Below are 286954 nucleotides of genomic sequence, written 5' to 3' on the forward strand. Positions count from 1 at the left end.
ACCTCTTCTGTCACAGCCTATGTAGATTAACCTTTCAATTAGCTGTTATCAGGTCCTGTGTCTTAGCACCAGTCCTCGCAATCTGCGTCCGCCCGCACCGGGGAGGCTGGAGGTCTGGGGTGGGTTTCTGTTTTAATTTCTAAATTAATGATAATTGCTCGCGTGGCTCCCCTCCCCCGCCGAGAGCCGAACGCGTGTGTCTGATCTGCCCGTCCACCTTTTAGTATTTTGGAGTGAGAAGAGGAGCCCCGCGGAGGAGGAGGAGGGGAGACAAGGTATTCTCTCTGTATTCATCTTCTTTTTTCCCCTCTCGCGGAGGGGCTTAGGGAAGGTAACTGGTGCAATCAATCCGCTGGCTGGGGATTCCCTCCACCCCCTCCCCGGCTCGTCTGGCTCTCCTGGCTGGGTCTCTTCAGTGTGTATGTGTTTGGGGAAGGGGGTGGGGGGAGGCTGTGTTGTTGTTGTGTTCCTGGCTCTGCTTGCAGCCAGGAGAGAGAGCGAGCGGGCGAGCGAGAGACAGAGCGGAGAGAGCGAGCGAGCGAGAGAGAGAGAGGAGCCGCGATCGCGTTTCAGGGGCAGCACATTCCGCAGGAACCGCTGCTGCAGAAACACACACGGGCAGAGAAAGGAGGTCATTGCAAGCAAAGGGGGGAACCTGCATCGGAGGTTAGATTCCCAGGAGTTTATGCGGGGATAATAGGGAGCATGCGATGGGGTTTGTTTTGCATTGGGTGACAGGCTGCAATTTGCCATAATAACCCCCTTTCCCTCCCCGCTCCCAGCGCAGGGGGCTTGTCACTAGGCTGGGTACTTTTTTTCCTTTAGCATCGGAGGCTGATGCACGTGTTTGCAGACACTTGCGCTGGGTAAATGCATTGCAATGCTCTGCGTTTTGCAGGGGAGGGGGAGCAGCAGCAGGGGGTGATGGCTGGGCTGGATGGGGTGGGGAGAGGGGGAATGGAGTGGCGGAGGGAAGCAGGGGATGGCTGAGGTTTTTGTGTTGCATGTTCCCACCCTGTCTTTCTGAGGCGGCAATTGTTCCCTCGCAGACGGGTTGACAGAGAAGTCCCTGTGCTTCGCATGGCGAAACTTGCAGGGACCTGCATGTGGCTGCAGAGCCGGGAGTCATTGTCGTCGTCCCCGTTTCCACTCCCTCCTCCCTCCCTCGGCGGTGCGGGGTGTGTGTGTGCGCGATAAGCGGCTGCCAGTGCCAGGCACCTTGGGAGGGTAATGCTGCGAGCACGCCGCTCCATCTCGCCCGCCCGGGCGAGTGCCAGCCTCCGAGGCACGCGCGTGACGCTCAATATTTAAGGCGGCTCATTAGTGTGTGTGGCGCGCCCGCCCGCCCGCCCTGCCGAGCTGGTTCAGGCGGCTACCGCCGGTGTCTCGGCAGCGCTCGCGCTCCCGAACAAACTTCGGGAGCGAGCGGGTGGGGCGGTGGCAGGGGGGGTGAGGAGGCCGGGGGGTGGCGGACGGGCGGCAGCGGCAGCCAACGGGAGGGCGGGATTGCGAGAAGCCCCGCCCCCGCTACCGGCTTGTGACCAATCGCGAGCGCCCGAGGCCCACCCGTGAGGCGGGTGGGTGGGCGGAGCGCGCGAGTGTGTGGCGGCGGCGGCGGCCAGTGTCAGCGGCCGGACCCGCCCCCTCCTGCCGGTGGGCGGTGCTGAGCGCGCAGGGAAGGGGCGCGCCGCGCGATTGACAGGCCTTGCCCGCCAATGGGAGCGCCGAGCCGGTTGCTGGGCGGGCCGGGGCCGCTGTGGGCGGGTGACGGACAGCCCCCCCCCGCCCCCCCCCCCCGGCCCGTGAGCGCGCAGCGGCGTGCGCGGCGCGGGCCAATGGCGGGCGGCGGTGGGCGGGGCGCGGGGTAGGTAAGGTTTTAATGAGCCTCCATTGGGCTGTAATCAGTGTCATGTCGGATTCACGTTAAGTACAACAGGGCGAGACAAAATGGCGGCGTAGGTGCGCCGAGCCGCGCGCGGCGGCAGCGGGGCGGTCGCGGCGGCCGCGGGCGGCGCGGAGCGGGGCAGGCGGCCCGGCGCGGCCCGGCGGCGGGAGCGGCGGAAGAGCCGGCAGCAGGGGGAGCCGCTGCGGCGCCCGGAGGAGGCTCCTCCCCCCGCGGAGGTGAGTGGTACCGGGGGGGTCTCACCTGCCTCCCGCGGGGGACGCGCGGCCGCCGCCCCCGGCCCCGCCCGGCGCCCCGCGGTGCCGGTGCGAGTGCGAGCACGGCCCCGGGCTGCCCTGGCTGCGGGTCGCCGTGCCCGGGGCAGAGCTTGCGGGCTGGGGGCTCCCGCCTCGGCAATGGCAAAGCCCGGAGCAGGGTGGGCAGGGCGCAGAGCCAGCCCCGGCTTGGCCCCTTCGAACGCAACAATGCCTTGGCCCGAGGCTCTAGGCGTTGCACATCTCCGTGGCTGGGCTAATACTGCGAAAACCTTGAGTAAGTTGGGGAGGGGAATAGTCCAGGCTGGCAGTGCCACGTTTTGGAAGTGATGTTCACGTTGTTTGTTCTTTGCCCGGACCTCACCTCTCGTACTCTGTCACTGGGCATTGAAAATAACCCCCTCTGGCAAGGGCAGACGGATACCCACCCCTGCTGTTGAAAACCACGCTCCCAAGAAGAAATATTTTCAGCTCACCTTTTTCCAGGTGAACTCTTGGCAGTGAATATTACCTTCCTATATTTCCTGCTGTTCTCTAGTACTGTATTTTAAAGTGCTCAGAACTTCCACAGTAGAAGCTGGGAAAGGTGAATTTGGGTGATTTTGCTGCTGTCATGTTGTGCTGATGCTGTTTCCTCTGGTGGCGCTTGCTGCTGTCATGTTGTGAAATGATTTTAAGCGTATGATCTCAAAGAAGCTTGTGGGGTATCTCAGAGCACAAGCACTTCCATCAGTTCGTTTCACATGTGCCACTCTTCTCTCCACACCCCCGAGTCTTTGGTGCAGTTTTGAAGTTACTCTAGTAACTTCTACATATCTGTATTTTTAAAGCATATAGATGTCCTTGCCCTTTCTTATTATTGGAAACTGTATGTTGTGTAAAGAATAATACAGTAGCTGGCTTCATGACCTGAGTAATTTTAAGAGGAATCTGCATGGTGGGAGTCCTTACCAGGATCTGCTTTCTCCCCATCTCTTTGTAGGTCCATGTCTTTTGCAATAGGAAAACAACTGTGTTGTCTATTTTGCATCATTAATTGAGATGGGGGTGGAATACAGAGTTGATTAGCTACAGAATTCTAAGTAGTGGCTTGGAGCAAGGAAAAATGGCAAAAATGGAATGCAATGGCAGTCTTCTCTTCTTCCTCCTCCTATGCTGCAATCCTTACCTGACCCTGATGCTGCAGCAGAGAGCTGGCCTGCTGCTGCTTCTCCTGAGTGTGTGCAGAGCAGGTAGGAAGGAGCAGAGTGAGAGTGAGCTTCACAGGTCACCGGCAGGTTGCACAAGTTGCTGTCATCTCCCCTGGCTGCATCTTCTCCTCGCCCCTTTCTTTTCGTTTTTGTTTTTTTTTATAGCTGTGTTAACCTTAGTTTTTAAAAGTTTAACTGCCTTTACATTTATGAAAGCTGAAGCAGACTTTTCCTTAATTTAAAAAAAAACCCCAACCTTTAGATTGTATGTTGTGATATTTGTGTAGTAACTTTTGGTTTTGGTTATGAAGAGAAGTGTGCCTTTTTTTGTTGCTGTTTTTTTTGGCTACACTACTTGTTTTCACAATCTGGATCACCTGGAAGCAATTCCAGGTACTAGTTCAGTCTGAAAGCCACCTTATTAGAGGATTATAGGATTACTGATGACACCTGAGATTGAAGTGTTCAGTCACTGCCTTCTTTAATTATAATCATCTGTGCAATAGGTGTGTGCATTATAAAGGGCACATTGGCATTTATTCTAAATCCCAAGCTGAAATTTTGCAACTTCTTTGTATTTATCTGATAATTTATGACCTAGGCAAAGGGACAAGCCTTGACTAGAGATGGTTTTTCATGTTTTACAGCTAATGGCTTATACTTCACCCTCGAATGCTTCTGTTCTCTAGCTCTTCAGTGGCAGACTTGTTAATAGATTTGGTCAGTAATAGACTACAGCCAAACTTTCTCAAATGCTTTTATTTTCAATATAAGATGCCATAGAGCGTGGAAGTTGAAATATGACAAATTACGTAGAAGGAACTTCTTGGCTCTTGCCATAAAACTTGGAAGTTGTCCTGTGCATTTAACACTATGCAAAATCTATTTTGTGATTGAATGAGCGCTGCTGATGGTGATTAAATGTTAGTTAATTACAAGGGGAGGAAGATTAATAAATAGACATGAGTACCTAAATAGACTAATTTATAATGACTTCTTTAAAATGGTATTTCCTCAAAATCTGTTTGGATAATCATCACATTTTTTATATTAAATGATGTATGGCCACCTATTTGTAGTTTTGGTAGAGTTGCATTCTAAACTTAGAAACCCGAATGTAACTTTGTATTTCTGAGTATCCTTTTATGTTGAATCTTGCAAGATTGTTTTTAAAGCTACTTGTTTTGTCTTATCTAATCACTTTGCATGTAAATGTGTGTATTTCTGTACTGCTGATCTTGGATCAGTCTGTCTTGATTTCTGAAAGATCTCCTTAATTTATAGCTCCAGGATATAAATTGTTTTGGTGGGGAAGGTGTTTGTTAGTGAGGAGTTATTCTGTGTCTAGTGTGTGGTAGGCTTTGGCATGGCAGTCATGGAGGTCAGGGGGCTGCACTTCAAGTTCATGTGCCCCCCAAGTGCCAGAGTAAGAGTGGCTCTGAGTTCTGGCAAAACAATTTAAAACTTGGCTTGCATGCGCTCTGCATGATTCCTTAAGACAGAGTGCGCTTGGATACTGTTGGAAGGTGTCTATTTAAGATGTCTTGATTTTTGCTCCTGAAATATCCTGTCCAGTGCATTGGAAACTCTGTTCCTGCTGATCCACTCCACTGGAGTTGATTTAGTAGGTGCTAGCATGCAGGAGGTTGTATTGCATGTAAGGAGTTTTAAGTAAATAAGTAAAAATGTAGTTCTGAATGTATATGGCTGTGAAATTTCTGTACCAAGCAGTAGACTTTATATGAAGATATAGGTTTATGCTAACCTTTTGCCACAGTCATTGGCCAATAAAAATTCCTGTAACCCACATGTTATAGCATTTATACTGAAATGTTCATCAGTGTCCAGGAGCTTGGAACAGACCCTGTACTGTGTGTTCTGGAATTTAATGGAAGTGATGTGGTTGCTTGTATGAAATTTAATACAACAGTACTGCAGTAGATGTAAAACTGAGACAAGTATGTCTGACTCAGCAAATGCAGTGTTCAGCATTTAATTAAGTTGTGACTGTCTTAATGAAGACTTAGAGTGGAACAGACTAACTAAATAACTTTAAAAGTAGCTTTCTAGGAATCTGGGGCTTTATATGTAACTACAGAGAACTTTCAAATCTATAGGAAGAGTGTATGAAATAGTCGAAATGTGAGTGAGCCTCCACTATATATAGGGTTCTGCTTTGCTGTGTTATTGAATTTTCAGTGTCAGATTTGTGAGAGAATTTGTAGAATTTATATTACCATTGAAACTCTTTCCTTCCCTATATTTGTCTGCATTTTGTAGCTATGGTGTTATTTTGGAATTATCTGAAAACAGTGAGTATAAACAATTCTGTTAGGGAAAGAATGGCTTTTGCTAGCTGGAGTAAATAAGAAAGGTCTGTTTACAGAACAAGTTATTGTTTGCTTACAGATACTTGAAATGCACAAAACTGTTATCAAATTCAGCTTCCATGAGTACAGTCTGGAAGCAAGAAACAGGATCCAACCCATGTAGATCAATAGGGTTCAGTATGTGAGCAAGTTAAGCATTTAGGCCCTGCATTTGCATCAGGAATGTGTCTCTTTCGGTCTGGCAGTCACTCAAATTTTCATATTTAGAAATCTGAAGTTGTTTAAGCTTTGATCAGATTTGAGAAGGACAGAGTCATAAAATGAATTGATTACTATTGACTGTTTAGGTATAGAAAAATTTTATACTCACCAGTAACCAGCTGCACTTCTGTTAGTAATTCTGTTGTGTAGGTATAATAATGTGTGAAACATGAGCTGGAATTTATATTTAAAGATGTTTTCGAGGGGTAGAAGACAAAAGAGGTTTAGGGCCAAAAGTATATATTGTAGTACTCTATTATCTTCGTAGTTGCAGAGGAATCTTTTTATGAAGTTGAAAATAATTTAGATTACTGTATCAGTTCAGGATAGACTACACAAATATTTTTTCCTAGTTATAATTTACTCAAGTTTTTGAACATGATTTAAATTCAGGATGGCTAGAATAGACATATAAAAAAATGGGGTCCAGGACTTGTGTAATCATAGATGATTTTGTTATCTGTAGGCTGCTTGCCATAGCTTTATAAATATACTTGCATATTAACTAGTTTCAAATTTTTGCTATGAAACTGGTGAATCTTCTACTTTACAAGATAACCCATGTACTGAGAAGGAATTTTTTTCTCTTCTGTTTTTTGTTTTCCTTTGATTTGAAGTAATTATGCAATTCTGTGAATGCCTTCAAAAGTTCTCATACTTCATGGCAGGAAAAACTCATACTTCAAATATATTTGTTTATTCATTATGCAACTCCTGTCTAAGTTTAATTTGTGAGACTTTAAAATGGTTTTATTTTTTTCATGTGTTCCCAGAATGAATAAACTCCTCATCAAGATGTTCTTTTGGGTTTCTTTAATGAGTTTTTGTAGCCACTGAATTTTCTATTGGAGTGATGTATTCCATAATAAGTAAAAAGAAAAGTTTGTAAAAAAACTGTGAGTCAATAAAACGTTTTTCAATGTGATTTCTTTATGCATCTTTGTGCTGACAACCTGTTTATGTGACGATGCCTCCTGTTATTTTGTTTTCATTTCTTTTCCTAAGGGTTTGTATCAGAAATACCTCTGTGCTGCACGCCACAAAATAAGAAGTGCTTTTGTGATGCCTTTTGGTTTTGTAGGGTACCTAAATATTAATGAAGGATTTGATACTTGTAACTTGGTTCTGATATCTTTGGTTTCGATTTTTGAGTTGTGTAATCAACATGGGAGGACACTTAGAGACAGGATACTGTAAGAATTGGAAGTGGTTAATAATTTATCTTCCATTGCTTGGGGTTTGGTTTTCTGTTCGTTTGGGTTTTCTAGTGCATGTGTAACCCATGTAGAAATGATCTGGAGGCAGTTTGTTTTAGAGAGTGTTTTCAGATCCCTGACTGAATGGAAATTGTCCAACAGGTCAGTAGTAGGTTAAGTGTTGGGGTGATGGAATTTAGGAAAACTAAATCCACTGACTGTTATGAAAAGCAGAAGGATTTTATGGTGACTTGTTTGGTGTGGGGTGGGAACTGACAAATATAAAATTACAAAGATTTTTCTATACTGCAGCATCTATAGTATGAATGCATGTCTGAATGCGTTTTTAGTTTTTAATACTTCAGCATTAACTGTATTCTCTCCCTGCCTCTTGTTTTTTTCTTTTTAAAGGTTGCAACAAACTTTCTTTTAAGGAGGTACCAGTGTCATCACAGATGAACCCCTTCTACATTTCAGTAACAGTAACATAATTGGAAAGTTTCAGTCAGGAGGTATTTCTCTGCTTTTTCCGACTCCTCAGGGTGGATGTTTTTGCCATGTGTCCAAGCAGTGTGTGGAATCCTTTCATTTGTGTTTGAGGTGTGAACAGCATCTGAAAGATCTGCTAAAAGGATAAGGAGGAACCTCTATGGGTAACTCTTGGCTGGAAACAATTACTGGTCAACCATGGTAAAACTTGCCAACCCTCTTTATACGGAGTGGATTCTGGAAGCTATACAAAAAGTTAAAAAGCAAAAGCAAAGGCCTTCTGAAGAGAGAATATGTCATGCTGTTTGTGCTTCCCATGGATTAGATAAGAAGACTGTTTCAGAACAGTTGGAACTTAGTGTTCAAGATGGTTCTATTCTTAAAGTCACTAACAAAGGTCTTGCATCCTACAAGGACCCAGATAATCCTGGACGGTTTTCATGTGTTAAACCTGGCACTATTCCTAAATCTGTTAAGGGATCTAGAGGAGCTTGTAATGAGCTTCGTAATGTGGATTGGAATAAACTCTTGAGAAGAGCAATTGAAGGGCTTCAAGAACCTAATGGCTCCTCCCTGAAAAACATAGAAAAGTATTTGAGAAGTCAAAATGACCTAGCAAGTATTTTCAACAATCCTGCCTTTCAGCAGAGGCTGCGGCTGGGGGCCAAACGTGCTGTGAACAATGGGAGGTTACTGAAGGATGGTCCTCAGTATAGAGTGAATTATGGCAGTTTGGAAAGCAAAGGAGCTCCAAAATACTCCAGCACCTTCCCAGCTTCCCTTCCACCTGTCAGCCTATTACCCCATGAAAAGGACCAGGTAAGTCTGAAAAGTGTAATAATGAAAAACCGTTCTTGTTATCCTTTGTTTATTTACCTAATAAAAAAGGAATGATTCTTCTTGTGCTTTATTTACCTGTTTAATTGTATATGAATGGGTATACATGTCCAAGATTTATGCAGAATCAGTTCTGGTAAACAAATTTTACTTCCCTCCCTATGTCCTGCCATTCTGCATTGGATAGTTTGCTTTGTGAATTTTCAGTAGATGAGCAGAGCAGCAGGGAAGAGTACAGCTGTATGCTCTGTTGTAGGTGTGAGATTGTTCTGTCTTGCCTGACAGACTGGTGTAGCTGAAATCTGCAGTGTGATTTGATTGTGGCCTTTTACCTTCATTTTCTGCTGGCATATACAGATTTTCTTGTGGTTTGATGGCCTGAGATGCCACTGATAGGACTCAGGATGTTGAAGACAGTTAGAATTATTATTTTTAAATGATATTTGTATGTAAATAGTGAGGTTTAAAATGTCAGTGAATAGAAACTGGAATGAATGTTAATATTCTAGGAACAGAAGTGAAGATGTCAGAGTGACAATTTGAGCTGAACTACAGTATCCTCCTTGTGTTTTACTTTTGTTGTGCTCCCTACTTGGATTTATTTTTGCTGTTACTTGGGTCTTGTTTTGAAGTTAATTGTTCACAGAGTTTCAGCCTTGAGGGAGATAGGGCTATCAATTATTTTTTTGTTTATGAAAGGATAGTGTCAAAGACATGTCTGCAGGCATTGTTTGATCATTTCCCATTTAGTGTGGTGAAGTGTGTTGGGAATTTTCAGTTTTCTTTGGGAGAAGGCAAGTCACCTGTTGTAGTCAAAGTGGCTTACTTAAAATATTTCCAAGTTGATGGTTTGGGGTTCTCTGTTTTCTTTTTTTTGTTTTTGTTTTCCTCTTCTGGCTAGTCAAGTTTCATGGCAGTTGTTTTAGACATGGAATAGTCCAGACAGCTTTGCTATTGTAGAGGTGCCCCCAGTGTCTCTTGGAAGCAGCATGATGGTTTTCAGTGGTCTTTTTCCTTTGATGGTGAGATGCTGGGGGGTGCAGAGTAGAAAATGCTTGTGTTGGAATTATTTAGTAAGGTCTTCAGGAACAGTTGTTTGGGGAACCATCCAAGGTGAGTAGTTGTAGCTTTATTTTTGTGAGCTTCTCTAAATGTATGTTAAATATGATTGCATCTGTGTATGGATATCTATTACTGTCAAATTGGACTTCTCAGGTGTTTGAGGGATGCATGGAGCTTCACACTCTATAATCAGAATGGAAATTCAAAAGTGCTGCACACTGTGCAATTACTGCTGTAGCTGTACACTATAAGCATTTAATTACTTGTAGTGATAAAGCTGTCTAAGTACTTTGGGTTTCTACTGTAATTCTGATACTGTAATGACATGAAAAATTTGAGGGCTGGAGTACTGAGCAGCCCAAGTAACATGAATTTTGTAGACACAAAATTCTCCCATGTTAGGCTACCTACTGGGACTGGCAGCCTTTGCAAGGAATGTTAGATGGGTCATGGTGCTGAAAAAGCCATTACTGCCATACTAAAATACTGGTATAAGGATAAATCTGTCTTCTAGAAGTTAGCCAAACAAATCTGTTCTCTAGCAAGTGCTTTGGCAAGAAATAAGCTTTCATTTGGGTGCCTCAAAATTAGCAGTGTGACTTGCGTGTTTAAAAACTGGCATACGGTTTTTCCTGACAAAAATAGTTTTGATGTGAGGTTGGTGAATCGGTAGTTCCATGTTAGTGTAGTTTACCACTTAGTTGTGCTAAGTTACTGAGGTTACTGAGCAAATATATAGAGACTTGTTTTAAATGTGGGATTTTTACTGTTCTTCACTATGTATGGCTTTAAATACTTCAGGGACAGTTCTGAAAGTAAGCGTACGTAAATTGTCCCTGTCACTGGGATGTGACTGCATCTTCATTTGAAATTGATGTTAATTTCTATATAAGCAGGATGACATGGCAAGAAAACTGTTAGGCTATTATTATTGGAAGCATTTAAATGACAGTGTGGGGCATGTCAAGATTATTTATTGAAATTAATAAATGTATCCAACTTTTTATAGCTAGCACTTTCTATAGCTAGCACAAGTAAGAGATTATTTCTGTTGGGGTGGCTAATTTTGTATGTTTGTTTTGGTTTTTTTATTTTCAAATACTAGAGGTGATGCTCTAGAATGTCTTTTGTTGACTTCCCTGGAGGAAAAGAGCAAATGTAAGGGTGCAGAGAAATATGTTTTGATGATTGTGGAAGTTTGAGTAATTTTGATTATCTTTCTTTCTTTAATGCATAATTTTTAGCAGCTCATCAGGATGAGACAGAAGGCTTGGTCCACTGGAAGTGCATTAGAGGTCTCTCTTTGTCAGTCTGAACATTCTTGGGTACTCAGAGGACCAAATGCAGACTCTGAACCTTTGTTCCTGAGTGAAAGGTGATCAGAAGAGATGCAGTATGGCCTGTGTGTGGGGCAGGGTGGTTGTGTTGTGTGTGGGTTGTTGTTGGCTTGTTTGGAGATTTTTTTGGTTGTTTGGTTTTGGGATTTCTGTTTTTGTTTGCTTGCTTCAATCACCCACCCAAGGCATCTGAGTATGTAGTGCACTGAGAAGATAAATAGTGTTGAAATGCAGTGTCAGTGAATTCAGTTTTGCAGACCTGGAGCCTTGACTATGTGACAGGAGTGTTGAGTGGTTTACATTCTATGAATACTTGGAACTGGGAGCTGGAAGTGCTAAACATTTGTCTTGGTGGTGATGCTGTGGAGCTGCTTTTCTCATCCCTATTAACTGGGTGATCCAATTCAACTAGATATAGTTCTCTTGTTTCATTAGATTCAGAAATAGCTGCAGTTAGTTACAGAAATACAGCAGCCATATTTCCTCCTGTTATCCATAGGCCTGGAAGAAAGGATTTGGATAAAAATGGTGTTTTAAGTGTTATCCTGGCTTTTCTGGATTTGGGCAGAGTTGTATCAACTCTTGAGTTGCAGCAAGAGAAAGGATGCAGTGCAGCTGTTTAAATTTTCCCCTACTTGATCCCTTTCTATTCCCCTGTTTGTGGAGGGCTGCTTTTCCATCTCTGAATGAAGAGATACAAGTTCAAGGTTCATGAAAGATAGATCTTGTTGGAAGGTCAGGAGCTTTTGGCAGCTATATGGTGTCTAGGTGGTATATTTTAAGTGTCATGAGTAGTATATCTTATATAAAGGACTTTTCAGTTATCTGAAGTATTCTGGTGGCATTGAGGTAAATGCTCACTTGGTGTCTGGACAGGTAACTGGAATCAATGCAATCAAAAGGTGCCTGATTTAGTGTTAACTGGGTGTGTGAAGGACAGCATCCAGCCAGAGATGGAGCTGTCTTAAGAGTGAAGGAAGACTGAGAACAGTGGTATCCTTCAGGATGAAGACTTACAGTGTCTTTTTTATGTCCTGAAAAAGAAAAACCTGGAAAAAAATCCTCCTCGAATAAAGAAACAAAAAAGCCAAAAAAACTATATGCACAAGAAAGCAGAAAAAGAATTCATTCTGTTGTGCAGCCGTTTGATCTCGTGCACTTCACTGTGTTGCAGTGCATATTTAAACAATTTAACTGCTCTTATGTGCTCTTCCGTATGCTCAAGAGTATCGTGCATAGATACCCTCCCTTTTGCTTCACACCTTTTCTCACCAAGCATTTCCTGAAAAGGGCTATAGGAATATGTTACCCTGAAAATGCAGTGTAAAAACTGGCTACGTAGTAGGGAAGGGTGTGAAGAGAGGAAAATTGAGTGATACTTAGCTTTTCAATAAGCCTTTGAAGCATTAAAATGCACTTCTGGAAATGCAGCAAAGTGGTATTTAAAACTTATGGTTAGTTTTAAGAACTTTAATGGTGTCAATTGTAGAATGGCAGTATTGCTGGTGGTTTTTTTCTGTTTTCATTGTCACTTGGACAAGCACTAGGAAGGTTCTGCAGTTTGGGAGCTGCATGGAACCTAGTAAGTCTTGGGAGTTAGCCATCTGCTGAGCACAAGTGCTGTGTGACTATAAACTCAAAGAAACAGATATTTGTAGGCAGCTCTTTATTTGCTTATTTTTAGACATCATTTAAAAGGATAAGTTGAGCTTTTAAAGATGAAGAGGGAGTGGCCATTGTATCATTATCAGAGGGCTGTGGGAATGCATAGTGTATCTCAGCAGTTTAATCTTTGCTATGTTCAGAATAATTAGTACTTAAACTTCAAAGATATTGTTCAAATGATGGCTTGATGTTGGTTCTCCTCAATGCTCTCTTGAAGAGCTCAGCAACTGTGATTTTCATCTGATTCTTGGCATGAAAAAATTTACTAATCTCTTTCACTTTCAGTTTGTCTTTCTAAGCTGACTTTAATGCAAAACTGAACTTGTTTTATTAGTTTTCCTTACCCTGAACTCCCATCTAATTTTGTTTTCACTGGCCTATGTACATTTAGCTTTTCAAATGTAACTTGGCATGGGTTGAATTTCAGTTTTCTGGTATGTATCTTGTGCCAGTGCAGACACTGGGTGTTCCTCCTTCTGTCTTTCAGGCAAAGGGCCAATCTATAGCGAATTGCGGTTTTGGCATTCAGGCTCCTCCTTGCTCAGTTTTTAAGCTTCCTGCCTTCCTGTGGGTAGGCAGCAAGAGAGTGTTGGTTGAGATTTCTTGTTGCTTCTGTTCTCTAGATTTCCACTGTGCAGAAACAGAAAAGGGGGCAGAAACGAATGCACAATGTGTCTTGCAGATGTACACGTAAGGGGATATTCGTAATGCTGAACTTTGGGAGCTGCCTTTATGTGGCATCTGGGCTTCTGAGGGTGAGTCTGAGTACCAAAATACAGTGATGTGAACGTTTCTAGAGGGCCTGCAGTGCTGCAATTGAAGTGACTGTACACAGGGAAATGAAAGAGAAATCTAGGTTTGAACTTTGTCCGTCCATAAAATACTGTTGTCTTAGGATGTAGCCTTTGTTTTTCTCCTCAAAATACTGAGGAATGTTGGCATTACTTGGCAAACACAAAGTCTCATGTTTGTGTTTCTCATTATTTCAGTTCACAAGTCACCTTTATTTCTTGGAAGGGTGGCCTGCACCTTAACTGTGTGTAGATCTGGTCCTGGAAGTTCTGGGATGATTGCTAGGTTCTGCTGCTCTTGCATTTTGGGGTGTTTAGGTTTTGGATTTTGAATGATTTTTTGGTGGATTTTGTCGTTGTTGTTTATTTTTCTTTTGGGGGGTTTTGTTTTGTGTGTGTGTGGTGGTTTGTATTTTTGTTTTGGTTTTTTTCCAAACCTGTAGCTTCTGAAATGCTAAAAGTGCCAACTCTGGGCATAAGCCAAGGGAACACTTAGATCCTTTTAACACCTGAGATACTGGAGCTTACCAGAAATTGAAGGGGAAAATTCTCATCATCCCATATTGTAGAGAAGCAACTCATACCACTGTACAGATGGATGTATATGGCTTTGGAGGCTTATTTTTATGTGGTTTTGCAATTCAGCATGTTTGGACCAACCCAAGAAGCATATTTGTAAAAGTTTTCTTGAATTGTACGGTGGGAAGTAAGTTAAATACTGCTATTTCCTGAATTAGATTGGTCTATTCCTTCGTAAGGCAGGGTAGAGGTTAGTTTGCAATTTCTGATGCAACTTATTTTCTGCAAATAGGTTCATATTTGCAGTAGCCTATAGATCTGAGGGAAGACCCTACTCATTGTTTTTTTTCTCCCCTAAGCAAGATATCCTGAACATAGTTCTGCATGGTGTGCACGTGGTTCTTGTCTATTGCAAGGAGTGATTCCAAACCTTATATTGCATGCTGAAATTTGATTCTTTTTGTTGTTTTCCTTTGAAATTAATTGGTGTGGGGTTCTGCAATGAGTCCTATATTGAAACTGACAGCAGTGAGTTAAAGAAATCCTGTGTAATTCCAGCAGTTCTATTGGTGTTTATTCATCTATGCTATTTTCTGTGAACTCCTCTGTCTTACCTGGGAGTGACACTGAATTCCTAAACTAAGGTTAGAGGTTTTACTCTTTGCATTTTTCCTCCCAGACTAATTTTTCTTCAACTAGTTAATGCATGGGTATCTCCTTCATCAAAATTTCTTCTAAAACAATACCAGAAGGCTGCTTTAGAAATAAGGAGAGCTATATAGCATAATTTCTCAGTGCAGTTTTCTTATCTGTCCAAAGTGTCTTTGCTCTTCAGTGTTCAATAGTAGTGATGGTCTTGACTCTTGGGTATTTTTTCTGTGTCAGTTGAAATGTGATAGCAATTTCATGTTGTTTCTTATTGCTGCAGGAACTTTATTGTAAAATGTGATGAAAAATCTTGATAACTTGCAGTTGAAGTTGTCTGCTATTTTTGGTGTGTTATTTTTTTGTCGAGAAAAATATCAGGTATAGATTAACTGCTAATTAACTGCAGTTTTCCAGTTTGGTAGTTGTAAATGGCATAAGACTCTCACTTTTGAAAGAATTTCAAGCTAGCATTAAGAAAAGACTGGTGCAAACTCCAAAGTTGTCTTCACAACTTTGAATCCATTTATGGTCCTGTTAGCAGCTTGGTTCTCTGTGTTCAGGACTAGATTTACCTGGGTGTAAGGGTAGACCCATGATCTGAGGGCCTGTTTCAAGCCAGGACAATAGGACTGTATGGAACCAAGTGGATGGAGTGCTGCTGTGTACTGGAACAACGGTATTAGGGTTCAGATGGTGGCTGTAGAATTTTGAACATGATGGCATGTCAGATCAGGCATCACTTAGCTAGCAGATCCTCTGCTGTCCTTTGTGGTTACCTGGTAAGTGACAAATCAGCTTTTAAACTAGTGTGATTTCCTTCACTTGCAAAATGACTTGTATTTATTGTTGTTTCTCCCAATCTACTTGTATCCCCCATTGAGGAATATTATCACTGGTGTCACATGGTTTTTTCTGTGGGTTTTTTTTTCCTCTCCAGGCTCTTTGTGAAGAGCTGAAAGTTTTGACTTTGCAGGCACAGCCAGCCTTTTTGAAATGAAAGGGTGTGACCTGTTACAGGGATGCCTGTGCAGGCAACTCCAGGGCTGCTGGGCTTAGTTCCAGGTCTGTGTGGATTATTTGGACTTCAAATGTGCTGTAGATAAGATGTTACATAAGGAAAAATCCTGTGTGGTGAGGGAAACTGCAGACTTGTAAACTGTCTACTCTTATGCCTTGTCACTGCAGTACTAGCTGCAAATGTGCTTGAATTTCTGCTTTATTAAGGTTTTTGGGTCTAGAGGGGCAGAGTCCCATTTTTCTACCCTCATGCTTGTGGTGGTACAGTCCAGCAGTAACCAATTAAAGCAGTTCTAGGTGGCATAGGCTTGAGACTTCTGGTTTTAATTACAAGCAGGACTCTGGCACAGGAAAAAAGCTGTGTATGATCTCAGCAGAGGTGTCTGGTAGGCATGGCTGATGTCTCCTCATCTCAGAATAGGAGCAGAGCTAGCTTAAGCTGTGGTAAATTTGCCACACGTTTTCCACATGCTCTCCAGGAGTTCATTTCATCACTGGTGGTATTTTGAAGTTGGCGTCAGTTTCACATCTGTTTTTTCCAAAATGGTGCTGATGAGTGACTGTAGTTTTAAGAACTAATTTTTATGTAATGTCCATGTATCCATGGCAACACTAACTAGCAGTGTTTGCATTTGGCTCAATAAAAGACAAATGTCAGTGGCACCTGTGTTTCAGACATAGAGTACAGGCAGTTCTTAACTAATGAATAAGTAGAATCATAGAATTATTTAGGGTGGAAAAGACCTCAAAGATCAACGAGTCCAACTGTTAACCTAGCACTGCCATGTTCACCCTTCAGCCATGTTCCTAAGGGCTGCTTCTGCATGTTTTATGAATGCTTCCAGGGATAATGATTCCAACACTTCCTGAGGCAGCAGGAAGTATTTACATGGAACAGTTGAAAGCAGTACAGTCAAGATAAAATGTCCATACATGTGTGGGACTGTTGTGTTCAAGCACCTCTTTCAGAACTATCTATTGGGTGATTATAGTGAAGATGGAGACAGCTGTTTTTCAGATGGCAAAATAATGGGAGTTAACTGATGTAAGTTGCATCCAGGGAAATTGCAGATAGATAAAGGAGAAAATCCTTTAAAATGAAGATGGAGAGACATGGAACAGGGACTCAAAGTATCTACAGAATCTCCATCCTCAGGGGTGACCAGAGCTGGATAGGCAACGTCCTGAGCAACCTGATTGGTAAAAATGTGGTAATACTTACTTGCAAGTAGTGTGAAATTCTTTAAAATGCTTAGCATTAGTGGAAAATGAGCAGTAGTTAGAAAAGACATTATACAAAAATACAGTTAAGGGTGATGAAAAAGTCAGTGTTTGAGCCTGAAAAGATTAAGACCAAAGTAAGCTCTGTTATGATCATTGAACTTAATAACTTAATAGTAGCTAGTTAACAAGTTCTATGCTTATGAAGGCTGCTGTATCACTGCCTTCTAGTCCAAATTTAAAGATACTCAGCTTTCATGTCCTACTTTGATTTTTCTCTCTTGACCTCTGAATGCTAGTATGCCTGCTGTAGGAGTTGGTTTAACAAAAATCTGTTAATGGTAGAGGAAGAGGACAGTGCGTTGACTCCTGCGAATAAGTATTTGGTTATCAGTCAGTTTATAAATATAAACACAGAGGTTAATGTAATAAACAATGGGGTTATATATAAAGATGGTATTTTCAGACCTGAATGTTTTTGCTCTGCCTTGAACTGTCTAGCTCTCTTCTCTTTCCTCTTTATCCAGTTGTAAAGACTGAATATCACAAAAAACTTATTAATGTTGTTTTGCAAATATTAATCTGCTTTAATATTGAACAATTGTATAGTACGCCAAATGTATTTATTTTTATGTTTGGCATGCATTCTGCTGATCTAGCAAAGGAGGCTTTTGGATGTTACAGATGTTTTCTGAAGGTCTGAAATTTATAGATAAATCAGTCAAGAAATGACTCAAGCCACATGCAGGATGGGTTCTCAAGGTAGCAGCATGTGCTGAGTGCCTGTAGGATGGTCTATTACTGTGCCTGTGCATGTATGTTTTAGCTCCATGCAAACAGGGGCTCATGCTCTCCTGGAAGCCAGTGACTGTGGCTCAGTCAAGGAACTGCTCCTGTTGGCTCACTTGACTTAATTGTCTGCCATGCACTTAAGGAAGGAATTCCTGGTACTTGTGTTCAGTAAGTTCTGTGCTTTGCCATTTGGAGTTTTTGTGACAGTGGGCAGTTGTTTTTGCTTTATGAATTTGTGCACTGTGTTTAAAAACCAGTGACTAGCTGCTCTTCTTGCAGGCATGTTTTTAGTCTGTCAGTGGAGAGTTGCAGCAGTCTTTTCTGATCTGAACACGAGATGGGTGGTAAGAGTCTTTTATTTGGATTAATAACCCACTGCAGGAATCTTTCCTCTGTGTTCCCAACTTCCTATACTGCTGTGAATTCAGGATGATAGCTCAATTCTGACTGTGAATTCAAGTAAATAAATGTGGCTTTATTCAGCCTAGAATTGACAGGTTTTATGTCTTCTGGAAAATATTAGTGATGGAAGAAAGCAAAACTCCTTGTTATCTGCTTACATGAACCAGAATCTGAATGTTTTATGTTTCTTTCTCAATATTGTCTTTGGATGTGTTTTGAAGAGGCCTCTGCATGACTTGTTTTCTAGAGAAGAGCTTGTAATATAGCTGAGAACAAGCTCTTTCCATTTCCTGATATCTGTTTGGTGCTAAAATTCTAATTTGCTTGGTGTTTTGCTAATGCAAATGAGTTTTGCTAAAACAAGTGTATTTCTAATTTTATCAGAGGTTTTGTATGGAATTTACTTTTAAAGATTAATGCTTTAAAATTTTGTATTTGCTCTCATGTAGCAGGGGAAGGGAATCATAAAATAGATTTAGTAACTGAGTGGTATTAGCATCGAATCTCTTATTTTGCTTTCCTGTCAAAAATATTTATCTTTGTTTTAGTGGACTTCTGTCTTAGCTTTCAGTTTCTGACAGCAACCTTAATAGCAAATTCCTTCCTTTCCCCACAACACATGCATGTTTCCTTCACTGTTACTGATACTGTGAGACCAATAGCTTCAAATAAGGTTAGCTTTTGTCTTTTATGTGCACAGCTAGAATGATTTCTATTGTTATTGCTTTCTTAGGGCATGACAACTTGACTTTTTCTTATTTAAGATATGCATTTAATAAATTTTACCAATTAGAGTAGACATCTGTTTGGAGATCAGCAGCAATCAAAATCACTTGTGAAGAAATTGTTGGCTCGTGATGCATCTAAAATATTTCTGGAAGTTCAGCTTCTTTTAGCTGTTGCTAAGAGATAAATTTTCATTGACATGAGTGATGTGAGGACATGTCAGCATGCTACCAGTTGTTTTATAGGCAGGCAGCTCTGCCGCCTTGCAGATGGTTGGAAAGCTCTTGGTAGAGGATAAATGTGTGCTGATTATCTCATTGAATTAAGGTAACCTTTTGTTGTTCATTGAATTCTGCAGAGCAGGCACTGAGCAGCTGCTCTGCTGTTGAATTCTGGATTTAGTGAATACAAAGATTATGATAAAAGGTGTTTAGTCCTGTTCTAGGTACTGTAAGAATTTCTTATTTCGTAGTACCTTTTAAGTGTTGGTTTTTACTGGATTGCTAAGTGTGTTCAACATGTTATCTGAACTGAGTTTTTCAACTTTGTTGTCACCACATGCTTATTGATATTTTCAAATTTTGAAAGCTCTGTATTTCTTCAAGTGCTGCCAAGGGGACAAGCTCTTGTTTCTGTCTGATTAGACTTCCCTCAAATATAGTTTAAGCAATCTGATGATTGTCAAGTTCATAAATATATTTACTTTGGATTACATTTATGAGTGTATACCTAATCTATGGGAGTGTATTTAAAGGTCATAGTTCACTGTCATGGTAAAGCTTCCACGTAGGCTTGTTTTCCCCATCCTTTAGAAAAAAAATTAGTACACAGAATTTTATTAAGGACTGTTTTCAGGATTTGGAGTATTTCATTACTAGAATGATTTTGGAAAGGGATTGGGGAAGGAATTGTAGCATTCCCAAGACCAAGCTTAAAGTACTTGGATTGCAGAAAACATTTCGAGGTTGTTAGTGTCTACACACTTTTTCATAAAACAATCAAGGTCTTCAGATCAGTATAGCTTTGTCCAAGAAAATTCTATTTTGTAAGGATCAGAAAGTGAGTTATTCTCAGAATATTTCAATTGCTTCATAAATTCAGTGGGTAAAATATAAATCAAAGAAGGTATTGTTCTGTTAGCTATATATAAAGGAGCATGCTTATGTACCTTGCTAAATAGAAGGGGGTAATAGACACTTCTTCATATAGACCCTAGGTCTAAGGGTTGGTGTCTAAGTCTTATTATAGAGAAATGTTTCTCAGATCCAGTTCAGGTTCATCTTCCCTGCCCTGTTTTGATGTAACTTTGACTTCATTCCTGAAAGCTTTGGAGGTTCATTTATTTTATCAAGTATATAATGTTCTACAGGGTTCTTAGGTTTCCTTTCAGCCCACATCATACACGGATTAGACTTTGACCAATAAGCAGTTGACCATCTTCCATGCAGTTTCAGGAAGCGTTGTTGGGCTGCTTCTGTAGAAACTATATTGCTCAAAAACTAGAAATTCTGTTTTAATGCTAGGATTAAAATGAAAAGAATCTATGTTAAATGAATTTTGTTACATAAAGCTGTAACACAATTGGATATGATATTCTCAAACCCAGGAACTGAAGTGGTTTTTTTTCTGCTGTAGAAATACCATGGTCAAATGATACACCTTTGAAATTAGGTAAAAAGGAAGCAACTTCATATTTGTCTCATTACCCCCAATATATTTTTGCCCTAATAAGCAAATTGGTTTCTGTTTCTGAAGACAGTGCTAAGACACTTAGTGAAATACATTCCATCACAAATGTTCAAAATAGCTTCTCAGACTGAAGAAATTGGTCTTCTCCTGTACCTAGGGGAGTTTTTATGGATTTTTTTTTCTTTGCCTTTTAGTTTGCTGAAATGCTGACATCTAACTCCAGTACATTTCCAATAGTTCCTTTCTACCTCTGCTTCCTATCAAACAGATTTCTTTTGTCACCTGGTTTGTATTTTGAATTAATTGTAAAAATCTGAGATATTGTCATAGCTTTAAAGAATGGTCTGCTTAGAATCTCTTAAGATTGCATCAGTGTTAAAACTAACAATTGCATAATATTATGTATGAAAACTAAGTCTTTAATCTCTTAGCAACCTTCCTTAGAATGTATTGCATGACTGAGGTAAACTAATATTAATTCTCTCTTCAGGCAAAGCAGACCAAAATATAATAGCTCCTGCAGCGGTATCTTTCACTTATGAGGGACTGTGGCCTTGTTGGAGATAAAGATGATTATAAGGCAGGTTGCATGATGACCTCAAAAGTAGAGCTTCCAGTATCAGAGTTGGAAATGGCAGCTTCTGACACAGCCTGGGTTACAGCTCTGCTGTTCCTTGCTGCTGTTGCAGTCTAGCCCAAAATGGCTCAGATAAGCTTTGTGTATACTTGTAACAACTTGGAACTCAGTTATGTGATCTAGCAGTCACCTTCACCTCTCATCTTTTTAAGGCCTGTAATAAAGGCTGTTTGCTTTTGGATAGCTTTTTAGTAAAATATTGCAAAATGCTACAGTTGGAGAAAAAGCCCTTGAGTTTGTAATTTTAAATTTAAACTGATTTCTTGGAATGAGTTTCACTGGGAGGAGGTACCACAGGGAATATTGCATATTGCTATATATCACTCTTCATTGAAAATGAGCTGTTAGACTATAAAGCCAGTAAGGGAGTAATTAAATTCTTAATTGGGGCTGATATTAGCAGAGATACAATGACAACTGTTTTGATTCAAACAAAACAGCAACAGGGAAGCATGACTTAGAACTGCCTTTCAAACCAAGGCAGCAGCTCTTGCTTGTTAAGAGCTCTGTGAAGTTGTATTTGTTCTGCTATGCTCTGTTGATATGCTGACTTTTATATACAAGTACAAATATCACTTGTCCTAAGAGTTTCTAACGTAGTACTATGAGAAAGCAATGTTTATATTTTATTTGCAGTTTGAATGCATTTGTATCACAAACCTGTAAATAATTAGTCCGCAAAAGTTTTTTCTTAGTAGATCTATTAAATTCCATCACAGCTCTATTTGATCCAGCTAATGCCATCAGCACTTATTCCTGCTGTGGTTAGTACCACAGAAGGGAGGTTTGGTATTTATGCTCTATGCTTGTTTTTTGGTTTCTCAGATGTGCTTTTTCAGGCTCGTCCAAGAGTAGCATAATCTAGAACAGATAACCCACTTAGTGAAAACAACAGCAAAACACAGAGGGGCTTTGTTTTGATTTTAAAATATTTTTTAAAAATATATGTTATGCCAATTTAGCAGAAATAAATTGAAGGTATTTTTTTGTGAATCGTGTTGGTTGAATAGTAGCTTCCATTGAGGGTACTGACAGGTGTCCTGTTAGGAAAGTAAGAGGCAGTAATGTATAATCTATAAAACCTGTTCACATGACATACAATTCAGCTACATTCTCTGGGTTAGTTTGCCCAAATTACCAGTTTGTATTCAGACTCTCTACTTCCTAGGTGATACCAATATCAGTAAAAACAGTGTACTGTGGGGTTTGTTACTTTTGTTTTGCTTTGAATGCTTCTCAGGAGTGTTAATTAGGAAGTCACTAATACAAGTATCTCAAGTGATGGAAGAAGCCCAAATGTTATGTCAAAATGGACAGATCTCCTTCTTCTAAACTTGTAACTACTTTGAAGACTTGAAGCTGAGCAGTGATTCTGTGTACAGCTGTTTCTGAACTTCTCCCATGAGGGAACCTTAACTGATAAGATCTTAACATAGGTTTTGTGGTTTGACTGCTCATAATTAGGGGAAGGAAAAAGCCAACTATGATTTGAGTTTGCCATTGTGGTATAGGACACAGTATAGTTTGTGCTGTTTCCTGTCATGCAATAATCTCTATTAGGTTCTTTTCCAGAGTTTAATGGTTTTATATTTAGCCTACAATAATTTGGGAAAATAAGACACACATATGGGAAGTGTTGGACTGTTCATCTGCTGGAGTAAAAAAATGCTTTTTTTTTCATCTGTTTCATTTGCCCTACCTTTTCCCACACACCTACCTGCCTTCCGCCATCAGTTCACACAGCTCAAAAACACAGCTGGTTTGAGGTCCTGAGTCCGTGTGTGGATTTTTTGACTGATGTAAAATTGAGTAGAAAATGCAGGCTTAACGTGCTGTTTATGTTTCCAAAGTCTGAAATCAGGACTCATCAATCCCTACCCATGGTGTTTTGTGCTTCAAGATCTGCAGTGCTAGTATAGTAGCACAGGTGAAGCTTGAGAATAGTCTATCTAGTGTGTTGGCTCAAGAGCTCAAGCTTTTATAGCTGGATTAAAATAATCTTTCTTTGGTCATGACTTGTAACACTGGATTAAATTCTGACTAAATTAAATAGATAATCCATTAGAGTAGAATCAAAAGACCAAGTGAATGCAGTGAAGACAGTTTTTAAGAGCTTAATTTAATGCTTAATTATTCTGACTTGGGAGAAGATTGTGTCTTGAGAGGTATGATGCAGATGCTCTGCTTGAAGATGGAACGGTTCTTACCTAGATTACAGGCAAGCACTGCAAAGACATAAAGAATGATGGAATTTTGTTATTAGCACATTATTTGGAATTGAGTAGCCTCATTTATACTGCAGGAGCACTTCTGTAGTACTGCAGTTTTCTTCTGTTTAATGTCTGAAATGTACCTGATTTAAGAAGATCCTGACTCTCCTCCATGATAGAAGTTAAAAAGTAACTTTTCTATACAGAGGACCATACTGTTATCCTCAGCTTTATTAATATATATGAACGTAGCTAATGGATGTTCAGAATGAACTTGGAATTCATTTTGTGGTCACTGATTACAGGACTACAAAGACTAGCCTCACCAACTGCCCAATCCATGTCTAAGGAATATATTTCTCTTGAGATTGGTTTGTTTGAAATTTGTCTTGAACAGAAATATTAAAATATTTTTCATGGAGCGCTACAGACTTCCTATTTTTGCCCAACATTCCACCACAAAGGTCACTTTCTTATTAGTTAGAGCATACTGAAATTATAATTCCGTATGATTAAAGTATTGTTCTTTTGCTGCAAGGCTTTGCTGCAGGTTTGCTTTTGTATTTGTAGCAGACTAATAAAAGATGTCATCACTGGTACACTGATAAATGATAAAATAGTTTAAGTGATAAAATATTGGGCTTGAAGGAAAAGTTGATGTGCTCTGCAGCTCTGTTGTACTGCTATGCTGTTGTATCTTGCAGCCATCCTGTAGAAAGGAGTGAGGCGTTTGCCTCGATTTTATTTTCCTGAATTTGGTCAGTACAGATTTTCACGTGCGAGACCCATAGTGACCTAAATTATTTGCATTCTTTTGTATGTTGAAAACCTGAAGTATCTTTAACGGTGTAAAACAGGAATGCCAAATCAAAACTTAAATTATGTACAGGTTTTGAGGTGGAATCTTCCCTGTTTCTCTCTTTTCCTTTTCCCCATGGATCATATGGCTTCGTTGGATAAATGCTTCAGACATTGCAACCACAGCAGCAGATGCCCAAGACAGTTTTCCAAATGTCATCAGTACTGGTGGCAATCTACCTGTGAAAGCTTCTGGAGGCATTTGGCTAGTGTTGTGTTCTCCTTGATGAAGTACATTGGCTCTGGAGGAAAATGGCCTGAGTGCTAACAGGTTTTTCTGTCCTGGCTGTCAGGGTTTACAAGTGATGCGTTAGCAGTGCAACAACTCAAGGGCAGGATTTTTTGCCTCCTAACAGGAAGCTGCTTTGTTGCTTTTTCTTGTGTTTTTTTTTTCAGGGATTGGGTTTTTTATTGCTCCTAATGAATGCAAAGAAAAATCCTGGAAACTGTCTGAAATTCCAAGCCACTGTCAATATACCTGATGTGCAAATGGTATTAACAAATGGTATTAACAAAACCCTAAATCCACAATAAAAGGCTGTGTAATGCAATTAACAGGTATTGTCCATTAAATCCCAAGTAAGGTGTGGGAAAAAACCCATAAAAGGAGTGTTATTTATTTTCATTATATATAATAAAGGATAGAGGTGAGAGGGGGAAATACTACCTTCCCATGAAAGTTGTTTTCCATGTGTATGTACAGCAGTACAACATGTTAGATTTCCAAAACTTTGCTTTTCCCCTCTGTCTTTGATTTGTAGGGCTAAACACTCCTGCACAGTAGAGTTGCAGGTTGTTGAGTCTTTTCTAATACTGTGTTCTCCTTTGATAGATGAATCATTAGATTCATTAATGGTCATTAAGACATTCTTGATACGTTTTACCAGTAAGAAAGCACTTCTTGGCTTTCAGATTTGGAGAAGCTTTTATGCTAAAGAAGGTATTTTCTCAGATGTTCTTGTTCTTGGATATAATGATTTTGCAGAAATAGAATACATCTCAGGGTTTCTCATGACCATGTGAAATTAGGTACTTTACTGAAGTTGTCCATTATCTTACATGTCTGCACTACAAGGGGTTGCCATTTCAAGCTGTTTGGGTGGAAGAAATTCTAAGAGCATGCATCCTAGGTTTTTCCAGAAGGATTTAGGAGAATCTGGCACGTTGGTCACTAGGTGAGATTTGAGTCAGCTAGGACACTTCCTGCCCTCCATTGGTCCAGGCTGTGCCTGGATCTGCAGAACTGCTATCTGTATGTCTCATTCGCAGCTGTAATCAAAAGTAAGTGTATTAATTTCTAGTACCAGAGGTAAATGATCTTCAGCTGCTTTTCAGACTCTTAAGTAATGAGACGAATCTATTGCAATAAAAGCTCTATCAGTCAATGAGTATGGTACTTTAAGTAATTCTGTGGTTTAAATTTAATTACTGTACAGTGCTTTTTAAATCAAACTTTTGCTGGCTGCAGGGCAAAGCATCTTAAGCTTTGTCAAATTTAAACTGTATGTCATGTGGAATTTTTTTTAAGAGTGATAACTATGATCCTGTCAACTACAATATGTTCTGTATTTACAAGAGAAGAATTGCAGCTGTTGAAGTTGGTCAATTATATAAGAAGTAATGGGATCAACTGTACTGGGATGCCAGAAAATAATTGAGTGTGTAAATGAGAGCCAGACTCAGTAGTCTGTGACATCATACACTGAATACAAGGTTTTAATGATAAACTAGGTACTAATTATGGAGCTTTTCTGTGCTACAAATGAGCTAATTTATAGACTGCTAGCACCTGAAGAAGGAGTCTCTTAGGGCCAGAGGCTTGTGTATTATAACATATTTATTGGTTTGATAAAAGCTGTATTGCATTATCTGTCCAATTTAACCAGGAAGTATTTTTCTTATCATTTAACTGTAAATCTCAAGAGGAGAAAACTGTAGATTGTGATTTTATGTTCTAATGCCACTTAGCAGTAGCAATTCAGGAATTGATGTAAGTAACAGTTTTGAACAGCTTTCAGGGAAGAGAATTTTCTTCTTGGAAGTGATTTTTATTTGCCTTGAGGTACTCTACTTTAAAACATATTCATTCACAAATGTATATATACAGTATTTTATTTGTGCCACCCTCATTTATACAATGATTTACCAACCTCATTGTTTTGTGAAGACTGAAAGATTTTGATTTTACAAACAGAAAAAATGAGGTGCAAGGTTGAGTGAGGATAGAAGAGAAACCCAGATGACTACAGGGAATGAAAGAAAGGCGGAAGAAGAAAATACTCTGTCTGCTGTAAACTTTATAATGGTAATGTGTGTTACTGAGAGCAGCTTCCTTTCTGCAGGTACTGTCAGCCACTTAGCAGCTTTGAGGTTTTGACTTGACTTGTGAAGTTAATTGAGTAACTTGGTACTAGCTTACAGCCAGCTTCAGATACTTGGGCCAAAAGATGTGGGGTGCTGTATCAAATGTTGTGGCAACACGTCCAACTGTAGCAAACCAGAACTTTGTTACTGATGAGTTTGATGCCTTCTGAAATCACTAGCAAAACATAGTGTTAGTGGGTTCCTCACCTGTGAGGTAATTTTATGACCAATTTCTATGAGGGGTGGGAGAAACTCTCTAGTAGAGCCATTCTGGTGATTTTGGGTTTTCCTTTTAGTTGTAGGAGCTGAAGGAATTGTCTTTGCACTACTGTGCTTGTTTACTGCTTGTTTATGGAATATGTGGTAGTCACTTGAATAAACCTGTGATGTTTGTTTTTGGAGGTGGGAAGGATTTCTAGGTACTTAAATCCCAATTCAGATCCTGGAACCACAGAAGTATATGAGCCTAAGTCTTATGGAAAGTTAATGGTTATGAGGAGCACAAACTATTCATGTCCTCTCTTTCTTTTGGTCTAATACTGTAGTAATAACTGGGATTGATTAGAAAGTAGTGTGACTGAATAGCCTTGGAAGGTGGTACTTTTTTGAAGAATGGGAAAACTTTCATAAGGGTTCAGGTTGAGTGGGGGGTTTTGTGCCTTCATTTTTTTTTTTTTAATTGCTAAGAATGCTTTTCTTATTTCATGCTAGGTTATCTCCTTCAGTCCCACCCCAGTTTAGCATGTGACTGCTACTTACAACTCAGTTGTAGCATAGGTATTGTACTGTATGGCATAGTAAATTACTGTATGGCATAGTAAGGCTGAATTACACTCGTACCTGTTTCTGTTTCCAAAGGAGTGGACATGGAGGCATGAGCTACATGTGATGAAAGCAGGGGGATGGGACAAGGCCCAGTGTTGTCTTGGAAAGATCAAAACTCAATTTGAAAAGTTCTTCACCTCTTGAAGTCACAAAAATATTCTATTTGAGCTGGAATATGTGTGTATTTGGAGAAAATAAAAATCTCTAGAGAGATCAGCTTATTCATATCAGCTAGGGTTTTGCTTATGTGCCTACCTGAGAGCAAGCAGTCCCTTGGCATAGAATGTGCTGTCTGCCATGTCAGTCAAACAGAATAGAGAGGTAAATATGTGTGGAAGTGATTAATATTATGCTGATCTGTTACTGCACATGTCTTTATGTGCGTTTTTAGTGTATCTGTCTCTGTTTTGCCAGATGTTCCTGTAGTGTGTTATGCTGACATTAGGGCTCCTGTGGTAATATGCAGTGACACCATACCCTGTCCTGAGAGAGACTGGAGTGAAGACTTCAAGGTGGAGACATGCTCAAGCTGCTGGGCTGCTCAGTGTCCTGGCAGTTACATATGGAGCTGTTATTGCCGCCACCTTCTGCAGAGCTGCTGCTGGTTGGAATTCATGTAGAAAGGAGTGTTGGTATAATTCTCTTAGCTGGATCTGTTGCTTTTGTGCAGTCAGGTAACTCGGCACAGGTTTCCCCAGCACATGGATGTGGTGTCTCCCAAGGTGTCTTTGCACCAGCCACCTGTTGCTGCTGCTGCTGACTGCCAAGCTAACTAAATCTGGGAGCCACAGTGCTAAACTGTCTGTGTTGAAAGTATTAAACATAACTCTTAAAGCAGGAAGCTGTGAGGTTGTCATGATAGCCTGAGCTTCTAGATTCTTTATTTTGGTGGTCTCCCAGCTACTGGTCCATGTGAGGTTCTGTGTGGGCAGTAAAAAAGGAGTGTCTGTGCCTCAAGAAAATGTATTGAAAACAAACAGATCATTCATGTTGGCTTTTTCTCAGATCAAATGTAAATGTCTTTATTATATTACGTATTAGTAGTCTTGGGTTGTTTGGGTTGCTTTATAATGCACAATTGTTTTAAAGGAAATTAATCTTTTCTGACTTTGTTCAAATACACCAAGCTTAATGAAAAGCAGTTTGAACTAGATTGGTTTAATGAGGCCTGCTTCTATCAAATTTACTGCCTTAAACCCAACTACAAATAAAGTGAATTAAAGACCAAATTATTTCAGTACAGATGTGCATTCAACCAGTGTGTTATAATGATTAATTTCCTCAAGTGTTTAATTCCCAGTAGACTTTTGTGTCAACTGCCAAAAAAGAATTTATTGACTTTACATTAAGCATAGTTTGGTCTAGTTGATTAGATTGTTCAAGTGTAAATTAGTGGGTGGTAGAAGACTGTGTTGTATTGGAATTTTATTTTGTCTTAAGCAAATTATCTCATGCCTTATTAGCAGTGCTTAAAATATATAGTTCTGAATCCTCAAAGAGATGCTGGAGCTTTCAGAGGTGTTAGGGTTTCTCCTGTTCATTATGTAAGAACTTATATATTCAAGCAGTTTTCCTCCTGCCTTGCCCTAAGAGCATGCTGCTAGGACTGTGTAGTAGATTTGAATGCTTTGTGGCAAATTTGCTAGTTTTTTATCAATTTTATTTTACAAGTGATGTTAAAGTTGAATTTCAGCACAGACAAATAGAGAGACCATTTTCTAGCTGGGATAAGCATGGTCTAGATGCAAAACACTTCCCATAGCTTCCCTTCCAAGTCCTGTCTTGTACATCTGTTGCTCTAAATAGATGACTTTCATTTGTCTCTGCTTTTTATGGATTGCAGTCAGGAAACATGATTTGACGAATGTCTCCTGTCTCATACAAAGATAATGCTAGGGGAGTATCTATTTTTTTGGTTGCGTTTTAAAGGGTTGCAGATGCCATGTGCAGTAGTTAATACTGTGTGTTTATCATTGTCAAATAACTTGTATCCTCAAATGCATTCTCTTCGCCCATACCCAAACATGCCATCAAAGGATCGTTAGAAATGATAGGTGTTGAAATAGATGATCCTGATAGACCTTTTTATGTTTCAATTAAAAATTGTGCTGTGCGTTCTTTTTTTTTCAAAAAAAGCAGATTTCTAGTTGGGCATAACAGCTCTCCAGCTTGAAACATAATTACTGTTGGATCAAACTTTCTGTTTTGTGTCTGTTATCAAGTTATCTATCAAAGAAAATAAGATGAACGTTTAAAAGGTTCAGATCAAAGGCAACTGATTTAGCTACACTGGAGGCTCCCATTTTTTAATTTAAAATGTATCTATGACTAACTGATTGCCTCTCACATTTTTAAAAAAAAATATTGACATCCTGCTGAAGTATGCAGTGACCTCACTTCTAGCTGAGTTGTGTAGGTTTCACTGCAGGCACACTGAAAGCATTGATATTCCTGTAACCTTTTGAGGCAAGATATGTGTTTAGTGTATTAATGAGCTGGTTGAAGTGATGTACAGTAATTTCATCCTTGGGTAAAAACAGATGTGAAAGATTCTGTTTTAATATTTAATCAAGCTCAAAGCCTCTGTTGGCTTGTTTAAGTTGACCTGACAGCATTATACCTGGAAACACTTTGAATTAAACCCTGAGTGCTTGACCTTGTTCAAACAGTTGTAATTTAATAAGGCTGCTGTCTTTGTGGAGATAGTGCGGCTAATGGGGAAATCTTTTCTTGGCCAGGGTTGCTTTTTATTGCAGTGGAAAAACTTGGTATCTGCTCTTAAAAAGATGTTAATCAGATGAAGTAATAAAAAATAAATTAAGAGCAAAAGAAGTTTTGTATGAGAGTTGCTAGTCATAGATTATAGTTTCAAAAGGAATTCTAGAAGATACCTGCTTTCTTTGAATGTCTTGAGCATTCTTTCATTACATGTTTCTGGCAATTACTATACTGTAGTTCAGCTCTTGCCAGAACTTTTCTTAGGGTTAGGAAGCTCTGTTTCTAGAGTGTTGTATATTGGTTTGGACTCAGTCAAGTCAGAGCTTGCATCAGTTTAAGGCAAATTGAATGCTTCTTCAAGTTTTTGTTTGGTTGTTGTTGGTGTTTGTGTGGTGTTTTTTGTTTCGCCTCTTCTCCTGCTTGTGCCTGCAACAGTGTTTCTTTGGCATCTTTTTGAAAAGAATGGCCCAGGGAGAAGTGGGGGGGAAACAAAGGCTTCAATGCTTGTGAACAAGTGTCACTGTATCAGCTAAAACTTTGTGAAAAGAGGTGGCAGTGAAGTAGAAGATAAACTGTGAGTATCAGAGTAGATTTCAGCATAATATCTGAGGTCTAAATGAAGTAGGCTGTGTAGTACCGAGACAGGGGAGCAGTTCTTATTAATTAAATGTAGTCACAAAGCTGGGAATGAAGTGAGAGAAAAACATCAGGATCCATATCTCCCTAATTCCATGTGTCTATTCAAAGACTTAATAAAATTGGTAGATTTCTTGATGATTGGCTGGATAGAACTGCACTGCTGTTAAAATTTGCCATCAGATTTGATAGTTTGACTGTCTGGTTTACCAAGATTAAACTTGTGTTTTTAGTAATCCCAAAAAATCTGTACTTTAAATAACAATACTAAAATCAGAATTTTTACTCTGAAATACAGCTACCCTTAAAACACAGTGTTGTAAAATATTGTCTGTTTGTTGCTAAAGAGTATTAATATAGCTTGAAAGTACATGTTAAACAAGGGTTGCATCTGCTTACAAGAAAGCTTCCACATGCTGTAACAAATGTGCTTCACTATGCCAAACAAAACAATAATTCATTAAAATCCCTTTTTCTCACTCTATCAAAATATAACTTTTATTCTCAAGTTCAGTAAGGTAATTATAGCTTAAATGTAATAGAATTTGTATTGGTGTAGGTTATTTTATTACAGCTTTCTTCATATTCCTAGGATGCAGTTGATAAACATGATACCTATGGATGCATGCATTCAACACTTCTGTTCTAGAATCAACCAACGGATCAGGGTAAGCTTGAAAGCATTATAAAGAATTGCAGTAATACTGACTGATGCCCAGAGTGGACCCAACACATGGTTGTTTCTTCAGTCATCATTTTTTTGCAAAGGCATTAAAAAGAAATAACTGTTCAGACCTTGCTGAAGGTAGTTGTTGCTGGTCTTTGACTTATGTGGGTGAAGAAAGGGTAACAAATTCTAAAATAAGTGTTCTTTCACCTACTAGTTACTCATTGACACCTTATCTTTAGGGATTTTAATTGTTTGTATATTTTGAGAGCTTGATTATGATTTGTCAAGCTTAAGAACTGTTGAGATTGCTTCTCTGATCTGTCATGACTGTGCAGTAGCCTGTTTGTTCTGAAGCTTGTGTTTCTACTGAAACTGTAACTCAAGTACAGACATCAGTGACAGAAAGTGGCTGTCAGCAGTGTGTTAGTATTAGAAACCTCTGGCAAGACTTCAGCTGCATTCTGTGCTTTTGTGGATCTTCTTCAGATTCTGCTTTGGCTGTAGAAATGTTAGCTAGCAGCATTTTGGTACTTTATTTTTGCATGGTTTTTCCCTGGAAGGCTGATGATGTGTGGTGCCTTTCACGTCCAGAGGACTATTGGAAAAATGGTTCAGGCCCTTTACTGTGGGAGGTTATCTTGGCTGCTTGCAGGCTGATGTAAATGACAGGGAGTCTCAGTCCAGGTCGTTAAGAGCAAGTGTCGACTTTTAGGCCTAATCAGGGTCATTTCATGGTCTTGCAAATTTCCACAGTCTGGCCTGTTGATTCCCTGTGGCAAAGGACATATGTGAAGGTAATGTCTTTAACAGAGTAATTCCTGGTTTGATTTCTTAGAATGTATCTGAAGCCACCTGATAAACACACTTGAGGAAACTCCATGTGCTGTACTTGCTGTATGTGCTAAATCTACATTTCCCAGGCCTATTGCAGTGATAGCATAGCAAGCTGGCAGGTTTCTTCTGTTGTCTCATTTTCTTGGTAGGACCTGGGACCTTGCAAGTAACTGTCTGTTAGTTGCTGCTTGAGTCATGGGGACAGATATGGCTGCTTTTAAGACCCAAGAGGTAGCAGCCAATTTTGCTGATAGGACACAGACTTGAACTTAGGCTTACTTGATTTGGATGTGATTGAACCGTTGCCCCACTTTTCCCATAAGCAGGAGGAAAAAAACCCTGTAATTTCAGTGCTGTGGCAGATGGACAGGTTTTTTATGGATGGAAAGTATCTAGTTTCTATGCTTCTTTTGGCAGTGCTAGTTTATTCTGAAATACATCCATCTTGGATACACACTGCTGGATTGGGTAGAGATGCTTAAGCTGAGTCTGGTCCAATATACAGAAGTAGTAGTGGTCTTGGAGTGACAATTCCACTGAGGGGGAAAGTGCTACATTTGGTACACTTGTTAAGGATATTTGCTTGCTTATTTATTTTCTGCTTTCCTACATAAAAAATAAAAAGGAAAGAAAGCAGTTGCAGTTACTTTGCAGCTGCAGTCAGTGGCAGTCAGATGTACTTTGCCCATCTTCCCTCAGTAAAGTTGAGCTTAATGGCCAGATCACACAGTTAACTTCTACTCAAGCAAAAATGGTTTCATGAAAATTGAGAGTAGCAAGTAGATGTCTTTTGAATTATTACTGCTGAAAGAGGAGGGAGGACAGGTCTCTATCTTGATCTTTGTGTTTGGTATTTCACATAATAGTAGAAGTAGTAGCCAGATAAAGAATTAATATATGATACTGGATTATATGTGGCACATGTTCCTTCTTGGTAAGATGGAGATCCAGGGTAGGTAAATAGCAAGGAAGAAGAATATTGGGGTTCTAAGTGTGAGCATGCGAGATATATTTTGAAAATTTGGAGCTGAGGAGGTAGTGAAGATCGATAATCCACGCAGAAGCCAATTTTGCTATATGGGTTGTGCTGAGGAATGAACTATTCATAAATGTCCAAGATTCTAGGCTAAGTTAATGTTTCTTAGTGTGAAAGTAAGTACTTTAAAAATCCCATGGGTTTAAGGGCTGCTTCATAGCAAGAATAAAGAGGGAAATCTTGAGTGTTGTTTTTCTGCTTTCATAGCAAGAGAAACAAATTTCACCATCTTGTTTAAAAGCAGGATCTACATGTTCTGTGCACTTAGCTTGCCAAGATTAGTCAGATAAAATGAGGAACAATGCTTTCATTTCTTTGGTGTGATGTTTCTGGCCTTTCTGACCTTTTCTCTCCCATCTTGTTCCCATTACACAAAACTGGTTTCAAACCACACATTTTTTCTGTTTGTGTACCTTAATGAAAGATGCAATACAGCTAGAAATTGCTTAATTTTATTTAATAAGATGTTCAGGGAGTCAAATTTAAGCCCTTTTACCCTTGTATTTTTGTGCTGGATTTTTTTTTTTGTTGTTGTTGTTGCTACAGATTGAATTCAAAATGGATAGCCCAGTGAGTGGGTTTTGCTTTGGTTGCACTATTTGGCAAGTATTTGTAAGAGATTAAGCTGGAATCTCTTGTATATATAACTGCCCACATCCTCTTAGATCTTTTGTAATATAAGTACAAAACATTATTCTTGCCTGAGAAGTGTATAGTGAGATTTTTTGTTTTGCAGGCTCTCCAGAAGTTGTAAACTTGTAGTAAGAGTTGTATGGAATGAAAATGTTTAAAATTTCCAGTTGTTGGGATGAAAATGTTTAAAATTTGCATATGTAGTATTTACATATGTAGATTAGAGAAATCCCTTTGAATTGTTTTGCTGCAAGTTTCTCCATTTAATTTGCCTTCCAAAAAAAATCAATGCATTGGTAATTGGTAATTAAATCAGAAATCAGACTAGGTTAGTTTCTTCAGTAGGAGGTGCAAATAATTTTACAACCTGTTTGTCACGACTGCAGCTTCATTTTCTGAAGGTGCCAGCAATTAGCTGTGTTGATTTAGCTGTGCATTGGTACCAACAGCTCGCTCAGTGCCTGCAGAGCGATCAGTGTCACTGGGAGTGCTGCGTGCTCGGATCTATCTAACATGGCTCTGTAACACCAGGCCCAGGGGGGACTAGCAGCACGAGCAGCAGCTTGCTTTTGACAGCAGAATGTCCTTGTTGCTATTGATTAGATTGTTCAGTGAAGTGAAAAAACATTGATCCAGCTTTAAACTGGTAGTTATATGATAATCCTGAAGATGAATGAGTATCAAGTGGAGTATTGCTGGTGGGAGGTGGCATGGGGGAATCCAATACTGGTTTTCTTGTGTAACTAATAATAGGCTAATAAAACTAAAAACAAAAAATTAAATAGATGTTTGATTATTTAGATCTACAGTAAATTAATGCAGCTAATAAATATGTACCAGATCTCTCTGCACAACAGATGTAAACAGCTGTAAAATGACATAGGTCTTGTCTCTCTAATTTCCTAAATCCCTGTTCACTACTGGTCTCTAGTCTGGGCACTGAAGTAATGCTGATATTTTCACTGGTGGAGGTTTGGGGCATTGCTCTTGTAGTTTTTTGGGTCTGATTGGTGGTTATGTTTGGCACTGAGCTGCTCTGAAATGACATGTTTTGGCGTGAAAGTCAGTTCGTGTTTAGGTCCCGTCTCATCCTCGTCTCATCCTCCTGTTACAACCAAAGCTATCTGTATCATGTTACTTTTTCATTTGGGTGATACATGTCTACGCTGACTTTGCCACAGTGACTCTCTGTGCAGAACTGAAAACCAGCTGCATGTTCAGCCTCAGTTCCAAGGGATAGGGCCAGAGCTTCCAGGTGCTGGGTTCTCTTCAGTGGTATTGAAATGCTGTGGGAAGAGCAAAGAACTGTCCTTAAGGTTTGAGTTTTTTTCCAAACAGTGATGCTCTAATCAGCTATCCAGAGGCAGTGTGAAAGGAGGAAAATTACAGATCCAAACCAGAAACTGAAGCTCTTCATTGAATTATTATTCTAGCAGCTGTTTGTAACTTTATGCAGATGCTTTCAATTAAATGTGACTTAGGAAAGCTGTAAAAATGTCCCAGTGCGTTGTTCAGAATTGTAGTGGAAATAAATTTCAAGTGGGGGAATGTGGGATTAACTAATGCAGTAAGAGATTTATGCCCCTGTATAAACAAAAATTGCAACATGGCTCTGACATCTTATGCAACTCTGTCAGGTGGTATCATTGTGATTTGTCTGCTGGTAGGTTGTGACTTTTACTTCTGTTTGGCTTCAGAGATTTTAGGCTTTTAGAGAATGTGCTTGTGATGATTGATACAAGGATTTATGCTTGAGAAAATCAAGAGGCTGCCCAGAGATTATTGAACCTCCATCCTTGTCAGTGTTCAGGACTCTGATATTGATTTGCTGTGTTTCCCTGTTGTCTGACTTGACATCAATTTGTGTTTTTACACTGAATTTATCTCCTTTTATGGTGTGTCCAGAGAAGATTCAGCAGAGGTGTTCTGGGGAAAAGTCATTCATCTTTAGGTTTCCAGGAGTGTGTATATGTTTGTACGGAGAATACCTTTTGCCTCAGCTGATGACTTCAGTATTCCATTACACTTTCATTCCACCTTTCCCCTCCAAGCAGTGCAGATTTTCTAGAGGATGCTGGTCAGCAGACCATGAAGATGCTCCGCAGCAGGTGGAGCATCTCTCCTTTGAAGACAGGAGGAGAGAGTTGGGCTTGTTGCACTTGCAGAAGAGAAGGCTGTAGGGAGAATATGTAGCACCTTCCAGTACCTGAAAGGGCCTACAGAAAGGGCTTTTTGCAAGGATGTGTGGTGATAGGACAAGGGAAAATTACTTGAATTGAAAGGGTTTAAGAGCAGGTTCAACTGAAATGGTTAGTGTAAGGTTTAGATTAGATACTAGCAAGAAATTCTTTACTGTGAGGGTGGTGAAGAACAGGTTGCCTGGTGAAGCTGGAGATGTCCCATCCCTGTGAGTTTTCGAGATCAGGTTGAATGTGGCTTTGAGCAAGGTGGCCTAGTGAAACACACACACACCCCAGTGGCAGGAGGTTGGAACTAGATGATCTTTAAGGGCCCTACCGACCCAAATCATTCTATGAATGTGCAAATTCACATGAGCAGGGCAGAGGTCTTAGTGAAAGCGTTGATTTTTCCTAGAAAGCAGTGCTGGAGTAGTGACAGTACTGCACAATTAACTATGGGCAGAGGCATCCTTTCTCCCAGGAAACAGAAGTCTTAAATTGTAGTAAAATACTCATCATGTCCTTCCTCCTGAAGAAGATAAAATGCAAAAAAAAAAGTAAAAAGTACTTTACTTCCTTATGGGTAGTTACTGTGAAGGAGAATGTTGTCAGTGCATGAAAGATCTCATAAGTAAAGTTGATGTTTTGGGGATGTTACAGTGCTACTTTTTTCCCTGAGCTTCTGGAAAAGAGATGATGTTAGGAGATACTCACAAAATCACTATAGTAACAGCAGCTTTTGCTTATAGCTGCTGTTTTCTCATCTGGTCGTTTATGATACAGAGGTGTTCTTCACCTTGTTTTTAGTGTGGCAAGGGGCATGATATGTAACCAAGTTATTATTTCTCATCAGTCTTTTCCAGCACTCTTTTAACAATGAACTTCAGTAAATAACTGTCAAACTTGTCATTGTTCTCATATGAATACGCAATCATTGAATTGCAATGATACAATTTAAAGGAATATAAATCTGCAGATTGTGTGGGCTGTCACTGATACAGGATTTGGAGGGACCTTTTGAGAGCCTTTTTCATAACAGTAGAAATTCCTGACTTCCTGAATCAACACTTCTGTCTGCCTGTATAGTCTTACTGTATCAGAGTGCCTTGGCCATTTGGGGTTTGAATTTGTTATGAGAGGGGCCTACAAGGGGGATTAAAAGTACATTCTCAAGAAAAATTGATTTTTACCTTTTTTATCTCTTTCTTTAGTATGTAGTTTGAGTTAATCAAGTATTAATTTATTGGCAGGTTGAAAATGTAGATCTGAGACTGTTTTGAAATATAAAAGTGGTCTGAGTGCTTCTAGATGTGTCCCAAACAAGAAATGAACCCATGGCTATTACATTGAGGTTCCTGATCCCAGAATAAGTTGTGTGATTTAGGTTTGTTTCTCAAGTTGTATCAAACATAATTTCCAGAAGTAGTCTGTAATTTTAAAGAAGTAAGAAAGATTAGAGTGAGAAGTTAGTTTCAGTTGCTTGATTCATGTATTTTGGCTTTTAAGCTTTGCTATGTTTCGAGTAATAAAGTTATACAGGGGGGCTGTGCGATATTAATACTTTCCCCTTCCTTTCCCCCCTCTTTTCCCTACTGTCGTCATGTTTTGTCACTGTCAAGTGTAGATTTATTCAAGTGTAGATTTATTTCTCATTCAAACTGTTGTTTTCGTTGGCAGGAGCTACAAGCAAGTCTGTGAAATTATGTAATGTCTGAAAAGTTATGTTCATGATTAATTAGCCTATCACAAAACTATTTTAGTGTGTGTGGAATAACTAGATCATATTTTTTATTTATTTGGCAGGGGTAGAAGGCACTCTGGTCAGATCAAGGAACTTCAGAGTGCTTTGTATTAACTATTCTATACATTACCTGTTTACATTTGGAACATGAAATGTATGTCTTTTTTATTGGTCACTTAATGTGAACCTCATATTTATTTTATTTTTTTTTAAGGAAACGAGTTAGGGCTGCAGGTATTCCTTTTTTCCAAATTGTAAAATTTATAGTTGTTTGCTTAAAACTGAACACCCTTTAAATGGCATACTCAAAGAAAATTTGCTGGAAGTTAAAAAATGGGGTAATGATACGTTAGTTCTGAACTGTATGGACATGAATGGCACAGCTCTCATGGCAGTGGAGTCAAGATCTCAAGCACAATTTGAAGTCTGGAGGGAACTTTCTCTATTATTTATGCTGCAGAGCTTTCTCTTTGCTTCCCCTCTACAAAAAAAAAAAGGTATCCTAGTGGAGTTAGGTTATAATGTGAAAATTTAAAGGTATATATATTGAACCTTTCAGATGTTGATTTATTTGTTAAGAATTCTTGCTAGTAATGAACACATCTAGGTTTTATTGTAAGCATGAAAATAGAGAGAAAAGGCATATTCTGTGGTTTGGGCTACAGAGAGGTGTTACTAACCTCTTACTGAAGTGATCATATTTTAGACAAGTAGTTTTCAAAACTTTTTCTGTCCTCTTTGAAACTTCTGATTTGCATCACTCAAGTACAATTTCACAAATCCTTGCTTTTTGGAAATTTGAAGGAGATACTGTGCCCATCCTAAATGCAATTACTCATTTAAACCAGCTTTGCAGTTAAAAAATAGCACATATAACTTTTTGTTTTCACTAAGTTGACAACATTCTTTCTTACGGTTTCTTACTGTCACGCTTAGTTGTAAATACTGGAAAGTTAAGGCATGAACAGACAAGAGCTGTAAATAATAATTTTATTTAGACAATTAGAAACAGTGGTATAGTCAATCTTCTGGCTGTGCTTCAGGATGCACTATGTACTTGGTGCTTCAGAGTGGTTAAGGAAGGTGCTTTGTTCACGGGAGCCTGAAATATATACTCTGTAGGGATAGGAATTGCAGGCTTCATTGCAATGATCACATTTTTGTTGTACTTATCTGTTGGTGCTAAAACAGCCAAATAGTGCATGCACAAACTGAAAAAGTGAAATATAAAACTGAGTTGTTTACTTGTCTCTTGGTCTTACAGGCTAATCCAGTCCTAAAGACTTTTCAGTGAGTTATACAGGGTGGCTCTTGTCATGCTGCTTGTCCATTTCCATTGAGATATTGTATTTTCACACTCCTGTGTGAAGGAAGAGGCAAGGGAAACATCTTTGCGCAGAAAATTTTGTCATGAAGTGGATTCCTGCAATGTATTTTAATGAGTATATCATTATGTCTTGTCCCAACCATGCTCTGCGCTCATTTGGAATTAGATGAAAAGTGTTTTTGCAGTTCCACTGCACAAGAAAATTTGCAGTAAAAGTAGTTTGAGTATTATTAGTGAGAGTTTTACTTTAATGGCCAGGGCACTTAACGTGGATAATGCTGTAGGTACAGGTTATTTCATTGCTAGTTCTTTTACTGGATGGAAGCAAACAGGAACTGCTTCCTGTCAGAGAATGAAAGGAGGTTGAAATTGAAGTCTTCTAGAATCAAACTTGGGTATGGTCCAAGAGTGCTCTTAGATGGATTTGCTAAGTCATAATTTCGTAATTCATTCTTTCCTTTGGTTTTGCCTTTTTATTGAAGTTGCTTATCACCTTCTGTAAGCCATTGCTGGTTTTGAAGCAGAGTGTAGCTACCTTTGAAGCACTGTTTAAAAATCCCTCATGAAATTACAGTCAACAAGCTGCTGACTTAATGAACTTTGTTATGACCTTGCTCCTGTCCTTTTTTGTGTCCTTTTGCATAAATGCTGATGCTAGAATTTGCATGTTTTCCTTGAGTAACATGGCAATTTAATGTTATTGGTAGGACAGAGAATGGCCTCATGGGCTCCATAGACTTTAATACTTGGAAATAGTGTAGAAGATAAATTAGAACCAGTGCTTGAGAGCCTCACTGGATTTGTTTCTAAAAGCCACACAATACAAGTTGCTGCAATAATTTTTTTTTTTAATTTCCCCTCCTCCCCTCTAGTCCCCCAGCTTAAATATAATACTTAAGCCAAATTTTAAGCCTCTTTCCTTCAAGAGACTTTCATTTAATTTTATATAATAGGCCTACTTAAAAACCTTTCTAAGAAAAACTGGTCTTCTGTGAAATGTTTACTGGCTTTGTTCTGAGCTGTTCAAGCTCTGGTCTACATCACACGGCTAGTTAGTGCTTTATTATATTCTAAGGGAGATTATTTTACTCTATTTATAAAATGACCTACAGTGATCTGAGTTTTTAATTAAGAAATCAGAATTATGCTTTTTGCTTTGGGAGGGGGTTGTGATTTCTTGATAGTCTGTCACTATTGAACATGATCAATACATAGGAAGAAGCAGAGACTGACAAAGCAATCTGTGTCATTTATTGGAAGTGCCAGCCTCTTAGGTAACTCCTTGGGGTACAGGGCTACCCTGCCTATTCACCTTTATTATCCTCTGCCATGGATTTCAGCACATGATCAAGCAAAAAAACTGCTGCTCTCCCCAGTCTTGTGTCAAATGCACTGTGTATGTATTTTACAGAGCTGGCAGATTTTCAATGGCTTTGTGTCTTGGGCAATGGCTTGTAAAGGTAAATTCCTGCAAGTGATTTCAGTGTCTTGGCTGTTGAATAAACTGCTTTTCTTCTCTCAAGAATAAAGTTCAGTTCCTGTCAGGGGAAAAAAAAAAATGAAGCTGTTAGCATTTAATCAGCTGTTTGTCCACATCCTCTTGCTTTGGAAAGGAGACCAGGAATTATTTCATTTTTAAAAGAATAAATAGATAAACAAGTAGATTTTCATGACTTGTATTACTCTGCAGCTCACCTGGTAGAGAAGTATCTTAGTGCCTGTGTTTTTTACTAGATAGAAACCAGTGACTAAAAACCAAATGGTCAGTGGCCAAGCTGCTGCTGCTTGTTCCCTGTAAGAATATGAACTTAGCTGTGTCATTTTTCTCCTACTTGGGCCTTGGTAAGAGAAGTGGCTGTGTTATTTAGAGTAATATAATTTATACTGCATTTGTTCTTGAAATAGTTGAGCAGAAAGGATGTAAAGTTATATGCATGAGCTAAAACTAAATGCTTTTTTGTTTAAAAAACCCAAAATGTATACAACAAAACCGAAATGTATGTGCTCTCTATTTAAAGCTTCTACTTCCTAGTCATATCAGTGGAAGAAATCTAAAAAGTAGTTCTCTTGTAAGACCATATCAGGTTCTGGAGTTTGTGGCTGTAATAATTTTGCTTTGGTCCTAATATTTTTCTCTTATATGAGGCAACTAGGCAGGATATGTCTTGACTTTGTGCAGAAATTCACCTACTTCATCTTGGAGTAGAACAGGGCTCTGCTTGTTTTATTTAGAATTGCATTTCAAACACTAGGCCAGTTTCAAAAAGCTCTGCTTCTGTATTTAGTATACTGCTATTCAAATCTAGATTGTGCTGACAGTAAATTTGCCCCAAAGAGTAAACTAGATAAAATATGCATATGATCAATTTAATATGCAATTAAACATTTTCCCTGAGCAATTAGCATCAAGACAACTAATAATTATCCTGTGCCACGCTGCAAACATTATACGCATTTATGTAAGATGACTTTGGTAATAAGTTATGGATAAAAATATGCATATATACAAACATCTGAGTAAACATAATATCATAGCAATGAAGCATGTGCTTTTCATACTGGAGTTTATTTAATCTGTGTAAAAACAATATGTTTCCCCAAAGAATATAAAAGTTGGCGTGGCCATGGGATCATGATCTCTGAATTGCACCACAGCTTACCTTGTAGTTGTGTGCATCACCTGCTTCATTCTAGTTGCAGTGCAGTAAATGATAAAATTTGGAGATGGAAAATGCAACTCCATTTGACAACTGTATATACATGTGACTAAAAACGGGATACCATGTTTGGAAGTCCCCTAAGCATATAAAGAAACTGAGATAAAGAAGACATTGTGGAAATTAGCACGTGATGAGCAGGATTGTTGAAAGCTAGATAATGCTCTTTAAAACTAATTCACTTTACCTGTGAGTTAGATTTTACCCAAAGACAACTCAGTTCCATTTTCTTGACACCTAAGACATGGGTACCCTCAAGAACCCTGGAGGTTATCTAGGCAGGGCAGCTGATCCCAGCTGACCAAAGAGATGTTCCATACCCTAAAACGTTATGCTCAGTGTATAAAGTGGGAGCAAGAAGGCAGTGGGGTGCACCAACACAGGGTGATGGTGTTTGTCTTCCCAAGGAGCCATTACATGTGAAGGGGCCCTGCTCTCCTGGCAATGGCTGAACACCTGCCTATCCATGGGCACTGGTGCATCAATTCCTTGGTGTGCTGTGCTTGTGTATGTGGCTTTTGCTTTGGCTATTAAACCGTCTTTATCTCAACCCATGAGTTTTCCACTTTTACTCTTGTGATTCTCTCCCTATCCCCATGTGGGGGTAATGAGTGAGCAGCTGTGTGGATCTTAGTTGCCAGCTGGGGTTAAACCGTGGCACATAGAAATTAATGCAAGACCACAGAAGGGATGCAGTTTAAGTATCAGAGATTGTTGACAGAAACAGTAGCAGGGCCTACACATATCCAAGGGTTGTTTTTAGATTGACTTGAGTAATTCTGTGTGTCTGTTGAATCTGGACTATAGTTGGAAAGCCTCCCTTCTCTAAGTGTAGAGGCTTTATATTTATTCTGTTGAAAATGAAAGCTGAGCCTCCAGAGGACCAGGACATTTAGCTGTATTTTTGAGCTGCTGCTTTGCACCTTACTCTAGACATTTTCTGTGCTTGCTTTGGGGGGTGGTTTTTCAAGAGAAAGTGAAATTTTAATGTTTTCCGTGGATATAAACTACAAATGAAACATGAATGCAGGTTGGCTTTTGTGCAGCTAATTAAGTCTAAGCTAATCTAGTATTACTCTTGCAGTTAGATGGCTTTGGGGTGTGTGAATCCAGTAGGACAGGAAGGGTTTTAAATTTACCCTTTTGCATAGTTCTAGGTATCTCTGATGGTTACCTTATATATCACAATGCTCTTAGAGAGAGATCTTTGAAAGTACAGGAGGGACGTGTGAGCAGAGGAAGCCATGAAGCCACCATGTAGTAAGGAAGTAAATCTTATACAAAAGCAAGGCACACAAACCTGCATTCTAGCAGTGATGATAATCTTTGGAGAGAAGAGGAGAAGTTTGAAGTTTCAATGTTTAGTTTTTCCTCAATGCAGAGCATTTATGCAGTTAGTTGATTTAAAAGTGTAATAAAGAAAGTTCACAGCCTGGTCAGTCCTCTCTTTTTGGAACTGCCCTTGTACTGGCCTTTGCTTTGTGCTCTTTGAATGCATAACTGCTACATTAAGGTTTGTAGCAGGTGTAATTTTTCCACACTTCTGCCTGTCAGGATGTGTTTACCATGATTTGAGGTAGTGTGTTTGCCATGCTTTGCAGGCCTATAGGACTAATACGGGAACTACTGGATAGTTAGCAAGTTGTTTTAAAAATTCAGAATTTGGTTTAACTTATAGTTCCTAAAACATGATGATTTTCTTTTTCAAATGTGGAAAATAAACTGTTTCGTACACACACAGAATGGATGCAGGAACGGGATTGCAGCTGAAAGTGTTCACAGAACCTTGTCTTTTGTGGGATGAAGAGCAGCTGCTTCAGTAGATGAGGCAGAAATCAGTACCTGTTGCTGATAAAGCTTTTGCTTTTCAATATTAATATTTCAAAAAACAGTATTTAGAGATCCTTCTGGCAGTATTTCATGTTCAGAGACTTCTTTTTTCAAACCATGGTAAAAACAAAAAAAAGGAAAAAAAAATAAAATAGTGCAGATAGCCCTCAAAGGTACTTTATAAAAATTCTGAGAAAGCCAGCTTGCTTCTTCTGTCCTTCCTAAGGCTGGAGATAGGCTGGGACCAGGACACTGGATCTGTATTGCAGGTCATGGCAGCTTCACTTTTTAGTAAAATTTGTCCCTCTCTGCTGGTAGCCCTGTAATTACTTACATGCTGTTTCTGTTCATAGGATAACAGAGATATCTGATATTTGGGTATCATGCACAAGGATGTGCTTTCCAGCAGGTAGTCAGATGATGTTGAGGTCGTTCTGAAAAGGCATGGAGAGGCAGTTGCTAATGGGAACAGTTGAAGTTTTTGGTTTGCTAGTAAAATTTCTTGGGAGTGTGTGTGAAACTTTTAATCTCTTTTAATGTGTGCATAACACTTAATGAGATAGCACTTAAGACTGTAATTGTGTGTACACAGCTAATGCCTAACAGTTTTCAGACAATCTGTTTAAAACCTCGGAGTGCTATAGCAATGCAAATAGGCATCTGCTTGCTATGAGTGGGATTTATAGTTTTGGCTAACTTTGCATACTCAAAAATAAAGTAAAATAAAACTTTTCAGGACCTAATGTGACTCCTTTGGGGGGGGATGTTAGAACATACTAAATGCTTTAAGAATTTCATGGTAACTATAAATATAATCAAATAAACATAAATTTCACAAGCACAGAAACTACATAGGAAAAAAAAATGGTTTGGGCCTTGGTTCTGGGACAAGTTCTGGCATAAGGTAATAAAAGTCCAGCTGAATTTTTACAAAGGATTTATTTTTTGCAGGGGCAAAGCCTGTTAGTATCTCAGACTAGATAGCTGTGAGTCACTAAAACAAACAAAATAATTTGCTGGTTGCATAAATGGCTTCCAAGTCTTTGCTTAAAAATGGACACTGCACTAGTTTAGGTAAATGCAGGCACTGTATTGTTATTTCTGAATTAGTGATATGAAAGGTGTCCTTGCCCATGGTAGGGCAGTTGGAATTAGATTTTTGCTCTTTTTAAATTAAACCATTCTATGATTCTTTACTTTTTGTGGACCAGTCAGAATGCAGAATATGTAAAGACTGTGAGCAGTAAGGATAGTGGGTCCTTAATGTTTCACAATGTGTAAACTATGTCAAATAGTTAAAATGCTTTGGAGTTTTCTGGGGGCTCTGGGGTGGTTTTTTCAGTTGATCAATTACAGAACACTTATTGAAGGCACTAAATAAATAATTTTTATTTTTAGTCTTTATCTGTACCACACTTATATTAAACTTAGTTTTTATTCTTGTGTTTTTTAGTGACTGAAATACTGAAGCTATAAACAAAATTTAATGTACACACATTCATGAATTTTTAGTGAAAATTGTTTCAAATATTAGAATAATCACAATCAATTATTGTTTGGAATAGTTTTGAAATTATAGATGTTGTAAAATTGGATTTTGGTGGTGTTTTTTGGTGATACAATATTGTCATACAGTACATGGTTTTAATGCTGTTTAGAGGACTGAAGGACTGCAGTTGTTGTATGTATGATTTTTGAGGGATTGATTGACTATGGCAGTTGAATGTGTGATGCTTAAATAAGTACGGTTCAATTTCTGCTTGGAAAGTAGAATAAAAACCCAACCTGTTTACAGGTGCTGAGTTAGTGGTCTGTTATTCCTCCATGGTGTGTCTATCTTAATGTTTTTAAAATAGAGTTTCCTGACTGCTCTTTGTGAAACTTCGATTTCTGAATGCATGTTGGCATAAGGGATGAATTTTCTGTAAATTTGCTCTTACTGCAGTTGGGAATACAGTTATTAGAACAAGGCAGTCTGTTGAATTTGAATGTTCAGTTTCTAGTAACCTAGCAAACTAAATTGTTTTGCAAGTTGTCATCTACCTTATTCACAGAATTAAAGGGATGAAAAATTCTTCTCAGCTTATTAGTTCTGTTAAAGCAATAGTGTGTTACTGGGTAAGAGTTATTCAGACCTCACTTGTGAGACAGAGCAGACACCATACTCCTAAAGCTTTTGTAACACAAATATTAATATTAAGTACTAATACCAAAAGTATTACTGGCTCATCTGGTACAAAATACTGCAGTGTTGAATAACTGACTTGAATAGAACTCATTCTATAAGAGATGAAATGAAATTAACCTTCCTGAAGACTAATTATTGTTTTTCAAAAGATACCTCATGGCTATACTTTAGAAGATAAACTACTGATTAGAAAAATAGGTTAATTCCTCTTAGAGTTCCCTTTGATTAATGTAGGAGGTGTGCTGCTCTTCGGATGACATTCTGCTGTTGTTAACAACAGCTAAAAAATTGCACTAGCTCCCCCCCCCCCAAAAAAAAATAACCGCAAAAACCCATAGTTGATGCTAATTGAGGCACTTGTGAGCCAGAACTAATACTACCAGTATGAATTCAGGCTTGCTTTGACTGTGCAAGCTAAAGCAAATGGAAATGATGTCTTGTTTACTGTGCTGACAGGAGTGTGTGTATTTGTAACTTTCAGTAGTTGAGAGAACAGACCCTGTAATACAGTTATGAATGTAAATGGCTTCAAAGAATATACTGGAGCCTGTAAGCTTCTTGGAACTTGTATATGAGGTGATAGGATTTGCAAGCTCTTTGTGATTAGTTTTGGTATGGGAACATCAGTCTTTGTAGCCCTGAACTGCCAACAACCTTTGTCCTTTATTTTACCTTCAGAAAAAAAAGGGGGGGATGGGGTGGGGTCATGTTTGAAATAGGGAAGTAAATGAATGTTGGCTAATGGCCATGTCTTTTCCTAGAGCAAAAAAAAAATCTTGGAAAGATAGATGAGATTGTGGACCTGGATTTGAATGATATGTGAAGCTTTCTAAATTATTTATCAGCACAAGCCTTTTTAGCCTTTTTGAAATGGCTAAAGCACTGTTATATTGAAGGGAAAGAGAATGGTATGGTTGCCAAGAGGAGATTTTTACTGGATTCTGCTAAAAGAATCATCTGTCTTTTAAAATTATCTGTGTTAAGTAGCAGTTAAGAAATGTCCACACAATGCTGTGAAATCTGTTTGAATAGCTCTGGACCCTTTTTCTGCTGCTGATTATTAGCATCATTTATGTATTTTGGGTTTTTTTGTTACTATCATTTGCTCCAGTGACATATCTGATGACAGCAAAATTATGGGAAAGATCTGTTGAATTATATCTGACTGGCAAGAATAGTAACTAGTTAATTATTTCTTATTTTATTTATATATACATTGTTTTTATCCAGTGAAAAGTCCTGCAAGTAGTTGGTACAACCCTTTCCACCTCTAGAACTACAGATCTCATTCAGTGTCATCCTTCTAAAACTGACAACACCAATAATGCTTCTTTTTTGAAACAGGACTGTTTTTGAAAGCTGTTTTATAACTTAAACAGTTGTTTTTATCCAAGTAGCAATTTCATATTTCAGCTAACCATATAATCCATAATGGAGAGCTCAGTAAGACAAAAGACTGCAGATGATGTTTGTTCCTATTGGTTATAGGGAGGTTAGAGCAGTTCCCACTTGTAGATGATGGAAGGGAACACACATCTCCTTACTTATGAAAAGTTCCGCTCCGTTTATCTTTTATGTGTGTTCTTTGGGTATACAAGTATGTCAATATTTCAGTAATTGGATTGTGAAGAGTTGAACAGTGAGCAGACCTGCTGAGGACTAAGTTTTCAGAAGAAGTACAGTGCCTTGGGGTATGTTTATATGGAAATATGTTTGTGTGCTCCTCTTCTATGGCTAGGACAAACTTACTTACTTTCCTGGTGTCAACATTCTTCATGCTGCTTGACTTAAAATGATCATAAAGCTTAATAACATAAAAGTAGTTTCAATATTTCTGTGTTATATTGTGTTGAGATATAAGGGCATATCACCATAGAACTAATTCTTTCACAAGAATACCCTTAAAAACAAGCATTCCCCACTTCCCAGATCTGTAATGGAATACAAATTTATAGGTCAAGTGAAGATAGCCTGCCAGCTTTCAAAGTATTGTAGCATAAAGAGGAAATGGAAAATGAAGGTAAAGCCAATAAATGATTGCTTTGATATGTTAAACTAACAGCATTGCATACCTGAATCTGGAAGCTGTGAATTCACTAAAGAAACCATGTTAATCTGAGTTATTGTGATACTCTCTGCTAGAAGGTACTCTGTTATTTGACTATCCCATTTGGGAGAAATCATTGCATGTAATTTCATGTGTTACAGACCTGTTTACAAATACTTCCATGTAGTTTTTAATACATTAATATTTTGGATGTTGCAGGTTAGTGTTTTCTTTAAAGCTCTAAAATGTAATGCAGAAATGATATAATAAATATTCTCTGATTGTTTGTTATGTAATTGATAAGGAAGATGGGAAGTAGATTTGTATCCATTCTGAAGTAATTCTCTGAAGAGTTGTGTATTGCTTCTAGACATTGAAAGATTTGCATGTTTTTTGTTATGAATGTCTATCAAAGCTGATGGGACTCATCAGACTGGCATGGATAACCCTTGATCTGTTAAATCCAGTGCTTTTACCCTAAAATGGTAATTTCAGAGGAGGGTATGAGTTGTACTGAATTTCCAAGGAATAAAGTATGTCCTGAATTTGCCTTTTTGTCTTGTGCAAAGGAACTATATTTGTCTGTAATAAAGACTAGTTTACATCTTGATGTTTGAGCACTGTTGCATTTGAAGAACAAGAAACTGTGTTCTGGAGTTGCAATTGCATGCAAGAAGAGTGTCCCATGTTCTAATTTTTCCTTGTTTTTGTTAACACTGCTCTTGTATTGGAGACATTTACATGGGTAAATGTACAGGGTGGCTTATTATGGGCCAGTTTGAAGTTTATGAAGTATGTTAGGATGAAAACTTTGTAACCAAGTTAGGAAAGTGGACATTTGCCTTGCCAATTAGTATGTACTACATGAAAATACCAAGTAAAAGCCTTGGAGGCTGGTGGGTTTTGGTTTGGAGTTTTTTTGTTAGCTAACTGTCTGTTTATTTTTAAATCTAGCCACGAGCTGATCCCATCCCAATATGTAGCTTTTGCTTGGGAACGAAAGAATCAAATCGTGAAAAAAAACCAGAAGAGCTCTTGTCTTGTGCAGATTGTGGCAGCAGTGGTAAGTTGGCTGAATTTACAAATACTAGGAATGTTTATGTTTTAGTATGTATTTTAAAAGTATTTTAAACTTGTGAACCATATCCTCTCTTAGAACAAACATAGATCAAGAACTGAAACCAGGGGAACAGAAGAATTTGTTGTTGTTTTTCTTGGTTTGTTTTGGTTTTGTTTGGTTTTTTTAAACTAGAATTTTGTCATCTTTAGGATAATTACAAGTGAGAGGTATTAAATAATCTTTGTGTCAAAGTATAGATCTGCTGAGTAAATTAAGAGGGGGAAACTACACTTTTACAATACAAGAATTCAGTTATTGTTTGGGATTTATGTTGGCTCTGAAAACTCAGTTTTGCATTGTGACATCAAATGATGATCAAGAATTTTGCTTGCACAGATTTACAACATTTCAGAAGCTGAGGAATAGTCATAGTAATAAAGACTATGTAGCAGTCTTTGCTGCTGCACATCTTGTGTATTCAGTTAATGTTTTTATAAAATGATTGTGTTACTCAAGAGGGAATTTGAATAATATTTTAGGTAACATATCACACGAGGTGGGCAGCTGGTTGGTTACTTGTTGGGCACAAGATAATGACACTGTTGCATGTACCTCACTCCTGTGTGCTGCAGCAGCTCTTGCAGACTGTGACTGTTCCTAATGCAGGTGCTTCTCTTCTCTGTGGTGACCAGTGCTGGGGCCCAAGGCAACAGCCTGAACTTGTGTCAGGGGAGGTTTGGAAAAAACTCCCAGAAGGTGGTTGTGTGCTAGAACAGTCTCCCCAGAGCACCAAGGCTGGCAAAGCTCTCAAGGCACATGTTGTGATCTTGGGGATGCCCTGTGAAGGGCCAGGAGTTGGACTTGTTGATCCTTGCAGGTCCCTTCCAGCTCTGGATATTCTGTGATTGTGTGCATCTGGAGTCCATGAATATCACCATTTTGTTGGTATGCTGACGGTAGCTTTGGCAGTTCTCAGGTCAGGCTACATCAGTCCTTGAGTAAAAATAGAGATAGTATGGATAAAAACATGTTTTCAGTTAATCAAGATATGTTATTGATTGTCTGCTTCTCAGTTGTCACCCTGATGGTTGCTTTATGTTTTAGCCACTGTATTTTTTAGTATATTTTAGCCAGTTATTATCCTCTGAAATAAAAAAATTACTTTTTAAACCCAGTATGCAACAGCAAACCTCATAAATTTAAATTGTCTTCCTTTAATGGTTTGTAGGTTACAGGTCTCCTCTGTTTTCAAATCTGTTTTGTGCTATTTGCAAAATTAATACTTGGTTAGACTTAGGTGCACAGAGTTTACATTTATCAGGTGAGCTTAGATATCAGCCACTCTTCTATTGTGTAATAATTCCCTGGTGAGTCTTAAGACACTTTAGAACTGGAAGTCTTGACTTTCATGGATCAGCTTCTATTTGAATTAACACCGATACATTCTCTCTGCCTCATTAAGACTAAATTATCTTTAATTAGTTCCTCAGATGTATTAGATAGAAGGAATGAAATGGTGAGACTGCCAATCAGTTTGCTGGATGGTTAAACTTTAGCTACTGATGCCTAACTAAAATAAAAACCAATTTCAGTGCAATTTATAAATAACAAAACTTCACTCAAGTGGAGTTTTATTGTAATTGGATTTGTAATTTTGCACATTGCAGTGTATCTCAAAGCTAGTCTTGCTGTCTAACAAATAGAAAAGAAATTGCATGTTGTGCACAGCAAGCAAATTGTTCAGTTGATCAGAGATTAAATTGCAGTGCCCACTACTGGCATGCCTGTTTTCCCTTTTTATTTTTTTGTCAAGTCACTTTTGTCTTTTCAGGTAGTGCCTCTGCATTCTGAAAGCAGAAACTAGCTGGATAACCAGGTGCACATTTCTGTGGTATTTGGGAGGAAAAATATTTGGGTATTAGAAATGAAGGGCCACTGCTATGTCTGTTGGCACAGAGGATTTTTCAAGAAGTAAGATGAGGGATGTCAGATGTGAGAAAACAAATCCCATTACAGAAGCAGACAGTTCTTCTTGGTTTTGGTTGGGTTTTGTAGTTTGTTTGGGTTTTTTTCTCTCCTTTTTCCCTATCTCTTGATTTTGAAAAATCAATACACTTGAGAACTGGAATCAAACTCTGCTTCTATTTTTTCCAAACAAGATGTGCAGAAGCAACTAAATGTTAATGCTGCTGACAGATTTTTATAAAGGTTTGAAGTTGTAGAATGAGGAGGGGAAAAAATTGAGTGACTGGAGAATTATAATAAATGTTTTTTAAAGGGGGCAAAACCAGCAAAAAGTAGAATACCTATGGATATTTTCCTTTCAAATTGGATGTTATCCTGAGGAGGCAAGAGGGTTACTGATAAAGATGGGTAGAGAAGGCTGGACAGCAGAGCAACAGAGACACTGGACTCAGGTCAGAGGGAATAGGGACAGAAAATATTTGGAAAGAACTGGGCAGAGATTGCTTTCTAAATGAGATTTAGAGTATGCTTTAGTAATAATGGAATATAGCAACTGTCTTAATTATTGCTGTCTGTATAAGGATATCAGGTTAGTTGGATAAAATGAACTGCTAAGAAAGCTACAGGTAGTAAAAGCTGGTAGATCCCCAAGACAGTTGCACTGACCATCTCTGCTCAAAGTCTCCCTAAATAATAATAACACTTTGTACCTTAAAGATTATCAGACACAAGTTGAGGGGTATTTTGTGAATTATCAGTAGTTCCCAGCATTTGTGTTTAAGTTAAAAATAACTGGAGATATTAGCATAACTTATTTTGCACTGTGTTTAATTGTAGTCACTGATCTAATGCTTGTTCTTTTAAAAGACTAGCTTTTTCATCAAATCCTTTAATGAATAAAAAAGGCTCAGCTTTGTGAGGAAGACACAAAAGTGAATGAGACTCTCACTTTTGAGTTCCTGGTCTCACCTATTTCTGCCACGTCAGTGTATCACCAATATTAACCATTTCAAACATGGATGAACAAATTTTGAAGTGCTTCATTTTGAAGTAGGCCTGTATGTATTCCTGGTGAAATCTTCCATCCTGCAAAGGTCTACATTTCCAGTCATCTGGTAAACTTGTTTGATACATTAAATTATTGATGCTGCTGAGTTTTAAAGAAAGTCACGTGATTGAGCCAGGAGAAATGACCAGTTTAAACACTTGAAACTAGGGTTGGAAACCTCTTGGAGTTTTATCAGCTTCTGCATATGGAGAAGAGACTATGTTTGTAATTTGATTTTAGGTTAGTTAGAGGTGAAATACTGCGAATTTGGGAGCCCAAAACATGCTTTCCTTCAGCTCTCCAATTAAAAAAAAAAAAAAGCTAGCTGTAAAATCAGTGAAGGGCACCATAACTTCAAATGACTATTGAAATCTGTTAAACTACAAAATCTGTATAACTGCTATCAATGTAGTTAAACAGTTCCTTTTACAATTGAAACTTGCTGGTTACCACTTAATGTCTGGTAGGCATTACCCTATACATGTTACTGTTACATTTGCACTATGTCAATTTGTATCTAAAATGAATAGTTTAAGTATTATCAGCTATTAAAGAACTATATCATATAGTATTTTGAAATCTAAAAGTTCCTGGGCTGTCTCTGCTAGTGCATACCTAGAAAAGATGGTGAAAAAAGTATGGCAAATCCATAGTGATGGTTCTCATTTGCAGCCTTCCAGTTCTAGTTACTTGTGGCTCAAGGATTAGGAATTGCAGGCATGTTTAATACCAGTGGAATATTTTTCTTGAGTTTTTGTCTGATAATAAAAGCTAGTGATGAAAGAAATGTATTAAGATGTGTAATTGCTTGAATGAGAAATGTTCCATTGGTAGATAAGAGATACAAACTAATACAGTTATACTTAATTTGTTCAAGCAGTGGTTAAAACCAGTGAGAATGGATGTTGCATACGTTTATACATCACAGTTACTTACGTAAAACAAAATTAAAATCAACAGTTTGAACTGCAACTTACTTGCTCCTTGAAATAAATCACTTCTGTGCAGGGTAGATAAGTGGAGTTAAATGTATTTACATGGAGGTGATTGATTCACAACTATGCTTTAATGTGTTAATATGGTTGTTAAATCATAGTTGATAAAATAAGTCTTTATGTGATATTGATTACTAATATCAGCCTCTCTAGGGGGTTTCATTGAAGGGAGTAGTATCTCATTGAACTCATCTCTGCTGTTGTAATATATTCATCACATTCTTGGAAGTGCATACTCAATTCTAACCCTAAAAAATGTTGGTATATGCAGAGAATCAAATGATTATGCTTTTTCAATATTTTTCTGAAACTAGTCTTTGAATTTATTATTGATTGCACCTTCCTAATAGATTATATCTCTGCATTTTATTTTGAGAAAATGCGCAATTCAAGTTGTCCTTCAAAGTTTAACTATAAAGTGTTTTAAGCCTTGGATAAATAGAATAAAAGGAAGTAAAATCTGAAATTGTCACTTATTCAGGTGGCTTTTGAATTCCATCAGTCTTTGCCATTTGTGCCTCAGTCCATTAGACAAAAATAGCAAATGCTCATAGATTGTATTTTCATTTGTGGTGTTTTAGCTCAGTCCTGGACTGAGAGACAGTAGATGGAGAAAGTCTGAATCACTGTAACTGCAGCATTACCTAGAAGAAAGCACTCATTCCAACTCTGACAGTGAGAGGAAAGCACTTTTGATGTGTGCCACGTCACTGCAGCCATCTCTAAGTGCAGCATGGCATCAGGGATTCTTCTCTCTCTGACAGCTTCTGTGGTTATGTTCATGATAGATGATCTCTGAATATAATACTCTCATCAAGTGTTTCCCTGGGAATGCTTATCCCTTCCTATATAGCAGTGCTTTTATCTTGTCTGGATTAGGGCTACGCTCTGAGGTTGTTGAAGACATCAAAAATCTCTACCAGTATTGCCTCAGGTGCTGGATGTGTTCAGTTGCCTGGTATCCTCTGTTAATTGGAAAAGTCCAGTTGGCCTTCAAGATTACTGTGAAAAGAGGGTGGTCCTGCAGAGGAATTTTTGTGTTTTGTGGGAGTTGGTAGTTCAATACTCCACACCCACCCCCTCAATTTTAAACCTTGTATTGCAGTATGTTTTCCTTATGCCAATTGCTAGATTAATTTTTTTCTCTTTTTATTACTCTGAAATTGTTCTTTGTGTATAATAAGTAATTAATTGAAATAAAAAATGCATATAGTTTGGCTTTTCAGTTTCTCTGGTAGATAGTATAGTTAGAAAAATAACTAATGCAATTTTATCTGAAGATTTCCTCTGTTTATTGTGCAGTGCTATGAAAGTGGAATGTGGTCAGTTTATAAATAGGCTTTTTTCAGAACCAATGACAGTTTAATATGCTATGGAAATAACCTAGTGAAAATAAAAATTTCAGTTTTAGGTGCTTATGTAGACCATTCGCTGGTGTCAGTTATAGTAAAAGTCAGTTTTCTACCTGTCTTCATTAATTGGTTTAATGACAATTATTCTGTATATTTGTATGAAGTAGATGAACTAAATAATGTGTTGCAGAATTCCGAAAGCAGATGGTACTTGCAGGGTTCTGGTGGTGCTGGCTACATCCTGCTGAACTACAGAATCAATCTAACCAATCTTAAATCTCAACCTCTCAATAACATTTTGGTATTTTTTAGGACATCCATCATGTTTGAAATTCTGTCCTGAGTTAACAACAAATGTGAAGGCGTTGAGGTGGCAGTGTATTGAATGCAAGACATGCAGTGCATGTAGGATCCAAGGCAAAAATGCAGTAAGTTAGACTTGTTCAGTGTTACTGGACTTCTCTTTTTTATAGTAGCTTTATAATTAGCACATGTCCAAATGCAAACAACTTCTAACAATGCTGTATTAAGTCTTTTTTTTCCTTTTTCCTTTTGTCCACCCCCTCATCCCTGCTCCCCCAGGATAACATGCTTTTTTGCGACTCCTGTGATCGAGGGTTCCACATGGAGTGCTGTGACCCGCCGCTATCCCGAATGCCAAAAGGTGATCTAAAAAATCCTTTCCATGACAGTATTTCCATTTGCAGTCTTGTATTAAGTGACAAAACCTGTCAAGCATGCTATTATTGTTTTTATTTTCAATGATAAATAGTATGATTTCATTCATATCAAAGGAAATTTTACTTGTCATTATATGAGGGTTTTTTTCCTCAGAAAAATAAAAAAGGTCTACATGTAGTTCACCAGATATATTCACTGTGTAATGAGTTGTTGCCCCAGTTATTGTAGATGAAATTTTAGGAAGGCTGTTTAAATGCTTGGAGTATATACACTGACAAAGACGTTCTTGGAACATGTAGAAGAGATTTTTCTTCCTGCCTTTTGTAGGAGTAATTGGAAAAATGGCAAACAAAACAAAATGCATGTGTCTTCAGGTTCTCTAATTTCTAGATTTCTTACCTATGGCACCTCTCCTTTTTGCTCTTACATCTTTATGGCTTTTCCTATTTAATCTTAAAGTTACATTAAAGACTTTCTTCAGTTCCTCCCCTCCCAGTCCCCAACCTTCTCTACAATAAATGTTTGGCTATCTAATGTTAAAAGGATGAAAAATTCAAGTTGTGTATTAAAACAAATATACCATAGGTGTGAAGTAGTATATTTAGCATTCTCTACCCCAGTGGCTTTGTAACACACATGTCAATTTTTTACCCTTGTCTTAATTCTGTCTGGAGAAAGATCTAGGTCGTATAAGGAGGGACAAGCTAGAACAGAAATTCTTCTAGGAACCTAATTACTCGCAATCTTTCCTGTGATTCTTGTTGCCTCTTGTATCCCCCTTTCCATAAGCACTTTGCCTTTAAAAATTTCAGAGTATAGGTAGAGGTCGATCACTTTTTTTGTCCACTTTCCCTTGCCTATGTCCTGTTCAAGAGATAATTTGCTGACTTTGTATATACTAGGTATGTATCTTGGTACACACCTGCAGTACAGATTAGATAAATTATGTACAACTAAACTCTTTTTCCTTTATATAGGGATGTGGATTTGCCAGGTCTGTAGACCAAAGAAGAAAGGGAGAAAGCTGCTTCATGAGAAGGCTGCACAAATAAGGAGACGATATGCAAAACCTATTGGACGACCGAAAAATAAATTAAAGCAACGAATGTTGTAAGTTTCTCTTGGTTTTTATTTCTTTAGGTGTTACTGAGAATGTAGTCAGATAAGAGTTTGATATAGGTTTAAGCACGGTTTTTAACTCTGTTTCAAATTGGGGAAAACAGATAACGAGTGATTTTGTATGTGCCTTTCAGCCCAATGTTTAATAACTTCTAAATTATAGTAGGTGCTTTTGGTGTCATGTCAGGTGGTGATAAAAAAATTACTGCAACTTCATTTTTCTGATTCCGTAAGTTTTTATCAAAAATTGTACATATAGCAGATACAAATAAACTTCTGTATAATGACATATGCCACAGCTGTCTTTAAATGTAGCTTCAAATAATTGTAGTATCTACAGAACACAAAGTGGATAATATCAAGCCATGATAGACAACTTCAGGAGACCATTCTGCTCAAAGAGGTGTTTGAAAACTGTATAAAAATTACTTTGTTAATATCAGCTCACAAAACCCATTCCAAAAAGCAAACTATACAAGTAACAGAGAAGTTGTGGTTTCAGTGGTACTCTGGAAAAGATTATTACTTGAATTCTGCTGTTAACCTGCTACCAGTTACTAGGAAAAGAAATTGCAATTCCTCTTGCTTCTCAGGACTGTGTTTATCTAAAACATGAGTGTGCTGTAGTGTTTTTTACCATCTATCTTCCCAGGAAACACTGTAGCTGGAGATAATAAGTCTTGGTTAGAGGATTGTTTAAGTAGCATTGAAATACTGAGCTGATGTTACACTGAGTGTTGAATAGGAACAGATTCTGTGTCAGCTACAGTAGCATGTTGCCCCCCATCACATGTTCCTATCCAAGTACACCTTTTTTGCCCCTATTTAAGTATTATTTAACTGTTTGGCTATGTCAACTGAGCAGCTGAAAAGCTTTCTGACTCTACCAACTACTCATTCTGTACATTATGACATTATTCTCTACAGCCTAAAAACCTGTCTTGTATTATTCAGAATTGCATGGGAGCTGCTGTAAAACTTGGCATTTTGCAAAACAAGGATTTTTGAAGCCAGTGAAGCCCACATGTGAAAATAGAAGGAAAAGTACTTGCAGTTATAATGCACTAGTCAAGTTGATTTACTTGATGCTGTGCATCTTGCTGTGTTGTCTTTTGCCTTTCTCTCTTCCAGGATCTTTCATCTTGCCATCTTGTTTCTTGTCCTAAAGTTCAGTGTATGTTGCTCTAGTAAAGTAGTTCAGGACAGGAATAAAGTATGACACTACATGAAAGTAAAAGATGTAGTTGTACTGGCTGGTGAGACCATGCTGTTAGACTGGGTGAAACATTGTACTTCTCCATTGTCCTCCTGAATAAATAGCTTAGGAATTTGAAGGTCATTGAGATTTCTATATATCACTCTGTGTGCATAATAAAAATATTCCCTATATCTCTAGCTATGCCTTGGGCTTTAGTTCTACCTCTGGTTTTATTTACCCTTGAAAACAGATAAACCTTCAGCTGGAGGTTAGGGCTCTCTTGTGGTTCAGGACTGATACTCCCCAGCTGAGTGCTACTGCTGAGACTCCCTGCTCTCTTGCTTCCCCCTCCTCCTACCAGTGTCTGGAGAGGAGAATTGAAGGCACCAAAAGTAAAGATCCAGGCTGAGATAAGAACAATTTACTGGAAACAGGAGTGAGAAAAGAAAGCAAACAGTAACAGCTACAGTACCAATAACAAAGTGTACAAGACAGGCAAAACAATTCACATGTGATTGACATGGTGTTACCCAGCTGCTCCCTGCTTACCCGACTGCAGAGAACCCCTTCTCCCTGAAGAGAGCCCCTTTTCCTGCCCATGAGGTGGTACAGAATAACCACTGGGTCCTGGACATGTTCCCCTTGGCTACTGCAAAAATTAACCCTGCCCTGACCAGAACCAGGACCGGTTCTAATACAGTCCTGCCATCTTTCTTCTCTGCAGTCATGCATGTTTGGGTTCCCAAGGGGTGGATTTAGCAGCAATGTACCCCTGGACACTAATTCTGCTTCTCCTCCTTTCTCATGCATGTAATAGAAAGGTTGGGAATGTTATGAGGGTTTTCCTGTTATGTTTTGCTGTTGAGATGTTGAGCTGCAACTTTTATAGTGAACATCATGCTAAAGGATGCAGAAGTTCTTTTAGTATTATATGAAGATTATTTACATTTTCAGAAAGGTTTTCTTTGTAGCATGTGAGCTGCATGAGCATGTTACAGGAGTGCTTGGGAAGCACTTTGTAAAATAAATATTTGCAATACTGCCAGCACATTTCTAGTACTTCAGTGTCTCATAAATAAAACAAAGTAATCTTGCTTTGGAAAACTAGTGGTTAGAGATAGAATATGAGAAGAGACTCTTGGCATGAAATCCTATTTAAAAGTGATTGTGGAGTATGGAAGACAATAGTGTCAAACATAAAAAGTGTGTCGTTACATGAAATACAGGAAGGTTAGTCAATGCTGTTTACTCCTTGTATAGTACAAAGAAAATCTTTTGAGTGGTACTGGAATAATTTTTTGCCTGTTGACCATCTGTTGGAAGCCCTTCAGAGGCAAATTACTGTGTAAGATTAACTTAAACCAGGTGTGTGCTGGCCTCTGGCAGTGCTGGTGGTTCCCACATCTGGCACTGAGAACAGGTCTTGGGATGGACTTATGTGTATGACCCCAAAGGATTCAAAAGATTTAGAAGTTCTTGGTTTTGTTGCCTCTTAGGAACTAACCACATTTAAGGATGTGTGGGTGGAAGAAGGGCTGGTTCTTAAGCTGGTGGGCCCTTGGATGCCAGTAACCAGATAGTAGCCCTTGGCTGTTGAATCCCTAATTAGAAGTAACCTTGTGCAATTAATTACTTCAGTATCTCAATTAAGAGGGTAGAAGTCTGTGGAAGAAAACTTTCTGCTGCAAAGTAAATAAGTGAACTTCAAAGGACAGGATGGAAAAGGGAATGAAAGAAAGCCTGTGATACCACTGTGTACTTTCTTTGGCTTTGTAATTTGATTGTATGTCCTGATAACTATTTCTTTTACTGCAGGTATTTTCGAAAGTTCTGTTTCTGTATGCTAGAATATACTACTCTGCAGTGTAGTTCCTCTCTTCAGTTATTAGCAACTAGTTAAACCTCTAATTCTATTCTCATAAGTGTTGGCTTTCAGTATGCTCTTTTTCTTCCTAGCATTTAAATAAGATTCACTACTCTGTTTTTTCCTAACACTGTCTGTGTTAGGCCTGATTAGTTCATGGCTTTTCTGCAAATGCACCTTGGTTAGTCTTGCTCTTTCCTTTGCTATTTCTGTTTTTCGCTATTTTTAATGTCTAAAGAGTCTATTTCTTTGGTTCTGTTGTAATGCTCTTAACAAACTACCTTGTTTGGCTTTTAGGTCTTTGGTGGTAACTGTTATTGCCATGTTTTACATAATCCAACAAGAGTGTGGGGGAAAAAAAGCAGTTTCTTCAAGATTGACTGTTTGCTTTGAAGGATTAATAGATTTTCTCTACAGTTTAAGCAAATGTAGTCTGAAGTTAACTGTTTTGATATCATATTAACAGTGAAAACATTCATCTTCTCTGTGTGTACAATAAGCTCTATGGTGATGGAGCAGTGTTGTACAAACATGATGTAATGATATTTTTTCCAAAGAGGCACACTTTGGCTATGCCTAAAAGTATATGAGAAGGCTGTATAGGAAGATCTTGCTATGCCAGCACTTTTTATATGTCTTTGGACTGTCTTTTAGAGATAAGAGGGGAGGGGGAACAAAAAGGAGAAGGGGAAAAAAAAAGGTGATTGTTATGTCATAGAGTGAAATGTATTTCCAGAATGTATGTGTCTTGAAATTTCTTTAGAGATTTTTGAGTACAGTGCTCCAGGTAACTTGTATAAACTATAGTGCTATTTGACAGTAAAGATTTTGAATGCTGATTTTTATTTTTCAAATTTTTGCTTAGGTCTGTAACCAGTGATGAAGGATCCGTGAATGCATTCACAGGAAGGGGGTCACCTGGTAGGGGTCAAAAGACTAAAGTCTGTACCACACCTTCATCTGGTCATGCTGCATCTGTGAAGGATTCAAGCAGCAGATTGCCTGTTACAGACCCCACTCGGCCTGGTGCCACCACCAAAATCACCACCACCTCCACCTACATATCTGCCTCTACACTTAAAGTTAACAAGAAAACCAAAGGTCTCATTGATGGCCTTACTAAGTTCTTTACACCATCACCTGATGGTCGCAGATCACGAGGTGAAATAATAGACTTTTCAAAGCACTATCGTCCAAGGAAAAAGGTCTCTCAGAAACAGTCATGCACTTCTCTTGTGTTGGCTACAGGTACCACACAAAAGCTAAAACCTCCACCTTCTTCACTTCTACCCCCAGTCCCCATCTCTGGTCAGAGCCCCAGTTCTCAAAAATCCAGCACTTTGACTTCTTTTAACTCTCCCCAAAGTTCTTCCAGTCAGTCAAGCATACCCTCCTTTAGTAGCCTTCCTAGCAGCAGTCAGCTAAAGGGACTCTTTGATGGACTCTCTCATATCTATACCACTCATGAACAGTCTCGAAAAAAGAGTCACCCAAGCTATGCACCCCTCAAGCACTTGTGTAGTAAACCAGAATTACCTTCCACATCAACATCTAAAAGTCATTTCTGTGGAAAGAAAGAGGTTAGGAGTAGGTTTGTGTCTCATGCCTGTGCCTCTGGATGGGGTGTGTCTAGAGGACATGCTTTTAAAGCAATTTCTCACCTCAGGAGAACAGCTTTCTTTAAAAAGCACAGGATTCTAGGCAGATTAAAGTATAAAATGACCCCTCAGATGGGGACCCCCTCACCAGGGAAGGGGAGCTTGACAGACGGAAGGATTAAACCTGATCAGGATGATGGTAAGCAAAGGTCGAAGCGCCAACCAAACCTGCGTCCCGTCCAAAACCAAAACTCTTATCACATAGGTCTTAGCTATTTCTCTTGTTCTTACTTCACTTTCATACAAAAACAACAAAACTTTGACCTTTTATCTAATGCTGACTAAATCTCCAAAACATTTTTTGGTTGTTTTTTTTTTCCCCTGACTAATACCACACCACTTTTTTTATTTTTTGCATCTGTAGTGACACTAGGAGCCCCAAATGCCTTCATAATGTTGCTTCTGGCTGTGTAGTAGCGCATGAGTAGCCACTTGTCATGCCACCTCCTTGTTCTCCCCTGCCCTTCCTGTGGCAGTAGTGCTGTCATCATGGTTGTGTGCTGTCAGTGCTTATAACAGTGGGCATTTCAATTCATTCCCCTCTGCTCCATTGCTTTTTCATGAACAGTTCCATCGTGCTACAGTCTCCAATACACTTGATCTCTACTGCTGTGAACTACCTTTTTATTACTTTTATTTGAGAAAAAAACCCTTTAATTTATAATGTTTCAATGCAAACTTAGTTTAGCAATAGTCTTCAAGTTTTAAGGGCCACTTTTTTTCTCTTGTGTATATTTTTTACCTTCCAGAGTATACTGGAATTTATCAGGTGGCTTAGTTCTAGCAATCAAATATGCTCCATTTCATGAGGTTCAAAACTAGTTTTGTTGAACTGGACTATAAAGGCTTATACAGACAGACAAGCAAGTACCAAAAAATACCTTGTGCAGCAGCAAACTACAAAAGAAGGGGGGTGAAGGGTTCACTTCTGTTACTTAGTAAGCCCAAATTTGGTTAAAATGGGGAGTTCTTTACAGCCATAGTTGCAATCCTGTTTAGTAGTATCACTGTGCTAGTGCACATATAACCTTCATGTCTGTGAATAAACTTTTTGCTGGTTTTAAATAACAGATACTGAAATCAAACTAAGCATCAAACAAGAAAATACGGATGTATTTCTATTGGGAAGCAAGGACACTGTTACACAGGAGGATTTGGAAGTGTTTAAGCAGGCCCGAGAGCTTTCCCTGGAGGTAAGAATCGTGTTGCCAAAATATAGTTATTTCTGTAAATATAAACTGTGAATAAAAAGTTTCTTCATCTTCATTTCTAATATATTCCTTTTAATCTAATGCATCATGCTTGCTGTGAATTCTGTTTGGGAGACACTGTATATGCAGATAGAAGACAAGGCATTGTGCTGGAATGGATCACATGATAAGTGACACTTAAGAGAGATTTTGAAAGATAGACTTGAGCATTTTGGAAACGGGACTACAGGATCAAACATAGAATTGAAAAGTAGCTGATGTCCTGGTCAGGACTGAGAGGATATTGGTCAGTAATGATTTTCCTCTGCAAATGAAGTGGATATTCTGAAAAGCTAAGTCAGTCCCAGAAAATACTGCTTGGCAGAAAGCCAGGTTCAGTGAGTCCATAAATTCATTTTACTTGATTAGTCACCACACTTTGAGTTTAAATACTGTAGACTTTATCTAGCAGTGATAATATTTGAGCTGAATCAGACTAGTGAACCAGACTTCTACTTTTCTGTGTCTGTGAAATGAACAACCGGTGTCTGTGAGAACCCAGGTCAGAAGGTGGGTGAATGTAATGTTTCAATTCTTGCTTTCTTAAAATGACTTCATAAATGGCTGTGTGTTGTACTTTTTTCAGTAATACAAGTCAGGTTTTTTTTCAGGTTTAGTGTACAAGAACTGACATTAAGCAGTGACTTTTTTGCAGTCTTCTTTCACAGCATGTTAACCAACAAATTCAAATTGAGTTTAAAGATTCAGTTTCATTATTAGCTTGTACTTCTGCTTCCTCATGGAAACAGTTCCCACTACTTGCTTTCTTTATCTTTCATATGCAGTCCCTGAAAATGTTAGGTGGTAAGGTTTCTAAAAGTTGACACAGAGATTACTTGCTTTCCCCCACCTTTTTTACTACTCTATATTTTGCCATCCCTTAAGAGCCTAGCAGTCATTTTCTGATCAGCTTAAATGCAGTGTTATAGCTGAAATCAAAGTGTTAGCATATTTGTGGCTCTTTGAGGTAAATTCTTGAAGGGTTGTGCTGATACCTTTTCTCTTATTCTTTTGAGAAAAGGACAGCTTTGAGTTTGCACCAGAATTATAGGGATGTCATCACACTAGGTGCTGTGAGAGAATAGGATTTGAGGCTGTTGTGCCTCTTCTTTGGCTGGGCTTTTGCTGTTTCTATTTTCTGTTTGAAAACTCTGTCCTCTGTCAGGGTTTAAAGAGCTTTAAGCAACTGATTTGGATATTTCAGGTTTCTCATGCTTTCAGTGAGTGAAGTTGGTTTTATAAAGCTGAAATTTCTTCTACTTTTCTATAACTAATACTTTTTTTTTAATTGCACCTGACAGAAAATTGGGTGTAAAAACACTGGTGAAACAAGTGGGCGATACCCTTCAGTGATTGAGTTTGGAAAATATGAGATCCAGACCTGGTACTCTTCACCTTACCCACAGGAATATGCAAGGTAGCAAGTTGTCAAGATTGCCATACGTGGTTGGCATTTTTTCTGATGTGAACATTGCAACTTATTTTTACTCTTTTGTAACTGTTTATAATTTAAAGCCTTTAAAAGTAAATATGTTTTTGTAATTATAACTGAGAACAGGGATTTGTCATTCTTTTTTTGCTAGTTCTAAATCAAAGATGCAATAAAAAGTCGTTTTCCTAGTCCTGTAGAAATGTCAATATGTAGCGTGTATCTGTGTGGTTTTGTTCAAGGTTTATTTTTGTGGTTTTGGTTTGTTGGTTTTGTTTTCACTTATTTGTTTGGGGTTTTTTTGGTTTGTTTTTTTTTTTGTTTGTTTGTTTTTTCTTGCACCATTGCAATGAGGTATGTCTGACTTCTGGCACTTTAGACAAATTGCTTTTGGTTGTGGTCCAGTGTTTGTTAGCCTCCTTTTTTCTAAGGACCAGGGGAGATGTCATGCAAAATAAATGAAGTAAAAGTGGGCAAGTTATGGTAACAACATCCCATTTCTGACCTGCTTTGCAAGGGTGTACCTTGGAGTCAGGCAGAGAGCCTGAACTAGTACATGTGCTCAGCAGATCTCTGCAGAGTTTTTTGTGCGCTGAAAATCAATGTTTTATTAATCTGTTGTCTCTGTGGCACACTGGAAGATATTCAGAACTGTATGTTTATCAAGCTCTACTACTACAGCATGCAATGTGATCTGTTCCACAAGGCTGTTGCATAGTGGTACTCTAAACTGCCTTTTGTTTGTGTGGTGGGAATGAGGGACATGTCATGTATCCGCCATATATTAATCAAGGGCTAAACAAGTGTGGAGAGTGTTTCCATTTCCTATTATAAACACAGTTTTTGTAGTGTTAATTCTTTATTTCTGTTTTGGTTTTTTTCCTTCAATTTATTGTGAAAGGGTGAGTTACCTATTCCATCAAGTAAATGAATCTTAGAAGCATAATGATGGCTAATTATTGGTATGAGGCTAGAGTGGGATGACACTGTAGGAGGCACTGTGGCTCTCAGTTGAGTGCAGTGAGATTACATCATTGAACAAATAGTTCAAACTACTTTTTATGTTGTTGATGAACTTCCTTAGGATAGTGGAACAGTGCAAACCACAGCTGTAATGCCAGCATGTGCTAGTAACTTCAGAGCAGATAAAGATTGTCCTCTGCTCTAAAACTTTGCAGACTAATTAATTTCTAGAACAGTCTTCCACTGATTCAGTAATTTAAAAATGAAGGGTAAGTAGCCATAAAAATTACCAAAGGGAGTGGTTTATGATGGTATGTAGAACACAGGGCATGTGGGTTACTTGCGTGTGGTCTGAACTGTATCCTCCTTGGAGAACTGCACTTGTCTGTGTTGCCTGTGCTGTGGAGATTGTGGAGAGGAGATGTTTTGCATTTATGTGAACTCTTTGGGTTGGCTTCTGTAGTAAAGTGATAGTTTAGGTGGAGGTGAGGGGGTGAAATCCTACCAGTTTGGTGTCTTGCCCAAGTATTTGGAAGACAGTGGGAAGAAAAGTCATCTCCAAGCCTTCCCCAGAAGCAAAATAAGGAAAATTGAAGGGAAGGAGATCCCCTGTATCCTGATTTGGGCTTCCTTTATATTTATTAGAAACAGGAAAGATGAAATTTGAAGTATTACTCCAGTGTGCTTACTTTGATTGAGACCACAGGAAAAGCTAGGGTGGGAAGGGGGGAGTAACTGAGATCTGCCAGAGGCTGAACCACAAACTGACCACAACACAACTCTGTGGAATTAGGTTCACTGTGGTTGATTGATTGATTGAAGCTGATTGTTTCTGATGAGTAGTGTGTGAATGTTTAATAATTCACTCTAATGTTCTATATACTTATTTAGTTATGCTTTAGCAGCATTTATGTATGATACCTTATATTTGAATGGAAAGGGTTTTCATTTGTGGTGACTTTGTTTATGGAATGTAACAAACTTTTTGTATAAAATATCTTCTTAATTTTCCTACAGATTACCAAAGCTTTACCTGTGTGAATTCTGTCTTAAATACATGAAAAGTAAAAACATTTTGTTGAGGCACTCAGAGAAATGTGGCTGGTTCCATCCTCCAGCCAATGAAATCTACAGAAGAAATGACCTTTCAGTATTTGAGGTAGGTGTATCAAAAGTATAAACTTTTGGAAAATAACCAGTTTGTACATGTTACAGACTAGCTGTAGAACTAGTGAGAACTTTAACATTCCTTGGAGATTCTTTTTATACTGCAAAACCAAGTTGAGATTCTGCCGATACTGCAAAAACAAATCCATCTTCCCAAGTCTGTTCTACTCTGCCATGTTCTTTCATGATTTGTTCTTTACTTGTACTTCATGCCTTAGCCAAGCTCTTTAAGATACTTGACTGGCATGAATCTTAGGGCTTCCTTTGCAGTTCTCATCTAGGATTGGTTTGCCTTTCCCTTCTCAGCAAAAGTACCCCTTGACACCCCTTCATTTCTGGCTGCTTGAGAGTCTTGGGTGTAGGGAGAAGTCTTATCATAATGTAGGTGCTCCCAAAGTATAAAAGCAAGTAAAGCAGCTTCTTGTGTGTTCTGAAATCACAAATGTAGCTCCTGAGTGCTTCTACCTTCATTTTGGATGTTTGAGAAGCTTGCCCTGAGATACAAAAAAAATCCTACAACTTCAACTTTGGATTTATTCATCTATGTTTTATTAATCTATGTTTTTCTTTTGGGAGATGACTTATTTTGAATGTGAGGTTTTATGTATGTCCTGGACAAGAGAATTCTGTGTTTCTAATAGCAGACCTGCAGTTAAAACTATGCCCTAATGTTCCACTTTCTCAAGCATTATTACAGTCAATAATAACACAGAAGACAGGTGGTTACTAGGACTTCTTTTCTCCACAGTATTATTGAGATGCATGTATTGGTAACTTCTCTTTAATTGCAGATGTCATATCCTTCTTCAAACTTGTATTTTCAAACTTGTATTTTCAAATTGTATTTTCTTTGTCATTGCCATTATCTGTTCAAATAATGATAGATGCACTCTGGAAGTCTTTTTTTAAGTTAGAACAAGATCTTTGTATTTGGTTATGCTTGTGCTATTAAAAAAATAACTATTTGCATCAAGATTGTGTCCTTCCTGACTTGAGCAGTTTTTATAAATATTGAAGAACTGCCAGCAAAAGACTTAGGTTGTAAATAGACTTACCTCTTTTCCTATCAAGAATGAAATTGCCCTGGACTGTTTAAATTAACTTGATTTTCTCTGTTAGCAGGTGTTAAGAACTGTGGAGCATACAATAGGCAAATTGTGCTTTCTCATTTATTTCTATTAACTACTGCTAATACGTAAATGAAAAATTCTTAAAAAAATAAAGTGCAGAGAAATACTGAGAAAGGGATGGGAAGGTGGGGGATTGCTGCAAGAAACACATGGAAAACAAAGTATTGTGAAAGCAGTGTCCCAACTCTTTCCCCACTGCTTTTGTTCCCTTTGTCCATTTTGGGTGCTTCAGTAAGCACTTGTGTTAACCCTTCTGAAATAAATGTAGTTGGTTCGGGTCTTTTTATTTCAAAGGTTAATGTCAGTTGTCACTGACTGCTGTAGACACTTAGTCATTAGTTGATGTCCTTCTTCATAGATCCTTTCAAGAATTCTGTGCAACCGTTTTCTTTTAGGCAGAATGAAGAGTTTGTGGTTTCCTTCATGCTTTGTGTTCTTGAGAGGAATGGAAATAAGTTTGGCATTTTGTGATTTATGTACCTCTGCCCAGAGGATGACTTTGACAGATTTGAGAGCAGACTTTGACATAGCTTACTATTATGCTGTAGCCAAGCAACTTTTGACAGATGCTTCCTTTTGAGCTTGCTGTTCCTCTTTTTTCCCTGCTTCTCACATTTAAAACTGACGAGCAAGCTGTGTTTGCCTGAAATTTAAGAAGTTTTTTACATTTCTGTACAAATGTTCTGACTAAAAAAGACAGCTCACATAATTTGCATTTTCAGGCTTAGCCAGTGGTGATTTCTGCTTACTTAGTGTTCACATTTAATTTGCACACTTGCTAATAAGTGTGAAAAGTAATAGAAAGCACCTGGACAATGGAGTGTGCTGTGAGAGAGTTTGATGTATTCAATAGGCTCTTAAGAGCTGTATACAAGTTTATCCTGATGCCTTAAGGAGCAGTAGTTATTCATTGAATGTTTTTTCTTCAATCCACTTAATGGAGCTATACTACTGATGTTCCCTTAAATCCCTAAATATATCCAAAAGGATGGATTTTGCTTAGATTTGTAACTAGGATTCTTACTCAAAACAAATTAGAATAGAAGATGGCTTCATTTTCTGCACAGTTCCTGTCATTTGTCTCTCTCTGAATGAAATACAGCTACTGTCATTATCAAAAACATCAGTACAGGCAAACCTTTCTATTAAGATTATTTCAAAAATGTGTTGCCTTTGACTGAGCTTTTCAGGAAGTACCTAATTGATCTAGGAAATCTGCATTTGTGTCTGGCTTTTCTGTAGCTGTCTGAATCACAGCTTGACTCTTTTCACTCATAATATACCTAGACTAATTGTAGTATTTAGCCAGGAAATTTACCTCTCTCGCTCAATAGCATTTTAGCCTGGCATGGAAATTTTGTCTTGTCTAATTTATCCAAAACATTGATGTGATTGATATGTAATTTGCTACTCATTTATTGGCCTTACATCTTAAGGATTCAACATAATACACTTCTTTGTGTGGGATTTTTTTAAAAGTTGCTGTACTCCACTGCCTTCTAGCAAACCAAAATTTAAGGCAGTTTTAACTAGTGCATTTTTGTTATTGGCCAGTCATACCCAGTCATACTCATTTTCATTCCAGGAATAAAATGAAAGAGGTAAGTTGGTCTTGAGCAGCTAAAAGGTGAAGTTACTTTATTTAATAAATCCACATACTCAGAGGTTACTTAAAAATGGAAAGTAATTAGCACCTGCTGGAGGATTCTTCTTTAAGAAGAAACTGGGGCATTTCTCTTTTGAACCTTGATGTGTTTTGTTTGTTTGTTTCTTGTAACACCACACTGTTCATGTTTCCTTCTCAGATACGACTGATTGAATAAGTTGTTTTGTCCTAACTTGTTGGTGCCATGGAAATAACTACATCTGTCTTGCTTTTCTAGGTTGATGGAAATGTGAGCAAAATTTATTGTCAGAATCTTTGTTTGTTAGCTAAGCTCTTTCTGGACCACAAAACGTTGTATTATGATGTTGAACCATTCCTCTTCTATGTACTTACAAAAAATGATGAGAAAGGCTGCCATTTAGTCGGATATTTCTCTAAGGTAAAAATTTTAAAAGTGGGTTTGTTTAATATTTGTAATATCCTGCTCTCCTTAATGCTTCTCCCAAAAGCAAAGAAAAATCAGAAGTCGGAAAAAAACCCATAAGCTTGAAAGCCTTTCTGTAGATCTCGAATATTATGTGCATTGTCTCAAATATATTGTACTTTCTTGCCTCTGACTGATGCAAATTCAGAATTTGTTCAGCCACGTGGATGGGGGTAGGCTTTTTCTTGTTTGGGGATTTTGTTTCCAGAATTTGTTGTGGTTTCAGTTGAATATTTAAATCTTTTTCCTTCCCCAACATTTTTGCATTAGTATGCCAAATCTAACTTGTAAAAGTTGCAGGTATTTGGAATGTTGATGTGTTTTCATGGCTTGACTGCTGGCAGTTCCAGCTGGCTATTTAGATGTAAATGGGCAGTGCTGTTGCTCTCTTGTGTGCAGTCTGATCTAATCCAGTTACTTGCTGCTCCCATGTAAAAATGCATTGCCTGACTTCGTGGTGCTTGCCTTGTTTAGAGTGGATGTCTCAGTTGTACTGATTTTCAAGTAATAGATGGCTGCTATTGACAAAAATAATACTTAAGTGAACTATCTTGACAAAGATGACCAAGGAGAATGGAGAACTATAGTTAAATGTGCCTGCAATGGGAAAAGCTTCCATTATTGTCCATAATTTGCCCCTAAGGGCTCTGTTGAATAGGTACAGTTACTCAAACTCACTACTTCCTGATCCTAGTATTGCTACCTCCTATTGACTATATATTTTCTTTCTTGAATAAATGATTTGTGGGAGAGGCCTTGTCAGAGTATCTGGATATTATAAAGTAATCTCTTGGATGTCTGGCCACATCCTTCTGAGAGGTGGGCTTTGCTGGAATTTAAGTGATACATGTAGGCACAATTTACACTGCCTTTAATGTCACTCAGAACTTCTTGTGGCAGACATGTCACAAGACATGTTTTATTTAGCCAAGTATTTTCTCCATGTACTTAAGGTGTTGCACCTTAAGGTGAGTCTCTTGATTTTTTGGTTCCTTATCATAGAATGGTTAATGTTAGAAAATACCTTTGAGATCATTGAGTCCAACTGAGTCAACTGTTACCCCAGCACTGCCATGGTTGCTACTAAACAGTGTTCCCAGGTGCCACATTTACAAGTACTTTGAACATTTCCAGAGATGGCAATTCTACCACTTCCATGAGCAGCCTGTTCCAATGCTTTGTTACCCTCTCAGTGAAGCAAGTTTTCCTAACATGCAATCTGAACTTCCCTTGATGGAACTCAAGGCCATTTCCTCTCAACCCATCACTGCTTACTGGGGATAAGAGAAAAGCCCAAGTAGAACATACCCACAGCCTTTCCCTCCTCCTCCAAGTGGGTCACCCTGTCATGGAAGGAGATCAGGTTAGTCAGGCAGCACCTGCCTCTCAAGCTGGCTGGACCTGATTCCCTGGTTGTCCTGCATGGGCCACATAATGGCAGTCAAAATCATCTGCTCTGTGACCTTCCCCTGGCCCAAGAGGTCAGGCTGACAGACCTGCAGTTCCCCAAATCCTCTTTCTGCCACTTTTTATTTGGTTTACAGTTGCTAACCTCCAGTCAACTGGGACCTTTATGGTTAACCAGAACTGCTGGTAAATGGTGGACAGTGGCTCCCTGAGCTCTTCCAACAGTTCCCTTGGGCTCTGTGGACTTGTAGATATTTTAAGTGGCATGACAGGTCACTGTAGCATTTTCTTGTGGATCACAGGGGCTCCCTGTTTCTGTCTTCATCTGCTCCCTGTTTCTGTCTTCCTGCTCAGGGAGCTGGGTACCCTGGTCTTGCTGTTAAGGACTCAGGCAAAGAAGGCATGAAGTACCTCAGCCTTTTCCTCATGGCTGTGGTTTAAGCCCAGCTGGAAATTGAACCTCATGCAGCCACTCCCCACTCCCTCCAGTGACAGAGAGAGGCAAAATGCAGAGGTTATGGGTTGGAATAACAATTTACTGGAAATAGCTATTAGATAAGAAATGGACCAGTAGCAGCAACAATACTAATAAATTGTATAAAAGAGGGTGATTACATGCAAAACACTCAATGCATCAGAGGTGACCTACTGCTCCCCCCACATTTCCCTCCCCCTCCCCCCCAAGCCAGAGACAGTGAAAAAAAATGGTGGACAACCCTGAAGGGTGTTTGATATTTCTTTCTTAAAATTAGACATTAACATGGAATTATTTGACTTTGGTACTGAACCCATGCATCTGTTCACCTTATTGGGATATTTTACAAGGACAGTAGCAGGTGCAGGCAATTGCCCACTTCAGCAGTGCTTTGACATACTTGATCTGTTTCTCCTTCCCACAGGAAAAGCTTTGCCAGCAGAAGTACAATGTCTCCTGCATAATGATCATGCCCCAATACCAAAGGCAAGGATTTGGAAGGTTTCTCATTGATTTCAGTAAGTGAAGTGTTTTATTTACACTTGTGATCCAAGGAGCTGATGGCTGTTATATGAAAGTGTAATATATGAAACTTTATTTAACTCACTCTGTTGTTTTTATCAATAGATAATGGGATTTCTGTTTATATTTACATAGGATTGAAAAGCTCCCTGAAGTGAAAAACTTAGTGCTGCTCTGTTATTGTACTCGAGGAAATTGAGAATGGATCTCTCGGCAGTAATATTAGCTCACGAAGCTATTACCCTGAATGAATTGTCTAAATTACTTTCCATTTTGCTTTGCTCATTAGTATAAGAAGAGGCAATTATTTGTGATTATAGCTAAGAAGGTGTTAGTCGGAGGCATTCTCTCCATTTTAATATTTTTAGCTTGGATCTCTTTTTAGCAAAAAAAAAAAAAAAAAAGCTTTAATTGAAGAATTGCCCTATGGAAGAAAAGTATTTTGTTTTTTGTGTTCATCACTTTCTTAGTGAAAATTGTTACCAGAAAGGGTGTAGGTGTTAGTGGCTGTACACGTACTTGCTGCTTTATTTTGCTGAGCTGTCTGACCTGTTAGAAGGCTTCAGGCACACTGGTTTAAATATAGACTTGTTATTCCCCAAATCTTTTTGTACAAGGGAACTCCAAACAAAATTATCTAAGGAAACTTCTCAGTTGAGTGTCCTCATTACTCCTGAATCCATCTTTCTACTGTAATTTAGAGGGAGGATGATAAGCAGTTAGTGTATATTGTATGTGGTTGCTTTTCACTATTATGTTTTATAAGACACTGTAGAATTACATGAGGGTAGAGATAGTTCTGATAATAGGATTCCTGCCCTGAAGGTGTATGCAAGAACATTAAAATGCAAATAATGATACATTGTAATGTAACAGCAGGACAAAGACAATAATTTGTAACTGTAGAGTTTTCAAGTTCTGTTCTTGCAGGGTTGTACCCGGCATGACTGTGCTACAGTGTATAAAGATACTTAGTATGTCCCATCATTGCATGGCTTTATAAACAGCCTTCACTGTACCCCTGTGAGTTAGGTAAAAATGGTTCTGGACCACTTAATCCACCACTGAAATGTCGCTGTCACTGGACTGGAACACAGCAGCTGTTCCATTGTGTGCCTTCTGCAACCTTTTAGCAAAGGCTGTGAGAAGTGCCATGTATTTCTTGATCTGTGGAGACAACTTTAAGCTTACTTAGGTAGAAATTTGCCCTGTTTTAAGATTAGAATCCTTTCTTTTTTGCAAAGGAGATGAGGAGCTCTTAAGTGGGCACTGGTAAGTACTTCCTGGCTTTTCCTTTGTTTCTTACTCTGTGGTATCACTCTCTCCCTCTCAAAAAAAAAAGCACTCTCAACAAATGTTATTCTGGTTGAATTTGCAATGGTTATAAATACAAAACTGATGGCACAGCCATGAAACCTGTCAATTCCACAGAAGGTCAGGGTATGAGTATGCTGTGTCTCTCTGGATGTGTGCTCTGCCACTGTGCCTTGTGCTGCTCAGTCTGGGAAAATCAATAGGATGTTCTGGCCTTCTTGTCCTGTTGGAAAAATCTGGAAGTACATGGGGTTGTTTGAATCATTAGGTTTTATGGGATAACTTGCTTGGAGCTTCTCTGGTGCTATTCTTAGACCCTCCTCTTTGCAGACACATTCAGATAACAGGTGAGGGCTGCAGCTGTACAAACTGGGCACAGCCCAGAGACACCTTTGGCTTCTGCTGTGGCTACCAGACCACCCACTTCAGTAGCACACAGGCAGTCCTTCAGTACTTCCCCTTTGTTTTCTGGACAGAAGTTCCCTTAACTACCTGGCAATCAGACTGTTTCATTTGCCAACAGAATGAGGAACCAAGAGGTGACTGACAAAGTCTGGCTCTGTACTGTGAGTAAGGTGCAAACTACCTAAAAGGCAGTGAGGGAACTGCTTGTGGCTGGTGTTCCCTAGATGTAGAAGGGAAGGGAATACTTCCAAGGCTAATTTTCCTACAATGTATTTGTATCTTTTTTCAGGATGGAGGCTGAATGCCATGAAATGGGGCATAGCTTCATTTGAATTAGTGACCCCAAAACCTTTTTTACAGGAAAACCCTTCCGAATGAATTATTTACTCTTTTTCTTGTAATTTGATGTGTTTCTGCCTTTGGACTAACTCCCATCTTCTTTGTGCTTTACTCTTCCTGTTCACTCGTGGTCTCCTGAGTATAAATTGCTCTAACTGGTCTGAGAAGATATGATATAAACCCCCCCAGTTATTATTCTAAACTTGAACTGACCAAGTTTATCATAGTTTAAAGCATTCTTTGCCAGTGACATTATCTAGACTGTCACGTTCTCATAAAGTCATAGCAAGATAAATTTTATGCTCTGAATGTTAAGTCTTCATTTGTTATGTGGGTAATGCTTGTAAACTGCTCTATTTTGAAATCTGTGAAGCAGTCACTGGTACTTGTCTTTTTTATAACAGTAACCAGAACAGTGTTTAGACTATAATAATAAAAACGTAACTGAGCAAGTAATTTTCAGAAAATGATGGTTGCAAACCACAGAAGGGAAGATTTTAAAAACTGTGTGCAAGCAGTTGACTGCTCACATTATTTTGTATATATCCAGACACTTGATAGGCTGGAAAGAACACAGCCTTTAAGCCACTACACAACTTCTGCTTTGTCAGCAGTCTGCTGAAAATGTAGTTTGTGGTAAAAATTTGCTTCTTTTTGGTAAGTGAAATGCATTTGTTTGTTTAGATTGTGATGCATTCTTTTGTCTTGAGCTAATTTAATTTTCACAGATGAGTCTTATATGGTCATGCTGTAACTAGCAAGGGAAAATAAATTCTTTCATTTTGCTAAAGGAAAAATACGTATTTGTCTTCTGACCACTGATTTTTAGTTTTTTCACCTTAACATTTTCTTAACTACATTTAAACTTACCTGTATTTCCTATCCAAACTGGTAACAGCAGTATTTCTTACACTGTAGACACCAATATGAAGGTCTGTTGGTCTCTCTTCAGGAATCTATAATCTCACCTATGGGAAAGAGGAGTTTTTAAAAGAGGAAATTAACTCTTGTGAGAAGCAGGCATGCTGTAAAATGCTTGAGGTTGCTATTCTGAGTGGCTTCAGCGCTAATTTAATTTCTAGTTTTCTATATATCATTCATCATTTAAATAGAAATGTTGCTAAAATTAAAAAATGTTCTCTTTAACAGTGTTTTTAAAGCCTGGTAAGAATTTTTTTTATTATTATAAATTGTGGGGAAGTTAGAGATTTTGACTGTGATAGAAACTTGTTGGGCTGTTTAGAAATTAAGAAGAGTTTAGTTATAAGTATTTTATCAAGTGGTTAAACTATTGATTTGTAAAATTGAAGACTTGATACTGCTTTGTTTTGTTTAATTCACTCTAAGACAATCATTTTAACCTGTTCTATTTTCTTGAAGCATGTTATACTGAAGACAAAATGGTTTACATGAAGTCTGCACTACACTTGTTTACACTAAGTATGCTTTATTAAATACTATTTTGTAGCAGTTGGTTGATTTTTTTACATAGGCATAGGGAATCTGATTTTTGCTTGGAGTGTAGCATTTCCTGAAAATGAATAAAGGTCTTAATTTGCTTGTTACATTTATACCTTCCTGCCTTTTACAGGACTGAAAGCTCCTGCCAAACTTTTTGGGTCTGGGCTGTTTGTTTTGTTTTCATTTCTTTGTTGTTCTTGTATTCTGTGAGATTTACAGAATTGTGATTACGGGGTTTTGTCTGAGGGAGAATAATTGACTTCTGCATCCATCTTTTATATTTGCTGTAAGTCAAGTTTTTTGGCAAGTAGGCTCCAGCTGAAGTTGCTCCAGAAATCAAGCAGAAAGAGGGTTTTATTGCCTAAGAGCCCATTGTGGGTTTGTTTCAGTTCAAGTCCCTTGCAGTGATGCACTGCTGTGGTTCCTGTCCCAAGGACTGCTTTCCTGTGCTTGCATTTGGGTGAGCCTTTGGCTGGCCCTGTCAGCTCAGCCTGTATTGCTGCTCTGCTAGGGACAGTGCAAGCATTGAAGCCACGGTGTTGGAGCTTCTCTCTCTGCAGATCCATTTATTTTATAAACTTTAGCAGCTTCTCTATGCAAGACATTTTTCTTTGCTTTCCTGATTTGAGCTCTTGCAAAGCCTGCAATCTTCATATGCTTTCTATTTCTATTCATTAGACTGCAGTGCCAGAACATACTAGTATTTCTTTATTTGGCATATCTAACACAGAGTTCATTATTACTAGAATGAAATACAGCAGTATTTCATATTTGTTTTCTGTAAGTTTAAAGTTGTCTTTTGATTCATCCTTCTTCACAAAGCTCATCTTGTCACAGTCACATTTCTGCATACTGGATTGCAAATTCCATGCTGGAGGCCTAGCCAGCAGCTGGAAGAAAAGAAATGCATGTGACTGTTAGGATAAACCTTTCCAACTGTGCTGGCTAGGATGTTGACAGTTCATTTGCATTACAGAAACAACTGGGCCTAATGCTGAGGAGCAAAGTCCTTGGTAGTCTTTTGTTACTTATCTTGAGGCTGTTTCTGGTCCAACTGATTGTAGCAGTTTCTTCTTCCCCTTCAGAATTCCTTGGTTTTATTTGGTTTATCTGTTCATTGTGAAATTATTATTCTTGCTCAAGAGATGAAACATATTTAAGGATACTGGGATTCTGTTTGAGCTAAATGCATTCTTTGTTTTGGGGTTTTTTTGGTTCATTTGTCTGTGTGGGAAAGTCAGTGCTAACTTTTTAAACTTTGCTATCACTTATTGCATGCAACTTGAAAAGGCTGGATTTTTTTTTTCCTTAGCTTGACTTAACCCCTGATTCACCTTTAGGATTTAGCATGTGTAGCTCAGATTTTTCTTGTGACAAAACCATAATAGGGAAAGGCAATTCAAGTCTGACAGTGGAAGAAACAAATAGAATTTATATTACCTGAGAAATTCTATTGTGGTGTAAGAAAATCGGCTCTGTTAAGTGTCCTTGTTTGCTCACTTCCCCAAATCTGGTATGTTTCCTGGTCAACTGTTGGGTTTTATTTATTGTTCTGTTCAAACAGGTGAGTAAATCTTCAAGTCCTGATGTGCAGAAGCAGCAGGGCAGCAGCAGTAATAGCACTGCAACAGGCTAAGGTATAGCACAGGGAAGGCAAGTTTCCAAAGGATAAGAGGAACAAAAAAAATTGCTCTACAAGTAAGGGAAAGCTGTTAAGGAAAAATTATTTATTTCCTCCTAAATGAGTAAGTTCTTCATCAGTAAGTATCAGAGGCAGTGATAAAGGAGGTCAGTACCATTAGTGATGTTTTATAATTGGTAGCCACTCTTTTGCTTGGTTAGTGGCAACATTCATTAGCCTACATTGCTTCTTAATAGTGTTTATTTGTGGTTCAAGCTTTGAAGAACTTGACTGAAGATCTGGAAGTAAAGCTTGTTTCTTTGCTCTCAGTTCTAATCCTGTCCTCTTGACTGCAAATAGCTACAATCTCATGTTCACATTAACCACTGAGGGGCTTTTGAGCACAAAAGCCCAGAAATATTCTGGGCTGAAAGTGTGTGGGGAGTTAGTACAGATGTCCTCAAAAGTGTTTGTTATACACGATCCTGTGTGCACTTTCCTTGAGAAGTGAGGGATGGTGATGAGGCACTGAATGGGCAAAAAAAAGATGCATAGCTTTGTAAAGTGCATTCTTGAATTCCTTCCAGTCTGCACTTGTTTCAGAAGATCTGCATCTCTCTATGGAAATGTAGAAGATGTTCAGTGCTTAGTGCCCAGCCATGCAGAAGTGGTAAGCATTGTGCATTGAGCCCAGAGAGCTGCTGTAGGCAGAGAAGCTTTCTGTCCCACAAATGTCTACAGGTAACATAAACCTCTAGTGATGAGAATGGGGACAGTGTGTTTATTTCTTACACCCAGCAGTTCTGAGATACTTTTGAAACAAGCTGGAAAAACTGCATTCCGTGGAACCTAGGTTAGTCTTCAGGCACAGCTTAAGGAGACTGAAAAGGATAAGATTTTCTTCTGGTGGTTACTGCAGTTTTGTTCTTCCATCAAGTTTGTTAAAGAGCTGGTGTAGCCTGTAAAATCAATGTTTCTGTCAAAGGAAAAGATTTGGCTTTCTGCTAAGCCTGAAGATGAGCATACAGCTCAAAAATAAAACCCTTATTTTTTAATATGCTCAATTCAAACAGCATTTGCACTTCTAGGATCAGCTAGTTATTTCCAACTTCCTTCTGGCTCCTGTAATTGAAAAGCTCTGTCTTCTGATACAGACAAAAGGTTATTTTTGATTAAAAGCAACAATTCCTTTTAGACAATTTTGGACTTAGTTTTCTCACTCTTATGCATTACTATGTCTTGAGTTTTTGCAGTATCTTCAGAAGGAGTCAGTCTGGGTTTCTATGTCTAGTTGGACAATAATCTCTTCTAGTTTCATCTTTCAAAGTGGCTTTGTGGTGTTTTAATGTATCAAGAAGGTTTGAAAATGTTGCTGTGCCAAAAGATCTATTTTATAACTCACTTATCTGTGGTTCTCCCTGTAGTGTTTCCAGGCTTTCTGCTTTAACAGCAAATTAGGCTATTCCTTTGTGGAAACCTGAAAAGCAGTGATTTTTTGGTGAAGCACCATGTTTGTGCAGCCATGCAGATAAATCTAATAGAGCAAAACTTAAAACTAGTAATGGACTAACATGCAGCCTCTCATTCAGGGCAACATATTGCTGGTAAGATAGTAGCATTTGGGAAAATGTCTACCCTGTTTACAAGATGAATAACTTTTTAAATACAATAAACATGTTGATAATAAGTGGTGGAATAGAGTAAAAATGCTGCCTCAGGTTTTTACAGAGCCTCTGAAAAACTAGTATATCAGTAAAGGAAGAGCCTCAGAAAAGGTGAAAGGCTTTCTTGATTGAAGTGCTTTCATTTTTTGGGAGGAAGTTGGAATGAGGTAAATGAGCAAAAGCCATTACAGTACAGAAATGGTCTGATTTCTTCTTTAAAGCATACTTGAAAATGGAAACATTGGCAAACTATTAACAGAAAAGTGCTGTGAGGGCAAAAGAGGGTAGAAGTAATGAAAATGTGTTTTTCTTCTTCATTATGATGAATTCACACAGTTTGTGTTGTGTAGCCTTACTTGGTGGTAAGTACCTGTGTAGACTTCTCTTAAAGTAACATGTTAAAGAGGATTTTAAACTATTCAGATGGAAACAAGACATAGATCCTGAACTGAGAAAACTTAAATTCTTCTAATAATTAATGAATTGACTTCTGGAAAACAAAGCAATTTCAAAAAAATGTAAAGGTGGATGATATAATGAAACAAATGTGTTAGGAGAGATCAGAGAAGTGTGTTCACATGTGGCATTTAGGTTCTGGTATGCTTCTGGAAGTGCTGAGAGCCACTGTCTGATACCTGCCTGCAGTTTAGAGCTAGGCCTGAGCTGCAGGAGGCTGTAAGTGGTTGGATCCACTTGTGTAGTATGTGTTTGTATAACAGTGATAGTCTTACTTTCTGGCCAACAAATTATTTCTCATAAAGAGATTAACATTTTGGTAAATGTTACTTTCTGGTAAAAGTTACTTTTTGCTAAATGCTTTAAGACAATCATATGGATTTTTTTTAATGTCTAACTACTTTAATCAAAAATTAATATGAAGTAGAAATAGCATTTTACAAGTTAGGTTGTCTGTGAAATTATTAACACATTCAGTAAACAGCTCTTGCACTGTTATTTTCCAAAATCTGATGTTAAGATGTTCTACAGTTTGCCCTAACAAATACTGAAATATAACAGAAATACAGTCTAGGAAGAAACACACTTTTTAAGAGTTGTTCACAGTCACGCTTTGCTGTGGTCTGTAAACAGAATTGAGGTGTGGATGAAGTGGGACCATGGGGTTTTTTTTAAGATAAAATTTGCTTTAGTTAAGAGTACTTCCTTTCTCACATTACAATCCTGAAAGTACTCTTTTGTTGCTGCTGGGGCTGTGGCAAACAGTGGAAGGTGAAAATGCGAGAGCAAAGGTGGAGAGGAACAGTGTTTTTTTTAATTGACTTTATTGGAAAGGTGTATTCCCAAACTACACTTATGAAGATTCAAGGATCTGTGTAAAATAGGCCTCTTTAGTTTGTTAAATGTGGTGCCCAGCTGAATCATTCTATGCTGTGGGGTTTTCTGTGCTTGACTGAGTGACTTGTGTACCCCAGTACAGAACACTGTGTCAGTCTCCTCATTGTTTTGGGTGATGTTCACAGATGCACTGTGTCCAGATGAAAGGTTGAGTTGCCTTCTTCTTCTTCTTTTTTTCCCCTTCTTTTTTTTTTTTTTTTCTTTAGGAATGAATTTCAAGTGTCTGTGGTAGCTGTAAATCTGTGAGGGAGCCTGACTGCTGCTGCTTATTTTCTGTTCTTTTCTTGATGATTGATTATGTTGCTGACCCCAAGGCTTGAGTTTGGCCTCTCCCAAATAACTAATAAGGAGCATTCTGTCAAGCTGAGATTTAGATGAGGGGGGAATGAAGATGGATTTTGAACCAAGCTTAGTTGACTTCAGATTATTCCAAGAAAATCATCCTCTTTGGATTTCTTGCCATCACTTTTATATAGCTTTAAGACACTGTACATTTATCAGAATGGCAAAAGAAAGCAGACATATCACTTCAGATACAGAAGCTAAGGCTGTTTTAACTGAGGAGCATCTTTATTCCAGATAACATTGAAAACAGTGAAAAGGCAAGGCTAAACATGGTTAAGAATGATAGTAAGTATTTTTTAAACAAAGCTGTATTTAGAGGGCATTAGTGAACATGGAAAGCCATCTGCTGAAGTTAAATCTGCCAGGGGACATTGAGGGAAACAAGAAAAATCTATAGATGCATTGATGATAGGAGGAAGAATAGGGAAAAGTGAGCCCTGTCTGGAAGGAAATGGGGGACCTGGTTACTCAGTATATGAAGGAGGCTGAGGTACTCCATGGCTTCCTTGCCTTGGTCTTCAGCAGTGATTGCTCCAAACCCATGGCCCAGGCAGTAGAAGGCAAAGGCCTGTCATGCTGTTGTTGAGGCACAGAGAGAGCCTTGTGGCTTCCTTAACGGAGGCCTTGTTTCCAGTGCCAGCATTTTTATCAGTCAGTTCTATCTTCTTTTAAAGAAATTTTATTTTTCCCTTGTTTACTGCTGTTTTGAGTCACAGTAGATATTTAGCAGATTACTGTGTCTTGGGCTTAGCTTTTTGAAGTGTGCTGTAATGGGTACATTTGTGTTTGATGCTTGGTAGGTAATGTGCCCTTTCTTATGCAATTTCTGTATATGTGACTAACCAGCTATTACCACCAAATTTAATAATAATCTTCTTCACCTGTTAGGGTTGTTTTCTTCTAAGTCTTATTTGGTTAATTCCCTGTTATACAGCATGCTTTAGCAAATGAACAGCAGTGACATTTTACTGCTCCTGTCAGACAAATACAGCTTCCATCTTTTGTATCTCATGTGTGTCATGACCACTGACCTGAGCAAACACAGCACTTGCAGTGATTTCTTAGATGTGTCTTTTTGGCTTCTCAGTATTCAGCTCCCTGTTTCACTTTTGTTCATGTTGTTTAGTACTGCTAGGCTGTCATTTGTAGGTATGAATAAAATAATGATAGGAAAAGCTCTTGGGCTCTGGAACTTTATCTACTCTAAAACCGCTAAAACCGTCCCTGATACAGTTTTCATCCAGGGCATCTGTCACTTTCCAAGTGTGATAACAATCTTCCTGAGCCATGAGGCTGGGAGGATTATGTTAACAGCCAGGTTAACACCCCAGCTGAGAGTCAGAGCTTAATGGTATGGATGCCATCTGTCTGTTCTGCTTGGCCTCAGTGCCATATAAAGATTCTGAGAATATTCAGTGTACTCGTTATATTAGGCAAAACCTCCTGGTCCATCTTCCTGTCTTGTCAGTTTGGTCTTGTAGAGTACATAGAGCCTGTAAGGCAAGCAGGTAATGTCTAATGTGCACAGCAGATATATTTACAACCCAGTATTCATGTGCTGTCAGCATTTAACACCAGAAGGTAAAGGCAGTTCCTGAAGGGAGTTCATTCAGCAGTTACAGTTGTATAAACAATTTACTTCTCAGTGTCATTTATTGAATAGTTTTTTAAAATGTAAATTTAAATAACTTAAGATATTGCTTATAAGACCAAGAACAATACAGAGTTGTTAATGATCTTCTAAGCCACTTAAGCTACTGACAAATTTATTCATTCAATTGGTATTCAAGACTGATGCCCTCTGCACATACAAGTCTTGCTTTTAAGGGTACTTCAGTTCTCTTTCTCTTGCTTATGCTTTCACTCTGCTCATAAGTAGTCCACTTCATACACAGAACCTCCACTTAAGGGGGTTACTGGCAACTGGCACAGGTAAAATAAGTGTTAGCAAATTAATTCGCTCAAAGGGTGCCTTTTGTAGGTCTGACTGTAATGCAGTCATCTTTACCTTTCCTTTTATTCATGAAGGGCATTTGTTTAGCCCTAACCTCTTCTGTGAAGCTTTCTATAAAGGAGCGAAAGGTTTTTGGACCTCCTGTGTTGGGTTTACTTGAGGATGTGGAGAGGAATGAGAGCTGGCATTATTTCTTGTAACAATAATGAGAGAATCTTTGGCTTACTCTGTTCATCACGAAGAAAGCTTTCCTTTACTCTCACAAAGAAAAGAGAATGTAGCAGGTTGTTCAGAGATCTGAGCATGTCAAGTTACAGCTAGTCTTTTTTTTTTTAATAATGTTTGTGTGGATCTTGGGATTGGGGTCGTTTGAAGCTGATTCAAAAGGGCTTTCAAAGAGGATACTAACACCTATTTAAGGTCCTCTATCTTTGACCTTTTTCCCACTGACATAGATAAGAACAGTTCAGAGGCACACAGAATAGTTATGGAAAAAATAGTAACATGAATTACAGTTTTAGGAATTCTAAGTCTTAATAAGCTCACACTTTCACCTCACCTATTTCTGCCTTGCACTCATGGTCATACCTCTGAACTTGCAGCGTTGAGCTGACCTATCTGTATTGAACTGTCCTGTCTGAATACTCAGCTGTTTTGATATTTACCCTTTTGAACCTGTGTCTTCTCAACTTGTTCATATAATATCAAAACAGAGGATGTGATGTTTTGTATGACAAAAAATGTTAGCTCTTAGGATAACTTGAAATGTTGGTTTGCAGTAAATGTTCAGCTACTGGTGTATTATTAAAACAGTTGCTAGTACTTGCTGTTCGTTCAGATCTTTGACTTGATACAGAACATTACATGAAAGCTCACAAGTTCTTCCCTATCATACTAAAGGATTTATTTTACTTGGTTTTGTTTCAAACAAAACAAACTTTATAGAAAAGTACTTGATTCCATCTGCCTGAGTCTGGTAATTAATTTGTGGGGGATGGCCTTTAAAGAGATGGAGAGGAACTCCAAACATAGAAGGGTAACAGTTCACAGGTTGCTTCTTTTGTTCTGGATGGCTTCTCAGGAGTATGTTTTCTTCTGACACCTATATTAACAAAACAAATAGGAGCTGAATAGTGCTGATTATTTAAGGGTTAGATTCTGAGCACAAGATACTGCATAGGACCTTCCACAAAACATTGATTTGGGAGTAGGTGTCTCTGAGAAGCAGATTTTTAAGCTGTTTCCAGCTCCCAGCAGTAGCTGAATTTTGCTGTGACACTCCTGTCTGCTCGTGGTTTTCGGCTGTGTATTGGCATCTTTCAGGTGTGTGTCTGGAAGCCTTTCATAAGTACCTTGATTATGTTTTCTGTAGAAGAATTACTTCAGTGATGTTGAGTTCCCTTTGCTCTGTGTGGAATTGTATGTAAATGTTGGTATGTGTGATCCTGATGTGCATACATAAATATGAACCTGAGATTGACAGGTTTAAGTTAGACAGTGCATGGCAAAACGTTGGTATCCTTATAAATCAGACTCAAGTCCAGAATGTTAGTGTTACTTAGCTACATGGTGTTACTTTATTTTGCAGATTTAGTGTGGATGTAGTTCTTAAAAGATGTCTGCTGTGAAGGCTACATTCAGTCTAAAACTGTGGAGAGATCAGTCCACTAAAATCTGTTCTTGTGATCCAAAAAACCTGCTTTTATTTGACTCCATTTGCATGACATTAGTGCACAGTTCTTACCCCTTTGCTTTCCAGCAGCTCTTGCCAAGTGGTGATGTTTTTGGTCTGACTTCACTGGCAGATAGACCACAGCAGTGGACTTGACTGCTGACTGCTTAACAACATGATGACATTAATAAGCCAAATGATCCAAATTCTTATTGACAGGTATTGTTGCTCTTATTTGTTTATAGGGCATATTCATGCTAGATATAATACTATTTGATATAAAAATGTTTAAAATGGGCAGAAATGCATCTAGAATACTAATGTAAAAGCACAGACATCTTAAACCTTTGCCAACCTTTGTCTGGATAGAAGTACATAGGAAGTGCTCTCCAAGATGAATTCTTCCCAATAGGAGTACATGTTGACTTCTGGGTGAAGTTTCTTTTAATTGTATATCTTAACACTTCATAGAGAGATCCAAACTTGTTTTAAGTGCTTTTTTCACTTTTTGCAATAATAGAAAAAGATGGAAATGCAATGAACCTTGCTGTAATCTCAGTACACTGTAAAATACTATAAAACATTGGTATTAGTTCCATGTACTGAGAAATATTTAGGCTAAATAGCAGAAAGTAGAACAAAATAGTGCATTTTAGAGCTGTGTGATAGTGATTAAGGAGAAATGCAACAAATTTCTATCCTAATGCATTTTGGAGCATAGCATAGAAGGAGGGGGCATATTGATGGATCCTGAGTTCAGAAGGTGGTTGAACTTTGTAATAAACAGGTGGATGGCATCAATGACAAACACAAGCAAACCTTACAATTAATGGACATTTGGCCCAGAATCAGTTGTCCTGGAGGTCAGAGAGGTGTTAGGAGTTGACACAAGTAAAGAGGGTGATGTGTCACAGGCATCAGTTGGAATGACCACACTAGCACATCAGAAATCAATTTGGACAGCTCTTCTAGAGGAATAAATAGCCATCCTGGTCTTGGGCTTGTTGGAGAATGGGATTTTTAAGAGAGAACGTGATTGGAGTGGGCAGGGGAAGGGGGCCCCCTTGTGTTGCATTTGAGATCCCATTATTCCAGTTTCTCACATCCTGTAGGCAAAAAGGTGGAATTAGAAGGCTGTACTTTGTCCTTGAGCTGTAACGCGCTGGGGTTACAGAGATGCAGTGAGTAGCTCATAGGACTGAACTGCTGCAATGGATGTGTGTCAGTCTCTTCAGGGACAGGCAGGGAAGCCAAGGACAGGAGGTTGTGCTCTGCACAAAGCAGTTACTTGGAAGCATGGTTCTCTGCTGTGGAATGAATGGGTCACGGGCCTGTCAAGCCTTCAGTATGCTTCAGAGTCAGAGGACAAGTTAGCAGCCATTAATGCTGAGCTGGTCATCTGTTATACATAGCCTGATCAAAAAAAGGGAAGAGGATGAGCCTTCCAAGCAGCTGGGTGATACCTGCTGGTGAAAGGCCTTTTTTCCCAAGGACTATTTGAAACTATTCTGCAAGGACAGCAAGATGCTTGGGACACTATTTAGACACAGATTTTGGAAGGACCTGCTAGGGCAACTGCTTTGTATTTGGCAGTCCAGGCTGTCATGGTGGGAGATAGCAGGGTTTCAGATCCTGAGAGAAATTAGGAGGGTAACTATCAGACTAAGGTCCAGAATTTTATCTTGTTTAAAGACCTGCTAAGTGGTGTCCTCCAAGAGGCTTGCTGTGAAGACAAATGGGCACAGGACATGTTGATTTCTGGAGACAGATTCCTTAGACTGCAAAAATGACTTATTCCAATGTTCATGACAATAGCAGGCATGACAATAAGCCTGCTGGGCTGCAAGGAGAGTTCTTGACTTTAGCAAAGCCAAATTCTCCAAAAGGCACTGGTATTGCTTACATGTACAACAATGTTAAGGCAAAGCTTGGTTGGAGTTGAAACTGAGGGAGGTGGAAAGTACCAAAATGTGGAGAGCTCTCAGAAGTATGTGGACAGCCAAAGGAAGAGTAAGCAGAACCTGGCCCTGCTGATGAATGGAATAAGCATGGTGTGACAACAGAGGGGCTTGGTGTAGGTCTCAGAAGGGATCTGAGGTACTCTGTACTTTCTTGGGAGGACCTGTTCTCAGGTGTGACAGGATTTAAGCAGCAGAGTGAGATGCCATCTCAGCTAGAGGAAGATCAAGTTATAGAGCACTTACGTAAAATGGTGAGATTTGCCCTGGGAAACTGGCTGACATGACTCCAACACCTCTCCCCATTGGCTTTGAGAAGTCAGGGCAATTGGGAACATCCTCAGTAACTGAAGGATCACAAATGTTACGTGCATCTTCACAAAACTCTAGGAAGATGAGTGAGTGAAATAAATGGTTATAGAGCATATGCCTTGGTGTAAGTCACATAACATAGGTCTGTATAAATTCTGTCTACAGGTATATTTCCCTGTGTGCTCTGTTCTGAAACTTGGTTGTTAGCATTACAATGCCTCATGATAGGAGAACTTTGAAGTAAGTTTCAGGAAGTTTGGAAGTAAAGTGCTGTCAGCAGGCTGTCATTGAGGCACTGTCTTGCATAGCTGCATTTTGAAGTGGACTTGATAATGTGGTACTTAACACTGGCAGCTTTCCTGCAGCCTATTTATAGGATCAGTGGTGTTTTCCTATTGTTAGTATGGCTGAACAGGTGGAGAAGGATGAAATGGAGTTATGCATTGCCTGCAATTCTGTGTAGCTGTTCAGATGAATTTGATTGCAGTGGCCTTAGTGCATGGCTGCAGAGCGAGGTTGTCCTTTAGACTGGCACACTGTGTCTGTGCTGTCCTTGGTTCAGTTCAGCCATTGGCAGCTCTGCTGTATCCCAGCACACACCAATGACAGGCAAAGGGAAGCTGCTGCCACTTCCCCTTATTATGGCTGCTGGATGTTGTAGCAGCTCAGTAGCTGTTCCATGACTGACAACCTGACACTTGTTCTAAGCTATGTCATTCCTGCTTGGGAGTTGAAACCTGATTTTAAAATAGCCTTTCTATGCAGGCTAGGCTTGAGGAAGTTTGGAATCATATAAGTTTGCTTTTTTGTTTTGCTGTGAGGCAAATTACAGTGGCAAAAGAGACTCCATGTTGGAAGCCAGATTAACAGACTTGAATTTGCTTCTTCACATGGTCTATTCCTCAATCTGATTCTCTGTCATTACATATTGCAAGCACACAGTCTTATTTTCTGGGTTTAAAAATTATTGGAAGATTATTCAAAATGATAATGCAGTCTTTATTTTGTATGATTTTAATACATAAGCAATAAATTAAGGGTTTTGCAATGATACTTCTCTTAAATTTTGATCCTTTGTACTTTAAGAGGTGGTGCCTCAATTGCCTTCATATAAATGAAGTAAAGATTCCCAAGAAAGAAAAAGAGAAATTTCTCTTTGAAGGTGCCATGATGATGCTCATGTAGTTTTACCAGGACACGTGGAAGACAGCTTCTTGTGCTTGTAAGACTTGGGAATTATTCTTGTTTAGGGACCTTTGCTATATTGCATTTTCTCTATGGTTCTTCTCTTGTAAGAGTTGCTCCTATTGACGAGCTACTTTTGTAAATTTTGTTGATAATTCTGTGAATGTGGAGCTATGAAACAAGATGTAAATGTTTGTCTGTGATGAGTTTTTGCAGTGAAGCAAAGCTCTCCTTTTCTGCATTAAGCTACCATTGGTGTAGTTCTGTTTTTGAAAGAAAGACTTTTTGGTTGCAGCTTTTCTTTAAGGTAAAAGCCTATCTAATCTGTAGATATTTTGAGAAAAGTGAAGATATAAGTTTGAATTACAAAATTTGAGTAGAAAATTCTGTTCTTTAGAACAACTAAGCTAATCCAAGATAAGGGCTGGAATACTCTCGTAGGACACATAGTTTCAAGATATCTGGTATTTTGCTGTTTCTTTTGTCAAGTGAGCTCTGTCTCAGTTACAAGAATATAACAGACTTCCTTTACTAGTAGTATTTTACTAGTATTTGTAACTTTCTTGTTCGTAGAGATTGATATGATTCATTTCCTAGGAAGTGGTATTGAACATGACTTTTTAAATAAGATCAGAACTATGTTTGTCTCCAATGCATGATGTGGTTGATACATAAGACAGACAAAACTGTTTCTATGATCACAGGCTCTCAAATAAAATACTGTTCAGATTTTCAGTGTAAACGGTTATTTCCAGAGTTTTTGTAGCAGACAAAAAAAATCTGTTCTAGCTAAAAAGCAGGACTCATTAATCCTTACCCTTGGGGTCCACTTTGAAGACTGTTAGTTTTGGTTTTTAGCCTCCCTAAGTGAAAAGCAAATACATGGATTTGTTGCTAGTAGCATAGGAGGAAGGAACTGCAATTTCTAAGTGCTTGTGCAGGCACAGAATGAGATTCAGTGCTCTGTTTTCCATTCAGGTACGTTTCTGCTGAAGACAATGCAATGCACTGATGTTTCAAAACAATAGTTGAACATCATATGTGGTGCCCTCAAGAGTGAAGTGCCTCTCTTTGTGGCACTGTTCTCAAAGAACCTGCCTGTCTGTAAGCAGTGAAGTTCAAGAAATGGAGGAGTTGTGTTAGATCAGCACAGTGTCCATGGCATATGTCACTGTTATTTGTGGAGAGGTTGCTGTGTCAGATCCCTCCTTAAAGGAGCACACGGTTAATAGAACACAGGAAATTGTACTAAAGTTTAAGCCAGTGGCATCTTCTGGAGAATACTGTGTTGAAGCTGCCTCAGGATGCTCTGGATGAATTATATTCTGGCTATGTGGAATTTTCAGTAAAATGTACAATTGTACTGCCCATTAGAGCAGGCAAGAAAGGTTGTGACCCTTTCATAAAATGAGTGATACACTTACACTTACAAGCCAACTATAACCCTCCATTTCACCTTCTTAGAAGCTACTCAGCTACGATTATTTATTTTCCAATGTGGATGCTAACTGACTGACTATTGTTTGCTCTTCAGCTAAACAAAGTAATCTTTGTATTTAATAATAAAATACAGCATTTCTAGGACTGTTCTAGGTGGTTTTAAAGTAAAACTAATAAATTTAATTGCATCAAAAATGCTTGTTCAAACTTTCATATTAGCTGAGTTTCCTAGCTTCTCAGGTGAATAGGAAGCCACAAAGTCTTCATGCAACCCTGGGCAGTATGCATACCATAGTTTGGCTGTTGCAGTGTGTCAATGAGCAACAGTGTGACCATGCAGTCTTGTGTGAACACAAACAAGTGTAATTCAGACACCTTACAACCAGTTCATAAATTGGGTTTTTTTGTTTGCTTGCATCAGGATTAATTTCTTAGCTTATTGAAAGCCTAATGGCTTTATAATTAATATGGTCAGTATTAATTGCACTCACAGAAACTGAACATTTCAGTCTAGATGTCTGTTCTTTGACTGTTCATCAGAGATTGTGTATATGAGGGGAGCTGAGCACTGGAACAGGTTGCCTGGAGAGGTGGTGGAGTCTGCTGTTCAGAAGCTGTCAGGACACAATCCTGAGCAACATGCTTTAGGAGGACCCTGCTTGAGCAAGGAGGTTGGCCAAGATGACCTCCAGTAGTCCCTTCCAACATGACCTATTCTGCAAAATGAAATGATAAATTGATTTGTTCATTGCTATAAAACATGTACTGAGAGCACTTAGATTGCAGGACTGTCTTTAAAAAAATCTTCAAACTTCATTTGACTTTGTTCTGTCAGTTTTAGTTTGTTCATTTGGTCTTTCCCAGTGTACCAGCTGTTTAATGTCTTTGTTTGCTGCTGCTTTGTATTTCATTGGTCTCTGTGAAGTCTGCATCTGTTGTCTTACACCTTTGAAGGCTAGCCTGCATTTGCCACCATGTTAAAAGCAAAAAAAAACCAAAAAACAGTGTTTTTGCTCCTTCAAAAGATTAAAAAATTCGATTCAGCTGTCTCAAGCTAAATTTAAAACTGTATTGTGATTTTTGCTTAATATTACGAAGCTGAGGTAGTGATGTTTAGAAGCGTGTGGTAGGGAAAAAAGGATGTGTCATGGGCATTTGGAGATATGAGACTTAATGAAATAGCTGCTCTTGGCAGTTGGTAACTTGAAGTGTGCATGAAACTGCTTTCATGCCATAGGAGTGAAAGGGAGCTGATGTGATCCTGATTGTTAGAAGATTTTCAGGAGAGAGCTGGTGAGATATAAGTCTGTTTACCTCACAGCAGACATGACAATAAATTTCTCCTAGTGAACACACAAGTAAATGTAGTGACTGGAGGAGGAAGATGGACCCTGCACTGCTTGCAGAAGGGAGTGATACTTAATAAATCTTACCAAGCTCTTAGAAAATGCCAAAAAGTATGGACATTAAACTTGTCTGGTTGGTTCCAATTGTTTGGATGAAGCCAGACTAATTCTGTTTGCCTGTGTTTCAGGTGGTGGTTGCCAGTTTCAGATTGTCCCTTGGTTTTCTCTGTTGGCCACTGTCCTGCTGTCAAGCCTGGACCTCTGATCTCTTGCTATTTAACTTGTTTGAAAATACAGAACCCAGTATCAAAAAAAATTAGTAGTTAACTAACTGGAAGTTTCTGGAGACTGGCACAGATTCATTAAAGTTACTGTTTCACATAAGTGTGCTGTGGATTCTGTAGCTATTTCAGGGGTGTTACTAGGAATCCTGTAGATTGAAATTACTGGATAATTATAAGTCAGTTTGTTTAAATGTATGCTTTAATGTCTAATTATCTCCTTAATTTGTGTTGAAGGCATAAAATTTATATGTGTATATGAACTTTCCCTTCCTCAGATTGCATTTCTTCTAATTGTTTCAAATCTTGGGTAAGATGAAACCTCAGTGATTCTGGGGAGGTTTGTGTGACAGAAATCAAAGGCTGCAAGTCGCGTTTGGTGCATTGCTTTGCTGTGGAGGATAGAGATAAGGCAAGAAATAAAAATCATTAATGATATTTTGGCTGTTGAATTTTGTGATAATATCACTCATATGCCCAGAAGATAAGATAGACAACTCTTTGTTCTTGATTAGGTCTTACATGTTGTTGTGGCTTTAGTTTTTTGTGTAGTATACACTCTGGCTTGTTTGCTCTTGGGGGTGGGTGGTGAAGAGCTCTGTTTTGTCCTGTGAGTGTTGCTGCTCTTCATCGTCTGATATCAAGGATTGTACCTTAAGAAGGTTCTTTCAGGTTGCCCCTTGGAGACTATCCATTATTAGGATTAGGTAGACACAGTGAGGCTGCAGGTATCCATTTAACAGGGGCATATTGTGCTCATTCAGATGCTTCAGGAGAGATACATGAGCTACCAAGATCAGTGTTTTTATTTACCTGCAACTTAGATCAATTACTTGGCCTCTCTTTGGTAAGTTTAATTTAATAGGTGTTATTCAAATCACAGAATCTGCTAAGAGAGACTTTCCATTCAGTGCTTGCTACAGGTAACCAAGAGTGTTAACTGTGATTTTTATTAGAACGTGAGTATCTTGGAAAAGCATGGGTTATATTTTAGAAAGGTAGGGGAAGGATATGACAGGTGTTACTGCCATGCAGGTAATGTTTCACTATTTTAATGTGGAGTGAAAATGATCACTGAAAACTAGTCTCTAAATCCCCAGACACAGGAAAGGTAAAGTGAGCCAGTTTAATAAAACCTCAAAGGTGCTTGTGGTTGCCTAAGTCATGATTCCAGACTCTTGTTTGGTTTGTGGTTTTTTATTCAGCTTCGTAATATGTTTACCAAGAAATGATAGCTGCAGCCCCCTTATCTATGGGGAAAATGAAAGTAGAGTCCAAGTAACTTTAGAGTGTAGTGAAATGCAAGAATGAAACCTAGGTCTTGCAAATACCCTTCAAACACTTTCTATTGGTGCCCAAGACTTCTTGAATGTGAAATTGGTAGGGTAAACTGTGAAGTTACTTGAAGCAATAAGTTGTCCTCATGGATTTAGTTTTAAAATCTAGGTTATTCTTCCTCTCTTTTCCGATGTTGAGGCGTCTATCACTACTTTTGTTACCTACCTCAGTTTTGCATGTTTTTTTATGGGCAGTGGCATCTTAGCATCAACTTGGGTTTGTATGTTGTGCACAAGGTGATCCAGAATTGTTTCTTGATACAAGTGAAGCCTTTTTTAGAATTAGGCAGAATAGGCTATACACTATAGGTCTGCTTTTGTGCAATTGGAATGAAAGCAACAACAATTCTTTACCTTCAACGTCCAGGATGCACTGTGGTGTTGAATGTGGAGTTTGATGTTTCCTGTCAACAATAGTTGCATGTAGTGCCAAGATGTACTAAAATGTATCATCAAGCTATAAAAAAGTTTAATATGCTGCAACTTTAAATGCTAAAATACCTTAATTTCCTTAATTTTTATGGTAGTGTTTCTTCTGTAAAACAAAATAAATTTCCTTACTGAGTTTCTGGTGGTACCATGCAGATGTAAGCAGGCTTCATGTAGCTCTGTAGGAGTAGGCAGATGTAGGATGGTATTCCTGAAGCTCTGGCATTTTATCACAAATCATGCTAATAGATATGAAAGGCACCCTGCTTATTTCAGTTTCTATCTTGTGATCACTTGAGATGTAGTAGGATGTCTACTTTTCTATGTAAATTTCTTTAGGCAAACTGGAGATAAGACTATGATGCATATCTGTGTATGTTTTTTCTAAATTCTGTTGTGGACCTTTGGTATTGTGTCCAAGAAAGGGAAGATGAATGCTTCAGGCAGAGTAATCAGACAAATATTTGTATGTGTATTTCATGGTTTTATTGAAGAAAAATACCTCTGTGTGTGGTTAGTGTATGGTAGACCATACAGCAAAATAAGGAAGCAGCCACTACTTCTCTTCAACCTGGATACCATATGCAACCTGTTAATAACATGCTTTTGATGTATAGCTGATTGGATTGGGAGACACTTTGAGGTTAGTAGGATTTGTTTAACAAACATGGCATGACTGTACTAGATGTTTTATATCAGTCTTTGAAAAATAAAAGTGAAAAATTTGAGGGGAAAGAAGTGTTTTAAGAATATTGGAAAGCACAAGAACTGTACATTTTGGTGGATTCCAAATGACTTTTAAGTAATGTAATTCCATAAACATAATGTCTGTGCTTATGGTGGAGGAAGTTTTTTGTAAACCTGTTTGGAAGGAAGCTTTTTGTTTAAGGCCTGTGTGTTGGCAGTTTTTGGAAAGGCACAATGCAGAATATGTATCACAGAGGGATGAATTACTATGATGGGAATACCTATTATTAATGATAGTATTTTTTTCTCTATACTGAATTGATTTTACAGGTGGCATTTTCTGGTATCTCCAAGTAGGTGTATTCTACTCTAAATTGTAAAATGCTTTTAGAGCTGGAGGGTTAAAAAGTACTTACAATATACATAGACTATAAATGAAGGTGGTATATTGTGTAATAGTGGATCAGTTACTGTCTTGAAGACTGCAAGCAGGAATTATGTGAATATTCTTAAAAGTGATTTAAGGGAGATTATTTTTTAATTATTTCGCTTTACTAATTCTCTGAGTAATTTATCTTGTGAAGTATGTTACCTCCAAAATGCAACTTCTCGCTGTTTAATCAAAAACTTGTGTCACTTGGGGCTTCTTGAAGAAAAATGACTTAACTGATATTACCCATGATACTTTCTCTTGAGATTCTTCTCCAATTTCTTGGCTTCAGTGATGTAACTCATTTAACAGTAACACTGTTTCTATAACAGTGATGTAAATGTTTCTCAAAAGACCAGAGTTGTAGCTCTGAGGGAGAACTTGTATGATGGGACCTGTTCCAAGACATGTTGGCTTTTTCTTCTCATACTTGCCTCACTATTAGAAAGGGGGCTTTGGTTCATGTTTGATTCTCATAACAGAAGATCTGAGTCACTCACAAGAATTTGATCTTTCCTATGTCACTTTAATGATGAAAACTCATCTCTTTTATAGAGAGCATTTATTTAATTACAAGACATTCAAGTAGTTCAATCAGTCATGCTGATGATCTTTTGTATTAATTCCAACTTTCTTATGGGCTAATTAAAATTCCTTGCTTTTGTTATCTCCATAAGGTATCCTGTTTCTTTTTATTCTAGGTTATTTACTTTCTAGAAGAGAGGGTCAAGCAGGATCCCCTGAAAAGCCATTGTCTGATCTGGGTCGTCTCTCCTACTTGGCTTATTGGAAAAGTGTCATATTGGAATACCTGAACTGCCACCATGAAAAACAAATCAGCATCAAAGGGATGAGCCGAGCTACTGGAATGTGTCCACACGATATTGCCACAACCCTGCAGCAACATAGCATGATAGATAAAAGAGAAGATAGGTCAGTGAATCTTGAAAAAAACTCTAAAAACTGAGACAAAACATTCTCTACTTACACAACAGTTGGTGTGAAAAATGTCTGTGTAAAAGTTTGCCTTTAAAATGAGTGATAACTGTCTTACTGTAGAAGTCAGTGCGGATGGGTTTTACATACAGAGCTTTTCTTCCTGGGGATTCTTTGGATGCTCCTTCATGTTAATGGTTACTAGAAGTATGTGGCCAGCTCAAAACACTTTCTGTTAAGAAAGTTTTGTTTCATTCAGTATAATCTTCCCTAAGTGTTCCCAGCTCTTGCTGTGCAAATATTTTGCTTGAATACCGGTAAGAGAAAAAATGGTGTTTGTGGGTGGCAGTCTCTCTTTCCACACTTGCTCTTTCAATCATTGCTGATCAGATCAACTCTACAGGAAGTGCTCCTGCTCAAGGTACTGGTAATACAAGTTTCTGTTTAATGTTATGATCAATGTTGAAGGTCAGTGCACTGAGAAGGTGAGTTCCTGTTTTGTGAATATCTTTTCTTCATGCTCTTGATGGGTATTTTAGAACTTTTCTGGGTTGTTGTTCTTGTTTGGTCTTTTTCTTTCCATAAAATGTCTTAAATGGCTTTCAATGGTATTTGTGTTTCTGAAGATGATCTTAATTCTTACTGGATATTCCAATCATAGAAACTTTATAATTAAGCAAAACTGCCTTACAAACACTGGCTTGCCAAAACAATAAAGTTAAAATTGGAAAAAATTCAGCCTCAGTAATTTTTATGTGTCGCAGCACTAGTATTCAAAACTAGTAATTTTTGAACCAGTAAGAATGCAAGTCTTCAAAAAGGAGATTAGTTTACAAGATGGTGTGTGAGAGTAGTAAGAGGAGTGCTGGCATTGCCTTAAACCTCTTCTGGAATGTTATGGACAACCTGAGGACAAATCTATTTCAAGGGAAGTTTTTTGTACATGTAGTGAAGTAGAAGTTTTTCCATATTCTGGAAAAGGGTTCTGGATCTGATTTCTTTTTTTAAACTTTGTTTTTCACTGAGAGAATGTTGTTACTTCACCAACCTGATTTTTAAAGCACTTGAAATGCTTGCTAATCCTTGTTGTTTGGAATTGTGTAGTTCTTTGTAACAGGGGAGTTTGGTGGGTTATGTACATAGATATATTAGCATACTGTGCTATTTTATTAGTCTTTACCTACTTTTGATATGCCACTTCATAGTAATTGGAAGGTCATGTTGTACTTCATTAGTACAGGACTAAAGTATATTTGTATGCTTCCTTAGTAAACCTGTGCCTTCTGACTTGCTTTCTTGTCCCGTTAACTTACGTCTTCAGCTGTAACATTGACTTTCTCACTCTTGACTTGATGATCCACAGAGTTTTCTATCTATGTTTGTATGTAATATTAAAATTAGAAATTGTTCTGGCAGTGATTGAAGTGCCAACACTAAACCTCTTGAATTAGGTTTAGGGTAGTCAACTATAAAACCTTTACTTTGCTCTCTGTTGCCCTAGTGATGGTTAATACTGAACTTTCACTTCATAAACTTTTGTTCCTTCACTTCCTCTCAGTAAACAGTCAGTAGTGTAAGGATGTTATCACTGTCTGTAAGCTGGTATTTGTAGTTTGTTGGATCCTTTCATTAACCTGTATTTTTTCACAGGTTGTTTTGCAAAAGGATGTCAACTATAGAAAGGCTGTTCCAGGTGATCCTTTTCTAAATTAAATTACTGTTTATTTGATTGTAGATTTGTAATTATTAGAAGGGAAAAGCTGATTTCAAGTCATATGGAGAAACTGAAAGCGAATCCACGAATCAATGAAGTAGATCCCGAAAGCTTGAGATGGACTCCTTTGTTAGTTCCTAATGCTGCAGTTTCTGAAGAAGAGAGGGAAGCAGAAAAGGAGGTAATATCAGAGATAGCTTCTGAATTTCTCTTCCTTTGGCTTTCATCACTCTGAATATTCAACATTAGACTGTCTTAAATAGAGCAGATTTAGCTTTGACCATTACATATTGCTATTGCAATGCAGAATTTTTGGAAGCTGCACAGCAACACATGGTAACTTTGGGGGGATGCATATGAAAACTTAAAATGTGAATCACTTGTCATGGAGCTGTATTTATCACTCTTGAGGTAGTCAAAGAGCATGTAATCAGATCAAATTTGGTCCAGAGCTCAGGGGCTGCACTTTGAATTGATTCTTTGTGTTCTCAACTTGCTCAAAGTGATCCAGTCAGTGGGCATGTAATGTAGTGCTAAAGGACTTAAATCAATTCGCTGCATCATTAATAGTGCTAAATATCCCATGAAATGCAATCTTCTTTGGTTTGTTATCTATTAAGTGTTGTAGAGGAGCAACTAGATGATTCAGCTGAAATGTTGTTGCTAGGTTAGCCAGCAGTGCTAATCAGGGTTGACTTATTTTAACTATTTAGCTGCATGTAAAGGATATGGCTAAGTAAATGCTGTTTCAGTGACCTGTTATTTTAACCTCAACCCTTCAGGCTGAGCGTCTTATGGAACAAGCTAGCTGCTGGGAAAAGGAAGAGCAAGAAATATTCTCCACAAGAACTAATAGTAGGCAATCACCTGCAAAAGTACAATCTAAAAATAAATATTTGCGATCTCCAGAAAGTGTGGCCGTGGTGGGGGAGCGAGGGCAGTGCACAGAACAATCTAAGGAGAGCAGTGAGGAGGATGGCGGGGATGAGAATCAGCAGAGTTCGCCTCCCCAGCTGACCAAGCCCCAGTCACTGGCCATGAAGAGAAAGGTGTGTTACCTTAGAGCTTCATTCAAAGCCGTTTGTCTCTGATTTCAATTAAATCCTTACCGTCCAAGTAACAACCTGGTTTTTTGCAAACATTTATAAGACTTTTTTAATCTTTATGTGTTATTTGGACAATTAATTACTCCTTTCTTCTCTTTTCTGCACTCCATCCAGTTTTTATCTTTTGGATTTTTCACAGAACTATAAAATACTAGTGACATAAAAAAATCAGAATTTTCTGTTAATTTTTAAACTAGAGATTGCCCTCTGGTGTTTGGCATTGGTATTGGTTCAATATCTTAATGGTTCTTTCTTTTTTTGTATTACGATGGAGTCCGGCTTGTGGAGTTTGTCTTTTTTTGGTTTTTTTAATATAGGAACTCCTAAAAGGGGAATACTGTTTTTCAAAAGAAATGTTGTTTAAACAGAAGGGGGTTTTTTACCCATATTCTTCTAATTTAAACATTAAATTCTGGTTACTGCCATGTTTGCACTAATTTTTTAATTTCCTTAAAAAAAATCAACTGTTTGAGTTGCTTAAATTAGCAAACTTAAGAAAATCCCAAAATTTTAAAGCACTCACCTTAGCCTTTATATTTAGGTGTCTCTGCTGAGAATTAGGAAGTTGGATTGTCCCTTTGGTTATACTTTGTGAGCTTACTTTATGTAACCATAAATCTCTGAGTATGTATAATAATAGGAAAACAAAATCTTGAACAGTTTTTTTTTTATAGCAGCCAACTAAATGCTTGAGGTGCACTTCTTCGATGTTATCTGTTTTTCTGTGTACATTCTTATTTCTAAAAATAGCAGAAACCCAAAAGGTAGAAGAATAAGCTTTGGTACTTGTGAAGGTTGTTGTGGAATTATAAATCTACAGAGGAAAAATGTGTGAGTGCAATTTATGTAACAGTGCTATGAATATTATTTGACGGAAGACGGTAAAAGATACCACAATATAAAGAAAATTCTAGTCTTCATTTTTACTTATGGAAAGGTTTGTATACATACCTATTTTAACTGCTTAGACTGTTTAGACATTTTACTTTTAGATTCTGTCTACATTTGAATTTGATGCCACGTAAGGTGTTTTTTTGAAGGAGTAAATGGATTATTATAAACTTGCTCTACAAAAATTCATGTCAAGAATCAGTTAATGAACAGGAATGTAGGAAGAGTTTGATTTATGGAATTATTTTTCAGAGACCTTTCATACTGAAAAAGAAAAGGGGCCGTAAGCGCAGAAGGATAAACAGCAGTGTTACAACAGAGACAATTTCTGAAACAACCGAGGTGTTGAATGAGCCATTTGATAACTCAGATGAAGAACGTCCCATGCCGCAGCTGGAACCCACCTGTGAGATGGATGGAGAAGATGATGACTTGAAGCCTGTGATTAGAAAAGCTTTTGAGTATCAACCTGGGCAGCAGAAACAGGAAGAAGAGCAGAACAAGGAGGAGAAAGATATTCATTGTTACAGGCGTGATGAAAATTGTACAGGTAAACCTAAAATGTTCTCACATCTTCACAAAAATAATTTTGTTGGGTTGCCTTCAAAAGAAGTGTTTATTTTTGTCATGCATCTGGAAATTTTTAATGAGATGTATTTAGCTGTTGTTATTACTATAATAATTTGCTCTTTGTATTCAGGAAACAAATCTTATTCAGTCTGAGGCATTGAAGTTCTTGTCATATTGTCAAAAACAGCTTCTATGTCCCTACAGCAGGGCATTTCACTCAACAGTGCAAAGGGTATCACTGGAATATTGTCCAATATGGTTTTTGTGTCAGTGGTAAAGGATACAAGCAAAAAGTAACATTTGATTTACACAAATATTTTTCTATTCAGTATCGTTGGTAATTCAGCAAAATGTTTGGTGCTTCTGTGGCTTAATATATCCTCAGCACCAGGATCCTGTTTTATTTCCCTATGAAAGAGACAAATTTAACTGATGATGAGGCAAAAGATGATGTGTCCTTTCAAAGCTGCTTTTCTAGTTTGATTTCAAGGATATTTCCTGTCAGAAAAGTTAATGGATGGATAGTGAAACTACTAATGAGCTATTCTGAATGTACTCTCCTCCCTTGACCTCCTGGCCCTCAAATTATGCTTATCAGTTTTAATTACAGAATGAATGACTGGACTCTCAGGTCTGTGTATTTTCTCTAAGCCAGTAGCTACTACTTCAGTATTTGTGTAATTGCATGGGAAGTTCCATCCTTGCGATTCTCAGTTAGGGATCATGGGCTGATTTCTATTTCAAACAGCTCTTGTGTGATGTGGTACATTAGAATATTACCACTTTTTCCAGCTTCTCAAGAGGAACTGCTTAAACTAATAGTAGCAAGTTCCAGCTCTGTCCCAGTGGTCAGGTTTGCACGGTTTTAAGTAGACTGGTTTTTTTTAGTTTGCCTATGGAACACATCATCACAATATAGAAGTATCACTGAAGCCATTACAATCCCAAGTGCAGTATCTTATATCTTGATAATTTTCCTTTTTTCTGGAGTCCGTGTAAGTGGTATCTGGGGAGAAAGCAAAGAGGTGAATGTGTTGGGTTTTTTTTTTTCTTGTCAATGGATTAGTTTAGTGTTCTGAGGCACTCTGTGTGTAATTTTAATTATCTTTTGCATTCTATCATCTCTTGTGAACCATGTCATGAGATGTTGCCCATGAGAAAGTACTAGATTGAACCACCTTTTATCAGCATTGGTATTAAAGGATGATTATATATATTTTTATGGTTTGTCCTCCAGAATGGTCAAAGAGGAAACTCAAGACTTTCATGTCATTACTGTCAAAAAAGAGAAATGTGTGTTAGATCAATGTGTATATAAAGTGAAGGCATACTTCTATTCTAAAACCAAAGGTAGAAAATCAAATATTTGGACAGTATTTGCTTTAGTTTACATGTCATGTCATTTAAATCTCTGGGATTTTTCTAATGTATAAAAGGTGGTTCTGATAGTATCTGTTAAAAGGCCACCAGACCATAACATACCTGTGTAGTTTGTTTGAGCTGTAGATACTACATTGTCCTACTGTGTTGAGACCTGTTTATAACTCTTGTTTAATACTTTCTTAATACATTTTGAGTTTATAAATTATTTTCAGGTTTATATTGGAAAATATTGATTAGTCTGCAAGCTAAGACTTGTTTTTTTTGTCTCTATTACCTCCCAAAGATAATACAGAGGATGTAGCTGTGTTGGAAGAAAGCACTAAAGACAATCTTGAACCTTTAAAGACTAAGCAGGGTTGGCCCAAAGGAGTTAAACGTGGTCCATCTAAATGGAGGCAAAGCAAAGAAAGAAAACCTGGCTTTAAGCTTAATTTGTACACTCCACCTGAGACTCCCATGGAGCCTGACTATCAGGTGCAGGTGGAAGAACAAAAGGAAGTAGCTGAAGACAAGCCCTGTTCAGTTCCTGCTGTTACAGAGGAAGCTGTTAAAGAACCTGCTGAAGCACTGCCACCACCAGATGATGAGGCAAAAGAAGTAGAACCTGAACCTCTGCACCCACCCAGTGAACCCTTTGAAAAACAAGAAAATGATACTATGAAAGCTGGGGAAGAAGAAAGGAGCATAGAGGAAGAGGGAAGCAATTCAAAAGATCAAGAAAAAGACAAAGCAGAAGAAGTTTTTGTGCAGAAAGAGGAGTCTGTGCATTTGGATGATCAGGAGGAAGAGGAGGAGGAGGATGAAGAACCTTCTCACAATGAAGATCATGATGCAGATGATGAAGATGATAGTCACATGGGTTCAACAGAAGTGGAGAAAGAGGAATTGCCTGGTGAGGCTTTCAAAGAAATGCTGGAAACTCAGCAATCTTTTTTAGACGTAAATGTTCAAACTGGTAATTCAAATCAGGAGTTAATGGATTGTGGTGTTGACCTTGCAGCTGATGAGTGTGCAAGTGACCAGAAAGAACTTGGTACAGATTCAGACCCAGTGCCTGAATCTGATGATGATCATGCAGACAACAACCAGGACCAAAAAGCTGGCGAAGAACTACATTCCGATTTCAAGGGAGAAACTACTGAGACCATGGAGATTGACTCAGAGACTGTTCAGGCAGTACAGTCCCTAACCCAGGAAACAAGTGAACATGAAGATACATTTCAGGACTGTGCAGAGACTCAAGAGGCCTGTAGAAGTTTGCAGAACTATGCCCACAATGACCAAAGTCCCCAGATGACCACACTGGATGACTGTCAGCAGTCTGACCACAGCAGCCCAGTTTCATCTGTGCACTCTCATCCCAGCCAGTCAGTTCGTTCTGTTAATAGTCCAAATGTTGCTCCTTTAGAGAACAGCTATGCTCAGATCAGCCCAGATCAAAGTGCCATTTCTGTGCCATCTCTGCAGAACATGGAGACCAGCCCAATGATGGATGTTCCCTCAGTTTCTGATCATTCACAGCAAGTTGTGGATAGTGGGTTCAGTGACTTAGGAAGTATTGAGAGCACAACAGAAAACTATGAAAACCCAAGCAGTTACGATTCTACGATGGGTAGCAGTATCTGTGGAAACAACTCTTCTCAAAACAGTTGCTCGTACAGCAGCCTTACATCTAGTAACCTAACACAGAGTAGCTGTGCAGTGACCCAGCAGATATCTAACATTAATGGAAGCTGCAGTATGATGCAACAAGCGAACATCAATTCTCCTCCCACTTGTAATGTAAAATCTCCCCAAGGCTGTGTTGTTGAAAGGCCTCCAAGTGGCAACCAACAGTTATCCCAGTGCAGTATGGCTGCTAATTTCACCCCACCTATGCAGTTGACTGAAATCCCCGAGACTAGCAATGCCAACATTGGATTATATGAAAGAATGGGGCAGAGTGAATTTGGAGCAGGGCATTACTCACAGCCATCTGCCACCTTCAGCCTTGCTAAACTGCAGCAGTTAACTAATACGCTTATGGATCATTCTTTGCCTTACAGCCATTCAGCTGCTGTAACTTCCTATGCAAACAGTGCCTCTTTGTCTGCCCCCTTAAGTAACTCGGGGCTTGTTCAGCTTTCTCAGTCTCCACATGCTGTTCCTGGAGGACCCCAAGCACAGGCTACCATGACCCCTCCCCCCAACCTTACTCCTCCTCCTATGAATTTGCCACCTCCCCTTTTGCAGCGTAATATGACTTCATCGAATATTGGAATATCCCACACCCAAAGACTGCAGACTCAGATGGCCAGCAAAGGTCATGTCTCTGTAAGAACCAAATCCACACCTCTGCCACCTGCTGCCGCAGCCCATCAGCCCCAGATTTATGGGCGAGCTTCACAGACTGTGGCCATGCAAGGGCCCGCACGGACCTTAACGATGCAGCGTGGCATGAACATGAGTGTAAATTTGATGCCAGCCCCTGCTTATAATGTCAATTCAGTGAACATGAACATGAACACCCTTAACGCTATGAATGGTTACAGTATGTCCCAGCCAATGATGAATAGTGGGTATCACAGTAATCATGGGTATATGAATCAAACCCCTCAGTACCCTATGCAGATGCAGATGGGAATGATGGGAACTCAGCCATATGCACAGCAGCCAATGCAGACAGCACCCCACAGTAACATGATGTACACTCCCCCGGGCCACCACGGCTACATGAACACAGGCATGTCCAAGCAGTCTCTCAATGGCTCCTACATGAGGAGGTAGGCCCTGGCAGAGACGCGCTACCCAACTGGCGTATGGCATTGATCTGCACAAATACCTTTGGAGAGTACGATTTCAAAACCAGCAATTGGTGTGAATGCAAAAACATTTGTTGGCACCATTTAAAAGCTGTATGCAGCAGAAAGCCTTATACAAGTTTTTCTTTATTTCATGCTTTGTTGGTTTTTTTATTTTTTTTCTTTGGTTTTGTTTTGTTCTGTTTTGGGGTTTTTTGTTTATTTTTTTAACATTGTGAAATTTAACTTCTCTTTGGGGGGAATTAGGTGGTTTTCCATTTTTTGTTTATTTCACTGAGCTTGAAGTTCTCTGGAAAGGAAGAACTCTTTCTATGAACTGCAATTACACAGCAGCTGATGGTTCAGAGCCATTTTATGTGCCTGCTCCCATTAAAAATGTGGATAAATAGACTCCAAAACTATCAGACAGTACTGGATCATGAGCTTTTTCTCTCTCCTTTCCCCACATGTAAATGCCTTTTAGCAGTTCTTTTATTGTATTATTTTGTTTCTGAAGGTGACACTTCTGCATGCCGCTAATGTCTTTGTTAGTGACAGTGCATTTTGTAGTACTGTACAAGTGTTGTGCTTAACAGTAAGCCATTTCTTAATTTTTTTGCCTTGATTAGGTTACCCTAGTTTGAGGGGTAAAAAAACCAGAACTATATTTTTGTTAATTATAAAACTTGTAAAAATAATAAAAAAAAGCTGCAAAAGCTATTCACATTTTGGTTAGTTCAAAGGGTTTTATTGCTGTATGTTTAGTGTAAAGTTGAGACTCTTTTCCATTTTTGTGACCAGTTTCTTTGGGGCTGGGTAGGAAAACAGGCAGCTTTCTGTTTTATAAAAACTTACGTTTTTTTGTTGATTGAAACATCTCAGTGTTTATTTGTCAAGTTTTGAAACATTTTCGTATATGTCCAAATACTTGGCAGGATTTAAAAAAAAAGTAGTGAATTTGGTGTAAAGTTGCTATTTTATGGAAATGCCTCTAACTTTACATTTTCATTCCATCTGTAGATTTTTCTATCTTTATAAAATATTGGAGTTATTTTTTAAGGGAAAAAATAGAGCAGTAGCGTGTGAATAGCTCAAACTAAGCTTACAGATCGCATGTAAAAAGGCAAAAGTTATTTGTGTCTGTTTATATTGCTTCCTTTTTTGTAGCCTTTGTACCTGTACAGAGTGACTGTAAGGGCCGAACAGAAGAGGCTTGATACATGTAAAAATAGGACCCAGTGACACTCTTGTATTTATCTGTTATCTTTTTAGTCAGTCACTTAAAAAAAAATACCCACAAAAGACCCACCCAAGCAACAAAAATAAAAACTGCAAAAAACTACACCCCCCCCTCCCAAGCTGTACATTTTAACATAAAATAAATTATGATGAGCCATTTTTAGCCTCTTGTGTCTTGTCATAGTTTGATGTTGCATGGGAATTACCTCCTGAAACAGTGTTTGTTACAGTGCTCTCACGTGCTTGATCTAAAGCCCATTACAGTTGGTGGGGTTTGGATTAGGCTGTTCAGAGCTTAGGTGTAGGTTACTCATCATAATTGCATACACCCTGTGAAAATAAAGAATACCTAAGATTATTTTTTTTAATAATCTTAATAAAATATTGAATAAATATGTATTTAATACCTTACAAGGTTGTCAATATTTAATGTATGAAACTTCTTTCCTACAGAAGGTGTGAATATATATATCTCTATATAAAAGGATATATGATAGTAACAGACATGGTGTTTGAACTGTATTTTAATGATAGAATTGTAATCTCTTCCTTTGTCATTGTTGCTGGGTAACAAGATGATGCAAATTCTGCATTAAATGTATGGGTTCTGTGTATATGCATGTATGTGGGTACACACAAACATACAGAGATGAACACTTCTCATGTAGCAATAGAAGGTCTGTTAAAGACAAGAAGGCTGTCTCTATGTGAGCTCCTGAGTGGACAAATTCAAATGTGGGATGTTTGAACCTACACCAGAACAAGTCCCTGTAACAATTTTTCAGAATGCTTCTCATGTGAATGTAGCCACTGTCCTGCAGTAAGGTTACAAGTTAAGGTGAAAGGAGTGACCATCTTGACTGAAAACTGTCCCCATTCCAGTATATAAAACAGCTTTAAATAATATATTTATTATATTATTTAAATAATAATATTTCATATATTTTAAAGTCAAAGAGATGTGTATTTCTTTAAATAAAACCATTACTGTGTGGTGGTACCACAAGAAATCAAGAAATTGATACTACAGATTCATGTACATGACCTGTTGAGTTTTAATACAATGGAGCAGCAGTCTAAAATAGTGAATCTAAATGAGAGCTAAAATTGCTCATCAAATGGTAATCTGGAATAACTTGTGTTTTAGGAGTTCAGAACACCTGATAAGGAGAGCACCATACAAGAAAGATCTTGGTTCATGCCCTTACATTGTCAAATTTGTTGACTGAAGGCAGAGAGTATTCATAGTACTTAAACTTAGTTTTCATCTTTACAAAGTAACTCACCTTTTTATGCTTAAGAAAAGTGGAACTTGATGCAGTTATGTGCAGCCTTCAGGTGTGTTTAGCTTTGTCTTGTGATTTTTCATTTGTGTGTTTTTACAGTGAGTGAAAAAGGCATCTGGGTCTTTATCTGCTGCTCTTCAGTTTCAAGTTTGGAAGCCAGTAACATACAAGCAAATCAAACCTCCTTAACATTTCAGATATTTGCTTACCTGAAACAGCATTCTGACTCCAGCATATTGCTAAAATTCTGTGTTTACAATATATGGGTTAAGAGTTGGTTGGGAAACGATGCATAGTGTGTGCACAGCAGGCAAGTTTCCATTATAATCTTGTTATTTCAGAATTTAATTCCTTTCAGGAGGACAAGGAACCTATCCTACATCTTTTCCCATAATGACAGTTTAGCTGTGAATTGCATTATGGCACTAAACTTTCTGATAAATAAGAAGGTTGTTTTTTCCTTGACAGATGGGCTTGTTCTGTCTTGTATGCACCTTGCAGTGTCAGTTTTGACTTTGTGCTCTAGCACTATCCCAGAGGGGAATGAGCTCTTGCTTTTATCTTCAAAAAATTCTTCACAGAATTGCGACAGGTGATTCTTGTGAAAGGCAAGAGGCTCTTTGGCCGTGCACTCTCACAGAATGCTCCATGCCACTGGTGGCTGGCAAGAAGGAAATCAACTTGCCTTGTTCAGTGTGTGTGTTTGCTGCAGACTTGGCTTGTAGCTGAGGCAGTGCTGCTGACACTTGTGAATCAGCAGCTTGCAAGAGCTGCCTCACTTTGTGGAAGTCATGTGTTCCAGAAATTCTGCTTTTCTGATTTACTCTCATTAATTCTGGGAGAACAGTAGGCAAAAAAAAGCTGGGAAGTAAATGAAAAGTATGTTTACTTCAGAAGTGTTTAATTGGCACAGCTGTGCCAGCAGAGTCCTTCAGGTAAGACCTGATTCTAGGAAAGATCCTTGTCTTTGGGAGCAGGACATGGTTCATCTGGAAGCTGCCAAATGCCAGTTCTCCTGGAAGCTGCACTCAGCCCCTAGCAAAGACAGGAATGGTAAGTGTTGTTACACTCAGGCTGCCTGATCCCCAGCAGTGGGCAAAATGCAGCCAGTTTTTTATTAACAGTGTAAGAATATCTGATATAAGCAGAAATGAAGGACTGCTAAAGGTACTAATCTTCCATGTTAGATCACTGTCTATGTCTCTCAGTTTTATAAGCTGTTTAATTTGTCCATCTGGCAGGGTGGTTGATGGAAACATACTCCATTTATATCAGCATGGTAAATAGAAGGAATGGCCCTGGCAATTTTCTGTAGTGCTGAGGGTCATCAATTATGCATGTGAATCAATGACAAGTCCTCTTTCACTTACAGCAGTCATCCAGCTCTCATGCAGGATACAAGAAAGAAGACAACTGTAGCTTGACAAAGGGATATCCTCACAGATATTTGTTATCTTTTAGTTTATCATTTGATACAGAATTCCTGTCTGTAAAGCAAATGCTCATGGTGTAGTTGATCCTTCATGTAGAGGTTCTCTAACTGCTGTGCTGCCCTGGATTATCACTGTGAAAAAAGAAATAAAATTGCCAGGAAACAGCACAAAAAGGCAAACTCCTGTGAAACCATTCAGGACTCTGGACTAAACAATTCAGTGTTTTTCCTGGAAGATTTCTTCAGGAGTGCCTATCTGCACTCCTTTAAAGGCTGGGGACTTGAGTTAGGATCATGATTTTGGGAGTACTTAGCTAGAAGAGAGTTTTAAGTTGTGCTTGCTTTTGTGTTGTAAATGTTTGGGGTTTTTTGCAGAGAGAAAAACTTATTTGTTGATGTAACAAAGAATTCTGCTAAGGCTGGAACTTTCTAAGATGATGGATTTTAAATTTGGTTTCCCTTTCTCATCTAGACATTGTATTTGAAATGACTTTGGGTTTTTTTCCTAGCAAATAACAAATGATCCCTGTGACTCTGTAATTAACTACACCTTCCCCTCCCCTCCTTTTATGGAGTTGCTTTTCCAGCAGCACAGCCGTGCCAGGGCAGTGCTAGATGGTGGTGCTGTTCTGCTGCTCAGCAGGTGCTAGGCTGTTCTTGCTGTTCCTCCTCTGCAGTGCCAGCTCTATGTCCAGCTCTCTCAGCTGCTTCAGGAAGCCCCTGTTTGGCATGATGCAGCGGTGCCTTGCCACCTGCTCAATGGCATCCACCACCGTCATGTTCTTGTGGATCATCAGGTAAGCCAGGACCAGCGTGGCGGAGCGGCTGCGGCCCATGGCGCAGTGAACCAGCACCTTGCCTGTGGAAACAGAGGGACACGTCACAGCTGACACGGGGTGGTCCTTTCCTCTTGACAGTGAAGGTTTCTGTAGTGCCCCTGCTCTGTTTGGTGTTTGACTCCCCTCACCAGCACTCAATAAGCCTCTCTTACAGCCTCAGTTTTCCCTCGTGTGAAAAATCTTACAGCTGAACACAATCTACGGTAGGGATGATCCATTTATTTCTGTAGGGGGATAGAATATAAGAAAATAAAGATAGTGTAGAAAGTAATCTTACCCCTAAGGAGTTGCAGCTGGGCCAATTATCAAAGATTAGGAGCAGGCCTGACTTTAACAGGCCACAGGTGTAACCAATGAGAAGAAGAGTGCTATAAAAGAGTGGGGGGGCTGGTTGAGAGGGGAACTGGAGTCAGTTGGCTGCTTTGTGAGGAAGAGAGAGTCAGTGCTTGGAGGAGATGCCCATGAGAAACACCAAGAAGGTATGGAACTTTTGTGATAAGAGACAATGGTATGGAACCCCTGCAATAAGATGACAATATAATTCTACACCAAATATCTTTTTATTTGTGGGCAAAGCTTGCAGAGAAGGCCTCGGGAGTGCATTAACTATCATGGCAAGCCCTGCTGCAGCCTTGACTTACATGCCTCACAAACTGTGTGTTTGCAATTTTGGGAACAATAACCAAAGCACAAGAGTGTGGGAGGGTTTGGTGTGCTCTCAGACTGTCCTTCCATGAGAATAAATGGAATGCATAGGGAGTGCCTTTGCCAGTTCTACTAACTAGACACACAAAGTAACCAAATTGGATTTTGGTTTTTTGTTGGGGCAATAATGTCTTTTGAGATTTAGATAGCATCACTTGATGCCAATATTTGAGGGCAGAGGATAAAAAGGTCATAGGCATATAACCAGTGGGTGGAAAAAAACCACCTCTTACTCTATAGAAAAGCTGCTGTAGAAGTTTCTGGCTAGCACCCTGTTGTGTTGAATGCAAGTAATGTTTCACCAGCACCATCATGTGAGTGTTCTAATACGATCATCTCCCTGCAGTAGGAGCCTGTCTCATACCCTGTGAGTGCAGAGTCTGTGCCAAGAGTTTTCACCTCCAAATAAACATGCTACAGTTTAACTCTGTGACACTGCTTGGCTTAGCTTGGGACTTCCAGAGGCAGGAAGTCATTGGCTTTGGATAGTAACAAGGTTGTAAGCCTTGTGGAGCCTTCCCTGTTAGCAGTATCTGGGGGAGGTGAAGGAAGAGAACAGTGAGTGGGTTCAGGTCTGATTGACAGGTTTTGAAACACTTCAAAAGATTTCCAAAAATGATTCAAAGCCCTCAAGGGGGTCTCGCAAAAGGTTGAACTGCTGAAGGAAGTAGATTTGGAGCACGCTCTCTAACACCCTGCTAAGCAGAATTGCTACAAGAGAAAAAAATAAAAACTGTGCTATCAGGGCCAATAATAGTTTATCTCTGTCAGCTATGCCTAGTGAGAAGTGCTGGGTGCAAAGCCATGACTCCTGCAGATTAACTCCTTTGCTTCCAGGCACAAGAGGATGCCTTGGCACAAGCAGCATTGCTATGTAATGGATGCATCAAGAACTGCCAACGCTAAAGGATTAATGGTTACAGTCTGCATCCTAATCCCAGCAGATAGTCTTTGAGGCATCTTGGCAAAATTCCAGTCCTTCTGATAACTAAAAGTGCCTCTTCCTCTCCTGGAAAATGATAATCCATTCTATTATTACTGAAAATATTTGAAGTGGATGAAAAGACACATTTGTTTAGCCCTTCAGTGCTTCTCTTTAGAGCTTCCCACCTTGTAAATCTGTTGCTGTTGATGTGATAAAATAGGTGATGGGACAAGGAGCGCTTTGTTTTGTGTGGGTGGCAAATGGAGGAGATCTAGGAGAAAATACAGTTTTGTGTTGTGTTAACAAAGGCAAAAAATGGCTGTACAGTCTTCTGAAATGTCCACTGGTTTGCAGAAAAAGAAGTTTGTCCTTGGCTGTGTGTGAATAGTGAAGAGCCAACTGCCTGTTACCACAGAACACTGACACTCTTCTGCAGAGCCATGTCCCTTCTGTGCTATTTTGTAGGCTCTTCATTCTAATATAAGGACCACTCGGAACCCTCATTTCCCAAAAGGGAGTCTGCTCTTGCAATCTTGGATTCTGACCACTTAGATCTTCAAGGTGTGCCAGAATATATACTATCAATGCACAGAGAGAGGTCTGCTGAGTGGTGACAGATCTCTGAAATACTTTGTGCACTTGACTTGGGTTTGTGTTTCTTGAAAATTTGTCTAGATGCAGCTCTACTTTTTCAGAATCATTTGGAACCATGAATATTGAGGTCTTTGGTCAAAAACCTCAGGTCTTCATAATTTTCTAATATGTTTCTTCCTACTTTGTTTTCTTTTAAAATCTCTGTCTTTAGTGTATTTTTCCCAGACATTTTAATGTGAAGTGAAAATGCCATTCCCCTTTGTTCTACATTTTGAGTAACTAAAATTTCAAGGGAATGAGTATTAAATCTGTAGCTTAGTAGGAAACCTAAAAAAAATCTTAAAATAATGCCTTCCTTTCATGTTATACAGGCCTCCCTGATAAAAAATTTAAGCTGTTCTATGGTCTGAATTGCATGTTTTGGGAAAGCTTTCTGCCCAGCTGAATGACATGCCCAGCATGCATAATTGTGACTCATTAGAGTTTGCCTCTAAATCTTACTCTTATAACTGCTCTTATGTCCAGTAGCCCATGCTTAAGCCCTACAAATACTGTTCTGATCAGGGAGTTTCTTCATCATCATGAAGATTTTAAATGTTAAGTCAGAATTAGGACTGTTTTGACAGCATCCAAATTGCCAAGCTTTTTGGTCTGATTCAGAGAGGGCCTTCTTCATTAGAATGACAATTTGTTTCAATAGCACTGACTATTGAGCACCTTCCCAGCAAAAATCATTATCTGAAGACATCTATTCAATGAATCTGATAATTTGGCTGAAGGTCATACCCCAGATAGAGCCAGACTAAGTTCATCAACACACAGATTCTGGTCACACAAGCTGAGGCTTTTTCCTTTCTCCCTCTTTCCCTCTCTGTGTTTGCTCAGTTCTAATACAAAGCAGTAAAGCAATGCAAAGCTGTTACTGATCAGTAGTATTTAGCACCACACACTGAAGTCCCATGTCATTACCACTGGAGACAGGTGCTTGGTTACTTCATGCAAAATCCTGTTTAGGAATCTGGATGCTCTTTGTCAATCAGGAAGGAGCACACAAGTGCACCTTCATTGCCTGTTCATTTGGCACTTGAAATGCAGAACGCCTTTCTGCACTAGATGTGCATTCACAAATAATACATTTATGTTGTTGGAGGAGAGCCCTAGGTACCTCTAGTCTTTTCTTCCATAGGAGGCACCAGTCCACTTTAGTCTAGCTTCTGGAGTCATTCTATTCTGTGAATGTGTATTGGAAAGTTATGCTTTAAACCTGTGTCATCCTGGGCCATGCATCGCGTATTTACACGTCTCTGGCTGGGCTAAGAGGTGTACATACACACATTTTACTTTTCCCTCATGAGAAAGCTAAGAGCTTGCTCTTTTTCTTCATGGGTGTTACAGTAGGTCTTCCTTAGAAAAGATCCTAGATGACTTGTTTAAAAGCCATTTGAATGTGGCAGAATTGACTACAGCTACAGAAATCACTGCCATTTGTAGTATCTACTTGAGTGCAGATTTTTTTGTTTATTTTATTTGTTCACCCAGTCACTCTTCAATTTGGTTTTGTGTTCCAGTGCAGGGCTGGTGCTTGCTACTGTCTCAGGACTTCCTGGACTTTTATGTGGTTTTGAAACAAAAAGGTTAATATGCCCCCATCTCATCCTTTCCTCCTACAACATTTATTGGGAAGCAAGGCTTTTTTTTTTGCCCTTGCTGCTTCTCTTGTGCTTGTTTCTTTACCTCAGTGCAGCAGACTAAAGTCTTATGGGAACAGGAGGGTGGTGGGAATGAGGAAGTCTGCATTTCTTATTCCAGCTACTCCAGTCTGACACTGACCTCTGGCCTCCAGCCATGGCTAGACACAGGTGTGTGCTAGTTATCCTCTCCTTTCCAAAGGCACTGCTTCAGACACACTTTTTTAAAATGCTGGGTATCTTTCTTCATAAGCAAGTAAGCTCCTGAAGCAGTTTCTCCTGCTATTAGGACTTTGATTTTTAAAACTGATCTGCTTTCAAGGTTTTCTCCTGAGCAAGGGAAGGGACTGTTGTGTGGACTGTACTTGTTGAAAGGGCAGAAGTGTAAAGACCTGGCTGGCTATTGGAAGCAAGTCAGGTAGTAACTGCCTGCAGCTGAGGTAGACAGCCAAGAACAGAAGCTGACACAAGGCTAGAAACTTGATATCTGACCCTATGATATTAAGGTCTCTATAGGTCAGCAGGAAAGTTTTAAGTTTCTCAACTGGTTTCTGGTAAAATATCTTGCTGAGATTTTTTTTAAAAGTATGTGAGGGGAAGGAGTAGGAGTAATACTGAAAGTCAGTGTGAGGCCTAGGCTGTAGCACTTGACATCAGTGTCAGGCCTTCTGATAGAACACTGCTGGAGATCAGCAAATAATGAATTGCAGTAATCAAGCTGAGAAATTACAAACACTTTAATGAAATGTTTCTAGTTTACTGCTGTCAGAACTGTACCAGTTCCCTGCTGCTTGGAAGATGGCAGAGAAATAAATGTTACAGGTTGGGGTAGATCTGATGGTCAGGTAGGAGGGGTGGTTTCTATATTTATAGAGAGAATCTAATGGTGCAGAGCACAAAGCTGTGGAATGATGACATGGAATGTCTGAGACCACTTGTGTTCTACTCCCAGCACTATGCAACTAATATTTATTAAACCTGTCTTGATAGGGGCTAATTAGGAAAAGGAGGAAAAGACAGCACATTCATGGCACCTAGGCAATTTCCAGTTGTCTCACGTGTTTTTGAAGGAGTCAAAACAACAAAAAAATCTCTGTCAGACAGGACCCCTTGATAGCAGCTGTGATGAGAGTTTTGACAAAAGTGCTTGGTGAGAGGCTCTTGGGGTGGTATTAGTGAGAAGGGTCATCATAAATACATCACTGCCTTCTCTTAAACTTGTTCCCTACTACTAGTTGTATTGTCTCTGGTAAACTATATTGAACTTGTTTCATTCCTGCAAGGTTAAATGCCATGGAACTCTGCTTTTAATTACTTGTGGTAAATATTATACTGGTTGGAACCGTTTTCAGCACCCTCCTTACTTCTTTCATCCTGAAGAGCGTTATCAATGAATTTGGAAGCCGAATAAAAGAACTGGCTGAGGTTGAAGGTGGGGAGATCATCAGCCTCCACGCCGTGGTACTGCAGGGCCATGCTGCTGTAGTACTGCGCTCCCGTGTCCACGTTGCGCTGCCCGTGGGCCGCGTTCAGGATGTGCGTGAACCCCGCCTTCTCCAGGCTGTAGCGATCCAGAGCCGTTTTCCTGGGAAAACAAGAGCTGCCATGTAACTCAACAAGCTTCTTCAAGGCTAGAAAAAAAAAATTAAGAAAACCTCTGATTTGGTATGTTCTAAATGTTAGTGAAACTGATAATGCTTTAACAATGCATAATTTACCATTTTAAGGATCTTAAGATATTGTCATTCTGTTTGAAGCTGTCATTCTTTTGGAGTTCCTAATTATCTCCCTCAGGTCCTTAGAGCATGTTTAATATGGATTTATTTTGCTGTTACCTGTGCACATAGGCAATACTGGCTTCCATCCATCTTGTACAAGAAGAAACTTGGGATACAGAAAGAAATAGAAGGAATTATCTAAAGTCAGAAAAGGAAATCAGTGGTGGAACTTGAAATAGGACCCATGAATGCTGTTTTCCCCTTCAGTCCCATCAAATGATATTGCAGATGTAATAAGAGTCAGTAATATGTGAGTAGTAAAATAGTCTGGGATTCAAAAAGAAACTCTTCTTCCCTAAAAGAAGGTACTGAGTTCTTCTCAATTTCTATAAAAAATAAATACAATTTTAAAATCCCATCCCTATGTGAATATAACTTCCTATCACAACTCCATTTTACTGTCTTGTTTGGTCAAACCAGAGGTCTAAAGCAAAAAAGAACTATATAAGGAAATTTGATATTAGCCTTCAGAAGAAGCTGGAATTCATGTATTTAGCCAAAGGTTCTCATTTGTTCTTGTCCTCTTCGCTTGGACAAGGGAAGTCAGAGAAGAGAGGAAAGCTTAGATTTGTATGTTCAATACCCACTGTAGGTGCTTGCTTTAGGATAAAATTCCTAAAAAAATGTAAAGTTCACGGCCAAGCATGTAAAAACTTTTTCTCTTCCATTACAGAAAGCTTTTAGTTTGGGAAAATTTTGTTCTGAAAAAGCTGTCAAGTTTCATTAGTGCCTAGGAAAACTACAAAGCTTTTTACAAAAAGAAAAAAATGACATAACCTTTATTCTGTTAATATATTTTCACATAACTACTGCATGATGTAAAAAAGCTTTTTCCAAACAAAAGTACCTCTCTCCATGAATGTTTCTTGAACACTTCCATGTGTAAATGTAGCTGCTGTCACACAGGACATTGTGGTGGGCTACCTGCTGTGTTTCATAATTCTAGTGGTGACAGCCCACAATAGCTTGAAGCTGACTGCCTTTCCAAGCTCGCAGTCAAAACCCCCTCTGAGCAGTCAAGGACCTAATGATTAGAGCACTTAACTGGGATATGGGTACTGAAGGTTTTACCTATGCTTGCTCTTACTTAAATTAAGCCCATGATCATTGGCTGCTCTGGGTAAATATTGCCCTGCAGAAATTCCTTTCTGGTCAGGAATGATAATGTCTTGACAGTACTGGTATTTTTGCCATGGAATAATGCCCGACATCCCCTATACAATCATGTAAAAGTCAAATAAAAGCTTCTCTTAGTGTGGTGATGCCTACCTAATAAGTTTAGTAGACCCTGGAGCACTGCTAATGGTGTAAGTTGCCACTTTCACCTCATGTTAAATAATGCCTACTCCTTCCCTTTGTATTCCTATAGCAGTGATTGACTGAGGAAGACTTTCTTCTCCCTCCTTGTAGGAGATTTTGTGCCTTAGGATTCCCTGTATGTAAATATTGCCAGCAAAGACACTTCAGTTCTATACGGAAAGGATGGAGAGTACTTAAAATAAAACAGGTTAAATGTCCTGGCTGAAGTGGTGCAGTGAATAACTACTACTCTTCATTTTGATGTCCTTGAGGTGAGCTACAGTTCCTGTTTTCAAATTAAGCCTGTCTTTGTTTTACCTCCCTGATGCTGGAATAGAGAAAAGGTGGTTTTCATTGATCAGACTTGGCCCAAGGCATCTATCCTACAAACCATGTAAGACTGAGGGGCTTCAGGTCAGAGACCCATGCACAAGGAGAACCCTTGCAAGTGGAGATCTGCATGCTGAGTAGGAAGCAGGACTGCAGAGTAGTAAGGGTCAGTAGAAAACCAAATTTTTTGATGGACTGTACATACTATCACACTTGGACTTCTGCAAGCACTGCTTAGGCTAATAAATAGCATTAGAATTAAATTATGAAGTTGTTCTGAGCAAGGACAATGTCAAACAATAGGTCACAGTCATTAACATTTGACACTTGTTTTTATATGAAATCGAATTTTCCTGTTTCCTTGATTGGAGATTGCCTTTTGACGCAGTGGATGCCACTAATGCATTTTTCTGACAGTCACACAGTCTTGTTCTGTTTTCTCCAACCTGATTTTGCAATGTTGGGCGGCCTCAGTTTTCCAGTACATATTCAGAAAGAAGGGATGCTGTCTTTCAGTAACTTTCATAAACAGTTCAGCCTGGCCAAGCTTCTCTCAACTTCGCCTTCCATCTCCCAGTCTTGCCTGTAGCTGCATTCTGTGAATTGAAGGCTCGGGATGGAATTATTTGTATTTAATCAGTTTAATCATTTTGCACCACAAATGCATTAGCAGTTGTTTTGCCCTTGACCTGTGGGAGGTTGGGAATAGGCACATTGTTACTCTGCTTGCTCTGTTTGTTTCCCAACTTGGGCTGGAAATGGACTCAGAAGCAGCAATGTATCAACCTTGAATGGTGTTGCAAAAATTCATTATAAATGCTCAGATGTAACTATACCATCTTCTGTGATATAACTTTTTTTTTTTTTTTAAACAGCAAATTACACGTGTACCAAGGAATTTATGCTGTTTTCCTCAATGCTTGAGCTAGGCTGACTTTAAAATGTTATCTGCTTTCTAATTATGCTGGATATGCAGACTGATTTAGCAATAGCCTTTGGACTGAATAGAACCTTACCCAATGGAATTGTTTTCTTTATTATATGGATCCATATTTTCTTCTTTTTACTGACATTGCTAATCTGAAAAACTTCCAGAAAATGAGTGCTCAGTGCTGAGCACTCAAATCTGTTAAGTTCTCCACATTTTCACTGGAATAGCTATCACTCAAACTATGTGTAGGTGTTGTAGAACCTGTTAGTGGAAGCAAGACCTAAAATACCTGCCCTAAGTGGAGCAGGGTCAATACAGTCCTGTGGCCACGTGGCTTTTGCATCTGCAGGCCAAGCTAGTGCACACAGTCTGTAAAGAGGGTGTTAGGCACCTTTCTTACAGCAGATACCCTGGACACTTTTATCTATGGAAAGATTTTCCTGAGGTTTCTAATATGTTGTGTGGAGATAGGAAGAAACAGTTGTTGTGTAATAGAAAATAGGGTTCACTGGACTGCAAGAGGTGCTTGCCTTGGGCTTTAGAATCTGTATCTTGTGAAGAAAGCTGAAGTGACACTTAGTCTTTTTCAAGAGCAAGAGCGCTTGATTTCAAACCTAATATGGAGATTAGAAAGTACTTTAGCTCCTGCCTCTTTCTCTCTATCCCCTCAGTCTTATACTTGATAGTTACATTTTCATAAGAGATTTCACTACTGTTCTTTGAAAATTTTTCCTCTTTTTTTTTCTTTGTAAAATCTTTCCCCAAAATCTAGGCAAAGAGCCCAGCTGGACCACCACTTGTCATACTGGCTCAGGTTTATCTGCTTTTTACCTCCTGTCAGCCAGTACTTTGTACTTTGATCATAAACATGACCACAGAGAAGCTCTGTGCTGAGACTGACACTGCCATAGTTAAACTTGGGGTCACACTTGGTTTGCAGCAGCTTGGTGGCCAGTTAGCAGAGCAAGCAACAGCCTGGTAAGGCACCAGGTGTGAGACCTGTGTGCCTGTAAATGGGAATGTTACTGTGCCCCTCAACTGTTTGCCTGGACTGCCTATAGCCAGCAGTGAGCTCTGCCTCTGTGGGAAGGACTGGGCTGCTCTCCACCCTCAGCTGAGTCTGCAGTGTCAAAGCTGTTGTGAAAACATCCCTCTGTACCCTGTAACCAGAACCTGTGGGGTTTGCTGTGTTTCATCATGCATGGTGCTTCTGATTACACCCCAAGGAGAAGGGAATGCTCTTGGCCTTGCTTGCAGTTTTCACCGTGCCTGAGGTATCAATATTGTAGAGGAAAGAGATAAATAAATCAGGCATAAGTATCTGTAAATATCTGATTGGTTGAGGTTACTAATAGCATAGGATTGTTCAGGGCAATATGAATCATTACCTTATTGGAGGATTTATGACTGCATTTCTAATTCAATTTTGACTGGAAAAGGCATTGGGGTTTTTTTCCTTGCCATTTGCTCACTATCAGAGTGTAATAGTCAAGCTAACAACATTCTTCTTTTCCCCTCCTTGGGTGCTGCTGTCTCCTATTAAACTGTGATTAATACTTTCACTTTTGTGATTATGGTTGAATTTTAAGTAGCCATTGTAAAGAGGAGTTTGCTACAAATGCCAGTGTAGGTGAAGCTGTAAGCACTTGGCTACTCTAGCAATTGTTTTCATTTTGTATATCTCCACCATCTGTGCTATTAGCACTTGATTTCCTTTCACATGGTGCAGCTGTTGTCTCCAGTGTCTGCCTTGAATGTGTTCCCGTGCAAGGAAGGTGAAGTGTGGCACTGGGAGATAACAATGAAAATTTCAATGTAATTCAGTTTAGTAAGAGATGACCTGTGCTGATTAGTCCCATGTTAAAGCTCATCAGCTCTTCAGTTCAGAGCACATAAACTTATGCTAAAAGTTAAATATACCCAGAAGTCCTTTTCTCTGTGTTAAGCAAAAGCTCAGTGCTTTGCTGAATCTGACCCTGCATTTACTGTAGGGCAGATGGACTCATAAACATGTTTTGAAAGTTCTGAGGCAAGGGGGAGTACTTTGATGTGGGAATCCCACCTCAATGGTGAAAACTGGAGATAAAATCACTTTCGCATATGGATATATTGATACTAACAGACTCACCAAAAGGGGAAACTGACCGAGACAAAAGTGTCATCCATTTTCAGATGGTTCCCAAAAGACTGTTTACCTCTCTTGGCTTGTGCAAGGGCAAGTAGAGGGCTTGTCTGAGACTTTAACTGTGCCTGCTGTCAGTTTTAAGGCTAAGTTTTATAGGATCAATAGCAAGTGCTGCAGCAAACTCTGTGTTCTTCTGGAAGAAACAATGTGTAAGTAGTTACAACATGAAAAAGAATGCTTTCTTTTAGGTTGCTGTCTCCACTGTACCAGATCCCCTCTCTCTTTTCAAAAATACTGTCATAACAAGCTTTAGTCCCAGCTGCTTTTGTTAGAAAGTTGCCCAAATCAATGGAATTGGAGGAGAGGGGAAAAGAACTTGCAGGCACTGCAGCCTGCACCTTCACACACAGTATTAAGTATACTGAAAGCAGCTAACAAAGTGAAGATGTGTGGCTCATGAGGAAAACATAAATACACCTCCTAAAGGAAGGAAGTAGTCCTCCAAAATACCTCAGGAGGGTGTGGGCAGAGCAACTCCCTCCCCAGGTAAGTTAGCACCTTACAGCTGGTACTGCTCAACCAGATGACTGGTGTGCTTATCAACTTCAAGTAAAGCCAAGTCTCTTAAACTTCATGCAAAGGTTGTGCATTGCAAACATGTTTCAGTATAGACTATTAAAGCCACAGATTGATGTGACCCAGATTGACAAAACACCAGGAAATCTGAGGCAACATGTTACTAGGAGAGGAATCGCCTCTCTCGAACTTTTCCATTTTCTTAAGTGCTAAAGGAAAGCTCGATGCAGGATGATTTACCAGATGGTCAGTGTCAGAAAGAAGCTTGCTGAATATAGGCAATATTGACACTTTCTTAAGAAAATCTGGCAGTTCTCCCTCCTGAGGAGAGATGTTGAGAATTTCCAATAATACTGACCCAATTTTCTTTGGTAACTCTAGTACTGAGAGAGTCTGGAGATAGTGTAGCATTGTATCCCCTTTTCCTTCTGAGGTGTTGCTCCATTTCTCTGGGTACCTCCTGCTCAGTGTGAATTAAAAGAATTTTTAGGTACCACTGAAAACAGTGAATGAGATCATCAGGATATGGGATGGAAAATATTTAGTATTTAATTTTCCTCTCACCCAAAATGGTGGATGTAGTTTTTGTAAGTGATACAACCTAGATAGAGGAAATAGCTCTCTGCTTTCTATACAGCAAAGGCACCAAGCACTCATGCTGTGTTCAGTCAGTTCCTGGTCTTGACTTCAGTCACTCATCAAATGTTAGAAATCACTGATAGACAGAGATGTTATATGGGGAAGTGTTACTTGTCTTGGAAACCATTGGAGTGTTGAGGTTTACTGTCCAGCATTAAAGATCTGATTTTCTGGATTGTTAAACTGCTATTACAATTGGCAGGTTCTCATTCTACCCAAGTTAAAACTATATCCTCAAGAGTGTTGTTATAATCTAAATCCGTATTTGCTTCTATTTTTATATGATTAATACTGATGTAGATGCTAGGAGTTGGCAATACTAAACGGTGGGAGGTAGCTGTTTTCTAGCCTGAGAGAGTCCCATCTGTTTTCTTCTAGGTTAGTGTAAATTGTCTTTTTACTTGGTCACTTGGACAAAGCCATGCCATATTGCTTCTCTGCAGAAAGGTAAGAGGAGAGAATGAGTTTTAGTTATGCATACATTTCATGTTTAGTTATTTATCTTAATTATCGTGCACTCCAAATTGTGGGTTTGGGTTACTCATCTTCCTTACCTGCATCACATCTGAAGACTGTGAGTCATGGCAAGGCACAGACTATAGCTTTTGTGAATTGCAAGCTCAGTTCAGCTGCATACCCAGAAAATTATTTTTCATACTTAACTTGTAAAGAATTACATTTCAAAAGACTTTTTTTTTTTCTGGGAGTAGTTTGAGAACATGGCAAGACCTGAAATTGTGATCAGAGCTTAAATCCTAAGGAGATCTAGTGCATGTTTAAGAGGAAAACAAATTGGGAGGCCTTTGTCTTCAGCCAAAATATTCTTTGAACTTCAGAAATGTGGAAGCCTAAACATCATCTCGGGTAATAAGGCCATCACTGAAGAGCTGCAAGAAGAAACTACAAGATGAGTAACTGGCAGAGACTTTCCATGTGATCCCACTGAACCAAGCAGGTTTGGGATTTGCCAGTAAAACTGCCTCCAAGCAACCAGGTGGCCAGTGAAACAAAGGAGAAAAACAAGGCTGCTTTCTATCCCTTTAGAGGACTTCTAAATATGAGGAGGATACATGCAAACACTTATCCTGGTAGCAATTGCCTCAAAATTGTGGCCAAGAGTGTTTTATTCCTGTCGCTGGGCTGTGTCATACAAATTCCAGTATCTGGTCTTTAAAAGCCCTTGGAACTTGCTGGGGGAAAATTTCACTTGGAGCTGAACACAGCATGTTATATTTTGAGGCTTTGATTATTCTGGGTCTGACAGGCTCATAGAGATTTCATTGCCTCTGGGCAACATCTGCAGTGAAGCCTCATAACAAAAGGATGGAGTGGCCTCACAGGGCTCCTTGATAGCCTGGATTGCATTAGAAGGAAGATGTGGTTACGTAGCCAGGGTAATTAATTAGCATTTCCATAAGCAGTCACAAGTCCTGTTAACCTTGTAAATGCAGGAGGCAGGAATGAAGCACAGATGTGGAATCTCTGAAGATAAACTCTGCATGTATGTGTTCGCTTGATTTTGTTGATGAGTTCCACCAAATTCTTTCAACATCAACCTTAATTTAGCTTGGCTAAAGATGGAAATGCACCCAACATCTGTTCATGGCTTGTGGCATCTCTTTGGCCACCAGTTCTAAAGCAAGATCTTAAAACAATACAAAAACCCTGCCACACTGAGGGGGTAAGCTATTGGTCTGGAGTAAGATACGTAGGTGGCTCCAGGAAAGATAGAAAGGTCCATGGACTTTGCCTGTTTCAAAACAAATTTTAGTTAGGGTAGTGAAAGCCTGCGTCTTGCATGCAGACCAGTTCTCAGATTTTCTGCCACATCAAGTTTGCCCGTGCCTGGCTGACAATAGTAGTTCTCTTTTGGGGAGTTCCATTTTCTGGTGAAGTTTTATTTCTGTCCGTCCCCCCCCCCCCCCCCCCCATCTGCTCCTTACTTGTTTTTCCTTCTCCATAGGTTTTCTCATGCTTTTGTCTTGTCATGGTGGGGAACTTGTTTTCCTTTGAAGCACCACTGGTTTTCCTCTTGACTTAAGACCAGTCCTCAGCAGAAAGACATTACCCAGCATGATGGGTTCTAGCTCCACGTGCCTCTCAAGAAGTTTGTATTTTTGTTCCTCTGGTTAGTTTGTATGAAGTGCCAGGTGTGTGGTGTATTCAGAGTCACACCTTCTAGCCTTTACTAAATTACAGGGTGTAAGAAGTCACTGCTACAGGAAGATTACAGGAAAGAGTCAGTGACTGCTGTCCTGGGCTGAGAGACTGACTTCTTGTCTGGTCACATCCCTTTGCTCAGCAGGCACAGCTATAGCTTCATCACAGAGATTAGAGGAAAATTATTCTAACAGCTTCATTCAGAATAATTCTGATGGTGATTCTAAACAATGAAGTAGGAAATAAATGCCAGGAGAGGCTGTTCTTTATGGTAAATCTTTAGTTAGAGATATCTAACTGGAGGGGCAGGGCAGGATGTGGAGAGAAAAACTCAATCCCCTTTTCTTCCTGAATCATTTGGACAGGCTGTTCCCATGGTTTAATTTTTTTATCCCACACAACACACACACACAGACTCTCTCCCATCCCTGTCTCTAAAAGTGGGAGCCTTGGCTTGGTACAAGACCAGAACTCTTGTGTCTTTCTGTTGCCTCTGGCGCCACAGAAGTAATTGGTGGATGATATTAGGAGCCTTGTAACTTATAAAGCTGTATATCTTTCCTCTTTTATAAGCTGGCAACAGATGGATTTTAGGACCTTTTAAAAAATTATTGAGAACTTTGGAGCCACTGGGGCTCCTACTTGTGTCTTTCAGTGATGATGTAAAAATATGTCATGCTAGTGCAGGGTGTAGAGGAAAATGGGAATTGGACCAATAATGGCAAAGGGATAAGAAAGGCTCTCTTGCTCTGCTCAGGGCTTGGGCTGGGGGATTTTCTGATGGCATGTCTCCTGCTGCAGCAGTCTTCTCTGCTTCTTGGAACAGACTGCTTCTAGTTTAGTCCTGTGCTCAGCAGGACTAAGTCTGTTTTGGGGTTTGTTTTTTTTCCAAATCACATTTGGTCAGATCAGTGAGACACATCTCTGCAGCTTTGCCTTCCTCAGGGTTCTGTTTGCTTTAATCTCTTGAGCAATTTGGAAATGCAGAGTGTTCTATGTCCACAAGTACAGGCTTGGAAATGCAGAAATACTACTGCAGGGTGAGCTGTCTCTTGAGTTGCTTTTCAAGAATTACATTTTAGGCCTAAACCAACCTAAGGTGTGGCAAACACATCCAGGCCATGCTCTGTAACTGTGGAACAACTTTCACTCAGAGATAAATAACAAATTGCTCCTTGAAACAAACCATTTAAAATAGATCATGACGAGCTTCAACCTCTGCAGCCTACACTGGCGCCACTACCAGTGCTGTCACTCTGTCTTTAACAGCAGACGTGGCTGCACTTCCTCTGCTCTTTCCTGAAGCAGCAGTAACAGCCAGGGCCATGCCAGGCTCTGACATCTGTCAGTGGTTTCAAACACTTTGCTCTGTCAGTGAGCTGTGTTTAGAAGAGCTTGGTCATGCCCTGTGTAGAGGACATGTAGCAGGTACACTTAGCTGCTACACAGGGGGTACTGTGTGCACTTACTCATCTCCTATGTAGAGGTTGGGCCAGACTTCATTGACGTGAGTGTACTGTGGGCAGCCCTTCCACAAGAGCCTCTCCAGTTCAAATGCCCCTGGGGTACAATAGTCCTCATCAGGATCTACTTTGACTGCTGTATATGCGTTTTTCTTCCCAGCGTTCCAGCTCCCTGATGACATCTTGTCCATGAAGTAGCGCTCTCAGGATGTGCGAGAAACTGGAATGCAACCAGAACAGAGCATTAACCCAAGGAAGCACAAAGCCAGTGACTCCTGCTCCAGCCGTGGCATCCTGGGAGCAGCACTGACCAGGTGGGATTGAGCATTGCTTGAGACAGATGTACCTGTTCTGTGGCAAACACAGACTTGCACCTGGATTTCTACCTCCCCAGAGTAAGGTGAGGAGTATGTTGTTGAATGAGCTCACCAGCAAAGGAAACCAAACTCAGAGGTTTGAGATTATTGAAGTTCAGTCTCTTGTCTGGATTTTGTTTCCTGAAAAATCCACTGGCAAGAATTTGGTAGGTCTAACAGCCTAGGGATCTAAAGCACCTAGGGGAACTGAGTGCAAATTTAAGTTGTTGGGGTTTTTTATCATTAATGAATACCCTCCTAATAGCTCATCCTTTGTGGTTTTCAGCAACATAGGGAGAGGAAATGTGTCTGTTCAGGTGAATGTTGCATGTACTATTGTACTCTCTTCTACTATTTTTTTTTCCAATGTTGCCAGCTGCAGATTCCCTGTTTGCTGCATCTCCCTGTGGGCTCTGCTTTTATTTCTTCTTCTGGACTCTCTGGTGTCTCAGAGTAGCAGTTGCTCATGTCTCATTCCCTTGAAGGGATAAACTGAACCTTGTGGTTCTGTGAGAGACTTGTAACAAGATGTGGAGTTGGGCTTGATCTTATGAAGTGTGCAAGTAGAGCCTGCCAAAAATCCACCTTTCTTGCAGGCAATGAATCCTGTAGTTGCTCCCAATTGTTTTTTTGTTTTTTGTTTTTTTTTTTTTTTTTGTATTGGCTGCTGAATGTTTGTGTCCTTTTAATTCAAAAAATCTGGCTAATGCTGTCATGTTCTGTTTCTCTACAAAGCTTGAAAAAGCCAAATGATTGCTGTTTTCCTACTCCAAAGCTGTGTAAGATTGTGGAGTCTGTTTTTGATTGGCAAGTGTACACCTTTGTTCAAAAATTGGCTTGCTTGCACTGGCAAGGGAATCTATCTTTCAGCCAAGCTTCTTAAAACATGATGATGATGTTTAGCTAAGTGGTCCTCTCTTGAGATTTTTAAAGGGCTCTGAGAATTCCAGCTTGTAGTAAATTTACCTTGGGCTTGTCTTGCATGTGTAGTACCAAGTCCCATCTATCTGCCCCAGTAGCCATGCCCTGGGAGAGCCTTCTTCCTTCCTGTGCCAGAATTATGCTAATTCTACATGCAGACTCAGCAGTGTAGATAATGTTTGTCTGTCAGAGATACAAATCTAAGTCAGTCTGACTTTGGGAGTGATTAGGGTGTTATCTAGAAATTGATAAGAACTGCTATTTGTCTAGTAAGGAATTATAACTGAGAGCCTGTTGCCTTGATGCTGAAGGGCTGACTACTTTTATTCATGGCTCCATAACATGGGATGGAGGAAAGGAAGAGGAGAAAGCAATGTAACCAGTAATCACAGTTGGTGGCCACAGTGCATTGATTTGTTACACCTCAGAACAGGGCAATTACATCTGCAAATGATCGTTTGTGGTACTGGAACACCGGCACAGTTTGAGCTTGGTTAACACTCTGAAAGCTCAACCACTGCTGAGAAATCCTTGTTTCTGTCTGTCCTGGGAAGCCACATGCTCCCTGAACTCTCAAGTACGCTATGTTCTTTTATGCCTTGCCAATGTTATCTGCTGCAGGGATTTTTAAATTGAATTAGAGCACAGGAAAGCATCAGTTGAAATTCCTCTAATAAAACATGTATTTCAGATTTGACTCTAGACTATGTAAGAAGTAACAGAGTTTAACTAGAAGGAGGGAAAAGGGGGCAAAAGGGCTGGTTTGCTAGTTCAACTCTGGAAATAATTGCCATGAAGCATTTGCTTGGGGGCAGAAGGGCTTGCATCTTCCCAGGAATCAAAGATACCTAACCCCATCTCATATTAGTTGTTCTACATAGACCAAACAGAGCTCCAGGAAGGCTATTCCCTACGCCAGCCCTCTTGGAATATAAAGTGAAAAGTGGATTGGATTTTCTTGCGGGGTTGTTCTTAATGCTGTTGTGGGCATAAGGGATGAATGTTTAGCACAAACCCAGGCAGGGAAAGCTCAGATTTCTCTGGCAGACTTGTGTGGAGAGGAGACCATCTCTTGCAGAGTGCTCACCCAGTGCAGTCAGATGGTAGCCAGATTGCAGGGTAACCTCTGCACAGGCTTGTTGGAGCAGGCTCCCGCCCCTTGTGGTGCTTCCTGTGGGCTATAGATGAGTTGGTGCAGGCTGAGTGATGTACCAGTGCTGTGCTAGCTTGGCAGTCACTTCATGGCACTGCACCGTGTTGGGGACACACAGCCTTAGATCACAGAATAGCCTGACATGGAAGGGACCCACAAGAATCATTACAAGTGAATGGCCCACATGGAGATTGTGAGCCTGGCATTATTAGCACCTTGCTCTGACCAACTGAGCTAATCCCAGGGTCATGTGGAAGCTCTCTGGAGTAGGGACTGTCCTTATGTCCTTTGCATAAAGAACTCTGCACCCTGCCTGCTCCTGGAAATGCTGCTTCAGGGCAGCCTTTTTATTTCATGGGGGAGGGATGAAAAGTCAGCTGGCTGTGGAGCTGCCCTTGTCCCAGAGTGTTCTCCCCAGCAGGAAGGTCTGAGCCCAGCTTCAGGCATACTGAGGAGCAGAGCCCCGTATCTGAGGCCAGGAGTTTCCTCCCAGTGAGGCAGGGCAGTCTGTAGCTCATCCCACTGTTTCCCTGTGCCCAGAGCACAGCTTCCCTCTCCTTCTGCTGGCCTGTGCCAAGGGCAGGCTGTGTGAGCTGGTGAGACCTTCCTGTTGCCCCTCTGTGCCAGAGCTGGGTGTGGGGCACACCTTGGTGGGGCCCCAGAGGTGCTGCAGCCTGTGAGGTTGTGCCTGCTGAGCCTGGCATGCTGCGGGTTCTGCCCCCACTGCAGTGCGCACACAGCACTGAACCGCCCGAGCTCCCCACTTCTGCTGTCATGGACTTAAGGGTATTATCAGAACAAGGATGATAAAAATCCAGTCATCTGCATTTTTATACCCTAATCTTTCTCTTCATAAATACGACCAAAGTGCATGTTATCTAATAAATTTTATTTGTTAATCGCTTGGATGGCTGGAATATTTGTCCCCCTTGGGTTATATGTATATAAATGAAAATATTGTTAGTGATTTCACAAAATGGTAATTCAGAATAATGGAGAGTTAATCCTCTTTTCATTAGTGAGCCACTTCAGGACATACACTGTGGCAAATTACACTGCATTTTAAGTCATTCTCAAGTGCTGTGCACTAGGAAAAAAACATTAAACTAGTTTTGCATTGATAGAAGTAATTGTGTGGCTAATTTGGATAAGCAGCATGCACTAGGCACAGCAAAGGAATCTCTTCTTTATGTTCACTTATCTACTCTACAGCTGCCAGATGGAATTTCTTATACAGCTCTTTAGCTTTTTTTATTTTATTTTTAACAAAGCAGGGAGGGATGAAATAAAGTGCAAGGGGAAAAAAAATCTGCCAGTCTATCTGCTGTTTAATTCAGACTGTGACAGAGCACACAGTCTAGTGGCTGGAGCACCAATATGGTAGTGAAAGGTTTGCCTTCTGCACCATGTTTGGAGTCCCTTGAACTACTCAAATTAACCCAAAATTTCCAGTAAGGCCCTATGAAGTCGTAGAATGTAGTGGCCCATTTTCAAATCTGTTCAATTGAAGGCATGTCCAGTCCCACCACAAAATTTGTAGGGATGAGTTAATGCTTTTGGAAATGTCAGTCATGAGCTCTACAGTTTGGTATTCCCATAGATGGGGGAGGAAAACAGCTTTTTATCTAGAGGTGAACATCAGAGCCTTGGTAGTGCTGTGTACATTTCTAATGCTGGTTTTCCATGTGTAGTGGGAGTTTGAGTACTCTGAGACTGAAAGCTCTAAGTCATTAGCTACATTACAAAATACTGTGTTTCTTAATATTTTCTGCTCAACGTGCTGTGCAAGCCCTAGTGCTGTGTATAAAGATGCCAAACAATTTGGCAAGATTTATGCCTGGGAGTTGAGATCCAAGTAGCTGTAGAGACTTAAAAAGAAAAAAAATCAGGCATGCACAGCCAAGGACTGCATTTGCCTTGTTCTTGTGCAAGGGCCTATGTATCCTTTCCTTTTCTGAACCCCTCCCTGGCACAGGGGGTTCCTCCATCACTGCTGTTGACCCCACCATAGGTACTCTGCTGCCACCTTCTAGCTTTGTGTGCCTGAAGCTTCAGATCTTCAATAAAGTCAGAGCCCAGTGGCCTTGGCATAAATATGCAACGAGAGAGGCTAAACAAGTAAAAACTGGGAAGAAAAATGGAGAGAAGACAATTTTCCTTACTCTTTCCTTTAGAAGTATTAGCTGTTCTGTCATGCAGGGCGCAGGGTTTCCTTGCCTTAATGCCCACTTCAGTCCATATTTATACAGCAGAATAGCTTATATTCTTTACCACCCATGTGTCCTGCTCTTGGAAGGTCTCCCAGCTCTTATGACATTGATCACTTGTGCTAGTGGTGATTTTGATGCTGGCTTTATTAAATTTAATTTGATGTGCACATGTGTACAAGCCTTGGTTTTGTACTCAGAGTTGTCTAAAAGCAACTTCTCCCTGAAAATACCAGGCAATCACAAATTCACCTGGTTTAGCTGAGAAGTGAAAGTTTTTAGCATTTAGCAAATACCTAAATATACAACCTGTTTGTAAATGTGGAGGCAGATTTTAATCTTATTCCTGTTCTGATGCTTTCATATTTCCCTCCTACCTGTTGCCAGCTCTGAAAAAGGAGTGGAACTGTGGTATCATCCCAAGTCTTTTCCAAGATGCCAAGGGAAGGAAAGAGAACTACCTATCAGTGCTGAGTTTTCATGAGGATTCCACAAAAATAATGACATGTCTACAGGGCTCTATACCCACCCCAGTGCAATAGGAGATAAGCACAGTGCCCTTGAAGTTAATTGGTAGTTTCACCCTCAAAACTGGGTACTAAAGTAGTTAATCTACTGCCATGAACACTAAATCCAGGAGAAGAACAAAAAAAGAAGGAAAAAACCCTGTAACTTTGATTGAGAAATCATTTCTGTGCATGAAGAGCTTGTTACTAACAAAGTACTCTATTTTCTTTTCTGATCTTGGATACAGGGCAGACTTATTTGAATGTTTTTATTTATCAGGCAGAATTTAACGCCATTGAAGTTGTTGGACTTCTACTCTCCTGGGAGTAAAAACTGAGACTTTGCCTTACAGACAACTGCAAAACTAATGGTTTTATATTTACTTCCTTCCTTCCTTCAGGTTATTAACCACTTCCTTCAGGTAAGAACTCATGGAGGAACAATGTTTGTAACAAGTGTGTACAAGAGGGAAGGACCCAAGAGAAGGTAAGGATGGACAATACCAGTTCTACACTTTCAAAAAATGTGCAGAAGATTTGAATCTAGTTTAGTAACCAGTCTTCAAGTAAGCTCAGTGCTGAACTCAGAAAAAAAGATCAGATCTAATGACTGAGAATCTACAGAAACAGTGAGGGAGGATCTACTCAGCAAGTTCTTGAATTTTTAAGAAATGTTCTCTTCTTCCATTTCCAGCCCACATGCCAGACACATACCTCCCTTCAGGGTGAAAAAGTGCTTGCCCTTTTTGAGTATGACTAAGCAGAGGGCTGTTTTATAAACTGGAAAGTTCCTGCAGGAGCCAATGCACACGTCTGGAGCACAGTGTTTGCACTTGGGAGGAGGGTAAACAGTGCTTTGGTTTTAAGCTTTTTGTAACTCAAACTACATCAGCTGAGCTGAGAGCTGGTCAGCTGCAGTGACAAAAACTTGCTCTGTCAGATGATTTAATGAAATGCATTGAGAATGGTGCTCCCTGATACACCACCCCATGCTGTTTTGCTCAGCCTGGGAAGGCTGACAGCAGCCATGAAGAGCTGTATGCTTCCCCTGTAACCTCACACTTGTTACACCCCAGGGTACTGCAATGAGCTGTGGCAAAAGCTCCTTGGGTGGGGTTATGTCTTGTTTTGTTTTGTTGGGGATTTTTTTCCCTAACACTAGGCCAAAAAGGTTACTTTTTTACAAATACTTCTTGTGATGGAGAAGTCTTTCAAGAATATTTTTCTGAAATACCCCAAAAAGAATTTACCAAATTCCAAAACTGGATTTGCAGGATACTTAAGGAAAAAGTACAATCCTGTGTTCCCTATTCCTGTCCAAATCTTCACCAAAATTCATTTACTTCAGTTCCTTTATTTTAGCCCTGCATTCTTATGCTTAAAGCATTCATGGACTATAAAGTAGTTCATCTATTGCAGTCATCTTTAAACAGCTTAAAACCAGAATAATTGTAGCCTCTGTGCAATTATTTCCCAGAACCTCCTGCTGTGAATATTCAAAACTAACCAGTTATTTCAATGAATTTCTAAGCCACATATGACATTTTAAAAACTTATTTTTGCCCTCATTCTTTATTGTTGAGTGGACTGGTTAATTGAAAACAGATTAAGCTGAAATTTTATTAAATATTATTAGAATGTCCAAGGGAACTTAAAACACAGTGTCATCTGAGAGATTTTTAGTTCAATTGGAAAAGCTAGATTTGACTAGAGGGTGGAGCAATTACTGAAGAATAAGCGAAATATTCTGGGACAGATGTTAAAGTCTTTAAATATTGCATTTTCAGTCCCTAACTTTTACAATGAAATTATCTCCAAGATAATTACACTTTCTGCACCTAATTTCCTAATTTATAAAGTGATTTCTGTAACACAACAAGTTTGGTTTTCTAAAATTTCTAAAATTATACATTATACTTTCAAAACCTTCTTGAGTCTATAATAATTAATTTTTTTTCTCTGCAACAAGCTAATGAGATTAATAGTTACCTCGGCAAGTTTTCCAGTTCTCAGTCCTCTCCCTGCTTTACTAAACCAGTTTACAAAAGGAAGGAAAAAGGAGCAGAAGCACAGCAGGAAATGCATATTGCTTAGCCTTACCTGTAAGCTTAGGTGGGTGCAGTAAGTAACTGGGTCCTGTGAAGTGCAGCAGAACGACACAAGAAGCCTCACGAACTGTGCAAGTAGAGTCTATTTTTAGAGGAGGATTTGCTGACTCTGACCTTGAGTGCTGCCCACTCCAAATGACGATCTTTACATCTGCTGGTAAAACTATTCCCTGATGTGACCTGAAACATTAAACCTGGCAGTTTAGTTACCTAGTCGTGGTGTGACTAAGATAACATGATGCCTGCATGTTGACAATAATATAACAAATATAATCCTTGATGTTGTTCCCTTGTCAAGGCCAATGCTGTTTTACTGCTGCATATGGGTAAGGAGCATTGCACTGCTGTTTCCTGTCATGCTGTGCACAAGTGACTTGGCACTGGCACAACAATGGGCAGTGGGAGGGGTGGCATCCTGACAAGGTCCTTTTCTCTTGCATGAGCTCCACCAGAAAACCATCTTCCCCTACTTCTTGTTTTGGTTTTCTCCAGTGCCAACACTTCCAGTACCCATCTAACTTATGAAATGCCTTTCTTTGCTGAGAGCAACAAGGTGCTCAGCATGGCTCACTTCTGGTGACAGCTTGCCAAAAAAAGGCAGAGGCGCACCCTCCAGCCTTTGAAAAATTCTCTACTTCCCTAAAGAGCTCCATGACTTCCTGCTTAAGAAGGCCTAAAACTTCTTCTGGTAAGTCACAGCTAGGTTCATCAAAGATCAAAGCTGGGTCCCCTGGTGTCAGAGCCACACCTCTTCCACTCCAGTACTTCATCTGCTGTGATCTTCATGGCCACAGGGCTGAAGGGCTTGGGGATCACATACGACATCCTCTGCCTGGGCATTTGTTCTGCAGCAAACCCTGCCTCAGATCTGCAACCAGCACCACAGCATTAGGAGGAGATTTTGGTGCTATTGGAGCTAGGCTTGCATCTAGGATCCAGCTGTCATGTGAGTATTGATATTTCTTAAAATAAATTCTTCAGATCTTTGCCTTTTGCCAGAGAGTAGGAAAAAGAGGCGAAGAGACCAGTCAGGGCAAGTGTGTAATACTGGAAGTAGCCCTTTGGTCCCTGGACCTTTTTTGTTCTGTTGAATTGACCATCCTGGGAATGCTATTTCTGAGCAGACCTGCATGCACTGCTTGCCTATCTTTCTGCCTCACAGTGCTCTCTACTGTTGCACCAGTGCCTGCAAAAAGCAGCCAGTTATTGATAGAAACCTCTTGTGGAACTTTTTTCTTTTCTTGCAAGAACAGAAACAGTCTTCTGTGACTGCAAATGCCTGTGCCCTACCAAGGTTTCAGGATGCCTGACCATTTTTTTCCAATGTACCCAACTCCTATGGTAGTTGCCATTAATTTTCAGTGAGACACAAATTCCTGACTCTGTCAGTTATTTTTAATGTTGCATTAAATCCTTTCAATCACCTTTGTCATCCCCTGTCTGTTTAAAATATAGAAGTTCATCCCAGAAGGACCAGGGCCAGACTTGGTCATGGCCTGTGGCTAATGCTGCAGTACAGATGTGAAGTAATAACAAACAGTTTCAGTTCAAGTTCTGGGCATTGGATCTGCTGCTGTTTCATGCTAACAGCATCACTCTAGCCAAATTTCTGCATTACAGAGCAGCCAAGCTCCTCCCTGCCAATTATTCAGATAGTCACTCTTAAAATGAGAAAGAGCTTGGATGCTAGAAACCCGCTGTGCCTTCTAAGATAACTTGTAAAGTTGTTGTGCAAATTATTTCTATACTGATAACAGAGAAACTTTGTGGAGGACGAGATACAAAGACCATATAACAGAAACTAGCAGCAGTTGCTTTATCTTTATCCTTGCAGGTGACCCAGTATGGGTAACATGGGTAAGATGATCCAGGAGACTAGCAGTGCTGGTGAGAGGAGGCTGCTCTGTGAGGTCTGTGTGCCCCAAGGATGGGAAGTGGTCTGTTGCTTGTCTCTGACCAAGGTTGTCTTTCTGATGAGATCGATAGTGTTACAGCATTTTGTAGTATTTATTTTCAGGCAGGCATCTGAAAAAGAAGTATTTTTCTCTCTGAATGGCTGTCAAAACAATATGAGCCCTTGTTCCCTTCTCTCTGTAGGTTCCTGAGAACATGTGCAGAAAGGTCAGTCACCTCCTGGAAAAGAATAGGTAAGATTGGAAGAACCACAGTGGTCATCTGGTCCAACCTCCCTGTTCAGGCAAGGTCATCCCAGAGCACATTGCACAGGATTGAATCCAATTTTTAGGACTTGTTGTTTGTGTTTCCATTAGTTTTGTTTTTGTTAACTAAAAAATCTGAGCTGCTGAGATGTTTTGAGAAGAGTGGCCAATGTCTTGGAGTGCTTTGAGTCTGGACACATAGAAAACACAGCAGGAAGGCTCTTATTTTGGAAGAGGAAGCACCTGCCTTCTGGAAAGTTGAATTGTTACCTTGGATTCCGAAAAACTGACGTGTGCTCTGTTATTGGTAATTTCTGAAAATTGTGGCCAAACTGATGATGGTGCTTTGAACACACAGATCACCCCCATTCCTGGAGCCTTGCCTGCATCCAGCCTGCTCACATTCTGTGTGCAGATTCCTGCTGTTGGGGATCAGCTCCCAAGGGCAGTCACCCAGTGGCACCAGGTGCCACTGACAATTTCTGTTGAACAAGAGCATGGAACTGGGGGAAGGATGAGAACTGAAGTCCCATCCAGAGGGAAGAGCTGGAAAAAGGGCGGGGGGGGGGGAAGCTGTTTTTTTTCTTTGGGAAAAAAAAAAAATCTTAGAAGGAATGAGCTTCTTCCACAAAGGAAAGGAAAAGGGAAAGAAATTGTAGATTTCTGGCTGGAGCACACTAGAGGTAAAGTTGGAAAAATCTGACACACTAAGACTTGTAATTTTTATGTTAGTTTAAAGAAAAAGCTTTGAGTAAAGGTCTGCTTTAGAAGACTTCCCTCCCCCATTCCAAACCGGTGAAGTGGAAGATTTCCTCTTTGCTACAAAATATGCTCTTATTTGGAAAAGCTGAGTTTTTAATGATTTCATGGGAAGAATAAGTATATAATTATATAAGATTGTCCTAATGGACATTTGCAGCTGTAGTGAGATACTAACAGCATGCAGAAACCATTATGTTTCCAGTTGTTTGGCAAAAGTTAAGAAATCCGATATATATATTTTAAAGTTAACTGTAAAGTAAATCCAGATGGTTCTGTCTCACACAGACAAGCAGTCTTCAACCTAGACATATAGTTGTAGCCTGGCTATAACTTGTTTTGATTACTGCAGATAGAGAGAAATGCTTTAAATGACTGCACCCTCCTCACAAAATGCTGCATGCCCTTGATTCTTGCTGAAGTCAACTGGCGTTTATAAAGCACTACATAAAACTTGTCTGACAATACCTTGCGTGCAGGACTATCTTGCTGGGCGTTACTCATTTAATTTTTTATACTGAAGTATTTCTTAATGGCCCCCATCAGGGTTGAGCCTCTGCTGAGACAGGCATTGCAGACCTATAAAACAAAAATGACAATTGCTGCTCTAAGTAACCTACTGTTTGAGCCTGGGTTTGTGCTTCCCTCTTCATCTCCCAGCTCTGGATTGCCAGAAAATATTGGTTGTATGCTTATTTTTGATTGATGTATTCAGAGTTTTATTTGATTCTTTAATAAGAGCTGTCTGTTTGTTCATTACTTCATTTCAGCCAGACGTCGGCTGTGTTGCTGCTATCAGCAGGGGAATCAGAATTATGTTGACTTGTGAGGCCATTCTGCAAATCAAATCAAAGGGGCAGCTTTGCTTCACAGAGTAAGGATTTCAGTGGCTGAATGTTTTAAGTTGACACATTAAGGAGCATTTCTAAAAGTCTGAAAATAGGAAGAACTTAAAGGTCCCCCAGAAATTAAAGACTTGTGGTATGTTACTTTATATTTTGTGGTTTTCTTTTTTTACTCAGTAAGCAAATGTTCTTGTAGATAAAGGTTGATGCTGTTTGTCCAAGTCATATAACAAGCAGGCACATTGTTTTATGAGCTTCTTAGGCAGTATTGTCAAGAGGGTAATTTGGATTTGACCTGATAGGAGTCAAATTTACTGACCAGTGTTTCTCTTGCTATGTCTGTGGCGGGGCTAATAGCTCAGTGTAGTGCCTGTGTTTGTAAGAGACTACATGAGACAGGGACAAAGCAAGTTCCCTGGGGGTTAGGAAAGAAGGACCCCAATCCCCAACAAGGCTCCCTGAGTTTGTGGGGGTGAGGCTGGAGCCGGGGCTCTGAAAGGCATTTTGTTCGCTGTTCTGCTTGTTCTCTCACTGTCAGCAGAAGAAAATGTTCTGGGAGATTTGTGTTGAAATGGAGTATAGATCCCAAGGCATAGTAATGTGGAAAATAGGGATGAGGTCTTCCTTGTAACCTCCCCTTACTGAAGAATGCTGGGAACAGGAAGAGCCTGGGGCCCCAAACTGCTGACTCCCCTGTTGCTCTGTCACTGCTAAGAGCAAGCTCTGCAAGGAGAGCACCTACCGGAGGAATCCTGTGCAGAGAGAGTACCCAGTGGGTACCTCATTCTGTGCTGTGCAGGGCATCCTGATGTGCTCCTCAGGCCCAAACAGGGGGCATCTGCAATTGGTCAGTGTTTAAACTGACCTCTAAAGAAAACAGCATTGCCAAAAATCAAGTGGGTTTTGTCCCTAATTTACCACAGTAACACACAGAGAATTGCACCTAATTCTCTTGACAAGAGATTGGGAAACTGCCATAGTCTGTTTCTGCTCTTGCTATTCATGGGGATAAGAAGCTCTTTTTCTTCTACTTCTCTGTAACATTAATAACATATTTCTGCAGAGGTTCCAGAAATGTGTGGTCCAACCTATTTCCTAAGCACAGCACACTTAAAAAAATAAACAAAAATAGTAGATACTTGGTATGTAACTCTGATCAGAAAAATTGTCCAGACATGCTGAGAGCAGGTTTCAGGTCAGAGCAATCTCATGGTATATGGAGTGCCAAATCTAGACTTAAATAGAGCCAGGAGACAGAAATTGGATTGATGTTTGCAGTCCACTTGGTACAGGCTTCTGGCTTGCTGGCAGGGCAAATGGGGAAACACCAGAGTTGCTGCGCTGGTGCCATTGGTCTGGTGTCTGTTCCACTGACTGTGGTCAGTAACAAACCCATTAAAGGAAATCACATGAAATCTGTGCTCCCCACTTATGGGATAAATTTTCTGCCTTAGAGAAAAACTGTTTACTCTTCCCAATCCACCTCCTTAGATAAAGCTTGGCTGAAAGCCTGAAGTTTTACATCTTTTCCAAAACTATTTATTTTCTTCCTATGTAAATTGTCTCTGATGGTGGTTTTTCTTATTTATGTGACTACATTATATTCTCTTTAATTCTTCTATGGTCTTTGCCTCCAAGTGTTCTGATAATGAGTTGGACAAACTAAATAATGATGACAGCTATAACACTAACTGGTTTGAAATATGTCCCCTTTCCATTCTTCCTTAGCAAGCTTGGAGAAGTTTACCCAGCCACTGCTCAGGTGCAGCTGTTCTGCTGTACTTGGAACATCTGGTCCTGTGGGTACCATATGGCTATGACCTACTGTCCTTCTAGAAGTAATCAGCTGCACTTCATGTCATAAAACCCCACAACAGCAAAGCAATGCCTCATAATCCACCAGGAATGCTCCAAACCACCTCAGGCCAAGTGCCTTTTAATGACTTTTTGCTCTGAGTTTGATCAGGTTCCAGACTATTTTAAGCTGAGAACACCATAAATGCTGGAAATTAGGTACTTCATTTCAGGAAAAATGCAAAATCCAGACCAAGTAGATCTGCAAAGCAGAAATAGAATTGTTACATTATGAGAGAGATAGCAAGGCTGCCTTAATAGATGGCATTCGAGTACAGCTGCATATGGTTCTTAACTGGTGTTGGCCCACAAAATGCATTCTTATAAAGGAAATTGGGGAGAGCTAACACATGCCTGGAGGCTTTGAAGTGGTTATTATCATCCACATGCATAAGAACGGGAGATCCTCTCTAGTCCAGCAAGTACTGAGAAATGAATGAGTTTGGCACATACATCAAAGGTCTTCACTTGTAATTTGCTTAAGAGATTAAAAATGAAATATGAGGGAATTATTGAGGAAGAGCAAGCTGCTGTTTTTTCCCCCTTGCAGCAGGAAAGAACAATTGAGCATCTATTCTGACTGAAAGTAATTACTGAGAAGCTTTCTGACAACCTGGAGCAAAACAGCAGTTGCATCTTAGTTTCACTGACATCAAATAAGCTTTTGATTTACTGAGACCCAACAGGACCTGTCCAGTGCCAAGGATTGTCTTTGAGAAGCAAACAAACTTCATAAAGCTCTTTTTCTTACAGAGCCACAATCTCTAAAGCAATGCGTTGCCAGACTGTGAAATGTGCTCTGCATTTCAGCTACCAGAAATATTCTATTTCAGAAATAAACGAACAAAACCTAGTGACAAACACCTGAAACCTTGCTACTTTTCCCATGACTGTCAAATGTGATTTTTACTGAGTTTCTTGAGTCTGAGTAACCATTAGGAAGGAGAGAACATGGACAAGTTACTAAGTCATGGCCAGATTAGGAGATAGGGAAGCTTGATAACAAATGTGGTCTTTTGGGAAAAAACTATGAAAGCTTTGGAGGTGGAAGAAGGAGACAAGTGGCTTCCTGGAATAGCTTCCAGTAGGGACTGCAGAGCATGGGAAACCCTTATTTTTGGGATCTGAGGAAAGACTGTGATGAATTTTTGAAAAGAATCCAGAGATGTTGGCAGAGGTCTAGATCATGTAAGTGTTCCCATTGCACATCCTTTTATGTGACAAATCAGAGATGTTGTGGAAAGACTTGTTGCCTCTGAATCAAGATCACACACCTTTCAACAGAGCCTGGCCTTCCTTGGAACTGATACAGGGAAGGATGGGTATTACTCTATAACATGACCCAAAATGCAAGATGCTGACTAAAGGTCATTTCCATGTTTACTTTGATAATTTCTTTGACAGCATAAAATTTGTATCTATATCTATGATATCTTTATATTTATCATGCTTTAACACCTTTTCTCCCTTTCACCACATAAATTGTTATTGAGTGTTCTTGGTCCACATCATCTTCTTTAGCTTGGAATTTTACATGCTCTTCTATGTTCTGAAGTGGGCAGTCCTTAAAAAAAACTTGTCTGTTACTTTGTTGTTCCTTGAGCAGAACATCACCTGTCCAACTCATTTATTGTTTTCATATCATGGAGACACAAGGCAGTAGTAATAAAAATGAGAGTAGTTTTCCCAGTCAGAATTAATCAACTACCTTTATGAGCAGTGTTGCTCTTAGTTTTTCTGCAGTGTTAAAATAGTCTCTTGTTAAAACAGCCAGTCTCTCCCACATTTTTCAACCCATAGATATAAACACATGCTGAAAATTCAGAGACAAGCTATTGGCTTGACCTGCTGCTCTTCCAGTAAGACACCAAATCACCTGCACTTGTGCAACTACCCATTCAACACACCTTATTCCATCTGTTATAAATGCTGATTTCACTCTAAATTATGGATTTGGTCCTCTGTATTTTTCTTAGAGACAGTAAAGTTATTATTTAAAAAATTTAGATTATTATAAAAGAACATTAATGTAGAGGATTTTCACTCAAATGAAAATGCCCTCCAAGCCACCACAGATCCGAGAACACAACCCAGTGGCAAAAAGGAGCATGGCAAGGGGTGTCAGGAGATGCTTTGCTGCCAGAAAGGGGGTGCCAGGGGACAGGACTGGCCATTAGGAACACTTAAGGAGTGAAACTGTGGGAAAACTGGCTGGACAGTCAGTGAGATGCTTTTATAAAATCTTTGCAGGAGAAGAGGACTTGGGGCTGAGATGTAGACCCTAAGTTTTTGAAAAATTTGAACTAGCAACAGGAGTTGCTGCCTAATGCAATTATAGCTCTTTTGCTATCAGAAAAGTAATAGGTATAAACACTGCATAAAATTATTGCTAAGCATTTTTTTGAAATATCTTGAATTGTTTAGTGCTATGAATAAGTCTGGTTTTAGAAGAAAGAGAACTACCAAAGATAAATGCCAAAGATAAATACAGGTTTTACCTATTGACTTGTCTCTTTAAAGAGAGAGGAAGCGAGCAGGTGGAGGGGGAAAAACCTAAAGGAAGAAAAACTTGAAAGTAGAATACATGAAATATTGTTTCCTTGGAAACAAAAAGGAAGATTACATCACAGGGTTCAAGCCTATAAATAGAAACCTAGCAGTGCAGACACAGAAGAAGGTCTTGTTCCTAGAGAGAAAATGTAGAAATGAAGATGACCTCCCTTTAGACACTGCTGTCACAATGCAGTCAGCACAACCCGATCATGAGGACCAGCAGTAAATTTAGCTGATGGTACATGACAGTCTCCTTTCAATTAGCTGCAGCAGTCAGCTCAGGGAGCTGGTTCAGCTGGTGAGAAGAGGTACAATTTCTAGGCTGCTATAAATACCATCAGTGTCTCCAGAGCCCTGCTATGCTGCCGTGGCAGAAATTGCTAAAAGTCTTCAGCCTGAACTCTAAATCCTTTGGGCAGCCATGACAGGACAGTGAAAACATCAAGTCTGAATTAATGTTTGTAAGAAACAACCTGGGCAAAGCACCTCTGTGCTCTGGTGGGCCTTTGGAGAAGATGAGCTGAGACTCACAGAGTGACTCAGGGGTTCTGTCCTCCTGTGGTCCCCACTATGCCCTGCTCCCTTCTCCTGTCTCCCTCTTGCTCCTGCTGCATTTGTGTGTGCGTTGTTTCTGTGCTGAGGGCGTGGGGGTGCGCAGGAGCCCCTGAGGAGGCTCTCCTGTGAGGCAGGCTCAGAGGGGTGGCTCAGCACATGCTGGGTGCCTGCCCCTGCTGCGAGCTCATGCTCTGTGGTGCTGGGGACCAAGCTCCTGCATCCTGCTGGGGTGGAGTGTGATTGCAAGTGCTGGCTGTTTCTGAGATATGTTTCCTGATGCTATGGAATATTTATCCTATCAGTTACTAAACCAAATTATGATGTTTTCAATGTTACTGATGAGTTCCTTTGGACTATGCAGTGGTTCATCTTACAGTCTTTACTTTTTAGTGACATGAAACTTTCTCTCTGCTTTTGCAGCTGAACACCCATGCGAGTGTGTATAAACAACACTGCTAAAAGGATAGCTCCAAAATTGGACAATTCATGCATCTTATGGACTAATGTAGCTAAATCTGCCTTCAGAAGACTAAAGCCTTGAATAAATCATTATTCTACAGTCTTTCCATATGTTTTAAAAAAAAATTGATTTGCTATGGCTCTGTTAGGAAACAATCCCCTTCAAACTGAAACAGGGATTTGTTCCATCAGTCTGTATGTGATAACACAGGGCTTGGTCAAATTTCCACTTTCTGGTGGGAATCATCTTGGTTTGAGTAGGGAACTTAGTGTGACCAACAGCTCACAGAGGATTGCTCCTTCCCAGAGCTAACAAAGCTGGGACTGGAGGCACTGGTAAATGAAAAGATTTCTAAAGTGTCCCAATGTCATGGATGTTGATGATGCTGTAATATATATGTGTGTATACATCCTTCCCTGGCACTGCTCATTATAAGGCATAGCGAAATCAATGAAACAGCATATGCTCCCAGCTGCTTTAGCCCTAGGACATAGTGTGCCAGGTGGCAGGACTCTACTCTTGTAGCTTTTTTTCCATGTCTTGTAACATGGTACATACTCCTAAATCTACCAGAGAATCTCAGCTTTCCTTGACAGGGAAGTGGAGGTGGAATTTAAGTTTATTGCCCTTGTCAAGAAAATAATGAAAACAATGAACTTTAAGGCAAATAATAAAATCCCATGCTTTATAAAGATATTCTCACAATGGGAAGGGGTGTATATATGTGTGATACAAGAGTTCTAAACGTCTGGGGCTGGCAGAAATGCAGTTCTTGCTTAGGTAGATACAAGGGTCATTTGCATGTGTCTGAGTCTAGCCAGGATTCTGGATCCAAGACTGCCATTACCATAATAAATTTTTAAGAAGCTAGAGTTGTAAATGTCTAGTGCTAAGGGAAATCTGGATAGAATTTGAACCTTGTAGTTTGTGTCAATCTTCAGTTTAATCTTGTTGTTTTAATTTTAAAGAATTGTAAAGCATTTGGCATACTTCTTTTCATGAGAAGAGTGGTTTGAGTGGGGAGGGGATGCTGACATGATGGTGCTTTCTTTGACATGCTTGGGTTTGCTGTTGTAATCTCTCATCTCTGAATCATTGTGCCGGCACAGTTTGCTTTTTTCTTTTCAAAATATAAGTTCTACGTTGTAAGTTGATATTCTGGGGTGCAATGTTCTGCCAGTATAGTCACAGAGTTCTTGAAATGCGCTTCCAATACATTGCATGGGAAAACTACTGGAATATATAGATTTTTTTAAGATTTTTTTCCCAAGTAGCCTAAAATTACTTTATTTTTTAGCAGACCAGTACCTTTTTTGGCAGGCAAACATTTCTGAGCAATGGGATGACTGAGTGACCAGCCTGAGAGAGATACTTTAGTATTTGTCTGTTAAAATGCTTTTGGATGGCTGTCCAGTCATTCTGCTATGGCACTGATACGTGACATCTGGCCAAAAGGAAGCAGCATAGCAGAGATGCTGTGAAGTTGACATATGTCTGGTGTGAAACAACCTGGATTAGAAACTGGAGGACTTGCTGGAGGTTAATAGTGATGGTTAAACCAGCATGTAACCACATGGAGGTATAACCAAGTATAAACTAATTATTTTTTTCTTGCAAAAAAATTGACAGTTGGAAAAGACATCAGGCAAATTGAAGAATGGTGTGAACTGACAGAAAACAATTTTGGCTGTAAACATCTAAATACTCATTTGTGTTACTGACTTCTCCCAAGCACTCCCTACCTCCCTGAAGAGCCACATCCTGCTATTCTGCCTGATCAGATGAGCTGTTTAAATTAAAAGCACTCTGAGACTAACATGCATGCCAGAACTGTTTTCCTTGGTACAGTTTTCATTTCTTGTTATATTATGTCTCCTTTGATTAATTCAAATATGTAGGAAATGAAAAAGATGGTCACTGATTTTTAATCAGTTTTGTATTCTAGTCAGGTATAAGCTAATTGCATGCAGACAATTAGCAGTTGCATCTGAGAAATGTGTTCCTTAGCTTTCACCTGTGCAGGGGGTGTAAAGCTGAGACTTCCTTAGGACAGCTGAGGAGGAGGAGAGCAGTCCCCCCTGGCCTGTGACAGTATTTGGTCCCAGGATCCAGGAGCTGGAATGCAGCCTCTCCCTGTAGCCAAGTGCTGCCTGGATGAAGAGAGGGGATCTTCACCAGTGCAGGTTTTCCTTCTGCAAAGCCCTTGGCTAGGGAACATCTTCTGGTTATTATTTCTTTAAATCTTCATCTTGTTGGCCATGATAGAAATGTTCTCTGCATGGGTGACCTAGCCAAGTCACATGTACTGGTACCTCCAAGCATGGCCATAGCCACGAAAATTGTGCAGCTTTTTGACAGTTACACGTACACAGAGGATTAGAAATGCAAGTCAATGAATAGAACAAAAAGTAAATTTAATTGTCCAAATATTTTTTGTTTGAATAGCCTCTGATAAAATGTTTTTCCCTCTAGTGAGAATAGCAAAGAAAATTGTCTTTGAGTCCAGCCCTGGGATCCTGCTGTGTCTCTCTTGTGAATGAGCAATGAAAAGTGGCCATTCATTGCTGAATGATTATTTTTCCCCTTCAATGGAGTGTGGGGGGAGAAACCCTCCAAAATCCAAGTCTTCTATGAGTCCAGCAGACTAAAAGCATCAGGAAACCTCTGGAGGGAAGTAAAAAGTTATGAATGGAGAATAAAATACTGATGCAGAGAAAAAGGGCTGTTGTGTATAAAGAGCAGATGGGAAAATGTTGAGTTTCAAGTTTAAAAGACAAGGATCTGAATCTCATTGAGCTGAGCAGGGGAAGTGGTTTGGGTTTCCTTTCCTTGGAGGTTGGATCCATTTGATGAATTGTCGAGATGTGCTATAAATGTTTAAGATTTATAGGAGAGGCTCCAAGTAATACTAATGAATAGCTAAAAATAGATATGATAGGAAAATATAAACTGACAAACAGATCACCCAGCACTACAATAACTTCATAATCATGTAACTGTTGCCAACTGAAGATGGGAGACATGGCTTGAGAACGAGCTTTTGTTTTTCACATCTGAAAGTTAAAGGAATCGGAGTAGAAACAGATGTTCTTGAAAACAATGTGTCAGAATAACTCTAGTAACAGCCAATTGTCGCCAGAGCTGAGCAAATAATTCCTTGCTTACTCTTAACTGGCTGATGGTTTTCCACTGGTGGGTGGGGTTTTTGTAAAGAACTGATTTATTTATTTATTCATTTTAAGCAACCTAAATGATGTTGATGCAAAAATTTTCAGTGTCTCACTTCTTATAGTTCTGTGCTTCTTGGGAATTTTTGTTGAAGAGCTGTTGATCTTCCAAAAGCAATCTTAAGGCCTTTGATGGATCATTTTGGTTGTAAATGTTTGTGAATATTTCATTTTTGATATTTAATATTAGATTAATTGATGAGTTATAATTGTTACTGAATTAGGAGGAATTAGATGCTTTGTTTTCATAGAAAATGGTTTGTAGAACAGCAACTGTCAGAAGTGTTTTACACTGGAAATAACTACACTAGATCGTATCCTCTACAACAGCAGAATTACTGAGCTTTCATTTTCAGTGTCTGCCTGTTGAATACCTACAGAAGAGAAACATTCAACTCAACAGCTGATGTGTGGATAGACAGAAGCATCAAAGATCCTTTGTGGTGCTATGAACTTAGTCTGTGCTGGATGTCTGCATAATGTGCTGGAAGATTTTTGTGGTCATGATGATGACTGGCAGCAATTGGGGACCCTATTCCTTGACAAGTAACATTTTGTGTGAGAGGAGGCTCTGCCCACATCTTAAGCAACAGGCAGATCAGAAGTGTGAGCTGAATCCCAGTCTTGCTTTTTCATTTAATGTTTAAGAACTGATGTTTTTATCAGCTGACTGGACCTATTTGTGCAGATTTTCTATTTGTACTATTGTGAAAATATTTTTATTTGAAATGTTATTTCCATTGGGATATGCCTTTGTCTTGAGAGTAACTTCCCTGAGAGTGGTTTCAAAAGTTAATCTGTGGAGAATACTGCATCTTGTTTTGCAGTATTCAGATGCCCCTTTACAAAGTAAGGTAAAAGATGTGATTCTTTTTCAGGTCCTATTATCACCCTCAGCTGCCACCACCTTATTGTCTGAAATGTGGGCAGAACTCAAAGGTTTGGAGAAATTGTCATGGATTTTAATTTAGTAATCAAATGAGAAAACTCTAGATAAGACATGATATGGCAATATCACAGAAGCTGCTCTGTGGTAGGGTGGAGAATAGCTACTGGCAGAGGAGGAAGAAAAAGGAAGAAAAATTTTTAGAGAATGAGGCAGGCAAAAGTTGGCTTGAACAGCTGGGGTTGTTGAGCATCAAGATGACGGAAGGATGTTATGGAGGCAGAAGCAGGCGGAGGAGATACAAAGCCAAATCCTCAGCTAACATTGCTGGGTATTTTTAGGAGTGCTTCCTGAGTGCTTTCTGTATATAAACAGTTGAGGTTCCAGGAGGCAGTGGTGAGGGGGAGCAGTGTAACTCAATGATACTTGTACTCCAAATAGTACATTGCAAAGAGCAAACTGTTTGACTTTATTAAGCTGCAGCCTCCTGCAACAGATCAAAGGTCTAGTTTCTAAGCAAAATAATTCTAGCCTAAAGAAAACTTAAATGTTGAAAGTCCCATAGGCCCTAGATTCCTGTTTGACTTGGCTTCAGAAACTGCATATACTGTTTGAACCTTAGACTGTGAAGTAAACTTGCAAAGCACAAGCTGTTTGAAAGCCCCTTTCCACATTAACACATAGCATTGTTATCAGAAAAATACAGGACAAAAGACAATGGGAGGAGGATCAAGTCTGACAAGTGGGCTTGACAGTGCTTTGCAATTCTGGTGGGGCTGGCAGGAGCTGGGCAGATCTGGTCTAGGCATCAGGGCAATGCAGGAGAATGCTGCCTGGGCTTGGTGGGCAGTGCCAAGGGTTAAGTGGAATCGGAGCCATGGGCTAACTTGGAACAGGGCAGTGTAATGCAGAACTGGGGTCTGCCCCACACTGCTTCCCTCCACCCTTGTTTACAGCCATGGGGCATTATTTAGGATGCTGTACCCAAAGAGCAGTCCTGTGTGTGCTGAAAGCAAAAGCTATGGATCAAGATGCTCCCATAGGAGAGCCATCCTTGCTGCAGCAACTCCAAAGCTACCCATGCCAGGAGGAATGAATCAATGCACCTGGGAGAAAAAGGCTGACGCTCTTCGCTGTTGCCACTACACATGGTGAGTACTGGACAATATCCTGGCTGGCATTTCTTTCAATGGGAAACCTGTCCTTGGCACCATCTCTTTATATGAAACTTGTTGGAAATTTCTGTCCTCTCTTCCCTTGGCTCCTTGCACAGTAGATTTATGGTCTCATTCTCCTTTTACAAATAAAACCCTAAGCACAAATCCAAAGGATAAATAACACAGTGCAGACATGCCCATGGAAATATTCTCTGTATCACTGCTGCAAGTCTGAGAGGAAAAGTTAGTGAAGGCAAGAGACCTCAAGTGAGAAAACTCCTCTCATGCTTTTGTGCCAGTTCTGGAGGCTGGGGAGCAATCCTCTTGTGCTTTTCCCCAAACATCCTGCTGCAGCTCAGGCAAACTTCAGGTGTCTTGTCTGCAAAAGGGGGCTAAGGCACCCATCCTTCCTGGCAGAGTTTTTGTGAGGGAGGTATACCAACTCCACCAAAATGCTCAAGGTTTCTCCTTCATAAGGACAGAATGGGCAGGTGTTCATAAATAAACCTGAGCATTTGCTCTGCACCAGGTAAGGGTGTTGATGGAACTGGCAGCAGTGTCACTGCCACTGCCTATTAACATATCTGCTGTTCCAATTGTGTCCACCCTGCCTGTGGCCTCAACTGATGTGGCTTGGTCAGGAAATGTTTAACCAGGGCACTGGGCAAGTGCACAGAGGCACCAAACCTGCAGGGCTGAGTGGGGCTCCTTTCAGCTGACTCGGCAGCACTGCAATGGACAGCTGCAGCCAGGACTAAACACCTCATGCTACCACAGGTGGCTGTGGGGGAAGGAAGTTATTCCTCAGTTCTCAGGCTGAGCTGGTTGTTTACAACTCTGAATCTTGAAATTATACCACAAGATGTATCTGCAACCACCCTCAATATTGTTTTCATTCTGCCTTGATTTCAGCTGCCATTTTAAGAGGCTTTCATTTAACCAAGCACAGGGGCAATAAACCTCAGTGTGCAGGACATGTGGGTCAGAGGTTAGGACTCAATTGTCATCAATACAGACCCTGCCCCTGTGCCCCTGTACAGGCCACTCCACGGTGCTGCCACCCTCACAGAGAGGGGAGCTAATGGTGGGCTCAGGAACATTGTCTCCTGAAGGGTGGAGAACCTGGAAGGAGATGGGGGACCTGCCTCTCACTGCCTATACTTCACAGCTATGCAAAGCACTCAGAATAGCTCAGGCACATCTAGAAAAGGATTTTTTTGTTCTGGGATTGGATTATTCTCTTTGGTCTTTTTGAGTTTTTTGGACCTCTTGTTTTTATTGTTTGGTTGGGTTTTTTCCCCATGTTGAAGAGGAAGCTTCTACTGTACACCTGTAATGGTGACAAGAGCCAGAAGCCCTGCTCTGCCAATGCCCTAGCTTACCTGGCACACTGCAGCTCCAGACAGATGTACTGATCCCAGCTGCAAGTCATGGGTGGCAGGGAAATCGATGGCCTGCCCTGGCTGGCTAAAATAATCGTACAATGGCCAGCAGGCCTCATCTGGGGTAACTTTAGGCTCATTCAATCTCACAAGTTGTTCATTTTAAGTTCTGCCCTGCAGCCACATGTTTCCAGATGTGCAATGCACTGGAAATTATGACCTGTCCTGATGGGCTCAATGCATGGAGATTTTGGACTGTTGTGTTGCATACACCCCTTGTACTTTAATATAGGGATTGGCATGGGTCAAGTTACAGAGGTTTGAAGGGAGTGGTTAGTAAGGCAACTGAAAACACCACTCAGAAAACAGCTTCAGCATGGTCTGCAATAAAAAAGAATCCCCAGACAGACCAAGGTGGAAGAGACCCAAGTGCCAGGAGTGGTTCAGTCACCATGCATACTGAAATCTAATCTCCTTGCTGTGGCAGGCAATAAGAGGCCTGTGAAAACTATAACCTGATTTTTTCCATCATTAGCTATGACCTCGCTTCTGACTGCTTACTCCAGTCTCAAAGGATGGGACCCTTTCTGGAGGGAAGACCTGTGCCTCTGTTCCCCGAGAGGAAATTAGTCTGTAGCATTGCTATGCTTTGCTTCATATGTTTATGAAAGTGGAAATACCACCTGAATTTCTCTATAGACTCTGCAGGAAAATAATGTTTCCATATTGCATTATGAGAAATGCAGCAAAGGTGTGTTATGCTCAGTTAATATTTTTAATGTATGGAGGTAAAAGAAACTTCAGTTCAGAACAAATATATGCTTCCCTCTTTCTATTCAACATCCATGGTGCTATAAATACAAACTGCAGGGTACTTTCAGAACTGAGAGCCTTTAAGACTTCTCAAGGGAAAACATCACACCAAATTAATCTGCCGTCAAGTGGAAATTCTATATTGTTTGCATTTGCCAATGTTCTGTATGTGGCTGTAATTGCACTGAAGCAAATATCTGCTTCGAGTTCTTCACAAGATTAAATGTGGCCAATTGGGCGTAAAAGAGTAATTGAAATGCAGAGCTGCTGCTTTGGATTTGTTAGAGGCATTGCTCATTTTTGCTCTGACATGACGACACTAGGTTCTGACTTTCCATTAAAACGGGGAAATCTGTGGAATCTGATTTCAAGTGTTGGGTTGCAAGCTAAGAGGAGGATATTTGTCTGGCACTCTGCTGCCCTGCAGTGTGCCAGTGGGCAGTGTGCCCTGGGCATGCTCTTTGCTCCATGTGTGCAAGGGGACGCCTTCCTCTCTCTGACCAGCAGAGAGGCTGTTGACAGCTGGGCCCCAGGGTGCAGCGTCTGCTTCAGAGCTCGAGTTGGCTCCTGAGAATTTCATGGTCCTTAAGTTCTGAGTATTTGCCACAGATCTGAAGCAAAAAGGACTTGTGAAGGTCCAGCAAGAGCCTCCGTGTCTTGTAGCAGAGGGAGCCCAAGGTCTGAATTGGATCTTGACTAGTGTCACCATGTCAGACCAAAGGACTATGTCAGCTTGCAAAACCTGCAGTCTCACCCTAAGCCAGCTGGATGTGAAATGTTAAAGATTTGCTTAAAAGCCTTATGCTTTCCTTTTATTTTACTAGTTTAGTCATTTTCCCTCTTGCCAAATAAATGCAATTACAAGCAAGTAAAAAGTATTTTTTCAAGTTGACTGTGCTGACTTTTAATTCTGCATGAAAACCCAGCTGCTCCCTGTGCCTTGCCCAACAGGTAGTTAAATAAACAGGCCCAGGTGAGTAAAACTGCCAGCTTGAATTCTTTATTTCATTTTCTTTCCAATTAGTGTGCTTATGCAAAAAATACATGCCTGACAGTTCCTAAGAGCTTGCTCACACTCGGCCTTTGCCCAGAGTTTCTCCACGCAGCTACAGAGCTGTCCTGACAGCATCCTTGCACTCTTCAGAGAGGGCAGCATCTCTTGGGCTGGTGCCAGGAGACAAAGCTTCTTCTTGGCACTAGCAGGCCTCTGCTCCTCTGCCCGTGCCCCTTCCTAACTGGACGTCCAAGTCCCGAAGCTGCTGGAGGAAGCCAGAGTTGGGGCAGATGCCTCTGTGGGAGCGCACAGTCTGAATGGCGGCGGTGAGGGACAGACCTTCACAGATCATTAGGAAAGCCAGGACAAGAGTTGCAGACCGACTGATTCCCATTGCACAGTGAACCAGTACTTTGCCTAGAAAAAGGAGAGAGATTTGCAATTATGCCAGCAGGCCTCATGGTGGAGGTTATTGTGCTGGAGCAGAGATGGAAGCTGGTATTAGAGATGGGCACACAGGTGTGTACAGCCCTGCAGAGCAGCCCTGGCGCAGTTCCCCTGGTTGGGGAACATGGGGTTTTTACTGGCTGGGGACAGACAATTCCTAATTCTGTTCCAGGATCCATAGTTGCTTGTTTGAGCTTAGCTGTCAGCCTGACAGCACACCCTTATCCCTCCTGCCCAGCCTGCCATCCGTTGTCTCCCTGCTTGCTCATGTGTGGTTTTGGGAATGATGTACTTGCTGGCAAAGTTTCAAGAGTTCACACTTGATGGCCATGCTGTGGGAAGCAGACTTGGCAGGTCACTTACTGCTAGAGGGCTTGGAAACTTGGGATTTCAGAAGTGCAATGCTCAGGATTGCTCACTGCTGTTACAGCAACACTCCTGGTTTTCCACAAATTCTTCTTTCTTCTTGCTTAGGGCAGAAATGCTTTCTGAGGGTGCTGACTGCTGCTCAGGCTTTTTTGCAAGTGTGTGAAGAAAATGGGCATTATCATCAAGAACAGCTGTTTGTATATGGCATTTGCACCAGCTCACTAATGCATTTTTATTTCTATAGCCTACCCCATACTAATCACTGTCCTTCCCTAATGCCTCTATTTTCCCCTGTTTATTAAGTGACCATAGGAAGACAGTTTATGAAATGTTTTTAGTTTTCCAGAGATTTCAGTGCAAAGTGTGCATTTTCATTAGGAGTTGATTAAGAGTAACATGATGAGTCCTTCCCCTGTTGCCATAAGTGTGCCTCAGAGAACACCGTCCAGGGATCCAGGAGGGTAACTCCCTCCTGTTCTGCTTTTGGTTTTCCTGCTGTGATCGTGAATGGAAGCAGCCTAAGAAGCTCAATTCTGTATTGCAACTGGCTCCTAGGTTTCTAATCTGTGACTGATCCATTGGAAGGTGATTAATATTTTTTTAAATGGTCTTATTTGAAATTAAAGAAAGTTTTTAAATTAAAAGAAAATTTTGCTCTCAGATGGAAGAATTTGGGTTTTGGTCCTTTCCCTCTAGATATAAACAAAGAGATCATTCCAAACCTGAAAATTTGCATCCTGTAAATATTGTAAAATGCTTCACAAACATGGTAAGATAAATGAGAAATTTTTAATTGAGAGTGAAACTCAATTGCTGTATAACTGTTCTACTCAATTATAACCATGCCTGAACATTTTCAAGCTCTCTTGTTCTTTGCTGCAATCAGATCCATTTTTCTCTCACAGACTGTGGCCCAGCAACTCAGCATTAGTAGAGTAACAAGTGATTAGAAGCAGATATGAACTTCTGACTACCAAATGGACAACCTCCCATTAAAGCAGCTGAAGGAAATGTCTTTTTAGCATGGAAATTTCCGAACAGTTCTTCACTGGAAATCTTCACAAGTTTGAAACAAAGTATTTTCTACTTTATTTAAATTTTATTTTTTTAGACTGTCCCATATGTGGTCTCTTGTTGGTTCATTGTATAGCTGTACAAAATGCAATTTAGTGGCAGTATAGTTTATATCCAGAAAAGATGAAAAATCAGCGACGACAATCCCAGGTTACTTTTTTCCTCTGGATATGGAATAGACTATCTCAGATGCTGCTTCTCTGCAAAATGTAAGGAGAGGTAGAAAGAACAGACAGCTTTTCAGGGTGAGTTCCTTGTTTTGTTTGTGCTTACAGCATCTTAATCTCTCTATTACTAGGGAGCAAGACAAAAATATCCTTGTTGGATGATGAACCTAGAACCAGACAAAACTCTCAGACTGATTGCCCCCATCACCCTAGGTGTTAATTCTGGGTACTTTGTGCACAGCTTTTCATCTTAAATCCCATTTTGTTTATGACAGAGTATTTATTTAGCAACCATTCTAGTTCTGACTAATGATGATGGCACAGCCACATGCTCAGAGAGGGTGAGCATGTGTTGTGAAAAGCTGCTCTGGCCAGCAGGTTGAGAGAAGTGTTGAATTCCACAATGTATGTGACACAGCCACCTCTCATTATCCTGGCATGAGAAATCTGAGCACAGCTCTAAAGATAGACATGTCTTCAGTAGAAATAAAGGGACAAATATAGTCTCCAAGGAAGTGGCAAAAACAGCTCTGGTGACAGCAGACTTGGACCAGGCATCAAAACCTTTGGGGGAAGGAAGAGGTTTTCCAATGTAAGGCCAGTTTTGCAGAATTTCTATTTCTGTTTTCTCATCCAGATACAGTTTAATAGAATTTACTGAGATATTGATGCCCTTATTCAAGTTAAATTGCATCTATCTGTCAATTCCATTAACTTCATGTAAATTCTTGGAAGTAAAGTCCTGCTTTCTATGGGCATATGGAGAAATGTTTTGCACCCCTGCTAAAAGATAATGCTAGTCTGAATTTCCATCAGACTTCTTATTCAATGTGCTGCACTTCCATTAGCCTTTCCACCAACGTTGTAGGGTATGTATGCTGCATTATCTTCCCCAGAGGAGGCACTTGGGATCCAAATAACCCTGGTCTGAGATTTTCAGAGGAGCATAAAGGAATCAGGAGCACAATTTCACTTTGAAGAATACTGCAAAAAGGGTAAGGCCACAAGATTTTTGAAAAATCTTTACCCCAGTAGTTTGCAGGAGGCCTAAATGCAGTGTGTTGGCAGGAATGGGAAATCCAGAGATTCACCCAAAATGCACACCCCAAATAACGGAAGCCAAGAAACAAAATGTTCTGAAAATTTTTCTTGGAATCAGAACCACTCTTTTTCATTTGGTTGGGTGTTTTTGTTTTTGTTTTTGTTTTTTTTTGTCTTTGTCTGAAAACTTCTAAGCTACCAGCACTCTCAAACTAAAAGGAAAAGAATTTATGGTTTGAACTGCATCATAAGGGGAAAAAAAAAAAAAGAAAAAAAGAAACCAGAAACAACTGGCCTTGATGTTAGATTTGATTTTGCATCACTATATATTTTGAAATTAAATCTAAATTTGTGCATAAACTGGATGGGGGACAGGAGACTTGATGTTCTGAATCTAAATTTTGTAAAATTGTTTGAGTCTTTCCTCCCCAACCTGTATGAAGACTTCTGCCTTTGAAAATGCTCTGCCCACTAGCAGTCTTGAACTGAAGACCAAACTGAGCACCGGTATAAATGCTGCTGTTAAATATTGCCTGTTGTTTTTTGTTGGAGGCACAGAAAGCAGAACAAATGCCAGGCTCCTGCTTGTACAGGCTGGCTCTCTATTGTTTTGTGTCCGTGTCTGAGAGAAGACTGTGTCCAAAAAGAATACACTGAATTTTCTTCCTTGTTTCTCTGGCTTATCTGCACTTAAGAAGAGTTCTCTTCTACCAGCAAAGAGCTTTAGAAGGTGTCTCAGCAAAAACCTGGACAAGCCCCAAGTACTGACCTTGGTCCTAATCTCCATGGTTCTCTAATCATTTGTTCCCATGAGGATGTAGGTATATTATCTCTTTTACAAGTGCAATATGTATTCCAACATTGTTAACCTCTGTGCATAGTGAAACAAGGGCTATGATAAATGCTGGTACACTGACAATAAAATGACTTGTTTGTTGCAGATAAATCAGTCATGTGAAATGATTTAATTAATGTAAAATTGCTCTAATGAAAGCAGATTTGAATTTACTGTCTGATTATTTTTAGCAAACAAATTGAATGTTAAACTTGAGCAAGGAAACAAAAGCTGTGTTACTATTTGGTTCTGTTTACAGGGTCAGACCCTCGTCTCTTAGCAGCGGCTGCAAATGGGTGAAGTGACACTCTGAACCCCTGGTGGCATCCTGCATGTGACCAGCGCCTGAGGCAGTCTGCTCCGTGGGCTGGCTGCGGTGGGCGATTCCAGCCGTTCCACCGTGGGCTGGCTGCGGTGGGCGATTCCAGCTCCACCGTGGGCTGGCTGCGGTGCGTGATTCCAGCCGTTCCACCGTGGGCTGGCTGCGGTGGGCGATTCCAGCCGTTCCACCGTGGGCTGGCTGCGGTGGGCGATTCCAGCCGTTCCACCGTGGGCTGGCTGCGGTGGGCGATTCCAGCCGTTCCACCGTGGGCTGGCTGCGGTGGGTGATTCCAGCCGTTCCACCGTGGGCTGGCTGCGGTGGGCAATTCCAGCCGTTCCACCGTGGGCTGGCTGCGGTGGGCGATTCCAGCCGTTCCACCGTGGGCTGGCTGCGGTGGGTGATTCCAGCCGTTCCACCGTGGGCTGGCTGCGGTGGGCGATTCCAGCCGTTCCACCGTGGGCTGGCTGCGGTGCGCGATTCCAGCCGTTCCACCGGCCCCATGCAGGATGCAGCTGAGAGGTCCCAGCACTCAGGCTGGGATTGCTGGGTGGCTGCTGGAGCTCAGCCACGGGGAGCAGCGCTCACAGAGCTCCCTGCCGTGTGGTAGGCGAAGAGGTTATAACCACATCTCCCGCACCACAGAATCCGTGCCATGAGCTGTCAGCTTCCAGCTCTGTCTTCCCCACCCCCATCTGATTTAACATACAGTGCAAAAAGAAGCTGGACTGGCCTCACATTAGGGGACCATGTTGCAACCTCCTCTCTGAGCATGAAACAGGATCCCTTAGGAATAATGGGATTAACTGAGGAGAAGTAGGGGCACTTAGCTTCTGGCATTATTAAATCTTGCAATCCTTATTTGAAATTTTGCACCACACATCTCAAGCTACTTTTTTGCAGAGGCAGACAATAACTGTCATCTGTCTGGGATTTGTGCAGAACAATAATACTTGGTTTTTAACAGCGGATTATGTATATTCTATCCAACTCTACTAACATCAAAGGGTTTGCACTAGGGATAAAGTTTGCACATTCAACTTTGTTGGTCCAATTCAAGTTAGGAAATTCAATGTTGTTGAACAAGATCAGTCATTAAAACACATAATAACTTATTGTCCTTTTGCTAATCATCATTAAATGAGCTAAATGTCCTAAACTAGCCCTTGCTTTCTTGCAGGATGGATTCAATTTGGCTTAAGATGAGGCTCCAGATCTGTCACCCATAGTGAATGTCCCAGCTGCCCTCACTCCACTGGATCCAGCTGAAGCATTCTGCTCAGCAGGAGAGCTCAGCTGGGGTAATGGGCCCTAGGGGCTTGTTCTACTATTTTCTCATCTCCTGTTAGATTTTAGCCAGGTGCAGAATCCACTGCCTATTTCCTGATTAATCCAGTATCTGTTTTGTCACAGCTGAAAATAGCAAGAAGCCTACGGAGAGCTTTAAATAGTGGCAAGGCAGAGCAGGTAAGAGCTGTCATCTGCTGCAGAGTGGGAGGTCAGACTGATGTATGTAATGCACCTACAGTGGAGTCAAGCAAGAAGACCCTTTTCTCCAAAGTTAAGCAGCTTTCATAATTCCTACCAATAAGAAGGTGACAGGACATAGAGCCTAGCTTTTCATTTGCTCTACTGAAGTGGAGGAAGGGAAATGACTTTGAGAGTCTGCCATTTCAAGATTTTAATGGGTGGTTTTAACCTGCTTTTTTTAAACATGTTCAGAGGTCAATAAAAGGCAAAGCTCTCTACTTGGGAATCTTTCTCTCAGCACAGTCTTAGTTTAATAGTTTTCATGACATTCTTTCATCAAGTTCTCTTTCCCTCCTCCTTCTGTTAGACTTCACAAAGCCCTGTTGATTTAGTTAAGGTTTAGCTGCACTCCAGAGAAATGCAAATTGCACCGGTGGCCATTCAAAGGGTCAAGATTGATATTCAAGGTGTTGTCCTTTGAGCTTGACCATAAGGGAGAAGGCTAGTACTTTCTCAACTCCATGTTCTTCCTTGTAGGAAAGGGGACAGATTGTGCATCTTGTTTGTTCTTGTCTGAGCCTTCCCAAACAGCTCTCTTACATGGCAAAGAAACTGCCAGGCTGAGCTGAAGGAAAGGCAGTCAAGGAAGTAGGGATCATAAAATAATGCTGATGTGGCATGGCTGCAATAGTAGTGCACATATTGTCTAATTTCTGCAACAAAGACTATGAAGGAAGTCAGGGTGCAATTCAGCCATTGACCACTGTGACAGGAACAGCTCCCAAGTAGGAGCAAGTCTCTGCTTCCTTTTGCTCACACTCTGACACCTCAGTTTTAAGAAACTGCCTTAAAAATGAACTCCTTACATCATCGAAGATAATATTCTGTTCGGCTAAGGTAGGAGTCTGGAATAAATCTGTCTATGCTGTTTTCTGGACTTGTGGTGTAAAGCATCAGATTTCTTTTTCTAGCATGATGGAAATAACAGTTCTTATCTAATTCTAATGAGTACTTGATTCTTAGTTTTAAATACATTTGTGCCTCATACAGTCTTAACCTTGACTTGTCCTCTTAGGTAAAAAGGATAATATGTTTATGTTAAAGAAAAAAATTGATGTTGAATTTGCTTGTAACAGTTAAGCAGCAGTTTTAAATGACTTCTCAACCAAGCAGTAGTACCTTGTTACATCCTGTATTTAATATGGACAGGCCTCTTGTCACCTGGTATATTTTGTTTTGTTGTTCAATTTCACTGCTTATAATCAACATCACTTTTTTCCTTCTTCTAAATGATGTGAATAACAATCCCCTCCCTGTCTCATCCCTGCACAGGTCATGGGTATTTAGCTGCTAAATTTCTGTACCTCAGGAAATTATGCTTCCAGAACATCTTGTTTATATATTTTCTAAACTGTTGCTCTTTCCTCAAAATGATGAATGTCAGCAACAGCTGGACAGCGTATGATTAAATTTCACCTTGTCTCCATTCCCAGAACTCTACTTCCATATGGAGTTCAGTAAAGCAATACTAAATGCATGGGAGCAGGGATAAATATGTCTTGAGCTGTAACTTGTTCTGCATTCATAACTTAGTATTTCGGCATGCATTTTGCAAAGCACTAGTTTTGTTTGCTATTGTGGCTTCTACAATTCATCTGCTGTTTTCTGTCTTTTGTCAATTGATTTGGAACTTTGCTTTTACACACATATGAATAGATTTTGGATCTTACCTTTCTCTGGAGCACTGCCAATAATGACTTCAATTGCAAAGAGTGTATGCTATAATAAAAATGGGTGAAAATCCAAATTCCCCAAATGCAGCCCTAAGTTGCACAAGGGCAAATATTTTCTAACAGAACAGAACAAGCCCTCCAAAGAGCAGGAAATGCACAGGTACCTAGCATGAAGGTACACTGTTTGCAGTTACTGTGCCTCCACTTCCTGGCTAGTAGGGTGTGGATCAGACTTACCAATGCATACAATTAAGCTGGGAAGTTAGTACTTTGGGAACCTGATTGCAATTAAAGCTCACCATGATGCAAGCAAAATGTTTTAGTGAGTGTACAACTGTTCTCTTATTAAATCACTTCCTTTTGAGTAGTATCTGTACAGTTTTGTGGCACAGTGATAACTTGCTCTTGTGAAAGCTTGCCCTTAGTAGCAATGATCTCCTATTGGCTCCTATTCACATATTCAGTGAATCTGAGGATATAGTGGGCTTTCTTCCTATTTAAAAGTTATACTTTTTCTAGCAACAGCATAACATTATTCCAGACTGGTAATGTTGCTTGATCTCCCTTCTATAGAATTGCTTTCTAGCAAGATCTTCCCTATTCTGTTTGTAGGACTTGCACAGATTGTAGCATTATAGTTGAATCTTACTCAAATATGACAGTTGCGCTTGTCTTTTATTTTAAATCCCATCACTAATTTGAAAAGATCAAATAATGTGCCTCTTCCCAGGTCAGAGTGTCCCTGTAGGTAATGAAGGATACTTGCTATTTTGTCTTTTGCTGATGAATAACAACCCTTTAAAAGCCTGTTTAGTGCATGCTTCCCTGTTTCAGGGAAACAGAAGAACTACCAGTAGGAGTTGAGGAGGCAGGTAGGACGCTACTTTGTTTGGGTATCTCCATTCTTACCTACACGCAGGTGGGTTGGTCTATGTTAAGTAATATTGAATAACTTTCCCTGCTTGTCTACTATGCAGAAAATATGCAACATGCACAGATAGTTTATTTACCTCTTGGAGAATTCAGTGCTTCTCTGATGTAGTGAGCAACTGGATAGAAGTGAATGCTGAGATCAAAGTTGGGGTTGTCCTCTGCTTCTACTCCGTAGTAATGCACAGGCAGGTCATTGTAGAACTTGGGCCCCGTGTTGATGCGGTACCTCCCAGCAGCGGCGTTCACAACGTGGGAGATGCCCAGGCGGCTCAGCTGCGCCTTGTCACGAGCAACGTACCTGGAGGGAAGATGGGGAATTACATTTGCCTGCTGCATTGCAATGCAGGGAAGAACATGCTGCTGATGGGCTGTTTGTTACAACTGCAGGAAGTGATAGTGCCTATTTTATTGACAGGTTGATCAGGTTCAAAGTGTTCATCAGAATGCTTTAGGACAGAAATGACTTGTTAAGAAACTAACTCTTAGATTTCCCTCAGTTTTTTCCCAAACATATGTTTAGATGGTTCTCAACTGATGAAAGGTGGTGGTGGAGATATTTCTGCACAAGCTAAGGGTTTTCTGATTTCAAAGACTTTCTCACCAAGTCAGAAGTCTCTGAGTATCCATCAGTTCAGAGGACTGATGCCATCTGGCAAAGTGAGGAGAAAATTACCTCGATCCTGTTTTACCCAGCTTTGGCATGACTGCCTAAAGTACCAATGCCACAGCTCCAGTGGGCTGTTGCAGTGTGTCACTCCTGCACTAATGCAGGAGGAGAAACCAGGAGGCAGGGAGATATTTAGTCAGCTAGGATGCATTTTCTCTATCCTACAGCATCCTATGCACAGTTCAATCTTGTTCAACACTTAGATCTGTTGTGAGAGGTCCCAGATTACTGCCTAGCTCTCTGTTTTTAAATAAAGAGTGGAAGATTTGGGGGAAGAGTTGCAATAACCTTCAGCCCTTCCTGTCTCTTACAGGTCTCCCACATAAAGGTTTGGCCAGACTTCATCCACGTGCCCTGTGGGGTGTGTGCGTGTGCAGAGCAGGCGCCGCAGCTCCTCCAGGGATGGTGTCCCAGTGCTGCTCCCACTGTCGGGCATCCCACTTGAGGCACTTCTTATCCTAGGTCGTCGTAAGTCCTGGCTGCACAAGGAGTCCCAGGCCATCCTGAAAGGTGAGAGAAGATATTCACCACCAGCCAGAGATATTTCTGACAGGTTCCTGTCTTCCTCTTACCTTGTCGAAAAGTTGTTTAAAACTTCATTATATTTTTAAAGATTAATTTTTTTTCATAGGAAATGGGGAAGTTCCTACTACTGTCTGGAATTCTAAATGCTATTATTAGCACAGAGAAAAAGCCCAGCCCTTCATGTGCCAGCACAAGGCTTCTGCTTTCACATGGAAAGAGGTAATGCTATGGAAAATATTTTGTTTAAATATATCAACTCAAAGGGTGTAGAAACAAAGAATCAACCTGGTATGCTGAGGTTTTCCTTTAACCAGGTAACTAAGGCTTTCTTATATATATACTTAATCTGATTTGTCTTCTGATTTGCTCAACAAACTGATCTGGACTGAGTAGAATTGGTCATGCAAAAATCTTATTCACTGGTTAGCTATTAATTTTCAACTTCAATGGGGAAAACTCTGTAAGGAGTAATTTGGTTCTTTCCAATAGTGTTTACCGGCCATACTGGTTGTCCTCATGAGAAATGTTGATTCCAGTGATTCCAGCTGAGCATTTATATGAGCATTGACTAATTTTTTTTAGTAAGTTATTTTAATTTGCATTTCTCTCCTCTCTGCTCCCACCAAGAACTATCCAATTTCTAATCTTGAAGCAAGTACTTCAGTTACAAGGAGAAACACTTTTTTTTAGGCATCGCTTTATCTTTGGAATTACTCTGTTTCCAGATGGTACATTTCTTTTGAAATAGTGGTTCCTCTGCAGTGTTAGCTGTAGATATGAACTGTTGGGAGGACTTTTTTAAAGGGTAATAGAAATTACATTTTTCCCAGGGTTCTGTTCTAAGAAAATATTATACTTCTTTTCTTGCATGCGCTAAAAATGACCCAAATATCTGCATTACAGAGATAGTAGGAAGTCTGTCAACTCATGAGCCTTAGAACAGAAGCACCTGTCTAGGACATGGGTGAAGTTGTAGTCAGTGAGTCAAAGTCTTGCTCTGGCACTGCCTGAAACATGTCTTGTACATAAATGATTTGAGGGGTGGTTTGGGGTAAAACAGTCCAGGACAGCAAACCTGAAATCTTGCATCTTTCTGCTGAACATATTTATTGTTAACAAATAGGTTGTATTTAAGTTCAAGCACCTCCATTGACCATTTCTCTTCAAACACCAAATGTGGTGAAATTTTCTCCTACTTTCCTACCCAGGTATTTTCTCTAGCCCTAAGTTCACATTCTGGTGTAATTTTATTTTGCATGCACAAAGACTGAGCAAGAGGGTCTGAAGGCTAGCCTGCCGTGGGAGCTCATTGCACCTTCATATTAATATGTGCCTTGCTGAAGGGCAAATGAAGCAACTAATTCCCTGAAATATCCATAGAAAAGAAGGAGGGAAGTGTCAGGCCACGGAATGGTCCCTATAAGTCACCCTTCTGCCATGCACATGGGGTGATCTGCCTTGCCACCCACTTGCCAAGAGGAGCCCTCTGTCATTTCAATACACCTTCTCCTGCCACCTCCATGGCAGCTCTGGCCTCTTGGATACTGTAAGTTTCACCAAATGATGTTCCCAGAACGGTCTTGCATTGTTACAAGAGCATTTTACAAAGAGCTCCACTGTGGAATGTGCTCCCCTCCCAAATGTGCATATCTCCTCCAGTGTCAGCTTTTACTGGGAAAACGAAAGCAGATGTTCTTGCCCATTTTGGATGGCTTTATGCAAGAGGGGGCATGGAGGAATTCCCTACTGGAACAGGTATTTGCCATTGATTTTGATCGCTGCATTGACACTGGGCACCCCAGTGTCCCCTGTGCCAGCTCTGCCTGGCTCCTGCTGGTGATCTTGGACACTTCTCTGATCCCACTCAGGAGATCTGCAGCAGAAATGGGACTTGGATTTCCTGTGTCCTTGCCACAGGGCCATCTGCCAGTTCATTAAGTATTTTCAAGAATAACAACCTTCTCCAATCCGTCCCACCTCATAATATCTGCAGCAAATGTTCCCCTTTTTTGATGTACCTAATTCCTTGCAGTGTGTCTAATGGCCACTCTAGGGCACTTCTCACTCCCTGTAAAGTTGCTTTAAACTGTTTTGGTTTTTTTTCTTATTCAGTACTGCCTGTTATCCTTCTCTCTTGCCCTCTCCACTGTATAAATACTTTAATTTTCCTATTACCTCAGAGGACTGAAGGCTGCTGTCAGCCTTGCTTTCCTAAGCCTCACAGGAGCTGGGCAGATAACTGTGACATATAGTGCACCTAAGGAAAAGGGCTCCTTCCAGGACTGTTTTGTTTTGTTTTGTTTCTAAAAGGGAGCATAACTTATTTCATAACTTATAACTTATTTCATTTTCATTCTGGTCACATTTTTTTTTACTGGAGAATAGCATCTGTTTGTGTAAAGTCTACATCCAATAAAGAGGAAGGACTAGAGTTCAAATTTCAAATGTGAAATAACTGTAACTAACAGGCTGTGAATTATTCAAAATCAGAGAGGCCTCAGTAGGACTATTCAACTAATATGGTGAATATTGAATGCACTGAAAAAAGAATAGCTTTACACAGAAAATTTACAGACAGAAAAACATGATTTTTTTTTCTGAATAAATGACTACTCAGTTCTGGCATCAGTCTAACATCTTAACTCACTAAATTTATACATGCAAATGTCATTACTGAAATGCACATGTTTAAGGAAAACAATGCTATGTAATGTGTAATTCTTTATAACGAACATGGATAGATTGAAAAAAATTAGTGTGAAAGGAAAAAGGTTATTTGTAATAATGTGATGGCTGTTAATTAAAAAATATGTTTTTAATGATTCTCAGCTCACTTCTTCTATACTGACTTTTTGTAGTGGATCTGTTTCTAAGATGTGTGTTGTATGAACAGGCAATACAGTTTTAAAATGCTGTTTTCTGGATGATGATGACATGAAACATTCCTGATCTTTACTCTACTGGAGATGTATTATGGTAATTATTCAATTACATAGGAGAAATTTTGCCATTATGTTTATATTAATTTTGAATTAACAGGTACTGCAACTGTAATCGTATCTGTACTATGCAATAGAATTCCTTAATTACAACTAGTGGGAGGATTGCAATCAGAGGTCTATTGCAAGCAGGTCATTCTGATGATGCAGGGTGACCCAGAGTATGACACAGGCTGTTTGTGCCACCATCCCTGCCTCCCTGCAGACACCTCCCTGGACTGATGTGTGTTAGTGACTTTGCTGCAGTTGGGTGATGAGAGCAACCAGGTCAATGGTTCCTTATATATCAACTATCCCAGGAAGAAAGGAAAGTAGTCCTGTGAGAGGTCCCAGATAACATCTCCTTCATGACTGGGATTCCTGTCTGCCTAGTAGAAAATGCCCCTACAGACTGCATACACCTTTGGTTGGGTTTCAGTTAATTCAGTGACTGCAGCTTTATCTGTAACAGAATTGGTGCTATTCAGTGCCATGCTGGGGAGAGGGCCTTTAGAGACTTTAGGTTCCTTTACAGGTGTCTGAGTCCTTGGAAACATATGCCACCTTTTATCCAATTTCTCCAATTCCACAATATTTAATTAAACAACAAAATGAAAAGTCAGTACATTTGACAATTTAACATTACCTTGATACAGTATCAAGTTGAGAGGATGGTATGAAGGCTGAGATGAAGCAGCAGAAAATCCTGCAGCATGATGCTGTGGTAAGCCAGGAGGAAAAAGCAACACTTGTGTCTAGGATATCTAGTTGAAAGCCTTTACGACCTCTGCTTTAACTTGCATTTTCCAATGCCAAGACAAAGAAGGGATCTGTGTATACTAGAAAAATGTTAATGTGCTCATTTCAATCAAGTGTCAAATATCTTAATTATCCCAGGCCTATGCTGGCTTTTCTGTATGGGTAGAACTTAGCCATTTTCTTATGACATTAGTAAAAATATTTCCAAGTTTTTAAATCCTGAGAACAAAGCAGCCTCCATCCTGTGTTTTCTCAAGCTGCTATGTGCTATAACCTTGCCATCCCAGTGAAGATATGAGTCTGGCTTTACTTCGAATACACTGATTTGTGGTGGTAAAAGACCAGGCTGAAGCTCAGGGCTTGGCCCAAGTAGGTCATGTCAAGTTCATGCCTATCATGTATTCAAAAGCCATAAACATTTCTTAGAAAGCCTATCCCCTGGAAAGGCTCCTCCAAGCTAACCTATGTTTGAGAGAGGTTTTGTGTTGCTACATGGCCACACAAATGACAAGTATTACTGTCATCATTCTTTCTTCCTTAGCATTTAACCCAATAGTCTCACTGGAGTAATAATTTATCAATTGCTAGGAGCACTATGAGATATAGATGGTATGAATCAAACTGCAATGACTGAGGTAGGGCTGGCTGGACTTGAAAGCTGAGACAGAGGCAGTGTCTAGGGAGGCACAAGGTATTTGAGTAGCCAACTGTTTGTAACAAAATCTCTTCAGCAGCTGGAGGATGTAATCTGAACAGCACTTCCAAATTTAGTGGAGGCTTCCAGACCCATAAGTGTAACCCAGCTATGCATTTAGGGCAATGCACCCACTTGGTGGGATGAGGCAAAATCCATTAGATGGACTTGCTCTCCACAGCTCACACAAGGCCTATGTTGAGGAGCGGACTAAATTTTTCTTTACTGAAAGAAATTTAATCTGGACAGCTTTGAGCAGCAGAAGGCAAAAACATTTGACTTTTTTTCCTCTCAGTGCTGCATTAGTGAACATTTTTTGTCCTAACTTTAGAGGAATTATGATGCTTCCCCACTGTCAAAGTAAAATTTTCCCTGTGTGCCATCCGGGGAAATCAGCAGCTACATTTTTGATACAAAGCACAACTCAAATGTAAGGAAGAATTTAATCAACCCATCCTGGTTCTCAAATATGTTGAATTTACCACTGTTTCCACTGATGTTACAGATTGCCAGGCCTCAGAAGCCTCAAAAATGTCTAATTTTTTCATAGCACGTCTGTGGGCCAGGCTGTAGCTCTCAAACCTAATAGTCTTGACTGTTTCGGGATGTACATTAGCATGCAGGCCCCAAGGCAGGGTGGCCTTGAAGGGTTTTTTTTGTGACTGTAGTATAAAATATTCTCTTGTCATCAGCTGGTTAGTACATTTGTATTTACCAGCCATGTGTGCAGCTCCTGACAGTGGCTAGACAGACTCAGCCATCCTTTGATGTGCAGCAATGTTGTACCAAGTGTGCAAAACCTGGCCACCTGCTGATTTTGCTGACTCTTCTGGGTCTTGAAGGTATGTTTATTTTATTCTTTAGCCATGGGAAACCAACTCTGTAGAGTTATTGCCCTTACAGAATCTTTGAGTGGATAAGAGAAGTGAAAAATATGAGCAGCAAAATTAATTTTCCCTGACCCATCCTTTCCTCACAAAATGCAAAACCATGGGTTGCTGTACCTGATCACATATTTGTAATGTAAGTGGGATCCTAACCATGTTTATGAGTCAGGACAGAGGCATGGACAGAATCTCTGCCAGGCAGAGGAATGTACATGTAGTATGCTTTACAGAAACCATGGCTGACAGGTAGCACCACCACAAGGATTGCAGAGGTAAGAGGTAGTTTATCCACCCCAAGCTCTTCTGTGCCTTCTTCACCACTGAAGCTTGGGTATATTTTGTTTCTTAATTGGACTTTTTATTTACTAGTTACAAATTTTACATGCTCTTTAATAGTGTGCATTGTAACTATTTAAAGCTGAGCACTAAACAGGCCCAGACACTGTTAACAATCTGCATGTTACGATATATTCTTTTGTGTAACTGCTTGTTATAGCATCAGCTATTAAGAATTTATTACTTGTGCATTTTAGGTAGTGCTTTACAGTCATTTAATTAGAGCCATCCAGCAATCATTACATAAATATGCATTGAGAGCAAGAACCCCAATGTTAGGTTACCCAAAAGGCTTTTACCTGCCAAGACCAGAGTTTGGGCCCTCAGGTGGCAATGATGTCATTGCATATTCAGGGAAACAGAGAGTTTAAGGCTGTACAGGGAGCTGTGCTGCTCCCAGCACTAGGTGTTCATGAAGTCATCAGCTGGAGCAAGAGCACTGTAGAGCTCTAAGGACCTGAACTTGGCTATTGGCAAGCAAGAGCAAGTAAAACAAAGTTGGCTCCCTTCCAGCCCTAGGCCCAGCAAAGATGTGACTTTTGGCTATGAGCACAGTTCAGCTGCAAAACCAGGCCCTCTGGAGCCCTTGGGTACCTCTGCTCTCAGCTGCCAACTGCATCCTTACCCCCGTTAACCCAACCTGATCTGGCAGACCAGCAGACACACTTCATATGACCCAAAGACAGTAGCTGGTCCAAAATGCATCTCCCACATCTCCATGCTATTTATGACTGCAGCACCATGCCCACATTGGAGAGTCTCTATAGCTCCCAGCCAGGCTACTGCTCCTACTCAAATATTTTTGCTGGTGTCTTCTCCTGCAATGGACTTCAGCCATCAGACTTCACTGTCAGTTCTGAGAGTCTCTAACTGCTTCCTCCATTCAATACTGACATTTCTCACTACTTCTTAAGAAAACAGAAGTCCCAATCTATAACATTATAGCACTAAACAGTTCTTAGACATGCTATGAAACACTTTTGATATCACTATGCTTACACTTGAAGACAAGCTTACCTAAAATTTAGTTGTTCTGTGTTAAGGCTGGCTCTTCTTCTGGGCTGAAGAATTGTTACATCACTTTATCTCTCTTGCCTCCAGCAATAACATGTTGGGGGTGAAAACTGGTATTCTCTGAATTGGTAAACTCTGTTTTTCCTCCTAAAAGCACCCTCAGAAGCTTACTGAAAAGTTGAAGGATGAAACATTTCTGAAAGACAGGCTGGCAAGTTGATGCAGGTTGCTCTAAATAAGGAGCAACATGTGCCACTTTTTCTCTTGGAGCTGCCAGTCAGAACCAGCTGGGTTGTCTGGCTGACACTGGTTTTTTGGTACAAGTATTCCAAAGTCTTCACCCTTCCTGAACAACATAAATCCTAGCTGCTTTCTCATGACTTGTTGCAATGCTTTACCAGTATTTGCTGCCTGCACTTGCAGGGAGCCTGTGTTGCTCTCGTTACTGGATGATGTTAGTACAGCATGACCCTGGGGAGACATACAAGCTTGGATTTATTCACAGATGGCCTGAAATGCGCTGAATCTGTTCTCTGATGCAGACCTGGTGGCCTGGAGGCTCACCTTTGTGATGCTCTTCAGCCTCACACTGTCACTGTGTGGGAGACAGAGCTTGTTCCTGCTGTAGCACAAGCTCTGCTCCATCTCCATGGCTGTTTGGGCTGAAATTGCAACTACCACAGAGCCCAAGTCCTACACTGTTTTGTATACAGTCTGCTATGTAAGGGGTGTTGATTTGAACAGCAAACATCCAACTGAGCACAGTGTGAGAAAGCCAGGTGGGTTGCTGGGTGTGCTGCATCCAGCTCACTCAAAGGAAGACAAAGTGTCACTTGGGTGTTGTTTCCAGTCTCTCAGCTATGGTTTCATTCTTCAGATTTACTCCATGTTGCATATTCTTAATCTAGCCTCATCTAATTTTCCCAGGTCACCTTCTAAATGACTTGAAGTCATGTTTCTTTCCTGCTTTGGCAAGGTTTAGAGGCCAAGGATTTCCTGTACTGTGCCTTGCACAAAACCCCAGTTGGAATGCAGTCCCTTAGGTCCTGTGGCCCAAGAGAGTTTAGCAGCCCACATCTGAAGGTGAATGAGGCTGCTGTTAACAATAACTAATACAGCAGTGTCCTCCAGCCCAGAACTGAAAACATCAGGCTTCAGAATTCAAAGAATCCCATTACAAATGAATGGTTTCTGCCCCAAGGATCTAATGAAAAGGATGGCACAATGCAAAGCCTTTCTCCCCTGTGACTAGCTCTGGTATGTTCTTCTATCTTAAAAACAATATATTGCTGCTTTTTCTTTTTTTTTTTTTTTCCTTGTGTCTCTTCTGTTTGAGGGCATTAGAAGTTTCACTGCTCTTTGTTCTTGTCCTGTGGTCTCTACCAGCTCTACAAAGACAGCTCTATGCTACCCAACTTAGAGGAGTGAGCAGACACTTATCCCCTACACTGGCATAGCAGGAGGGTTGAGTAACCTGCTAGGAAGTAAGATGGGAAACAGCAGGAGGCAGACAGCCAAGATTCCCTGGTGTTTCTTGGGCACTGGAATGCCTTTCATACATGTTACTTCAGTGATCCTGTGAGAAACAAGGCTGTTCCCACTGCACAGGGGCAGATGGTGAAGTTAAACTTGATGATTTTTTTTGTATCTCTCCCCAGGTCTGAGCTGGAGGCAGCTGAAGGGCAGAGCGCTGCCAAGCACTGGCAGCGATAGCTGGACCCGAGTGAAGAGTTGCCCTTGGGTTTAACGTGAGTCAAAAGCCTTTACTCACTACAAGTGAGCAAAAGGCAGCTTACAACAGGAGGTGAGTAACCATCAAGGTTGGACTTCCATGCTCTTGGGGACAAGGATTTTAGGAATGCTTTGGCAGATATAGACTTCAATACTCAAAAGAGAATTCAGAACACATAAAATCAAACCAAGGATAAGAAACCCTTTTATCACTGTGCTCCTAAAACCATTCTTTCTGTGCTTGCAAAGTCTTTTTATTACAGTTATTTAAAAAAAAAAGTAGTATAATCTCTTATTAAATGCAGGGACATTATGGCTTTAAAGCAACTGTACTGTCTAATTGTTTCTTTACCTTTCTCACACCCCCAGCCTCTCTGATCTGAGACTTGGTAGCAATTTGATAGCCATGGCAAGACATGGAGAGGTCTGGAAAGTTAGTTCCAGTAGCCTGTATTTCACACCAGTGTCTTCTGGCAGAAGGATAAACCACAGACAGAGCTGATTGCAAGTTCCTGTGGCCCAGGTTTCTGGCTACAAAACTGGGAAGGATAAACACCTTCTTAAGCACTGCAAGACAGAACAGCAGAAAGGAATGGAAATCTGCTCATAATGCAATGGCTAGAAGCAATCCAGCTGGTTTGTTTTATTCCCACCATGAGAACTATGGTCAGTCCCAGTGCAAGCTTGGCCACCTGTCAGATGAAGTTTGTGAACTCAGGCTGATAGGAATTTGACACGCTCTTGTCTTGGAGCATGCTGGTACGATCAATGCAAATTCCTCCTACAGCAGTGACACAATGTATATGCTACCCATGCAGTCACAGATGCCCCTCATAAATCATTAAAATACCGGCTAGTTCTAATCAGATCCTTTGAGTTATAACGTAATGCACTATTTGAGAACTAAAACCAGTACATCAAGTTAGTACAGAGGTCAGAGTGAGACTGAACACAGCTGAAACTTGCTTGCTTATGTGGGTATAGTCTAAGAGATGCAAGGGAAGATTAAATCCCAAGTCAGCTAAGCAAATTGCTTTCTTCTTATTGTAAAATCTTGCTACTAAGTCTGTGGAGGGGAAAAAAATAGAAATTCATCATATTCTGTAGCAGAGCTGATTTGAGGTCTAGAATTTCCCAGCAATTGTGTTAGCTCTTGGGATTATAGGTATTTCTGATAATTTGTCCTCCAGGTTAGCTCTTACCATTTTTCTAAAACAAACTAGCAGTTAAAAATATGTCCCCAAATGTCATAGATCACCCACTACAAAAACAGAAAATATTTTCTTCCATAGCATAGCAAACAGGTAATTTCTAATACAAAAAAAAATAAAAATAAAAAAAACCAAACCAAAAAAAAAATCCTATTAAAAAGCAGCTGTTGTGGTTGCACTCTTCAGTGCAAGCTGGGACACAACAGGAACCTTTGTGAAGGGGAGGCTGCAGTGCCCAAATGCTGGAAACCCCTAAGTTTGTGTGCTGAGGTGCTACTGCATAGATCCAAATGATTGATGTGTTCTTTTATGTATGGAAAAGGTTGAGTGCCATCTAAATTTTTGGAGTGTTATCTGACTCAGAGGACAGTGTGGTATGGGGCATGGCCAAGCTCCATGGCCAACAAGTAGTTTGGCCACCATAACGGGTATCTGTCAAAGGACAATACTGAAGGCTAACTTCCCCATTTATGCTATATTTGCATGTACATTTCGTTTCTTATGTTATACTTAAAAGAGACAGTAATTGTTTCTCCCCTCATGGCAAAGACAGTCTGGAGCAGAGGATCCTGCTCTGCTTAGGCTGTGTCATTCTCAGTACTGCTGAGTACTTCCTCATGTTTACTTTGTACTTTTCCCTTAAACCTCTCTGGCCTAAACTGGACAGAGTGTTTTTAAAGCAGAGTAACTTGGTATCTGAGTTATACCTATGGAGCCATATTTCTCTAATGGTCTGCAGGGAAGGCTCTCAGAGGCCCAGCTGTGGTAGCCTCCCTTCAGTCTCAAAAATCATCAGAACAGGACTTTGCTGTAATCCTGTGAAAGCCTGTTATTCTGGGCACAGGCTTAGCTTTTGGGAGGTGCAAGTCATATGAACTCTTGGGGTTCATGCTGGCAACTCCTGAGCTGAAACATCTGGTGATGCAAACCAGTGATCCAGAAAGTCACCATAAACCAGTGAACAAAGTCTCCATGAGTCATTGGCAGTAAATAAAAGAACTAGCAAAAACCAAGGCAGTAAGTACAGGTGGGGAACAGAATGAAACTTGGCCTTTTGAAAGATGCACCAACTGCTCCAAACTGGGTGCATGTATGGAGAAAGATGGATTCATATTGTATTTTATCTCTAATTAAACCTCAAGCAAGCCTGAATTTCTCTCAAACCTGGTGGCAAAATAGTTGAAACGTGGAAGGAAAAACAATGATCAGTTTCATTAAAGGTGCAGCACAGCTTGGTGTGGGAACTTAATGAAGATTTGTTGGTCAACAACAATCTCCCAACTCACTTAACATGCTCTCCATTTAATTTGTTCAGCTATTGCAAATGTGAATCCCCAAAGTCAGACTAAGCTTTCATGGCTCTTGCAGTCTCTGCAGTGTCAGCAGGAAGCACAAACCAAAGACCTAGATCCTGGACTTGAGCAATGTATATTTCTTTTAACAAAACCCAAGCCCAGGTGACATTTTTGGGAGAGGGGAAACAGGAAATGGAGTCCCTTTGGGGGGCAGGGGCTTTTCACAACACTCAGAAACTTGGCCCACATTTCTGGTCTCCTCCCTTTCTTCTCCACAAAGGGCTTGTAGCATTTTTAGACAAACTTGGATCCACTGTATGTTGTTAAGAGAACCTGCTGGGAAATTAGGTGACTCCTGCACTCCAGGGCAGAGGAAATGTGTTTCTGCTTTGTGTTTTTAGGAAAGTAGGAAGATGAAATTCAAAATAAAACACAACAGATGGGAATCTCACAGAGACAGACACTGGGAAATGTTTAGACAAGCTTTGTTCCCAGCTCTTGAGCTCAGAAATTAGCCACTAAGCTGCAGAGAGACTTCAGAAAGACAATGAAATGCATTTTGGCTTCAAATACAGTTCCTCCAGATTCCAATGAGAGTTGTGCACGTGAATCTGAAGGCAGAGTATAGCCAGCAGTATGGGGAATAGATGTAATATGAGAAACTCTTATGCTGTATTATTATAGTCTGAATTGTTTCCATCATTTCAGGTTAAGTAATTCCCCACTATCCATCTCTGAAGTGCAAACAGTACAGCCTTGATGTGCCCCAGGGAAAGGAAGCAAACCAGCCTTTGAATCTTTACCCAACCTTACTGCTCATATTTTGCTTTCAGTGAGTAAGTGTTCAAATCCTTTAATACTTCATTCCCATAAAAATATATTTACCAGGGGGTTTTGTGGCAGCAGTGAGGCTGTGTTTATTATTTTAGGAACACCACACGACTGGCTTTAGAGAAAAGACAAGGCAGGAGCATGGAGTGCTGCAAATCTATCAGAGAACAGCATGTTTTCCACCTGTTGAGGCAGCAACCACAATAACAGATGCACATAATAATTACCTGTACCTCAAAGGCAGCACCAAGTCCTGCACCTTCTGCTCCCCACCTAGCAGACAGCTTGGTAACAGAATTACAAAAGAGGAGCATTGAGAGTTTGTAGTGCTTTGTGAAGAATGAAAAAGCAGCTCTTATTAAAAAGAAACTGGAAGGTGGAAGATGAGAAGGAAAGATCTAAGGCACCATAATGCTAAAAGAGGAGTGGAACTAAGGAACTCCAGGAATGTATCTTTTTTTTAGAGTGGCAGTCAGGTTTCTGCCAACACCCTTTCCAAAGGTGCTTTCATTTGTACTCTCAATATTAGAGCTAATTTCTACTGATAAATAGGTGCCCCACACACCTACTGGAGCCCATTCCTCCCCAGAGATGGATGGTTCTGCAGAGGCAAGAGGGGCACACAGGGTAAGGGCCTCCTCTCAAGTGACACCATGAATGACCATGACTGTGTGCCAGTACTGTGTTCCTGTTCCTCTCTTTGCTGCCTGGCACTGGGATTGTGCTGGAGCTACATTTGTCCTTTTGTTTGCAAGTCCCTCAGAGTACCCGGTGTGAGCAGGGCAGGGGACAGTACAGGGAGAAAGGATGTACAGCAGGCAAAATGTTTTGGTCTTTCCTGCTTAAGTGCTGAGGCTTCTAAGGGTCTTTTTCTCCTCTTCCTCCGACTACCAAAAGGAAAGTGATGACATTTGGCTGGGTGAGGAGGATTTGGCCTCTGGAATGATTTGTACCATGGTAGTTCCTTGTTGCACAAAGGAACAGATCCTTCCTAGAAAGGATTTGTAGGGGAAATTATCTCAGGCCCCATTTAATCTTGACAGAAGATGATGATGAGAGGACTGTGTGCTGAGTTGGAGTTTTCCTTTGAATTCCTGTGGTGTTGAAGGCAGCACTATAAATAGCCATGCTATCCTTTTTACCCTGGTACAATTCTGTCTCCAGCTCCCTATACAGACAGCAAGTCTTCTGGTAGGTATTTAGCAGGAATTAATTTAACCCAGTCTTCTCCTTCTGTAGTCTTTTACTCCAATCATCACAATGGCTTCCACAGCCATACAAGCATATTTCCTCAATAAAAATTTTCTGAGGAAGACTGCTGATATTAAAAATCCAATTTCTCTCTGAAAATTCGATCCTAGTTATAAATAATCCATAAATAGCCCAAACTACAAAGAGTTAGTATTTAAAAAAAAAAAAAGACACCCCCCCCCCCCCCAAACTTCTTACTCTTTCATTTTGTTTCTCCCAGGTTTTGTTTTTGAACTGCACAGCATTTTATTCATAGTCTGTTTCACATTTTCTCCAGTGTAACTGACTGGACAGTCTCTCCTTTCCCAGGATCGACTTGTGAACATCAGCTGAGAGGAAGGAAACCCATGTCGAGTGTTTCATGGCTATTATCTTAAAGATAGATCTGTAAGAAATTTAAATACAAGCCAGATTGGTATTTAAATAAAATGGGCCTGTTTTTTTATAGCATCTTTTTCAGCGAGAGATCCTCAGCCTGTAAGGCCAGCTGGAAAGCAAACTCGAATTTCACAAATATTGGAGTTCCTGAGTACGAGGGCCCAGCTCTGGGCTGGCCTTGCCGGGGGTCGCTGCTGGCGGAGCTGGCTCTGGGGGCTCGCACTGCTCGGTGCAGGTGCTGACCGCACCGGGGCTGGTTTGTAAACAAGATTAAAGGTACTTGCCTTACTGGTAGTCGAAGCTCCCGCGCTGCGGTGTCTTGGATTACCTTTGTTTGAATAATACCACTCACTTCGCTCCTAACGTGCCACCTGCACAGCAAATTTCTAGCCTCTCCGGGTGTTCAGTTTATTCAAAGCCTATTTTTAATTCTGTTAATTGTAACCCGTGCTCCGCTACCCTGTTTGGACCTGCAGCAGCAGCCGGGGTGAGGCAGCTGCGGGGCTGGGCTGTGGAGGACGCCGGGGCTCAGGCGGTGCCAGCGGCTCTGACCGGCCGGGGGCGCGGCCGCTGCCGGGACACGGAGCCCGAGGGCTTCCCCGCCAGCGGGGGGTGCCCCGGCTGCTCCTTGCGGGGCAGCTGCTGCTCAGCCCAGCTGAGAGCCGTGAGGGGATGGCCGGCCTTAGCCCGTGCGGGGGGCAGCGGGTCCGCCCCTGCCGTGCCCTAGCCTGCCAGGCGGCGCGGGCCGCCCGCGGCGAGACGGGGCGAGCGCGTTCCCGAGCACAGGCCTCGCATCGTCTGCTCCGCTTCCCCCGGGGTTTGACCCGAATTCGGAACAGAGCGGCCAAGGCGGGCCCGGGGCCCGGGGCTGGGTGGCAGCGCCCGCCGCTCGGCGCGGCCCCGCCGGGACCCTCCCGGCACAATCCCGACCGGCCGGGGGCGCGCCGGGCCGACCGCGCCACCTGGCGGCGGCAGCCGGAGCCGCGGGCGCGGATGGGATGTGGAGGGGGATGCGGAGCGTGCCTTTGGGAGAAAAACAGCCCGCAAGACATCGCAACCTGAGAAGCTGCATTCTGTGTGTTACTTTGCTGTGTTTACAGTATTTTTACCATCAGAGTAAGCTCCAGATTTCCACTTGTTCCAGTCAGTGTTTTAAAAGCACGGGAAATTTGTATCCTGTGTAATGTGTTTAATATGCCCCTGTTTTAGTACCCCCACTGACTCCTGAGCTCTGCCCTTTGCTCCAGCCTGAAAATGGCTGGTTGGTTCCTGCTTCTGAGAGGGGAAAGGATAAGAAAATTTAGTTCTGCTTGAGACTGGGGGCATCTCTATAGACAGATACACTGGGGGATTTTTCCTGACTTGTTCTCTTAGTTTGAATCACTTTATGAGATTTAATTGGTAACGGAAACATTCATATTAAATTTTGATTTGGGTCTGGAGCATACTTTTAATTTGTCTATTCCTACTTACTGAGGTTTTTTTGCCTTTGTAGAGCAGCCCCAGAGCTCATGAGGAGGTTTCCTTATGCAGGGAACTAAAGCAAAGAAATGTTCCCATACTGCTCTACTGCTGCTCAGGGATGTCCAATCTACAGGGTTAGTCCAAAGTAAAATCCCCTGAGACATCCTTGCTATGATGGTCAGATCCTCAGTGCCAAATACTCTGCTTTGTGCTCTGACTCCTGTACTCTACAGAGAAGATGTAGGTATCACCTAAGAGCATTATAAAAGGTGTTGAGTTGTTTGTCCTGAAGGCAGAAATTAGTCTTGTAGACAATACTGGAAACGTCAAGGAATGTTTTCCCTTGCTGCTGTGCTGTTTTTGAGTAGCCAGCTCACATAGTGGGGAGTTTTCATGCCTCTGCATTCCTGAGTTTGGTACTAGGAATACAAACTGCCATCCCCAGCTGGCTCTGGAGCTGGCTTTGTGCTGCAAATGCTTGTCCGCTGGGAACCAAAAGCCAGATGTGCTTCACATAGTTTCCAGGCAGCACTGATCCATCAGATGACAGTAGCTATTGAGTGCTCTTATGGTGGCCCAGAGACACAAAGATGAAAGCCTGATGCCTGTCAACACCTCCCTTGCCATTCCTGTGTGTCTTCAGTTTTCACTTCAGCCCACCTCACAAAAGCAACTGCCACAGAATATGATGTTGCAATGTTAATAACCTTTTATTTTTGAGAAAGAAAATCCCAAGTTTTGTAATTTTGAACTGCCAGACAAATTTGGGATACATTGAACTTTGTCAAATATTTTCCTGCACCAGCCTTAGCTGGTAACCCACCTTCTTCTTTAGAAGCATTTTCTGCAGCATTTCCTGGAGGATTTTTAGTATGTAAGATGAACAATATGTGAATGCTCGCTCAAGGAAATGTATTTACATGGAGGAAAAAAGCTCTGATGAACAGCCAAAAGGAAAAGCCTGTAGAGATACCTGGAATAATTTCTTAGAGCGGCTTACGTTGTTTCCCAGCTGCTCTGCCTTTAAACAGCCTCTTACCCCAACTCAGGAGCTCCACCAATTGTAAAAGCAAGAACTAACCAGTGCCAGATTCAAGTCTCAAAATACAAACCCTCTGAGATACAGAGAGTGAAGGGCTGGGGGGCAAGTTCATAAGAAAACTTCTAAGCATTACTGTAGCATAAATAATATGGCATCTTTCACCTCAAATAGCCTAACACTTCATAAAGTGATATGAGCTCCACTAGTTGCTGAAACACAGCTATTTCTGAAGTGGAACCTGATCTCTTTCTCTTTTTTCTTTCTTTTTTTTTTTTTTTTATTTCAAGCTAGCAGACAGCAATGTTTTAAGGTGGAGAGTGAAGGATAGAGTATACAACCAATCATAAATATAAATCTAGGAAGGCTTTGCAAAATGGAAAGATCAAGCAAAATCTACTTTTATTAATAACATGCGTCCTGGTGTCCCATAAACTTGTGTCCTAAATTTATAAATGCAGTTCATCTAGAAGAGATGCAGGCAGGATTTTGTCCTCTTTCGTTCAGCAATATTCTCTTACTGGCCTGTGGTGGCAGATGCTTTGTTTCTTTTCCTCTCTTCGTTCAGTTTAATGTCCAAGTCCCGGAGCTGGCTGAGGAACCCCGTATTCGGGCAGATGTTTCTGTGAGTGCTCACTGTCTTCAGAGCATCCACGAGTGTCATGTTTTCATGGATCATTAGAAAGGCAAGCACTAAAGTTGCTGAGCGGCTCACTCCCATGGCACAATGAACGAACACCTTACCTGCACAAACAAAAAGGCACAGCAAGGTGAGTGTGCTTTATCATTTCTAAAGTGGATAAGACAAAGGGAGGAGAAAAAAAAATAGTAGAAACAAGTTGAGAAAGCAATGGTGACAATTAGGTGATCTTCATGCTGTCAAGAAGATCACCTCTCAGACAAGGTGGTATTTCATACTAACCTCCTGCATCTAATTCAGGCCTAAGAGTGAAATAGTTGAAATTTTCTGTGGAAGGAGAAGCTTTCTGTGACTGAACTTGTTAGTATAGTTTGCTGTGAAAAAAAAAAAAAGTTTTGGCAGAAAAATTTGGCCCATCCCTGACTGTGATCACTGGCAAGTCCCACAAACTCTGTGGGATAGTCTGCCTGTAAAAATGGAGTTGAAATTTACTGTATCTCAGCAGCCCAGTGTGAGCTATAACTGAGGATTTAATAAACCACTCTAGTGAAAGCAGCAGATCCTGCAGCCAGAGTCAGAGCAAACTCTGGAACAAATGGAAATTATGATAACTAGGCCCTAATCCAAACTCTGCTGACAAAAATTCAGCAGGCTGCAGGTCAGGCTCGTAGTTTTTGACTTAGTTCATTAACTTCTGCTGCTTCTCTAGCTTAATAGACAGGCTGAATAAAGCTGCAATTCTGTGAAGTACTTGAGCGTGTGAAGCATTCGAGCCAGCACCGAAGTGCCGCTGCTCCCCCAGGGAGCAGGAGCAGCATGCAGGGCAGGATACCCAGCTGGAGCCCCTGGCAGTGTGCAAGGGGTGGGAGGGATGTGTGGGAGCACACAGATCCTGCTGATCCCTACAGCATGAGCCCATGGGGCAGCATCTGCAGTGCCATAACCTCTGCCCTTCCCTCTACACTCCAGTCTCAGAGCTTGCCCTTCTTTCCACCAGGCTGGGCTGGGGGCAGGCAGTCTTCTGCAACTCCTGGGGACCTGGCACAGCCACCTTCCCTGCAGCACATGGCATAGGCGCCCTTCACCATCCTCTGCTCAGTGGCTCTGTCTCTGCTCCCTTGAACCATATGCTGATTCTGAGCTCTGTTGATGCCTGTTACTGCAATGAAAAGTCATTTGGCTTGTGTTGAAATTTCCCCTCAAAGCTTATCTTTGCTTCTCTCTTACCTCCTGAAGAGTTTAAGGCCTTGCGTATGAAATTGGCAGCATCATAGAAGAAGATACTTAAATCGAAGGCAGGATCATCAAATGCTTCTACTCCATAGTACTCTATTTGCAGATCTGCATAATATTTGGCTCCCGTGTTGATGCTATATGGTCCATCTGCTGCATTAAGGATATGAGTAATTTTGAGGCTTTGAAGTGTAGTTTTGCTCCTAGCAGCCCACCTGTTGAAAGACATGAAGGGCACATTGGCAACGCTCCTAACATTCTGCAAAAATAGCATGGTTTAAAGCTAGTGCCTGCTCCCACTATGGAAGGATGCAGGAACTGCATCCTGCTTTCAGAGGAGCAAATTTCAAGAAGCACATAGTGCTTTGCACATGAAAAATGTGATATGGAGGTGTGGAGAACAGCAGGAGCACAGACTTGCCAGTGGGTTACTGTCAGTTAAGCAAATGCCTGCCAGCAGATAATCCCTGGGAACATGGCTTACTGTATGAAGCGGTCAAGATTTTCCTTAAATATTTATTTAGGAAATTTTAGATCTAATCTCTCATTGGTAGTGTACCTTGTCTCAAGAGTGAGAGTTTGCACAGATGTAGCAACACCTTGTTCCTGGTTTGGACATGAAGTGGATGCATTGTGTTCACCAGCTAGGTGAACCCCACTTCCCACCATAAACTAGGACTATAGGCATTCAACAGGATTCTGAACCTTAACTGATATATTCATGAGGAGGAGGAGCTGGGAAAAATGAGCTAATGATCTAGGTAATCTGCAGTAATCCAAGTGGAAGGAAATAGCAATAAATATTATTGGTCACAAGAATAAGGTATTTGCATGAAAATTCATGTTTGATATTTTCAGTTTTATCATCTTTGAAAGGAAGCTTGGATTTGGAATGTCAAGATCAATATTGCACAATTCATTTGGGTATTCCTCCTTCTGGGTTTTAATCTTGCTACCCCTATTTGAGTCTTAGGTCTACTGGCCTCTTGTCTGCTGCCTTAGAGGCACAATTTCCAGGCCACATAAGGCATCTCAGAATTGACATCAATTTGGCATAGGTTCTTTGAAGACTTTAATCTAGAATACAAATAATTTTTACCCTGCTAAATCCATGGTGTTTCAAAAATATAAAAAACCAAATCAGACATGCTAGGAGTAAGTCACCATTTTGCATGTTATATGTTTCTTGACATCCAAGCTCTTTACATCATCAGTTTTGGAAGCCTGTATCACAAAAACATTCCTGAAGACCCAAAAGCTGCTCCTCAGTAGTACCACACCCTTTCCTCCTCCTCCTCCCAGGGACTGATAACAGGTTAACAATAGGACCATAAGTTCTTACGCATCTCCCACGTAGATATTTGGCCAGACTTGGTCCACATGATTATCAGAGCCTCCTCTGAGCCACAGGAGCTGCTGGAGATCTGTTAGTGACGGTGTTTCGTAGGTAGTGCTGCTAGTCAGAGATGAAGAGTCTCTGGTGTGAAGCATCTTGCTGTTCCTTTGCATGCACTCAGGCTGTATCAGAGACAGCTTTTCTGAAATGAATTGAAAGGAAATTTTCATACAGAAATACTATTCCCTAGAAAGTAGACCTGTTCATTACCCTCCAAATAGGATTACATTATTAGAACTAGTGTGTGCAGCAGGGCCTGCAGGTGTTGCTAAAAGCATCCAGAGAGCAGGACTGACTCAGGGGTAGGACTCTACAGACATGTAATTTTTCCCCTGAGAGAGCAGCATAAGATAATGTGATTTAATTTCTTGTCAAGTAACACCATTAGTAAAGAACAGCTGCACCACCCGAATGCAGACTGGATGAACCTTGTAGGCACAGGTAACATTTCTCTTTTTGTTAAAGTGCTACCAGAGTATTTCTGTACACTTGATTCTGATTACTTAAAACTGGAAGTTATTGAATGCATCAATTAATTGACTTACAAAGTTTCTAGGGCCACAGTGAAAATCTTAGGATGTGTATGTGAGCGCCATCTGTATGGTGCATGTGTACACACATAGAAACAGTGTGTACATACAATTTTATTTCATTTATAGTGATGTATTTAAACACACCTACACAGATACATACATGTATACATAGGAAAGGATTTTCACATGCATCTATAAACATATATATATTGTATATGTCTGTATGTATAGAAAGAGAAATTGAGAGGATTTGAACTAGTTTTTTCTCTCTCAGTTAAATATCCCTGGACACTCAGCTATACTGGTATTCTTGCGCCTGTCTATCTCAATCTCTCCTCTGGGAGCTGTTCCACTTTGTATAAATAATGTGATAGCTACTTCCCTCCAGAGAGGGGCCATTTTTCTTGTCTGAGGGGCAGGGCACTTACCCAGGATGTGAGAAAAAATAGTATTTTTGAAATTATAGAGCTAAAGGTTCTGGCATTGTTGTCCTGTTGAGAATCCATCTAGGGCTCCCTCACAGGTCTCTGAGATACCAGACCTCTGAACCCTCACAAATCATGCTGTGGAATATGGGCAACCCTTTTGCAATGCTGTTTGCTGGTTTAGACCCAGCAAGCCCGGGTCAGATGGTTCAGCTGGAAGCAAAGCTCAGTCAAGAGCAAGATATCCAAGCAGTCCCTCTTCCGAGACTTTAGAAACATTTCTCCTGCCTGGATCTCATTATCCTGAATTACTGTTCTTGCCCCCTGAAACTATTCATGAGCTTTATTTTGTTGCTTGTTCTTACTCAAGTCATAATCAATGTGGAAGGCACACTAGAACTCTTCCCAAAGTAGGGTAAATGGTGTTTATTCTGATATGGCATCAGCTTTCACTCTAATGCCTGAATGCCTAAATCTAAAGTTTGGGTTTATTTTCTCAGCAATTTTAGAAAACAAGCATAGATGGACCTTCAGAAGTCATCTGGTCTTCCCCACAGCAGCAGCAGCCATACGGATGTTGCTCCTAAAACAACAACTTTGTCCATGTACATTACTTTTAACAGTGTAAGCTGATTTGGGGAATAAGCAGAAAAAAGGGAGAATATATTTTTGCTTACAGAAAAAGAAGTGGAGTTGATGTGAGGCATATTCTGAACATACACATATATTTCTGAGTCCTCAGTCTAAATTTGCTTCCTTTGCCCCTTCCTCCCTCCTCTCCCCACAAATGTTAAGTGCAGTTATAGCTTTTTGTATGTTCCAATAAGAAAGAGGTCTCCCTAGGGTAACTACTTAATAAGCAAGATATGAAAAGCACAATAACGATGATGGGAGACATAGAAAAAAGAAGACTGGTTTTACTTTTAATGATGGAGGAAAAGAACTGCAGGGAGGTAGAGAGAAATATAGAGATAAAAGCCTATGAATTTTTCAGGGCAGATAATATAAGATCAAGAGCTTTGGTAAAGGAGTATGTTGTGCAATCCTAGCCCAGATTAGCATGAAGAATAGCACAGAAACAGATAGTGTGCGTTGCCCTACAAGTTTTACTGCCTTGTGGAAGTCATGCACTGTGCTCAAGAGCTACTGCCAGCATCTTCATGATGACCTGTTTGTACTTCCACCGACACAGAACATTAAGCTGAAGCAGTTAAAGAAAATCAAGAATAAGATAATACAGCTTCTACATCAGGAGATTAATAGGACCATGGGCTCATTTTTGAGGAGTGTGGCTGACTCTGAGTTGCTGCAAATGCTTAAGGGCTGAAGTTGTGGAGCAGACGGATACCAAACTTTCATTTCTCCTAGACCCTGCTGCTTTAAACTTCTCTTGTAGCCTCTCAGTTAGTTACAGTAATGGAGATGATGAACAAAGAGAATTAGATTGTGTGGCCACTTGTCTAAGACCTGACTTTGAGGAGGTTCTCCCAAAATTGAGTCATTTTGGTGCCAGTGACACTTCACAGATGACTCTGGCCTTTGCAGCCAGGGAAATGCTTTGCAACAGAACTCCATTTCATAGAGCAATCCTCTTTCCAAAAGGTGTACCAACATTGTTTTATTCACATGCTTGATGTCAGACAAGTGAGCTCCTTGTGTCAACACAAGCATGGCTCCTCCCAAGAGCACAGCTCCTGCCTGCGCTGCATTGCCTGAAATTGGAGTGCTCTGCAGAGCCTTCAGGGTAAGCCGGGAAATAGCTATAGCAGATGATTGGACTAATGAGGAAAGCAATATGAATTTTTTAATTAAAGGCCAGGGACTTTGGTGAAGGTTTTCCCCCACCTTCTACTTTAAGATACTGCAGAGGTAGCAAAAGTGCTGCCACTGATTACATTTCTCTAAGCTTCTCCTTCTGGGTGGCTCCCAGAAGCTGCTCTAGTTGGAAACAGTGTGAGTAGGAGGGCAGGAATCCCTGTACCAGAGGGAAAACTTCTGTCTTACAAGGCCACTAACATTTTCTGCAGAGATCTAAACCATGCAAGTTGGATAGGATTACTTTTCTTTTAAACCGTAGCCATCTCAGTAGCTTGCCTTCCTTCCTTCCTTCCTTCCTTCCTTCCTTCCTTTCCTTTCCTTTCCTTTCCTTTCCTTTCCTTTCCTTTCCTTTCCTTTCCTTTCCTTTCCTTTCCTTTCCTTTCCTTTCCTTTCCTTTCCTTTCCTTTCCTTTCCTTTCCTTTCCTTTCCTTTCCTTTCCTTTCCTTTCCTTTCCTTTCCTTTCCTTTCCTTTCCTTTCCTTTCCTTTCCTTTCCTTTCCTTTCCTTTCCTTTCCTTTCCTTTCCTTTCCTCTCTTTCTCTCTTTTTTTCTCTTTTTTGTTTTCTTTCTCTCTCACTTTCTCTCCTTCTCTCTTTCTTTCCTTCTTTCTCTTTCCTTCCTTCTTTCATCTTTCTTATCTTTCTTATCTCTCTTTCTTATCATTCTATCTTTCTTATCATTCTATCTTTCTTTCCTATTTTTTTTCTGCTTAAAAGTAAAACAACAGAAACAAAGCAATTCAACCTACGGGAGACTTTTGAGGCTGGACAGAGATTTTAATGGCAATCCACAGAACACAAGGTAGCACACAAGCTTGAAAACTGTCTTGTCATTTTGCATCATTTCCCACCCACCTGGAGCACTGGGGTACAGCCCAAATGGCCAGGGCCAGCTTTGACCCCTGTCTGACCTGTGGAGCCTGGGTTCCCCAGTGGTCCAGAAGTTGCCCTGGAGGCCCAGGCTGGAGGTGGCCGTGGGTGATATTGCCTGGCTGCAGGGAGCACCAGGAAAGGCTGTGGATGACTCCATGCTGTCTGCATGCAGCTGGGGGCAGCTCCTGAGGGACTCAGTCATGCCAGGACCTTGTCTATAACAACCTAGTGGAGCTTTGTATCTTCCCACTATTGTCTAGCCACTAGAATACTACAGTCTGCAAAGCTTTTTGGTTTGGTTTTTGGTTTATTGGTTTGGTTTATTTTTTTTTCCTTCCTTTCTCTATAGTGGAAATGATTGCCCTTTTCCATTGAACATCTCTGGAAAAAAAAAAAGAAAAGAAAAGAGAAAACCCACATAAACCCCCTAGTGACTTGAATTGGCTAAAGCACTTAATATTGCATTTGAAGATTCTAGTGGAAAAAAACTCAGCAAAGTTTTGGGGGTAAAAATGCAAACACTCAAATATTGTAGATATTAAATATTTAATTTTGCTATTTCAAAAAAAAATTTACCATTTCCATTTTTCTATTCAGTTACTTTGTTTTGCAATTTGTTCTCCTGCATTGCATAAAGTATTTTAAAACATTAAACAAGATGAAATGGCTTGCTCCTGGTTGAGAAAAATATGTTTTATTTCACTAACAATGAACACAGACTGAATAGCCACCTATTTGCCTAGCCCAAATTTTCACTTCTGTAACTCCCTGCCATTTTGCCATGGTTGTTCCCTTGTCTCCTCAAGATGGAACTGAGCTGTAGAGAGATTAAATGAATGTCTGGAGTCCAAGAAGGAGTCATAGGACATTAGTTGGACCCAAATCATCTTTCCTCCTTCCCTTTTGCTAGCACCTTCCTGGCTGGCACAGCTCTGCCTGTGGTTATGCTGATAGCCCAGATGGGGACTTTCAGTAACAAGTCCTTACATGAGATTATTGAGAGCCTCAGGCACAGCAGGGCCTGTGGATACCACTATAGCACAAACACTACCTAACAATAACATGATACAGAAAGCTCCTGCAGCCAAATATCCTGAATTCCCTGTATCAAAAACCTGACAAACTAAATGGTTCAAAATTCCAAAGCATGGGGTCAGAATATAATTCACGTGGAAGGGAAAAAAATGGAAAACCAGCCTATTGATGCATTTGAAAATGCTGTCTACTCTGTTTTTTCTTCTCTTTTCTCTCAGCAAGCATCTCTGCACTCTTCTTTTTACACTCGTTGCTCTTTTCTCTCAGGTAGTGTGTAACACTATGGTTCTTTGTCCTCCTGATGGAAAATTCCAGATGGAAAGAAGTGTGTTTCACAAGGAAATGATCATGTTAGTGGAATTAATCCTTTAGATACTGTAACGTGAAATATGATCTTCCTTTTTGTTAAGAAGACCCAGTCTGTGTCTCTACACTTTGGTCAGAATCTGATGCTAAGAGAGCCCAGGAGTCTCTTGAGGTAGAGCTGAAAGCTTGGTGTGCAGAAACAGGCACATTTAAAAGCAATAGCAAAGTTAAAACAGCCAGATGGGAACCTAGCAGGCAACCGAGAGGGGAACTCTCTGTTTTCCTTGCAAGCCTACAGGGGCTTGTTTGCAGGAATTAGAATCTCTCACCAGCAGTTCACTGCAGCTCTAATACCAAGTGGTATTGAAAATGAGAAGCAGGTTATGGCTGATGGTTTAAATGAGGTACCTATGGGAATTTAGAAATGAGATCCTGGACTTGTCTTGGTGTAGACTGTGCACATGGCAGAGCAATATTGCTTTCTTGGCTGACTGCATCATATATTATGGCCTTTTATTTTGCCCACAGTCAAACAGCAGGGAATAGTAGAAGTTCATTGCTCCAGCTCAGTGTTCAAACTCTGATCTGCCTCACCAGAGGCAGTGCCCCTGAATAATGGAAAGCAGAATTGGTCCCTCAGCTTCTGTGCAGGTTCACGTTCAATGCAGCACCGTATAAATGCTATTGCCGTTATTTTGGAGGGAAGAGAAAAGCAGAATGTACAATTAAAGCTCTGTTTGGTTCAGGTTTTAAGAGAATTTACTACCTGGGAAAGATGCCAGATTGAGGGCTCTGGAAAACACAGCCCGCCCTTTAACCACAGTGTCAGGAAAGAGCAGGAGCAGCCCTCAAAGTCTCCTCCATGATTTCCCCCTCAGCCCAGCCCAGCTCAGATTGCAGATGCCCCTCACCCTACGCTGGCAACTGTGTTTTACAGGGTGGGAGAAAATCTGAGTCTTCACACCTCGTCACCGCTTGGTCTCCCTCCTGACATCTCCATTCACATCCGGCCTTGTGTATTTATGATGGGGCCCTCTCACTTCTCCAAACTGAGCTGGAAGGTACCAACTTCTGCCTGCAAGGAGTCTGAGCTGGGCTGGAAAGCTAAAGGCTCCTTCCTCTGTGAGCCCTCCTGCTCCTGTTTCATGGGCTGCCCGTGGTGCTGGAGGGGCTGCCGCTGCTGCCCCACAGGAGCTGCCTCCACCTGGGGAAAGCAGGAATGTACAAGGCCATTTCAGTAGAGGGAGTGATCACAGGGCAGGGCAGGTGCTAGGAATCAGCTTCAGACAGGGTTTGGATAGCCAGAAGAGCTCCAGGAGGTGAAGCAGGTCCCAGGTGAAGTGGGAAGACAAGGGGGTGCATGGCTAGACACAGGCATGCAGGTGGAGGTGGAGCCCAAGCATCCCAGCTCAGAGGGGCCCCTGAGTGAGGCAGGGAGCCCCAGTGAGGCCTCCCAGCAGCCCCACCCCAGGTCACACTGCCACTGTTGTCCTTGGACAAGGCAAGCCCCCGGGAGGGCCAGGGCTTGCTGAGCTCAGTGGGGTGAGCTTCACCTGCACCTTGCTAGTTTTTGGGAAGAGGGTGCTACCTTACAGAAGTGCTCCTGGAGAGCATTTCCTCTTTGCAATATAATAGACCTGCACATATTTTCCCGAAATTGTAATTCCAAGGGGGGATAACTTTTGTGTTGCCCCCTCCCACCTCCCCCAACCCACCTATCTGAGTCATGTAGCCTAGGAAGGAGCACTTGCCCACGGACGTGGCTAAGGCTGCAGGAAAGGATGGCTTAAAAATGGAGGCACTGGTTGGAAAAATGGGGAGTCCTGCTGGCAGTGACAGGTCATGGCTGTAGCATGACACCAGCTTTTACATCTGCAGCTTTCAGATTCAAAAGAGATAAAAAAAGAAGTATTATCTTAGCAGCTGGCATCTCTAAGCTATGGAATGAACCATCCCCAGCAAGACAGCGCTGCCCTCCACAGGCTCCTAGCACAATTTCCGAATGCCTGTGGATATCTTCAAGCCTAGGGTGATGCTTTCCCCTTTATTTCTCCTCTGGGGCATTTCTGTCCAGGGTACAGCTAGGAATTCAAGCCCCCCCAAAACTATGGATTTTTTTTGATGCATCTCAACTGTGTTAGTGCTTCTTCCTGAATTAAAATTGTCTAATCTTAAGTCCTGCTGCCAGCAGCCATAACTCTGCTGGATGCTGTAGTCAGGGGAGCACACAATCACCATGCAGCTAACTGCTTCTAATAGTAGAACCTTCACTCTAATCTTACATAACACCAGTAATGGAGCAGAGAGGCTGTGGCTTCTGAGGAGCTTAGAAAGCTTTCTTGGGCAGCTCATGCCCTGAGGGCAGAGAAGCTGCAGCTGCAGTGAGAGCAAGAAAAACAAAATGACCTTGATATTGATAACAGTTCAGTGAGTGCTGTCACAGCCAGTGCTGTTCCAAGACTTCACTGGCGTCACAGGCTGTCAATAGGTGTAAGTTATGGTCAGTTCTGATAAAAATGTTGTCAAAGAGGCCAGACTGAGAGAGGGATGTGGGGAAATAATGTCTTGCAAGCTTCAGGAAAGACAAACAAGGATGTTAATATATTGCTATTAAAAGGGCCTCCAAAGCACTTTGACTTCTGCAGGCGGTATGGATTTGTGTGACTGTGGATTAAAGGGGTTTTTTCCTTCTCCTTGATTTACTCCACAAATGATTTTTATATGACTGCTGTTATCAATACAAAATTGACAACTCTGTCAGGTTTGCAAGATTTCAGAATATTTGAAGGCATGAGAAAAGGGTTTTGATATTCCTCAGTCGTTTGGCAGGGTAGCTTTGAGCTGTCTCTCCCTGCACTTTTAACATAAGTAGTGAAGTGCTCTCCTTGCTTTGCCTTTCTTGAAAGGGTACATACAAAAAAGGCACCTTTTTCTAAGGCTGACAAAGCTGTACAAATTCTTTGCTATGGAATCAATAGCAACCTTCAAAACTCTGCAGTAGATCTATTTTGGCACTTGAGTTTTTTAGGCATATCATAGAGCTTTCCAGCAACATTCTCAGCTCTGTTGGGGCAGAGGGGAATGTTTTTTCTTTTGATTTTTTTTTCAACTGCTGACTTTAAAATCATTATTTGATTTTGATTAAGTCATCTTTTAAGAAGACTGATTGTATGTCACAAAGGAATTGATCACTGATGAGCACATGACACTAACTAAAAGGAGATATTAAGACTCAGAACTGGGATTTCCTGTCTCTTGCAGCTTTTGATTATGTGTCTAATGAGTATTTGCTCCTCATTTCTTATCTTAAATTTGAAGAAATACAAGTGAGTGGTTTTTCTGTTGCACCTCCCTGGTACCAGGGTGCCAGGTAAATCAGAGTGAAGTAGGAGCTGCTTCACAGGGGCTGTGGGCAAAGCAGGGTGTGCAGCTGCCTCTCCAGGCTGTGAGGGATGAGGGCCGAGGGCAGTGGGGATGTGCTGCTGCCCCCTGGAGCTCCCAATCCCAGGGTCGCTGGGAAGGAGTTTCCCTGCCTGGCCCTGCTGCAATACCTCTGTGAGAAGCAGGCAGCACAGCGCTGCCCCACTCCTGAGACTGAAGCTATGCAAGCCTTGCAGTTGGTCAGGCAGGGCAGAAGCAAGGCTTGTTTTGTCCCAGAAAGTTTTTGGAGAGTGTTTTCACTTCATTGCCAGGTTCCACTATATCTAGCCAGGTTTTATGCTGTTGTTTTTCTGATTCTGTTTCATGCCCTAGGTGTGGAATGTAGGTGGATGGCAAGGCTGGCAGGTAGGAGATGCAGGGGAGAAGAGCCTCCAGCAAAGCAGCAGCCTCAGGGCTCCCAAGAGGGAGAGCTGAGTAGAGCTAGAAGGAAGGAGCTTGTCCTTGCTGGAGGCTGTGCCTGCTGCAGGTGGTTTACAGCAGACACTTTGGGAACACCCTGCAAACAGAATGGTCCATTTTCCTAAAGCAAACCTCTGTGCCTCCAGCACAGCCTTGGGAAGGCTGTCCCCGGCCTGAGAAAGCTGCTGGGAGCAGGAATGCACTAAGGACTGCGACATTCTCAGGTACAATGGCAATGGGAGTCACCTGTGAGCTATAAATAGCACTGACATCCTTTCTCTCCTGTGCCTGCAATCCAAGCAGTCATTTTTGCAGGTGCTAGTGAAAATGAACAAAGCTTTGAAGAGCTTTTATTAACACTCTCTTTGCAAGCTGGAAATTTTCTTAGTAAGTAGTGACTAGTTTTTCTTACTGACTCTGAATTTTGCATTTATTTTAAGGGAAAATTCTGGCATTTTTTTCTTTTTGAATTTTTAAAAAAATCATATATAATTTTCATATTTTTACCTCATCTGTCTGGGAAAGAGCTATTGTGGCAGGACAGTTGGGGTCACAAGTATTCATTTTCAAAAATCCTCTGTGCAATTGCAGGAAAAGGGGGGAAAACCCAGGAACCTAGATTCAGTCTTATATAAATCTTACATGCATTTTTAACAAAAAAATGTAAATGTTTTGGTTTAGAATTAAGCAAATAATGCAGGATGTTTGGGCAGGTTTTGTGGTGTTTACATTGAGAGACCAGACAGCAATAGTGGTTGCAGTAAAAGGAGATCTTTACATGCCTATTTTCCTACAGTTTGATAGGAAAAAAAGATGGCTTTGTTAAGGAGCTATGAAGACCTTAGAGCAACACTGGCAAAAAGGAGCCTTTTCAAAATATTTAGGGTTCACTTGATGAAGTCCTGTCATAACGTGATTAAGTCTCACCTGTTATGCAACTCTCCTTTGCTCTTTGTAGACAGCAGGAAACACAAAGGTGTACAAAACAGACACTTTGCTCTGGGATAACCAAAGAATCCCTGCTACAAGATCAACTAGTGGAGCTGGAAAAATTAGTCAAGCTTTTAAATATACAAGAGGGGCTGTATTTTTTTGCAGTGGTGCCAACTAATCTAATTCTAGATTAGACTGTTTTACTGACAACCCTTGTCTTAGGCCAGTGGGCAGCTAGTGAAACGCTGTGATTTTTCCTGCTGCCACAAGATGGCAGGAAAAAACAATGTTGGGGATTTAAAAATACACAGAGATGGGCCTTGCAGAACGGAATACACTGACTGGCATTTAAAGGGAGAACTTGCAAGAAACTGCACGTTGGATGGAAGAAAAATGTGAAATGTACGGAATTAATTAGATTGGTATTGACACTGGTGTATACATCAAAAGATCTACACTGTATCCTTTCCTGTGCAGGTTTTATGTATAAGAAAAGCCTGTGACAGTGCTCATTTTTTCCTGTACACTGTGCAGTTTGGCCTGGTTTTGTTCTGCTGGCAAAATCTGGTTGTACAAACCAGTCCAAGACATAATGCACTCACCTAAAGTAAAAAGCAGGGTGATTATTTTAGTCTTTTATACTGTCTTCTTCCAAACACGGTTCTCTTCCCATTTCCTGTTCCTCCAGCCATAGTAGAAAAAGAGCCCAGATAGAGGACACTGCTCTGGCTTTTGGGAACAGTGGGAGACACGAGGGACAGCAGCTGGGCAGGAGGGCATGCCTGGGTGCTAACAGGCTGTGGCACTGGGTTGCTGGGCTGGGCTGTGGGATCAAATCCATGTCCCTCCTGCCTGTTCTCCTGGGAAAACTGGCCCTTCAATGCAATGGGTGAGGTGCTTTTCTTATCCTGACTTAATGTCTGTATGGGTGTCACAGGAGCTGCTGGGGCTTTGGAAGAGGGCTGGAAGGGAGGAGTCTGTGCTGTTCATGCTCTCTCCCCAGCTGCTTTCACTTCAAATACTTTTCTTAAAGGAAATAAACCATCTACAAGAACAGAAATTGGTTTGGAAAGTACAACCAGACTGGCTGGGAGTTTGGAGTTATCCAGAGGCATTCCTCCTCAGCAGCCAGTGTGGTGGTTCCCCTCCATTCTTCTGACAGATGAAAGAAAGCTGTGGAAAACTCACAAAGATTATTGTGCACCAGGAGCTCGTGAACTGGTAGAAGTTAATTGTGCATGGCAGCACTGTGTAGGCCCGGTGGGTCCTGGCCCTGGTCCCCGCCCTGCCACACCACTGCTCCCCACATGGCCTGGCCTCACCCGGCCTGGCCTGGCCTCACCCGGCCTGGCCTGGCCTCACCCGGCCTGGCCTTCCCTCACCGAGACATGGAGGACGTTCCTCAGTGCCTTTGCAGTTTGTCTGGTGAGGGGACAAAGCTCATGGTCATGGCAGCTGTGCTGCCCTGTGGCAGTGGCCTCCCCAGAGGCTCCTCCAGCACCACCCTGCTCCTCACCCACCCAGCCTATTCCTCACCCACCCAGCCTATTCCTCACCCACCCAGCCTTCCTCCTCACCCACCCAGCCTTCCTCCTCACCCATCCAGCCTTCCCCCTCATCCATCCAGCCTTCCCCCTCATCCATCCAGCCTGCTCCTCAGCTATCCATTCACCTTTTTTTCTCACCCAGCCTTCATTGCTCCTTTTCTTTTTTTCCCCCACAGCCTTCACCCCTCCTTGGAACTGATGGAGGCAAGGTGCTTGTTGGGGGCGTGAGGGCAATTAGGGACTTTTGTGCTAGGACCAGTTCTATTCAGTCTGTAATAATTAAAAGTATCAAGAGGTTTAAGAAATAACCAATCTGTTGAAAGCCAAAAGCTGGAGGATACACAGATGTCCTGTTTCTTAAGCTGGCTTTCTCTAGACTCTGCTCTGGCCTGATGGAGACCCAGTCCTTCAGGTCCAACCTGAATTGGCTCTTCCCACTTGTCTTATGAATGCTGTGTCTACACTACTCATTACTAAATACTGAATTCTATAAAATGGGCACCAAACGTCCACAATCTGCCTCCCAGGCTGGCAATACATTTGTCATTATGAACCAAGGTTCATTTCACAGTGACAACATGGAAGAAAATGACAAGGCAGCAAGAGTGAAGAAGCAAAAGCAAAATGCTTACAGTAACTTTCAACTGTTGAGATGATGATGGAAGAAGAACTGATAATACAGGTGCCCACCACCTGGGCAGGAACACCCTTGTCCCATGACATGATACTAAAACAGATCCTAATGCCTTCACACCTTTCCAGATTCTGATCCTACTTGGATTTTTAAGATATTATTTCTTCTATTGCTTCTTTTCATAAAATTACTTTGGTCCCAGCTTGGTTCTGCGGTTAGCAGCTTCATTTTGTGAGGAAAACAAATGATGGAAGGTCTGCAGCTGCTGGCAACACCGCAAGAACACTGCCAGCATCCAGGAGCCTTCTTTTGCCCTTTGGCTGTCCACCTCTGAGTTATGGGGTCCCACCTGTTATTTAAAGGTAAATTAAGCTTCCTTGAAATTAATAGTTTAAATTGAGCACAAAATTACTTTGAACTTAGCTCATGCAGGACATCCTACAACCTGGGTCCTTTTGCCAGGCTTTCAGCAACTGATCATCTAGGTCAAAACAGCTCCAGGGCATGCTTAATCCTGCTCTGGATGGGAGGTGAGCAAGACTTTACAGATTGAGGTGTTAGGAGATATGTGTGTATGGAGAAAACAACACTCTCTAGACACCTGCTCCCCTTCAGTGCTGGAAAGGAAAAGTCTCCCCTTTCAGCACTAAAGCATTGACTGCAAGTGTCAATTTGCTATCTTTTATAGAGAAAACAATACTGAGAAACCATTCACCACAGGTAGTTTATCCATGAAGTAAGGGCTGTCCAGGAATTTGAAATCACTGGGTAGAAGGGATTTTCTATTTCTATTCTTATGGGTTAAGGGATTTTCAATTCTATTCTACCAGGTAAAAACTCTGTCTGAGTTTTTAATTTTTGTTCTGTTGAGTAAGGTGTATATGCCTGAGAGGGAACAAACACATGTACATGTCAGCTCCAAAGGGAAGAACCCCCTGCACAGGTGACATCATCTCACTCATGGTGCTGGATCAGGTCTTGAGAGGCTACACTGACCTCTGCTCTTCTCCTGCAACTTTTCACTATTGCCACAAGTAAGGGCTGAGATTGGATGGGTCAGTCTTAACCCAAAAGATCTAATCTGATCTGAAATGCAGGGGCCCATAGCTATGTGAGCTTAATTGGGCCCTTCTCTCTATTTCTGGGACTGTCACACACAGGAAAGGTGGCTGCTGACTGTTGGAACAGAAAAATGTGTCACAGAGCTGAGGTGCTTTTCTTATCCTGACTTACTTAATGTCTGTCCCACCTCCTTATTCCATAAAGATGTCTGTCATGCCTGTCCCATTTTCTGCCTTTCTAGGGTCATAAGCAATAGTGATTACCAATTAACTTCATCCCATCCCTCTATTAGATTAACCATTCCCTTGATGGATCACGGACTGGGTGATGACAGGCAAAACGTCTGTCATTAAAAACTCAAACTCCCTCTGCTCTCAGAGGTGCTGGTATGGTGATGGAGCTCCCCTTGCACACAGGCAGCCTTGCCTTCTGCCTGGTTACATCCCTTCCAGGCAGGATGGTGCATCTTGACTTTACAACTGCTCTGTGTGGCTACACATGGTTTCACAGCAGGATCTATCAGCACCCAACACCCTCCTTGTAGGGATCTGAAAGAGTGCTCCCTTTTGGCACAGGAATGAGCCTGCAAGTCCCCAGAGAACATAAAGACAAAATCCTGGCCAAAGAGGGAACCATGAGAACAGAGCTAAGGTTATGACTTTGTAAATTTTTATCTTCAGTCTGTATTTGATGTCTGGATAATAAGTTGACCAATCTCTTACAGAAATGTAAGGCAGGTTAAACAACAGAGGGCACACAGTGGTTCTCTTAAGCTGCAGCACAGAGCATGTGCAGGGCCTTACCATTCCCACTTGCCACCTTTGAGGCCAATGGATGCTTTCATGCAGCGTCTCTTCCTAAGCCCTTCAGAGATGAGCTGTAAGTATGGTTGATACAGCTGTGGGGTTTTTTTTCTAAAAGAAATGGCTTTCTTTTTGTACTGTTTGCATTTTTTCATGCTGCTTTGGTTCACTCACCGTTTTCTTCAGTTTGGTAAAGAAACTGTCTGTGAAAACAAGAATGCAAAAAAATAAAATTATTAAAGACAGATTTTTAATCTATACAGGGAAGAGATGTTTTAAAGTGAGTCTATCAGGTTATGCACCTAAGTATTATTTCTGCCCTTGAAAATCTTCCACTTACAGTGCTTAATTGGTCTGTGCAAATCCATTGCTTAAAGGTAATTGGACATTTTTATAGAAAGATCAGAACAAAAACACTCCAGGCTGTTGTTCTAACCATTAAAAAAAAAAAAAAGAAGAATTATGGAAAGAATATGTTTCAGGGCATCATCCAGCCTCTCTTGAAACTGTGCAAATTCACTTGGTGAAAACAACAGCAGACACAATGAAATGAGTTGTATATGAAGAACTGAGATCTCAAATGTGATATTATGCAGAAAGTAGAGTCTGTACTAAATAAGTAACAGCTCTATGTGTTACCAAGGGTGCACTTTGATTTTGATGAATGTTAAAAGAACCTTTAGCCTTGAAAATAAAGAGGATAATTTCTCTCTAGGCAATGGCTGCTCGTGAAAGCCATAAAATAAGAGCACTGGAGCCCTAATTTTATAGTGCTTTTTAAATGATTTTCAAATGGTCCAGCTGCTTTGTGCCACAATAGCACAAGGCAGAGATATTTACGCCGGCAATAACAAGCATGCATCAGCCTGCCCGGGCTGCTCTCCGCAGGCAGCCTGCGGGAGGCGAAACACACATGGAAAGGTGATACTTGCCAATGTGGATTGATCACAATCACACCATGGTCAGAGCAATCCTGGGAAGCCGCTTTTTCCACCCAACAACTGGATTGTTTTCCTTGTCTGTGTGCTGCCTGCGAAGTGCAGGATCTGTGTGGCTGGCAGTGCCGGCTCTATTTTGACACTTGAGAGCCTGCCAGCAGTGCGTGCCTCTTAGGCCATACTGTCCTTGGCACACGTCTCCTTTTGGAAACAGGAGGGCAAGCTCACCCCTGGGTTACACTGCTGGTTTGGGGTGGGAGTTTCCACAAGGACTGGTGTGGCCCCAGCTTTGGTGTTCTGATGCAGCACTGCATTACCTTCTCCAGAAATGCATGCATGTGGCAAGAGAACTCTGGGCAAATGCTATGGAATTCTGCTGAGATGCTGAATTGCCACCAGCAACTTTCCCCAGGTATTTTACCTCTTCATGTTTAGGACTTCACTCTAAAACTACAATTTATTTTCCAAACAAATGCTCCAAGATGAGAACTGCCCTGGGGTGGTCTATCTTAGTATGCAAATTTGGGTAGTCATTTCAACAGTTCAAAAAAAGTTTCAATTTTTTCTTGACAGTCCCCTCTCCTCGGCAAGACATTGACATAAAACAGGGTACTGGGAGAAATCTGCCTTCTGAGCCAGCAGAATAGGCTTTAAAGAGCAGTTCATTTATGAAATATTCCATTAAAATTAAATAACTTGTCTCTTTCCATGTTCACAAGTGCTACAGGCACAGCAATGCTCAAGTAATAAGAATTTTGGTGGGAATGGGAAATTCTGAGCAAGAGAGAAATGTCTAATTTATGGCTGAAAATTTATTGTATTTGCAATAACTCTCAGGTCCATGAAGCTGGGACAGAGCTGGGCAGAGGGCATGGCAGGAAGAAGTTACTTCTGGGAAGTCCTCAGCCATTGAGCATCTATTGTCAGCAGGGTGAGAAAACTGTCTCCCATCTGGGTGACTTTTACAGGCTGGGCAATATTTTCCCCTTTTCATTTGCTGATCCAAATCAGCGAAACAGGTTAGCATCTTTTTGTGTCCAGGGATATACTTAAGAGCTTTAATTTTAAACAGGGGCCTATTTTCTCTTGGAGTTGAGTTTTGAGAGTTTTAATGAGCAGAATGGACAGCAAATTAGGAATGTATCCCAGAGGAGTACCTAGCATATTTGCTGCCTTCATTTAACAAACAGATTGAAGAATGAAAGGAACATGCAAAATTCAGAAATATTCTATACCCTAAACAGAGAGGAAAAATAGATTTGATGTTAAAGCTTTAGGTCATGTTCCTTTCATCTTTATCTCATATTCAGATTGTTTGTCTGACATTTCTCTTTGTCGCTTTGTGTTCTTTTAATTTCATGAGTTTAGAGTTTACATAGGTGTATACTGTATCTGAGTTCAGTATGTAGATCCTGCAGCTTGATGGAATTGCTCACGACTGGGTAACTCTTTGGATAGCATTGCCTAGAGGACAGTGGCAGAATATCATAGGGCAAGCCAGCATAAAGGAAGCAGATCTGCTTTTTTGAAGAATACAGCAAATAAAGATTTTTCCTTTCAAAACAGAAAGGAATACACATAGTGCTGTTCCAGGCTGCACGGAACAGTGCTATGGTCACAGATTGCATAAGATTGTACTTTTGCCTTACTCGCATCTCATCTCATCTCTGAGAGATCCAATTTACAGCAGCTGAGATAAAGTAGCCTCCAGGGTATTACATACAGCCCTTTCATAAATCAAGAACTGCTTTTTGTTACTAGAGATCTGAGTCCAGAAACAGAGGAAAACACATGGCATGAGGCTTTGTAAATGGCCAACTGGCATGTCTCTGCAATAGCTCTTTGCAGCTTTTGGCTATTTCTCAAATGAGGAAGTAACTATTTTTAGTTATTTTTGTTGTGCATTCTGACAAATCAATACAGAAAAACTGAAAAAAATTGTGATTTCTGACTGAGAGCTCAAAACTGTCTTCCCTTTTATAATTGTTTTTCTTTTTTCTCTCCTGTGACAGAAGATACATTCTGATGATTACTAGTACACCATGTGTGATCCTTGCCACTGATGTGGATATGGTTTTGTTGGTCACTCCTAATCTCTCAGGATCCTGCTGTTTTCCCATGTGCCAATGAAGACAATGTCTGCAAGTGGATAATTAGGCTTACCTGAGTGGTTGAGTGACATTTAGTTAATGCTGCTAAAGTAATTTGTGATTGCTTAATGTGAGCGCTGTGTAAGAGCAGCAGTTTACCTTTGGGACAGGGATTCGCCATTTGCCCTTGTTAATGCACACGGAATGTACAGAAATGTGCAACAAGGTCAAAGTCAATTGTGTCCGCTTATGAAAGCTCATGATTGCAAGTAGCTCTAGTTATCTTGTTGCCTTGTAATGTATTCCTGTCTGTAGAGCCCAGTGCCCACCACACTCTGAGACATTTTTTCCCCTTTGAGAAGTGTAAGAAAAAGTAAAGTAGTAGAAGAATGATACAAGGTTGCAATTTCTGTATATACTCAAATCTGGAAATGCAGAATTCCAAGTTATTTCACTTCTGAAATGAAATAAGTTTAACAAGTTTTACTGACTTCAGTTGGCCACAATCACATTGAGGACTGCTAGCCCAAACACCCTACTAAAATTCACCTCAGGAGATAGCTCTACAACTGGATTTGAAACATGCATGTTGAACACACTGAGATTTTAGCATAGGTTGTAACTGTACAATGTTTCTTTGCTGAAGTGATATTAGCTTTGCTGATCCAGTTAAACTCCAGTTAATAAACCCACCTGCTTAAGATCAGCATAAAGTTTGACTTCTGCAGGATATTTTACATATTGTGCCCTCAGCTGCTTATATAGCACTTCAGAAAACATTGTACCTTTAAACCCAAAGGGTCTTGGCCTTGGCCTTGTATATCAGCAATGGCTGATAGCCAGACAAATATTTAATAATCAGTTTGTTGACAACTTCAAAGTCCTCCAGGATGAAAGTCATCATGTTAAGTCAGCTGCCCTTACTTTATTTTATGATATATTTAACTTGTTTAAAGATGCTGAACATCAGATTTCTGATAAAGGCATACAGAGAAATATTTCTTATAAAATACAGCATTAATTCTAGATTGATCTTTGATTTCCAAGTAGCTGCTCAGAAACTGCACATAAATGGTTCCACAGAAACAAGTGACAATATATGGTACTGCCCTGGGTTCTTTTAGCTCTGGCACAAGTCCTGATGCTGGCATGGGTTTGCTCAGTAACAGAAACATCCATTGTTTATTAACTTCACTGAGTACTGGGTTGGGCCCTAAATGCAAATACTCTCTCCATTCCTATCTCATGAAGAGCCCATGAAACCTCATTCTCAGGTGTTGTTCCTATTTGTTTTATTGATGTTGGCACAATCGAGAAAATTCAATCTCTACTTGTTCAACTTTCACTGTTTGGAGTCTGTAACTTGTATTTAAGCTGATATTAGTGATCAGCTGTTCCATTAACAAACCTGTTTACATTTTTATTTCTGTTAGCTGAATGTTATCAAAGTTCATCTTCTCCTTACTACACATACACACTGTTGTTATCTATATATTTTTTCTTTATATTCTCTACCATTTCTTTCCCCCTACAAGACAGAATGTGATTGAAAGAAACATTCAAGAGTAGTTTGGAACATGTATATTCACAGGCATTAAAAGGAGGTCTTGAAACTGCACATAAAAGGCTGTCTACAATCAAATGTTGCTGTTAAGAGAACACCATGTCAGTGATGTTTGTGTTAAATCTTTGCCTGTACTACCTGTCAGGCTCAATTCTACAAATCCCTGTTTCTGCACATGGTTCTAATAAGTAAAAGAGTTAATTTCCAAGTGTAGTTACAAGGCTTAACCGGAAAGGCAAGGGTCGGTTTCGCACTCTCCTGGCCAAGGCAGGAGTTCAGCGAAGCGCTGCACATCGCTGTGGCTTCTGCCTGAGCACAGCCAGGTTCCGACCAGGGCCCCGTGCTGCTGGCTGTCCCCACCCGCACAGGGTGGCACAGGGCCACCTGCCGGCTGCCACGCTCCTGCCTGCAAGTGCAGGCACATCAGGAAGCAGGCGACAATCTGTACAACTAAGTTTTGTAAATGCAGATTATATCCCCAATGTCACCTAGCTCATTTTTTGGCTTTGCTGTTTCATAGCTAGAAGAATGGCCACTTTAGCTGTAATCAGTGAGCAATCAGCAGGGTTTTTAGTATCCCCTGTTTCTCTCCTGTAGGGATTATTGTAATTTCTAGATATTTCAACAAGTTTGCAACCTGATGATGGTGAAACAACCCTTGTTTTGGCATAACACTGGGCCCTAGGTCTGTTGAGTGCAGATAACTGCATGCTTTCTCTATCTTCAGAGTGAAACACCCATCTGCACAGTTTTCAGAAATAGTGAAGTCTGCTGTCATTCAGAATATCCATAGATTTGTCAAAATTTTAACTGCAAATCAAGTTGTCTTATAAACAGCCAAAATCAGAATATTTTTTAATGTGAAAATTCCATTCTAGTTAAAATTACACCAAAAAAGGTAAAAACCAATTGTTCAATTTTAAGGCTGCTTAGGATCATGAGCCTGTCTTGTGCTTTGTATGGTAAATGCTGTAGCATTTATAAAATCCGTATGTTGCACAATTATAAATTAATACAAAGCAATAAAGAGAGTCGAATTTTCTTTTTAATTGTTTTTCTGTGCAGTAGGTTCTTTCTTTAATGGATAGTCCTTTTGCTTTCTTCTGTGCTAATCTTGTCTATTTTAAGGCAATGAAATTTACCAATGCTAATTATATAAAGTTGGACAGCATATGTTAATGAGCACTGTATTCCCCAGCCCTTCAGAACAGCTCAGCCTCAAATAACACTTACATATTGCCTATGTAGAGATTAGGCCACTCTTCACCCACGTGATTTAATTCCACCTTGCAGCTGTCCAAAATATCTGGCAGTTCCTGGGCAGAGGGAGTGCCAGGCTCAGAGCACTCCTGGGCTGACAGGGTCTGTCTTCAGGTGCTGACCCCTTTGGAGGCCTCATGCAGAGTCAGGCAGAGGAGGGAGGGCCTGCTGGCAGCCGCTGCTGTGGAATGCACAGGGAGGGTTTTGCTGAAGCAGGCTCCTTCTGCAGCTTGATTTTCCCAAGCAGGTGGCTGACTCTAAATACAGCTCGCGCCTTGACGCCTCCCTGGATTAGCTCAGCAGTATCTCCCTGATGCAATGGGGAACAGCCAGAAAAATGAACCTTCTGCTTTAAGTGAATCTTATGCAAAAAAATGCTACTCCCATCCTGACATAAGCTATGGTGCTGTTCCTGCCAGCACAGAGCTTTCCCTGTGAAAGAAATGTCAGTGCAACCGAGACGCAGTCCCAAGTGCCTCATGTGACCCAGTTCTAATAATAAGCTACCAGGAAAGAGGGGACAGCACAGCTTGAGGGCGAGTTCAAAATAAACACCATGAGAACACTGGTTCTGGGCCTTACCCAAGGTTCACCAAGCCCACTGTCTTGTGCTTGACTGTGGCTGAAAGTGAATGCCTACAGAATGTAAGAACACACAAGCATGAATTATATCTGTGTGTATAATAACACTCTCCCAGCTTCCAGCTGCAGTTTATGAGCTTGCTGATCTGGATGGAGTTTCTAAGTATTTGGTAACCCTGAATGGATTTCTGTCCCTCAAACATTTCCACTTGAATGTCTATAGGCTTTTACTCTCTGCAGCACCCTGTGGCAAGTGTTACACAGCTCATGTAAACCCCTCCCTTTCTTTCAGACCTGATTTCTACTGACTTCATCTGATGCCCTCGGTTCTTGTACTGGAAAATAAAATGAAGAGACGTTTTCGCTGGAACTCTACATGGGTTCCTTCAGGTGACACTGGTTTTGTGATTGCTGTAAGCAGATTTAAGTCTGCCAGAGCTGTAGTGGGGACAGTTCCTTTCACTTGCACCTTCTCCCAGGTTGTGTAGACCCTCTTGACAAATGTGTATTTTCTGAATGAAGTGCCACTGGGAAGGCAGTATTTTTCCTTCATTTTGGTTCCTTAATATAACTTGCCAAACTAACATTCAAAATACAAGTTTTTCTGCTGATAGTGGAAAGCAGTGAAGTACTAATGTCATGTCACATCATGACGTGAATTATGGATAGTGTAATTGACAGATGAGGAGGTCCTTTTCCTCTTAGCACATTGCAGCAGACAATGCTTTCTGTTTTAAGAAGTTACAGGACTATTCTTCTGCTTTTGCTTATGTTGACTGGAAGCTTTTCCCCAGCACAAATGTGCACTCAAAGTAAATCTGTATATAAAGACACAATGCAGGCAGGAAATATAAGCAACACTGACGCCACAGATTAAAAGCACTTCTGTGTCTTGACAATGCCCTTGAAAAAAGTTTCTACCTAATTCATTCCTTCCACTGAGGTAAGTAAGTCGTGCTTACAAGATCACTACCATGCCATTGGTGGCACGGATGCCCGAAAGACTCAGCTTCACTCTGTGCTCTTCCCTTCCCTGCCCCTGGTGAAACAATACTCTCCCAGGATGAGCAGTATCTTCAAGAGCAGGTACTAATTTACAACAGAAGCAGCTTTCACAGCTGTGGCTTTGTAGGACAGATGCTCAGAGGCATGCAAAACATTATCCTGATGGGAGGATTCCATTAATCTTGCTCACATGTGTCTAATTTTGTCCAGCCTAAAGCCATTAAGATGCATTATTTCACTCACATGAATTTCAGATTTTTCAATGCTGTGTATTCAAAAGGTTTCCAGACTAAAACCTACTGTAATGTGAATGAAGTATAAATTACAATGAAATATTAACTCCTATAAATACCTATTAATTTTTATGGTGAACTTCAAAGCAAACAAAGCTCCTCCTCCACTGCTCTGCTGCTTTGTGAGGTATAAAGATTGTCCTAGCACTGTTGGGTTTTAAATGTGATTTCCTATTTGATCTTTTTCTGATAAGTGGAGCTCTTTTGCAACGTTTAGGAAAATCTCAATAGTCAAACTGATGTCTGAAAGGATCTTAAATGTGCTTATTTTGCAAAGCACTTGTGTACAGTGAAATATGGAGGGATTTCTACATTCTCCTAAATGCTAGGCAGAATCAGCATTCATGTCATAACCTCTAAAAGAATGAATAAGGAAATGTGGTCTGGAAAGGAAGAGGTTCAGCTCCCAAGTCACCATTATATTAGTCTTCTAATAGCCTTGCAAGTCTCTTACAGCAGAGAATAAAATCAGAACTGATGCTTCAAATGCAAACAAGCAAGCAGAAATGTATTTACTTAATCTGTTAGGGAATCTTTTAAGGTCAACTAATCAATAAATCCAACCAGCAGCAAAGGGCAAAACCAAATTTGATTATCACTTCATGGTTCACCACAAGGTAACAAGCTAATTTTAAGGCAGAGTGGTAGCATGAATTTCAAATGCTGTTGCTGTATTAAAAATCACATTGGTTTAAGTACTGATTAACTGGTGACATGAAAACTGACATCCATAAAACATCTTAAAACTAATTTGTATCAATTAGGCCAAGCCACTGATGTAAGCTAAATGTCTACCTGATATTAAACCACAGGTGATCCAAAGCCACTGACACAGAACTGATTTGGGATAATTTGGAGTGTAAGAGAACTGAGGAGTCCAACTTACAAAATGCTTTGAAGACATGACATAGTCTTTAACATCCTCAATATACTACATGATATACATTATCTTTTTGAAAACACATTTAACAAGAAAAGACTCGTGGGGCTTGCTGACCCAGGCTGCAGAAGTATCACAAACATTTATTCTGATGGTGTGGGTCTTGTGGCTGACGCACCATAATATTTAGCAGACCAGAAATAGAGGAACATTTCTGTAGGAGTGCCTGGGCTCTTAATAAACTGTCCTTGTCACATCATCAGGCCTGAAACTGAAACACTAATTTTTTCTTAGGAGAACATCCATGTGAGAACTGTAACCAAACTGAGAAAGATTATTATGTTACACTCCCAAGTAACGGGGCCTCAAACATCCTTTACAGCTAGATGCAAATATTGAACTTGGCTCTGGCATGAGCAGAAACCAGGGACAAACTTGGTCTGTCTTAACCACTTCAGTGGGTTCATCCAGTAGCACCACTCAAGGCACAGCAGTTCCACCCTGTGCAGTGGTTATGGTGCTGCTGTTGGCTGTGCTGGTTTTGGAGGAACTGAGCTAACAGAATTAATCCATCTATCATTCTCTTGGCCTTTTATGTCTGTGCATAATTCTCTTCATTTTTGTAGTGTGCACTGATCATGGGAAGTTGTATGTGCACAGCTGCTCTGAAGGGTGAAACTCAGTCAAGTGAGTGCAGATGGGCTTGCCTGTTCAGCAGTTCTTCCTTTGTTCCAGTCCTTCCTTTGCCGTAGCTGAGCATCCAGGTTTCGCAGGTGCTTCAGAAAACCACGGTTGGGTGAAATCCATCGATGCTCCTTCACTGTCTTAATGGCTTCAACTAGTGGGAGGTGGTGATTTATCATAAGATATGCTAGGACTAGAGAAGCTGATCTGCTTACTCCAACTGCACAATGTACCAATATTTTGGCTAGTAAAAAAAAAAAAAAGAAAATACAACCATCAAGAGAAGCAGTACAGTGGATGAAGTTTAATTTAAATGTTTTTCTCTTCTGATAAATCACGTGAACTTCTAATTATGTATGAGAAACACCCTGAGACCCCAAACTGATCTCAGAAATACTGGTAAATGAAAGAAAACCCTCTTAGAGTAATGAAGCTGTTCTGTTTTGACCATGAGGAAAAGAAGACCCCTTAGTTTTAGCAGGCTGGCTAAAGGAAGGAAGAATGCTAAAATCTGCTTCTTGGAGGCCCAGCCTTGCAGGCTCTGTTCACACAAGAAACTCATCTGCAACATACGAACCTCTTTATACAGGTGATTGAAGAAATCAGGACATTAATCTTTTTATTCATTTGTTCTTGCAATAAGATGGTCTCAAAAGAGGGTGTCCATTTCCAATGCATGTTTTTGCTTCTCCCCTTTTGAATGAGCTTTACCTTCCAAATAATTTTCTCTCTCCTCCCCAGGCTCTCTCCTGCACAGTTCATCTGTTTTGTCACATCAGCTCTTTGGGACCTAGTCAGAGCTATACACACATACACAGCACTCCCTTCTCCTGCCACCCACCGTACAGGTGACCAGCACCTGGCAGGACACCATGTAGTGACTTGTCCACCACTGAGCTTTGTGGAGCTGACCTGTTACATGAGGTTGCTGACTCGCATCAAAATGTGACCAACAATAATTTCATACCTCCTGGTGTGTTCAAGGCATTGTGGATAAATTGTGCAGCAGAGAAAAAGAACTGGCTGATATCAAAGCTTGGCAGGTCATGGGCTGGTACACCATAATAATCAATGGTTGTTCCATAAAAGTCCTGGCCTCCGTGGCTGTATGATGTGCCATGGGCAGCATTTAAAACATGGGTCACACCCATCTTCCACAAAACAAATCTATTGTTTGCTGTTACTCTAAGGAAAAGACAAAGACAAATCAAGATGGGTGCAGTGATATTCACAGAGCAGAAGCACTGAGATTTCATCTCCCAAACCACTGCTGGAGCACCAGCCTATGCATCATCGATTCTAAGGGCTAATGGAGAAGGGAATACCAGCTTAGTCATAATTTTATCTCGGAAATCGTGCTGTCTGCAGCGTAGACGACAGCAATTAACAAAACTATGAGCTGTCTAAAGCCGCACCCATGAGGCATACTAACAGAAGGTATGACAGAGGTGTGTCATAAACCCGTACTTACAGGTCCCCTAGGAAGAGATTAGGCCATACTTCATCAACGTGATTGCAAGAGGGCCGCCCAGTGTTCAGGAGCTGCTCGATTTCCTTGAGGGAAGGGACATCCTCCGGGCATGTCCCAGCGCCTTCAGGGTCCTGGCTGTCCGGCGCCCCTGCCCCAGCCATGCTGCGATCCAGGGCGAGACGCCGCTCCCTCCCGCCGGCCGGAGGAAGGGCACAGGGGCGCTGCGAGACGGGCTGGGGCAGGTGCCGGGCAGCCAGGCATGCCTGTCCCAGGGCTGGCCGCTCGCCTCTGCCCTGCCGCGACCGCCACAGCCGCTCCAAACATATGCAGGTACCAAACTGGGCATTGCTGGGTCCAGTCTGCCTCTCGGGGCTCGTCTCCAGAGCCGCACTGTTCTGCACACAGCAGCCTTGCACCGTGTGGCACAGCCCCTGCCCGCAGGACACACACTGTGTGACTGTCCCCAGCCGCGTCTCCACACAGCCGTGGCAGTCAGCGAGATCTGGGCATTCACCACTAGCAATTAAAACCTGATACAGGAAAAATAGCAACCTGTCCCAGTAACAATTGTCCGTCATTTAGTCTGAGGTGAAAGGGTCAGAAATACATCAGCAGGTATTTCACCAGGAGGTTAAATACCAAGTGGATGATGATGATGCCTTGCCTGTCACTGATAATCTAGGGAAATTTATTTCTTGAAGCTACTATTTTTCACAAAGTGAAATTATCTGACATAAGTGTACTTTATATTTTTAATATTTTCTATTGCAGTCCTTCATTGGGTTAATACAGTACACCTGCCATACATTGCATGATACCTCCCTCTTCTGTTGAAAAGAGAACAAAAGCCAGGAGTGTAATGGTTGTCAGGTGAAACTTGTAAGCCAGTGAGTTAGTTTACATAGGACAGTCTGGCCAGCCATAAATTGGAGACACAGTATATATGAAATTGTATTAGTGGGTCTTTTCAAGTCCAGCAGTGCCTATGCTTCTGCAGGATGACTCCTAGCAGGGGCTGCAAAATTGTCAGTCAAGCTACAAGGTAGAACAAAAGAAATTGTGATGCTTTTCCTCAGTAAGACTAGCAATCCAGGAGAGAAGGTGACCCAAGAGGAGAAGCTTGTTGCTAAGAGTTTCCCCTGTAGAAAAAAAGGTCATGAATAGAAGGAATTCTTGGTCAGGTCTGAGCCACCTTCATTCCATATGCATTGATATACTATGATGGATTTGCCTCTCTACATCTGTGCTTCTTTTCTGGCCCTTTCAACATCTGCTAAGAAAGGATGTAGAAAGCAACAGACTGATATATGGACACACTGAATGGAGGCAAGTTTAATACTCTGTGCAGGAAGCACTTTTTGTGATTCCAGTCATTTGGTGGTTCTTCTGGCAGTTTGAATGCTGGGCAACTCCAAACCAAACATTTGTGTGCAATTATATATGAACATTAAACAGCTGCTGTTTTAGCTGAAATTAATGCATGCCTAATCTTGGAACATGCAACGAACATCATTCTAACCAGACTGTGCCTTTGTGATTGCTTAGAAGGTAGCACTTGGTGCAATAATCTAAATCAAACAGTTCCTGGCTAATAATGTATTAGGTGGCAGCAGTGTAAATTGCCATGGAGTGCTCTAGCAGCTCGTGGTATGGCATTGCCAGGAAAATGCACAGCAGTTGAAAACAGGAAATTCATGGTGGATCTTCTATTTCTTCCTTTGGAAATATCCATATCAGTTCTAACTGATGCCATGCCATCTCTCTACTGAAGAAAAAAGAGGCAAAATCAGACTCCTTTCACATACCCTGAAAGACGGCAGCTTTTACAGTGAAAATGTTACAGTATGACAGTTCAGTTAGATAGGATTTCATAGATACAGTATCTCCAGCTGCAGAAGGGTTCTTCTCATTTCACTCACTGTTTTCAGGATTTGATTTTTGGGATGGTAAACTACTGAAGAAGAAGAGAAGTACTTGAACTTTGGTACATTTTGAGCAACACTAAGTGAATAAGTGAGACACATTTTCTGGTGATCCAGAACAAAGTACTTTAACACATGGAACAATTTTGTCTACTGAGGATATGGAGTTTATTCTTTTTCCTTTTTCCTTTATTATTCTCTTCTAATAAGCTTGTTTTCTGTCTTACAAAAATGATTATGGTTCACTGATTTGATTAGTCCTTAGGCATTCAATCTCTTATTCATCCATTACAGAATTAAGACATTTGAATATAAAATAGATGTGTGAAAGTTCACACATGCCTGACCAAAGTGTGCTTTGACTGAAGTACAGAGATTGTGGAGAAATTATAAGGCAGGACTTGATCTGTAGAAAAATGAGATTACCAAAAACCCCACCCCAAACCCAGAAAAAGGAAAAAACATTATTTAAAACAACTAGCACTTCTAGTGAAAGATACCCCCCCCCCTTGCCATGTTGTATTCTTTGCTGAATAAGAATTTTCATAAGCAATTAATTCTCTGTTCAGTGGACGCCCTTTTTTTTCTGTGTAGGTCCTTAATGTTTGAGATAGATTATTTCAAATTATTAAATGCTAAAAATATTACTTAATGACAATGTTTTAAAAAATGAAAAAAAGCCCATTACATTAACATATTGAATTTTCCTTTGCTCTATAATATATTGTAACCTAAGCTAGTTGGGAATTTTCAATATAAATTTCCTTTCTTTTATTGCATTGTCAGCCTGAACATTAAATCAATATAACTATTTGAATTGAATAAATTGCTTTCAATCTAAAGATACATCAGTGTTATTACACATTTAAAATTCTTTTTTTCCTTGGCAATCCACAGTTGTTTTAAAAATATCAGTAGCATATAATTTGTCATAAATTCTCAAACTGACTAGTCAGTACTGGCACTGCCTGCCAAACTTATATCAATGCCTTCATGTCACATGGCATGAAGTGGCGTAAGCCAAAGTGACAGAATGAGGTTTATTGGAAATTTCTGTTAAATAAAGCACCAACTATTTAGATAATTCACCCTTTTAAAGAGCATCAAATGTTAGCACGGAGAAGTAGTTTTCAGTTTTGAAGTGCAACAACTAAGCAGCTATTACATATCTAAGTGTTACAAGTTTTAAATTACGTTCTATTACTTTTCTGTGCAAGCTTATTTAGTAATTTTCAAAATATTTGCTAGATTATGAAATTAGAGCAGAAAAATGCCTTTAGCAGTGATAACTTGAGATAGAAACTGACCATCAAGCCTTTTTCCAGTGCTGAGGTTCACAGAATCAGAGATTAATTAGAGTTGGAAGGGATCCCTGGAGATCATCCAGTCCAACCTCCCTGCCAAGGCAGGGTCACCTAGAGCAGGTGACACTGGAACCATTCAGGTGCATTTGGAATGTGTCTAGAGGAGACTCCATGCTCTCCCTGGGTAGCCTGTTCCAACCTCCACATAAAGATGCTCTTCCTTGTGTTGAGGTGGAACTTCTTGTGCCTTTGCTTATGGTCGTTACTCCTTGTCCTGTCACTGGGCAAATCGCTCCTGCAAACCAGCCCAGCAGCCTCCACGGCCAGGCCGCGGCTGGTCTCCACTCTGTATGTGTCTGTCTGTCTGTCTGCTTCACCTTTGCTCTGGATGCAGCTCTTGGCCAGGGGTTCCCTGCATGGAAATCTGTTGCTGGAATAACACACCTTAGGACTATGTTACTCCATAGTCCTGGAGTAACATGCATGTCTAAATACAGCTCATTTTCCAACCCAGACTTCTAAAGTCTGGAGACTGAATTTCAAATGTAACATTTAGGTGGATTGCTGGTTTTGCTACAGCACAGGGAAACAGGGTTAGGAAACTTCTGCTTCCGTTTTTGTTTCCTTCCTGGAATCTGGTGAGCTGGTAGACCCTAGTGCATGTTTATACGTAAAATAAAACAACAAAGGCATAGCACGGTGAACAAAGCAGCAGTTTCCTGGTACCTCTCATGAAAAGAATGAGATTCCAAATGGTGAGCTAGCTTCAGGGCACGGGCTTAAGGCTGTCTCAGTGACCTATTCCATGATACGACAGCTCCGTAGCCTGCTACAGTTGTTTTTGCAGCAATTTTTAGTTTTAGTTTGTGCTTATTTTTACATTTTTGGTTTAAACCAGTTGTTCAGATAGAAGCAAATGCAGCCATGTATTGTAGATTGTACCAACTTGGCACTTGGAAGTGTGCAAAAAGTTGTGATTGACTGGCAGTTGGTGGAGAAAAATTCATGTCAAAAACAGTAGAGAATGCACACAAATAGAGAAGCACAAAATCTCGTTCAACTTACTTGCCTTGCTCTCCTGTAATTTTGTTTTCCTTGTCAGATACATGCTAGGGGTTTTTGAATATAAATATGTGTAAGTAAGAAAAAATACTGGAGTAAGCAAAATTACTTCAATTTTCAACCAGCTTTATTAATTGATCCATTATAAACAGGAAGACAAGGTCCATTTGATTTTTTTCAGATTTACATGTATGTGTTTGTCACTGATGAATTCAGATTTGTCAGTTTTTCATCTAGTGCCTTAACGGCAAAGAAGGAAAACATTGTGAGGACTGAAATTGCACTTGATTCCTACATTGTTTGCAGATGCTGCTAAACTGGAAAAAACAGAGGAACACACCCTCCAACTTCAACAACTCATTTTGGGAAACTACACATCATTTAGTGTAAAAAACAAAAGCAGGACAGAACAGACTGCACAGAGATAAGCATCTTTGAACCAAGGCTTGTGGAAAGGAGGAGATGTTCTCACGCCTTCTGAGAGATGTTCTTCACAATTTTTCTTCTGAATATCTGGTAGATAGACAGTCCATTACACTTGAGAGAGCACAAGAGTGCATATTTGCATAGGATTTCTTGATGATTCGACAAATTGACTTAGCTTTGAAGAATTTTGAAGTGCAAATTTTCTTGTTTCACTATTAGCAGCATATAAACTTTGCAATACATTTTTTTTCTTTTTTTTAGAACAAGGATCTCAAGGCCACTTTCTCTGAAAAGGCAAAAAGGCAGTGTCCTTAACTTCATGGATACACTGCCACCTCCTTTTTATTTCAACTGAAGCTACAACTTAAGATTGTTTTGGACCTCATAGTAATTACATCATCAACAAAACAAATTCTGACTGTTACTCAAACAGTTGCAAAGGGCTGGCAGCTACCCCAGACAGTTGGTATCCAAAATAAATTTATTTCTGGAGCAATTTGCTTCTCGTGTGTCTGTCTCCTTCTATCGCCTCCACCTGTGCTGTTTGTAGGCTATGGAACTCCCGAAGTTACGGCGCCTTGCTGAAGCTTTCCTAAGTCATGTGTGCTGTTCACATCTGTGCTTTACATCTCCGCGCATAAATGACTCAGTGCTGTCGGCCAAGTGCGGACAGCCAGTTTTATTCTTTTTATACAGACATCAGGAAAGAACAATGGTGCAACTGAAATGTTTTTTAATGACTGCCTGCTATGAGGCCTGACAGTACGAGGGCCCTATAAGTTTCCTCTGTTATTCTGTCCTGGTGTATGCTTTGAGTTGAAGGATGGCGATATTGACCGATCCACCGATTCCAAGCCTCGGGCACAGACCGAAGCCCCTCCTGGCAGGGGCCCCGTCCTTCCACCGCGTCCCTCCCCTTCCGCCGCCGCCTGCCGGCGCTGCCGCCGCCGCTTCCGGACGGGGGATGGGGGGTGGCGGTGGCCGCCGCTGCCGCCGAGGAGAGGCACGGGCAGAGGCACGGGTAGGGCGCGGAGGAGCCGCTGCCGCAGCTCCCAGGGCCGGCGCGGCGGCACCGCCACTCGGCGGCAGGTGAGGCGGGGCGAGCCGCGGGGCCCTTCCCGGGAGGCCCGGACCGGGGACCCTTCCTGCCTTCCCTCCCGTGGGGCCGCCCCGCAGGCGGGAGCCCGCCGGGTCCCCGTCGCTGCCCCCGCTGCGGCATCAACCCCCGGGGTGCGGGCGGGCCCCGCGAGTCTCGGGGCGCAGAGGCTGTGCGGGAGGAGAGCAGCTTCGCCTGCTGGGGGGAGGACGAGCCTCCCGTGCTGTGTGTCCGCGCTAAAATCCGCTCCGCCGTAATTACGGCGCCCGCCCGGCCCGGCACATCTCTGGCGAGCGTGAGCGCCCGGCCCGGAGCACCAGCTGCGCGCTGGGGCCGTGTCGCCGGCAGGCTTCGGGCTGAAGGGGTCAGCCCTTGAGCCCGGCTGTGCCGCTCTCGGGTGAACTTTGCCGGCCTCGTTAGGAGAGGCGTGTGAAGGTGTGGGACGGCACCGGGGGGCCGGGGCCTGCGGGCCCTGTGCGGTTTGTTGTGGGGCCTGGGGGCAGAGGGGACCCGTGCGGTTTGTGACTCCCGCGTCAGCCTCCGCAGCGAACAGATCGTTCCTGGAAATGATGTTTTGTGTCACTCTTACAGTCAGATAACGAAACGGTTGTACCGGTCAAAATAGATATTCTTGTTACTTTTTTCAATAAAATTGGTGTGTTTTCTGAGGACAAAATGTTCAGTTTTGAATAAAAATGCTGTTGAGTGTGTAGGATTTGATTATTAAGAAGGCAGCATGGAATAGTGCTGTTACTGGTTTTTATGTGTCCTCTTCGAGTTTCAGGGTTAAATGGTGGGGTCTGCCTGTGGGGAGAGTGTGTGCAAGTTTAGGGCCTGAGCATAAAGAAGTCGAAAGTACTGGAACTGTTACCCACTCAGTCTCTTAAATCTATATTACTGATGGATTATGTGGCCTTATTCACTTAGTTATTGCAGATTGCTATTAAAAAACCCCAACACTTCAAAAAGGTAGGTTTTTCCAGCTCCCTAAGTTAATGGAAGAGGCAAATGAGAGGTAGTGTTAGTGTTAACGTTTGGCATAAGTTGAAGTGGTCTTATGGTTTTGTATTTGAGGCTTCAGTTTGCAAAATTAATTTTATAAAATTTTTTTATGTGCAGTGCTCATTCTGTGTTGTAAAATGACTCGATGGCAAAATTCAACTTGGCTAATGTCTGCTCTGTCTCCACAGAGCTCCCTTGTGCAGCTGGGCATGGTGTCTGTGCCACCTCCACAGAGCAGCTGATCATGCTGTGCCCTGGAGTGGCAAGAGCTCGGAAGACATTTCCCGGCATTTAAGTGCCCCTCCTGTTTGGTAGGGGGTGCTTCTTGCTGAATATCAGAGGTAAGGAAATGACTGTGTCTTTTTCTTCATTTTGCTTTCTGTGATGTAGAAGAAAGGTGGAACTAACCTGTAGGATTAGTGTGAAGTGATTTTTATACCAGGTGAAAGAAATTTTGTAAAGTTTTCTAAGGTTTTGTTGTATAAGTACTGCTTAGAAGTGAAGGAGATGTCCTGTACATTTGTAAAGCACAAGAATTTTAAATTATCTTGTTTGCCCTTTTATGGGTGTTGTTTCTGCTGGCTGGTTGGGGGTTTATTTTAGTAGGATACTATTAAAATACAGGTTGGCCTAGGAACTGTAATCTTTTGAGTTCTGTAGTATCGCTTTTCTGTGTACAGAGCTTGCTTTTGCAGCCCACTTAGCTGGTTGAGATCCACTAACCATATTACACTGTTCATGTTTGTTTGATAATCACATGCCTTTTAGAAGTTTTTTTATTTCTTGCCTACTTTAATGCATCTAAAATGAGGAAGGCTATTAGATTTTCACTCGACCAGAAAGATCAGATTGTAAATGGTTGTGGAGAGTAAGATGAAACACAGTTTCACTTCAGATATTGTTCTGGTATTCATTTGTATGGAGAGTTTGTTCATGTCTTCTCCTATCTCCACAGTAAGATGAGAGTGTGGGAAGAAAAGGGGAGAAAGAAACTTGAATTGTTACTCCTAAGTTGTATAGGGATAAAGAGCAGCCATTATTCTGTCACAGAAGGGATATACTACTTGAAACTGGAAGAAAAATACTTGACACTTGATATTTAGCATGTAAAATGTTCAAGAACTTAGTCAAATAGTAGTGAAATACTGTGAATGACATCCTAAGATAAGTGGTGGAGTACTTGATCAGTTGTTTAAAAATCACTTGTGTGTGCATTGAATGGTGGCAGTAGTATAAAAATTTGTTTTGTTAGCTGGTTAGTAGATTAGGAGTTGAGCTGCTCTTAGTGTTCACTTGAGTATAGTACAGCCTGTTTGGCTTCATGAGGTGTAAGAGTCAGGGAGCAGTTTGTATTCTGTTCATTTTGATGCAATATGTAACTGTACGTGGTGGTTCTTAAGACAAACATGTTTAACTTTCAGGACTTTCTGTAGTAGCTGCTGTCACTCTTGCATGGAGGTGTCTCACTAATATTTGATACACAAGCTGCACTTCAGTACATAATTCTCAAAAAGCTCATCTTCCTTGATGGCTTAAAACCTAAGACTAAGCTAGTGTTACTTTGAGATTTCTTATCTTACCTTCATACATAGCACTAAGAACTTTGAGTACAGTTAAGCTATTGCTGATCATCTCACTTATGATACCAAAGTCACTATTTAAAACTCAATGCAAGTTTTACAGCAATATTTATGCATTTGAAATTATTGTATTCTTGCTTCAGGAAAATACCGTATGTTGTCTCATGGTGGGCATTGTGATGTGTTTGATCAATTTTATATGTAGTATGGTAGCCATTGTGGTTCAAAACTCTTGAAAAATCATGTATTGTTTTTGCATGTGTTCTTTTTGTCCTTCTGCTTACAAGACACCTAGCATATTATATGTATCCGGTGGCATTTAGGAAGTAAGGACTAAGCCACTGTATGCTATATGGCAGTGAAATCTTTGGTGCTATTTGCTTTAAATAAGCACTGAAGAATTTAGAGTTTCCAGGAAGAGCAGGTGACAAGCTTCTCATGTAAGTCAGAGTCAGCAGAGTAGCTGAGCCTTGTGCTGCATAACAAGGCAGTGCTGTGTGTTCTTTTTCCAGCACAGCATTGCTAAGTTGGTGTGTGACAGTAGCCTTATTATTGCAGGCTGGCTCAGCACATGTTTTTGTGTAGCTTTTTTGTGCTGGGGAACCAAGGCCACCAACATGGGTGAAGTAGCAGCCTTTGCAGGGAACAGCCTCTCCCCTGAGGTGTGGGATGTGCTCCTAAGCCAGCAGACCCAGTGAAGGGGGGGCCGAGTTGGGATGGCCTGTTTTCAAACTGCAGCTTGAAACCTTCACACAGAAATGTAGGTTAAATCACTTGAGATCTGGTAGTTGTTCAGCATCCTTCCTAAAATTCCTCTCCAGGATGGTGGGAAATGAATCTATGGGGAAAAAAGCAAGGGGCAAGGCTCTCCCAGGTACCTGAGGGCAGGTGGTAAAGCAGTCATGGTGCCAGTAGAGATTTTGCATATGTGTCTAGAATAAACAAAACCAGTCAGCCCTCTGCTAACTGCTGCAGACCTAACTAGGTTGTTTAACCCTTCAGCTGTGACTGCTCTAATCAAGTTTGCAGCCTAATGTTACTGTGATATTAATGCTACTTTTCCTTGGCTAGAGTAGTGATAAGCAGATTCAACTTCCCACATTTTTACCTCAATATACAGTCTCAAAGTCTGTAAGCTAGGAAAGTTAGGGAATTAATGGTTGACTGGCAGCAATTCAGTAGATGGGAACATGATAGAATCATGGACAATCATGTTGAGGGAGGTTAATTTTCTCTAGATATAAATCTACAAAATTTTGCTGTCAGCTAGGGTATAGTCAGCCTCTCAGAGGCATCTTATTTCTTAAGATGCCACAGCCAAGTTGTAGGAATGTTTATGGCTCAGAAAGTAATGTTTTTCTTTTAAAAAAGTAAATATTTATACATATACAGTTCATATGCATTGTGCTCATGCTGTTAATTGAAAGGCTGGTGCAAGAAAATGGGACACACAATACATACTGTTGACAGGCTTGCTAAGTGTTAAGTCACAGTACCAGGAAAATAATCCACTAACTAGCTACAGACATTGCTGATGTCAGGTGAAAAGTGTATTTTACCCTCTGACGCTTCAGTCTGTGCTTGCTTTGTGTTACTCATGTGTGTTATTCATCATTAAGTAATGTTACCCATTATTTGCTTTAGGGATAAAACTAGTAATATGGAAGGCAAAGTAGTTCCCAGAGCTGTTTCCTTCCAGAAGACAGGTGCAGTTATCTAGGGGACTTGGCCTCTGCTGCGTTATTCTTACATAGCAGTGTAGTTGTGTAAAAGTTATGCAACATTCTTCAGCTTCAAAAAGGAGCAGGAGCAGTTGCACATAGGGCTTTGTACTGTATTCCAGGTGTTACAATTATTAGGGAGAGTGCCTTTTACCCTTTAAACCACACAAGTGTCACCAATTGAGTAGTCTGAAAGGGAAGGCAGTTTCAGGATTTAAGAAGTTGCTTTGTCATTGAAAAATGAGTTTACCTGTTGCTGTTGAGATGAAATTAGCTACCTGCTCTGTGTAATATTTTAAATTTGTGTTTTGTGGTCATTTCTTTGTCTTTTCCAGTTGGTTAAGTGTCCTTTTGTTGACAGTGTTTAAAAACAGAGCAGGTCCTATCAGTTGCATCTTGCGGTTTAATGTAGACTTTCTCCCAGGTCCAGCCCATAGTGACCTTTGATGGGTGTGCTGATTCAGTGTTGTAAGGTTACTTTTATTGCACCTTTGATAAGGGTTGATTTTTATTCCAGCAATGCCAGATGAAAGAAGACTAAGCTGCTGTTAGGCTACTTGACTTGTAACAAATGAATGGAATTCTCTTAGGTTAGGGACAGTTTCCTGCCTTTGTCCTCAGAAGCTGCTTTGATTAGAAGACAATATCAGTAAGTTGAGTGTATTTGTGTCGTGAGTTTACATTCACTGCTTTTAGAAAACCCATGATGATTACTATGTTATAAAACTCACTGGGATTAACAACTTCTTTTCTTTTCTGTATGTAATCTGTTTTTCTGGAAGTTCAGTTTGGCAACTCAAGTTTGTTTATTTTTACTGGATATTTTGGAATAGTATAAGAACAATGTTGACAGTACACTCATGTTTTAGATGTTGCTCAGTGGTGCTGACCCTAAGTCAAGGAGTTCTTGATTTTCCCCTGTTCTGCCAGTGAGGAGGGGCAGAAGAAGCTGGTAGAGACACAGCCAGGACAGCTGACCTGAACCTGGCCCAAGGAACATTCCATACCATGGAATGCCCTGCTTGGTATATAAATGGAGGGGGGAGATTGGCCCAGAGGGGCTGACCACTGCTGGGAAACTGGCTGGACAAAGGTCAGCAGGTGCTGAGCAGTTGTAATGTGCATCACTTGTCTTTCTTGGGTGTTGTTCTTCTCTCTTTTTGTTATTTTCACTGTTATTATTACTGTATTTTACTTTATTACCATTATTAAACTGTTCCTATCTCATCCCCTTGGGTTTGCCTTTTTACAGTCCTCCCCCACCATCCCACTGCAGGGGGAGTGGGCCAGGACATTTAATCAAATTAAGTATCATAATTTATTTTATTAGCCGTGTGACCAAAATAATTGTTAGAGTTATTTTTGAGCTACACTTTCAGAAATAGTACGATAACATAAAAATGAGAAAATACCCTTTCATATCGAGAAGGAAGCATATAGCATATGCAGATATTCTAGGAGTTTGGGGTTTTTTCATTTTGGGCAACTATTTAAATCAAGGTGTTAAAGCTTATATACTTATTGACTGTATATGAGGTACTGAGAAATTTTAGCAATGAATTAAGTACAAGTTTTTAATATACAGTCAACTGCTGAGAGAATATCTTCAGATGTATTATGCCCTTAATTATTTTAGAAGGGTAAGTGTGATTTGTGTGCTCATTTTTCTTCTAAAATATTGCTTTTGCACTGCTGAGAAATCTCATTTGGCAAATTGAATCTTCTCTGATATAGTATAAAATACTTTGTGGTTCTGTTAGATGAAAGCCAGAAGAAAAAGTTGCATCCAGTAATTATATTAAGAGCACAATAGGTACTGTACCTCCTTAAAAAAAAAGAAGTGAGAAGGAAAGACGTTCTGTTTCTGGAGGAGCTGTGCCCTTGAAAAAGATGGAGAACTGTGCTGAATATTCATGATGGATTTGACTACCAGTTTACTATAGACAGCAGCTAAATAATAGATTAAATACACTGTTTCTTTACTTTCATTCTGAAAGCCTTGAATGATGTATGTGGCAATAGTGCATTGTAGTGCCTTGTGTTTTCTGAGATTTGGTTGGCATGATTGAAGCATTTTAGTTAATTAGACTTTTTTTCGAGTACAAAAGAGCTGTGATATTGTAGCTGTTTCTTAGGTGGTAGCTGTACATGAGCTACCAAATATAAATTATGCACAAATCCATTCTCTTCTGCTGTGGGTCTTCAATATTGCATAAACGTTTTAGTACTTTTACTTCACTGGTAGCCTTTCAGAGTTCTGTTGTGTTCCATATAATGTCCTGTGGTTAACTTTTTTCTTGGTTGTTTTTCTGGTGACTTGTCACCACCATGTGACTAAAATGTTGCTGAGCTGTCTCTCCTTCCTTCATGCAATATTCTAGAGTCAGGAACACAGATCAGGAAATCTGTATGGAGAGAATACCTCTCTTCTGGTTTTGGTGTATTACTATGCTATCTATTACCACATCCATTTAAAAAATGCTTTGAAGCTTAAACCAGTACTTCATTTCTAGTAATGCTGTTTTTGAAAGCTGAGTATTTTAAAGGATTCACAATTCAGTAAGTATCTATCTTAATTATTGAGATCAAACAAAGAAATAGGATGGTTGTACCATCATCATACAACTAACATACTTCAGTTCAATACTGTTGCAGATATCTAGACTTAGGTTTACTTGGAAGGAGTGGGAGAATGTCATGTCATCAAAGCTTCAGTAGTATTTTAAAACAGTGGGACATATTGGACTGTATTGAAATGTATTATTTCAGCTTTAATTCAGTTTTGTGTGTTTGCTGACTGTACTTCCTCATGTAGTTGATGAACTGCAAACAGTGGAAAAGTCTAATGATTAAGCTGGTATTTAAAGAGTAGTATTTGATTTTCATTGCCTAATGTAATTAACAAAGCAGGATTTATTTATTTATTTATTTGCAACAAAATTAGAACAGTATACTGGATACATCTAGGAAATATTCTGCTTCTTGGAAACTTTAGGTTTCTATTTAGGAGCAAATGAGATAATCTTAATTTAGTTTTTCTTGAAAAAAACCACATTTTTGTATTATTTGCCTTAGAAATTAGGTCTGGTTTTTGGCTATCTCTTATGTAAAATGTCTTGGGCTAATTGAGCATCTAAAATGGCACAAGAGAGCTGGCATTTCAGTGATGTGTGTTGAACACTCTGGTGATGTCTCTCTCTCTCGGCTGTGCAGCAGGTGAGTGTGAGTGGCGGATCAAGGGCAGGATGGCGGGCAGTAACCAGCTCTGCATTCGACGCTGGACTACCAAGAACGTGGCCAAGTGGCTGAAGGAAGAAGGCTTCTGTGAGTACGTGGATCTTTTGTGCAACCGACACAGGCTGGATGGAATTACCCTGCTGACACTTACTGAGTATGACTTGCGATCTCCTCCTCTGGAAATCAAAATCTTGGGGGATATCAAGAGGCTGATGTTGTCCATACGCAAACTGCAGAAGCAGCACGTTGATGTCCTGGAAGAGCTGGGTTACACCAGTGATGGTCATGCTGGCACAGTGTCCCCAGCTGGTTCACTACAGGGGGGAGATTGGTTTTGTAATGGTGAGGTACCTCGGGACTATGATGGACCAATTACTGACTTGAATGGTGATCAGTATCAATATGCAAACGGAAAAAACAAACATGCCACACGAAGACTGGACCCAGAGTACTGGAAGACAGTTTTAAGTTGTGTGTATGTCTTCATAGTGTTTGGCTTTACATCATTTGTCATGGTGATAGTACACGAGCGAGTACCTGACATGCAAACATATCCACCTCTGCCAGACATATTTCTAGATAGGTAAGACATTTTCTTTCTAAACAAAATAGTAATGTGATGGTTAAAATACAGGCTGTCTTTTATCTGTTTTCAAAGTTTCATATGCTCTAGAAGAAAGTTTCATGTGCTCTAGAAATGCCTCTGCAAAATAGTAATAAAAGTCTAGTAAGTCCTTCTGCTAAAAGAAATGCGGATCAGGTAGATGCAGAGATTTGGGTTTAGGGGAAAATAAATTGAGCTGTTGTTCTATCTAGTTTATATTTTAGTTTTGCATCTTAAACTCATTACAACACAGAAATTACTTTGTCCATCCTTGCATTCTGGTAAAAAGTGTGATGGTCAGCTGGCATAGATATGCAGCCATATGCATTTTCTGAAATCCACTTTCTGCCACGAAGCTTAACGTGTCTTGATATAAAAAAACCTTTGGATGAAGGAATATTTTGATCTGTGAGTGAGCAAGAAAATTGAAAGGGAACAGCATTGGTACTGTTTTTACGGTCTTCCCACTGTCAGCTTGCTGAAGATGGTCTAGGGAAACTCAAGTTGAATGAAAAGACCAGCATCTCTTTTAACAGGTTATTAAACCACTGTTGTGATTTATGCAGTACCTGCTCATTTTTTTAAAGAAAATATTTCACTTCAGGCAAAGAAGAGACACAATGGCAAAGGTCGAATTCTAGTCATTGACAACAGGTTTAATAGAGAATAAATGTTCCCTTTGAGAAAGAGCACTTGCACCATGGAGAACTTAACTGCCTAGAGAGTTTTAAAAGATGAGCTAAACTGTTATGAAGTTCAGCCTTTGTGATCTTCCTGTTCTTGCCAGTAATTTCCATTTTCATTTATGGCTTTCAAGAAGTCAGTAAGACTCTAATCTTTTGAGTAAGAGTGCAGAATCCTCCATAAAGGTATATATAACTCATCAAGGACAGCCCACATCCAACAGAGTGGAAGAGGGCAGAGAGAACAGGAGCTGTGGCATTATTGGATTTTGTTCCCAGGGTGCTCCCTGGGTATTCAGTGTGCAGGAGGATGGGGGAGGCCAGAAAGCAGCAGCTCACAGAACAATGACAGAGGATTACTACAAAGCTCATGTTTGAGTGGTGCTTTGCTACCCCTTTGTATCAGGGGGAGCACAAAAGTACAAGGAGCAGCCTCTCTTGAAATTTGTTGATCTGTATTTTGGTGACTGAAGAGTGGAAATTGTTACTGGTGCCTTATGAGTGCAAGAAGGTCTTAGTCTTAGATCTTTTGACAGGGAAGGCTGAAATGTTTTAATGTATTACTGAAGTTTTGAAAACAATTTTTATATTCCCTGATACTTCTCTGGGCAGTTCTGCTTCATTACAAGTGTTTCATGTTTTTGGCCTTGCAGCATTTAATTCATTGCATTGACATGGCATTCTTGCAAGCATAAGCAGCATAATTGACATGATGCAAGTTTTTGTCAGAATGAAAAAGGTTGTTGTGAAACAATAGTGGAGGAACACATCCTGTTAGTACATCACATGTGAATTAAGAGAGCATACTAGAGATTTTCCCTTAGTGAAATCTGTGGAAACTGAAAGCACATTATTAGGAAGGAGATAAGATAACTGAATATATTCCAAATTCTATATTTCATTCAGTCTAACAAAAGTATTTTTGACTGTAGTTTATACTATTGTCAGATGAATGCAAATAAGTTTTGAGGTTAGAACCTCACATGCCCTTATTTTCAGTACCAAGACTAGGAAAAAAATTAAGCCTTTGTATTAACTTTCTGCTTTGTCTTTTTTTTTTTAGTGTCCCTAGGATACCATGGGCTTTTGCTATGACTGAAGTATGTGGTGTAATTCTTTGCTACATTTGGCTCTTGGTTCTTCTGCTTCACAAACACAGGTAGATTTTATAAAATCCAAATTAACTGGTCCTTTGATGCAGAGAAAAGACCATAACAAGAATTTATTATGGTTGTTTAAGAAGTTCCATTCTATAAGAATCTTGTCAACTCCTAGTATGTCTCTGTTAAAATGGATTAGGGAGGATTTCATCAAGATTGATGGCTTGTGAATCTTTCAAAGGAGTAATCTGAATTCACTTTTCTACCATATTTATAAGTAATTTCCTTCAGAACATAGGTATTTCAAAAAGTTGTCAGTATATACTCTCATGCTATAACAGCTTTGTATAAGAAAGTGCCACAAGAATGAATTGCCACAGGATGTCTGAGTCAGCCTGGCAATTTGCTTTCACAGAGAGATAGAAAATGCTTTTGTGTGCATGCATATTTTAAGTTAAATTTTCACTGGTTTATTGATTTTATCAGTTTGCCAACAGAAGGTATGAGTGCCAAAGCTAGCACAGGAGTAGCTGCAGAGGTGGAGCTGTATCTTTTGGTGACAGTAAGCTTGCTACAATGTCTCACCCTGTCATGTGGAACCTTATTTTTACAGTACTACTTAATTGGAAAAAAAGAATTGTTGTGAAACTTGCAGTGATGATGTCAGGACTTAATGGGATTAAGTTGGGGTGAGGTGAAATGTTTTTATCATAACTTCCCAGATCTCAGTTCCTGTGTACTTTTCCCAGATCTATTCTGCTGCGCAGGCTGTGCAGCCTCATGGGGACAGTGTTTCTATTACGCTGCATTACAATGTTTGTTACCTCACTCTCCGTGCCAGGACAGCACTTGCAGTGTACTGGAAAGGTAAAAACTTCAAGTGCTTTATATTATTTTTCCTGTTTCCTTTTGTAAAAAACTACTCAAGACGTGATTAAGATTGTTGCAACCATAGTGTTAGACGTGTGTGTTTTAAGAACATCATGTTTCTCTCCTGTTTCCTTGTCCTTGCATTAATTGCCATATTCAGGCAAACATCCCTAGGGGTCCTAGAAGCACTTGCCACTCTGGAGAGTATATGGTTATTTGGGGAAGGGTGTTCAGAATGTTTCACACTGTAAAACAGAGACAGAAAGTCAAAGAGGTGTGTGCACTTAAGCTACTAACTTCATGAAGAAAGAAGTAATCATTTCTCTGTCTTGTTGGTTGCATGGTTTTGGAAAAAAACCTAACAAACGATTATTATTTCACCCCTTCTCATAAGGGATATTCTTAGAACGTGGGATTTTATGGTTTCATCCTAACTTTTAGTTAGGAGAGGTTTGAGCTGAACAAATGGAAAGCTTGATAATGATACATTTGGGAGACTGAACACATTCAAAAAAGGTGGCAAGCTCTGTGGGTAAATCACTTGGAACAAAATACTTGCTCTAAATTCCCGTATTCATAAGAGGTATGATGAATACAATTAGTAATTGCAGTTACTAATGTGACTCATTGCCACAGTGAAATCCAAAGATGTAATAACCTGCATTTTAATAAAAGACACAACATGATAAAATGGTATTAAACAAACATAGTGCAGTACAGCTCACTTTAGGGATATACTGTTTGGGCCGTGGAGTTGGAACTTAGTAAAGGTTAATATCACTGTTTTTCAGTTGTATGGCAATGTTTGGGCCAAACTCCAGCGGGCATTTGCAATTTGGAGTGGCTTTGGAATGACTCTGACTGGAGTGCACACATGTGGAGATTATATGTTCAGTGGTCACACTGTCGTCCTGACCATGCTCAACTTCTTTGTCACAGAATGTGAGTACAGAGTGTCAATACTCAAATGTCCTTAAGAGTATGTACAGAGGTGTGAGAGTGTAAACATTTGAATGTCCTTAAGTATTAAGAATATCTGCTCCTTGACCTTCTCAGAAAGTTCAAAGTGTAACATTTAAGCAAACAAATACAAATTCAGATTGCTGTTCTCTTTCTCAAGTTTGTGAAAGCCAAGTCACAGTAAGGAAAGGAACACCACCTCCTTGCATGGGGGGGATGAATAAGGTACTTTTCATTGAACATGTGAGCCAAGAAATTAGAAAGGCTTCCTGGCTTGCTACTGGGAGAATACTTGGGAAGATACTTAGGGTTGTCTGTTACTCTTCCCTTGCCTAGGTACCTTCCACTGAGTCCTGCCAGCCAAAACCTGGCGAGTTTTCCATACATTTAGTATAATCCATAAAGCCAATCACCAAACCCCATGGCAAGTGAGAATATATGAAACAGCAGTACCCTTCTATAAACACCAGCAGGGATTTGATACATGTTTCAGCAAGCAAAGATCATTCCTTTGAGTTCAGCTATGACGTAATGACTGCAATCACAGTAATGTAGCTTTCATTACATCTTCCTCCTTGTAACATAGAAAAGACATCATTTTTATTAAAAGAAGTATGTTGAACAAAGAATTCTGATTTGCAGGGTGCTAAACCATTTAAGGATGCTCTTGTTAATCCAGAAATGCATTTGTAAATGAAGTCATGAACTGATAGACATATATAACTTGTATGGTTACTTTTGTTGGATTTATTGGACCTGTACACGACATTTTTGAATGAAGAGAATAACTTCATCTCATTTTTGGATGAAAAATCTGTATAAAAGTTTGGAATGTCTAGGCCTGCATTTTGAGACAGTCAAGGTTAATAACTTTCTGTTTTCTTCTAGATACGCCAAGGAGCTGGAACTTCTTGCACACCTTGTCCTGGGTCCTGAATCTCTTTGGAATCTTCTTTATTTTGGCTGCACATGAACATTATTCTATAGATGTCTTCATTGCCTTTTACATCACGACAAGGCTCTTTTTGTATTACCATACATTGGCTAATACTAGAGCATATCATCAGAGTAGGAGGGCAAGGATATGGTTTCCTATGTTTTCTTTTTTTGAATGCAATGTTAATGGTACTGTTCCCAATGAGTATTGCTGGCCCTTTTCAAAACCTACTATACTAAAAAGATTAATTGGTTGAAGACTGTGTGGGTCAGTTCAGATTTTTATGAAGCATTATGACTAAGGTCCTACAAGGCTAGCTACAAGGGGGAAGTCAAGTAACATTTTTCACTCCATGATCTCCTCCTTGCCTTGTTTCTTGGATTCTTAGCCATAAAATGGGGTTTCCATACTTTACAGGGATGTGTTTTGTTTTCTCCTTGTGAAAACAGAAAACAATGCAGGGATGGGTAAAGGGTATCAGTGAAGCATGAATATAAACCAGAATACTGTTACCCTTGGCAAGGTTCTGTGTGAATGTTTATTGGAATGTTTATTATTACAGGAACATTAACCTGAAATATGTGTTGAATATAACACACACTTTACAGGTCCAGATAATCTTTGTTGCCCGAGTGCCAGCCTTTACATATACTGACAAAAAAATGAAAACTTTATAAAGCCTTTCTTTAAAAGCAGTCATACATGTAATTTTTAAAACAAACTGTGTATATTTAAAAAATGAGGAGGTCTGTGTCATAATGAAGAAAACAGTATAGTTCCATGCTGAGAGAGTCTCTTAACTGTTAAATTACAAGACTTGACAGTATAAATGGTCTGCATACAGGTTGCCAAAAATGAAGGTCTGCCTTGTGGCTGTGCAGTGATGATATTTTTTTGAATGAGAACTTATTTAGTCTAGTCCATCAGTTGTCTGTATGGTTGTTCTAGCACTTGAAAGTTTTCCCTTTTGTGTTTAAATGAGTTACAGTAAGTGGAACATCCACTGAAAATAAACTTAGCTTTAGTGAGTTTAAAGCCACAAAGTAACTTTTGTGTGGTCTTAATTACTTTATACCCAAACTCATGCATGCTTTTCAGGAGCATTTCTTTAATGCTGGAAAAAAAGAACAGTTGTCTTCGTGTATCTTACTGTCCTGTAAATGGATGGGGAAATGCATGTAGTAACTCTTTCATGAATAGTAATAATAGTGAGTATTGGAAATAGTGCTCATGTTGATGTATGTTTTAGCACTCTGGTGTCAACAATATGGTGACTATCTCTGGATATAATATATAGGCACAGTATATTTGGTTATATATATAAAAACACAGTATATGTTTTTCTAACAACTATGAAAAGAGGCTAGTTCTTAATTTAAGTTGCTCATTTACTACCCTGAAAGATACCATAAACAGTTGAGTTTTGCTTGTTGAAAAAAACCAAACCACAACCCACAACAAAACATACCCCAAAACCTCAAACCAACACTCTCAGTCCATAATGCATGAGCAGGGTCACACAAGGGTTGCTGGTCTCTTAGGCAGTGGATTGTAAGGGGACAATACTAATGTTGTCTGTAGAGCCTTGAAATTACATTTGTGCTAAATGAAAACTGATAGGTACAAGGTACAAAATCATAAAAATGGCATAGACCTTTTAATTTGATTATTGCAAGTTCAGATGTGCAAATGTAGTGTAAGTCAGGTTTAGAAAGTTACACAAATAACTCCCAGCTTGGTACAAGCTGACTTAATGGGCACTTTGTACTTAGGTGTGCACAGAAATGAATCCATTTGGAATTTGCAAGGTTTTGTGTCTGGAGGCTTGTAACCTACTTTGGGCTACTCCTTGCTGTATTGTGTTCCTTTTATATACCTTGATTGTACTAACTTGACTACCTTACACTCTTCATGGTACATATTATTTTTGTAACTTAATTTAGCTCCTCTTCCACAGAAAAATTATGCATCTTGGAGTATCTCTGCCAACTGTAATGAGCACATGTACACTGTACTATTACAGAGATTTTTATATTTATAACATTCCAATTTTTTAGCAAAATTGCAGATTTAATAATATATTGTTAAACCTACCATAGCCTGATGGCTTTTGCCATCCAAATTGGGGGAGTATGCTTACACTTTAAAAAAAGGAGAAAATATTCTGAAAGATTTAAAGACTTGCCATTTGCTGCTCTTAACTTTCTGATTTCAGAAAGGCAATTTGAACATTCCTCTTGAGACTTTATAATGAAAGAGCTCTATTTGTTAACTTATATTTGCCTTTGCAATGCACACAGTTATGAATACTGTTTTTCTAAACTCTAGGAAACATCTGTTCTCAGGATGTGCAGGTTTGTAATCTGAGTTATATGGAGAGGTATGCAATTAAACTTGCAAAACTGTTGATTCGGAAAATAACCATTTGAGTAGTAACTGGCATAACTGCATCTAAACTGAAATACTATTCTGCAACTTACACATGCAGGAGAATTTTCAAGTACAGCCCATTGTAACAATGTTTACAGAAAGTAAAGCTATCATTTCAATATTTTTTGTAGTGAAGTTTATATACATTGAAACGTAAGGATTCTTTGTTCTAATTTAATTTTCAAATTCCTTTAAGTAAATTGCATTTTTAAATCAGCCTTATCTATCATTGTTTTTTAAAAGAAGCTTGTTCTTTTGTGCTGTTTCCCTTGATGCTAGATACCTAAGCCCAGGATAAGTAATATAAAATGGTTGATTTTGTTAGCATTGGAGAGGATTGAAACATTGTATGGGTAATTGTCCTCTGCTGTTTTGGAAGTTCATTGTGTCTGTCTGTAAACATGCAAGAGGAAAGCTTGAATTTGATAGAAGACAGAAAAATGTGATCTTGCTTGCAAGAGAGCACAGGTCAGTCTGTAAGGTTGGGAATGTAAGGTTTATTGTTAATTAGATGGAAACAAGTTGCAGGTAACTGATAGGTTTAACATTTTGTAACTCCTTTTGAGTCATTGTTTTAAAAGCATTTTGCTGCTTCTGTTGCTGACAAGTACTTTTAAGTAAAGGCAGCAGAGCACCTTGGGCCCTGGATCTAATGCTTAGTATGTTCAGGGATGTCTTCCTTTATGTTCACATGCCACCACTGCTCTCCTTTAACATGTTGCTCCTTTTTTGTGCTAAGTTGTCCTCTGTGGTCTGTGTGAGTGCCCACATGATCTGAATGCAGAATAATGAATTAATTACTGTGTAATGCCAGCAAGTGCAAGTGTCTCAGCAACATCAGAACTACAAAGTGCACAAACTTACCAAGTAGCAAAGTCTGAAATTAGTAACCATATATACAGAAGAAGGGGAGGGTCACATTTTTTTGCTAGCTTAGCAAATTTAGTAATATTTGAGACTTGGCAATAGGGTTGAGCTCTTCCTAATAAGTTTGGGGATATTTATGCACACACGTGCAAGTGATAGACACACAGGCTCTTCCCCATCCTTTTTCTTTGGTTTTTTTTTGTACCTTATGACACAGTTTCTTATAATAACTTTCCTAAACCTTTTGCCTTTGGTTTTTCATTTCTGAAAGATCCCTAAAGTGGGTTATGACATTACACCTGCACAGAATTAGACTTTCATAGATGTGGTTTTTAACAAATTCTGATTACACTGACAAAAACTGATGAAAGGATCTTTAAGCAAGGTTCTCCAGCTGATCTTGAACAATGCTATAGAAAGCTTCCATATATGCAATTTATCTTCATGTCCAGTGGCAAACATAGTAACACACAAAGTGTCACTACAGAAATGTAGATAGGCCTGAAGTATTTAGATGTCCAAGACTAGCAAGAATTGGATCCCAGAAGTGCACTGATTGACTTGTATGCTTAACTTCAAGCAAATTACTAAATACTCTTGACTTCAGTGAGTGTTACCATTTTAGTTTAAACATTTTTTTGGATAAGGCCCAGTGCATACTGTGTGGTATCCTCCCACAATAATGGGAATAGGTAATGTCACTTTCTTTTTGATTTTCTCTGATGTCTCCCCTCCTATCTACTGTAGAAGAAAACATTCCAATTTCAAAGAAATTTCTACTTAACTGGGTTCTGAAAGAAATCTGTCAAAAACCAAAAGACTGAATAAAACCATGATAATTACCTACTTTAAGAAGCAAGGGTCAGTTAAAATATTTGGGGGGAAAATGTTATTTTTGTTGCAAGCTTGTTAAATAATGTTATTTAGAATTACTGAAAACCTCTAAGGAGGTTAAAAGCACAGGTTCCTATAATCTTTACTCTACAGCTGTATCTTGTGTAGTGCCAAAAAGAGAGTAAAGAGGGAGGAGTTGGGCTCAGACACCAGTAAAAGTGTTTTGCAGCAATTAATACCTCCTTGCTTTTTAACCATTGCCTGCATGCTTAGTGCTAGACTTGTCTATTACTGTTTAGCTAGTTTTCTGATATATGAAAGCCCATTTGGTTTTCAGAAATCAGTCATGGGAAAAAAAACCCCAGAAACCCAACCCCAACCAGTAGATTTTATGGACCTGGAGTGTGATAAAAAGAATGTAAATCAACTGTGATAGTTTTTCATCCTGTCCATGTAGTTCTTGCTGAAGAGTTAGGGAGGATTTGCAGTAATCTACAGACAGTACTGATTTTTTTTTTAATAACCTTTTTAGAAGTCTGACCTGTAACTGCAGATACCACCATAGTCTTTCCAAGATAGAAGTATATTTGACAGAAGTCCTAGCAGTGAGACAGCTTACCCTCTGAATTATTTTGTGCATTAGACTTCAACAATAAGGGTTAATTGATAGACCACTGGTTTATAAAATTACAAAATACAAAATATTTCTGATCTGTCTTTGACCTTGTCACTATTCTAATTGAAACAGTATTCCTGGGGAAAACAAGTTCTTTGGAGTGAACCTATTGATGTCTTGTTCGTTATATGAAGAAGAGCACAAAAAACCCCTTACAACTCCTCAAACACTACAGTATTGTGAACACTGAACCTTCCATATACCAGTATCCTGCAGACTTACCACTTATGTCCTAACAAATTTGCTGTATTATGTACATAATTCAGTGACATGCAGATTTTAAAAGCCAGTTTGTAATAAGTGTGTAGGAACTTAAGGTGATAAATGTGGAGCACAACAACCTGACCTATTGGCCCTCACTGTGTAGTTAGAAAGACTAACTGTAACTTAGTTTTGCTCTTTCAATTCACTTTTGTCAAAAAAGAAGAAATTTTGTCAAATTTGAGAAACCACAAACTGCATTGTATGTGGTACTTAACATAATAAGGATGTAGAAACCTGGCTTTTCACACGGATCTGTTACTTCAGTTTTGTCCTGACTGAGAAAATAGTGTTATCTAATGGCTAGAAGGTATGCCAGTGAAGTGTAGAATACTGTAAATAAGTAAATATTGTTTTGATTCTAAACTCAGATTGAATTAATATATTGTTTTATATCTTTGTTGTGTTAAACATATTTAAAAATACTAAAATAAAATATTTGAAAGATGACAAATGCTTGATGTATTTTATATGCAAAATGATGGTTCATTGTTAGCACTGTGACTGTGAAAGTGTTCCTGAGCACAGGTGTGATGGTGTTATGAGGTTTTCCTTCAGTATGGAAGTAAGTAATGCTTACAAAATATAATTGGCACACGCTGTGGGAATTTGTTATAACTATGTGCATATACTTCAAATCATTACTGGAGAAGTAACTGTTCTGGGTAATGCAGGAATTGTAGGTGTGCAGCTGTGGTTTAAAGTTTTCAGCTACCTGTAAGGGCTTTGCTTTTTCTTTTAGCACTGATCTGTGACAGATTCTGGTAAAATTGCAGGTTTTCCCTGGAGCAGGGAAACAGCTGCCAAATACTAAATTCCTGTTGCTGTCAAAATTGTACTGAAGTCTGATACTAGGATAGGATAGGTACTTACTGGACTGTTCATAGAAACTATTTGATGTGGGCAAAATATTGACAGCCAATTTGGTAACAGTTCTGTTTTTTTCTAATAGTGTCATTAATTTATCAAAAGGCTCTTTTCAAGTTCTAATGCCACAGAATGCAAGATGAATTTGAAAGAGGCAATGCTTTTCAAACAAAGATTCACCATTCAATTTAAATATTTTAAAAAATTCACTTTTTTACCCCCTCACTCTGCTACATGAAGTCATCAAAACTCAGTCTGTGTCTCTTGATCACTGACAGATTCTCAAGTACTCTAATTGGAGGTTAACAGCCCTAAAAAGAAAGAGGCAGAAGGAAGGAAGAAGAGACAACAGCAGGCAGCAAGTTTGCTTTTCTTACAGTAACACTGAAGAAGGGTCTTTAGGCAATGTAGGGAATAGCAATTCATAAATATTGTGAAGGAGAGTGGAGAATGAAGCTCGTGTGGAGTAGAAAAAATATTCAAGAGGTGCTGTCCACTAAGGAGGCTCTCTGATGTGTGAATGGAAGCTCCAGAAAGGGGCTGATAACATTACCCTGCAGTTTTGCTGTATTTACAACTTCATTAAAAGTCTCATCACAAAGGCCCCTTCTAGAGTTTTTGGATTCAAATGATTTCATGATGTTAGGGGTTTGTGGGGTATTTTTGGCAAAGTTAAGTAGATAAGACTACTGTATCCTAATGGCACTTCAAAAAAGGTTCCTTAGTGGTTTTTTTTTAGTACTGTAGGGAAGTTGGTAATACTGAATCTGTACAGAACAATAACCTGATGTTACTGTTGTTTACATAGGCATGAAACCTGTGACACATCATAAGAACTTCTGTGCGTGATTCTGCCAGGAATACAATGAGTGATGTTGTGCCCATCCTCCCCAGCTCCAAGCTAGGACCCCAGCTGCATTTCATGTTATGGCAGAAGGTAAAGGGAGCACATCCTGCTGTGCTGGAGGAGCAGGATTGTGGCAGCACTGGGTTCCAAAGGGCCTTTCAGAGGCACACCTGAATTTTGTTTGCTCCAAGTGGCAGTTTGACCTACAAATGAGCCCAAGTTATGGAGAGAGAAGGCAGCAATAAAAACATAAAGCACAACCTTCATCTTCTGTAAAACCACAAACGTTCTTTTGCTTTAGGCTCCAGCCAAGCTGTAGTCAGTGCCCAGATTAGGCCTGGGTTCTTGCAGTCCTTATTTTGATTCCCAGTGAGTCCCAGTGTATCTTAGAAAGCTCTGCCTTCTTTTGTGAGACACTGACCAGGCTGTGGAGGATGGTGCCTTAGCTCAGTTTCCTGCTGAGTGATCTGAAGGTGTGCTCTCCTGCTCCCACACCAGCAAACATCACTGCAGGGTGCTGTGGGGCACTGCTCAGTACCAGTGCAAAGTTTGTTAGCAAGTGCTTTAATGAGGGTGCCAAAAAGTGATCCAATCAGTGAGTAACAGGGTTGCAACACTTGGCCAAAGGCTCTACCTCTTGTTTCTGTCCTGCCAATTAAAAATAGCCCCCGGGCTAATGCCAGGGAATGTAACAGCCCAGCATGGCACAGGTGCAGGCTGTCAGTCAGGAGGCTGGAAATACCTAGAAAAGCACCTGCTCTACTGCAGGCTCTATGGGCTGATCATGAGGAGAGAGCAGAGGAAAAAGGAGAGAGGTTTGCAGCAGGCTCTGCTGAAGGTGGCCCTTGCTGAGGGGCTCTAGCTGCTCTGGAGATGACTCCTACCCAAAGGTGCTCTCCTGTTTGGTTGTTCTGGTTTTCTCTTAATCAGGCTGTTTCCCCGAGCTGTGGGTTGCCACAACTGAAAACCAGAGCTTTAGTTAAAGGCTGGTGTGTGCTTCTGGCAAACTGGAACATGGAATACCACTCAGTTGCTATCTCATCCCAGCACTGCAGAAATGGTGTGTTGATGATTTGGACTGGGATTCAGGCTGCAGGGACAGGCTGGTGTGAAGGCATGACTGAGTCAGGGCTGTACTGATGCGTGCACATTGACCAGGAATGGGGTTTATATGCCAGAATTCTTTTATTGTCTTCCAGGAACAGCCTCTTACAGGACAGTTAGTGCCAAATCCACAGACAGGCTCCTTTTTGGGCATTATCTCTCTCACATGCAAATGCACCTGCCCTGGCTGGTGTGGTTCACAGCCTGTGTCATTTTCACTTTTGCTTTCCAGGGGGATGTGGACTTTATCATCTGATGGCTGTTGATTTGCCCTTGGTGTTCCATATACTATTTATAAATACAAGTCCCTGCTCTGCTTTTCTTACAGCATGGGAGAGCTGGCAATAAATGACAGAATAGCCCAGACCACTGCAGCAGCACGGGAAGCCACAGGATCTTCCCTGCCAGCACATGGTGTGGTGAGCATGTCATCCAGAGGAAGACCATAGCCTGAGATTACCTTTATTCACATTCTGCCTAGATGTTCAAAGTTCAGTTCCAGCTAATCCAATGCTGCCATGTCAGATGTAGGAAGAATTTACACCTAGAGCTGCACAAAGATTAAGGACCTGTCGCTGGTCTTTGAGTTAATCTGAAGAAATCTCTCACATAAGGCTAAATGCACTTATCATTGTTATTCTTGTTTCAGCTCTTAAGAGGCACTGGTCACCAGACCCAGCTGTGCAAGATGTGGGAGTACAAACCTATTTGGATCCTGGGGCAGTAGGTGCTTGGGATGCAGGCCCCTGGTATCTCAAATGCCAGTCTGATCACTGAAGAACTCTGAGAATTCATTCTCAGACAGGTAACAAAGTTGCTGGCTTAGAAAGGAGGATTTCTTACTTCCCTTTGTAAGAAATGAGGGAGCTTAACTGAGGGTGGAGGGCCAGATATATAAATTCATTCAGTGTTTCTGAAGATATTTATCAGGAGTAAAATAAAGGTATTTTGGGGTCTTTAATCAGGAGTGCTTTCTTAAAGATTTTATCTTAATGGTTAGTAACATGTTGTGTTCTTGAAAGGATTTTTCTGGTTTAGATCACTAAGAAGAGTTCAGTTTTCTCTAAAGATTCTTGTACATTAATGTTCCCAAGTGCAGACAAGAAAAGGCTGAAGTTGACTTGGATTCAGATCCATATTTTCTTGATTCCCTTCCCTCCCTTTCTTCCCTCAATCACAAAAGCCTTAAGAAAAAGTATGGCATTATCTATCTTCTAATCATCTTCCCTGGGATATTGTCCTGCAGGATCTGTGCTAGGCATGAACTAACTTGTCATCTTGCTACAAACACAGGCAGAGTAATTGAGGACTACCACCCTATTTAGATAAAGAAACTGAAGATGGGGGTGGCTGACAAGATTGCTGAGTCTTCCAGGACAGACCTGTGGGGAATCTCATGGCAAAACCTCAGAATCGTGCTCTCAGGCTGAGGATCTGTCTGGCACAAACCTTGTGTGCTGCTACATCCTGTTTGCTGCCTGAGTATAGGCCAAAGGTGAAAGATTTTTGGAAGGCCTTTTCTTCTGCCAGAAGTGATTAATGGAAAGCAGACGGCCAGCAGATCAGAATAACAGCCTGAGTGCCAGGATCCTGCCAAAAGAAGTATCCTTGTGCATTAGGATTTCTGAGCACTGGCTTTTGTCACTTGAACATCTGTATCCTGCTCTGGGGATTTCAAAGCACATCTGAGATTTATCCTCTTGAAAAATGAAAGCACAGTAGTCCCAGGCATGCCAAAGATTGCAGTGGGCTCAATCAGACAAGCCTATTATACTGCCCTGGCTTCTCAGAGAGCTTATTTAAAAGAGTGAGAATATCTTCAAATAAGTCTCCTATATATAAATTCCCTGAGCTGTAAGAAATCAGGACTACAATAAAAGAAAATAAACACATTACTAATAAAGCTGCCTGGAATGAAGAGCTGAGTAAAACTTAAAAAAAAATCACAAACAAAAAACCCCAAAACAAACCCCAACCTCCTCCCCCTCTACCCCCCCCCCCCAAAAAAAAAGAAAAAAATCAAACCCAAAAAACTGAGAGAGAGAGAAAAGCAATGTTTGTGCAATTGTTCTTGGTCCCACACATCGTGCAGTCTAAGCCAGCTCAAGGAGCCTGATGGGATGAGAGCTGCTGGCAGTGCCAGCTGCAGAGGCATGGAGAAGACAAGGCTGTGCATTGATTGGCAGGTTGGATGCTACAGAGGAAGGCCAGGGAGGCAGATGTATCAGAAAGTATCCACAGCAACACTTCACACTACTGTAACTGCAACTTGTGTCAGAAGAAAGCTGCCAACTCTATTGAAAATGGTGCTGGAGGCTGAAGGCTGGGAACAGAATGTCCCCCTCCAGGGAATGACCCCAGCTCAGCTGAGACACCCCAGGATGAAGTCCTACACAATATGACTCATGTTATATTTGGCACTTAGTGCAGCTAATCTTATGCTACAGTGCTGAACAAATGTTTACAGCCATATGATGGCACAAAGTGCAGAAGTTCACTGTATCTGAATCAGTCATCCTGGGCTGGGCTCGTGGATATACAGCCTGGAACTGCATTTGATTAATGCAAAATGCATCTTTATTTTAGGATTTTTGGTTTTGTTTTTGTTGCTTCTTTTTCATAACCTGAGAAATTGTCAGAAATATTGGATATCACAGGGTTTGATTTTCAAAGGGTAGATTCTTTGGCCCTTACTGGCTTGAAAGTGTTTGAAAAAAACCCACTTTATTCACACTTGCAAAGTGTAGATATTTTATTTACTGCTACTGGGTGAATTTTCAATGATGGCAGGACTCTGGTTGATGATGCCACCAAGCTGAGGCATGTTTGGCTGCTGCTTGATGGAGCTGTTTCCTGTGTCTAAATAGAACCAAGAGCTCCATGTAAAGCATTTTGCAAGCTTTATCTTTGTCATTCTCTAGCTTCTATTTTAGTATTCTGTATAATAAATCTTATATTATTATCCTCTGATCTCATTACAGTCTTCTCCTATGAATGTCTAATCTTGGTGGATGGATCTAGCACATTGAAGGATGACTTTTGGGTAGCTGCTGATTTAATGATACTGGAAATGCAGAATTGCTAACATCAACCATGAGACTCCCTGCATAGCTAAATCTCTATTTCTTCTATTACTTGCAACCTTGGTGCAGCAAGATCTTTTTTTTTCATTTTTCCCCCTTTTTTTCTCTGAAATAATTAATATATCTAGGTTATTCTAATTAGTGGCTTTCTATTACAGTCATAAAAATTATAAATTTTGTCCCTCTTACCAGGAGAAATGGGAGAAGCTGTATTATCAAGAAAGCACAACAGTTGAAGCCTGACTCAGAATTCTAATTACTGTGGTTTGGTTGAATCTCCAAGCCTGTCTGCAAGAAGAATAGAAGTATTGAAGTAAAATAAGATTTTTTTCTTTTTTTCACAAGAATACCTGGGGTGGGATAACTTAAATCAGTTTGGCACATGGGACTGAAGACCTGAGAAGTCAGATTTAGTCAAATAAGACAATAGAGAGAAAAGTTTCTAAGTTTCTCAACTCCTGAAATGCAAGAAGTCAAATATCCATTTACTGAAGCATACCAAAACCATTTCTATTTCTCGGTTTCATGGGCCCTGTCAAAGAAAAATGCATGGATTCACACAAGGAGACCCTTGGATGTGCTGGATGACTGTATACTTCCAATACTCCACTTAGGAAGCATAACTAAGCTGTTGATGTTCACATGGAAAATACATTTGTAGACAACCACTACAGAACAGCAGGGTTTATAATATGCTCAGTAAGTTTCTAAAATGTTGGAAGCTATTTCAGAAAAAAATGTTCAACTTGTTTCAAGATATATATTTTTACTACATTCATGAACTTAAGATGCAGTGTGTACCTAAGTTTTAATCAAAATGCAGCTGGAAATGTGAAGTTAAAATGTATATAATAATGTATTGAATTGAATTGTAGTTCTTTGTTATATTCTATTTCTTAAGGTTATATTTTCTTTTTGAATCATGTGAGTTGCCTGGAAACTTTCATCCTGGATCTGAAAACATCCTACCAGAAAACTTTATCTCTACATGATAAAAATGGAGCAAAGGCTCACTTCTCTCTCTGAAAGGACTCCTTCCTTGTGATCACTCCTTATGATCAATGACCCACGTGCTATTTCTCTATATATGTCCTGGCTAGCCTCTTAATGTTTATTACTTCCATAATCTGTTGCTGGGTTAATTGAATCATTGGCCCATGTCCTGCTGTGAATGCCCATGCAGAGACAGAGGTCTGTTTGGTTGAGAGCCCTCAGTGACATTTTTTAGAAGTATATGTTTTGTGGATCATTACTTGTAGAGCTTTGTCCTAAAGATCTGTCTTGGGTTCTGGTGGTAAGTGACACAGATGAAGTGAGTGACACTGAGATTTTCCACAACCTGCACCTGTGAGCCCATCTGTAACCACACACTATCCATTTTCCACAGCACAGGCTTTTCAAGTCTCTGCAGCATATTGTATCTGAAAGCCAGCAATTTTTAGCAACAGCTACTTCTACTAGTAGGCAGCAGCATCAGACAAATGTCTCTCCAAACCATTGTGTAGGAGAAATTTTTGAAATGCCTGAATTGTAAAAATGTGGTGAATGTGTTCTGAGAGTGTGAAATAGGTATGCCTAGACATGTCTTCCTTCCAAACAGGAAAGGGACAGCTAGGAAGTAATTTAGTTTTACTTTAGAATGGTGCATGATTTCTCCTGGTGGTTTGGCTGTATACAAATAATATGGCCTCTTTAGACTGTGATATGTCATATTGTTGTAGCTGTCTTGTTACCTTTGAATGTGGAGGATTTTAGCGTGTGTAGATTTTTAAGCAATATCTTATCTTTCTTTCTATTACATGCTGTGATAGTCTTACACCTGGGTATGCAAGTTTTTCAAGGTGACATTAAAAAATAAAAGTGGTAGTTATGTAAGGGTTGGAAAGCAGGACAATTTTTCAATGTTCACTTTGTGCTGGGCTGTACAAAAGAGGTCAATGTCATTACTCCCTTTTTGCAGAAGGACAAAGATTCTTAAAGAGAAGTGAAATTAATTGCTTGAGGTAAACCTGTAGTAAAACCCTGTTTTTTTCATTCTTGTCAGCAGACACCTTTGCCCTTAGTCCTGTCACAGTTCATTATTCCCTTGTATTTGTACTTGTGCTTCTGCCTTTGGATTTTGCACCCTTTTCTCTTTCCTCCTGAACAGAGAAGGCATTTAGAGTTCTTATGCTCCTGAATGGTTACGTGTAGGAACTATCTATTCTGCTCAGAACCACAGCCAAATTTACAATGCAGGGTTAAATCAGAAATCTTATTTCACTGTTTCAGCTGTGGGATGCAGTATGCACAGGTGCTCTGGGGAGATGGCTGAGACCAATTACATTAAGAGCAGAGATTAAGTGTGTGCCTCCATCAGTACACCCTTATCAATTGCAGACTGTACCAGGGGAGATCCTCCTGAAGTTTATAGGTTGAGTGGGTGAATTTTACTAGACAGCAAAAGGGCAATTTTTTCATGTGATATCTGAAATACCCACCTCAACATGAAATACATAGAGCTGTCTCACATAATTTTAAGAACTATTTCAATTGGGCAAGCAGCATTTTTCCTTATAAAGCACTGAACATTTTAATTAAAACTTCAGAAAATATGATCTGACTTACACAAATTTCTGGACTAGAATCTCCAATGTGATTAAATAAAAATGGATCAATGAAATAAGGTATTACTAAAATAATGATTAGGTGGATCTAATTATAAGAACCACTATCATGAGCTCTGCTGCACTGAGTCCAGCACTGAGCACCTGGACACTAACTAGAACATGACTGTACATATACACTCAAATTTCTGTGAAAGAGGAAAAATCTGCCAGAGGTCCTTTTTTTTTTTGGTATGTGTGAGTGTGAGAGTGTGTGTTCTATTATCTCATATTCAAATGAAAATGCAACCATTAAAGGACTGGATGAATCACAATTGCTGGCAAAGTTTGCTTACGTTCCACATGCCGTGGAAGGGTATGGACAACACAGGTTTTCAAGAAAATCATGCAGGCAGAAAAAGTAATAAATTCGCTACTTTTATATTTCTTTGCATGACTGCTGTCAGAAAACAGCTGTAGATAAATGACTTCTTGTAGGTTTGTCCTATCAAGACAAGCCTCTCCTCGCAGGTAAGCAGCAGTGTCAGCTTGCTCCGGGGACAGTCCAGCTGGTCACAGAGCAATCGATTTTCCGTCAGCTCCGTGGGTGTTGCCCGCTTCCCACGGAGGCGCTGCCGGGTGCGCAGGAACACTCGCTGTACTCCGGCCTGGTAGTCTGCTTTTAGAAGGACGGTGCCATGAGCCTGAGCTCCCTCTGTGTCGCTGTCTCCTCTTCCAAAGCCTGGGCTGTGTCTCAGCACTCCCAGCACCGTCTCGCTGGCGCAGCCGGCCGGGAAAGCCTGCCCTCCGCTGCCGCGCTCCCGCAAGGCAGCGCCCAGGGGATGACGGGGAATGTCAGGGAATGACGGGAATGTCAGGGAATGACGGGGAATGTCAGGGAATGACGGGGAATGTCAGGGAAGGAAGCGCTCCGAGAAGAGCAGGCCCTGCCGGAGCTGCAGCACACAGCGGCAGCGTTCGGCCGGCACTTCACCCTTCATTCCCGCAGGATAAAACCGGGGCCACCCCGCGCTCCTTAAGGCTGTGGATCAGCTTACGGCTGGTCCCGCTCGCTCGGGGTCCCGGGCATCGCACCCAAAGCCGAACGCGACAGCCGCCGCAGGCTGCGGGACCTGCCGGCCAGCTCAGCCTCGTCCTGTCCCACAGCACCAGCATCCTTCCCACAGCACATCTGCTTCCAAGAACCTCCTGCTTTCCCCTCGTTAATGACCCATGGATCTTCCTTCCCACCCAGAGGCGATGGTGCCTTTCGGCCTCCGGAGCCAAGGCACGATCTGTGTCAGAGCTCAGCCAGCCTGGCCCGGCTGGGGCTTCCTCGAAGTCCGAGCCCATTTGGGGCAGGAGCTCAGGTTCCAGCAGCCTGAACCTGCCCCAGCCTGCCTGTTGCACATGGCCTGCCATCACCTGCTGTGCTTGTAAAGCCCGCTACAAACAGGCACCTTAGAAAGAGGGGTGACATTAAAAAATACCTATTTTCAGGGAGAAATTGATGGAAGTGCAGATTGGTATGACAGCAAATATTATTAGGATTTTAGCATTGTTAGTTTTTTAAAGAGGGAAATTTAGTCCTCCGAAAGCAAATTGCCAACATGTGCTGTTACTGTAGATATGCTCTCAGGTTTAGAGCTGTACATCAGAGCAGTTTACAATAAAGACCATCATCAGAATATTCTGAGCACAATAAGGACACCCTGTAAATAATGTGAAAGGTTGTGAAGTCAGGATTGCACTTTTTTTCTTTGGAGAGGGATTTGCCTGTTTTCTACTCCCCCTCTCCAAGCCCCCTTCTGAACACAGAACAAAACTCTTGGGCACAGTCCCGTGCATGTTCCTCCTCCATGGCTCAACTTTGCTTTGTTTCCACCAAGTTGTTATTTACAACATTTAGGTTTAACCCTGGAGTGGCTTCAGTGAGAGACAAGGCCATAAAAACATTGCTCAACATCTTGTGCACCTGTGTCCCTCACTGGGTCAAGCTATATAAGGAGAAAAGCAGTGTTCTGGAGGCAACCTAATTCTTTTCAGCAAGGCAAGTACAGTCTTGGAGGCCTTTTGCTCTGCAGCATTAATTCCTTTGGTGTAAAGTGTCCTGGGTTTTCTAAGACCTGTAATCCTCAGTCAACTTCTTACAACAGAAAAATTTGTAACCTCTAAAACTAAGTGCCATGCATCCATTTGACACAGTAACTGCTACAGCCTTCACCATGAGCAGAAATGTCAACAATACAGTAGCTGAGTAACTGGTCTCATAGTTATTTCAGGTGAGAACTGTTGCACCAATCTCTCAAACCTATTGTTTGGCATAAGTGATTTGGAACACTTATGCTATCATATCTGGGCATATCTCTTTGAGCTTCTCAGTGTGATTTGCATTAATTGTTGTGTTTTGCTTACAGGTCAACATCTGATTGTGTGATTGCCCCACCCTTTCTTGAATGTATCTCCTGCAAGGAATGAAGCCTGTTAATTAACTTATTTCCGGGTGTCAGGACACCTGATGGTTTGTAAATCTGTCAGGAAGATAAAAAATGTCTTATTCCTTGAAGATAAAAAAGCCCCAACAAGAAGAAGGCAAAGAAAACTGCAAGAAAAAGAAAATGTAAGGAAAATATTATTATCAATCAAATTAAAATTCAGAAGAATGAGTAAGTACAGGCTCTTCTGCATGGGGTTGTTTTATATTTCAGTTTCTTCTTGCTCTTCAACAGAACCTTTTCCACATCCTTCTTATTATTTATTTGGGAATAAGATGCTTTAGTATTGAACATATACTAGAAGAGTGTGCAGAATCTCCAAAGGCCACAGTGTCACCACAGGTAGGATTGGATTTTTAGTTTGCTTAGCTTGTCGAGCTATGTACAATCACCTTTCATTAGTTATGTAGTTGTAAGGTGCTCTGTGTCTCCATTAGTCTTAGTAGGTATTGCAAACAAGCTGGTTCCCTTGTTGACTTTCTCAAATTTGGTTTCTGTTTACTTTCTGTAATGCTGGCTAAATGCCCATGCACTAGAAATTATTTACTCATTTCCTGCTCTGAGATATGGATTAGGAGGAGGAGGGCAAATCAGGCTCAAAACTTTAAAGGGTATAAAGAAAACTTTATTAACAAAATTAAAAGAAAAATAATAAGAAAATCAGAATAAACCTTCAGAACACTTCTCCCTCCACACCCTCTTTTCTTTCCTACTGACAACATGAAGAGAAAAAACCTGGGACTTTCAGTCAGTTTATAACCTCTAAAATAGTCTTCAGTTCTCTTAGAGAGGGGAGTCTCTCTTGCAATGCTATGGAGACTCCTCCACAGTAAAAAATTCTCTCCTGGCTATTAATTTCCATGAATGCCAGCTGCCTGGAAATCTGCAATCGTGAAGTCCCTCCCATCTTTTTTGCAGCCTTCCCACAGCTGCATTCATGGGCCATGTCAACTTATTGGGGTGCTATTTTTAAGGATGAGCTGTTCTAGCATAAAAACAAAAGTTCTTTTAATCCATCTCTGGGAACAGAGATTTTCTTCTTCTGTTCCTAGGGAAAGGTTTCTCATTTCTCTCTGTTTAAACTTTTCATTGGATCACAGCTACTGCAACATCTGCTTATTTCAACACTGATGGTTCTGCTCATGGCTGTAGTTAGAATACTACATCTACCCAACGCATTCCATGAATTACGGGGAAAAAACCAGAGTTTGATATATCGAATGCACCTTCACCATAGTTTTACAAAAAGAATTTCACCCCAATATTAAGGCATCTAGTCAATCCCCTCCCATCGTAGAAAAAACCCTTGGCTTTGTTTGTTCTGAATTTGTTTCTTGGTAGCTTCAACTGTTTTCCACCCTTTCCCTGCTGGATACAGTTTCATAATATGAAACTGTATGCTATATGCCCTAAATAAGCTTGTTTCAGAATGAGGCAGCTGTTCATTGCTAGACCTTTATTAAGGTTTCTCCACTGAATCATCAACTGGAGACCTGCATCTGGAGGAGAGAGCAAACAATGACTTCAGGCTTGTGTCAGAAGTGAATGTAAGTTACCTGAACTGTGTGCTGGACACTGGGACGTAGTCTAGGCACTTGCTCTCTTTTTGTTGCTCACACACACTACTGCAGTAATTGTGATTATAAACTGTGGAGAGAGAAGCAGAGTTTGTGTTCAAATGGCAGTAAACTTGCAGTGACCTGTGGGTTGTTTTTCTCCAAGTGGTACCAGTAAAACAGGTGATCTGGTGTCAGTTATACACAAATGTATATGGCTGTATTCACACAAAATGGTAACAGTTCAACTGCAACTGGCCTAAACCTGAGAACTGCTGAATTTCAACAGAAAACCAGCCCATTCACAGGAAGTGCACCTACATAGGAGGTGTGTGCACTAAATGGGATGAGGGGATTCCTAAGAAGGAAGGTCCAGAGTAATTCAGAAGGCTTGCTATTGCAGGCCTGAAGCTGTGCCTTTTTGGTGCTCTGAGCTTTAGCAGATATGCTGAGAGGAATAAGGCATGGTTGTACAAGGCAGGGGCAGGGCAAGAGTGACTAACAAACACTGGCAAGCAGAGGCTGTTGCTACAGAACCCTGTAATGCAGAGGAGTTTGTGTGCTGTTGTCTGTCTCAGATTATTGCTTCTGCCTTGTCTCACACAGCAAGTGATTCATTGCTTTTTTTTCTCAGGGTGGGGCAGTAATTGCTTTCCTAGATTGCTAAAAATAAAGCCAAATCATTACTAAAATATTAATCTTTAAATGGGGGGGGGGGGGGGGTGGGGGGGGAGAAAGCAGAATGCTGATGTGTCCTATAAGCAACTGAACTTTTATCCAGAATGGATTTGTAGTACTGGTATGAATAACAAATGCATGTCTTTAAATAATGAGCAACCTATTCCACAATCTATTTTTACTTAATCAGATCTCTGTTTATTCCTAATGTATGTTTCCATGTACAGTAAGACACACTGGGTTTCTTTTCCTACTGTTATTTCTCAGTATGTGGCTTTCCTTCTTGATTCATCAACACGTATTTATCGGTGCAATGCCAAACTGTGTTACTTAAAACTGTCGGAATGAAACATCTCTTGGGTCTTTTGGTGTGAAAGCACAAACACCTTGAAAATCTGTTGCTTATCTTTTGCTATAGCAAGAAGGTGCTGACTGGCATTATGTTGGGCCTTGCTGCTAATCTGCTCTTTTCTTAATATCCTGGATGATTACTGTCGTACCATGTGTTCTGGGAAATGAATTGTGCTATTATGTATTTTTCATATCACACAAATATATATTTTTTATTTGTAAATGAATTTTACTTTCTTGAGGAATTTGAGATCATGTCATAATCCAAGCAAGGAGAGAAGAATATGAGTTTTAGAAATGGCTGTTGTGCAGTTCCTTGGCCTTGCAATGGTCTGCATTGGTGACTCGGTGATTCCTCCTGCAGAGCTCTGCAGTAGCTGCTGCACAATAGTCGTGTGACCGTGGTTTCCAGCTATGATTTATGGTCAGACAGCACTATCTAGGAAAGCTTTGAGGGTCATTGCTTCTCTTGGCCTGAGACATGCTGTGCTCTTATGGGGGGCGTCTGCGGGTGGTGACTGGAAGAGGTAAAAACGGAGCTTAGGCATTTGGAAAGTCTGTGGTAACTTGTTTGCAGGAGGCACGAAACCTGGTTAGATGGACTAGAACTGCCAGAGCAGCAATGGGACAGCCATCCTGCGGCTGTCCCTGTGTGTCTGCGGCCTTGGGGCAGCAGGAGCAGCAGCGGAGCGTGTGAGGTGTGCTGTGCTCAGTGGCAGTGGAACAGCAAAGGCGAGCAGCCCTGCGGAGCGATGCCGGGCACTGCGTCATAGCCCCGAGCTCTGCGGGCGCTGTTCCCTGGAGGAAAGGGCTCCTGGGGACTGTAAAGAGGAGCAGGGGCTGTGCCCGGCAAGCGCCACCGGCACAAAGGCCCCGGCTCTCCGCGGCTGAAGGGCGTGTGCCAGGCCGGGAGGCGGGTGGGCCCCGAGAGGGTGACCGGTAGTTTCTCAGGAAGGGCAGCGGCGCGTGGCTGCTGTTGTATGTACGGCCGACGGCCGCCCGTCTCCAAGGAGAGAAGAACGTTGCCCAGCAGGCCCCGGGGCGGAAGGATCCCGGGCGCGGCCGCTGCGGCCGCTGCGCAGCTCCTCCTGCCCCGCGGGCGGCCCCAGCCCCTCCGCCCGCCCGAGTGCACCGGCCCCGCCCGGCCTCGCCCCTTCGCACGGCCCGCCTTCCCGCAGGCCCCTGCGGCCGCCGGGGCTGCCCGCCCGAGCGCCTGCCGGGCCGCGGCGCCGCCGTCCGGCTTTAGGTTCGGGGCTGCGGCGCCGCCCGCGGCTGCCGAACTCTAGGCCGTGGGCGGCGGCGGCCGCCGCGGGGCCGGTGGTAGTGTGGCGCGGCGGGCGGGGCAGGCGGCAGGATGGGCGGCCCGGGCGCACCGGGGTCCTGCGGGACGGCAGCGGCGGGCGGGCGGACTGGTGTCTCCTTCACTTCGCCCTCCAGTGCCCAAAGCTGCAGCAGCGCGGTCTGCCGCACGACTGCACCCCCCCGTGACCGGCCCGAGCCCACCTGCCCCGACGACCGGCCACAAGCAGCACAAGCAGGTGCCGGCCCCGGCCGCTACCGGCCCCACGGGGCAACGTGGGGGGGGCGGGCGGGGCTCGCCTGGCGTCGAGCGGGTCCGGGGCCTCGTGGGCCGGGGGTTGAGGGGCCGCGGGCTCGTCCCAGCGCTCCCGGGTTCGCGGGGCGGGCGGGGGGCTCTCCGTGGCCGCTGTCCCCGCGGCCGGGCTCGGTTGCGCGAGGCGCGGCGGGGCGGGCCGGTCAGGCCGGGATGCCCAAGATGGCTGCGCCGAGCGGGTCGGTTCACCTTGCGGCGGGGCGGGCGGCGCGCCTGGCACCCGGCCTGGGGCCGCCGCTCGGCCCGGCCCGCGCTGCGGCCGCATCCCCGCTCGCCCCTCTCTGCGCTGCCCTTCCCCTCCGGGAGGCGCTGCTTTACTACCCCCGCCTCGCTTCCTGAGCCCATTTCCAGATCTTGTCCTTTAAGTTTGTACATTGGCCTGGCCGATATTAGGCTTGCGTGTCCACCTCCGATCTGTGAATAGAGAGACGGTTAATGCAAGGGTAAGGAGGTGGCTTTTTTTAAAGCTCTCTGCACTATCAGTGTAAGCCTGAAGGTCACCGTGTGTCCGGTGTATTTTAACAAATTAATTTTTAAATAACCTTAATTCTTCTGTTGCTATTTATTGGGATACGGATAATTTCGGCGTAGTTGCTGTTTTTCTAAATTGCATGAGTACACATTTTTACAAAAATCTATTATAGGCTTGATATGGTTTCTAGTTTGATCTTGAATATCTTGAGATCTTAAAAGTGTTAGAAATCCTAATAGAGGCCTGTGGCATTTGTTAATTGTAGAGTATGAGAGTTTTGAAATACTGCCTCCAAGGAGAACTGTGATGTAGTAATTCCAATAACGTTAATACATTTTTCTGTTCTTGGGGTGACTTATTTTTTCTTTTTATCGCAGAAGAAAGCATGATTGTGTCTCCTGAGTAACAGATTATTTAAAATTTTTTCATCATGGTGGCATGAAACAAAGATTAGGGTGGAGCTCTCACTCGGCTCAAGTATATTCTGTACTTCAAGTCAATTATTTTACATTTTTTAAAGCAAACCTGTAGTTGCTAAATGATGCTAATTGTTTAGTGACTTCTAATTAGTAGTTTTTAAGTGAAAGATGCTTCAACATAGGGTTGGAAAAAATTGTCATTTTAAGAATTTGTGAACCTATCTAATGTTGAAGGACACAGGACTGATTTTTTTATGGCCCTGTTATCATTTAATGAACGTTCTGACGGTGACACTGGTTTATCAGGCATTTAGTATATCCAAAATTAACTCTTGGTTTCCTGTTTTGTCCTCATCTATCCCTGTCAGTAATACAGTATATTATTAGAACAGCAGTGTGACAGTTGTACTCTCTTTCAACATTTTATCACACAACTTGTATCTGTAGACTGCAATGTCTGACAAATACTGGTTGGTTTCCCTGAAGTGGTAAGGATGCTTAACTAGGCCAGATAAAACAGTAGCATCCTTTTTACTGTAATAATCCTCTAAATTTTGTCGGAGATACAAGTTTGTTACCTTCTCAGGACATTTCTGCTTAGCATAAATCTCTTGTCTGTACTGGTTGTCTAGTCAGCTTGGAAACAATGAAAACAAAAGGGAAAAGTAGTTTATTTATACTGTAAAAGCATGTCTGTGGTAAAGGCTAATATAAAACTCCAAAACTAGAAATGATTATTTTTCTGGCAATGCTAGTTAGAGGTGAGATGTACTCATGAGAGGAAACGTGTAGCTAAGCCTTCTCTGTGAGATGTTAAACGGCTGAATTGTAGGGGTGCTGTGCAGCAGAACTCTGCAGGCGAGAGTTCTCACACTCCCTTGTAATTGGTCTAAAAGCTGCTGCTTTCTATGGAATAAATAATAGGAACCATTCAATGGCTTGTCACTGGGATCAGGGTCTGTTCTTCTATAAACTTGAACTTGGGCTAAGCTTCTTTATGCGTCAGATGCTTTAAGCCATTTTCATGTCTCTTTAAAAAAATGTTTAGTTTAACTCAGTGAAAACCAGACTTGTTCTTGGGCAAGTGATAGATGTCTTGATGTAGTGACTTGGTTGTAGAGTTTAGACATCTTTCCTAAAGAAGTTTTTCTGAATTTGTGTGTATGTGTGTGAAACTGAATGTAAATATTGTTTCTTAGAGGAAGTTGAAATGATCCCCTTAGGGCAATAGGGAGCTGAAGTAGGGTACTCTGGAAATCTGCATTATGAATTGTAGAAAAATAAGGAACAGTCTTCTGCCTTCCCATTGATTGCCAAAGTAGTTTGGAGTTTTTTTTTGTTGTTTTTTTTTGGTTTTTTTTTTTTTTTAATTAGTAGCAGTTCATACAATTTGGCTGCATATGGCAGGTGTAATTAGGGTTTGGAAGCTAACATGTGAGAACACTGCCATTGTTATTTTTCAAGTTCTAAAGATAGTTTTTTCATTTACTTAAAAAGGAAAAAAAATCAATCCACCACACTAAAGGAAAATAAAAAGTCAATTATGTTAATCTGAGTCTCTCAGCTAAACCAATGTGACCAATCAGTTTGAGAAGATAAGATTTTTTGTTTGCATGTGTTTAGCCTTTTCACGGCCTTGTCTAGTTAGTTTCATTTTCCCCTCTTCCACAGTTTGGTGGGAGTTATTAATATACTCTGTTTTCTATATTTCACAACTTTAAAATACAGGCCTCTGTAACAGCAGCCTCTTGCTATTGAAATCATGGGAAAACAGTGTTTGAAGGAAGTGCAGATAAGAGTGCGTGTTCCCAGGGAGGAGAGTGATAGGGGCCTCCCTGAGACCTTAGCCTGCTGTCTGTCCGTGGGGCCACAGCTCATCTGCAGTGGCAGGTGCTTTAACACCAGGGCTACCAAAGGCTCCCTGTCTGAGAAAGGCACTTGTAAGGAGATCTCTGCTCCCAGACCCCACACTCCTCCTACTTGGATGTTTTAAACTAACAGGACAACTTCCCAAACTTAAACTCTTGTATGTTATTAGGTCGATTGCTGGTTAATGGCATTAGATCTTTCTTTTAAAATTGTATGTCTTCCGTGTGAAATATGGGGCAAAAATGATGTTGGAGAGCAGATATGCTCTCTCTTTACATTTTCAAAACTAAAACCTTGTGGGTACTTTGAGGTAGTTTTCATAAGCATGTGTCAACTTTGACTTTGTGGAACTTCAGGGAATAACTGCATTACAGGTTTTACATTTCTAGTGTCCAGGTTTTTGGCAGTGGCTATGCCAATTCTGGAAATGTGAGTTATTAATTAATTCCTGGTAATGAAAGATGTATGGATAAATCTACCTGAAAAGTTAAGAACTGGATGGTCTTGTAGTGCCTTTTCTCTGCCATGCCTCTTTGCCTAAGCCGAGAAAACATCTCATGTTCACAGTGACCTTCAGTGAAAAGCTGCATTTCACAGAATACTGTAATATCATATCTATTAATTTTAAATATATAATTATATCTATTAATTGTTTTTATGTAGCAGAATCTGCCTTAAGGATTATCTTGAAACAATTGTGGTAGCATTTTTTGATGTGTGCAGTGGCAGAAGGTTCATTATTAATTAACCCTTTACCTTTCAGCTCCAATGGCGATTCCTCCAGCATATGTAGACCTTGGCAAACCTGCCAGAGATATCTTCAATAAAGGATATGGTAAGAATAATACCTTTTATAAGTGGTGTTTGAGGTGCAACAATGAATTGCCTTTTTAAGTCTGTATGGAAAATTGAATGATCAAATGCCAGTGTTTTCGGGGAGGAGGAAGGTGTGCTGTGTTTTTTATCTTTACCACCAACAAACTGATCGTTGAAGGCTTTTTGTGGCTTGTTTTGATGTGAAGGCTGTTAAGTCTCACTGCTTGAGTCACATAAATGTCAGAGGTGTACAAGTATGCAAGAATGCCAGCAGCAAGTGTAGTTTAACTTAGCAGCACTTTGTTTACTGGTCTGTCTGTGCCACAACATTTGTTGATATAGAAAGGGTTATATACCCGTCTAATGTAGCCTTTTTTGGACTAGAAAGAGGAATGGCTATTGGGATAAAGAATCCTTCCACATCTTAAATGCTTTAATACCAGATAGCTGCATAGTTAAATCATTCTTTGTTACAGTGCTCTTTCTTTCTGGTCTTTGGAAATGTGGGGGTTTTTTACTAAGACTGTTGCTCGCCTCTTTGGATAACAATGTGAATTGACACTCTCACAAAACCTACTTATATTCCATTGGTTGTGTATTTCCCAGTGACTTTGCTTTTACAGTTTTTTACTTTGAAATATTTTGTCTTGGTGCAGAAAGAGGTGGTTTATGGGTTGGGATAGCTCTTTAAAAGGCATTGACTTCCATTCCAGGAACAGAAAATGTATTTCCTTTTAGAAGCATCATTTGGTAGTTAAATATACTCATGCAGAACTGAGAGGCACTTCCCTGCCTTATTTTGGAGAGGCCTCCTTTACCTGCTGTGGCATCTGTATGCTGAAGTCAGTCTGTAGCTGTTTATACATATTTATGTAGGACACTGCTGAGCCTGCAAGACCAGCTTGTTGAAAAATGTGCAGGGCCTTAGTTAATCGTGTAACTTTTACTTCTGTTTATTAAGGCTTTGGGTTGGTGAAACTGGATGTGAAAACAAAATCTGCAAGTGGAGTGGTGAGTTTAAGTAACTTTTATTCATTATATATATTTTCTAGCTATGTTCTGATACTTAGTTAAAAGGGACACATTTCAGATACTGTTAAGTACTTTATAGGCTATATGAATGATAAATATCTGGTGTTAAATAATATCAGAAGCCCTTAAAGTTCTGAATGTATCAGGAATATTGCCTTGTTTAGTAGTCTCCTTACAATAAAAGGGCTTATTAATTGTCCCTGGTCTTACATGTGAAGGTAAACAAATAAAGGATTTTAACATACCAATTATAGTATACAGATTTTATTTCTGAAGTACCTTTGGTACTGTTTGGGGGAAAATTCTGGCATCTTGGTTTTTGGATTAAGTAGTTGGCATTGAATAAGCATGTTGAATCTTTGGCTCTTTTAGGTACTTAAGTGCTGCAGTAGTGTTCCATGCATGATGTCTTATCATGCAAGCAGTGCCCCCCGTGACTTGTATCTATTTCTATAGCAGACTTTGTGAAATACAATGGTAGATTTTTTTTTCTCCCCAGAACTGGAGCCTGAGTACTGTAACTTACTGTTAGAAACAAGGTTCATGGGTTATATGCTCTGTTTTTTCTAGAAGTCTGTATGCCAGTCGAAACACAGTTTGCAAGAGCCCTTACTATTACAGAGGTAGTTGTTCTTACTGTAGCTTGTTTCTTTGGAGGACTACCATTTATGCTGGTAAAACTCTCTGAAAAATCCAAGCCCTAATGTGAATCCCGTATCAGTTATAAGCCATCCTTCCCAGGAGGAGAAACTGCTGGCATATATGTACTACAGATGTTTTAAAGCAGAGATAAGAAGATAATATAATCATTTGTTTCTCCTGAAGCTATTGCCCCAATGGTTACAATCACATAGACTCTGTGCAGTAGGAATAGCACAAAGCAAAAAGTTCAAGCTGAAGGTATTTGTGTAGTTCCCATCCCTTGCCAAGAAATAGACCTGCTAGAATTATGCAACTGTATATGGTGTCACTAACATCATACAGATAAATGTCTTGGATGTGGTCAGATTTGATCAGCCACCATTAAAGAACAGTCTCAATCATGTTTGTTTTGCGCTCCTGGGGCTTTTACTAAGAGTGCCTAAAGACTTGCAATTTCAAATCTGTTTCCTTCTGGGGAAGGTGAGTGTGAAAGTTTGTTTGAAAATAATGTGTATGGAGGACGAGATAAAAATGTTTATTTATATGTTTTAAAAAGTTCTTCTTAAATCATAAGGGCAATAATACTTCACTGGAAAGAGCTCTTTAAAAGATATTTGCAAACCTGGCTTTCACTTCTAATTACCTTCAGTTTTTGAATAGTGGTACACAGAAACTATTCATTCTGTTCTTTGTGAGAATCCAAATAGTGAGAGACATCAGCGTTTACTTCCTTTAATAAAGAAATGTGAGTGATACTGTTGATTTCTAAGTTACTTTGAAGAATTTCAGGTCAGATCATACCATACTATAAACCCAGCCTGTTTGCTAAGCTCCCACTTCAAACATTATTTCTGTGTGTCATTGAACCAAGGTGCCAGGGCAATAGGAATTTTATAGGTGTAGTAGAAACAGAGAAAAGAGTAGAAGGTGTGCCTATGGCTAGTATGAAAGGCTAGTGCATTGGGCAGACTAAGAACTCTTTCAAAAACAGTTAAAACCCCAACCCAAACAAAAAAACCAAACCACCCACCCACCCCCAGTTTGAAAAATGATGCCATTCTATGACTTTTTCCAGTTGCACGCTGTAGAATGTAAAAAATACACTAAATCACAAAATACGTATGTGTATGTCAAAATCACAAAATACTTATGTGATCTTAAAGAATTTTACTGGAGTTGTAATACGTGCCTAATGTGTTCTTGGCTCTTGGTTTGATTTTTAAGTTGCTCACTGGGAGTGTCAGAACCTTACATTTCAAGAACTTGTTGTTGCTTTAGAGGAGAGTTCTTGTGGTGGCTACTGTCTTACTTTAGAGTTAATTTGCCACCTGTAAGCTTTGTAATAGTGGCAGGAACACTGCAGTTGAGATGGGATTGTGGAGAGTCCTCCATGTGGGCATGAGTCATTAATTCTTCTTGGCTGTGCTAGTCTCCCTTCTCCCCTGCAAGTTGTCTACTGATTTTAAATTTTTTTCCATAAGAAGATCTTGGTGCTTGCTGAAGGAAACACTGTGTAATGCTTTCAGGATCACATGTATCTTCTGTGCTTTTTAGGAATTCACAACATCTGGTTCATCGAACACAGACACTGGAAAAGTGAATGGAAGCTTGGAGACCAAATACAAGTGGGCTGAGTATGGTCTGACTTTTACAGAAAAATGGAACACAGATAACACTCTGGGAACAGAAATTGCAATTGAAGATCAGGTAATAGATTAGGAAAATATTTATTGGTTTTACCTCTGTGTAAGAATTGAATTTATAGCTTTATCTTATCTTCTTCCCCCTTCAATTAGCTTGCCAAAGGCTTGAAGGTGACATTTGATACAACTTTCTCACCAAATACGGGGTAAGAATTGTTAACATTTTTACCTTACTTAGGGAGTGACAGCACCCATGGTCCATTGATCTGGTCTGTGGTATTGACAGAGCTTTTTGTATGGTTTGCTATTGATCCAGCTTAGCAAATCACAATGCTAAAGGCTTCTGCTCTTTACCATGACATCACTGTGGGGTTAGTATTGCACATTTCACAACTTTGCTTATTTTCTGGGATAGAAATACTGGAAGATTGCAGGAAACATGAAACTGTTGCTGCATTCATCAGAAAATGCCTGCTTGCTATAGCCCTGGGTGGTCTGAATAGGCTGGCTCTACTTTTGCCTGGTCCAGGGGATGCATGCGCAAGACTTCTAGATATGTTGTGTTAGAATCATAGGGCTTGAATCTTGCTGATCATTGAGGAAGATCATGAATGCTTAACATAACTCTTTTCTCTGTTTCAGAAAGAAAAGTGGTAAAATTAAGTCAGCATATAAACGTGAATGCATAAACCTGGGCTGTGATGTTGACTTTGATTTTGCTGGACCTGCAGTCCATGGTTCAGCTGTCTTTGGTTATGAAGGCTGGCTTGCTGGTTATCAGATGACTTTTGATACTGCCAAATCAAAATTGACAAGAAATAATTTCTCTGTGGGTTACAAGACTGGAGACTTCCAACTGCACACTAATGTGTAAGTACTGAAAACTTCTCCAGCTTTCCAGAAGCAGGCTTTCTTTAACTTCTAGTCAAAATACAAATGTTTGAAATATCAAGAGGTGCTTACAAGGCCATTAATGGAGTGCATTTTTCAATAGGAAACTCAAAATAAATGTAAATGATACCTTGTATCTCTCTTTCAAAATGAAACACATGGGACTGGTCAGCACTTGCAGCATATGTGGTACAGCTACTGAAGTATATGCAGATTGGAAGTGCAGTGCTTCAGTTGTGCAGAACTGATCATAGTGCTTTTTCTGGCTATCCCACTATATTGAATTGTATCAGATTACAATTTAAGGGCAGTAGCTTTGTTAGAGGTAGTAATTAATGTTGCATTAATGCTGTAGTAGTTTCTAGAGCAAGACTAGAGCCTTGCTTCTGGGCTTTTTGTGGAGGTTCATCTTCTTGCTTGTCAGGGATTAAGAATGCATGAAACAGTGTAAACAAGTGTAAGACATCTTTCTTCATACTTGCTGCCTTTAGATCTTACTCCAGAGCAATCTGATCAAGACTTACTGAAAAACATGATATTTTCAATCCTAGTAAATAAAGTTGGTGGAGTTCTAGTGTGTTTAGATAGTTAGAAGTTTTGCTTTTGAAGGGAAAGCATGGGGATGGTGTCTCTCTGAATTCATGGAAATTGAGGAATATAGGAGAAAACTATAAAATACTTTAGAGTCTGGGCTGTAAGAATTCCATTTCAGTTTGCTAATGTAAAACATTGTGACAGATTTTTGAAAGGTCATTCAGTTCTCTAGGAGTTTCATGTATTCAATAATCATAAGTGCAGAAAGCCCATTTTGTAACCATTAACAGATATTTGCCAGTTTGTAAGGATTTGATCTAGAATTTTGTTCAAGGACTTTGTTTGGCAATTAACATGAGAATTAGCTGTAGCACCCTGAAATACCTTTTTATTTCCATGAATTACTGTAGTTTAATTTTACCCTGAAGCCTTTGTTCATCTCCCCTTCTCTTTTCAAAAAATGTGAAACAACTCAAATTTTGAAATTCTTACTTGAATAAAAATATTTTTTTAAAATCCCTTTTTTTTTTTACTACTTCTGGAGTGGATTATGCAAATAGAAAGCTAACTTTTCTCTTAATTTATGCAGCAATGATGGTTCCGAATTTGGTGGGTCAATTTACCAAAAAGTGAGCGAGTCTCTTGAAACTGCTATAAACCTGGCTTGGACAGCTGGTAGCAACAGCACTCGCTTTGGCTTTGCAGCTAAATACAAGTTGGATCCCACTGCTTCTCTTTCAGTAAGTATGACTGTAACCTGAAGGGTTGTGCAAAGTACAGTGTATTTTCAGTTGCTGTGAATCCCTGTGTTATTAGTTCAGAATAGGCTGGGAGGCCTTCTAGGAATTACTCTTACAGTCCAGGCAATTATAATTAAACCGTCAGTATTTAAATTCTGTCATGTTGCTTACAGCCAAGTCTCATAGAATCTGACAGTCAGATGTGCTTATGTTGGAGATCCTAATGTACTTATAAAATGAAAAACACAGTTTAGAAAAACACAATATAAAAAATGTTTGTGTCTGGTTCTGTAAGTTTACACAATTTTTTTTAAATCAGTTTTTGGGGAGCTGCGTCACATTCTGTAAGAACTCTGGCAATACTGGTTAAAAGTTGATAAGCAGCAAAGTTACCTGTATGTTACAAAATTGGAATCATTTTGTTGAGGAAGTGATGCAAAATGAGATAAATAATTTTGTGGATATTGTTTATGATGATATTACCCAATGTTTGCTGCGTGACTGACAAGATACTAACTCCTGTGTAATATGAACATGGAGGAGTCCTCTGATGTGGCATTTTTTTAGGAGACTGGTGGTAAATGTGTCTCTGGCCTTCTGAAAAAGGGGAAGTGGTGAAGTTCACCTATGAAACTATGTTTCAGTAACAGTTCTTCCTGCCCTTACATTCCTTCTGCTCTTAAATATGTTATTGCTTCAAAATATGTTACTGCTTCAGCTGTAAGTTGGAGCATGAGGGCATAGCTGGAAGGAGAGAATTCAGGAAACACAGGTGAACTGAAAGAACAGATAACATTTGGTTAAACTGATAACAGCAGTGTTGCCATAAGTTTCAGCATTTCAGTTGCCTTTTTTTTTTTTTTTTAGGCGAAGGTGAACAATTCTAGTCTAATTGGAGTGGGTTATACCCAGACCCTGAGGCCAGGTAAGAGCTGTCATGTGAATTATATCGTATATATATCTTCTATGCATCCTAAAAGAAATAGAGGTCTCTGCATTTATATGCAATTTTTTTCCTTCAGAATATTTTTTCCTTTGAACACCAAGTAGATATTTTACAGTAGCTTCAATCATACATCAAACCATTATCTAAGCAAGACAAACTATTTTATCTAATGGTATTAATATATTCCTCACTGATCTGTGCAGGAGTGGACTGTATTATGTTTGACAGCTTAGCTTTAGGCTAGGCAAAGCATGTCTTCTTTTTTGGCACTGCTTTGTCCAATCATACTGTGTTGAATGATAGCAGGTCTTCAAATTATGATTAATTGTCAAAACCTCACACTTCCTGCTCTTCATATTTAGTAAAGAAACCCTCTAGACCTTAACTTGTTCCACTTAAGTATGAAAGCACCTGTTAAGGCTGTATTACCATTGGTTAGTTCCTTACTTGAAAAATCTAGTTTCATTCCATCCCTTTATAGGTAGGAGTGCCTGTGCACAGATTTCCTCCTCCTTTGCATGTCTTAATGCAGGAACAGAGAGCTCTTGCGTATTTAGCAATTAGAGACTTCATATATTGACGTTATAACTTTACAAAAATCATGGGACTAACTTTCAGTAGATTTCATGGATGTATTCTCCTCAAAAAATCTTTAGAGGAAAGTAGTTGTATGAAAAGAGAGCTACAACTGGGACTTGCGATGACAGAGGTTAAGTTGCATGAAAGCTACTGTGTTGTAAACATGCTTCTTAAAAATCTTACAGGTGTGAAGCTTACACTGTCCGCCCTGATAGATGGAAAGAGCATCAATGCTGGTGGCCATAAACTTGGTCTTGGCCTGGAACTGGAGGCTTAAAAAGGTGAAGAAACTGCTGCAGAGAAGGGATATCAGAAGAATTTGGCCTTAAAATGTATTTCCAATGTGACCAGCAGGCTTTTTCCCAGGAAGGATGACCTAGAACAAGAGCTGTATTTGAAGTATTTAGACAGTTACTTGTTAGCTGGTTTCTAGTTAAATTGGTTACCCATCTAGTTAAAATTCTGCATTAGTGCAGTCACTTAAACATTATTTAAATGTATTTAACTGTTTAATGCGCTACCCACAAATAATGAAATAGACATTTATGAAAACTGTACAATTGTGTGCATGTTTGTTTTTATGTTCCTTTTAACATTCGATATTGCCATTGAATGAAAAATAGATCACTGGATGTTTTGAAATGAGGTCAATAATTTTGTTGAATGACCTGAACTAGAAATACATTTGGTATCCCAAGACAAATTATGAATAAAACAAGTACACACACATACTTGTGCCTCAGATATTTTAAGAGTGAAGATACGAGGGTAGTGCTCAGTTAAGTTTTAACTTTAAGTAATCCAAGAAGTAGTGCTCTGTACCTTCGTGCAATTAAGGACCCCCACCCGTGACAATACTGAATATAGGTGAACAGTTGGATTCCTCAAGCAAATTGAATGTGCTTTTCTGTCAGGTAAGGTTTGTCATGACACAATGGTTTATTCCCCCTGTGATCCACGAGCGAGATGTGCTGTGTTCCTAGTTGGCCTTCTGATGCAAGAAGTGCAGATCGGTGTACTTGGCACACTGAGACATTTAAGAAATGTTCCTTGAAAAACCTCACCACAAACACACCTTTTGCTTATATTTGTATGAAGTGAGATGTATCTCTGCAATGAATGTAACAGTGTAATGGTATAACAGCCTGCTTATCCCAACTGCTGTGAGAGGTTTCTGCTTAAAATGACTGAAATAAAGACAATTTTAAATGGACACAGAGGAAAATGCATCTGATCTTGCTTTCCCTTTAATAAATCTTGGCAATACCCATTTTAAGTTCAGAAACTTTAATGTTTTTCTAGAATAGTAATAAAGAGAATATAAGCATGAGGGATATTTAGTCTGCGGACCTAACATCCCTGAAGTTCAAACTAGCTGTGAATGCTTTTAATGTGTAGTATGTTAAATACATGTAGTTGCACTGCTTACATTTAAGAGTTGGAATTTACTGAGCTTGGGGGAATGCCTGGAGCCTACTTAAGGTACTCTCATAGCTGAGAAGGGTCTCTTGATACTTAGTCTTGCAGTCAGTGGTTCACAGCAGCTCCCTTCGTAGTGCAGGTGGCTGGCTCATGATGAGGAAGCTCTCTCTGGTTTGAAAGTGTTACTAGTTGATACTGGATTAAAGTCCACAGAAGTATCAGTGATTTGCTAGAGGTCTTGCTCCATCCTGCATTGTTGCCCTCAGACTGAAATTTCCCATGAAACACTCTGTTATAAGCTGCCTGTGTTTAGGCTTTAGCTGTGGAGTAGCTCAGCCACCTTCTTTGCAGAAGACAGAGAAGAGCTGAAGCCTCCAGCTCAGGCTCTTGAGCAGGCTTGCTGCTGTGCTTGACTAGTTTTCTTATATGATAGTAAAGCATTTGTGCTGTGGGGTACCTTTACTGCTGTTGTCACTAAATGCCCTTGTCTGAGTTGCATTTCCACCATTTAGGGTGGAAGAAGCATATAAGGTGCAATTTGTTGCTGTATTGCATGTTGTGCATATTTTTATTTTGAGGTGGTTTTATGTGCTAGACCACTTAAAAGCTAGAAACCATGCAGACAGACATTGAATTTTTGTATGTGTTTTCAGTATAACCATCTTTGGTGCCTCACAAAGACTAAACTTCTGATACAAAAAACACCAAAAAAAAAAAGCTTAAAAAAAACCAAACCACCAAAACATTCCCAAAACAAACCAAAACAACCTACCAAAACCAAAAAAACTTCCCGAAATGTTGTGTGCCTGTGTAGATTGTCCAGCTGCAGCACCCAGACAAATAATGGATTGTGTCTTTTGGTTATGAATGTTTCTATCCTTGTTTCTATCCTCCTTTGAGGGGGCTGTAATTGACTTGTTTTTGGTGGTAGTGGTTTTGGGTTTTTTTAATTTTAGAAGCAAACACTATAACCTTTTTCTTCACTATCTGCTCATCTAGATATTTTTTTTCTGAGGTCACAAAATGGGTAAGTGATATAAAAGCACATATTGCTGAGTTTCCCTTCAACTCTTTAAAATTAGTAATGGAAAACTTGAACCCATTCATTTTACTCTTTGTAAATGTGCATGACTTAACCAGCCCTGAGCCTTTAAACTTTAGGTAGTTGTAGTTGTTACAGTGCTGATAGGCAGCCAGAGAAGTAAAAGGGCTCTGCAGTAGTTAAGAGAACTGTGAAAATGTGAGTTTTTCTAAAATACTCTGTCATAAATCACTACTTTGAACATTAAAATGAAGTTCAGTGTCTTTTTCTTAACATCTCTCACATAAGGCTTATTGAAAATGGCTTTCAAACTAACTTTTCAACTGTTACAGAAGCTTGTGGTGTAATTGGAGTTCTGTGGTAAGGAATGTTGGTAGTTTATATAGCTCCATTTTATTAAAATATGTAAAAAGCCTTAACGATAACTTTCAGTGCCAGACAGCCTTTCCTCAGGTGTTCTGAATAAAAAGCCCCACCACTTGAGATCACCAATGACCAGAGCATCGTTCTGCATCTTGTTTGTGTAAATTGTAGCATTGCATTCCTGCCTGGTACAGCTGGAGTAGGGGGTGTCTGTGTACATTGCAAGGAGACTTAATCATGCTTTCATAAATAAAAATCCTTTCACATGAGATTATGATGCCCTGGATTTCACGAGTTACTGTCTGAATGTCCTGAATGTTTATGCTCTTCCTGTGCTGTAGAAATTCTCCAGGTTGGTTCATTTAACCTTGCACTCTTCACGTGGTTCAACTGGGTGTGGTATATTCCTAAATCTGCCTCTTGCACTCTGCAGTTGTTCAAAAGAAGGAAATTCTGAACTATTCTGGAATGGGTAGGGAAACCTTTTGCCCCCAAGCGTTGTGATGGGTTTTTACCTTTCCTTTGGCGCTGGATAAAGCGAGGCAGAAGTAAGGGTGCTTGCTGCCCTCTAATGTCCTGTTCTGGTGTTGGGCTCATTGCTGCAACAGGCCGTCAGCCGTGCACGAATACACAATTAATTCCTGGTGGCTGCTCTGCTAGGGGAAGTAGAACCGGGCAAACGAGACAGCTTATGTGCGGATGATTCAGCCCTACTTCTATCAAAGGTTTCCTTATCAAACCAGTGAGCAAAGACAGAAGCAGTTCTATGCAAGGCGAGGCAGTAATAAAACTGACTCCCACCTGTAGCAGTAGTGTCTTAATGGCAGGTAGAAATGCTTCCTGGGAACCAGCTAACAGGAAGGGAAACCCAAAGAAAAAGCCGGCTGGGTTGCATAGCATGAAAAGGCTAGGCTTATTTTAACTGGTTTTATTGTGTTTGTCAGTTTCCCTTTGCAGTGGAATGTTTCTGTTCCCAATCTGGAATAGTAATAAAAGCATAGATCATATCCATTAGTGTAGTGTGCATTCATTGAATTTAGTGGTATTTTGTTTCTCATTATTGTTTCTGGGCCTGCCTTTTAGTTGTGCTTTGGGTCCTTCTTTCCACATGCTGCTGGATCAAATGGGAAGCAATAAACAAGTGGATTTTTCTGAGCATAACGTGCAGCATCTTTTACTTCAGCTGCAAGTTTGATACAAATGCTTATGTAAACAGAGGAAAACTTTTTTTTTGGCAAAGCAGTTTCTGAGAATACTAATTAAAACTTATGAAAATGCTATTAGACAGAATGTGAGGTGTTACATACTGAGATTTGGTTCATATCTACCCTCATGTATCTGCTGATGCTGGGAAAAGTGCTGACAGACCTTTAAAGATGGCAAGTCTGGACTGTTTCAGCTCCAAATATTTGACCTTTGCTTCAGATCTTTTTAAATGAGGATTTTCTGCTGAGCTGAATACCACGGCAGAACTTGCAGTACACTTGCTGGTTAACAGCGCACATACCAGAAATATTTTGTGGGTTTTTTGTGGGATATTCTTTGTCCTGGATCCATGGGAGAAGATCCTAATGCTGAAGCAATGATGCTGTTTAAGGGTTTGGCATTCTTAACACTCACTTTTTTTTGTTTACTTTGCCTGCGTTCCTATGAGCATTAAACCACTGAATGGCTATTACAGAAACGTCCCTTGTCTCTGGCTGTGCTTCACCGCTTCAGCCTGAGTTACCGAGCTCCGCCTGAGAGCCGGCACGGACGGGAGAGCTGGGGTGGGGGCCCACAAGGAACCACTCAGCTTTGCCCTCGGATTCTTAGCGGTCTGTGGTGGCATTGTTAAAAATACGCTTTTAAATGACTCTTTAGTACGCACACGCGACTCCTTCGTTTAAGAAATGCTAAATTTCGCTGTGCTGTGGTTGGGGTTTGGCTGCGGTGTGGGGAGGGATGTGTTTGAGTTCTCCCGCACCGGCCGGGATATTTTCCCGACAGCTTCCGAGCGAGCTTTGTTGCCAGCTCGCTGTTCCTGGCGATCCGCTGCGGTCCGTGCCGCGGCTCTGGCGGTGGCGGACGGGGACGATCGCCCCGAGCCGCCCGGGCCGCTGCCGCCCCCTGAGTCCGCCGCGGGCTGCGGGCGCCACCTGGCGGCCGCCGATGCCCCCTGACGCCGCCGTTGCGCCCTCAGGAGGAGCCGCTCCTGCGGGCACCGTCCCCGGCCCACCGACCGAGGGAGGCAGTGGGAAATGGTGATGGCAGCGAGCCCGAGTCATCCTGAGACGAAGAAACAGAATTAGAGGAGGAAAGGCCCCGCGTACGCCGGCACTCGGGGTGCTCTATCCCTGCGGCTGAGACCCGAGCAGCGCCCGCAGGCTCTGAGGGAGCAGCCAGCCCTGTTCTCATGGCCTGTGGCAGCTGGCTCCTGGGAGTCTCCACTCCCGTCTAAATGCAATTAATTAACGCAACAAGTTGTCTTCCCGACTGCTGCTCAGCCCCTGACGTGATTGTACTTTTCTAGAAGAAATCCTCAAATGGCTTAAGATACCTTGATTTGCAAAGAGATGTTCTGGCCACCCTTGGCTGTAAGAAACGCTTGCTGGCAGGAGGACAGGGCACACCAGCTGCCAAAACCCAGCAGGCAAAGGGGAAGGATTCAAAACGTTGCTGATCGGTGATATCCTCCTGTCTGGTGGCATCAGGCAGTGTGGTGGGGCTGGACCAATGCTGTGGTGGCCACAGGACATGTTAGAAGTGCAGGCTCATGGCCACAGCCCAGGGACCCCACACTGCTACTGTGTGGGTCGCTCACTAACTCTTCCCCCATCACAATTAATGGTAATTTATTAATTGCAATTTATTGTAATTGCAGTTGATTGTGTCAATCGACCTGCTGGGGACAGGGAAGAGAGCCCAGCAAGTCTGCTAAGGGCCTGTCCCACGTGGATGTGGCCAGCAGTGTGCCCAGGTGGCCAAGAATGCCAATGGCATCCTGGCTTGTATGAGAAACTATATGATCAGAAGAATTAGGGAAGTGATTGTCCCTTTGGGCACTGGTGAGGCCACACCTTGAGCGCTGCGTCTGGTTCTGGGCGCCTCAGCTCAGGAAGAACAGTGAGGTGCTGGAGCATGTCCAGAGAAGGGCAGCAGAGCTGGTGAAAGGTCTACAGGGTAAGTCCTATGAGGAGCAGCTGAGGGAGCTGGGGTTGTTTAGCCTGGAGAAAAGGAGGCTCAGAGGGGACCGTATCACTATCTACAACTACTTGAAAGGAGGGTGTAGCCAGGCTGGGGTCAGCCTCTTCTCCCAGGCAACTGGTGACAGGATGAGAGAGCATAGCCTCAAGCTGCACTATGGGAAGTTTAGCTTAGACATTAGGGGGAATTTCTTCAAAGAAAAGGTGATTAAATATTGGAATGGACTGCCCAGGGAGGGTCTGTCCTACCTAGGAGGTGTTTAAGAAAAGACTGGACATGGCACTCGGTGCCATGGTCTTGTTAACACAGGGGTGTTTGGTCACAGGTTGGACTCAATGAGCTCAGATGTCTTTTCCAACCTAATTGCTTTGGTGATTCTGTGATGCTGTGGTGAAACAGCAGTCTTTGAGCTGCTGGTGCCATGGGGTGGAAGTGGTTAGTGCTGCTGTGAGGAGTGACAGTGCCACCATCCTCTTCACAAAGAGGGGCTGTTAGAAAGCTGCTGTGCAAGATATTTCAGATGAGGATGGAGAGCAGACATTTTTTGTTTGGGCTGTTTTGTTCATGAACATACAAAATTTGTCTTTCCTGGATAAAACCAGAAGACTAGTGCATCCATGATGCTGCCCCAGGCTTCCCACAGCCTCTTCCTGGCTGTTGCCTCACCTTGTTCTCTTTGGGGACCCTTGTTAGTCTTTGGGGCTTTGTTTCCCTTCCAAGCACATCACGCAAACACCTCTTTGCCAGTTGTGTTGAACCACTCAGCTCCAGGGGAGTCAGAGAAATGGGTGTATTGCCAGCTGCCCTGGGGCTGAGCTTGGCCCCAGGCCAAACTGACAGGTGTTTTCATTTCTCTAATTGTTAGCATGTGCTCTGGGGAGTAGGGTAGGGAGGTTTTTTTGCTTTCTCTTGGTGGTGGGGTGCATTGTGTGTCTCTTAGCCCTGACAGAATCCTGCCCATTGTGATGGAGTGTGTAGCAGCTCTTACTGTCATTCATGCCTGAGATGTTCATTTGTTGGGCTGAAGAGAACCACCTTTGACAGACATTCCCTGGGTGTGGCAAGCTGCCAGCTACAGAATTTGCCCTGAGTGAGACAGCACTAGGTAAGTGTGTGTGTCTGTGTTTCAAGAATCAATGTTTTATGAAACGTTTTAAGAGAACTGCAATTCACAAATAATCTTCATGTGCTAATTTACTGTGGATGTGGGCTAATATTGCAGTCTTAGAAGGCTGATCTTCTTCCACTGTGTTTGAGAAAATATTTTAGTTTGTATTAGTCTTTTGAAGTACCTTAGGAAATCTGCTGCAGCATTCAGTCCTGGTGCAAGACTGGTAGGCTCTTGGGTGAGTTTTAATGCTTTGTAGCCAGGTCCTCTCTGCATTTAGAGTATGTGAGCTTGTGTTGAAATTGTTTGCAGTCAACTTAAATAGCTTGAAGTTCCCCTGGTTTAGTTTTATCATGCCCAAGATAAGGTGAGTTCATTGGGGAACACTGATGTAGCAGTTTTGATAGCCTCTTTGCCAAAACAGCACAACCTAACTAAAACACCTTCTCTTTCTCAAAACAATCTGGCTCGGAGTCCCATTTCCTAACATTTCCTTTTCTGTGTGGGCAGCTGTAGCAGAGATGTACCTGGAGTCCCAGCACAGTCATTAGTAGCAGCCTCTCCTGGGCACACCTCCTCCTAACTCACAGCACACCCCAGTGCCAGAGGAGTGCATGTGAGGTGCTTGTCCTTGGCCCCTCTCTGGTTTGGCAAAGCATGAGCCACTGGTGAGCAGAGAGAGCAGGGCTCTAGAAAGCATGAGCCTACTGCCCTACAAACCTGTTGTGTTAAGCTGATTGTGTTTCTTGTTGATGAAATGAGATTGCCCTCACGTTTCTGTCTGGGATTTCCTGAATTAAAGACATGGAGTGTCCCAAGTGCCTGGTCTGGTGGGTCTGGGGCACGCGGTGGCCACACTGCAGAGGGAGGCTGTGCTGTCCTTGGGTGGAAACGGGTACAGGCCTGCCTTGGCCCATGGGCTGAGCTGCCTGCACAGCAGCTGGTGGTACCTGAGGGCAGGGTTACAGGCACAAAGAGCTCGGCCAGCATAGCATCAGGGGGAGAACAGCTGAGGAGGAGAAAAGTATTAAAAATGTGAACTTTCCAGAAGAAGGAAGGCTCTAAGTTTAATACTTTACAGGATAACTGGGGAAAACCTGATGTTACTTCTCCTCAGTTTTTCTTTCCTTTGACTTACAGCCTTTAATTCCCCGGAGAAAAAGTACAAGGAGTTAGCTGAAATGATTGTGTTGCTGTAGCTGTCATATTCTAATGTAATTTTATGAAGTAAGATAAACCCAAAGCAGAAAATTAAGATACTTAAACACAGAAAAGGCAGTTGAAACTTGTGCTGGTGATTCCCTGATTTTGTCTACTTCTTTTGCTAGAGAATTGTGACCACAGCACAAAGCTGCTTGGCCCTTCTGAGATCTAGGAATCCTCCACTGGCACAGACTGCCAAAAGCCAGCTATTTTCCTGTCTCAGTTTATTAGCCTGAAGGCAAAAAAGTAATATGAAACCCAATAAGGTCAGGAAGGGCTGCATCAAAGGTTGAATGCAGAAATGTTTGATCATAAAATTAAAATCTATATTATAATGCTTACATGTAGTAGGGGCTGTCAAAATTGATTGCTTGTGCAAGTTTGATGAGTCTTTTGCAACATAGTCAGTGCTTAGCTTTGCAGCCTTAATCATGTAGCTTTAGTGTAGTTTATGTAGAGATGGCCATAAACGGCTCCTCAGGTCATCAGGCAGAGAGATCCTATCTGCACATCTAAAGTATTCATTAAGAGTTTACCATAGTCTCTGTCTGGAAGTTTAAATATACACTTGAACTTCAGTTTAAGCTAAAGGGTGACTCAATCTATGGTGAGTGACAACACTGAAAATCAAGAAAGGAAAACTTGGTAGCAGCCATCACAGTAACTAAAGCTCCATGAGAGAGGGGCATGAGATGTGCTTGATGGTACCTGAGACACCTTCTGTAATGACAGAAGGAATTTAAATGCTGGGTCTGTGGGTGTTGATTAAATGTGTCTGTCTGTGCTTTTGCCTCCTTTGAGTTAGTCTTCAGTGGTATCTTGGATCAGAACTGTGAGGATGGTCTGATCCATGCAGCAGTCCTGGACAGGGCCAAGGGAGCTCAGCTTTGGTGCTGTGGCACAGGTATTCTGCAGGACACCTTATGGGGTCTTGATAGTCCTCCTGACCTGAGGAGAGGGACTACTGCCTGTTGGTAGGAATAGCTCCCAAGAAATGACTGTGCCTAAAATCCACAATAGCTGGGGGAAGACCAGAGGTGGTGATATAGCAGCTGGCTCTAAACATCTGTGGAGAAACTCCAGATTTTTGTACAGGAATAATTTTGTCAGGACTTTGAACTAGTGTGTTTTGTTTTGTAATTGTACTTTGATAGTGAATTAATGCTTCTCTTCACTGGGGATGGTTTGAGGCTCACTGGAACATAATCTAGCAGCATAATCTGCTGCTTAAAGAAAACCATGGAGGGCTCTGCTTTTTCTTTCAGGTTGTGTTAATCTCTTTGATATAATGCATGATGGCACAGTAGTTGCACAGTTAACTGTGGCTTTCTGCTTTGCAATGACCCCACTAATTACATGATATAGAAAAGATGGATTAAGTGTCTTGGGAGAGCATTTTACACAGCTGACATTTAGATGGCTGGAGGATGTTGAAGGTGACCCTGGAAATGACATGCCAAAACTCTGCTGATGTGCCCAGGAAGCTGAGGATACATTGGTAGCTGGGTGGAAGCTGGTGAAGGCACCTGAGGGACCCTTTTTCACCTCTGTTTGTGGAGCTGAACAGTGCCAGAGGTGGAGACAGATATGTGTCCCTCCACAGAGAGCAGCAGAGAGATCTCACTGCCCACTCCCTCCCTGAGCCCCTGTAGTCTTTACAGCTCTCCTGGAACCAAAGATGTCCATTGTTGTCTGACAAAGCTTTCCAGTTCTGCTCGTTGCAGCTGTTTCTGCTCCTCGGCTTTCCAGGTTTTGATTTGTAGCAGATATTAGCAGCACTGACTTCTGGCAGGCAGATGGAAAAATACAGACCTCATGGAGTAAACATTGAGAGCTGTGAGCCACAGCCTGTGTGAATTTCACTGTTGCAAGAAAAAGGGTCAGACATGGAATGCAGGGTAAAAATAATGCTCAGAATCAGCATTTTTGAGCTAAGTATTGTAGGTGTTTTGGGTCTTTTCTGGTTGGTTGGTTGCTTTCTTTTGGTTGCTTGGTTTTGGATTTTTTTTTGCTGTTCCAAGGAGTCACATGCTTTGGTTACCTTTAAAAGTAAACTCCTAATGTTTGCTTCCTAAAACCCCACACAGCAAAAGATACAAGGTGACATCATGGACAAGCATAAGGTTCCTTAAAAATAAGCCTAAATTTTACCTGCAGCTGTTATTTCTATTTGAATTTGCAGGCATCCATTTCCCTTATTGTGAAGGTTTCTTTGCACCTGTTTTAAAATGCTAAAATGCATTTGTCTCTTTTAGATTTGGGGTTTTTTTTTGTTTGGTTTTTTTTTTTTTGTTTGTTTTTTTTTTTTTTTTGGTTTTTTTTTTTTGGTTTTTTTTGGTGGCTTGTTTGCTTTTCTTTTCATGCTGGAAGAATCCCCCTTTTCTGTTGCTGGGTGTTTGGCTGTTGTACTACAGGACAGTGACATCTGGGCCATAACCCTATGGACTTCTCTGGCCATGCCACATGACATGACAGCCTGGGTATCCTGGGTGAACCAGTCCTCTCTGAGAGTGGATTTCTTCTGTTGATGTTTTGTATTTGTGGATTTGATTAAAATTCTTGGTGTTGTGAAGGTACGGTACGGCTTTTCTTGGGTAATGAATGCTGCGGTGTTGTGTGGGTGTGCAGTATTTAGGTATTGCATTTACTTGTGACAGCAGCAATAACACTTTCTCATTAACTATCTTCTGAAATCTAATTTCATGATGTCAAAAAGTTACTACTTTCATCTCACCAACATAACCCAAGTCCCTACCCCAGCATAACTCAAAAGGTTGCTGGAAAAATGCAGTCTCTTGGTTTTTTAGTAGGTGAACGGGAATAAAATTATGAGCCTTTAAACTAAATAATAATTTTTTCCTTGTAGCCTGAGATCTGTTCAATCAATAATCTTTCTGCTAACTCTGGGGAGAATTTTAGTTGCCTCCATAAAATGTTTTAATTATTTAAAATCATAAAATATAAGTAGGCACAATTTGCTTGGAACTCATTAGGGAAATATATGAATAAGAAGAAAAGATAATGTTTGCTTCTGCATTAATTTAAAGCAGTCTCTAAAATATGAAATCTAATCCTGGAAAGCAGTGACTTATCATCAATGTTTATTTTTCTTATAATCAGAGTAAATATTAAAGCAGCTAGTTATGTGCTTATCCCTACAGTATTGCACTAAGCCAAAAAGGAAGATAAATAACTTGTCTGAAATCTCCCATTCATTTCCCTCTTTTGCAGGTTTTATGTTTGTTCATTTCCTTTTTCAAAACATTGCTTCAGAAATTATTATAAAACAGGTGACTTAGAAACCATGAGTAGCTGCAAATGCATGAGGCCAATTTTGTGTGATTAGAATTATGCAGAGGTAATGCTTTATATTTGTGCAGAGCCTTTTCATCTAGTGCAGATCACTGGCACAATATGCAGCAGCAGAGAAATGCCACAGCCCTGGGAAAAGGCTTAGCAGACCAGAGAGCAGAGCAAGTGATGAGTTAGGAAACAAAAGAATTTCTTTAAGCTTCTCTGAAGAAACTTCAGTGCTCACTGTGGCAGGAAATAGTCATTTGCAGCTCTTAGGTGTGCACAGAGAGAAAAATCAGCTTTGTCATTCTCTTGCTCAGTACTTGTTTGGGATGTCATCAACAATCCCTTCCCAAAAGATGCTTCTTGTATTTGTGATTCCCACATTTTCATTCTGGGAAGGCCATGATAGCACTACCTCTCCCATTAAAATGGAATGAGCATTAAAATCAAATGTGCTGCAAACCAGGCAGAAATGGGCCCAGATTGTTTGTGTGTGGGGTGCTTTAGGTTATTCTACTGTGTTGGTCTGGCTGTTCTGTGGAAGAAGGGATGAAGCCACTCAGCACGGTCACCTTCTTCAGTGGAGGAGACATCTGCACTTTCAGTAGATGGGATGGATAAAACCAAGCTTTATTTATCTCAGCTAGTAGGGTATTGTGGTTAACCCCAGATAGCAACTAAGCCCACACAGCTGCTGATTAAAAACACTTGAGTTTGTTAAAAGAAGGACTGAGAGTGCTGTCAGAGGTTCAGGAAATGCCTGAAAGTTATGTTACACTCAGTAGCCCTGTTTTTTCTTTAGGCCATTGCTTTCTTTAGTAACATGAGAGACTGAGGATGCTCCCTGCATCATCCCCCAATGTCCCACAGGATTAAAAGCTGCAGCATTGAAAAGGCAGAACCAAGCCTTGAGCCCTGTGTCTACCCTTGGACAATGAGCTGGTTTTTTTGGGGTAGCCTTCTCTCTAGATTTCTGAGCATTTAGTCTCAGTCCTGCTCATTTAATTAGCTAGTAGAGATGCAAAGCCTACTCTTAAAGTCTTCAGTTCCCTTCCCTGTAAATATCATACCATACCGTGTTGAATGTATACCTTTGGAGCAGGGACTCAGATACCTAACCAGCAGCTAGGATTACATGCTTTAATTCTCATGGTGGCTTCTGGGAGTTACCACACTAGGGGGAATTCTTTTTTTCACTGTTGTTGTCATTCTTTTCTGTTAATGACCCATCCTTCAGCCCCATTTGCTTCTGAGCAAGTTCCAGCTGTACATTTGTCACCTGTGTTGGCTGGGATCCTCTCTTGCAAGCAGAAGAGATGCTGGTATTGCAGGAACAGCTGGGCTGGGAGGGTTTGGGCAGCAGCTGTGCCCCTGGGTCAGCTCTTCTCCTGGGGCAGAAAATCCTGAGCCTCTACGGTGGGAGCAGTAGCTCAGGCAGGTGTATTGCCTGAGAGGTGTGAGCAGACCACCAGACCCATGAGTTCCATACCTGGTGTCTCCATTAGAGAGAGACAAAGACTTGGCATTGCATTATTGGGTGGCCCATTCTCATCAGCTAATGGAAGTCTAAATTCTCATTGCCCCACAAATTCCCCATAGTCGATTCAGCACTCGAATTAAACCATGATTATATATTATCAACAGTCATTTCATAGTAAGGGTGAAGGATCAAATGCAGTTAGCAGTGATGAATTCCAGATGTGCAGGACAGAAGCCTGAAGAGAAGGCCAGTTTCTGAGTAACTACAAGACAGAGTAATGTATTCTAAATATTTGATTCAATTAAGCTTCCTTCTGCTCTTTGTTTCCACTTACAGATGGCTCATCAATCTATAGTTTAGGGGACACATTGCTATTCTTTCTAATGGTAATTAGGTGATCAGGATGGAGACAGGTTTGATGAAATACTCACATTATGATCTGCATATTTAAAATGGAACAGAGCCCAAAGCAGAGGCAAAATGATAGTTGGCTGCTGCACATGGCTTGAGCCTCAGGCACTACTTAGGTCTTCCTCTAGCATAGGTAATGGGGACTTTGCTGGTTCCCACCGCAGAAAGAATAGTTATTTTTTAATTATTCAACTATGAGTGCTTGTATCTGGTTTTGAATGTTGCTAAACTCTAGGTTCTTGCAAAAATACTCATGATGCCTGCCCATTTTTGGCTCAGCTTCACTGGGAGGATTCTTGCAACCTGGAAAATAGTAGTAAAAGAAATGCAGAGTCTGTGATTGATCTTCCAATGGCTTCTCCATGTTTGGGAAAGGCCACCATGGTACTTTTAGGGCAGGGTATGTATTCTTAACAGCTTCTAGCTTGCACATGTTTGTCAGCTGCTAGCCTCTGAAAGCAGGAAAATTTGAGAAGATACCTTTGCTGTTAAAGTGTCCCATTTTGTGTTTTTAACCCTTAGGATTCTTTTGGTATCTACTGACAAAGTAAAACTGTAAGGTAGCACATGGCTAGAAGCTCTGCATGCAAATGTGTAATGATCCTGTACCTTCCTTCAGCCACTCCATCTGAGAACTGTTATAGCCACTAAGAATTTAATAAGGTATCATTTCCTTTATGCAGAGAAGAAATTGGAGGAGTGCAGAGGTTTGAAGCTCTGAGGGTAAATCTGTACTCAGAAAAATAAATTGGGCAAACTTCATACCCTATTTAAATTGTCATTTAAGGGCAACACGCACCTTGTCCTGGCCTTCTCCCAGACATGGATTTTGCAGTCAGTCCTCAATTAAGCAGATCCTGATATGCTTTGCTGAATCAGGGTTTTAAGTGGAAGTGACAGAAAAATAACTGAGATCTCTTCAGTCATAACCCTACTCTGAAGCCATCAGGCAATGCTTCCTTCCTCCATTGCTCTCCACTGCAGTATGCTAAGGCAAGTGTCTGAGACAGGCAATAGCCATGCTCTGAACTTCTGTCCCTTACCTGAACCCAAACCGCTCAGCTGAAATTTCAAAAATATGAGCCAAGTAGACAGTCTTAAACATTCTGAGACAAGAAATCTTTGTCCCCCAGTGTCTCGAGTCATTCAAGTGCACTGTTTAAGCAAATGGATGAAGTATTCTCTTAGTTCTGATACAGCTTCCCTTTAGGATGTCAACAAAACTGAACCTCTCTTTCCCCTATACATATGATACCCAGTGTTATCAGTCCCCCAAAACAGTTACCAGTGAAGCTTTTGCCCGCAGAATCCTACTTTCAGTTCCTAATTTAATCAATTTTTATCTGTACTAAAGAATTGTGGGCTGAAATTTTGTTACATGCTGCCTAGGGAAGGGAATCTCTGTTTGCAATAACAGTTTGAACAGCCACTTCACAGCTGTATTGCATCCTCATACAATCAGAATCCTTCTGTAGGCTTGCCAGCAATACTCTGCTTGCATCTTTCAAGGAAACAAGCATCTAGCAAGTTGCTTCTTTGAGGGGGCAAGGGGGAGGGATACAGGAAAGAGGGAGAATTGTTTTGGTTTACTTCTTGCCCATTTGCTTTTCCTCATACTGACTTAAAAAAAAAATATCTATCTGCACTGTTACCTAGGCTAAAGAAATCCAGTTCTTGTGCAAAAAGGTTTTAGAGAAAACTGTTACTGTATTGCAAATACTGTTTGTTTTTTGGGAAGCTTTTAGAAACAACTTTTTTTTCAGATGATGTCTTTTTGAGGCTTGTTCTGTAGTATCCTTCAAAGATAAGGAATGACTTACAATATTTTTAGTCTGAGAAGGCTAGCAATCTTCTTGATGTCATTTCATTAAAAATCCATTTTTTTATTATGGCTCTAAACATTAATAAACTGCACTTCTTTTCCTTTGATGGTACTGACTGATTATTCCACTGCTCAAGAGGCTCTTCTAGGACAGAAAATTACTTTGTTGTATTGAGGAACTTGGACAATCTACAGAGGGGGATTTTTTCAACCACTGTCTTACAAGGAAAATTTCACATAAGTTTATTTCCTTTATTACAATTAAAGTAAGAAACCATAGTAGATCTCATAATAAATCTCTCTTCTCTACTTAGTTGCCCTTAGGATCCAGCTGCTCCTAAAGTCTACTTTCCCAGGCTAGGCTATCCAGTGGAGATATAGGTTAAATTGAATTTTTTATACTGTCCCACCTCCATTTTTCCTGATGATTTGATTGATGTTTCCCATCTGCTGGGCTTCCTCGAGTTACAACTTGAATGCTAATGTGACTCCATCTCCCACTGGGAGCATACTGATATTGACACGTGCATCTCTGAGAAGCTTCTCATTGAGGCGGTGGATACTCTGCGCTGCCAAGTCATCCTTCCTTGGTTTTAGCACCTTTCCATTCCAAAAGACCTATTGAAAAAAGAAATATTATGCACCTCCTTCATTCTAATATGGTCCTTGGACCAAAAAGGAAGCTTTGGAAAAGTTCCTGTATATTTCTTAGAGATTGATATTATTTGTTGTATTTCAGACATCTAATGGTCTCTGACATGGAACTCTCAAAAGTGGGACTGAGAGTCCACAGACCTTGCTAATTGTACTTCTACTGTAGATTTGAAGCCAAAATAAATTTTATATCTTTTGTTTCTTGTAATAGTAGTTAATTGATAACTTATTAATAGTTACTGATTACAAGTGCTACTTTTGATCTTGTGTAAGTACTGTACATAGGCTACAAGACAAACAAGAATAATACAGGGCATTCTCTGTAATGAATAACAAAAAAAAAATTCTATGTTTTCTATTAGTGTTTTATTAGCTTACTTAAAGAGTTTATGTTGAATTTTCTTTTTGATTGTGTTATGTGTAACTGCCTGTGCATTACCATCAGAACTGCAGTACTTACGTTATCAATAGCTATTATTCCCCCTTTCTTTATGAGGTGAAAGCATTTTTCATAGTACTCATTGTAGCTTTCTTTATCGGCATCAATGAAAGCAAAGTCAAAGGTTTCCGCTTCTCCATTGGCCAACAGTTCATCTAGATGAGCAACACAGTGAGTTGTAATACCCTGGTTAGTGCTGTGTAGGAGGAAGTAATCCATTTGTGTCAAAGCTCTCATTAAATGTTTTCTGCTGCCTTGACCAGGCAGCCTATTCCTTCACAGGTAATTACTAGAAAAGCTTATCCCACAGAAACCAATCTAGACATTATGTATGCCATAAAACACATAGTGACTGAGGTCTGCGTGCTTAGGACTTTGTGGAGTAGCTCCAAACCTGAAGGATACAGCTGGGACTGCTGAAAGATACAGCAAAAACAAGTCAAGCACTTTGAAACTGGACATACTCTACACCTTCAGCTTTTTTTCAGCTGAGAACGGTTTTCTTGAGTGGATTAGAATTTTTCTCACTTTATTAACAGGTTCTAAATGCTAATCTTTGCTTGCAGATCAAGGGCCATGACACAGGTCATGAACAAACCCTGTCAGAGATATTTACAGCAAAAAACTGCTGTAAGTAGTCCCTCTCTCGGCCAAGTCAAGTAGAATTCAGTTTTAAGTTCTCCTAAACAGATTTCTTGACTGACAATTCCAAATTGCCAGTTTCAGAGGAGGTGATTTCTGTCTCCTAAGGTCCTCTGACACCCCTCTAACCTGCCCTTAGCCTCTGTCAGCAGAAGATCTTTCTGTCTGAAGCAATGCCTAGACAAAGCATTGCTTTGATAGACTTCAAGGAGTGTGCATACCTGTGACAGTGTTCACAGGGGTTCTTGAATGAGGCAAGAGATGAGAATGTTGACTCCATGTTCAGAAGGCTTGATTTATTATTTTATTATATATATATATATTACGTTATAACTATACTAAAAACAAATAGAAGAAGAGGTTTCCTCAGGCTAGCTAAGAATAGAAGAGAAAAGAATGATAACAAAAGCAGCTGGCTCAGACAGAGCACGAGAGCCAGCTCTGCCATGACTGGTCAGTAAATCTAAACATCCACAGGAGACCAATCACGGATCCACCTGTTGCATTCCACAGCAGCAGATAACCATTGTTTACATTTTGTTTCTGAGGCCTCAGCTTCTCAGAAGAGAAAAAATCCTAAGAAAAGCTTTTCACAAAAAGATGTCTGCGACACATACCAGCAAACTGCCTGTATTTGCCTCTTTAGGAAGGATAGATTTGAAAGTAATACAAGGTTATCAGGTGTGGATCCACCAAATACCTTTACTGGAAACCTGCTGCATCCAACAATCCTAGAAAATGTATTGCATTTTCAGAACATATATTAGTATTTCCTCTGCCCTACATTTTCTCTTTCCTTGAATGACAGAAGTCATTGCCTCACTAATGGCCTTGCATGCTTTTGGCACATCCTAAATTTGAACTTCTCTGAACACAATTCAGCCTAAGTTATATATTGGCTTCTGAATTTTTTCTGCACCTCGGCCCTTTCAGGGAACTCTTCCTCTCTTAACAAAGGAATACTTGCTTAGAATTGACAATGCTAAGAGAAATTTGGCTTTGTTTGATTAATCTGTTTTAATCAGCTTTCCAGAAGCAGTATGTTATTTGATAAATTAAACAAAGTGATGGACAGGACAGCTGAGTGACCAGTACAGCCCACAACATAGGACAAACATTTTCTTCCTCTCTCCTAGTACGTAGGAAAACTGTGAACTCCTAAAGATTTTTACTTTTTAATATAAGAGAAGCTGCCTCCCTATTAGCAAAAGGGATCATTCATTCACAACCATATTTGGTCTTAAATTTCACCACTATTGTATCCCTCTTCTATTTCTAGGGAAGGGGAAACAGACTGATTTCAGGTTACTTACCAAGTGTTTGAATTGCTGGCTTAATCCGCAGGTCAATTTTATGCTCTACTCCTGCCTAAGATGAAAAAGAACAGTGTTGATAGTAGGCTGTTAGTAGGCTGTACTCAGGGAGTGACTGGGGTTCAGATAATTTTCCTATTATTTCTGGATTCCAAACACCACTTATTTTTCTTCCCAAACAGAACTCTATCAGCCTCCTTTAATGGTAAGAATATTTCTGTGCGAATTTGCAAGTCTAAAATAACAAGATCTCTTCACATGCAAAGGCAGCTGTCCCCATTGTGTACAGGAGATGCTGCTTACCTCCTTCCACAGTGGCCTTCCAATTTCAGCATAGTCCTCATTTATATCACAGGCAATAACTCGGCCATCATCTGGCAGGACAAGTGCCATACTCAAGGCATTATAACCTGTGAACACACCTAGGAAAATCATAGGAGACATCAACACTTATTGTATTGTGGAGAAAGGGTTACAGGGCTCTCTTTAGGAATAAAATCCCCAAAGGAATCAAGGATGGCAATTTGTTAATAGACAGTAAAGATTTCTCATTTTTCCTTCCATTTTAATGTAATGGTAGGTTGAGAAGAAGTTGGTTTTTTTTAGGAAACTTCAATGTTAGCTTTTCCCAAAAGGCTCATGGACAGACAAGGCAGAGTCTGGTCTTGAATGTATAACCTAGAGAGACTGGATGAGCAGCAAAATACCAGGAAATTGTAACAGCCAGGCCAAGAATGAAGATGGTGGGAACCCATACCTGGCTGCTCAGCATCAGTCTGTCTTTTAGGACATCCTGGTAATATAGGTGTGTCAAGCAAAGTGGATTTGATACAGGGCCTGTGCAGCAAAACCTCTTCTTCTAGCAAGAAAGTGATAGAGGAAGGACAGAATACACCCTGTCCTGCAACTATTGAAGACTCAAGAGATCTGCTTAGCTTAGTTTTTTATATGGTCTAACTGTGCATTAAGTAGTTCTGGCATCAGCATGGATGGCTCATCCATTCTGAGGCAAAGTGGCAACCAAGTGCAAATCAGACCCTCCTTTTCATGCTGTAGTTTGCCCACCTGTTTGTTGACAGTTATGCAGTACCTTCCTGTCTTTGGATATTTTATGTTAAACATGGCTATACTTGGAGAGTGATAGTCAAGAGTTTTATTTTACAACAAAGTGACACTCTTACCTATTTCAATAACTTTCTTAGCTTTAATGAGTTTGGCCAAATTTGCCATAAGCTGAGCCTCCTCACACGATACCATCATTCTGCCATGGGGATGATCAGCAGTGAGCTAGGAAAGGGAAAAAAGCCAAACATATCACATAAAAAAAACACCCCAAATCTACCAAACCAATATCCTAAAGAAAAAAAAAAAAACAAACCAAACAGTGAAACTCCAGGAAATACAGACACCTCTGTCTTCTCCTTTTAGATCACTTTGTGGATGGAGCTAGATGGAGTCATCTACGAGCCAGAAATTGGCTTGAATTTAACTAAGTAAGGAGGCTGTTAATGTATGTCATAAGCAGCAGATATTACCATGGCTGTGGCAAATGCAGCAATATTTGTAATTAAATGAAGAATCCTAGAGGTACTTTGACTGCGAAAGTCCTTTATTTCTGTGAATTTGCACAAACAGATGCACTTCCTTTAAGTTGAATGAGTGCCTTAATGAACTGCTAGGTTTGTGTCTGCCAAAGGTCAGACCACGTAGTCCGGGCTACACAATACAAACTTGGAGAATCTGTGCCCATCCCAGGGTGGAAGGGCTCTTGGCACTGAGGAATGGGCAATGAGAGAAGCCGGGCTGTGCCATGAACGTTGAAGGGAAAGCGTATCTTCCTATTTCCTTTCTTCTGCTAGGGATCATTCCAACCAACCTGCTCCAGCAGATAGCATTTAATTTCTTTTATACAAGAACAGCTTGTCTCACCTGAAATGACTCAAACCTGAGTCAGGATATCTGGTCTCATCTCTGACACTGCAGCCTGATGGAAGGCATCACTTCTCTGAGCTACAGGTTCCTTACATGCCAACCAAAGTGAACAGAAGTCATTTGTTCAAGTCCACATCAAGTGCAGCCCTGACACATGGCCTTGGGAGCCGAGGATAGAAAGACATGTCTGCAATGTATGCCAATACTATTAAAGAGTCATGTAGGTAGCCCTGAACATAGGAGAGTCTGGGTATTACCAGTTAAAAAAACCCCTCTAGTGGGTATGCAAATGGGAGGAAGGAGGGAGATGTGACCAGGATCCCAGCAGCTGAGGACGAGGTGTGGGTGATACTGACCAGACGCAGCTTCTTGAGAGTTGGATGTTCCCGCAAGGAGTGATCCAGTATGTATTGCCGGAGAGGACTATTTTTTCCAATCTTACCACTTGGGGTCCCAAAAATGAAAGAAGGGTATCTTTTACCTACCAAAAAATAAGTAATAAGAACTTCTACACTTTTCAGTTATTGCCATTTTAAATAAAGTAAACGTTGAAGTATTACCAAAGGTTAAAAAGTTCTCTGCTCTAGAACAGCCATGAAAATGGAAAACGCAACATAGCTGGACAACCAGGTGGTCTATAATTTTTTTTCCCTTGTCCTTTTTAGCCTCTAAGATGTCCAGGCCTCCAAAGGCTGAAAGGGGAAGGCTTTAGTACTGTGTTGTTCAGTGGCCAATGTGATGGTTACAAACTGCCATAATCTTACAGGAAAAGTAACCCCATCAAAACTCAAAGGGCAAGTTCAAAGAGAGATACATGAATGAGGTGCACAATTTTCTTAGCCTGTGGTCCTACTTTTGCAGATGAATAGAGGCCACCGGGTTTTAGCTCCATCAGCTGATGTGTCTTCTCAAACCCTGTGCTCTCCTCATGATGCTGTCCTGCCCTCCAGCCAGGGGAAATGTGGTATTGCAAAATGCCTTGTTTAGCATAAAACCAGTATGCAGACAAAGTAGGTGCTGAAAGCTGAAGTTTCAGTACATGTCTGCTCAAATACAGAACTGACTGCAGCTTTCGTGCCCAATGTTTCTTTTACCAAATGGATTAACTATTTTGAAGAAATAACAACAAATTCATTTCCACATCTCCTGGTAGTTGTTTGCTAGACAGAACGCTTTTATTTCGAGGGGTTTATTTTCTGTTAATGGTTCTATTTTTAGACCATCACGCCGAGATGTAAATGATTTCAACAACTTGCCTTAAATCAAAGATTAAGTAAGTGCCCGCGTTACAAACTCAACAGCAGTCTCCTTCCCCTCCTGGATCGTGGGCTCGTTCTTCCGATGCCCCCGCGGGATGAAAGCGAAACTGCTACCGGAACAATGCTGTGCGCAAGGACCACACCCCGGCCTTTCCGGGCTGGCCGAACAAATGCGGGCAGGGCACCGGGCGGGGAGCGTGTTCTCGCTTTCGCTGGACTTTGTCCCCGGCCCCACACTGCGGTAGCTGGTTTACAGGGAGCGGCTTGGGCTCTCAGAACATTACTGTATTTACTGCAGCAGCTCAGCAAAATAAATCTCTGCCCGCACGGCAGCCCCAAGGGGTCCGCTCCCTGACCGCACCCGGGACTCCTGCCCGCCCTGGGAGGGACCTGCGGGGCGCTGCGGTTCCCGTCCCGTCCCCGGTGCGGACACGAGGAAGGCGCAGCCTTCACGTCTCGTGTATGTGGCTTGGGGGCGCCGCTTACCTGCAAGCACACCCGTGGCAAAGGCGACCCCCAGCATCGCCGTCCCCACGGCCACTTCTTTGGGCACGCTGAGAAGCGGCATTTTGGAGCCGGCAGCGAGGGGAGCGGCGCCGCCGGGTTACGCGCAGGGCGCTCCGCCTGCCCGGGAGGGCGGGGCCGCGCTGCCCGTGGGCGGCTTCGGCTCGTCTTGGTGGCTCTTAGGGTCCCAGCTTCCCGGATCCTGGGCTGGCTGGGGTGGCGGGAGGGTGGGTCATCCGCGGGAGGTGTGCGCCTTCCTCTCGGTGACATACTCGGTTGTGGTGCGTAGAGTGACAAAGACAGCACCGGGGATTTGTGCCACCACCTCCTCAGAGGCTGGTTGTGGTACAGCTTCACTGCAGTCTTCGTTTTAAAACACACCCAAGTGTACTCGTAATGAGGTCTCATGGAGCTTTTCACAGAAATATGCTCGTAAGAGGCTTGGTACTCCACCTAGCCCGGGAGGTGAGCTCTCTCCTTCCCCTAGAACACAGGTTTCTTTACAGCTGAGGTGCGAGCAATTACTCGTCAAAAAGCATGTAAGATTTTGGAATTTTAGTCTTGTGACCTGTGAGTCTGCAGGTGAAAGGAGTCAAGGAGGACTCCAAGAGAGGGGGAATGGGGCCTCGTTTTCTCCACTGTTGTTTCAGCCCCCTCCTGCAGTACCTTCCACATGAGGTGGAGCAGTGCCCTTGCCACTGCCTCACAGCCTTGTTGAGGGATCTCATCCCTGGCCAGATCTGTTGCTGAGGGAGTTGGTTTATAAGTAACAAGTGATTGTGTAATCTTTTCTATGTCAGCCTAAACTTTTTTGTGCTTCTGTGCCTTTTGGAGATGGGCTGGGAATTCGGTTTTCATTTTGTGAAGTATTGGTAATATCTGGGTCTTGGAAAACACAAGCAAAATATGGAGATCTATCATTTTGACATTGTATGGGAGATGAAATTAGTGCTTTTGCACACTGACTAGGAATACATAGGAATGGATTGGGTTGTAACTTGGCCTCCACAGATGTCGGATGAAAGCTGGTAAAAATTCCGTTTTGGCACGTATTCTATCTTCAGAAAGCCAGATGAATTGTGTGTTGGTAGGTTTGGATGAAAACATATCAACTACTACCCTATGCTAGCAAAACAAATGTCAGTGCAGTTTTAGACAGTGTTAGTGCTTTTTAAAGTACATCTTAAGTGTGGGATTAAGTATATCACCAGGGTATTTATGGGAATTGTGTTTGCCTATCACTGCACTTTTAGTGTGTTAGAGCTTATTTACAAGGCTTGCCCCCAGAGCTCTTGTATTTCTTTTGCAGCAACTAATCATGCTACTCACTAGGGAGTCTGCTGTGATTTCTGATTTGCAGAATAAAGTAAGACACATGATCTGTCTTGGCAGATAAAATAACTTCCAGTTCACTTCTAAAATTTATTTGATTTTGAAAGCTGTGAGTGTTGTTGGTTTCTTGGTGGCTTTTTTTCATTCAGTGTCTTGTCACTTTCTCTGTGTACATTTTGCGTTTGTAAATGAGAGCATTTCATCCCGTCTTTCAGAAGATGAGTTATCAGCATGTGCTGAAACGTGTCAGTTTTAGGCCAAACAACTGTAGGAGGCAACAATTCTTGCAGCGGCCATAAATCAGATTTGTGACGGTGCGGCTCCATCTAGTGATTCTTCTCTACAAGTGCAGCCTAAGGGAGAGGAGCTGTGGGTTACTCTCTTCAATGAAACACACTAAGTGCAAGCTTCCAGTGTTGTGTTGACCTCTCGACTCGAAGAGTTGACCCATTTGGATATCTTTGGGAACGTCAAGTTTCTGAAAGCTCCAAGAGAATTGGTGACCTGAATTGCTAATATACTTGCATGTGTTTCTGAAATTCCTCCCACCCTCAAGCTGTTAATCAGTAATGGCCTTTTCTGGCAGTGTCAGGTGTTTTACTGTATCACTGTACTGGACAACAGGTTGTTTCCTTTAGATAAGGAAGTCGATTTTCAGATATCTAAGATATGATGAAAAACTTTCACGGGGGTGTCAGAAGAGTTATAATCTTCCCGCTGGATAGAATGGAGCCATCAGCTTTTCTTTGAGCCATTTGCATTTTCAGTTTACTTAACTCTGTGATATATATGGAACAGAAACTTTGATTAACAGATTTATTAGATGTGTGCTTGCAGTGTGCTGTGGCTACCTGAGCATTTAAACATTTTGGTAGATTTCTGCCTACTACTTGTGCTAAGTAGGGTGAAGGCTACCTAGAGATGAAAAACTGAGTATAATATGGGTTTGGATACAAACCCCACTGCTCCCTAAATCTGTAAGGTCAGTCCAGTTGCACATATTTCATGGGAGTTCAGGATTGCTCCCAGTGCTGTAGTCAGGAGGAATATTTGCTATGCCTGAAAGTGCCTTCTCTCTTGGACTGCATTCTAGAAAGGGTAGGAGGGTTTTGGCAGCATATTCAGGCTGGAGTCAGAACATGATCGCATTTGTAAAACATATGGAGCAGGACAGACAGGATAGGGGCTGACCTCAGGGTGCACAAATCCTCACTTTATTCATATAGATAATCTATTCAAGGTTTTACAGACACTGGGCAATTGATATATGAAATTGCCTGTTCTTCTCCTGGAACCTTCCTTCCAGGAGTGTTTTTCTGTGTGAGAATGTTGCACACCATCTGCCTCGGTGTCATCTGTGTAGACTTATTGTAGAAATGGGACTGGCAGAGAGTTAGCCTACTGATAAGGCTGTCATCTCACTTGTGGGTTTCTGCCTTTCATTTGCAACTATTTTTACATGGACCAGATGTGCCTGGTAACTGAGGCACCACTGTAAAACGCTAAATGACTTGCCTTGAGTGTAGAAAGTTTTTCCTTTCCCTGTCCTCATAATTTACATTTTCTTCTGTTGTTGTTTATATTTCCTGCTTCACTCTTCCATGTGTCAGCTACCTGAACTCAGCCTGTTCTGGTGGGCTGTGCCTTCCAGGTTGTTGGTGATGTTCTGTGGCCTGCTCCAAGGTGGTGGTAAAGAGTTGTGAGCGTCTGATTTTCTTACTGCTGCACTAAAAAGAAGTAAAATCTATGGGTGTTGCAGCCTCTGTCCAGCATGAACAGCCTGGATATAGATGACTCTTCCTAAAATCATATTCAATCTGTGGTGGAAAATCACTGTGTATCACAGATATCCCAAAGGAAGTATCTACAGGCATGTTTGAACAGCACAACCCACTGGAAATAAGCCCTGCATGTATTGTTGCCCTACACATTTGTTGAAGCTATTTTGGCCTATGACACCAGAAAGGATTCAGTGGAGTTGCATGTTGTGTCTGCTTCATTCAGGCTGCAGTGGTGTGGCTTCAAATGTAATTTAAATGTTGCTTAGTTAAAATCTTAGTTATCTACACATTATTCTCCTCTGTTTACAATGAGGATAGCAGTTACACAGTCCTCTAAATCATGTCAAAATGTTGAAAAGCAAGTGTAAATGCTACATGTATTTAGTTTAGTGAGTAAAGTGGAAAAAATGTTTGATGCTTGCGTACAGCTGAAAGAGAAGACAGCTGCCTTTGTCCCCAAAAGCTTGTAATGTGAATGTAAAACCATTTCATGGGCAGGAAGTGGAGGGAATTGGATTGTATTGAGCTGTGTGCTTGGCAGTAGCCTAACTCAAATTTCTGAGGAGAAATCAGAGCAAAGTTTAAAGGAGTGATCAACAGGAAGGAAAATGAAGTTTGGAGCTGTTTAAAAGTTTACATCAAGTATGAGTGCAGAATGAGTAAAAGCCCAAATACAAGGAGAAACCAAAGAAGAATGTGTTCATGCATTCCTATGGTCAGATTAATTGTTGAAAATTCTGGTTGGGTTGAAATTCCTGGTGAATGGGACTTGAATGAGATGAGAGCTGGGGGAAGAAGTTGTAGTAAGCAAGGTAATGAGACCTTAGACAAACTTTTTAATTGTGAAGATGAAAATAAAATCTTGAAAATATGTCAAAATATTTCTGCTTGTTTATGCATAGCTGAGTATGAGGGTTTGGAGTGAAATGAGGGTTGATAATGAAGAGTTATAGGTTGAGTGGTAGGCAAAATAGTAATTTTTATCTATATTGATGGAGCAAAAAGTTTGTAGAGCTCAGGCCGACCTGATCTTAGCCATCCTCAGAGAAATGTTTGATACAGATTGGGATTTTAATCTGGTTTAAGAAGATAGGAGGGAAGAGGCATATAGGCAAGTTGTCTGCACAGACACTGGATGAATACGTGCATAGATTGGGGCAGATACTCAGAAAAGACATCAGGCCATGAATTCCTTACCTTTTAAGATATTCACAAATAACTGAACCCATAAGCATTCAATTGTATTTATTTATTCTATTTTAATAGGTTTTTGTAATATCTTCTTTAAAAAAATTGAAACAGAACTTATTTACCATATTTATGTGTTCATTCATCTGTCTGGGTGTTGTAGATGAAAAATGTATATATTTTTATAATTTTACAGTCCACAGTGTATATCCCCTTGCAAGACCTCAATAAATCACTTGATGGTATATTTTAGAGGACTGTACATGAAATTATTATTTTATTCACAATTGAGATTTCTTATTTCTTCTAATTGGTTTTGCTATGTATTTGTCTGTTCCATCCCTGTTATCTTTCTAGTATTATGCTTAACTTTTAATTTTGCAGTTCTGTAAAGCAGGGTATGCAATTTACCAGCATAACCTACTTGACCTTAGAGATACTCATTCCAGACATATTTGTTATAGCAATTTTTTCCCCATAAATGTTCATTCATCTTCTCAGCTAAAAATCTTTGTATTTTTAGAATGGTACATTTTTATAACAAAAAAAGATTGTGATAAATGAAATTGCTCTCAAGTGGTTGGTTGTTTTTTTTTTTTTTTTTTTTTTTGGTTTGTTTTTTTTTTTTTTTTTGTTGAATTCTGTAATTTGAAATAAGACTAATAGTTTCCCAAATACTCATCATTGCTTCTGAAGTCATCTGGATTTTTCATCAGATGAACTGTAAGTAGCAAAGCTTCCTTTAATATGATTCATTGTCCAGCTGGAGGGTAATCACTGAAATGGAACACAGACATGAACAATTACTTTAACCAAGTTGGTTCAGTTACTTTCATCCTGCTCAGCTACCTCTATTGCATTCAGCCTTTTGTGGGAGCTTTTAAAGCATGTCTTTCCATAACAGCTTGTAAAGCCTGTGGTACCTTCACATCTATTTCAAGGCTAAGATATCAACATTTCAAATGCTGCTGCTAAGAAAGGAGGTGATTCATGAGCCCATAAGCCTTAAGCCATTAAACTTGCAAACAGTGAATGGTTTAGAAACGGTTTTCAGCTAGAAGCATTTTGACATATTGGTAAATATTTTCAGGCCTTACTGGCTTACAGGCCAACATTTTGAATATATATGACTACTTTTTGCAATCTCATTACAAGACTGGGTTGAGCTTTGGACATACAAATATCGTGAGGAGAGATAGCCCCTGCCAAGCAGCATAATTCCCAGTGCAAAATACATTAATGGCCTCAATGACAATATCCCACAAGTATCAAGGACTGTAAAACTCAAATTGAGCTTGACTGGGGGGAAACCCAGTGAAATGGCTTGTTCAGTGGCTCAGCTTGACAGATCCAATGATAGAAGCAGTTCCCCTGACAAAGGAGTCGGAGTACATGGATCAGGGGCACATTGAATTCCTCAAAACAGGTGTCAGACTTTTCTGAATGATCTCCTTCCAGGTCACAGTCCAGCCTCGTGCTTGGAACAAGTGCATGGACCGTGTTTATTACTGAGAAATAAAGCTTAACATTAATTTGCTCCTACAAATAATCCCCAGGTGATTGAAATAGACACAACTTGAGTGGAGCATTCTGCTTCACTTACAAAACCTGCTGTAAGTGTCAAGAAGCTGCTCCACTTAAGCCTTAAATTGTATAGTGCATAAACAAAATGTTAGAAATGTTGCTCCTTATCACTCTGATACAAATAATAAAATTAAAGAAGCAGTGAACAAACCAACCATAGCTGTGACACCTCATTAACCAGACTCTCCCATGCCTATACATTTTGCCTCTCTTCTTTGACATCTGAAAAAATCTATGTCAAAGCCCAGCAAGCTGAATTTGTTTCATACCAGCCATGAAATAGATACCAAAAATAAAGAGTACTTTTGGAAGCGAGTGCTTTTTCCCTTCCCTTAAGGGCATTTGTCCGAGAATGCACAAAAGCAACAGCAGCAGCATGATGGCAGGAGAGGTGCAGGACTAGGTTGTTATTAGATAGCCTACCCCAAGCATATTAAAGAATGATGAATGGTCATCTCACTAGGCCTGATTTCTAGAGAGCTCTAGGTCAGATTTCATTTCACAAGTAAGAATTTGTCACAAGCATGTAAAAACTGTGCTTGGCTGTTATCTTTGGGACTTAAAAGCTAGAATTCTTAGTAGAGTATTTGTCAGAAAAAACAGAGAAGGGGCCATCTGTGTTAATCAGCTGTGGATTGCTAATATGATGCAGCTGGGAAGAAGGCAGTATGTACTTTAGCAGATAGAAAACACCTGCTGAAGAGAGAGCCCAATTAGTGTTATCACCTGAAACTCATGAGTGGTGCATTACCCCATGCACGCTGAAAGCTGTAATGGGGGGAAAGGCTCAGATATCCCCAGGAATCAGGAGAGCAAGGTGTGCAGAGGATGGCATCTGAAATTCTAAAGAGCAGGTGGCTTGGAGGGAGAAATAGAGGCAAGGTAGGAAGGATTTTTTTAGTTGTATACCATCTTCCCTTTATTTTCCTGCCCTCCCCCCCCTTTTTTTTTTTTTAATTGAAGAGGTAGTCTTTGTAATTGCTGTGAGCCACACTCACTTTTCTCACTTTTTTTCTTTCAACATCTATTTTTAAGATGTAATTTTATGAGGTTTTGCTCTATATATTAATTTTTTTTGTATTATTGTTGTATATCTGTGAGTTTGAATGTTAACAAAGGACTATATGGACTTTTATCTTCTTATCCTGTCATGGCTTCATTTTTTATAGATACACGTGTAAACAATTCAGTTTCTTTTGCTATATGCAGTGGGAACATTTCTAGTAAATTTTGCAAGAAATTTTTTCAAAAAATGCCTAACAGGTGAACTGTGAGTCTTTAGTGGCACTCATTCTTTTAATAAGAATGAGGCTCTCATAAGAATGAGTACAGTATTTTAAAGTTATGTTTTTACTACCTCCTTTTAGTGTTTTGAACATCAGAAGATCCTTCTGCTTTAGTATACTTGAATCATATTTTCACCTTTTAATCGAACTTTCTATCCATTTTGTTTTTAAGAAGTCCTTTTCTTTCCATTCCTTTATAGCCAGAGCTTGACTTCATAAGACTCTCTAACTGAACCATAAACTACCTTTATAAATATCATTTTTCTTTGAAAGCTATATCTTACTGGAATGACCAAAGTTTTGTCATGTGTTAGATTAAGATGTCTGCCGAAAATCAATAATGCTGAGGTAACAACATTGGTTTCTGCTAGGCTCTCAATTACTTTCTCAGTTGTTTGTCATAGGAAGAATATATGATCAGTTGTTTCCCCTGCAGGCTATAAAGCCAGCCTGTTCTCTTTTGATCACTTCTGCATACTTCACTTTTACTCTCCTAAGTGTAACACAGATTTTTAGAGCTTTGGACCTGTGAAGTAGCAAAATGATTCTTCTGTAGTCTATTCCAAGGGATAATAGTCTCCCTGTATAAAGCATCATAAATATCCCTGGACAACAGTTAGCTCTTTTGGGTTGCATTGCACGATTGCTGTGGAATCTGTTCCTGAATTTGCCATGCTCTTTGAAGAAATATCTGGGAGAAATTTACTTCACAGTCTTCCCTTTGCACCTCATGTTCCCTATAGTCCTTTTCACCTTGCATTCCTTTTGTGGGTAGTCCCTTATTCCAAATACAGCTGTAAAACTGCTAGTCCTTTACTACTTTTTTTTTTAATCTTTGTTTCTCCCTCCCCCTTTATACCTTCTTGTGTTTTTTAAAGATGGTTTCTGGTGCCATTTTGTTCTTGAAGTTGCTAGATTTTGCCACAGAGGGCAAACACAGTCATGCTGTGCTCTTTCCTGGAAGCTTTACTTTGTTTCTCTCTTCATCTTTATCTGAAATAAATTGCACTGTACCTGCTTGTTATCAGCAGAGACTCTGCTACGTAGAGGAATACTTCAAATAATATAGTCTCCTGTGAAAATGGGAGCAGCTGTAATTGGGCAATTAGACTAAATTAAAGCTGTAACAAGAGCAGTATCTCCTTATTACTGTAAGTGCTCTTTCCTTAAAAAGAGGGAAATGATTTTCTGAATGAAGTGTCAGAGGTAACAGGTAACTTGGAGAAGGATATTGAAGTTCTGCTCATATCATATCACTGAAGAGAAGCTGCTTTTATTTGCCTCTGGATTTTCACGTGTCCTGTTTTATAAGGACGGAAGCAAATGATGTAGAACAGTAAGCACTACTTTTATTTAAAATAAAAAAAAATTAAAAACCCAAACAAAAACAAAAAAAGCCCCAGACCAAAGAAACAACAAAGCCTCCACCCTCCCAAAGAAATTTAGAGATTAATCTAGCCAAGTTTAGTTTCTTATCCAAGAAGTGTATGCGAGAGGTTAGTCAGGTTTGGTGACATGAACATTTGGATTTCAAGGATGTGCAGAATACTTAACATGGCTGTACCCTGGCAAAGCTCTGCTGACATATTTCACAGAACAGAGCAGTTTGGAGCCGTTATGTTTCCTAACAGGGTATTTGTAGCATGTTGTAAACAGTTACTGTTGTAACTGAATCCTAGCCTGTGGTCCTTAAACCATGAAGTGCTACCCAACTGCCAGAAACCTTAATGCAGTTTGCCTTTGTCTTCAGTCACATTCATGTAGGCTACAGGGGGAAATGCCAGAGTACTTGGGAGCTCTGCCAGGAGGAGGATAGGTATGCAGCTGGTCATCTGCCTCAACACTTTGGAGAACATGGGTAATTACTGTGTGCCATACACCTTCCTGATGAAATGCCTTTTGGAAAATCAAACTTGTTTGCCTCATTCCACGGCAGAGACAATTTCTGTGGCCAAATGGGGTTTAGTAACCCCTCCAGCCTTGTTGCAGTCTCTCTCATGGACTGCTTAGCTTTTTGATGTTTATGCACCCACAGAGTTTTTGTATGCATAAAATAAGGCATGAAATGGTGTTTATTGTGCAATCAACTCGGGCTTAAAAAGGGCAAATGGCACAATGGACCAAGTGTTGTACACCCCGTACCAGTTCTAATAAACAAGGCTGACTGCTCTTCCCCAGTTCTCTACCTTTTCCATGATATTTGTATTGGTACGTCCATAGAGGAAGCAGTGGGTCTTCTGGTGTTGAAATAAAGTTGAAGACCCCAATATTTACCATGCTTTAAAGCCTGGCTCTGTTATATTGGATAAGACCTATTTCCTATCTTAAAGCACAGAAGTGACAACAGATGTGTTCTTAATAAGCTGATGAAGTCAAGACAGTGAAAAAAGAGGAGCAATCTAGGTGCTTTGAAAGAAGTTATACCTTCTGAGACCAGGAATGTGAAGTCATCATAGAATGGTTTGAGCTGGAAGGGGCCTTAAAGATCATCTAGTTCCAGCCCCTAGCCACGGACAGAGAATCTTCCACCAGAGGCAGGGAATCTTTCACTAGAAGGTGGTTTCTCCTTCACTGAATTGAAGGAGAAATCTGTCATGTGTGCAGGCATGGAAGGACTGTTCTTCTCACCACAGAGAGTCTAATGCAGTGTGAGGATTCAGGAGTACCTGGGGATTCCCCGGAGCCTTCAAATCTTTGGCTTCACATGGACAATGCCAAGAGCTTTTGTTAGGCATTAATACTTGACTATACACGTATTGGTCCACCCGAGTCTCTGGCAAAGAGTACTGCTTGCTGGTCTCACAGGCTGATGCCATATATTGTTCTGTTTCTTCACTAACATACATCAAACTGGCTAAGCTGCTCTTTTCTGTGTTTGGTACTGTAGTACTACAGAAAGTTCTCCTTCACTTCTGTTTTCCTTGTGTAACGCATTTTTAGAGCCTTGAACACAGGAGGTAGCAAAATGATCCTTCCAGAGTCCATTTCTAAGGGACAATAGTCTCTGGATGGAATGTTGTGAACTATCCCCAGTACAAGCCAAAACCTGAGCCATACAAATGGGAGTTGTACAAAGACAGAAGTGAAAAATCCTGCTTCCTCTCACTACTTTCTGCCATTATAAAGGAATTTGTCTGTTAAGTCAGTACACAACATTAGCATTGTTCAGTTCCTCCTAGATGTTTGTAAAAACAAAATGTTAACTTTCATCATTAGTTGGTTATGATTGTATTCAACAAAACTGTTGCTGGTTGGGGCTGCTTTTCCCTCCCCCATCTCCAGATCACCTCCCTTCCTTTTGGGACTGTGAAAGCCATTTAGACTATGTAGCTTGTTTCCCTTTTGTCTATGTTAATGTAACACTGTGGCTGGTGGGGAAAAAAATCTTGGACCTGAGTGATCAGGAATGAATTGTTTACAAGATACTGTCTCAGGTAAAGAAAGGGCTATTGGTGTTTTCAGGCTTGCACTGTGCAAACAGATACTGAAGCAGTGAACTGTGTTTGATCATCAGATCCAACTCAGTCAAAGGAGGGCCTGAAAATGAGGACTGGGGACTGGACTTGTTTATCAGAAATGCAAGAAAATTTGTGTGCAGGATGGCAAAAGGATACCCTTGACTTTGGCACTGAGGTGAGCTGAAAAACTCTGCAACTGTGGCAAATTGAGTTTGGAAATTAGTATGGGGCTTTTAAATATTATTTGCAAGTGTACTTCTGGCACCATTCAAGACATTATTAATTTTGTGTCTTTGCTTCACCTACTGTTTCTCTGAAGAAATGCTCTGTAAATGTGAATTTAAGGGGTTCAGCTTAATATATTTAGCCACCTGCATCTGACTAGACTTTTGTGTATCATTGGTACAGAGAAACAGGTGTTTCTGGATGCACAACACATAGTAAGGTAGATACCAAAAATCTCTGAAGATGAATTGCGTTCTGTAAATGCCTGTTGCTCTTTGACTGTATTATTTGATCAAGTGTTGGTGTCAGAGTTTTAAGTATCTCATATTTCATGGAGTGAACGAAGCATTTGTGAATTTTGGAAGCTTGAAGAAAGGTTAGACATTAGTTACTGAAATATTGTTACAAGAAACTGAATCTCAAAACTGGAAAGTTTTTTGAGTTGTCCTACTTCTGTGTAGAGATGGCAGTGGAGAAACTAGTGGCAGAAGAGGTGGAAAGCTGTGAATCTTCAGCAGTTAAGGGACAAAGGCTCTGTCTCTGATCAGTGTAACACATCATCTAGTTCCTCCTTGACTTGCATGTGTGCATGTAACTGTAGCACATTATCACCTTGCATCTTCTCTGGAAAAGACAATGGAATATAGTGAGAATATTCTTAATTCACTTCAGGAGTACTTGGAAAATCTCAGAGAAATTTATGTGTAATTGAGAGAACACAGTAACAGTATAGTAATTGAAAAACCTAGTTCTTCTTTGAGACAATTGGTTCCTAGTCTTTGCCTTTGTCCCCTGGCATTTCCAGGTGGAGGTGTTGTTGGTGGTGCTTTTGTAGATGGAAATGTGTTCCATTATAGAGGTGTTTCCATCTGAGCTTTGTTAAAGTATTGGAGGCTTGTTAAGGTGAAATTCCATTATTTCCAGGCACTACCAGGATAACAGAAGAACTTCTTGTTTTTTTTAAAGGAGTTGTGACTAAGTGGCACATGTTACAATTCTTATTATTCTGATTAGATAGTATGTGTTAAAACATTGGCCATTCAAATTAAGCTCTTTGAATATACCTCTTATAGCCTGAATTTAAAAATAGGCGTTTGGTCCCAGTAAATTGAACAGGAAAGGAGAGGTTCTCTGAGAAGTTTATGGTTTACTGTATTAAGTAAGAAATGTGCTTGGGTTAACTGCTTTAATAAGCTTATTAATAGCACATACAATTTACCTATATTTTATTAACTAAATATGCTGCTAAGAATGACTCTGTAAATAAACCCTACTTTTAATAACTTCAGTGTCCCAGAGGCTTTAAATGCAGTTTCTGATTTGAAACCACAATGGCTAATTAAATGAGTAACTTTTAAAAAGCTTATCAGCTGTGGATTTATCCAATCAGCTTGCTTAGAATTATATGCAATGCAGGAGTTCTTCCTAACAGGCAGATGTAAAAATCTTAGCATTTTTAAAGCTCAAACTGAGTATTTTTGGCTTGTCAGTTTTTTGGTGGATTTCCTAGAAGGCGGTAAGCAAACCTCCTTTCCCCTTCAGAATGGTAATTCTGTGAAGCCTCTCCGGTGTACATCTACTCACATCTCTGCTGTCTCTGTTTTGCGTGGAATCTGTCGAGCTGGTGCAGTTAACGCCCTCTTTTGACTGTTTTATATTGTGGTAGGATTGGGCAAATATTTGTTGTGTTAAGCAGCAAGATTGCTTTTTTGGTCATATCTTTACTTAGAGGAATATCTTCTAAAGGTAGAATTGTTACATACAGATTTCTAGCTGGCCTGTTTGCACCTGATTTCTCCCCAGCACTGATTTAACTGGAGTCACCAAGTGAAACTCCTTTCCTCCTTCTGTATTTATGGTCACAGTAATTTTCTTCTGTGCTGCACAGCAAGGTGAAACAACTTCTCTCCCCTGTACTAAGACAATAATAGAATTTTTAAAAAAGTGTCTCCAGATATGGGATACTCCATTATATGTTTTAGTGCTTCAAAAGGCAGTGAGTAAGCAGGGCATTTGTAAGAGAAGACAGAGATTTCCTATGGGTTTATCTTTCTGTGGTGTCTCAGTCCTATGTGTTCAGTATTCCCCCATGCTGGCCAGCATTCCACTTAATCCTGTCAGCACAAGCCTTTCTTGCTGCTATCGATAACTCTCTCCTTTTTTGTTTAATCTGGATGTCCTCAGCTCCCTACATTTTCTTACACAAGAGATAAACATTAAGGGGACTATTTTTTTCTTGACAAATTTCTGGTGGGAAAAAACCCATGATGTAGGAATAGTGCCAAAAAGCAGAACTTTCAGAAAATCAGTTAGTTTTGCTGATCTCTGTTCTTTTCTGGAGCTGCTTTTGCTGTCCTTGAGGAGGTCAGAGAAGGGAAGGGCTGCCCATTTCACATCTGCTGCACTGACAAGCCACCAAATGTACCTTTTGGCTAGTGGCTGGCATTTTGGCAGTGCAAAGCTTTCAACTCCCACCCTTTTACAATCAGATGGGATGAATAGCAGAGCTGTGCTATATTGGCGGTTGGCATACATGGCTAAATACATGGGCTGCATATGAGTCTATTCATCTGAAGTTATCCTTTCAGATCACTGCTTAGTTTTCTAGCATAATCTTCTTGGAAAACAGCTTGGCTCATGTGTCCCCTCTTCTCTTGGCACATGGTGGTTTTGTTTTCTTCTTTCTTTTTTTTTTTCCTCTCTGGTAATTTCCTGGTGTGCAGTAGTTATCCTAAGCAGCAGTACTGGTATCTGAAAATGAATGGACATATTGCAATCTGGAGAAATGTCATGTCCTTCTGCTGTGGATTCTGAGTGATACAAGCTGTGGAGGGGTGTGTGTAGTGGGCATGCTATAAATTAAACATTCTCTTTGCTTCAGGCAGGGATAAAAGAAGAGTACTCCCACACTTTCTCATTCTTTCCTATCCTTTTTAGGCATCTGAGAATGGAATAAGCCAGTCATAAAAAGCAGGGCCAGGTCAGGGTAGATAAGTACCTTCCCCTGTTGTAAAATTCAGAGCAGCATTTAAATCCCTGCCTCCCCTAACACACCTCTAGAGAATCGCCCAATCACTTGTAATTACTTGCTTAAAAGAGCATGGGAACAGCTGAATTTCCCTGCATTAAGGTAGCTCTTTATTATATTTCTGCCCTTTTCTGCATCAAAAAAAGCCTCAAACTCCAGTTCATTGTTTTAGTCTTTATGATGTGTTGGTTGTGGGCAGCTAAGCTCTCTAAAAAACAGGAGGGGGAGTAGAGACAGTCATTTAAAAGTCGTGTTCATATGATAGCTTTTCCATCCTTTTACCTTGTCCTCTGTATTTGGTTCATCCCCCTCATTTCACCTTGTTTTAAGTTATGACTACTTTTAGGGGCAGGAGCTGTTTCTTTACTGTAGGTGGGCTGCACTTGGCATCATGGAGTCCTCCTCTGGTTGGAGCCATTACTTGCCACAGTAGTACAAACATGGATATGCTTGGAGGGCAGGGGAAATGCATCCTGCAAGGCAGAGAGGGCTGTGAATTGATGTAATTTCAGCAGCTTGGAATATAAGAGCACATCTTTGATGCTAATGGAATAGCCAAAAGGCTTACAGCTTCTATTTGTTGTTTCTTTGTCTCCTCCTTGGATCATCCATGAGTGGAAATTATGCTCCAACAGGGGGAAAATGACCAAAAAAAACCCCATCCCACCTAAACACTACTTACAGCCTGGGGCTTGAGATCTTTCTGTGTAGAGCTTTCTGCTGAAGGCTTAATAAAAGTGAACTCAGGAGAAGGAAAATTGGTGCTGGATTCTGTGGTCTGAATGCGTGCTGTGGGTCTGTGGTTTGGTCTTCACCTCTACTGCACCATTCCACATAAATAATGAAGCCATTTCAGGGCCTGGGAGCAGCTTAGGAGCATTAGCATGAAAGTTTTTTGACAGTTTTGAGACTAGTCAATTGAATTTTATCCTTAAAGGCTTATTTTGGGCTGCTGGAGTTCTTGCATGTGAATGGTCCCTTATTCTCTAGTTTGGTGCTGATCAGTGTCACAGGAGGCACAAATCCTAGTTTTCCCTTTGTGACCTTAGTCCTGTAGTCACTATATTATTTGAATTGTAGAAACAGAAAGAATAGTTCTCTTGCATGTCTCCTGTAGTGGGACTTTACCCTGATCCAGGGTCTTAATGTGTATAGGTATTATATCTGAAATGGTGTTGATCAAGGTGTTTTGTAATAAAAATAACAGCAGAAACTACAGAGTTTCAGCAGGCTACTCTCTCCCTCACTCTGTTTCTACCAATGGCCAAATCAACTGTGGTAGCTGTTGCTTTCACTGCAGGCTTTTCCATTTCATACTGAAGACTGACACGTGTGGTGAGGGTTGCTTATCTGTTGAGGGGTGGGTGGGTGATAGGACAGGGCAATTTCTCAGTAAATGGTG

The 286954-nt window shown here is 40.6% G+C and overlaps 8 protein-coding genes across 11 annotated transcripts; 3 read left to right on the top strand and 5 right to left on the bottom strand.

Moving 5' to 3' along the window:
* Positions 1-595: 595 nt before the first annotated feature.
* KAT6B (lysine acetyltransferase 6B) lies at positions 596-103468 on the top strand. The gene is made up of 17 exons (XM_066554304.1): positions 596-666; positions 7546-8442; positions 48735-48843; positions 54513-54628; positions 54783-54864; positions 55859-55991; positions 59928-59983; positions 61792-61913; positions 63272-63387; positions 65380-65521; positions 68543-68704; positions 71056-71149; positions 93388-93619; positions 95358-95517; positions 96119-96385; positions 97586-97883; positions 99570-103468. Exons 2-17 carry the CDS (start codon positions 7822-7824, stop codon positions 102050-102052), a joined length of 5193 nt encoding a protein of 1730 aa, XP_066410401.1. The 5' UTR covers positions 596-666; positions 7546-7821; the 3' UTR covers positions 102053-103468.
* Positions 103469-106634: 3166 nt separating this feature from the next.
* Positions 106635-122266, bottom strand: DUSP29 (dual specificity phosphatase 29). The gene is made up of 3 exons (XM_066554785.1): positions 122082-122266; positions 112139-112359; positions 106635-106882 (listed from the first exon to the last, which is right to left on the bottom strand). The coding sequence occupies exons 1-3, from the start codon at positions 122264-122266 to the stop codon at positions 106635-106637; spliced, it is 654 nt and encodes a 217-aa protein (XP_066410882.1).
* Positions 122267-147015: 24749 nt separating this feature from the next.
* Positions 147016-170524, bottom strand: LOC136559457 (dual specificity protein phosphatase 13B-like). Its single transcript, XM_066554686.1, has 4 exons — positions 170200-170524; positions 156337-156528; positions 155436-155656; positions 147016-147387 (listed from the first exon to the last, which is right to left on the bottom strand). Exons 2-4 carry the CDS (start codon positions 156525-156527, stop codon positions 147173-147175), a joined length of 627 nt encoding a protein of 208 aa, XP_066410783.1. The 5' UTR covers position 156528; positions 170200-170524; the 3' UTR covers positions 147016-147172.
* A 1541-nt stretch (positions 170525-172065) lies between these two features.
* Positions 172066-195748, bottom strand: LOC136559294 (dual specificity protein phosphatase 13B-like). 2 transcript variants are annotated; one of them, XM_066554390.1, is made up of 5 exons: positions 195319-195748; positions 189668-189696; positions 175634-175829; positions 174286-174506; positions 172066-173162 (listed from the first exon to the last, which is right to left on the bottom strand). In XM_066554390.1, exons 3-5 carry the CDS (start codon positions 175798-175800, stop codon positions 172936-172938), a joined length of 615 nt encoding a protein of 204 aa, XP_066410487.1. In that variant the 5' UTR covers positions 175801-175829; positions 189668-189696; positions 195319-195748; the 3' UTR covers positions 172066-172935. The 2 variants fall into 2 exon arrangements, with proteins under 2 accessions (XP_066410487.1, XP_066410486.1); XM_066554389.1 differs by lacking the exons at positions 189668-189696; positions 195319-195748 and adding an exon at positions 189494-189576.
* Positions 181711-200557, bottom strand: LOC136559617 (dual specificity protein phosphatase 13A-like). Its single transcript, XM_066554923.1, has 7 exons — positions 200261-200557; positions 199757-199974; positions 198813-199033; positions 195928-195981; positions 195319-195401; positions 194314-194491; positions 181711-181878 (listed from the first exon to the last, which is right to left on the bottom strand). The coding sequence occupies exons 1-7, from the start codon at positions 200419-200421 to the stop codon at positions 181711-181713; spliced, it is 1083 nt and encodes a 360-aa protein (XP_066411020.1). The 5' UTR covers positions 200422-200557.
* A 5382-nt stretch (positions 200558-205939) lies between these two features.
* On the top strand, positions 205940-224286 carry SAMD8 (sterile alpha motif domain containing 8). Of its 2 annotated transcripts, none has more exons than XM_066554305.1 (7): positions 205940-206063; positions 207261-207413; positions 213587-214193; positions 215961-216056; positions 216747-216864; positions 217659-217809; positions 218716-224286. In XM_066554305.1, exons 3-7 carry the CDS (start codon positions 213619-213621, stop codon positions 219018-219020), a joined length of 1245 nt encoding a protein of 414 aa, XP_066410402.1. In that variant the 5' UTR covers positions 205940-206063; positions 207261-207413; positions 213587-213618; the 3' UTR covers positions 219021-224286. The 2 variants fall into 2 exon arrangements, with proteins under 2 accessions (XP_066410402.1, XP_066410403.1); XM_066554306.1 differs by having other exon boundaries at positions 213590-214193.
* A 14496-nt stretch (positions 224287-238782) lies between these two features.
* On the top strand, positions 238783-252689 carry VDAC2 (voltage dependent anion channel 2). Its single transcript, XM_066554164.1, has 9 exons — positions 238783-238936; positions 242534-242605; positions 243548-243597; positions 245815-245967; positions 246057-246109; positions 246546-246773; positions 247918-248068; positions 248936-248993; positions 249779-252689. The coding sequence occupies exons 2-9, from the start codon at positions 242539-242541 to the stop codon at positions 249868-249870; spliced, it is 852 nt and encodes a 283-aa protein (XP_066410261.1). The 5' UTR covers positions 238783-238936; positions 242534-242538; the 3' UTR covers positions 249871-252689.
* A 10141-nt stretch (positions 252690-262830) lies between these two features.
* COMTD1 (catechol-O-methyltransferase domain containing 1) lies at positions 262831-271798 on the bottom strand. 2 transcript variants are annotated; one of them, XR_010784011.1, is made up of 8 exons: positions 271653-271798; positions 270264-270388; positions 269157-269262; positions 268279-268397; positions 267976-268030; positions 266042-266175; positions 265338-265545; positions 262831-263408 (listed from the first exon to the last, which is right to left on the bottom strand). XR_010784011.1 is itself a non-coding variant. In XM_066554718.1 (7 exons), exons 1-7 carry the CDS (start codon positions 271732-271734, stop codon positions 265393-265395), a joined length of 774 nt encoding a protein of 257 aa, XP_066410815.1. In that variant the 5' UTR covers positions 271735-271797; the 3' UTR covers positions 265147-265392. The 2 variants fall into 2 exon arrangements, 1 of the variants encoding a protein (XP_066410815.1); XM_066554718.1 differs by lacking the exon at positions 262831-263408 and having other exon boundaries at positions 265147-265545; positions 271653-271797.
* Positions 271799-286954: the final 15156 nt, after the last annotated feature.

Source organism: Molothrus aeneus, chromosome 8, assembly GCF_037042795.1.
Source record: "Molothrus aeneus isolate 106 chromosome 8, BPBGC_Maene_1.0, whole genome shotgun sequence".
Taxonomy (NCBI): Eukaryota; Metazoa; Chordata; class Aves; order Passeriformes; family Icteridae; genus Molothrus; species Molothrus aeneus.

Bases quoted from the DNA above. Each gene is read 5' to 3' on its own strand.
- KAT6B (XM_066554304.1), top strand. From the start codon at position 7,822: ATGGTAAAACTTGCCAACCCTCTTTATACGGAGTGGATTCTGGAAGCT. The intron at 8,443-48,734 runs GTAAGTCTGAAA...TTTTAAATCTAG, and splicing joins TACCCCATGAAAAGGACCAG to CCACGAGCTGATCCCATCCC. The intron at 63,388-65,379 runs GTAGCAAGTTGT...ATTTTCCTACAG, and splicing joins TACCCACAGGAATATGCAAG to ATTACCAAAGCTTTACCTGT.
- DUSP29 (XM_066554785.1), bottom strand. From the start codon at position 122,266: ATGGACAAGATGTCATCAGGGAGCTGGAACGCTGGGAAGAAAAACGCA. The intron at 112,360-122,081 runs GTAAGTGCACAC...TTGTTTTCCCAG, and splicing joins AACCTCTACATAGGAGATGA to GAAAACGGCTCTGGATCGCT. The intron at 106,883-112,138 runs GTAAGGAGGGTG...CTGTTTCCACAG, and splicing joins CGCTCTTCAGGATGAAAGAA to GCAAGGTGCTGGTTCACTGC.
- LOC136559457 (XM_066554686.1), bottom strand. From the start codon at position 156,527: ATGGCCTGGGACTCCTTGTGCAGCCAGGACTTACGACGACCTAGGATA. The intron at 155,657-156,336 runs GTAAGAGACAGG...TCTTCCCTCCAG, and splicing joins AACCTTTATGTGGGAGACCT to GTACGTTGCTCGTGACAAGG. The intron at 147,388-155,435 runs GTAAATAAACTA...TCCTTTTTCTAG, and splicing joins AGCACTGAATTCTCCAAGAG to GCAAAGTACTGGTTCACTGT.
- LOC136559294 (XM_066554390.1), bottom strand. From the start codon at position 175,800: ATGCAAAGGAACAGCAAGATGCTTCACACCAGAGACTCTTCATCTCTG. The intron at 174,507-175,633 runs GTAAGAACTTAT...GTCTTTCAACAG, and splicing joins AATATCTACGTGGGAGATGC to GTGGGCTGCTAGGAGCAAAA. The intron at 173,163-174,285 runs GTAAGAGAGAAG...TTGTTTGTGCAG, and splicing joins GGCCTTAAACTCTTCAGGAG to GTAAGGTGTTCGTTCATTGT.
- LOC136559617 (XM_066554923.1), bottom strand. From the start codon at position 200,421: ATGGCTGGGGCAGGGGCGCCGGACAGCCAGGACCCTGAAGGCGCTGGG. The intron at 194,492-195,318 runs GTAAGTGTTATT...CTGCACTTGCAG, and splicing joins AATCTCTACATAGGCAATAT to GCAGGAGCGTGGCAGCCGGC. The intron at 181,879-194,313 runs GTTAAGCCTTGT...TGCTTTCCCCAG, and splicing joins AACCGACCCTTGCCTTTCCG to GTGGAGGCAGCTCCTGTGGG.
- SAMD8 (XM_066554305.1), top strand. From the start codon at position 213,619: ATGGCGGGCAGTAACCAGCTCTGCATTCGACGCTGGACTACCAAGAAC. The intron at 214,194-215,960 runs GTAAGACATTTT...TTTTTTTTTTAG, and splicing joins CCAGACATATTTCTAGATAG to TGTCCCTAGGATACCATGGG. The intron at 216,057-216,746 runs GTAGATTTTATA...TACTTTTCCCAG, and splicing joins CTTCTGCTTCACAAACACAG to ATCTATTCTGCTGCGCAGGC.
- VDAC2 (XM_066554164.1), top strand. From the start codon at position 242,539: ATGGCGATTCCTCCAGCATATGTAGACCTTGGCAAACCTGCCAGAGAT. The intron at 242,606-243,547 runs GTAAGAATAATA...CTGTTTATTAAG, and splicing joins TATCTTCAATAAAGGATATG to GCTTTGGGTTGGTGAAACTG. The intron at 246,110-246,545 runs GTAAGAATTGTT...TCTCTGTTTCAG, and splicing joins ACTTTCTCACCAAATACGGG to AAAGAAAAGTGGTAAAATTA.
- COMTD1 (XM_066554718.1), bottom strand. From the start codon at position 271,734: ATGCCGCTTCTCAGCGTGCCCAAAGAAGTGGCCGTGGGGACGGCGATG. The intron at 270,389-271,652 runs GTAAGCGGCGCC...ATTTTTTGGTAG, and splicing joins TGCCACGGGTGTGCTTGCAG to GTAAAAGATACCCTTCTTTC. The intron at 268,031-268,278 runs GTAAGCAGCATC...TTTTCATCTTAG, and splicing joins GAAGGCCACTGTGGAAGGAG to GCAGGAGTAGAGCATAAAAT.